At 43.1% G+C, this 251198-nt stretch overlaps 7 protein-coding genes across 18 annotated transcripts; 2 read left to right on the forward strand and 5 right to left on the reverse strand.

The window, feature by feature from the left end:
* Positions 1–7444: 7444 nt before the first annotated feature.
* On the reverse strand, positions 7445–8925 carry SMIM26 (small integral membrane protein 26). Its single transcript, XM_036826227.1, has 2 exons — positions 8751–8925; positions 7445–7771 (listed from the first exon to the last, which is right to left on the reverse strand). Exons 1-2 carry the CDS (start codon positions 8866–8868, stop codon positions 7605–7607), a joined length of 285 nt encoding a protein of 94 aa, XP_036682122.1. The 5' UTR covers positions 8869–8925; the 3' UTR covers positions 7445–7604.
* Positions 8926–12963: 4038 nt separating this feature from the next.
* Positions 12964–51286, reverse strand: SEC23B (SEC23 homolog B, COPII coat complex component). Of its 4 annotated transcripts, none has more exons than XM_036825989.1 (20): positions 50809–51286; positions 48278–48501; positions 47043–47100; positions 44376–44462; positions 42785–43021; positions 42576–42661; positions 41506–41650; positions 40927–41085; positions 40449–40564; positions 38299–38422; positions 37218–37298; positions 32976–33065; positions 32147–32253; positions 30867–31020; positions 27600–27677; positions 24700–24861; positions 23778–23864; positions 20926–21050; positions 20447–20512; positions 12964–13437 (listed from the first exon to the last, which is right to left on the reverse strand). In XM_036825989.1, the coding sequence occupies exons 2-19, from the start codon at positions 48496–48498 to the stop codon at positions 20488–20490; spliced, it is 2142 nt and encodes a 713-aa protein (XP_036681884.1). In that variant the 5' UTR covers positions 48499–48501; positions 50809–51286; the 3' UTR covers positions 12964–13437; positions 20447–20487. The 4 variants fall into 4 exon arrangements, with proteins under 4 accessions (XP_036681884.1, XP_036681882.1, XP_036681883.1 ...); XM_036825987.1 differs by having other exon boundaries at positions 20895–21050; XM_036825988.1 differs by having other exon boundaries at positions 20895–21050; positions 50827–51230.
* Positions 51287–55101: 3815 nt separating this feature from the next.
* Positions 55102–63170, forward strand: RBBP9 (RB binding protein 9, serine hydrolase). The gene is made up of 5 exons (XM_036824950.1): positions 55102–55218; positions 56388–56430; positions 57180–57285; positions 60090–60175; positions 60563–63170. The coding sequence occupies exons 1-5, from the start codon at positions 55120–55122 to the stop codon at positions 60787–60789; spliced, it is 561 nt and encodes a 186-aa protein (XP_036680845.1). The 5' UTR covers positions 55102–55119; the 3' UTR covers positions 60790–63170.
* Positions 63171–64354: 1184 nt separating this feature from the next.
* On the reverse strand, positions 64355–78429 carry POLR3F (RNA polymerase III subunit F). Of its 3 annotated transcripts, XR_005016408.1 has the most exons (11): positions 78063–78429; positions 76891–77008; positions 71972–72039; positions 71586–71606; positions 71390–71457; positions 69945–70057; positions 67824–67967; positions 67497–67604; positions 66423–66614; positions 64962–65231; positions 64355–64716 (listed from the first exon to the last, which is right to left on the reverse strand). XR_005016408.1 is itself a non-coding variant. In XM_036824948.1 (10 exons), the coding sequence occupies exons 1-10, from the start codon at positions 78122–78124 to the stop codon at positions 65154–65156; spliced, it is 972 nt and encodes a 323-aa protein (XP_036680843.1). In that variant the 5' UTR covers positions 78125–78429; the 3' UTR covers positions 64355–65153. The 3 variants fall into 3 exon arrangements, 2 of the variants coding, with proteins under 2 accessions (XP_036680843.1, XP_036680844.1); XM_036824948.1 differs by having other exon boundaries at positions 64355–65231; XM_036824949.1 differs by lacking the exon at positions 71586–71606 and having other exon boundaries at positions 64355–65231; positions 78063–78426.
* Positions 78430–78473: 44 nt separating this feature from the next.
* Positions 78474–146839, forward strand: DZANK1 (double zinc ribbon and ankyrin repeat domains 1). Of its 7 annotated transcripts, none has more exons than XM_036824941.1 (20): positions 78506–78790; positions 80456–80616; positions 83658–83811; positions 90243–90357; positions 91759–91855; positions 92835–92953; positions 95603–95688; positions 100025–100142; positions 105697–105810; positions 114739–114831; positions 121876–122040; positions 123387–123594; positions 131575–131678; positions 132764–132838; positions 134554–134650; positions 135373–135473; positions 137086–137166; positions 137692–137819; positions 145527–145601; positions 146012–146839. In XM_036824941.1, the coding sequence occupies exons 2-20, from the start codon at positions 80508–80510 to the stop codon at positions 146133–146135; spliced, it is 2163 nt and encodes a 720-aa protein (XP_036680836.1). In that variant the 5' UTR covers positions 78506–78790; positions 80456–80507; the 3' UTR covers positions 146136–146839. The 7 variants fall into 7 exon arrangements, with proteins under 7 accessions (XP_036680840.1, XP_036680841.1, XP_036680836.1 ...); XM_036824942.1 differs by having other exon boundaries at positions 80500–80616; XM_036824943.1 differs by having other exon boundaries at positions 78506–78722.
* On the reverse strand, positions 127490–128228 carry LOC118880859 (lysosomal-associated transmembrane protein 4B-like). The gene is given in 2 exon segments (XM_036824951.1): positions 127490–128058; positions 128061–128228. Coding segments are annotated over 2 exon segments (678 nt in total). The 5' UTR covers positions 128170–128228.
* A 25145-nt stretch (positions 146840–171984) lies between the features above and the next one.
* Positions 171985–199239, reverse strand: ZNF133 (zinc finger protein 133). Its single transcript, XM_036827234.1, is given in 6 exon segments — positions 171985–173890; positions 182060–182155; positions 182638–182764; positions 197482–197659; positions 198848–198995; positions 198998–199239. Coding segments are annotated over 6 exon segments (2487 nt in total). The 5' UTR covers positions 199188–199239; the 3' UTR covers positions 171985–172142.
* Between the last annotated feature and the right edge of the window lie 51959 nt (positions 199240–251198).

A 251198-nucleotide genomic window follows, 5' to 3' on the forward strand; every position in this document is an offset into this window, starting at 1 on the left:
GCCCCCAGATTCTCCCAAATTCTTTTTCCCTTGGCTTCCTGCCTCTGGAACTCCTCAAAAACCAGACAGGAGAGTATCTGCTGCCTAAAATAGCCATTTAACTGTTTAGGTATTCATTTGACCTAGCCGTGCCCTGGCAGTGCACAGATACGTGATTCTGTAATTGTAATTCCTCCTCTAATACTGATACTTGGCCCCTCTCCCAGACTTGTTAGAAGATTTGAATAATATCTACTGTGCAAAAGTGTTAGAAAGCTGCAAAGGACTGTACAAGTATTACCCTAACAAATTATTATCTCTGATAAAAACAAGCCCTTCTCAGTGTGTCTTCTTCTTACAGCCTAATAGTGCTGGTGGGTGTAGAGGGAGGGAGTTCAGGATGTTCCCGAACCAAACTTGGGTCTGCTATGCCCTGCATTTCCTCCTGGCACCTCAGAAGTGGCAGTTGGTTTGTGGCCTTTTTGTGTCTTATTGTTCATAACTGCCCCTGTGACTGTGCATGGGTGCAGTTATTTGCAGTCCCTTATAGTGTCTTTGTATCTGTTGCTGTAGGAGATGTTTGTCCAGGTGCAAGTGCTCAGGTAGAGGGTCCCAGGTCCCCACGCTTCTCTCCTGAAACAGGTCATAAATGTGAGAGGTGCCCTATCTATACTGGGAGGGAGGGAGCAGCCTTATCTCCAAAGACAAAAGCACACCAGGAAGAATCTGAACCAACAGGCCTTGCTAAATTTCCCCAGTTTACTCTGCCTACCTCATATTCCTTAACCTATCATGTTCCTCCATGACTACTCATGCTTCGTCAAACCTAACAACAAAAATTACACAGGTCTGTTTCTTTGGGTCTTCATCTCCTTATGAAGGCTCTCATGGCATGTAAAACAAATAAATTTGTATGCTTTTCTCCTGTTCATCTGTCTTTGTCACTTTAATTTTCAGACCCAGCCAGGGACCTCAAGAGAGTGAGAAAAACTTTTTCCTCTCCTACAAGAAAACGCTTCAAATGGAGAACAAGGAAGAGTCATTTGGCCAGAAAAGACTATACCAATATACTTGAGTGTTAAATACTGCACACTAAATTGCCAAAGACAGCATCACCAGTAATGAGACAAACATCATATACTTCTGATATTGCACCAAGAAAGACACCATGTCACTTTTGTGGTATTTCTGCCAAAAATGTAGAATCTGAATCCAATCATGAAGAAATATCAGACAAACCTAAATTAAGGAACACTCTACAAAATAACTAGAAGGATCCTTCAAAAGTGTCAAGAAAAAGAAAGTCTGAAGAACTGTTCCAAGTTAAAGGGGACTTTTAAAGAGACAGGAAAACTAAATGTGATGCATGAACTGAGTTTTATCCTAGCCAGAAAAAAAATAAAAAGAAAGAAGTGCATATTGGGACAATTGGTAAATTTTTTTTAAAATTTTGCATTAAATCAACATATCTCAAAACATTTTGATCTCAAGACCCCTTTACATTCTCAAAAATTATTGAACACCCCAAATAGCTTATATCTTAAGATTTTTACTTGTACTAGAAATTACAACCTAGAAAAATCGTTAAGTATTGACTTACGATAATTTTTTAAATGACAATAATAAATCCATTATATACTGACATTAGAGCAATGAGATCCTGACTTACCATGAAGCCTCTGGAAAACCCCATTGTACACTCTTGAAAGAATAGGAATGAAAAAGTCAAATATTGTCTATATGTTATTATAAAAATAGTTGGAAATCTCAGCTCCTCTAAGGAGGATCTCAGAGAACACTTTGAGAACTGCTGGATTTGATAATGGCATTGAATCAATATTAATTTCCTGATTTTTATGTAAGAGAACATCCTTGTTTTTAGGAAATACACACATGTACTTAGGAGTAAAGGGACAACATATCTGCAACTTACAGATCTGGCGAAGAATGGTATATACAGAGAAAATAAAGAGAGTGATAAAGCAAACAAAGTAAAATGTTGACCACTTGGGCTATAAGTGAAGGTAACTTATTTCAAAATAAAACGTTTTAAAAATATACCAAAACACCAGGATTCTTTTTACATATTTATTGAGCTCGAAAAGGTCAATATCAGGAGGCAAAAGCATCCAGCAGCACCTCTTGCGGTGCCTCCTTCCCTCTGCACGCCCTCCTTTGCCAGCTAAATCACCACTCTCCTCATGTTTTTGAATTCCACCTTGTGCTACTGACTCTCACATTTTCATTTCCATTCCCAACACATCCTCTGTGCTTGTGCTTCCAAATGCCTTCTTGACCTCTCCACTTCCATGAACCAAATTAACAGACTGAAAATGGGATTCAGGCTTTCCACCCCTGCCGTATAAAAAAGAATTTGCTCTTTGTTCTGGGTTTCTGGCATGGAGCTTCTAAAATCCTTGGAATTTCCCAAGGGATAGGAGTTCCTAATGAAACATTTCAGGGTGGGAGCCCGTCACCAGAAAGACCAATCATGTGGTTAGAGGGTGGGACTTTGAGGAGGGATAGTGGGATGGGGCTGGAGATTGAGTTCAGTCACACAGCAAATGAGCCCATCAGTTGTGCGTATGAGATGGAACCCCAATAAAAGCTGTGGACACTGAACCTTAGCAGAGCGTGGCTGGTGAACACACGGTTGAGGAGGTCCACCGAGAGGGCACTGAAGCTCTCTGTTGGGGACCTTCACAGACCTTGCCTGATGTGTTTCTTCATTTGGCTCGTCCCGATTTGTATCCTTTATAATAAAACTGTACGTATAAGGCTTTCTTGAGTTCAGTGAGTCATTGCAGTAAGTTATCAAACCTGTAGGAGTCATAAAAAACTCCCAAATTTGTAGCCAGTTGGTCGGAAGTCAAGGTGGCTTGGGGACCCCCAAGGTGCGCCTGGCATCTGAACTGAGGGCTGCCCTTTAGGGGACGTGCCCTTAGACTTGCAGGGTCTGTGCTAAGTCTGAGTGGTTAGTGCCAGGACTGAATTGCAATCCCCCCAAGCCCCCCACACTCCACCAGCTGGGCCATCCTGATTCAAATAAATGGCTCCACTGTTTCCTCCAGCCATAAGTGACTCATGATTGCTCTTTCCCTCTCCCTGAGTATCTAGTCCATCAACAAACCTCCTCACTCCCCCAAACGAGCCCCATGTGCCCTCTTCTCTCCAGCCCCAGTGCCATCCTGCTCCATGGCCCCGTCATCTCTCACCTGCATCTGCTACAGCTGCTCAGTGGTCTCCTTAATGCCACTTTTGTCTTCACCCAATCCATTCTCCATAAGAGATAAAAGTGGTTTCTAGAATATAAAGTCTTCACGTTCCAGACCCTGATCTTCTTTAAATTGCTCAGGTAATCCATCTGTTGCTACCTCAGGACCTCAGCATCCGCTGGTCCTCCATCTGGAAAGCTCTTCCCCCATTCTTTGTCCGTCTTGCTCCTCTCCTTCCTTTAATTTTCAGCTTAAATGCCTCCTCATCGGAGAGAACTTCTCTGACCACACAGACAAAGTTAAGAGTCCTGGTTCCCCATTATTCTCCATCGCTATCCTATGGTTTTTCCCTCATAATCTTCTGGCAACTTTTTTTTTTTTTTCTTGGCAACTTCCAATCACTCCAGTGCCCGATAATGTGTTCTATTAGTGTCTCGTGCTTACCATTCTATCCTAAGCATCTAGCACACTGCCTGGAGCTCAGATAATATTGCTGAATGAATACATGCGTGAACTTGATTTTTTGGCTAACAGGGGGGTCATAGATTTACAGTATGGCTGTGGCTGTACTGGGCATCCTATCCAGACACAATGTTCAGAAGTACAGGAGACTATCTCCTCCTGGTGCTTCCTCTGAAGCTGGGACACCCTGCCCAGAAGCCCCTCGAGTTTCACTAGCCAGAGTGAGATCACATGACCATGCTTAACCCAATCACTAGCAAGGGAGATGGGACCTACTCCCCCTGACTGGCTCAGATAAGAGGTTCTCACCTGGGGCATAGAGCCCCCCAGGGGTTACCGGAAATGTGTGTGGGGAGGGGTGTCTGAAGCTGTCACAAGGTGTGAAGATTCTTACAGGCATTTAGTGCCCAGGGAACTTGAAATGCTAAAGCTCTTGCAACACCTGGGGCAGCCCACAAAATGGACTGTCACGGACTTCCCTGGTGGTGCAGTGGTTGAGAATCTGCCTGCCAATGCAGGGGACACAGGTTCGAGCCCTGGTCTGGGAATATCCCACATGCCACGCAGCAACTAGGCCCATGAGCCACAATTACTGAGCCTGCGCGTCTGGAGCCTGTGCTCCGCAACAAAAGAGGCCGCGATAATGAGAGGCCCGCGCACTGCGATGAAGAGTGGCCCCCACTTGCCGCAACTAGAGAAAGCCCTTGCACAGAAACGAAGACCCAACAGAGCCATAAATAAATAAACCCAAAAGTTTAAAAAAAAAAAAAAATGGACTGTCACATCCACGGAGGCTGCAGTGCCCCCTTGAGAAACACTGACTTGGACCAATCAGGACCTGGGCCAGTCCCCCTGAAGCACCTGACGGGGTGAGCTCAGGGTCTGTTATAAAAGAGGAGTGGGATCAGTGGGTGCTGGGAAGGCAATCAGCACGGTCGACCAAGAGGTTGTTTCAGCTCGAGGCCATGTTGAACGAGTGATGTTGAAGAAGCATCTTCCTAAATCTTTTCAGCAATCTCCCAAATTCTTGAAAGTGAGATTGCTGGATCAAAGGATGTGCCATTTTTCATGTTGATACACGCTGCTAACCTGCTGTGCTGAAGAAGCAAGCTACTACCCATGGAAGCCCTGTTTTCAGAGGACAGGCCAGTTGTGACGAGGCAACTCCCTGGGGAGCCACAGGGAAGAAAGCAAAGCGGCTGGAGGACGACAGAAGGGGAATGCATTTATCGCCAGAAAGAAGGCCTTTCACGCCTCATTTCCAGGAGTAGCTAAGACATTCTATTCCTAAGAATAATCACGTGTGCACAAACACTTTCTCATTTGACAGTCACAACCCTATTAGTAGACAGGCTAGATATTATACCTCTTCTTCAAAAGAAACCAAAGCTCAGAAAACACAGGGGATTTTTCTATCACGAAAAGTTAGGTTCCATTTTTAAAAAGAAATTAATAGGGAGATGTGATTTGCTTAGAGTTACATCAACTGTAGCAGAGACCCAAAGTCACAATGGCTTAAACTACGTAGTAGAAGTTGATTCTTTCTCTCCTAAAGCCCTGGGCTGTGTGGTACTCCACAGGGCCGGAAAACCCAATTCCTCTTCTCTTGTTGCTCCACTATCCCTCAGGAGTCCTTTTCATGTGAATGGTCCCCGATGGCTCCTCCAGCGGGACGGATGTCAGGAAGGGGGCGCACATCCCAGAGATATGCACATCTTAAAAAAAAAAAAGAAAACCCACTCCCTCTAAATACTACCAGACCTCAGAATTTCGGGAAACTTATTTCCAGTCCTGCAAACTCTCCTTCAGTGGGTGATTCCCAACTTCTGAACAGACCGTGTTCCAGCTGCACTTGCAAGATAGACGTTTGGAATCCTGAAAACCTTCTCCCAGACGAACACCTTATATTTTGGTTGTTAGATTAGTCCACAAAGGTCTATTTGAGCCATGATTCAGCAGAACTACAGGAATTGTTGAAGCTCCAGGCTGTTTGGAGCCACAATTGTTTTACTGGTTGGTCAGTAATAAGTGTTATGGAGAGAGAACATGGTCTTAGCACAAGCAGTTGTGGTTGAAGTGTTTTAAACAAGAAGGAATAAATATATATATATACACACACACACACACACACACACACACACACACACACTCAGCTTCCAGAATTCCTACAGCCAGGCATCCACCCCCGGCTGGAGAAACCTTCTCTGGGGAAACTGACCTACAGAGGCAGGTATCTTAGTGCCTCCTGATGAAAGTCTGGCTTGCTGCCTGGAGTAGACATTTGTCCTGGTATCTACCTGCCCAGCATGCCGCGATCATCCTTCCTATACCTAGGAGATGCCCCACTTTGAGGGTCAACACATCCCTGATGCGGAAGCCAGAAACGCACTTTCCCAGTCTCCCTGGCAGCCAGGGCCCAGGCGTGAAACTGAGATTCCCACGTGAGTGATGCGAAGCAGGCTGCTCTGGGAAGCCATTCAGAAACTCCCTTCCACCATCGCACGCTGCTTCTTGCACGTTTGATGCCCATCACAAGGGTCCACCAGGGTGCCCACCCCACTGGCACTGACCCATTCTTGACCTCTGATGTCCAGTGAGGAGCCTCTGCTGCTGGCATCTGAAGCTGCTACCTGCCATCTTGGAGCCTCTGTCACTTAGGTTGACTGCCCCAAAGCACTGCTCAGGCCACCCACAAGGTAGGACTGACACCAAGGAGAAATCAAGGCAAATGTCTGAAGGTGACAGTACTATAGCAGGAACCCAGAAATGTCCCATTCCTGTCCTACCAGGAATCCCTAGTCCTCACAGGGTCCCAAATAGCTGCACACAAGAAACACTACCCAAATGGGCAACGAATGCTAGTTTCTTACTAACCGAGGCAGGACTCGGTGATCCACAGGAAGGGATCTGATACACAGGGAACTGACTCTCACAGGAGTGGAAGACAAACTCTGGCTTGGGAAGAAGCTCATCAGACTTTGACACTGTAGCTGCAAAGTGATGTTACTACAGAAATAACGGGGACAAAACTGGTGTGCAGTAAGAAAGGCAACAAGGCAGACAATCCCCAGGCAGGCTCAGTGAGTGGCTACACGCCGCTTCCTGCTGCCAGGCCCTCCGAAGACCTCAACATACTCTGCTTGAATTCTGAGCTGTCCATACTCAGTTTTTTTTTTTTCTGGCCACGCTGCACAGCTTGTGGGATCTTAGTTCCCCGACCAGGGATTGCACCCACGCCCGCAGCAGCGAAAGAACCGAGTCCTAACCATCGGACCACCAGGTAATTCCCTGTCCGCACACATTTTTAATAAACATCTCTTTCTGATTTAATCGCACTTATGTGGGTTTGTTACTTGCAACCAAACGAGACCAGCGGAGAGAACACTGCAGCACTCAAGGGCAGGAACCCCGCTGTCCTCACTTTGTATCCCCTATCTCTAGAATACTGGTAGCCACCGTTGGGGTTTAATCCACTCCTGCTGAAAGAATGAGGGTATCTGTACTGCTCCTAAAGAACAGATCGAGTCTATTTAATCCAGGAGTTATAATCTAATTCACCACATACTTACCGAGCACCCACTAGTGCCCAAAGGGCTGCTCTAAGTCCCAAACTGAACATGGAGATTTGCTTAAAGGGACCACAAAAGCTATGTCTGACAGCAACATGAAAGGAATATAAAGTTACATGAACTAATTTCAGAAAACCAAGCTTATGGAAGCTCAATACGACATTTCACTTCAATCTTTTACTCCTGTGAGTATAGAAGGATACCTCCTGAATATGCAAATTTAGTTTTCTTCAAGGAAATATTTATTGCATATTATTAGTGATTCTATTTTACAGCAAAATTAAGTGTATACACTTTTCACAAACAGAAAGTAGAAATCACGGTATCTCTCAAATTTTTATGCTGAACCAAAGTCCTGTTTTCAGAATTGAGCCGCGCATCATGATTTTGGTCCAGGGCCACCAGTCCATGATTTCAAATAGTTGACGATCCTGGCAGTAATTGGAACAAAATCGTCTCTATATGTGACAATCGTTTCCACATAAAACCCTTTCGGGGGTTCAGATAGTTCATTTGTTGAGACATCCTTTTGTTCTACTTCACCACCTTAAAAAAAAAAAAAAAAAGGAACAGCTGCATCACTAACTTTTATTTTATCTTACTTTATTTTTTTATTTAAGTATAGTTGATCACTAACTTTTAACTTAGGCAGCAGTCATTAGAATTATTAGTAAAGCCTTTGAAACAAAATAAACTAAGGTAAGAATTACCCCCACCCCCATCAGGTTCCTGACACCGTTTTCTTTCTGTAAAAAAGAAAATTTAAATAATTTTTTTAAAAAATGACCACTACAGAGATAAATGTTTTAAAATGCTTAATACTGACATGTGCACTTTCAGGCCATTGGTGAGCTTCCTTACCAAATGTAATCTTCAGCACAGCTTTTACATAAAAAGCTTTACTGAGATAATACTTATTATACAATTAACTCATTTAAAATGTAAATTCAGTTTTTAGTATCTTCAGATCTGTGCAACCAGCACCAAAATAAAGTGTAGAATATTTTCATCCACAAAAGGAAACCCCTTATTTTGTAGCAGTCGCTCCCCCACCAGCCCCAGGCAGCCCTTTCTCTAGACGAAGCCACAGACTTCCAGCACATTTTTGAAAGCTGCGGGATTTCCTTTTCCTCCCAGCAACTGGGAAGATTTCAATACTCCTTCGCTGGTGTAAGTCCTGAAATCGTTTGGTCGCCAAATGCGACCATGCGACCATGCGACCAAAGCAGGGCTGAAGTTACAGAAGCATCGCCTCTTTAAACCACCATCCAGGGTCTTTGAAATTCCACCTGGAACCTCACGGATTCTTCAAATTCTGAGGATAGGGGCGGCCTCGCTCAATAAACCAGCAAGGTTCGGGGAAGAGGATCTAAAAGGTCGTTGCTGGCAGATTCTACGATAACGCGCGGCTCTAAGCACCGCTCCCGGTCTCTTCGCGCGGCACAGCGAAGCCACTTCTGCGACCCCCCGGACACGCCCCACGCAAGGCCGCGCGTCCCCCGGAGGTCCCGCCCGAGAGCCGTACCTGGCGGCTTGCTCTTTCTCTGATTCCACAAAAACAAGGAGCCCAGCAGGGTCCAGGCGCCCAGTCCGTACAACACAGACATCCGCCGGTACCAAGACAGGGCCTTTTCCGGACGCATGACGCCGCCGGGAAGACCTCGCTCCTCTGAGCCTCAGGGCGGAGGCGGGCCTTCCGGTGGGCGCGTCACCGCCGCCGCCGCCTCCAATGGGGAGCCGCCTCGGGCGACCGCTTCCTGCGCCGGCCCCGATGCATCCTGGGGCGTGTAGTCCGGACGTCGCGCTGGGCAAAGCACTCGGGTCTGGCGCCTGGGGTCCGGAGACAATCTTGCCTCCCACGTGACGGGCCCCAATGACACTTTCTCTCAGGCAAACCTCCCACTTGCAAAACGGTAAGGCCTGCCTTACATAGGCTTTAGGTGGCCCTTGTAAAGCTTAATTCCTTCCTTCCTCCAGCTCTCAGGTTTGCGAGGACACCCCGTCTACGCCCCGCAACTCATCTTCCCCATCTTCCTGCCTGGAGCGCTGTCTGGTGCGCGTGGGTCCCTCCACGTCTGAATTAGCCCCTCCACTGGGCTGTGGGTCCCATTCTTCTCTGCCTTTCAGGGCCCTGGCCCAGCAACTACACTCTAACTGTCCACCTCCATCTCACGCCCTTTTCATTCTGTTGTTCTTCACTCCATCATACAAACGAGCCCGCGCCTCAAAAACAAAAAGTCTCCACTCGATCCACCTTCAGCTTTTCTCTTATCCGTACATTTCTTCGAAGCATAATCTACCCCAACTCCAAGAAACCAAACAACTTGAGAGCAAAAGGGATGTGTTGGGCACAGAGTGGACACTCAGTAAACTGCCATAGCCAGTAACTACTTTGCAGCCATAATCAGACTTGATTTCCAGCGCATCCGACTCCACCTGCTCCTTTCATAGTTACGAAAACATAATTTTCTTCAGAATCTATTTATCCTTCAGGGCTCTTCCCATTTCTCCCACCCTCTAGAAATTGGTGTTTTGCCACACACAAAAGTTAACTCTAAATGGATCATAGGCTTAAATATAAAAGCTAAAACTACAAACCGAGAAGAAAAGAAGATCTAACACAACGATTGGAAATCAACTACATCCAATATAAAATAAAAATTTTTTTTAAAAAGGCGTTCTTTGCCATCTTGGGATAGGCAAAGATTTCTTAGAATACAAAAAGCATAAACCACAAAACAAACATTGGTAAATTGGACTTTTTCAAAATTAAATCTTTTGCTCTTCGAAAGGCAGTTAAGAAAATGAAACAAGCCACAAAATAAAATATTCAAAGTAGGTATATCTGACAAAGGACTTGTATCAGAATGTATAAGGATATCTTACAATTCAGTTATAAAAAGACAACCGAACTGAAAAACAGGCAACAACCACTTAAGAAGATATACAAATGGCCAATAAGTACAGGGGCATTGTTAGTCATCACAGCAAGGCAAATTAAAACCACGAGACACCCTTACACACCTATTAGAATGACTAAAAATTACGTTGAGAATACCAAGGGTTGTACGGATTTGGAGCAATCAGACCTCTTACTGGTGGGAACATAAAATATCACAACCTCTTTGCAATACTGGCAGTTTCTTAAAAATTGAAGTACCCCTACTGTATGAATCAGACGTTCGGTTCCTATTCACCCAAAGGAAATGAAAACATTATGTCCACACAAACGTATGTACATGGGTGTTCACAGAGCTTTATTCATAAGAGCCCCCAAATGGAAACAACCCAAATGTCTATCAACTAGTGGATGGATAAAGGAAATGAGTCTACCACTCCATAGTAAAAGGAACTACTGTACTGATCCACGCAATTGCATGGATAAATCTCAGATGGGTAATGCTAAGAGAAAGAAACCAGGCACAAAAGTCTGGAAGCAAATTCATCTATAGTGGGAGAAAGCCGACGAGTAGTTGCCTCCGACCAGGGTGTGCAGAAAGGGAAGGACTAAAAGGGGCCTGAAGAAACTTTGGGGGCAGTGGAAATGTTCTGTGTCTTGATGGTGATGTGATGGTGGTGCTTTCATGGGTGTGCACATCTGTTGAAACTCATTGAACTGTACACTTTAAATGGGTGCAGTTTATCGTATATAAATTATACCCCAATAAGGTTGTTAAAAACAAAAGAGGAAAATCAGTATTCTGTTCCAAGCTTGCTTCTCTTCTCATACTGAGCAACTTTACTCATGTTATTTACTTTATACGTTTATGACTCAAATATACGCCACATTCTCCTGAAAGATAAATGCATATAATTACTGCCAACCTGCAGGGCATTTTCAGTTCTACCCCACAAGCTCCTGAAACTCAAGAGCGGCCAGGATTGAATTTATCAACGCCACCCCTACTGCGCCCTGCCCCCCAACAGGAAAGAAACCTTTCCTGACACCCTCTCACCTAACACCTCATCCGTCACCTGTGTCTAAAAGCTGCCTCTGTTGAGGCCTCGGCTGGATTCCAGCCTCCTTCCATCCAGGCTGCCACTCTCCTGATCATTTCAGAAGTTTCCTTGCTTTCAAGATGGAGTTTATAGTTACTAGGCACACTGGCTCAGTGTCTCCCTCTCGGGATGGCAGCTCTCCAAAGAACACTAACACCCACCTCCACGTTCTTTGGAAAGAGCCACCAGCACCCACAGGTGGGACCTGCATGGCTCCGGGTGCCCCTCAGCACCTTCAATCATTGTCACTGGAGAGACACCAGAGCCAGCTGGGTCTATCACATTCCTCCTGTCAATTGGAAGCAGGCCCAAGGAGGAACAGTTTCAACCCTAAACTGGATACACAGGCTTATGTACTCTTCTATATGATCTACCTCAATTCAAAATTATATCCCAAATATAAGAAAAATATTCTATGGAAAAGGTACAGTAAATAAAAGCCTTAGGCATTTAAAATGTAATTGTTAAACATTTTAAGATAGGAAACACTCCCAGAATTTTGAGCAGAGGTTAAGATGGCAGTAAATAGGGCTTCCCTGGTGGCGCAGTGGTTAAGAATCCACCTGCCAATGCAGGGGACATGGGTTCGAGCCCTGGTCTAGGAAGATCACACATGCCGTGGAGCAACTAAGCCCGTGCACCACAACCACTGAAGCCCACGTGCCTAGAGCCCATGCTCCGCAACAAGAGAAGCCACCGCAATGAGAAGCCCGCGCACCGCAACGAAGAGTAGCCCCCGCTTACAAGCCCACGTGCAGCAATGAAGACCCATCACAGCCAAAAATAAAATAAATAAAATAAATAAATTAAAAAAAAAAAAGATGGCAGTAAATACAAATTCAAAAGATAGAGCGCTGGAATCAATCCAGATGGTCCGACAGCCAATTAATAGGAGTTCCCAGCTTTACTTTTCTACATAGCACTCATTACCTTCTTAAAAAATTATATAATTTACTTCTAATTTTTTAATGTTGGTCTTCCCTACCCAGAATAAAAGCTCTGTGAGAACAGGAATTTTTGTTTTATTGACTACATTCCCAGGCCCTAGAAGACTACTCCAAACATAGCAAATACTGAATAATTACTTGTTGAATGAAAAAATGCCTCCAAAGTTCTGAGATAAAATTGCTTTGGGCCTAGATTTTATACTCAGTAAAGCTGTCAGGTATGGAGACAGAACAGGTTCTGTGAATTATCTCTTGTATGCTCTTTTTAAAAACAGTCACTTAAGGCGGCAAAATGATTTATGAGATAAAAGGAAAACTGGAACTAACCTAGGAGTCCAAACAAAAGAAATTCCTGGATGACAGTTGTCCTAGCAATTGGCCCATGTTAAAAGGGGATATAACCTCTAAACAAGGATGAACTCCACTGAGTAGAATAAGCTGGAACTTATTAATTGAGGTAACACTGGTTTATAACACTGTATGTTTCATGTGTACATTATAATTCAACTTCTGTATGCACTGCAGTGTGCTCACCACCACCCAGCACCATGCAGTTGACCCCCTTCACCCATTTCACCCTCCCCCACCCCTTCCCCACTGGTGACCAGCAATCTGTTCTCTGTATCTCAGGTGAGGTAGGAACAGTGCCACTCCAGACCACTCTGCCTCAATAAAGTTTCACATATTTCTCACTTTTCCTTGTCTGTTAATACTTGGACAGTAAATGAAGATTAAGTTCAGGAATTACCTCTTGGGGAATTTACTTAAAACACACAGACTTACACAGAGACCTCAGAAATCAAATTTGTATTAGCATTATTTTAACCAGTGCTTCTTCATCCAGATTTATTTCCTTTCTGATCATTATGATTTTCATGTAAGCAAGCTGCCAAAATACATTAGCTCTGATTTTATACAGACTCTAAAAAGTTAGGATACAAAAAGCATATAAACATCTACCGGTACCAAAACGTTTATGACCTTATAATTTTATGGTGTAAAGAAAAGGGCACAGATAAGGAATACAAACAAATTAAAATCTAAAGAGTTACATAACACTTCTTTTGATTATTTATTAAAATGCAGCAGAAACGTAAAAGGAACGTTAAGCCTTTATAAACAACTGTGAGCACAGTGTGACAGTGTCTTCTTCCATTTCCTTCTCATGTCCTCAGCTCAGCAGGCACTGGAGACAGCCAGTTTCTTCAAATGGTCCATGAACACCTGCAGGCTGACATCATCAGTCAGGATGGGCGCTCCTGTTTCCTGAAGTTTAATGAAAAAGGTTTACTGGCAGGTCTCTTAGAAGCTGGTTGGAATTCATGCATTATTAAGGACCCTTCCCCTCACAAAATCAGCAAGTGCTGTCCGTCTGCCAAGAGCACTCCTGCCACACAGCCCCATCCTCTGCCTAGCTAATCTTTTTTTTTTTTTTAATTTATTTATTTTTATGTTTATTTTTGGCTGTGTTGGGTCTTCGTTTCTGTGCGAGGGCTTTCTCCAGTTGCGGCGAGCGGGGGCCACTCTTCATCGCGGTGCGCGGGCCTCTCTATCGGCGGCCTCTCTTGTTGCAGAGCACAGGCTCCAGACGCGTAGGCTCAGTAGTTGTGGCTCACGGGCCCAGCTGCTCCGTGGCATGTGGGATCTTCCCAGACCAGGGCTCGAACCCGTGTCCCCTGCATTGGCAGGCAGACTCTCAACCACTGCGCCACCAGGGAAGCCCTGCCTAGCTAATCTTTTCAACTAAAGCATAATTTCCTCACAAAACCCTTCCCTGATCCACTCATATCAGGCCATTCCTGCCACTACACACAGTTTTGAGCATATGCCCTTCTACTTTAACCCCCTGTGTAGTTCTGATGACTCATCCAGGGTCTGGCTCCCAGCAGGCATGAACTCCTGGGGGCCCACACGCCCCATCTCTCATCTTCCCCACCACCCTGCCACAACCAGCCTGATGCTCTTAAATGATCTGCTTACAACAGAAGCTTGGTAACAGCGTATTCTCAATGAGGTGAATCAGTATCCACTGAACAGATGGATCTCTGCACTATCAAGAAATGCTTATGATTCAATTAACGTTAAGGGAAAAAGTATTGAATAGAAACCTTGATTTCTAAAAAGATTCCAATTTGTTAAAAAAAATATATACATATGCACACACACGCACACACACACAGATATACATGATATATACCTTTTATATTAACTAGAAAGAAGCCAGAAGTACTTAACTCTAGCTAGTAGCATTCTATGTAATTTAAACTTTCTTTCTAAATTTTTTTTTTACATATACTAGTCTTCTAAAAATGAAACATTACTACTGTTATAATTAGAAAAATATAAGCATGATTAAAGTTTTATAAAAGGATTTCTCTGGGAAGAAAGAGTAGATGTACTTTTCCTCATTCCTTCAACTAAGTACAACTAAAAACCCTGGATGTTTTATATAAAACAAACATAAGAAGACTTTGAAAGGTGGTGAAAAGACAGCAGATTAACTAGCGACCCTGGGATGCAGGGAACCACACAGTGGCCAGTTCCCAGGGCTTCCTTTTTGCCTCATGCATGCACACCAGACTTGGAGCTGAAAAAGCTGGCAACAGTTATTGAGCACAGACAAAAACTACAACAAAAAGAGCCCACTTTCTCTAGCAAAAGATGAGGGCAGCCTAGCAAGACAGAAAAGGCTGAGCGGATAGTGTAGACTTGCACCCTCACACGGCAGTACTGAGGGACCCAACAATCCCACCAGGGTGGTATCAGAAAAGGCCAAGTATGGAGCCAGGAATTTCATCCCTGCTGGCCAGTAAGAAGTCTCCCTGCACCCATGGTGTCCGCAGAGACCATACAGGGAGCCTGGACTTCTACCCCACACCTGGTAGTAATAAGACATCCACGCCCCACCCACTGGGGTGGTATCAGAGAAGGCTTAGTGCAGAGAAAGCACTTTCACCATCACCCACCAGTTACAAGGCCACCTCCACAACAGAATCAATGGGAACCAGGTGGGGAGCTGGAACTCCTGTCCCCACACACAGTAACAAAAAGTCGCCCTCCACCTCAGGTGTCAACAGAGGCCAACGGAAAACCTGAACTCCTGTCTCACCTGGCAGAAATGAAACAATGTACCACCCCCTTCCCTGCCAGAGCAGTGTGACAAAAAGCCAGCCAAAACAGGTTTAAATCGATCCAGAGTCTCATAATAAATACGAAAATGTCCACGTATCAATCAAAAATCACTTGTTATACCAAGAGTCAAGATCTCAAAATGAATGAGAAAAAAGACAGTCAACAGGTATTAACACTGAGTTGACGACAGTGTTAGAATTACCTGACAAAGACTAAAGCAGCCATGATAAAAATGCTTCAAGGAGCAATTAGGAACACACTTGAAACAAATGAAAACATAAAGCGTCACAAAAGAAATATAAGACAAAGAAACTCCAAATGAACATTTTATAACTAAAAAATACAGTAACATATAAAAAGTTTGAATGCAACAGCAGAAAGGGAACAGAGAAAAGAGTCAATAAACTGGAAGATAAAAATAAAAGAAAGTATCCAACTGAGCTGTGGAACTACAAATGACCTAACATTTGCATCACTGAGGTCCCAAAGAGAAAGAAAGGCAAGGCAGGCTGAAAAAGTATTGTAGAAAGTAATGACTGAAAACTATCCAAGTTTGGCAAGCAGCATAAATATACAGAATCTAGAAGTTGGGCAAATTCCAAATAGGATAAATTCAGAGAAATTCACACAAAAACATATGGTATTTCAACATTTGAAACTAACAAAGAAAAAATTTTGAAAGCGGCCAGAGAAAGATTACATTTTATCAATATTTTTCAACTGCCTAAGAAAAAGGACTGTCACCAGAATCCTATATCCAGAGAAAATATTGTTCAGGATTGAAGAGGAAATCAAGAGATTCTCAAATGAAGGAAAACTAAGAGTCTATCACCAGAAGACTTACCCCGAAAAGAACTGCTAAAGGAAGATTTCTAAACAGAAAGGAAAAGATAAAAGAAGAAACTCTGGAGTATTAAGAAGGAATAAAGGACACAGTAAGCAAAACTACAGATAAAAATAATAGGTTTTCCATCTTTTCTTAGATTTATAAATTATGGCTGAAGAAAAACTGTAACACTGTCTGATGCACACAGAGGAAACATTTAACGCAATTATATCATAAATGGGAGAGAGTAAAGGGACATGAAGTGAGGCGGGGGTAGGTTTTCTATACTTCATTTGAACTGGTAAAAAAGATAACACCAGTAGACCATGATAAGCTAGGTACACATAATGTAATGTAATGCTCTAATATCTAGAGCAACCAGGAATAACTGCTAAAAAATGCTACAAAAAGAGATATACTAAAAAAACCACTGTGAACAAGTTAAAATGGAATTATAAGGAATGTTCAAGTAACCCACAGGAAGGAAGGAAAAAGAAAACAGAGAAATGAAAAGCACAGAAAACGAAAAAATAAAATGGCAGACTTAATAAGCCCTAACATATCAGTAACTACATTAAATATAAATGGTCCAAATAAGCAAATTTATTATGAGTTTAGCAGAGTAGATTAAAAAAATATATGATAGAAGCAGGTTGAAAGTTAAAGGATGGAAAGAGGTATATCATGCAAACATTAATTTTTTTGCATAATAAATAAAAAGAATAAAAGAAAGATAAGTGTGGGCTTTATAAAGGCCAGATAAAGTAGATAGTAGTGCAAACAAAATTACCAGAGATAGTGGGGACATCATACAATGATGAAAGGGTCAATCCACCAAAAAGAAAGGGCAATCCTAAGTGTGTATGCAACAAACAACAGAGCTGAAAAATATGTGAACAAAAACCTGACAGAACACAAAAGAGAAACAAACTCACCATTAAGAGTTGGAAACCTCAACATCCTCTCTCAAAAACGGATAGAACTATACAGATAATCAGCAGGGATATATAAGAACTTAACACCACCATCAACTAACAGGACCTAATTGACATTTATAGGACAATTTATCCAACAATAGCAGAACGCCTATTCAAGTGACCATGGAATATATGCCAAGACATACCATATCCTGGGCCATAAAACAAACTTCAACAAATTTTTAAAAGTTGAAATAATACAAAGTATATCCTCTAACCACAATGGAATCAAAATAGAAATCAATTAACTGAAGACAACAAGAAAATCTGTGGAAACTAAGCAATACTTCTAAATAACCCAAGAGTCAAAGAACCCTCAAGAGAAATTTTTTAAAAATATATCAAATTGAATGAAAATGAAAATACAACATAATCAAAACCTGTGGGACACAGCAAAAGCAGTACTGCAAAGGGAATTAAGAGCACTAAATGCATACACTGAAGAAGAGAAAAGCCTCATGTCAATAATCTAAACTCCTACCTCAAGAACCTAGAAAATGAAGGAAATAAACCTAAAGCAAGCAGAAGGAAGAAAATAAAGATTAGAGCAGATATAAATGACATTGAAAATAGACAACAGAACAACAAAAGGAAACAATAGGTATTCAGATTGGAAAGGAAGAAATGAACTGTCCCTCCTTGCAGAAGACATGACTGTCTGTAAAAAATCCCAAGGAATCTACCAAAAAACTCCCCAAAGTAATAAGTGACTCAGGAAGGTCACAGGATATTAGACAAGTATACAAAAATAACTTTATTTCTATATATAGATGGTTGCTGACTTATGATTTTTTGACTTTATGATGGTATAAAAGCAGTACTCACTCAGTAGAAACCATACACATTTTGAACTGTGGTCTTTTCCTAGGCTACCAACATGCAGTACGATCCTCCCCCGTGATCCTGGGTGGCTCCCAGCCACACTGATCACATGGGTCAACAACCAAGACACTCACAACCATTCTGTTCTTCACTTTCAGTACAGCGTTCAATAAGTTACATGAGATATTCAACACTTCATTATAAAATACGGTTTGTGTTAGATGATTTTGCCCAACTGTAGTCTAATCTAAGTGTTCTGAGCATATTTAAGGGAGGTCAGGCTAAGGTATGATATTCGGTAGGTTAGGTGTATTAAACGCATTTTCAAGTTATGATGGATTTATTGGGATGCAATCGCATCACAAGCTGAGGAAGATCTGTACTAGCAATGAACAACTGGACACTGAAATTAAAAGTACAGTACCATTCACAATCACTCAAAAAAAAAAAAAAAGAAAGTGAAAATACACAACACTGATGAAAGAAATAAAAATAGATTTAATAAATGTTCAGGGGATTCCCCGGTAATCCAGTGGTTAGGACTTGGTGCTCTCACTGCCGAGGGCCCAGGTTTAATCCCTTGTCCGGGAACTAAGATCTCACAAGCTGTGCGGCATGGCCAAAAAAAAAAAAAAGTTTATAAGAAACCTGTACAAGGGCTTCCCTGTTGGCACAATGCAGGGGACACGGGTTCGAGCCCTGGTCCAGGAAGATCCCACATGCCGCGGAGCAACTAAGCCCGTGCGCCGCAACTACTGAGCCTGTGCTCTAGAGCCTGCGAGCCACAACTACTGAGTCCGCGCGTCTAGAGCCCATGCCCCGCAACAAGAGAAGCCACCACAATGAGAAGCCCGCGCACCGCAACGAAGAGTAGCCCCCGCTCACCGCAACTAGAGAAAGCCCGCGCACAGCAACGGAGACCCAACACAGCCAAAAAAAACCAAAAGAAACTGTAAACAACCCAGCTGTCCTTCAATGGGTGAATGATTAAATAAAATGCAGTATGTCTATACCACAGAATACTACTTGGCAAATAAAAAGGAACAAATTACCTATAAATTTGACACTTAAATGAATCTCTAGATAAGTATGCTGAGGGAAAAAAGCCAATCCCAAAAGTTTAGGTACAATGTGGTTTCACATATGTAACCGTTATTTTAAAATTGAAGTTTAGCTGATTTACAATGTTGTGTTAGTTTCTGGTGTACAGCAAAGTGATTCAGCTATACATATACATATATTCTTTTGCATATTCTTTTCCATTATGGATTATTACAAGATATTGAATACAGTTCCCTGTGTATTTAACACATGTTAACTTTTTTATGACAAAATTATAGAAACAGAAAACAGGAGACCAGGAGAGAAGTGAGCATAACTATAAAAGGGCAACGTGAGAGATCCTTGTGCTGGTGGAAATGCATATCTTAATCTCCTGGTTATGATACTGTATTACAGTTTTGCAAGATGTTACCACCGGTGGAGGGTGGGGGGGGAACTGGGTAAAGAGCAAAGGGGATCTCTCTGTATTGCTTCATACAACTGCATATAAATTTACAATTACCTCCCCAAAAATGTTATAAGAAAACAGAATGAAAGAAAAGACTCATTTGAGGGAGACATAAATGCTGGGAATAATTAGATAAAGAAGGAAATTGGAGCTAAAAAGTGAAGAGGAGGCAGAAGGAATGGTGAGCGTGAGTCCATGTGTTTGCCCTGCACTCCTGGGGGAGACAGAAGTGTGGGGACTCTGGGCAATGCCACTGTGTCTCCGAGGGAAGCACGTGGAGGCCACAGTTCAGCGTTCTGTCCTCTGGCCTGAACCTGTCAGACTCCGCTGCGTACTGCAGAAGGGGATCCACACAGGGCATGTCCCCACCCCCAGCCTACACAGAAGTCCCTAGTCCCCCCCTTATCCAGGGTGGGCAGCTTCCAAGACCCCAGTGGCTGCCTCAAACCATAGGCAGAACAGAACCCTGCAAGTACTAAGGTTTTCCTGTACAGGTGCTAATTAATATTGGCATACACAGTCTGGAAACACTGGACAAAGATAACGCACTCCCCAGGTGGGAGGGAGCGGGAAGGTGTGAGATTTCACCAGGCTACTCAGAATGGTGTGTAATTCAAAACTAATGAATTACTTCTGGAATTTTCTGACCACAGCCGACCTCAGGTAACTGAAACCTTGTAAAGCGAAAATATGGATAAGGGGAATTACTGTATTATTCAAAGTTTTCTTCCCAGCAAAATACCCAAGTTACTCTGTCTCTGGGCCAAAAGGAATTTAATTCAATAAATTTGTAGAATTTATTTATTTATCTTTTCTTTTTTTTTTGGCCACAACTTGCAGCTTGCAGGATCTTAGTTCCCCAACCAGGGATCGAATCCGGGCCCCGGCAGTGAAAGCGCCGAGTCCTAACCACTGGACCACCAAGGAATTCCCCAATTTGTAGAATTTAAAAACAAGTTTTTAAAAAAGCAGCCTGGCCTCCTCCTCAAATACCTGACAATTACTCACCTGTCCCCAAGCATACAGGTTATTGTGTGTCTGAGATGGATTCACTTTAGACAAAAGGAATCGAGCCTTTTAAAAAAAAAAAAGAGATTTAGATTTAAAGATTAAAAGTGGCATTAATATTAGTGTAATAGAAAAAAGTTTTTACATTTTTTTTGTTAAATTAGAAATTTTTTACCACATAGGAACCCATTTCTTTAGTTTTTCTTTAGTTTAAGCCCAAAGCCTCTCCATTTATTAGGGTTCCTGAAACATGGAGTGTATTTCATTCTGGCAATCCTCTACACCAACATATTTTGACCACTCATTTAAAAAGAAGTCATATTTGGAAGCTGACCTATATGTCAATTTATGTCACCATATAAGATACGAACCAGGCAGTTTGGATTTACAGCCACGAGAACGCATCATAAAGCCAACAGAGCACCAGGGCCGGGCTGGGCTCGCTCACCTGGCTGCCTCCGTGCTCTGTGCTGACGTACCGCGGCATGGGGAAGCGCGCGTGCAGGATCTCCTGAGCATCGTCCAGGGGCGCCTGCAGAAGGTGCTTGAAGTTTTCGTACTCAGGCATGTCCTGGTAGCCCGCTTTCTGCCACTGGGCTATGGTCTACACCAAAACAAAGGAATCAAAACTACCGTGGAGATGCTGTGACGACAGCCTTCTCTGACGCCCGACATGCTAACGTCCCACTCGGAACTTGTTTCCAGTGACAAAGTCTTCTGTCGAGGGAGACGAGTGTCCGAGGGGAGCCATGTGGAGCTGACCAGGAGCGTGAGTAAGCCGAGCACTGCGTCCACGACACCCCCGCCTACACAGTCCTGCCGGAAATGTCCGTGCCCACCACACCTCCCCTCCCCTTTCTAACTGTACTGACAAACACCCCGGATCGGGTGCCCCAAGGAGCCCTGGGCTCCCCTGCTCTCCACCTCCCCAGCTATCGCTTGGTCTAGCCCTCACGTCCGCGCAACCCCTGGCAGGGAACGGGGTTTGCCGGCTTCCTATACAGACTCCACTGCCCCTTCTCTTTCCTGGTGGCACGCATCTCACGCCCTCCTCTGGGGCTCGGCAGTGCCACAGGCAGGTGGGACCAACTCCACCCTAACCCCTGCTCCCCAGGGCCCCGGGCCTCTTGGTGGTGGAGATCAACTGTAAGAATCAAAGCATGGGTGTTAATTAGGCAACAAGCAGAAGGCAATACACCAAAGTGTGGAAAGGAAAGACTGTCTCCCCAACTAAACATGGTGTCTCAATCCTTCTTTCATTCCCGTCAGCAACTGTGCTAGGAAACACACCTTAATCACGCCGGAAATGAAGAAATACTCACTGACTGATTAATATATCTTTATAACTAAACGGAAGTGCTTTCACATGTTATTCGGGGGATACTAAAAAAGAAAGCAATGGAGAGAGAAAATGGAGTAAGAAGACGTAACAACTGAGGAATGTGCTCTGGAAACAGAACTGCTGTCAGGAGACCAGCCTGCTCTCACCTCCCCTACTGCGCCAGCACCGTTTCCCAGGTCTTAATTTCTGACTGGCTGGTGGCGTGGAGGGAATGCCCATCGGCTTGCTTGGGTCCAAGAGTTCATAAGAACCCCCGCAATCAGAAGGCTTAGGACTTTCAAAGGGCGAGGGCAAGGTCATCTGCCTTCATCTTTAGAACCTATCCCTTGCACACAGAAGGTGCTCAATCAATGTGTGAAGGAACAGGACAGCAGCTGTAGTCAGAGATGTCTATAAGGGATGAGCTGAAGACACGGGAAGCTCCTGAAGGAATCAGTGGGAACAGCAGCTGGTCGGTCACCCAGCCTTAAGTCTAGGACCACTACTGATGACCTGGCACCTGTGGGCAAGTGGCTAGCAGAGTGGCTGTTAATATGCTGAAAACAGTTTAAAGTTATAAAATGCCTGTTAGTATTAGAAAAACCATTTCTTTCTAGGGCATTAAAGAATGCTGAAACACAATTTACATCTTTTCAGGACATCTGAAATCACTTCTAATGTACAGACACCAGGAAGTCAAGTCAGTTGCCAAAGCAATGTACTGAAGGTAAAAAATGTACAATAGACAAAAAAGAGAATATATCCCTGAATATAACACTCAGTTAAAGGATTTTCGCCTGAGGAGCCATTCGTTTCCTTAGGGCATGAACCTCTTTGAGAAAGAAATGCATGCTGCCCTGAACACCATCCACAGCCATCCTAGGGATCCACAGACCTGGCATAAGGTTCACTGGGCCACATTACCTGAGAGAAAAACTCTAGTCCCAAACCTAGCAGTATTTACTAGTGACTCTAACATAACTCTGAAAGGACAGTGTGAATATAAAAAGTTTACTGACGAAAAGTAAACTGATCTTGCCTGACAACTCAGAAAGCAATAAATCATAGTGATTTAAAAGGACCACCTGAAAAACAGTATGGAGGTTTCTCAAATAACTAGATATAGAACTACCATAAGACCCAGCAATTCTACTCTCCTAGGTATATATCCGTAAAAAACAAAAACACTAATTCGAAAAGACACATGCACCCCAATTTTCATGGCGGCATTATTTATAATTGCCAAGATATGGAAGCAACCTAAGTGTCCATCAACAGATGAATGGAAAAAGAAAACATGGTAGATATATACAATGGAATACTACTCAGCCATAAAAAAGAATGAAATTCTGCCATCTGCAGCAACATGGATGGATCTAGAGGGTATTCTGCTAAGTGAAATAAGTCAAACAAAGACAAATACTGTATGATATCACTTACATGTGGAATCTGAAAAATACAACTAGTGATGTAACAAAAAAGAAGCAGACTCACAGGTATAGAGAACAAACGAGTGGTTTGTGGAGTGGGGGGCAGTGTATATACAGGTGGGGGAGTGGGAGGTACAAACTACTGGCTCAAGGATGTGTTGTACAACATGAGAAAAGTAACCTTTAAGAAGTGTATAAAAAATTAGGGAATTCCCTGGTGGTTAGATCTCCACGCTTTCACTGCCGAGGGCACAGGTTCAATCCCTGATCGGGGAACTAAGATCCCGCAAGCCTTGCGGCATGGCCCAAAAAAAAAAAAAAAAAAAAAGCTGCATAAGAATTAAAAAAAATAAAAGGACAACCTGACGTTTACTTATAGCAAGTAATATTAAAATTACTAAATATACAAATACCCCCTTTTTTCAGGGACCTGAAAAAAAAATTTTATTCACTAGCATAAAAGCCACTATACTCATTATAATAAACTGTGGGTTTTCTAAGCCCAAATTCTTTTTTCAGATGTCATAAAAACCTAAATTAGTAAAAAATGATAGTAAGAAAGAAATTAACTTCATCTTACCTCACCAAGATAAATGACAATTTGGAAGAATGTGTCCATCAGCAAAATTCTGTCAGCTAGAATGCTGCTACTGTCCAGGAGCACAGGCTGAAGCGAAAGGGAGAGATGGCACGGGTCTTCCCGCGGTGTCCACACGGCCACCCGCCAACCCCACACCCAGCAGCGAGGGTCTCCTCTTCGTGCCAAATCCCCACATTCTGCTCCCTGACTAGGCAGTTCTAGATTTCAACTTGGTAGAAAAAACAGGCTCCAGATAATCCCTCATCAACTGGGAAGTGAGATGAACGTTAGCTTTTGCTCTAGGAACCAGAAATAATTCCAAATTTTCTCAGTTTTGTGCTAGAAATATATTCTATCAGAGACATATTTCTCTCAAATCTACTGCTGTAGATGACAGAGAACTCCAATGCCTACATGAAAAAGAACATCCTTTGATACAAATTTTAAAGTTTACTACAAAATACATTTGACTATGACTTTTATTTCAATAAGAAAAGTAACTTAAACTTACATTCATTTAGCAAAATTTGAAAATTTCTACTCAAGAACAACAAATATTGAAATTTTGGTTTATTTCCTTATAGTTTTTAATTCTTGCAGGCTTTTAAAAAGTCATAATTTAGAAAAGTTTCTACTTTTTTATTTAACATAAGGATTTACCTTATTATGTTACATAAACTTTGTGAATATTTCTTAATTACTTAATTTTCCTGCTATTGAACATTTAAATTGTTTTCTAATTTTACACGTCCTATGACTTTTTCCTATGCACATTTTTTTAACACTCAGAAATAATGTTAAATTACTATAAAGACTCAAAGTTTTCTTTTTTACAGTTTTGCTCTAAGAGTAAACGTGCTAGAAAAAACAGTCTGTATTAGGTGATTCCAAATGTGGGAGAAGCACTCACAGCGGCCCTTACCTCTGGAGGCCCGTGGAAGGAATAGGAGTAGAGGATGGGCTGGATCATGATGAGGGACTGGGTTAGGTCCTGTCGGGCAAAGTGGTGTCGATAATACGACGACTCATCAGGGCTGTTGTTGAAGACTTGAAGAAATGGAGACCTCCTCAGATGGAACATGAACTGCATTTACAGAGAAAAAGACAAATGCACACAGCTGTCACCTTCCTAGACACCCAGAGAGTAGACCCCCTCCCTGGAAACAGGAGAACCCAGCCCTTAGGAAAAAGGCCTCTGGGTTCAATGAACCAGAGTAGAGTGGCAGCCCCGGGGGCCAGGGAGGAGGGAGGGGAGAGCTGCTGTTTAATGGTACAGAATTCAGGTTCATGAGATGAGAAAGTTCTCGAGATTCCCTGCTCAACAATCAGACATACGTAACACTACACCACACTGCACACTTAAAAACGATTAAGGTGGTCAATTTTATGTTATGGGGTTTTCACTACAATTAGAAATAAACATAATTTTTAGAAAAAGAGGGGGCCCTCTGGGCGTGTCAAAGCTCCTGCATGAAAGAGGCAAGGCAAAGAAGCACTGCTTTCTGGAGTCACCGGGCCAGGTCGCAGAGCAGAGTTTCTGCTCTGAAGAGGTCACAGTCCAGTGGGGAAAAGGCGCACTCAGGGCCCCAGCGCAGGAAAGTCCTGGTACGATGGGGTGGGGGTGAGGTGCAGCAGGAGCGTCCCCAAAGCCACTGGGGCCTAAAAGACGTGTGAGAAGAAGCCAGAGGCAGGGGAGGGACGCCAGGCACAGTGACAGCACAGGAGAGGCCAGAGTGCTGAGACATAGGCAGAGCGCTGGGAGTGAGGAGCTCAAGGGAGAAAAGGCCAGGAGTCGCCACTGCAGACAGAGATGCATTCCTTCCAGCCCCCAAGGAGCAGGGGTGGGAGAGCAGCTGTTAGCTCATGCTAAAGAGCTGCCAGAAGATGAAAACGACCTGCCTTGAGAAGTACAAAGCTTCCTGAGAGGGACTTCCCTCGTGGTGCAGTGGTTAAGAATCCGCCTGCTCATGCAGGGGACACGGGTTTGATCCCTGGTCCAGGAAGATCCCACATGCCGTGGAGCAACTAAGCCCGTGCGCCACAACTACTGAGCCTGCGCGCCTAGAGCCCACGAGCCACAACTACTGAGCCCGTGCACCTAGAGCCTGCGAGCCACAACTGCTGAGCCCACGCGCCTAGAGCCTGTGCTCCGCAACAAGAGAAGCCACTGCAATGAGAAGCCCGCGCACCGCAACAAAGAGTAGCCCCCGCTCACCGCAACTAGAGAAAGCCCGCGCACAGCTCTGAAGACCCAACGCAGACAAAAATAAAACAAAGAAACAAAGCTTCCTGAGAAGCTTTTGAATATAATGAATTGTAGGTTCCTAAATAATGACCCAGGCTGACATTCAGCACATCCTACATGCAGGGCACAGAGCACTGGACAAGAATGATCGAGTCCCCCCGACAAGCCACGAGGAAAGCTCTCTTACCACCCCTAGTTCACAGGCAAGGAGACCGAGGGGCAGGCAACGTGCCTAAGACCCCTCGCCACTGAGCGGCAGAGCCGGCCTCTGCTCCAGGCTGCCTGGCTCTGGACCTCTATGCTAGACGCTTCAACAGAAGGAATCTAAGAAATCATCTAAATTTGGTGGTTTCCAAACTGCCCTCCGAGCCTTAGCGGATCCTCGGGGCCCAGGGGTACGGGTCACCACGTCTGTCTGCTCTCTGTGCTGGCTGTTGAGAGGCTCCTCTTGAAGAAAAGATTCCCCAGCTTTAGAAAGACTGCATGCCACTTCCCAGACCAACTCCATCCTTCTGAAGAGGTTCGGGACCTCATCCAAGACCGGCAGCAACGCAGCCAGCACTGGAACCCGGTTCAGCCCTGACCCTGGCCGGGCCCGGCCTCTTTCCACAGTGCCGTCCAGCCTCAACTGCTCGGGCACAGGACAGACAGGCACACGGTGGGTACTGCAGAGCCCTACCCTGGCTGAGCGTCCAGTGAGGTGACCTCTGAAGCCTCCCTCCTTTAGCCCTAAGACTCCAAGCTGTACAAGTTCATGACTGAAGCCTGCGTCCACTTGCCAAATCGAGTATTCAAAAAGGTAATACCCGATGGAGTACCAAAGTCCTAACAAGTTCACTTAAGATTGAGAGTTTGCTTCTTCCTACTTATTCCTCATTAAGGCATCCTTGAGGGACGAGGGGAAAAAGGTTGAGTCTGCCTCCAGTTCTGGGGAAGCTGCACCTGTGAGGGGCCCGACCCGCACACCCCGGGCCCAGCTGCAAAGCTGGCTCCTGGCCACCAAGCCAAATGGGTGCCTGGCCCGCGGCGGACACGGGGTCAGCCAGCCTCGCCCCTGGAGCGGAGCTGAGCCCCAGCTGCCACACTTACAGACGAGGGTGGAGGCTCAGAAAAGACAGCACCCAGACCCCCACCTGCGGCGCCTCGCTCCACCACCCGCTCCCTGCTCCGAACAGTTCCACACACCTGGTCCCCCCCACGTGCGGGTCTTCACAGTCACGACACAGCACAGCCACTACAAACACGTCACCGTCTACCATGGTAACTGCGGTCTCATTTTGCTGCGTTCATGTTCACGGGCGACCATCCACCCAGAACTTCTACAAATCAGAGGTCGTGTCGTGGCCTTGCAGCAACAATCCTGTTTTGCCTTCTCCCCAAAGTCTGTGCACCTGCTCTCTGCGTGTCACCTGCATCTTCCGTGGGGCTCAGGCACTGTCTGGCCTTGAACTGAACGACCTTCATCACCTCCAAATGGAGTCTCAAAACACACGGAGTCCTGACTTGACCCCGAGAGCAGCGAGTTTTATTTCTATCACTTTCTTCTTTAGTTATTTTAAAAAACATATATTACTTACCTGAGGATATAGAGAGAAGGAATCTGATAACCTAAAAGATGAGGGGTCTTCTTTAGTATATTGTCCAAACTTCTGACACTATTGAGAGAAAATAGAAAAAAAAAAAAAGACACAAAAAACTTTAGGGTCACCTGAAAACTCCCTGGAGTAGGAGGGCCATGCCCCACTCTCAGCTCCGCCCCTGCCTGCCCAAGTTCCAGCCCAGCCCCCCAACACCCAGGGGGTGTTAAATGCAGATCAGGGGTGGGGGTGCTGAAGGCCCCACGTTCTAAGCAGCTCCCAGGCGATGCTGGCCAAGGCCGCTCTGACAGCGAGGGGCTAGAGAAGCCTTCTCAGGTGCCTCTTCCATAAGAAAATCCTCCAGGACTCTGACATCCTAGCAGTTACAGGCAGGCCTAATGTTCTATTATTCTACAACTCCATTTTCTTCCTCCTCTCACAGGCAAATCTCTGAACATTTTCTCTTCCTGCCTTTATTTCCTCTTCATGTCACACACTTCATTTCACCAGGGAGTCAGATGCTCACCATCTAAAGAGAGCTCATCTCTGGGAGTGACCCTCTTCCGACTGCAGCCTTGCACAGACCTCACCTTCCTCAACTCCCTGCCACCACGAGCCACGTGACTCCCTGAACCTCCTGACCCATCTTCTTCAGCCGCCGCAGCAGCGCCTTCCTACATCCTGTCACCTCTCCGACTTATCTTCTTTGCCTCATCCGACAGCCCGTCTCCCTACCTCCTCCTGACGGCGGTGGGTTCCTCCGAGGTTAGTTCTTGGCCCTCTGCTCCCATCCTCCCTGCCTTGGCTACAAACGACATGACGGCCAGGCCAGAGTCACCCAAATCCCTCCCCCACATGCAGTGCTGACCTCCGACCTGAGCTCCTGTCAGGACCTATCCTAACTACAGGGTGGCTTTCCTTGGACATCCAAGTTCACGTTCAAACTAAACTAGTCCATTAGAAAAGGGGATTCCCCTCCCTCCCCCTCACAGCTGCTCTCCTTTCCTGTTTCCCACTGCTCCATCATTCTTGCAGTTGCCCACACTTAAAACTTGAGTTAGCGTTGGGCTTCCCTGGTGGCGCAGTGGTTGAGAATCTGCCTGCCAATGCAGGGGACACGGGTTCAAGCCCTGGTCTGGGAAGATCCCACATGCCGCAGAGCAGCTAGGCCGGTGAACCACAACTATTGAGCCTGCGCGTCTGGAGCCTGTGCTCCGCAACAAGAGAGGCCACGATAGTGAGAGGCCCGCGCACCGTGATGAAGAGTGGCCCCCACTTGCCGCAACTAGAGAAAGCCCTCGCACAGAAACGAAGACCCAACACAGCCATAAATAAATAAATAAAAATTAAAAAAAAAAAAAAAAAAAGAACTTGAGTTAGCTTTTTTTTTTTTTTTTTAATTTTTTATTTAATTATTTGGCTGTGTTGGGTCTTCGTTTCTGTTTGGTGCGCAGGCCTCTCACTGTCGCGGCCCCTCCCGTTGCGGGGCACAGGCTCCAGACGCGCAGGCTCAGTAGTTGTGGCTCACGGGCCTAGCTGCTCCGCGGCATGTGGGATCTTCCAGACCAGGGCTCGAACCTGTGTCCCCTGCATTGGCAGGCAGATTCTCAACCACTGCACCACCAGGGAAGCCCGATTTTTTTCATTTTTGGTTCCACGTATAGTTCGACCAAGTTTGGTCAATTCTTCTCTCGGCATACAGCCTGATTCCAAAGCTTCTCTCCCCTCCAACTGAACCACCGCCTCCTTGGTCTCAGCTCCCTGGAGCCAGCGAAATCCTCCGCTGGCCTCCGTAACAGCAGCCCTTTCGCCCTCCGATTTATCTTATACAGGGACGGGCAGTGTGAACACAGCGTCATGCTGCTCTCACACCCCTGCCTAAGAACCACACTTAATCCTTCCCCTCTAACACCCAGGCAGAGACGTCACTTTACAGTCAAGGCACTGCTCAAGCGACCTGCACCTGCACTGCCGCTCCCCCATCGTAGTCACTGGCCACCCGTGACAGCGGCCTCTCCAGGGTCCCCAGCATAAACTGAATGCCCAGCTACACCCCACAGGCTTGTGGGTGCCGGGCCCTCCACTTGGCAAGCCTTGCCTTCTACTCTCTTTAAAAAGACTTGACTCAAGGCTCACTTCCCACCAGAAGCCTTCGCCAACCACTTGGACCCTCTGCTCAATTGCACATTATGTTTGCAATGCTGGCATTCCCTGAAAAAATGATTCTGTGGGACAGCAGGGGCACACATAGGGCTAAACAAAGTTAAATAAGTTTTGTTACTGTGCTTTTCAGGACCTTTGATCACTAACACGTGCTGTGAATTTCCAAACGGTAAGATCATAAGGTATTTCAATTATTGATTTATTGCCTCGTGGCTCCAAACTTACCCTTTCCGTCTGCTGTGAAATGGATCTGGGGCCCTTAAATATTTTTCCCCTGCCAGGGCACTACGTTACGCTTGGTCAGCGGACGGCTGCAGCATCTTCAGGCAGCACTGGCGCCTGCAGCCCCCCAGCCCCGTGCGCCCCTGCTGAGACGCCTCCTGGTGAACGGTTTTCTCGGCGCCACAGAGGGTGAACTTCTACTAAGTCCCTCCAGTAGGCACCACGGCAACGTCTCTGCTCTGAGAGACCCAATGAGCCATGGCCCTGCCCCACCTGTAGCTCCGTCAGCCCTGCAGGGATGTGGGTCTTGCTGGGGTACTCTACCTCAGCTTGGAAGTAGCACCCCTCGGATCTACTACCCTGTATCCTTCAGACTTCTCTTTACCTCTTACTAGCCAATCCCTAATTATTCTAATCCCCTGTTGTGACACTAATTCTTTATATAACACTTTCCCCGTTTAAATTACCACGTGGCTTCTCTCTCCTGATTAGACCCCGAAGGACACATCAGGCCTCTCCTCACACTCACTGGGCCATGGACCCCTACTTCCCCCCAAACCCTCCACGATCTAGAGGGAAAACAGAGAACCACAGGATTCACAGGGACTCATCTAAGTCAGCCCTCAACACACTCAGATTTGTACCATTACCTAAACGGCCTGTGTGTGGTGTTTCTTCCCAACTGTAACGTGAGCCCTTGGGGAAGATGCATATTTAACACTTCTTTTACATCATTCTCAGGACATCTGATGTTTGGCATGAGGTAAGCCACTGATAAAATTCTTATTTACTGGCTGTATAAAATAATAGGTTTAAACGACAGTTCTCTCAAAAGTAGAGCAGAGACCAAGACTGAACGTAGTGCCACTGTCCCCAGCTTACCAGTCGGATGAGCTGTCGGTCCAGCCACCGGAGCACATCCGGCCCCTCCTCCGACTCTGCTCGGAACACTCCCAGCCGCGCCATCAGGACCGCTGCAGCCTCCTGGTCAAACGCTGCTTCGATGTGTTTGAGCTGACTCTGTGCATCTGCCCAACTGACCATTCCAGAGTGAGTGCTGCGCTTGCATGCGGGAGAGGCCCGAGAGCCGGCTCTCCAGTAAGACACAGACATGGGCACATGACGAGGGTGTGTGTGTGTGTGTGTACACACACATAATCTGTTCCTGTATTTTTACACACACACACACACACACACACACACACACACACACACACACAGGAATATTACTCAGCCATGAAAAAGAATGCAATTCTGCCATTTGCAACAACATGAATGGACCTGGAGGATATTATGCTTAGTGAAATAAGTCAGACAGAGAAAGACACATACTAAATACTCTGTGTTACCACTTATATGTGGAATCTAAAAAATGTAACAAACGAATATAACAAAACAGAAACAGACTCACAAATATAGAGAACAAATTAGTGGTTACCAGTGGGGAGAGGGAAGGGGGGAGGGGCATAAGAGGTAAAAACTACTATGTATAAAATAAATAAGTTACAAGAATATACTGTACAGCACAGAGAATACAGCCAACATTTTATAATAACTTTAAATGGAGTATAATCTACAAAAGTTTCAAACCACTATATGATACACCTAAAACTAATATAATATTGTAAATCAACTATACTTCCAAAAACTTTTTTTTCAAAATAAAATAAAATGAATGAGGTAGAGGCTTTTATGTACTGACATGGAAGGTGTCCTTGACAAATTCTTGAGAAAAACTTATGAATATCTTCACATAAGCCATCATGTATATAATACACACACGTGGTCTATAACTGCACAGAGATGGGATTGTGAAGTTACATGTCAGTACAGTGATAGCATTTTACCTCTGGGGAGAGTGGGAGAGACCCATTCTTTACATAATTATGTGCTGCTTGAATCTTTTATAAGGAGGGTATATTTATGGGTCACTTATTTGATAAATAATGAAAAATAATTTTTAATGAACTTATTCCTACTGAAAGGAGAGTCTTCTAAGCCGGCAGTGCCTCCTCCCCGTCCTGCTCTGATCAAATGAGCCAGTGAGGGCTGGTGAGAACCATTCACTCAGCGGAATCACAGAGATAAACTACTAGATGTTAGACTCTCTCTCCATAGCAAAAAGCCAGAGGTTCAGCGGAGAGGAAGCCGGGGCCACTCACTTGCGGGCGATGGTGGTCACGCGGATGCGCCGCTGGGTGCTGGAGTGCTGATAGTGCGTGACGAACTGGATGGCGCCGCGGCCCCCCTGCGGGATCGGGGCGTTGTGCTGCAGGACAAGAGGCCAGCAACCGTTACTGTCACCGCATGACCCCACACAAGCGGTCACAGAGCCTGTGCACTCGTCCTAAGACGACCGACACGGCGGTGACTGCAAGGTTCTTGATGCGTTCTGAATGGTCCACTTAAGATCGGGGCATTTCACTGTTTGCAACTTTTACCTCAAAAAAGAGAACCATATGGAAATAAATACTGAACGTGAGTTGATATACATGTTGAAGGGTTTAGGGATGAAAGACACTGATGACTGCAATTTGCGTCGAAATGCATCCAAACACAATGAATTGGGGAATGGCTAGATGTGTAACAAATCAAACAGAGCAAAATGTTAGTTACAGAACCTGAGTGGTTGATACTTGGGTATTCACTATACAATTCTACTTATCGTTCTGTACGTTTGAATTTTAAAAAATAAAATACTGGGGAAAAACTGACACACTCAAAAATTCACCAACATTATGATGGCTGGCAAAAGCCATTCCTCTTCTGATGACCTTATCAGTTCAACAACAAAGTGACAAAAGCAGTTTGCTGTCTGACTCTGACCAAACCCTGGAAGGAATAAAAAAGATGATGTCAGACTAAGATCAGGCCAAACACGAGCCCAAAGTAGCATCACTTTGTGGAGAAAGAAACCGGAGGCCACCAGGCTGTAACAAATCAGAAAACACAACACTGAGACGCGACTATTCATGAAAAAATGCAGCCCACCTGATTGACTACTTCAAAGTAGATGCCGAGCGTAGACGTGGGATCCAGGCCACAGATTTTCCACTGACTTGTGCCACCGACACCAAGCTCCTAGGGGAGAGAAGAGGGATTAAAAAGAAATGAAACAAAAAAGATGCTCCTGTGATTACCTGCTGATGAAAAGCACTGACTCTGAGAAGGGCAGGTCCCTTAGAATATCTCATTCCAAATGAAAATTTAAATTCGGGACTTCCCTGGTGTTCCTGTGCTTAGGACTCTGCACTTTCACTGCAGGGGGCGCGGGTCCCATCCCTGGTCGGGGAACTGAGATCCCGCATGCCATGCAGTGCAGCCAAAAAATGGAAAAAAAAAAAAAAAAAAGAAAATTTAAATTTCACTGAAAAAAGTACAATTACAGACCAGAATAAAGTTTAACATTTATTACAGTACTTTACAATTAGGCTTTTTATATTGGCACTCTGGTCAGTTTTCATTACGTCGTTGAGCTTTATCTCTACACACACACACACACACACACAATACATAACACTGATGTCAACTGAGAGAATCAAGTCAGGGATGGGGAAGAAGTAAATACTTGAAAAGAAAAAGAATTACCTGCTTAGCTTGAAAGATTTATGTACTTCTTCCACCATTATTAGAACAAGAAATAATTACAGAACTTTAGCTGTTAAATATTAATTTTTAACCCAATTCCTTTATGCAAAAGCTACATATAAATTCTTGGTAAGAGAACTGAGATTTTAGTCATGTGAAGGCTGCTTTGTGTTGATTAGTTGAATGGCTCCCAGCGATAAATAAGAAGTTCACTAAAACTTGAAGGGTATCGGTGTTTTAAGCATGACATCTAGAAGAAAAGTCTGCAGGTGTCAAATACCTAGAACCATTAACCAAGAAGATCACTAGACTCTGAAACATACATTTGATCATTCTAGAGACAGCTAATATTATACATTTTAACACCTCATTATAATATGGGATACCATCCTTAGAAAGTAACACAATTATGCATTAAGAGAGTCATGATACCTCTCCTGTTACTCTGAATCCACCCAAACTGTACACTGTCAGCTGAGTACAGCTGACACCAGTCCGGTCTCTCTACAAAGCCATGCTAGGAGCCCATGTCCCTGGCCACAGAACCAGCAATCTCAGGAAGGCGATGGTCAGAGGGGAAAGGGAAGAGTCACAGCTCTACGGTGGAGGCTGGGGAGGACACCCTGCGTTTCACGAGTCTTTCCTAAGCAAGATCGTGAGATGGATGGATTCCTAGGTGTTCACCTTCCCTTTCAGGGCCTTTTCTAAAAGAGGCACATAACATCTGCTGGACAGTGAAGGCTGCACCCACGAACAATGGCAAGGAAGTAAAAGGAGCCTGTCTGCTCCCCTTTTTTGCCTTGCTAATCCCTTCTCTCAAATCTCTCTCCACACCTTTTGACTCCATTTTTAATACGAAACCTGTTAAAATTTCAAATCAAGGGGATTCAGAGCATATCACCCAAAATATGCCAGGCTGACATAAAGATTATTTTAAGCTGTAGGTAATTTTTAAAAAGCAGACATAAGAAAACTCTCTATCCTCCTCCTACCAGGAAGGCAAGAGCTTCTTAACCACCAAAGACAATGCTAGATGCTTATCAGTCCAGAGGCTGCACCAGAAGAATCTATGTAACAACTCTTGGTAAAACAACCTTCCTTTCCCATCCGTCTCCCCCATCTGTCTACTCTTCCACAATTTGCCACCCCTAGAAGATCAAGATCCCTTTCTTTTGTCTCGTCACTTATCTACACATTTATTGTAAAAGAACATTTATTGTTAAGATGCAACTAATCCCAATGTCTAACCCCCTCTTTGAGTGACTCATCACTGAGTATGTACGTGCTGTGTATGTGTGTGATGCACACATTAATAAACTTGTTTGTTTTTCTCCTGTTAAGCTGTGTTTCGTCAGTCTAATTTGCAGGGTCCCAGCCAATGAAACTAAGATGGGTAGAGGAAAAAGAAAAATTTCCCTCCCCTATAGCACCAACCCCCAAGCGTGGCCACAAACCCTCCAGAGTCCCACAAGCATTGTATTCTCTCACTAATACACAAATTCCTTATGTAAGCATCTACCCTGCCTTGATCAGAAGAACTGTAAAGATGGAATTAGGAAATCACCAGTTTATTGTGATTCAAATACACTGATTCAGGGTAATCAATGGATAACCTAAAACCATCAGGTGAAAGGCTGCTGGCAAACAACATACTCATGTTGTGCTACAATCTTGTTCAACAGATCTCCTGCTAATGGCAAAAAGGAAACGGGCCTCTGTAATTGAAGGACAGTCATCACCTCACCACAACTCAGCACGAGGTACACAGATCACTCAGGAAGCATGGGGGACAGAAAGGTTTAACCCAAATCTAATCATTCATCTAACCTCCACTTCACAGCAAATACAGCGAGGCCAGAAAACAAGTCAGACACGGAAACAAATATACGGAGACACTCGATTACAGAAGACTCCTGGCACTTGGCACTGTCTCTTCAACAGACCAACATCATCAAACAAAACAAAACAAGCAAAAAAGCATAAATAAAATGACAGGAAGACCACCCTACATTTTAAAAGACTAAGGATATGTATTATGAAATACAATAGTGATTAGAGAGGAAAAACAGCTGCAAAGGGCATCTGGAGAGAAATTAGGGAAAGAATATGACTATATGTTATATGATATTAGGAAATCATTGTTTTCTCAGGTTTGAGAATAACATAGAAGACCCTTGTCTTCAGAAGATGCACACCGAAACACTGACAGACTAGGTGTCAAGACGTCTGCAACTCGCTTTCAAAGGCAAAATATTGATATGATAAAAGAGTATGGCAAATAGATGAAATCAGGTAGATAACACAAATGTGGCCAAAACGAGGACAGAGCAATTATGACAAAATGTCAACGATTACCAACTCTACGTGGTGGGGATACAGACTCATTACGTTCTTCTCAAAACTTCCCTGTGTGTCTGAAAACTGTAGTTTCCTCCCCTTTGCCTCCTCCACCCCCCATCCAAAAATTTCACGGCTGATCCCTACTGGATCCTGGAACGGCTGTACTAAGTTATAATACCTTCTTAGGCAGATATTAAGTCTACGGAGAATATGCTGGAGCAGGGCAGCCTCCCAAAGCCCTGCCAAGAAACAAGAGTACACGTCCCTGAGTACATGGGGGTAACGAGGGACTCACCACAGGGGCTTGGGCAACAACCTGCCTCACCCAGAGGGTTACAGGAATATCCTCAAACCGCCTGCCTCTGGTAACTTCAATAAAAACTTACTCTAAGTAGTCACTAACGAGTGTTCATTGCTGAGGAGGACAAAAACTTCGATGGGAAAGGTGAAACCCAGTGTGGCGTCCTGGGTCCCAGGCACTGTTCTAAGTGCCTCACCTGGGCTGCTCGTGGAGTCCTCCCAACAGTGCTGTACAGTAGGTCCCATTACTGCCTTCATTTCCCGGACAGAGATGCTGGATCCCGGAGCCATGAAGCACCTCGTCAGGGCCACACCTGCACCCTGAGCCCACGCCCAACTCTCCCATCCAGCCTCATGTTGAAGAGGACAGTGAGGGAAGGACGTGACTGTGACAACCCAGCCCAGACCCACCCTGGACAGGCCTCACTGGACCAGAAGTGTACACTTGGCAGCTCAAGTGTAATCAGAGGAAGTGGGCCACCAGCAAGGCCATCTCCCCACCTAGTGAGAGCTGAACTTCGTTCCCATGTACTCAAATCTGTCACTCAAGGAACACCGACGTCTGCATGCACCAGTGTCACCCACTGCCCAACCAGCTCAAAACGGTCTCTGAGAAGCGAGACAGAGGGAGCCTTTCCAAGGGCAATAAGCACACGGGTCTGTCCCTGCAGGACTGTGCCGCACAGAATGCAATGCCTGGTGGCTCTCTGGCGCGGCCACCCAAGCAAGGGTAGTTGGGTGGGGAACCTGGTCCCTACCTAGCTCCCCCGTTGTCATCTCTGACCCTAAGCAAGACACTTAACCTCTCTGACCGTTCAGACCGATGGATGGAAAGACAGAAATGACACTACCCCTCAGAGCTGTGGGTGTCAGTAAGTTACCCCTCTCCCCTCACCACAGACACAAGCCAACAGGTGACACAATGCAAGGTCATTCAGCCCCGACACGTCTAAGGGGTCAAATCCCAGGCACAGGAAGTGAGGGTGATGGAGGAGTTTTCCTTACGTTTTCTGACACACATGGTCCTTTCACGTTCAGAGACACACAAGGGCCGATGGCTCCGGCAACCTTCAGTTCCCGCGAGGTCTGAGGCAGAATTACATAAGAGCAGACAGTTAACAATCACCAAGAGCCACCCCCTCACAAAGGACACAACTAAAACGGCAGGGTTATTATTCCACCAAGGGAAAATCCTACAGGGATTCTAGCATGCAAAAGCTTGTATATGCTTCTCCAGGGCTGCTGTGAACTGACTAAAACTTTAATAAAACCCTCCTTTAGAAATAGAGTTATCTTTGTTCCAAAGACGCAGCAGCATGTTCTGCCTTCTCAACTCTGAAATTATCGTGTACACAGAAGACAGCAATTCTACCAATACTACTGCATTCTTCTCCTGTGCCACAAACCTGTCGTAACTAGTTACAAACGTCAATCAGGGAATATGCTGTTTTGTGTTGCTTTAAAAATACTTAATTTATGAACTCCGACACAATGACGAAGCCAACATACTCAGATTTTTAAATCTGAATTCATTTCAGCAAAGTCCATCTTTCTTCATCTTTTTAAAAAAACCTCAAACATTTGACAATGTTGTTTAAAGTTTAACCTAGATGATTTAATGATTATTGCCAATTTGCAAAGTAATATTTGCCATCCTATTTTCTAACGGCCCCTTTGAATGTTTTCTCAATGACTCAGAATCAAGCGTGTAGAGCGATCAGTCCCTACGTGGAAAAACAAAAGCCAAACTCACAATGCTGCCCCATTTTAGAGCGCCCTGGCTAGTCTGCAGGCAGGCGCTAAACACAAACCAGTGGCTGGGTGGGCACTTGGCCCACCACCTTTGTAAGGCCTGCTCTCTCTGCAGGGAGAGCAGGCATCTCATGGTTTAAAACACTGATAAACATGCAGGTCATTCTTGAGAAGCAAAGGGACAGAATGAATATACTTTGTTGGGATTATTTTGCTAGGAGCTTTTTAACTTATCTTTAGATGCCCGTGTCCTGAGGGTGAGGCTCCCCCAACTCTGACTACTAAGCAAGTAAGAACACTATTCTTTCATTAAGGTTTTAGAAATCTATTCTACCTTTACTTCCAACGTAGCACCAAATGCCATTCGGAAATTGCCATTAAAATCTTTACTAAAAATTCTTTGGAATGTCTGCTTGAAGAGAGAGGTGTTGAAAGAATCTCCCATCACCATGTGTCCTCTAGGAAAGAAAAAAGGAAAAAGAAAGTGAACCTTTAGGATGACTCAAAGCCATTCTGATGCTTCCTGGGTATTTATGAACAATTATTTTAGAGAAGAAGAAAAAAGCAAGCATGTCCACAGAAGTGCTACTGATCACTTACTGATAATGGAAAACAGCCAGTTCAATTTGTACTCAAGAAAGACACTATTTTTAAAACATTAAACATAGAATTCTTTAGAACAGTGCTGTATCTTGATCACCGTGGTGGTTATACAAACTTATAGAGAGGATAAAAATTTCAAAGAACTAGACACGCACACAGATTTTTAAAAATGAGTGCATGTACAGACGGGTGAGAGCCAAGTACGGTCCGTGATGTATCAATAGTTAACCGTGCTGTACCAAGTCAGTTTCCTGGTTCTGACGTGGTGCTGTATTTATGTAAGATGCCACCACTGGGAGATGCTAGATGAAAAGTATGGACAGACTTCGTTGTACTATTTTTGCAATTTCTTGTGAAGCTGTAATTGTTTCAAAATTAAAAGTTTAAAAAAATAAATGATGATATAATCTGGATAAGGTGTGACTAGCCCCAAGGAAACCAAGACTGTGATCTTCCTTGAAGATAATGGACCCCATAACACAGCCCAGGGTCACCTCGCCTTTGCTGGAAGTCATCCCAAACGGTTGGCTCACTTCAAGCCATCAACTGAAACCTCTAAGTCTTTTTTTTTTTTCAGTGTCACTGTTCACACATTTCCCCAATACTATAGTTGTGCAACAGGTGATGTGCCCTAAATACTGTCACTCAGGGGTCAAAGGCCTCACTGAGAGTGTGAGGGAAGTGCTGGTCCCTCTCCACAGAGGAAAGACACACACACGCGAACTCTGGTGTGTAAGCTCGGGGGTGCTCACAAACACATGGGAGTTTTCCTGTGATGTTCCAAGACAAGAGCTCCTGCAGGGCACTGGGGGGAGTCCAGCGTATTAGGTGAACTCACCGGTACAGCCAGGCCAGCATCACTGGTCCTCTATCACCTCACACGCCTGCTGGTCCCAGGACTGCTGCAGATGACGAGGGTTCTACCCCCTCCCCTTTACTCAATGAGGACCCGCAGCACCACCTGGGAGCTCCTTAGAAATGCAGAACCCCAGGCCCACCCACAGTGCTCTGCCACTGCTTTTCCAGCTGCATGTGAACAAGACCCCAGGGGACTTCCAGACAAACGCAGGTTTTCCCCAACGCTGTCTGTGTTCAGGCATGCCTGGAGCACACAGGGGCCGCACCAGTGGTTCTCAAACTCTGCTCCACGTCAGAAACGCTCGGGAACTTTAAACATGCTGACGCCCAGGCCAGGCACCATGCTAATTAAATCCGACTTTAGGAACAAGACCCCGACCAAAAGTAGTTTTGAATGTTCCCGGGTGATTCTGATGTTGCAGCGCCTTCAGACTAGTGGTGCCATCGGTGGTTCTCACCAGAATCCCCGGAGAGCTTGTTAAAACCCACCACCAGGCTGCTTCCTCAGCCTCTGATTCAGGAGGTCTGGGGTGAGGCTCGAGTGTGCCCATGGGCCCCAAAGGCGGCTGGCCGGGCACCATCCCGCTTTGAGGACGTGGGCTCCCAGCCCGCCCTGCACCGCACCCTCCAGGCTGAGCGAGTGCCGGCTGTCATGAGGTGCGGTTACTAAGCCAGGTGAGGGGCTCCTAATTGCTCCTCTAGCATTCAGCCTATTTCCCCCCTTCTCACAAGGAAGTGCTGAAGGCCACATACTCCATGCTTGCTTTCCTGCCTCAGTGTCTGCAACAACTCTAAGAAATGAAGTTACTCTGCCACGACAAGTTCACAGTGAACCCTGACCTCCTGATCACAGCTTCTTCCTCCAAGAGGCCCACACACCCTCCCCAGGCACCGAAACCGCAGCCCAGAGCCACCTGAACGCTCATCTGAGCCAGCCTTGGCCATTCCCACGGTTCCATCACTCACGTCTCATTCCTTAGAATAAGCACTCTCACTTTCCCCAGGGGTTCACTGTCCACATACCCAGTAAGGTTTGTGCAGCACTTCATCTCCAGAAGTCCAGTCTGATCAAGGGCACAAGCGTAAATATCAACGCAGTGACCGTTTGCAGCAGCCCGGTTAGCAAGCATCTCATAGTGCTGCAGAGAGAGGAAAATTACCTTTACAGAACAGCAGCACCACTCACTAGGCGTGCCTCACCACACCAAAGGGAGGTGATCAAGGAGAGGAATATGCAGACAGTCTCTTTCATAACATCCAAATAAAATAAAACTGCAGTTTTCAGTCTCAAAACACTTTTAGCAGTTTTAGGGCCACCCACTCTAACCAAGGTCTCAGAACTGGGACAGATACTTAACATCACCCGAGATCTGGGAGGTCACCTCAGCAAGAGGAACTCACTGACCACAAAGCATGGCCTCAGCAGAGCAGCTGTCACTCCAGGGCAGCCTAAACCCCACCTGGGTGACCACACTTACAGCCTTGAGCCAGGAGCACCTACCTTGGTTGCCTTTTTCATGAAGCGGGCGTTATCTTTCTCAATATCGTGCCAGGAACGAATAGGAACCTTTAGTTCATCTCCAACCACCATGCCAGGTCCTTGGGTAGGGGGACCCCCAATAAACAGCATAATCCTGGCTCCCGTGTTTGGAAAAGTGCCCTAAAGCAGTTAAGTGGCAGCATTTTAGGAACATACAGCCCACCCCAAGCATGTTTCCCACAGAAGTGCTCCAAATGTGAGTTGTCCTCAGCTGTAGTGACTACTGATGATACTGCAGCAAAACGCAGATGACGCTGCCGAGAAGCAGCTTCTCTCTTCCAACCTGAGGGTCTGGTGCACTTTTATTTACTGTGATCCTGGTGCCCTAATGGCCTTGTGTTTCTCATGAAAACTCTTTGTATTTTCAAAACACCGAGGGCTCCTTCAGTGTGGATAAGAATAATCACTGAACCACGTTCTGATAAATTAACACTGCCAGCTGACTGCGGTCACAGCTGATTTTTTCAGACAAGGCCAACAAACACACCTTCTGTGAGAAAGCTTGTGTGGTCCGATAGGTCCCAGTAAATTCTGAGTTACCTCCAACAAGCCAACAGCAATGGACAAAGCAACGCCAGTGGATCGCAACGGTCTCTTCCCCTGAGGTACGGGCCATGGGTCCCTCTGCAGCTCCCCAAGAAGATCAGTGAGGTTCATGTCGATCTTGTGAATGGGCTGCAGAAATCTGCATGATTTTGAATGGACACGTCAAGCCTGACTTAATAAAGTACTCTGGTCTTCAGCCTGCACGAACATAGTTACTGCTCTTCAAAATAAGTATCAGAGTAGAAAAAACTTGCAGGTTTTTTTTTCCCTCAAAGTTGTCTCTAACTACAAACACAAAAAACTCAAAGCAATTTTGTTCAGGAATGTCATTTAAAGCCTAGTATATAGCAACCTGCATACGTAGCATGGAAAAAAAATCAATTTCAAATAGAAGCAAATCAGTTTAATTAAATTTTAAGCAGCAAAAAAAACCCTAAAGACATGCTAACATGAACTCAGTCCATGTAAGGTTCATGTACGTGGACAATCTTCATCGTTCTGAAGACTCCATTTGAGTTTCTCTTGAACCTTGGGAGTCATACAGGGAGGAACACCGGTTTCTTAGAGAAGAGGCTGTGCCAGGCATGTCAGCAAAGCATCTTATCACGTTGGCCGACTGTTAACCCAGCCTGGGCAGCCCCAGGAGCACAGCAGGCCATGTGAACGAAGTGCCCGATCTCAGGCTTGTTAAAGGACACCCAACAGGAGCCTTTTCAGTTTCCCCAGCTTTACTTAAGAATCAGAAAGGACAAGAGCCATGTATCTAAGAAGAGGGGAATGACTGCGTACGGTGGTCTCAAAACCTCCGCGATGATACAACTCTAACAGGAAAAATATTTTGAGCAAATCTGCCCCACATGTACGTGTGTGTATATATATATCTTTATATATTAACTTAGTTATAAATTTTAAACGTACACTGACTTGTCATGTTTGTCATTAAACATTAAATATTGGTTAGGCTGAGTCTTTTTTTCCCCTCTAAAAATAAAAAACAAAAGCCCTCCCGCTGTCCCTCCCTCCCGCCCACGGCCACCGCTGTGCATGTGCACATCCAAGCTCACCTGCTGGAAATGGAAGGGTGCTCCTGCGGCTGTGCCGGGCGCGCTGGGTGCACGGGCACGGCAGGCTTGGTCAGGCCCAGCATGTCCTACACAAACCACAAAGACTCATTTCCCTTAACACTACAAGTGAATGACATTTTTTTCCCTTTTTCCTAATGAATTTTTAAGAAACATCCCTGCTCCTGCTTGGGGACAAGCAAGGCACTAACCTGTATCTGCTTTGCAGTTAAATCCTTCGTCCCCCGGAAGACATAACTCTTGGAAATCCCCTCACAGCTGAGTTCATGAACCTGCACCATCCTCCCAAACGTGATCAAGCCCACCAGTGCATCCGGAGGAAGGAGACTCAGGGACATCTGCAGGGATTCCCTGAGTGCTTGGAGGTCGTCTTCTTCCAGGCATGTGTCCACCACGTAGAGAAAGATCAGAGGGGACTGAGCACCTCGCTTTATGCAAAGAAAAACAGCGCAATGATCAATATACAAATAGACATAACCAGCTCTTTTTAAAAAACAAGGGAGTTCCCTGGCGGTCCAGTGGTTAGGACTCCACGCTTTCACTGTCGGGGCCCAGGTTCAATCTCTGGTCGGGGAACTAAGATCCTCCAAGCCACATGGCTCAGCCAAAAAAAAAGGCAAAACAGGTATGTAAGTAACAAGTCTTTATTTATACTGTCAGGGATAAAAACATCGAAACAAACCTCTACTTACCTCATTAAACGACAAGGTTTATCAAAACAAACTAGACGTAAAGACTATTTTATATCCAACAATTTATTCCACATTTTTGAACGCCAGGCATTGCTCCAGGTCCTGCGATACATCAGCAAACCAAAAGGCCAGAGATCCCTGCCTGCCTCAGGAGCTAACTTTCCGGAACGGAGAAAGGGGGAGGGATTGTGAAGGCCGGGCATGGGGGCAGGTGAGGGGGTGGCAGGGAGGCTCCACCATTAAATGGGAGGTCAGGGCAGCCTTATTAAGAAAGTAACATTTGAGCAAAAACCTGGAGGAGAGGGAGGGAGCAATACAGATACAAGGGAGAAAGCTCTAGCCTGAGGAAAAGCCAGAGCAAAGGCCCAGGGGCACGTCTGTTCCCAGCACGCTTGAGCAAAGTCAAGGAGGCCCATTTGGCTGAACAAGGACCCTAAAAGAAGCTGAGGTCAGAGAGGTAACACGGCCAGCTCACACAGAACTCTGAAGACCGTCTATTACTCCAGGTGAAAAGGGAGCCATTTTTGCCACTGGACGTTTCTGAACACAGACCTAATGTGATGTTTTTAAAGGGTTACCCTGGCTGCTGGGTGAAGAATAAAATATAAGTGAGCAAGGGTAAAGTCAGGGAGAAGAGCTAAGAGACTGCCCCAATAATTCAAGTGAGAGGCGGGGGCTGGCCCAGGACAGGAGCTGTGGGGAGAAAGAAGTGCTGGATTCTGGATCAAGTGTGAATATCGACTGCATGGGATTTCCTAACGGATTAGATATGGGATGTGAGAAAAAAAGAGACGTCAAGGATGAATCTAAGATTTCTAAGCTGAACAACTAGAAGATGGGGTACCATCAACTGAGATGGACAAGGCTGTGGAGGGTGGGTTTTGAACTGAATCAGTGCTACCTTTTTGGTAGCCTTCTATGGAGACGGGAAAACAATGCCAACACGTGCACACGTGCCATGACCTAACGTTCAGGATCCTGTGGGCCTCACAGCTTTAAATCGTCCAGACAGGCAAGAGACACAGAAGACAAAGTATTTCAAAAGAAGCTCAATTTAACACTGCTCCTTAAATGCGCAGCAAACAATTACCTGTATCACGTACTCAACTGTAGAAAACTGGGGCATCAATTCAGCAGGCTGATTCACCTCAGATATGCCTGCATAAGCCGGAGGAAACTGTAGAGAAGAAAACAAAGCAATGCTTCATGAGGGCTGAAAGATATATTATGCCTTTTATTTTCCATTTATAAAAAGTTAATGATCACATATTAATTCTGAAAGCACAAAACGCAGAACACGTTACTAAAATACAAAAATCAGAATTTAAAAGACTTCCCTGGTGGTCCACTGGGTAAGACTGTGTGCTCCCAATGCAGGGGGCCCAGGTTCAATCCCTGATCGGGGAACAAGATCCCGCATGCATGCCGCAACTAAAAGTTCTCATGCTGCAACTAAAGATCCTGCATGCTGCAACTAAGACCTGGGGCAGCAATCAATCAATCAATCATTTTTTAATCAGAATTTAAAATCTATAACCCTGCTCTATATCTATATCACATTGGAACTTTTTCTTAATGCAGTTTTAGGTTATCTTGTAACTTCTAAATCATTAAAACACACACTATTAAAAACCATTTGAAAACTGTTGCCCTGCAAATTAAGGGCTGAAATTTTAGCTGTCTCATCAATAATCTACATGGAAGACTAAAGCTTTTATTTGGGTTTACTACTCTAACTGCTATCAATAAAGTAATACATGTTCACTGTAGAAAAACTGGCCAGTACAAGAAAAATATAAGATAAAAGATACAAACCCCCCGTGCTCCTATCACCTGGAGACAGCTACTGTCAACGTCTCGGTGTATTTCCTTCCACACTTTTTCTACTTAAGCACAGCTGAGATCACCTTATACACACAATTTTGCAACCTGCTTTTTGGTGCTTAACATAATATCATAGGTGTTTTCTTTCGTTTTTTCTCTACAGACATTTTAAATTTGTAGCTTGTACCTTGATTTTTTTCCCCCAATCTTTAAAAATCGTGGTAAATTTTACCATCTTAATCTTTTTTCAGTGTACAGTTCAGTGGTCTTAAATACACTCATAACGTTGTGCACCCATTTCCACCATCCATCTCCAGAACTTTTTTCATCTTGCAAAACTGAAACTCTGAACCTATTAAACAGTAACTCCCCATCACCCCCACACAGCCCCTGGCAACCACCTCTCTACCTTCTGCCTCTATGAATTTGACTGCTCCGAGTACCTCATACAAGGGGGATCATACAGTATTTGTCTTTTGTGACTGGCTTATTTCACTCGGTAATATCATTAAGGTTCGATCACGTTGTAGCATAAGTCAGGACACCTTGCATTTTAAGGCTATTAATATTTCATTGAACATACAGACCACATTTGCTTATCCATTCACCCGTCAGCAGACACTCGGATCAGTCGCAATGTTTTAGCTATTGTGAATAATACTGCTAGGAACATGAGTGTTTAAGTATCTCTTCAAGACCCTGCTTTCAGTTCTTTTGGGTATATATCCAGAAGTGGGAATGCTGGACCATTTGGTAAACATCATTAATGATTAGTGACGATGAGTATCTTTTTATGTGCTTATTGGTCATCTGTCTATCGTCTTTGGAGAAATATCTATTCAAGTCCATTGATCATTTCTGAGTTGGGCTTTCCTGTTGTTGAGTATTAGGAGTTCTCTATATATTCTGAATATTAATCCCTTATTAGACACATGATTTGCAAATATTTTCACCCATTCTATGGGTTGGACTTTTACTCTGTTGACATTGACTTTAGATGCCTTATAATTTTAACAATAAATTACATTAAACAGACATCAATTCTGAATATAATAGGGTGTAGGAATGTTTTTAAGATCTGCATATACTTCTGAATCGCCCACGGAGATAAATCTTGTATGGTATCTGCTTCTAACTCCCAAGACTACACTTAAAAGTCATCAACTGCACACTGGTCTCTTCACCACTGGACTCAGTGTGTGCTACCTAAGAATGAGACTGTTAATCAATTATGACCAAATATAAGAATAAACAAGTGGATGTTATTAATATCTTAAGATCTGCTAGAGCACTATATATTATGTTGGGCATAATTATTTTCTAACAGCTTTATTGAGGTATAGTTTATATACCATAAAATTCACCCATTTTAAATGTACAATTCAACGATTTTTAGTAAATGCACAGAACTGTGCAATAATCACCATAATCCACTTTTAGAACATTTCCTCCATAGGCACAGTTAATTTCAAAGAAAAGTCTCTCTCATCGTTTGTGAGCTCCTAGTTTAGTAGTTAAAAATGTTTAAATCAAAACAAGATCAACTTGACCCTAAAAGTTAGAAAGATCAGAAAATGAAAATCCAGTAATGCACACTATCCAATTAGAATAAACTGAAGTCAAATGTGATATAAACACCTTATCTGTTTTCTAGGGTAACATACTCAGTGCTTACAGAAAACCTATTTAAAAAAAAAAAAAAAATCTATGTCCCCTCCACAGCAAAGACAAAGACTCATATAATGAAACTGAATGACCATTCAAAACAAAAATCACATATGTTCAACATTCAATATTAGGCTTAAGAAATATCACCTTGACAGGTGTCCTGTGCCAAGGCAGACACAAATTCAACCTCACTTAATTTTTTTCAGAGTAGGACAACTAAATTGAAACACAGGAAATACTTGTAAAATAATTACAGTTCACATACCTGATTTCTTTGGAAACAGAAATTACAAGCCCAAAGCTTTGCTCGATAATCAACCTGACTGTGAGAAAAATAAATATTACAACCAGATACCGTTTTCATTTTTAAGGTAGAAAGCATTTAAGTGTAAACTTCTTGTTCAGTAAATCACACGGGTGTGTGTTCCTGTGTGGGTGCCTCAATGGATGAAGGTATGCAACACATTCTCTGCAGCTAGAGTTCTGGCTGCTGAGTGCACCGAAAGGTTCCTTCAAGCAGCAACAAAGAACAACTACTAAATTCTTTTTGCTCTTTTCCGATTTCCTAGATAATATTTAGAAGTTCATGAGTTATAAAAATTATAGGTTATTTCCTTTTGCCCTGTTATCTAAACATAGTCTTTATGATTTTTCTAATGTCTTTATTGTTCAAATATATGAAACTATGAAATTTTAATACTAAAAGGACATTTAACACATAGGAAAAACAACTCAGACTTTAACCACACTTCGTTCACTTGAAGAAGTTGAGCAGAATGCTTCTGGGTTGATACACTTCCTAGAACTGGTTCAAGACAATGCTTTATAGTTGCTTTTCCCCCCCTTTCTACGTTTAGAAAATTAACGATCAGCTATTATTTTAAAAGAGCAGCATCACTTTATACATGGGCACACCAAGTAAGAGCAAGGAGAATGAAGTAAAAAATGTTCCCTCATATAAAAATTTTATCTTTTAAAGAGCATTTATGACACTCTTCACTTGTTTAAAAATTCTTTCAAAGAGTGCCCACATTTAAGACAGGTTTCACAGGTCACTATTTCAGGCACAAAAAAGTTACATTTAACAATAAAATCATCAAGAGTTCAAATTTCTTCTGCCTACTACCTCTTCCTGCCATACAGCGTCACCATACCAGGCAGGTACAACAAAACTCTCTAAAGCTTTTGGATTTTTTTTGGAAAATGCTTTAAAAGGCATCAATAAGATTAACAGTTAAGGCAAAAGCAAACTGAAAATCAGAAAAACAAGAAATTACAAATCCTTTCCCTCTACCTCCACCTCATTCCCATAAGTTCTAATTCTATCTGGAATATCAGGCCAGGGAGATTTCCACAAGCATTCATCACCTAAGACTCTCACCATTTACTACTCATCTCAAATTTGACATCTTGCCCAACTGAGTCACTTTTAGGAGAACCACGGGAAAGTCATAATTTACTGTATTCATCATTTTTACTAGTTTTTAAAAGAATTCATACCAAAGTGGATTGAGAATGGCTTTGCAAGTTGGCCTGCTGCAAAGCACTGGTTCATACTGTACAGGCGGCAGGTCTGGACGTTCTTTCAAAGGAGTAAGGATACAAGCCAGGGGAACAACCATTCTTGTAGCCTCGAGACGGCTGGAAGGCCACACATTCCAACTAAAACGCACGCCATCGCGTTCTTCATTCTGCTGAATGAATTCCAGGTATGTTGCCATTGTCTAAAAAAAAAAAAACTAAAGATAAAGTTTAATTGTATGTGAAATTCTCAACTGAACTTCAAAAAAAGATGACCGCCTAACGCCACGTTTCTTAAACACTTAGTCTGGAAGAACCTGTCACTGGAGGATGACAACATCTCACTTCTCTCTGACCCACAAGAGCCAATTAACTTCACAGCTACCTCTCCCATTCCTTTCTCAACTCTCCTTTCTAGCCCTTAAAAAAAATAAAAGGGGCGGGAGGTTTACAATCATTTGGTCATCTCTAAGCTGCATGTAGGTGAATAATAGTAATTTAAATCTCCTCTTAGATCACATATCATCTCAGCCAAGCCAATTTCAGCCCCGTGCTCAAGGGTTAAGTCTCAAACCCTGTTTCAGCATCCAGCTACCTTCCTCCCTGACCCCCTTTCCTCCTTGCTCTATTAGAGTAAATACTGTATTATAATTTACATTCCAAGCGATCTTGGTTTTGTGCCCTTTCCCTCCTTCCGTTGTTAATTATGGAGAAAAGAACTGGATACTGAAGTGCGAATCCTATTCAAAATGAGAACAGCTACCAGTTCTTAGCCAAGGTACTTCTACTTGGGATCACCAAAATTACAAAGGCACACTTGCTATTATGCTAAGTGAGTTCCTCACCAGCTCCTGTCCCCTCACCACAGTCGCTTATACTCAGGCCTTGGAAGATTCCAGTTAATAAAACAGCCATTCAGACTAAGTACGTTTTTCAAACCCAGATAATGCCAACTCCATCCTGTTTACATTCTAAAATCTAGGCTAACACACACTTCAGCTATTAGGGTTCAAGGGAACAAAACTCTCAAGAACAATGGGAAAAAGGCAAATTAAAGAATCTATTATAGGGCTTCCCTGGTGGCTCAGTGGTTAAGAATCCGCCTGCCAATGCAGGGGACACGGGTTCGAGCCCTGGTCCGGGAAGATCCCACATGCCGCGGAGGAACTAAGCCCGTGAGCCGCAACTACTGAGCCTGCGTGCCACAACTGCTGAAGCCCACGCACCTAGAGCCCGTGCTCCGCAACAAGAGAAGCCACCACAACAAGAAGCTCGCGCACAGCGACGAAGAGTAGCCCCCGCTCACCGCAACTAGAGAAAGCCGGCGCGCAGCAACAAAGACCCAACACAGCCAAAAATAAATAAATATTTTTTTTTTAAAAAACTCTGTTATATAAGTGGCCTCTAGTGCTCACTTACGCAATGCTGAATAACGATTGTCTCCAAGCTATTTTGAGAAGTGCCATACTGTTAATTTGGACTAAGGGAACACAGGGCTATAAATGCAAATGAATTACTCTATTACACACAACGCGGACCACAAAAATTCCAAATGTTTGTTCCAACTGAAACTCTAAGGCATCTATTTGTTACCTCTGGCAGAAGCGGGAAACTGTAGCTCTGTGTACACAGAAAACACTTCTGCAGCTTCCTGGCTAGTAAAGGGTAATTCAAGTGGGAATGAAAGCAAGTTCTAACATCCCAATTCTCAGCAAGCACCTCGGCAGACTTCATTAAGTGGCTGTTTTCCTTCTCAAAACAGTTCATTATTTAAGGCACTATCTCCATCCCATGTCCTCAGGCATCCACATATTAAAACCTGCGCTCTCCATTTCCCACTGCCTCTTCCGCTCACTCCCTCAAGAGCATGGATTCTTAACTCTGGGCACATAGCCAACAGGGGACTTCACAGGGTCAATAAGTCCTCTGAAACTGCATGCAAAATTGTGTGCATGAGCCAAGGTGCATTTTTCTAGAGACACGGGTCTACCACTAACACCATTATTTTCAAAAGGGAAGGCTTTCAGAATAGGTTAACAAATGAATGAATGAATGAATGAATAAGTAAAACTGTAAAGAATCTGTAGACGTATCTGCCAAAAAAAAAAAAAAATCTGTACCATTCATTCCACCTTAAGGCATGACTTTTCAGGACACAACTAAGGTAAAGCAAGGTTTAATCCTTAAAGGGAGTCCAAAGACCTGGGTTCTAGCTCCGGCTCTGTCACGAAGCGTAAGTCATTTAACCTGAATCTCGAGTTCCTCAACTGTAAACTGGATGTTGGGTCCTTCCGTCCCCCGCGACTCCGAGGGATCCTGCGCCAGAATCCGGCCAGCCGGCCGCCCCACCTGGCCGGGACCACGTCACTCTCAGCAGACCCCTGGGTCTTCGGGCCCTTCAGCTCCTCTGACCGCCGGGAAAAGGCCTCGCCCCAGGAGGAACCCACCAGCCCCTAGCAGAGACTCCGGTCCCGGCCCTCGGCCTCTCATAACCTGTGCTCCCCACTCACCTAGCCGGAGCCGCTGACCTGGCCGCAGCCGTGCACACCCACCGCTGCAAGCGCCGGGCTCCAGTTCCTACCGCCAAGTCCAGCTCAGCCCTAAGCCGATTGGTTAGCGCCCTGTGCGTCACGCCACGGCGCCGTCCGCTGGCCAATCAAAGAGCGCCTCCCCGGCGGGCGAGCGGAAGCAAGGAACTTAGAAAGGCTGCGCCGCCATCTTGGAACAGGGCAAGACAGACGTGGTTGGCTCTTCAAAATCACAATTACTCAGAATACACGTTTCTCCACGTTCACCTCTAAACCCTTCTGCTTCACGAAACACCGGCGCCTAGGGAACTATTTCCTAGGCGCAGCCAGCGCGCCTCAGGAGCTCGCCCTACTCCAATCAGACGTCCGCTCGCTTCAGTGGGAAGTCCCTTTCATCGCCTTAGTTACCGGGAAGCGAGAACATTGACGTGTGGCCCCGGAAGAGGGCGGGGCTCCTCGCGGAGGAAACCGAAGCTGGCCGGAAGGAGGTGTCGGCGCGTAGAAAGGGGCGAGGCTAAGGGAGCGTGAGCCTTGAGCGTGGGGACGCATGCGCGCAGGAGTCCCGTCAGTTAAACAGGTGTAGTTATTCTTCCTCACTTTGCAGGGTTTCCTTCCCTCGTTCGCGCACAGGTGCCTTCCGGCTCTCTGCGGAGCCAGGCGTTAGCGCACAGGCTAATCCCTCTCGATCACTGTCATCCTTCCATGAGAAGGTGAATAATTGGGAACTGTCGTAGTCAAACATTTTAAGAGACTAACAAAACACCAAACTGCATAGAGCACGGCTTTCTACAGCCACCATGGCCGTTTTACCCCTTCTTATAAGTGGCAAAACTGAGCACGTTTATTAATCTGACCCAGAGATATAGCCCGTCTGTAGCATACAAAAATAAGCAAAATTATATAAACTTAAAAGTATGCTTAAAGCATATCAAGGCGTCCAAGAATTAATTAGCTCAATTTAATATTAGTACAAAGTTTTAAGTGACTAACAAATCATAGAAATTAGTTTTAAGTCGATTGCTATGAAATTAATTGCTGTTAATACAAAAATTTGTCGAATAATGGTTCAGTTTTATTGAACAAGTTTACGCTTTTCGTGTATCTAAAGCGTTATGTAAGAGTAATAGTAGGTTTTTTAATACTTAAACTGGTATAAGTTCAGGAAGTTCAAATCAATTATTCTCTCAGTAAAGAGACACACTCAATTAAGATACAATACACATTTGTATCATACTTCACAGTGAGAAAATGTTACCAAGTCCAAGCTGGTGCTGCTTGCCGCACAACAGGCCAATTGAGAGATGAGTTGGGGCAAGGACTAGCGACTCTATTCGGAAAGTCGCAGACACAGGAGCCTGGTTCTGACCTCGGGTGGCCTCGGCCTGCCGCGGCTTGAAGCAGGATTTCGGTTCCCTGCCAGAGATTGAAGTCAGGCCGTGGCAGTGAGAGCGCTGAATCCCAGCCACTAGACCACCAGGGACAAGGCCCCGGCCCGTCAGCTGTGTAGAAATGAACTTCTACATAGAGACGGAAAGTAGTGAAGCAAGTGTTTATTAAGAAGGAAAAGGGGGGGGGGGGCTTCCCTGGTGGTGCAGTGGTTGAGAATCTGCCTGCCAATGCAGGGGACACGGGTTCGAGCCCTGCTCTGGGAAGATCCCACATGCCGCGGAGCAACTGGGCCCGTGAGCCACAACTACTGAGCCTGCGCGTCTGGAGCCTGTGCTCCGCAACGGGAGAGGCCGCGATAGTGAGAGGCCCGCGCACCGCGATGAAGAGTGGCCCCCACTTGCCGCAACTGGAGAAAGCCCTCGCACGGAAACGAAGACCCAACACAGCCATAAATAAATTAAATAAATAAATAAATAAATAAATAAAAAATTAAAAAAAAAAAAAGGAAAAGGGTACAGTACATGTGGAGAGCCACACGGGCGGGCTCAGAGAGGGAGTCACGCCCTCGTGGCAGTCTGAATCACTTTTATGGGGCATTTCTTCATGGTTTCTTCTGACCAATCATCTTGCTTTGCCTGGTTCTGAGTCCGAATTTGGTATATCTCAGGGTCCTCCCCTGTGTGGGTGCGCATCTCTTAGCCAAGATGGATTCTAGTGAAGAGGCCTATGGGTAGTTGACGTCACATACTAGGAGGTGGCGCCCCCTCCCTTTTTGACCTCCAAGGAGCCTTTCTGCACATGTGCAGTCGGGGAGGTCTCCTTGACTTTGAGAATGAGGAATATGTGGTCTTTTATCTCTTATCTGGGCAGGGCCCAGCCTCCTCCATCATCCTGCTTTTATGCAGTTTCTGCTATTATGGAGTTTCTGTCCGCAGGGGAGAAACTGTTCAGCCTGGGGCCTATTTACCTCCTGCCTCAGTTCCGGCCAGACTCAGGAGGGGATGTGTTAATTTCCTTTTTCCTGCAGCCATTCACAGGGGGGCCTGGTCAGGATGTTTCCTGTGAGCTAAACAAAGGTATTTTAGCTTAACACTCAGGCATGGGAGGCAGAATTCCTCGAGTTTGGCCATTATGTATACTTTAAGCTGTAGGCAACATCCCTTTAGTGATTAACTTGAAGCAAAAGCAATAGAATACAAAGGTTAAAGTAAAAGAAACAGATCCAATGTGGAGTCAGATTTATTCTTCTCTTTTACAGAAAGACATAGCTGTTTTTTTTTTTAACCAAACATTAAGAAAAAATCATTTGCCAAAAATTTGCTTGACTTATTTGAACCTGGATTCCTAGTACTAGAAATTACTGTAAGAAGGATTTTTTTAAAATCTAGCACATTAATGTATTAGAAGTTTAATTTCCTAATTTTAGGAATAGTGAATTTTAGGAATAGTTGATTTATGTGACTGTGTAGTTATCTTGATAGGCATTGGGAAGGAAGAAAATTTCCTCCTTCCTTCTAGGTTCTTCTGGCTGGCCTAAGAATTAGATCGACATGAGACAGATTAACAGGAGAAAATGAAACAGAAATTTAGTAACATGTATACTATGGGAGAGACCTAGGGAAAATGAGTAACTTGCCAAAATGTTTTAAGTCCTCACCTTAAAAACCATCCTCAGCTAAAGACAAAAGAGGATATTGAGGGTGGGGAGTCAGTTATGGGAAGTCACCAGGAAAAGCACAGTAAACAAGGGTAAGGTTGTTGAGCAGATTTAAGTCACTGGCTTCTCCACTGATAACTTTATAGAGATGTGGTCATCCTCTTCCTGGTACAGAGAGGGAGACAACCTACAAATGGAGATTTCCCTTACAAATGTAAATGTGTCTTACAAAAGGATAATTCCTACTTGGCTAAGAGTTTTTTCCACATCTGCTGTTTCTTAGAAAATAACCAGCTTAAAATAATTAATATGGCAAGAGGCAATGAGAACAAAGCTTCTTTAAAAGATGTAATAATCGAATTTGTTAGAACTCCCTAAAGTTAGTAAACCATTTCACACTCTTACAACAAGAGGTGAAGACCTTTGCGATTACAGCCATGAAGGCATACAGATGCACAAACACAGAGAGTGTAAAACAAAGAATGTTGTCTGCCATCCAGTTCTATAAGGATCAAGTCATGAGCCACTGCAGCCGCTGACCTACAATACACGCTGAAAGGAATTCAGTACAAAAACCAGGATGAACCATTCAGTGTTTTGGATATAGGGGCCCCTAGATATGCTAGTGAACACAAGTTGATGTGCCTGACGCAGAGCGAGGCCAAACAATATTGAAACGTCAGAGTTTAGAGCAGAGAAAGGTTTATTGAAGGGCTGTTTAAGGTAATGGGTGGCTCATGCCCCCCCAAAACCCGGAAATGCCCCGAAGGGTTTCAGCAAAGCCTTTTTTTTTTTTTTTTAAGAACTAGTGTTTGAGTCCTAATTTTCTTTTTGTTTTTTGTTTTGTTTTTTGCCATGCCGCGCTGGTATTGACTGTTATTGGCTGATATTGACTATTCTATTAAGAACTGTTTTGAAATCAGGAGCCCTCAACAAAGAAAACAGGTTGTGTTCTGCTTCTTTGAAACTAAAACATACTTTTCTATACAAATATCAGTTAGTCTAGGTAAGAGATAACACATTCTGGGCTGTCACAAATAAGGGGGGAAAATGGAAGCGCCAGTAAGACGCAAGTGAAAGGTGACTTACAGCTGCTGGAAACCCGCAAGGTTTGTCTGCGGCTGCCCTGTGCAATAGGGAACCAGAAGCTCAGTGGGTGCGCTCTTGGCGCTCCGGAACTACAATTCCCAGAATGCCACGGGCAGGTTCCCAGGTCGCGCTCTGAGCGCCTCAGGTCGGCTGCATTCATGGCGGCGCCCTGCAAGGCGGTGATCGTCCCCGGGAACGGGGGCGGGGATGTGGCCACCTACGGCTGGTACGGCTGGGTGAAGAGGAGGCTGGAGCAGGTAGGAGACGCGCCTCGCTGCACTGGGAAGTCGGCCTGGCGCGGGAGAGGCCGGAGGGCTCCCCGCTCCCACCTGCTTGTGCAGAGCCCTGCCGGGAACCCCGTCTTAGACTCTACAAGTAGTGGAGGAAGTTCGGCTTGTGAAGCAGCCCGGAGGGCTCCTCTCAGGGCTCAGAGTACAAGCTCCACCTCTAGAAACTAGAGACCGAGCCCGCTCCCCGTATCTCCTGCGGGTTCAGATCTGGGACTCCCAGATAATTCTACACCTGTCTTCTCTCTGTCTCGGATTTTTAGACATTTTAATATGTAATATTAATATTTACAAAGGATGTATGTAACACGTACGTACATTATGAAGCATAATGTAATCAGTACTTGAGGGTCCCTCACCAAACTGAAATCTAGAACATTATCAATACCTTCAGAGCCACCTGTATGTCCCTTCATCCCGTTTCCCTGCCATATGAAATTTTTAAAATTTGTTTCGCTTTTAAAAATTAATGTACTTTTCAATCTATGTATGTATCCTTTAAGCAATATATTGTTAAATTTGGCCTCTTTGTGAGCTTTATAAAAATGGCATCTAACTGCGGGTTGTCTTGTGCATCTTGATTTTTTTTTTTAAACCCTCTTCCATAACTAGGCAATAAGACTATTTCCTGAGTTGCCAACCTCTAGAGCTCTAGACTGGGTCTCTAGAATAAAATTCCAGGCTTGTGGCTGAGAGCCATGGCTAGAGCTACAAACCAAAAGGTCAGGGCTGCAGCTGTCCAAGAGGATTGGATCTCCAACTTTCTGTACCACGTTTTATGAACCACATTTTACCTACTCCCTGGAGCATAGTCTGATTGGCTCCAGGTCAGTTTGTCTAGAATCTATTATGCCCTCTCTATATGTATATGCCAGTGGTGATAAATGTACATGTGCAGATGCACATATAAAGAGATCTACAGACCTGGCTAGATAGAGAACTACAGACAGATGGAATTTATGAGGAGGGATTGTATATTCATATGGAATCCTGTAGCACTTACCCACTTCATTTCATGATATAATCAACTACTTATTGAATTGATAAAGCTCATATCAGGTGTCTCATTTCTTATTAGCAAAGTATTAGTTGTAATTAAGCTCTTTATTATAGCTTTTTTTCTCCCGCTCATATCATAGATACCTGGTTTCCAGTGTTTGGCTAAAAACATGCCTGACCCAAGTAAGTTTTTTAAACGTGTCTTTAAAAAGCCTCCTCTTATTGGGTTTTGATCTTGCCATTTTCCAGTAGAGAAGAGGAATATCCTAGCAGAGAAGCCTAAGGGAATACGTACCTCAGAGTGAATGATGGCAAGTACTTGGGGGAGGAGGGTGCAAACCAAAAACCATGATAGAAAATTCTAGAAAGGATCAAGAGCACCTGGGCTCAGAAGAATTTAATTTTCAACTTTGTAAGCAACGGATTTTCCCTTCTATAAGTCAAATATTTTCAGGCAAAATTTATGGGTGTTTCATTTGAGGCAGAGGTATGACAAAACTTACAGCATCTCTGTGAGATCCTAATATTAGAAAATGTAACATGGCCACTTTTGTTCTGAGTGTGCCTATGACTTGTCTCAGGAATTTCCTTTTTGGGAAGAAAGAATATATAGACATGAACTTGAGAGACAATATTGTCAAGAGGATTTTTGTTTTTAAGTTGGAAAGTTTACATTAAACTTCAGAGTTATATTTTATTTCCTTAGTATTTCCTTTCAAGATAATGCTAAAAAATAAAAACAAAACTATTTACCAAAACTACAGATTTCAGTCTTTCAGACAGCAACACATAGAACTTTGGCCCTATTAAAACAGCCCCATCCCGCATTGTGGCCCTGCGGTTTGGAGTGGTCCTCTGTTAGAAAGGTGGGCAGCGTTGGACTGAGACTGTCCCTGTTGAGTGACGGGCTCTTTCTTTCCCCTGAACCTTAGTCACAGCTCGAGAGAGCATCTGGCTGCCCTTCATGGAGACGGAGCTGCACTGTGACGAGGAGACCATCATCATAGGCCACAGTTCTGGGGCCATTGCAGCCATGAGGTGTGGTCCTTATTGAATTGTCACCATCCCCCCTACCCCTGTGGGCTCCAGTCAAGCTTGCTTGGGAAATACTTCGTGCACATCTTAAGTTTCCACTGCAGAGGGGACAGTGAGTGGTAACATGATCTGTCCTAATTCCTTCCTGGTTTGGTTAGTGGATTAAAAAGATACTTTGCTCTTACTGGGATACAGTGACCCTTTTAAAACACAAGTGCCTCCAAACCCCAGCGGCTCCCGTCACCCTCAGAAGAACTTCTCGGCCTTCAAGCCCCCCGCCCGCCGTGTCGTCTCTGCCGTCTCCCCTTCGCTGCCCCCAGCCTGGTTTACAGACCTCAGTGCAGTTCCTTGAACACGCCGAGCGTGTGCCTTCCTTAGGCCTGTGCTTGCCGCTGTTCTCCCTGGACTCTCTGTCCCCAGACACCTGCATGGCCTTCTCCTCTCTAGGTCTCTGCTCCAGTCGAATGTAAGCTCCATGAGGGTGGGGCTTTGCTCACTCTGACACGAAACCCCGGTGCCTGGCAGAGTGTGGCATATGGTAGGCGCTGATAACTCCCTGTTGGAGGGTGGAGGCTGTTACCCGCACTGCCCTCCACCCCCCTCCCCCCCGGCCGGCCCCAGCCCCCAGGGGTCATGGGCGCCTCCCTGCTGCTCCCCATTAGAACGTCACCCTGCAGGCTTATAAGGCCTGGAGTGTAAGGATGGAGCTGGCTGAATAGCCTGTTAGGGTTGGGTTTCCTCTGTATTTGTGGGACTGGATGACAAAGGATTATGGGTTTTTTTGTTTCTTTTTTTAAAATTAATTAATTAATTTTTGGCTGCGTTGGGTCTTCATAGCGGTGTGCGGGCTTCTCATTGCAGTGGCTTCTCTTGTTGCAGAGCATGGGCTCTGGGCGTGCAGGCTTCAGTAGTTGTGGTGCGTGGGCTTCAGTAGTTGTGGCACTTGGGCTCAGTAGTTGTGGCACACAGGCTTAGTTGCTCTGGGGCATGTGGGATCTTCCTGGACCAGGGCTCGAACCTGTGTCCCCTGCATTGGCAAGCGGATTCTTAACCACTGTGCCACCAGGGAAGTCCCAGGATTATGGTTTTTGTGTGGCTTCTTGTCCCCAGCAGCCCCTCAGGATGTCACATGAATCGATTGTCAGAGAAATCTTGCCAAGTTCCATAACCTTTCAGCCACACCTGTGGAAGCTACAAGAATAATGCTTTACGATGTGGACCTACAGAATTATGGTACATAGTGTTTACAAGCTGCCAGGGGTTGTCTGGAAAATGAAGAAAGCCCTTTATGCTGAAATCTGTGCTAACCCAAGGCCAACTGAATTTTTCGCAGGCCGCTGGCTAATAACGATGTAGCTTCTTTTAAAGACTCCTGAAATTTACTGTAGGATTGTCAGGAACCTTCTAAAAATTAACTTCTAAAGTTAAGGTGGGCAAGGAGAAAACCAGATGCTAAAGCCATGGGACCTAAGATCATAGGGGAACAGGATACAGAGGACTACCCCACAGTTACTTATTAATCACAAGGGGGAATTGTGTCTTTACAGGGGAGGGATCTGAGGGGTATCACCCTAGGGAATCTGACAGTCTCAGCAGTAATGGGACAAACTGGCATCGTGTGCCCATCATTGTGGAGGAGTGGGAAGGACACAACTTTGCCAACATAATGGTCTTGCCAAAACTGTTTCACCTCAGCCTAATCATGAGGAAACAAGTTCAGTTTAGGGGATAACGTACAAGGAAATGGGCCTCGAATTCTTAAAAATCATCAATCTCATTTAAAACAAATTTAAAAGTGATTGAAGAGTCATGAAACCAAACGCATGATCTTTGACCAGATCTAGGATTGAAAAGATGTTTTAAAGAATGGTTTGGTACAACTAGGGAAAAATGAATACAGGTAATGTTACTGTCTTGGTGCTAAATTTATTAGGTGTAAGAATGATACTGTCGTTACATAAGAGCACGGCCGTGTTCTTAGGGGATACGTGCTCAAGTATTTAGGGGTGAACTGTAGCAAAATTAACGAATCTGGGTGCTTGTTGTTCTCACTTTTCAGTAAGTTTGACATTTTCCAAGCAAAAGATTGGGGAAAAAGTTTAGGCACAAGAACAAAATACCAACCCTAAATCTTGCCTGGCACCAAGGCCTCCTAGAGCTCTTACCTTTCTAGGTCCTTCCTTAGCCTGGCCTTTGCTCAGTGAGGGAACTGTCTACAGGTAGCTGAGTGTCTGTTTGCCGGGCACTGTTCTAGGGAACAGGGTCACAAAAATCGAGAAGGCTCGGACCTGCCCTTGAGGGATGACCTTGGGGGACAGGTAAGACAAGGCAAACAAGCGTGTGTGAGAGAGGCACAGTTCTGGGATGGTACAGTCACAGACCACTTGCGTCTGTCATCTGGGTTGGGGAGGTGTCACGCCTTAGAATGCAGATTCCTGTGCCTCACTCACAATCCTCTGAATCAGATGCTCTGGGCTGAGCCTGGGAATCCACATGTTAACCAACCAAGTAATGCCGACGAATGCACACATCAAAGGGAATGATTACACTTTTAAGTTGATTCAGAAAGAATTATGGAAGAGGTTTGCACTACCTTGAAAACAGAGTAGAAACTCAGGTAGCCCAGGTGAGGTGATTAACCACCAGGCTCATATTTCTGCATTTTCCTTGCTCTTTTTCATACTAACCTCAGCAGCCTCTAGCACGTGCTTTCTGTAAGCTAAATCAAATGAGTTTTGGGTGGCTTACTGACTTTCTGGGACCAGATTTAACATTAAACATCAGCTACACCATTCCTCTCTCTCCAGGTATGCAGAGACCCACCGGGTGTATGCTATCGTGTTAGTGTCTGCGTACACGTCTGACCTGGGGGATGACAATGAACGGGCAAGCGGTAAGTCTGAAGGCAGAAACCAGAAGAGCCCTTCCTGTAGCCACGGGGCTGCACGCTCAGGTAGTAAAACAGCACTGTCTTCCGACAGGCTAACACAAAATCTAACAGCACATGAGGAATATTTACCACCCATCTTGAGGTATAAGTTAGGCACTTAGAGAGGGCGGTGAGCCACTATCTAACCCGTAGTCTAGAACTGAACCCCTGAGCCCTCTCCTCCCCCTTCACCAGTAGCTATGGTATCAAGCCCTACGGATCTGAAAACTGAAGAAGGGCTTCTCACTCACACTTGGGCTCTGACTCTCTGCGTCTCTGCCATGGTCCTCACTAGAGTGGCGAGAACGGAAAGCATCCACGACGCTGAGAGTTTGTGTGTTCCTCTCACAGGATACTTCAGCCGCCCCTGGCAGTGGGAGAAGATCAAAGCCAACTGCCCTCACATTGTGCAGTTTGGCTCCACCGACGACCCTTTCCTTCCTTGGAAGGAACAACAAGAAGTGGCCGACAGGTTGGAAGCCAAATTGTACAGATTCACTGACCGTGGCCATTTCCAGAACACAGAGTTTCATGAACTGGTTAGTGTGGTCAAGTCCATGCTGGAAGTGCCAGGATAGCCAGGGTGGTTCCTGCTGTTCTACGTAACAACATGGGAGTAGGGCCACGATCAGATTATTAACAGATGACGATCACCTATTATCAGATGAATAGCGGGCATGCAAACCAGATCAAATTAAGGTCCAAAAAACACACACGTTTCAATGTTCAAACTAAATTACAAACAGTATTTTCATTTTCAATAGAATCCACATCTCAAATTACTCTGACCTAAAACAGTATTTTTCCCATTTGATAAGGGACATGGGACAGCTTAACCACCCTTACCTATCCAAAGTGAATAAGACAGAAACGAAACCCAGGTTTCCTGATCCCTAGTCCAGACTAAAACTAAACAGGTTTCACGTTATGCTGTAGGAGTTGCAGCATAACATGTCCTTAAACATGTTGAGAGAGTGACACACAAGGAGGTTGAAGCAGGGGTCTGCGGGGTCAGGCAGGGATCGGTCTAAGTCCAGACTGGCAAGGATTAGGGCGACGGGGAGAACTCCTGCTGGGCCCTGTCTGGATTGTTGCCATGTGGGAACTTGGCAAGGCATTGCCAGTTTTCTGATTTTCAAGGAAAGAAATTAATACACTTTGTATTTAGGGACCATAAGTGTGTGTATATATAATCCACATGTACATGAATTACGTTCAGTCTACAGACATATGGGTTATGTTAGTTGGCAACTACAGAGTAAATAAAAAATCTGCAAACATGGCAAGACACAAAGTCCAAGCCATCCATGTGTGACCTCTGCTGTAAGTATTCACTTAGCCAGTGCTTTGGAGCTTGAGAAAAGCCTGAGAAATAGACATGACGTCAAAGGATGAAATCATGGGAACAGTTTGGATTTTGTTACAAAGCCTTAAATATTTTTAAAAATGATCTTTCCATATCTCAAATTTTGTTCTGTAAAGTGTTCTACCTTTTAATTTCCATGGTCCTTTATATCTCTTTCAGCATCATTCCATGATTTTTCTTCTAATCATACTCCCTCAAAAAAACCCTTTTTCATTTTCCAACGTTTTTTGGCTATTATTATCCCCAAGTAACATCTCAAAACAATTTCCAGTAAATTCACACCTGATATTTGCTGCAATAATGTGAATTCCCACACTGTTCATACCTAACGAAAATTCAAAGCCATCATTTGAACCTGAAAAGGCTTTTGACTTCTAAATGTGCTCAAAAATGTCAGGAGAGATTCGCTAAATTTTTAGCAGCAAGTATCTTAGGGGATGGGAATTTTGGTAGTTATGGTGTGGTGGACGTCTCCTTTTTACATTATACACCTGGGGATTATTTGAATTTCTGCACTGTGTCTTACTTTTATAATTAAAAATAAAGATTAAAAACAGTTTATTTGACAAGTTAGTGAAAAACAAAGTAGATAAATCCACTGAATACTTTTCTTAGAGAAGCTGTTTAGCATTGACTTGACCAAGCCTATAATCAAAGCTTGATTCTATTTGAATTATTTGGAAGTAGTCATTGTTCTACGTATTCTCTGCCTTGTTTTCTGAAGTCCTTTCTTAAAAAAATTTACAAACTTATACAAATAACAGTTCATAATACTTTATTGTCCTCTTCCTCTGTAGAAAAAACCAAATATATACAATTGAGAAATAATTTGATATTCTTCATTCCTATAAAAATAACTTGAATATAGAGGCATACGATGGTTGAGTTGGGCTGATAGTACGGTAACCAGTAACCACAGGGCGCCAGCAAAGAAAACGTTCAGTTCTTCATTCACAGAAGCCACGGTTCAGGTGCTCACCAGCCACGGCTGACTAGTGGCTTCCTTACTGGACACAGATATAGAGCCTTTCCATCCTGATAGAAGGTTCTGTTGGACAGCACCGCACTAGAGCGCGTGTTACATGCTTCCCTCACCCACCACCAACGTAGAAGTGACTCAACTTGAAGTTACTTTTGAAGTTACTTTTGTTTGACTAGTTTGCTTAGTTGATCACCATAAAAATTATGATCCCATAAAACTTACTCATCACCAAACTAAGAGATCAGAGGAGTTTCAGGGAAGAACCCCACATGGACTATTCATTTAAACCGTCAAATTATGGCCTTTCATGATTCTCTGACTCTCTACAGATCTTTATAAAGCAGAGAGGGGCCTTGATAGACTCTAGGGAATATCTATTTTCAGGTGAGCAAAATACCTTACACTAAATGGAAATCAAGTGTAAGGTTAGGACTTCACTTACAATTTGATTTTTTGGTGTTGTCATGAGTCTAGAGCACCACAATTTGTTTTGGTCAAAATTTACTCCTGTAGGGTAAATACCCATTTAATGGTCAACAGAGGTGCTGTATTTTAAAATTACTGTCTCGGGGCTTCCCTAGTGGCTCAGTGGTTAAGAATCCGCCTGCCAATGCAGGGAACACGGGTTCGAGCCCTGGTCTGGGAAGATCCCACATGCCGCGGAGCAACTAAGCCCGTGCGCCACAGCTACTGAGCCTGCGCTCTAGAGCCCGCGAGCCACAACTACTGAAGCCCACGCGCCTAGAGCCCATGCTCCGCAACAAAGAGAAGCCACCACAATGAGAAGACCGCGCACCACAACGAAAAGTAGCCCCCGCTCGCTGCAACTAGAGAAAGCCTGCGCGCAGCGACAAAGACCCAACGCAGCTTTAAAAAAAATTTTTTTAATTTAAAAAATAAATGAATTTTTAAAAAATTATTGTCTCTATCCTTCTTTAGTTAATATTCAGAATGAAAAACATGCTAAGGGAAAAAAGTTTATAGGGGCTCTTTATTCTGGTAGGCAAGGAATACTTTTGTTTTAGCCACTAATTGTAAACTTTAAAAAATCTCTGGCTGTCAAGATATAGTACAAAGTCTGTATTTAAAACACAAACTGCTTCCTTCGTTCCACTTGTAAGTCTCCTCCAAGCTCAGTTTTGTCATTAAATAAGACGAGCGCCCCTATGACAGGCCAGGTCCCAGGAAGGGCAGATATTGTTCTTAGCATTCCAGCTGAGAGTGGATCGGAAACCCTCTGTAGTTTCAGGCTCCCAGATTCTTCTGGATCTTACACATATTAGTACTTGAAATGATCTTTGTTTCAAAGCACTAATGTCATCAAATGCTAATTCTGTAAAGCTGGCCACAGAATTTATCTGGTTCTTAAAAATTGGATACTGAGCCGAATTTTATTTTACTGGTCATCTCAAATTGGTTCTCCAAACCTGGTGTTTGAACTCAGGCCCCAGAAGAGCTTTCCTTTCCCTCGGTCCCCCGCTTTTGGCCTGGACACAGAAACTTCTAAGTGGCGCTACAAAGTGAAAATATGACAGCTGAGATCCTAAAAAGACCTATAGCTGACTTCTGTGTAACAATACATCAAGTAACCTATTGTTTTCTGTCTAGCTGAAGATTGGGACTGAAAGTGCTATTAGAACTGAGGACAATTATAATGGCTTCCTGCTTAGTTTAGACCTATTACACCATGAATTTTAGAACAGAATATGGAAAAAAATCTAAAACAGGATAAGGAAAGAAGAATGATAATCGCCCCCGCCCCCCGCCGGCCCAGTAAAATGAATGGAGGGCAATGGATTCTTTTTAGTTTTAATTTTAGTTAAATAAGAATCTAGGGGAAAATTCTAGCAAATAATACAATTGAGCCACAGAGTGAAACTTGTACGACTTTAACAAAGAAGAACCAGTGAAAATACTCCATTTAGGATGAGAGTAATTAATATTTACGCACTAAAAAGACATCCTTGACAACAGCATCATTTGGGTTTGGGGTAAGTACAGAGGCATAATCCTCTGAAAGAATATTTCAGACATAAAAAGGCATCAATAGTGTGTAGAAAAGGGATGTTCCACTGTGTCCCCCACTCATGCCCCAAGTCTGCGTTCTCCCCTGCTATTCCTGCCTTCACCGCTTTTCATTTCTTCTCAATGAAACCACTGAGAAAACAAAACAGAAATGGTGACACTGGGTCATATATAAAAAATTCCCAATGAAGACCTTAATAAGTAACTTTAAAACAGGCATTTTAAAGCTCTGGCCGTTATCACAGTACTTGGTGAATATGAACATATTTGTTTCTTTTCCCGTGAATCATCAAAAGTCTTGAAAGCTTCAGAAGGTGGTCTTCCAGGAGTTCAAAGTATTTTACTTGTGGAAGAATGGATTTCACTACTAACCTTACCTGTTTCATATCCTGTTGCCTACTCTACCAATGTAAATTTAGTCTTCATAGATTAAAAAATTTTTTTTCATAGCAGCAAGTTTGTATCTTGAAGTTTGTTTTCAAGGGAATTTGATGTTCCATCATAAATCAAATTATTTGTTCCCAAAGTAACTTCATTTGCAAAATGTCAGTAAAGTTCATAGCTCTCTATTAAAATTCGAGCCACTCTGTCATGTAAATACAGTTAGATGGTGAAATCTCACCACCTTCATGGCAGTCGTCAAAAACCTTTAAAAAAGAAAAAAGGTTATATTCAAACTGAAGTTTTAAAATTATTACATTATAGGTAATGTCTTAAATATCAACTACAACAAAATTCTAACAAAATATCCAAGACCCAACCATTTATTTAAAGCAATATTAAAACTTTCAAAGTGAAAGAGGTTAGGACTGTAAATAAGAACATACTGGAATAGGACCTGCTCTGTGATCACAGAGTGAGTGAGAGACCTTTCACTGTAGCACTAAGCCAACCATATCCACCTACCCACTGGGCAGAAGGCAGGTAACAAGAGTCCAGGAAGGGAGGTCTATACACACGAATGACTTAATCTTAACTAACCAAATGTTTCATGTTTAGCCACCTTCCTTTTTGTGAAGGGTGCTAAATAGAATTCCCAACAGGTTAGCCTTTTTTCTAGGAGTTGAAACCAGGGCATAGAGAGCTTAGGCATGTAGACAATAAAACACGGACTAACAGCCCAAGAATATAAATGCCACAAGGGCTGGCATGGTGCCTGCAGCACACAGGTGGCTTTCAGAGACTATCTGGGAACAAAAGAATGAAGAGTGTGGGGCGGGCCTCGAGGGGAAGCACATCACCTCTGGGTGTGAGTCCTGGTTGACACGTCTCAGCTGAATGCTTAGGTCTCCCTCAGCCTGAGTTCCCTCACACTTGAAGGGAAGTAACACCACTAGCTCCAAGGGACGTAAGGAGGATTAAATGAGACCACAGAAATCTTCAAGAACATGTCTGGCCCATAGCAGGTTCTCAACAAATCTCATTTCCCTCCCTAATTAGGTGAAATGATTAGCCCGCATCAAAAATCGTCCATTTGGGGACTTTCCTGGCAGTCCAGTGGTCAAGACTCCACGCTTCCACTGCAGGGGGTGCAGGTTCGATCCCTGGTCGGGGAACTAAGATCCCACATGCCATGCGGTGCAGCCAAAAAGAAAAAAAATGTCCATTTTGGGGCCAAGAGCAGAAAACAAATTTCCTTAACATGGTTATTCTAAGAAAGAATACAAGGTGATGATTTGTTCATTAAAGCTCTGTCATCAAGGTTACATGGAGGTTTCAGCAGTTCTTGGTCAACCCTGGGTTTGAGAAAACTAGGGTGTGCTTGCTGGTATCAATACATTATGTGGCAAAGGGCACTTGGTGGCAGTAAAGTGTAAAGGGAAGCCATTGTAACTCACCGGGCAGAGTCCGCAGGGGGCCCGGACCAATCCCGTGGGCGGGATGATTGGATTGACTGCCCTGTACAGTTTCATGTGTCCGTCCACACTGCCTACGGTGCCTTCTTTTGCAGCGATGATAGTCATCTCCACTTTCCCATCATAAATGAGTGTATTCAAGATGGTCTCAATGTCCTCCATGGACAACTCTACCTACAAAAGGGATACGTTAGAAAGGACCCAGAAAGGACAAGGAGACATCCTTCTGGAGGGTGTTAAAAAACGTGAAAGGCCACAATTCCTTGGTGAAATGGGGAAGGATTATGCTGGAGAGTAAATGAAAGCACAAAGAGGCTGAACAATGGCCCAAGTGAGCATAGACCCTCTAATGCCAGGGGCAGGGCTCTGAGCTCGCACTGAGCTTGACACTTGCTGATGTCTTCACCCTCCCAAGGAAAATCAAGACATCTTGTAACATTTCTTTGGCAAGAATTTGATGGAGATTTATAAAATGCTTGAGCAGAAAGGTATTTTAGACATCAAATAGTCCAAATTCCTGTTTTTTTATGAAAGAGAGATCTGGAGCCCAGGAAATGAAAATGAATTGTCCAAGCGGCCACTTCAGCTTCTTCTCTGATGATGAAAAGCATCAAGCACAGTGTCTGTCTGTACAGATCTTCAGAGAATGTGCTGACACTGCCACTAACATCTCATAAGTAGGAAAATACCAATAAATGACAACTGCTATGATGATGGATGTTTGGCATATATAAGGAAATGTCCCCAAGAGAATCAAGAACTTGTCAGAACAGACTTTTGAATCTGGTAGTGAAATGCGCTGCCAGGCCTCCACTCTGCTGCTCTGTAGCCCAAGCTCAAGTACATACAGTTCAGAAAGTGCCCGACGGCAATGACCGCCGTTGCCTGACTGCCTTAGGACAGTGTTTCCTCAAAGTGGGTTCTGCAGAATGTACATGGGTATCACCAGAAAAAAGGGTCTGGGTCAGCTGTGTTTGCAATACATTGTAAACTATATCCCTATGATGAAGAATAAGTTTTTAAAAATAAGATGAAAATTAGAAACCGAGTTCCAACCTTACTGATCCCCAATTCACAGATATACTTCCACACTTCATGTGATGAAGCAAATGAACTATTTCTTTGTATCATTGGATTCTGTTTGCTTTCTCGTGCTGTTTCTGCCTATAAGGGTAGAAACATAAATTTCAGGAAGAATACTGGTGCCTTCTGAATACAATTCATATAGAGTGAGAACAACAACAGGACATATTTTGTTTAGTAAAAATGACCAATTTCAATGTTTTCAATTCCTGTAAGATATGATACACAAGATTAAACATTCCTTATGAAGAAACTTAAAAAAACTGTACTTGGAGTGATGTTTCCTCAATTATGCCTCACCTTGGTTTGGAGGAATTTAAAACACTGTTGGTTAAGCACCTCTACAAATTCAGATTCAAAATCCTGGTCACTGTACCAGGCTCCACCGGTCACAGAGCGGTCTGGCTGCAGGTTATAGAGCATGTACACCTTCTTTTTTGAGGCCTAGGAAAAAACACGCACAGTAGATGGTTAAAAGGTAACAAAATAGTCTTCCAAAACTAAGACTTAAAAACCCCCAAAGCTTCGTATTTCAGAGCAGTTTGGGATTTACAGAATTATTGTGAAGATGGGACCTTGTGTTCAGCTTCCTCTAGTACTAACACCTGACATTACCAGAGTACATCTGTTACAGCTATGAAATAATATTGATAGGTCAATATTAATTATAAAGCCTATACTTTGTTCAGATTCCCTTCGTTTTTCCCTAATGTCCTTTTAATGGTCTAGGATCCTATCCAGAATACCATATTATTATACATTTATTATACATGAGGCAAATTTTGGTTGTGACAGTTTCTCAGAGTTTCCTTGTTATTGGTGAATTTGCCATTTTTTAGAATTACTGGCAAAAAATTCTGTAGGATGTCCCTTAATTGGGATTTGTGCGAGTAGACTGTAAAAAAGACCACAGAGGTAAAGTGCCCTTCTCATCATGTCATATCAAGGGTACCTGATCATCACTAAATGATGACTGATTGTCATCAATATAACTTATCAGCCTTGACATTACAAATCCGTCACCTGGTTTGAGGTAGTGTTTCTCAGTTTTTTCCACTGTAAAGTTACTTTTTTTTCCTGCCCTTTCCATATGTGGAAGGAAGCCACCACGCACAGTCCACACGTAAAGACTGGGAGTTCGCTCTACTTCCTTGAGGATGAAGAGTCTACACAAATTATTTGGAATTCTTCTGCATGGAGACTTGTCTATTCTCGTCCATTGATTTATTTATTCAAACATTTATATCAGTATGTTCTCATGAATATTTATTTTATACTTTGGGTTACAATCTAATACTACTTTAGTTTGAAACTTTGAAAACATCATGCTAAGTGAAAGAAGCCAGACACTAAAGACCACATATTGGTAGTTCCCTGGCAGTCCAGTGGTTAGGACTCGGTGCTGTCACTGTCTTGGCCCAGGTTCAATCCCTGGTCAGGGAACTAAGATCCCACAAGCCACACGGCATGGCCAAAAAAACCCAAAACAAAACAAAACACAGCAACATTAAAAAGATATAGTTTAAAAAATTAGAACAGTGTGGTGACTGCAGAACTCTGTGAATATACTAAAACCCATTGAATTAAATCTCAATAAAGCTGCTACTAAAAATAAAGATGTAGAGCATGATTGGCAAAATGAAGCTAGGCATGGGTACATGGGGATTCATTTTGTTATTTTCTGTACTTTTGTATACATTTGAAATTATGCAATAAAAATGTGGAAGAGAAATAATATTCTAAATGAGGGAGTGGTAGGACATAAATACCACTGATAAATAAAACCACTGATGACTATCAAATTCTTATTTGCTGAATTTTGTGTTCAAGCACACTTTAATCTAGGAGTACCCCAGCTCCTCTGATGCCTCAATCAGTGAAGTCAGCAATGTGTCTGCTGGAGCCAGCTCTGGATCCTGGAGCCCCTGGAGGATGTGACGGGGTGGCTGGCAAGAGGAGGAGGAGAAATACCATGCGCTGGAACAGATGCTCCACCAGGGCCAGGGCAGAGAACTTTCTGTGACTTGCTCACTAACGTATTCCAAGCCCCCAGAACAGTGCCCAGCACATAACAAATGCATGACAGGTATTTGTGGAATGGGTAATCTCATACACCAGGTTGAAATAAATTATCTTACATACCACAAAATCCAGGAAAAATGTTCATGATCCCCAAAATTCTTTACTGAAGAGAGTAAAGTAGTTTTAGATTTTTGAGTGGGTAAGACTCTAAGAGTTCACTGGCAGTGACATATCTAAAGCAGCATCTCCAAAGCATCCGATATGGGCTAAAATTTTAAAAATCTTTTTTGACCAGTTGTTTTAAATCATGACATAGCTTAAAGAATAAAAACGTGAAATATACTTGGAGCAATATATGTACAGTGAACATTCAGGGGAAGAAAAGAGATGGTTACTCACTGCCACAGACTTAACAGCTTTAATTAGCTTTTTACTTTCCAAATTCTTTAGAATTTTGTTAATTTCTGTTAATGGCAAGTTGCTTTTGTATCGGATATCTCTGCTCCATATTCCTATAAGAAAGTAAAGTAAAATAAGTTGAACACTATAGGATGTGTGTTTCTTTTCCCATTGCTTATATCTCATTATAAATCTAGCAAAATATGTATATATTCCTAGATCATAGCTATAGGAAAAATGAATTAGAGGTAAGAGTCTCAGCTAAAGTGACAAAAATATGCAAAACAATACGTAAGTTATATGTTCTATTTTCTAACTGGAAATTTCTTGGAATGCCAGTGTGGCACCTTTTAAAAATCATATGAAAAGGACATTTTTGTAATGGAAGAAAAATCTTGAATGTCACTGAATTAACATATATTGCCTTTTCCATGCCCCCCTACATCCCAACCTCTTTTTTTCTATAAATATTACTTTAGACTGTATATGTGAAAAACAAACTTAAGTTTGGGTCAGGGTTGGCTGCCATCCTCGATGAGAGCAAAAAACACTTTATGAGAGCATCTGTGTGCATGTATGTCCATTATGTATACAGCACTATATTTGGAAAATAGAAAGATTATAGTTCCCATAGTCACTAAAAGCCTGTGCAGAAAGCTATAATTTTTCTTTCAAAGAAGGAAATATGTGTTATATGTATAAAAGGAATTTATGTAAAAACATTTTGCTGTATTTTCTTCCCAACATGAAGGCATAATAAGATAGGAAGATTTTTTAAAAATAGAGAATGACTTCTTCATATTTATTTTTAAAATGTTAATTTAACTTCCCAACACATATAAAAATTATATGACTTCAGATTACATCGTAGTTGTTAAAGCTAATATCAATGACTCAAACAGATCTTAAATTGTAATAACAGCAATTTAGATAAAGTTCTTTAAGGGCAACAGGAGAGGAACTAAATAGCTGTTGAGGGAGCTACACCAGACACTGCCACACTGCACTAGGCGTCCCTCGGGTTTTTGCAAAAACCAGAGAGATATTATCCACAATTTACAGTTAAGAGGAAGAAACGAAGCCTTCCAAAATTTAGCAAGTAAGGATTAAAAAAAAAAAAGACTCTTAAGTTTTAATTATTTATTTTGAATAGATAATACATTCATATGGTCCAGAATTCAGAAGTCTCTTTCCATCCCTGCCCACAGCCATCTAGTTCCTATCTCCCTGAGGCAACAACAGTGTCACTCGTGGGTGTCCTTCAAATGTATGTACATTATATATTTATATATATATATGTGTGTGTGTGTGTTATATTTTCTTCTCCTTTTAACAAATGGCAGCATACTGAACTGACTGATCTATACCCTGGAAAGCCAGGATCTCAGTCCCCACTATCTGGTCCTAAAGACAGTGTTGTTTCTGCTGTTCCTCTACATGCTTACCTTTATTTCCTGCATCCTCTATGATTTGATATACTAGTTTTTCCTGGTTATCTGATCCTTTCATTTTACTGCAGGGAAATAAAGTCGAATTAAAAAGGCAAAGAGGTACAGGATAATCTAATAATCTACATGACTACTTAAACGAATGAGCAGACAAGGTCATCACATTGACTTATTTACCAAAAGAAGGGCTTACCTTAAAAAGAATGAGACAGGGCTGTATGTACCAAATGAAAAGATGTCCAAGATATAGTAAGTGAAAAAAAAACAAGTTGCAAAACAGTATGGATAGCATGATCCCATTTTTGTTAAAATAAGAAAAAAAAAAAGAGAGAGAGATTATATATAAATATATGGTATATAAATATATAATCATCTATATGTATTTATATATACTTATAAGAAAGGATATATACCAAAATATTAACAGCAGCTATCTCTGGGAAATGGAACGCATGTGGGAGGTGAGATGATACACGGGCCTGGTTTACGTGACGCAATTCTGTACTGGCTTTTTTTCCCTAAACATATATTACTTTTATAATATTAAAATTTTCTTAAAATAAAAAATTAGGTGCTTACCCAGCATTCTGAGACTCCTTTATTCTATACAGGAGGCCTGTATTACTCCTTAAGAGATCCAGCTGACCCTAAAGTTGTTTTTTTTAAAAAAGAAAATAACAGTGAATTATTTTGGAGATATATCAAATCCAATGACAAACATTAATGCATTCTTCAATATTTTACACGGACTAAAATAGCCTACCTCGCATAGTTGCCAGTTCTTCACTTGAGTACTTAAGTTTTTTCCTACATGTCACATGTGATGTACTTTTTAAAACTTAGCTCTTTATCTCGCCATTTCCCCAAATATTAATACCTAACAATTTTCTACATGTTAGATCCTGGCTTGGTTATATGATCAATGTGTAAAGAATTTTAAACAAGCAGCTTTAGAATAATAAATAAAAATCCATACTTAATTCAAATAAATTCAATAAATATATATAATATAAATAAATATAGTAAAATGTAGTTTGTCTAAAAAAGTTCAAATAAAGGCTACTCATGCAAAAATATTCTATGATACAATGATTAAATGAAATTTACAATGTTAATAGTAACATTTACTGATATGTGCAATTTCTGTAGTGTTACATGAAAATTAGGCAGAAAGGTAAACCAATGAATAAAAGGCCTGTAGTAGTTCTGTTTTTACACAAGTCACAAGTAAAACAAAGCATGTGTGCCATGCTCCTGCATTTCCTTGGGTCTGAACTTAGGAGAACCCAGATGGCTGTACTACTGGGCTTCTGGCAGTTCAGGGAAGCACGGCTAAGAGAGGCCCCATTCCCACGAGTTAAGGCTGGGCAGACCCATGACTTGGAATTAGGTTGATATATGGATGAACAGCAATACTTTCCCTCCCTCCCTCAAACCACAAAGCCCAATTTGGAGGCTCCATTCAGTTGTTCATCTCAGCCTATTAACATTTACTGAACACCTGTACTGTGATATATGTTTGGGGGGGACAAACCTGGATTCTGAAAGAGAATTACACAGCTAACTTCAATACCATCGGGTTGGCATTAAGACAGAGCTAAGTAAAGGGTGGGACAGACTCTCAGAGAAGCAGCTTTGGCCCAGCCTGGGGGGTCAGTGAGGATCCCTGGAGTCGACAGCAGAGATGAGTCTTGAGAATAATGAGGAGTCAGTCTGTGAGGAAAGGGAAAAAGGGCCTGCTAAGCAGGAAGACAACATGAGCAAAGGAACTGAGGCATGAAACAGTGTGATGTGCTAGGGAACCAAAAATTATCTGTTCCTTCTGAAAACTGACTTTTGAGTTGGAGGGGTGGAGGGAGATGAGGTGGGTGCAGAAGGGAGGGGCTCAGTGTGGTAAACCCAGGAGTGTGGACTTGAATCTCTAGAGTTGAGAGAAGGGTTTTTGGTGGGAAAGTGACTTGGTCAGATCTGTATTTAAGACAGAGCAGGCTGGTTGCTCTGAGGCACATGGAGCCAGGAAAGGCCGTTAAGCTGCACTGTAATAGTCCAAGTAAAAGCCAAGAGCCTGAACACATGCAGGGGCAGTAGGAATGGAAACAGTGGAACAAATCTGAGAATTGTTTAAGGCTAAAATCAGCAACACTCGTGATTTATTAATAATTACTCCCTTGCTTAAAATTCTTCAGTAGCTCTACCACTGCCTACAGCCTGTAGCTGACAGAACTGGCAATAGGTGGGGTTGCAGAGGTGGTGAAAGAGAGTGAGGCGCTGAGGATAATTTTCAGACAGAAAGAAAAGGCTAAAAGGGGGGGTCCGAGAATAAAAACATTTTTAATTGCCACACTTCCCAGCATCCCTTGCTCTATCCATCCTGGAGTTGAAGACCTTCACAATGGTGAACTGACTAGAAAAGAGCAACACTCCTTTTTTCCTTTGGCTAGAACAGGGTTCAGCAATCTGGTGCACTGCTTTTTTTTTTTTTTTGAACTGAAGTATAGTTGAGTTACAATATTATATTAGTTTCAGGTGTACAACATAGTGATCTCATATTTATAGATTATACTCCACTTAAAGTTATTATAAAATATTGATTATATTCCCTGTGCTGTACAATATATCCTTGTAGCCGATTTATTTTATACATAGTAGTTTGTACCTCTTAATCCCATACCCTTATCTTGCCCCTCCCTCTCCCCACTGGTAACCACTAGTTTGTTCTCTATATCTGTGAGTCTGTTTTGTTATATTCATTCCTTTGTTTACTTTTTAGATTCCACATATAAGTGATATCATATGTGTATTTGTCTTTCTCTATCTGACTTACTTCACTTAGTATGATAATCTCTAGGTCCAACCATGTTGCTGCAAATGGCATCATTTTCTTCTTTTTTATGGCTGAGTAATATTCCATTGTATATATGTACCACATCTTTTTTATCCATTCATCTGTTGATGGACACTTACGTTGCTTCCATATCTTGGTTATTGTAAATAATGCTGCCATGAACATTTGGGTGCATATATCTTTTTGAATTAGTGTTTTCATTTTCTTTGGATATATACCCAGGAGTGGAACTGCTGGATCATATGGTAGTTCTATTTTTAGTATTTTGAGGAACCTCCATACTGTTTTCCACAGTGGTGGCACCAATTTACATTCCCACCAACAGTGTACAAGGATTCCCTTTTCTCCACATCCTCACCAACATTTGTTGTTTGTGGTCTTTTTTATGATAGTCACTCTGACAGGTGTGAGGTGATATCTCATTGTTGTTTTGATTTGCATTTCTCTAAAAATGTTGCTACAATTTATGTCAGTGTCCTGCCTATGTTTTCTTCCAGGAGTTTTATGGTTTCCGGCCTTACAGTTAAGTATTTAATCCTTTTTGAGTTTATTTTTATATATGTGTGAGAAAGAGTCCTAATTTCATTTCTTACATGTAGCTGTCCATTTTTCCTAGCACCACTTGTTGAAGAGACTCTTTTCCCCATTGTATACTGTTGATTCCTTTGTCTTAGATTAATTGACCATAAGTGGATGGGTTTATTTCTGGGCTCTCTATTCTGTTCCATTGATCTATGTATCTCTTTTTGTGCCAGAACCATACCGTTTTGATTACTGTGGCTTTGTAGTATAGTCTGAAGTCAGGAAGCATGACACCTCCAGCTTTGTTCTTTTTTTCTCAAGATTGCTTTGGCTATTCGGGCTCTTTTGTGGCTACACATACATTTTCGTATTATTTATTCTAGTTCTGTGAAAAATGTCCTGGGTATTTTGATAAGGATCACGTTAGATCTGTAGATTGCTTTGGATAATATGGACATTTAAACAATATTAATATAGTCTTTATTTTTTATTTATTTATTTTATGTCCGCACCACACGGCATGCGGGATCTTAGATCCCCAACCAGGAATCAAACCCACGCCCCCTGAAGTGGAAGTGCGTATTCTTAACCACTGGACCGCCAGAGAAGTCCCCATTTTAACAATATTAATTCCTCCAGTCCAAGAACATTGGATATCTTTCTACTTCTTTGTAGCACCTTCAATTTCCTTCATCAGTGTTTTATAATTTTCAAAGTTAGGTCTTTCACCTCCTTGGTTAAGTTTATTCCTAGGTATTTTATCCCTTTTATGTGATTTTTAAACAAGATTGTTTTCTTGCTCCCTCTGATAGTTCATTATTAGTGTATAGAAAAGCAACAGATTTCTGTATATTAATCTTGACCCTGCAACTTTACTGAATTCATTTATTAGTTCTAACAGTTTTTTTGATTGAGATTTTAGGGTTTTCTATATATAGTATCATGTCATCTGCAAATAAGGACAGTTTTATTTCTTCCCTTCCCATTTGTATGCCTGGGCCCTGGCAGTGAAAGCACCAAGTCCTAACCACTGGACTGCCAGGGAAATCCCTTCTTCCCGATTTTAGAAGAAAGGCTTTCAGCTTTTCACCGCTGAATATGATGTTAGCTGTGGGTCTGTCATAAATGGCTTTTATTATGTTGAAATATGTTCCCTCTATACCAAATGTGATAAGAGTTTTTATCATGAATGGAAGTTGAATTTTGCCAAATGCTTTTTCTGCATTGATTGAGATGATCATGTGAATTTTATCCTTCCTTTTGTTACTGTGGTGTATTACACTGATGGATTTGTGCATATTGAACCATTTTTGCCTTCCTGTAATAAATCCCATTTGGTCATGGTGTATGACCCTTTTTGCATATTGTTGAATTTGGTTTGCTAATATTTTGTTGAGGATTTCTACATGTATATTCATCGGAGACACTGGCCTCTAACTTTCTTTTTTTGGTAGTATCTTTGTCTAGTTTTGGTATCAGAGTAATGGGAGCCTCATAGAACGAATTTGGGAGTGTTTCTTCCTCTTCAATTTTTTGGAAGTGTTTGAGAAGGACTGGTATTTGCTCTTCTTTATATGTTTGCTAGAACTCCCCTTTGAAGCCATCCAGTCCTGGACTTCTGTTTGCTGGGAGCTTTTTGATTACTCATTCAATTTTACTACTAGTGACTGGACTGTTCAGATTGTCTATTTCTTCCTGATCATCACATGTTTATCCCTTAATTGTTTATTGTAGTTATAGTTGATTTTTCCATTTTTGTCTTTTAATCTTCATACTAGCTTATTTAAGTATTTGATCCAAAGCCTTTACTATGTATTTGCCTTTACTAGCAGTAAGAGGCAAGCAGAAGGTGTGAATAGACTATGCCCATAGGTAGTTGTGTGCCATTGTGTAGCTTAGTGACAATTAAGCTACTAAATATAACAGTGAAAATACAAGTATTTCATTTGTCTTGTAAAATGCATATTACTTCTTCTCTCCTTAATTCAGGCAGTCTGAGCTGTTTCCTGGTTTGGAGTCTTATCAGTCACAACCTAACACACTTTCGAGAATGGTTTCATGACTACATAACAGGAAGTAACGACAACCACAACATTTAAGTAACTACATGAACTAGTTGGATTCACCTTACCATAGACAACAGTCTATTGATGGTCACTGCCCGCTGCTGGGCTTCTATATGCGGCATTTCATTCTGAATTACTTGGTCTGTGATTCCATGAGGGAACTGGTGACATAATTCTATAATCCTAGGAACAAAGGCATTAATGATATTCATGTTTCTACCTATTTCAAGAGGTGGCAGGGGAAAAAACACAAGCAGAACAGTTTGGAATTGTGCCTTTTTTCACATCTGATAGATAACCTAGGTTTCTACAATGGTGCTGATTCGAAGCATGTTAAAAATGAGGACGATGCTTTTGAAATACACGTTTACATTTTTATTGTATTTAAGAGAAGCATTTCTTTTCCTTATTCATATGAACTTTAAATTAGGACAAAAGTCAAATGAAAACACAGAAAAACATATGAAAGCTGAGGCTTCAGTTTTCTCAGACGGAACAAGTATGACGAAGGGAAGATACAGTGCCTTGGATAGCCGTTAAGTCTGTGAGCAGGAAGCAAATCAAACACTTCTGGTGGGAAGTCAAAATTTGTTATGACAATTCACCACAACTGGGACCTGCTTTTAGAATTATCCCTAAAAACCAAAAATAAACCCAAATTTTCACCTTGTCCTAGGATCATCGTATGTGTTACTCATAATAGTTTAAGAAAGTTGGGGTCCTTTAAAACTATGTGGTAACTTAAAAATTGCAGTGCACGGTAGAGAATATAAAATCGGCAGAGGCTTTGGGTGCCCTAAAATCTTCACTTAAATACTGCACTAAAACCATCTGGCTTGTGTTGCTTCATAACAGAAAACTGCACCCTAACTTCGGCTAAACGTTCTGCCACGGGAGTTCCCCTATTGACAAGGGCGATCCTGGATCAGAACGTGTATCCACAAGTACTACGGGGAAAACGCCGAGTCTTCACTGAGCGTGGATCACCTTAACGTGGGAAAGAAGCGCATCAGTAGAGCTTCCCGAACAGCACCAGGGAAAGGTCAGCTACACAATCTTGCAAACTGTCCGACTAGTTTCGAATTTAAGAGTTCTGTCTTCCGGGGATGGGAGGAGGGTTCCAACACCCGCGATCCCCTCCCTGCGCGTCCACTGAACTTGCGAGGGTCCCGGAGACGAGGTCCAGCGCCTCGCGGGGGCTCCCGAGCCGGGAAACGATTCTCACTCACTGATTTACCTGTTTTCGATTTCGACCGGATCCGCGTCGGGCGGCTGCACCTTCACCTTCACCTCGGCCATGAGGGCGCAGGTCCCGGCCCCCGGGGGAAGAGACGCTCCGGGTGGCCGGACAGCAAGCGGGGGAACCCTGGAACCTATGAAGACAGCGGCTGGCACAGGGGCCTTCTTCCTCGTGTCGCAAGCGGTCCTTCTTTGCCAGTCGCCTTGAGGTGGCCAAGCCACGCCTGCGCCGCTCCAGATTCTTATTCTGGTTTTTCCAGAATGTCAGTGCCTGTCGGACGAACGAGTCTGGTTCCCCTATTCTGAGTTGGGACGCCACCTTGTAGCACTTTCCAACCTCTGTGAGGGCAAGTTCTTGGTCGCCTACGGTGAAGCCTGACGAAAGGAGCTCGAGGCGGGTACCAGTCTCCGGGCCAAGCGCAGGGGCGGGGCTAGTTGCTAGGAAGCCGGGTTCCTGCCAATCACCTGCCCGACTCTCAGGTGGCGGGGCGCGGCTCGCAGCGTCTTTGGTAACCCGGACCGCTGTGAAGGAGAGGACGAAGGGCAGTGAGCGGTGGGCTGCCTGGGTGGGGGCTGCGGAGGTACTCTGGGGTTCCCAATCGGGTCCCGGTGGCCGGAGGAGGAGGAGGAGGACGGCAGCCCTCACTCCAGCTGAGAGGTAGCGGACGTCCTTGGGTGCACCTGAAGGACGGGGACAAGGACCAGACGCGGTTCCGGATGCGGGCGGTGAGGGGGCAGTCTGGATGGAGGGGTTGCGGGGTAGGGGATGCTGTTGACGCCACACTGCCATTTGGGCCTAGCGGATCAGTCTACTGATTGATCCTCTTCGCTCGGGGCCCACTGGCCTACCCACTGGCAGCCTTCCAAGGGCAGCTCCTAGTCGCCGCATGAATTATTCCCTCCCAAATGTTTTTATTTTGAACTAGTTTTTAACTCTTTTTATTTTAACTGTCTCTCACTTAAATGAAAGTGTGAGGATGGGCAAGCTCCAGAGTCCATCCCTTCTGTAGGGGCTGTTGCTCCACTATCTATATATGTATCTGCAATTTAAATTCTTAGCCTCCGAACTGGAACTGTCCAACCAGGCATTAAGTTCACTGCTTAAATTTAGTTATCCCACCTTTGGGTTATATTCTGTGACAAACCTCAAACCACAGAGATGTTATTTATTTAAACATTATTTATTTAACATTATTTATTTAAAAAAAATTTTTTTTTTTGGTCGTGCCGCAGACTTCTGGGATCTTAGTTCCCCGACTGGGGATGGAACCTAGGCCCCCTGCAGTGAAAGCGCGGAGTCCTAACCACTAGACCGCCAGGGAATTCCCAGGGCAGCGTTATTTAGAATAGCAAAACCCAAAACTAAAAAGAAACTAGTAAATGCCTAAATGCCCAATCACAAATTGATAAATAAGATTAGATAAGTACTTGGAAAATTGTAAATAATAGTGGAGGGTGCAAGAAGTACACTATAAAATTCGAGTTTTAATATAGATTTTAATTGAGTAAAACCTATGCATCCATTATCATTGAAATTTGAACAGACCATCGGAGATGTAAATGGTTGCTGTATTAAGGTGTGGGGTTTTTTTTCCCCCTCAATCCTTTATGTATTAATAATTATGAGGCCCCCCCACCCCCAAGAAAAAGATCACTAAGGCCTCCATACTTGTACTTAATTATTTATAAATACAGTAGATGGAGTGGGAGACTTTTGTGTTTTTTGCTCACTGTTTATATCCATGCCAGCTTTCTTCCGGCTGAGGTGTGATCCTCTGGCATCCTTCTAAAGTTTCTTTTGCAGCTTTCACATGCAAGAACCAATTGGTGACAACTGCAGGGCTTTGAACCTGGAGCTCTCCCAAAGGAGTTGGCTCTAAATTAACATTTCATGCTACATACAGAGTTACTTCTGTTCCTCTTGTGTGCTGACTTGCCTGAAACCAAGAGAGGTGGCAGAAAAGTGTGGTAATGACCCAGGGGTTGCTCAGGTCAGGTCATCAGTGGTGGTCTCTGCTCTGATGAGTTCACTTAATTTGCCCATTTAAAAGAATTTTGTTCCCCCATCCCATACATTCATGCTTTTTCCCCCAAAGTGAGGTAAATATTTAGATAATCAAAACCCCACACAAGATCTCAACAGCAAAAGTACAGCTGAAACGATAATTATTTCAATTAAAAATGATATTTGTATTAACACAACATTGTAAATCAACTATACTTCAATTTAAAAAAGGCAAAAAAAACCAAAGAACTGAGATGAGTCTCCCAAAAAATAAAAAATAAAAACGATATTTGTAGATGATAGATTAACAGTATTGTCTTTAGTTTTTACTGGTCTCACTGTATTTGAACGAGGTGCTTCTCTTCAATGTTTGTGTTCAAATATAGGTGCCCATTGGAATTTATTTTCATCCACTGTTTTTTAATGTAAGGAGGGGAAATGACTGCTGGTTCAGTGTGTGTCCCTCAAATCATTCCCCTGCGGGTGCCTCAGCCTGGAAAAGCCAACCATGAAATTGATAACAATACGCTTTTGGAAATGAAATCAGGTAAGAATCAAATATACATGAAATCATTTAAAATAACAGTGCCATATTCTTTATATTCATCTGGTTGTTGATTTACCTCTTTACATGTTTTCTATAATCAGGATCTTGGGAAGTTTGTAAAACTTCCAAAATTTGAAACAATGGTGGTTTATAGAGTGGTATTTATATAGATTAAAATGGTTGGCTCTTGCCAGCCTTCCATTTGTGTGGGTAATAGTTGTAACAATGCCTTGACTCACCTTAGCCAGGGGAGGATTTCCTGATGCTTCCCCAGACTTTCCCAGGATTCTCATTATTTTTCTGGGATTTCAGTTTGACCTGCTAACACAGGCTTCCCAGTCAGACAGGTTGGAGAGTGAATCCTGGCTTTGAGAACTTCTAGTGACCTTCAATACATTGCTGTGCCTTTATAAGTCTCAGCTTCCTCACTGTAAAAGAGTGATAATATTATCTACTGTTTACAGCCATTGTGAGGTTTAATGAATCGATATGTGATGTGAGGGGCACAGGGTCTGGCACATGGTAATGCCAAAAGAAATCTTAGCTATTTCTGCAGAAATAAAGCAGTGAATGCATTTCCTATTAATGCCAGGAATACACACACACACACACATATACACATATACATATATAATTAACATAAGGAGAAGGAAAATTTTATAGATAGAACATATGAACAAATACTTGTTTAAAACAGGCTCTGACTTGCAGCCACATGGATGGACCTAGAGATTATCATATTACATGAAGTAAGTCAGACAGAGAAAGACAAATATCATATGATATCACTTATATGTGGAATCTAAAAAAAGTGATACAGATGAACTTATTTACAAAACAGAAATAGACACACAGACATAGAAAACAAACTTATGGTTACCAAAGGGGATAGCAGGAGGGGGGGAGATAAATTAGGAGTTTGGGATTAACGTATACATACTACTATATATAAAATAGGTAAACAAGAAGGACCTACTATATAGCACAGGGAACTATACTCAGTATCTTGTAATAGTCTATAATGGAAATGAATCTGAAAAAGAAAAAAATAGTATACATATGTATAACTGAATCACTTTGCTGTATATTTGAAACTAATACAACATCGTAAATAAATTATACTTCGATTTAAAAAAACAGGCTCTGAGACTCCAGCTATGTATTTTAATAAGTAATGTGCATACAAACTATTTATCTGTATTGATGGTGTGACACCTGGGCTTCCTAGACTAAGAGTTCCAACTAAGAATATATTACTTTATACTGTGTCTCCCTTTATCTTAAAAGCCAATATTATTTTCAAAAATTCTCAAACCAAAATACAAATCTTAGTATATGTGCCCATAACCCTCAGGAGAAGTTGGGTGATTATTGACAAATGATGACAGGATATCCAAATTCTCTAGTATTTAAAATGTCTAATAAATAAAAGATTCTACAATTCAATGACAAAAATAATAATAACCCAATAGAAAAATGGACAAAGGATGTGAAAGAACATTTTATAGGAAAGGAAATACAAATATCTTTTAAACATATGAGAATATGCTTCTACTCACCCCTTCACCAGCTTGCTGAGCAGACCTTTTCCCCTCCTTTTTTTTACTCCCTTACATTTAATCACCACTTAACAGATTATATGTTATTTTTTGTTTGTTTACTGCTTGTGTGTTTTTCCTAAAACGGAAGCTCTATGACAGCGGGGACTTTGGTCATTGGTGTATCCCCGGTGTCTGGAACAGTGTCTGGCATGTAATAGGTACTTGGTAAATATTTGTTGAATGAATGAGTGAATCTTACTCAAAATGTAAGAAATGTGAGTTAAAACTATGATATACTTTTTTTTTAACCTAGGAAAATATAAAAGGAATATTGGCAAAAATAAAAGAAAAAATGGTCACACACAATATGGCTGAGATTGTGGGTAAACACGCACTAACGCGCCTTGCTGATAGCAATGTGAATTGTTTCACTGTCTGTGGAGGGAAGTTTGGCACCGTTAACCAAAATTACAAGTGCCCATAGCTTTTGACTCAACAGTACTAGTTCTACACATTTTACAGATGTACTTATAAAAAGAACTCTTTATAGGGTTATTCATTACAATGCTTGTAATAGCAAAAGAAAAACAAAAAGAAAGAAAGAAAAGGAAAGAAGACAGTTTAGATGTTCATCTGTAGGGATTGGCTGTTTGCCAATGATTCATCCATAGAAAGACAGAATACAGTGCAGTGTAATGAAGAATGGGGATGCTTTTATGTACCAATATAGGGCAATATCCAAGACAGATTGTTAAATGAAAAGAGAAATGTGTAGAACAGGGTATGATAAGCCACCATTTGTATATAAAGAGAGGGGGAAAAAATATGTACATATATGCTTGTATGGATGTAAACTATTTTTGGAAGGATAGTTGATATTATTGGTTGCCTTTGGGCAGCTTATGTCAGGGGTGGGAGGGAGAGTTTTCATTGTATATCCTTTTTGACCTTTTGAATCTTGGATCATATGAGGTTTTTACCTTTACAAATGTTCTAAGAAGTGTAGGAATCATTTACCTAGTCCAAATAAAATATAACAAAAGCATTTCTTAAACAATGCTCCAAGAATGAAAAATTAGCTGCTGCTTTCTAAGTAGGCATTGTAGTTTTAAAGTTCACCCCTGCTTGATTTGTATCATTGCTGTATTGGGAAGGCAAAATACCATAGTGGTTCAAGAGCAGGGCCTATGGATCCAACCTCCGATAAGTCAAACCACAACTCTGCTGTTATTTAACAAGTTTCTTAACCTCTCTGGGACTCAGTTTCCTCATCTATAATGTGGGTATGAAATAGGACCTATCTCATAAGGTTGTACTGATAAAATTAGCTAATTCATGTAAAGCACAGTGCCTGGCACAAAGAACTCAATTATTGTTAGTTATTGTTATTCATTTCTACAGTACATTAAAAAAAATTCATTAAATAACTGACCCATAGGTGTTATTCAGGGACTTGCTACTTTAATGTTAATTCCAGATATCCTCTTTTGGGTTTTTCAGACACCCCAGATGTCAACATATATTATACCGTGGATGGCAGCAAACCTGAATTCCTAAAGAAAATTGGTTATGGTGAAAACACTACGTTTAAGTACACGAAGCCTATTACTCTGCCTGATGGAAAAATACAAGTTAAAGCTATCGCAGTGTCTAAGTAAGTTAAGAGCATAATGATTAAGATAATTTGTATTTATTATGTTTTAATTTTATTAATTTCAATGAGAATCAGTTCTGGATTAGAAGTACACTAAAGAAAAATTATCTTAATTTCAGCGCATATCTATAACTTTTGTGTTTTGTTTGTCCTCTGTTGAGTTATACTGTAAAGTACACAAATCATAAGGGTACAGCTCAGTGAAGTGCTATGTATATTAATACTGCTTTTAGTTTGAAATCCACATTGGGATTTTGGGAAGGAAGAGCCTTTTCAGGGTTTGGGACCTCCAAAGAGATTCGCCTGGCTCTGAGGAGAATTCTGTTTTTAGTTAATGGTTCTTTTATTTCCCAGGATGTGGCCACTGTGGTTCTCTCTCTGATTTTGTATTGACTTTATTGGCCTTCAAAGCTACTGTCATTTCAGTTTGTTAAACATTAGCTACTTCATTCTTTTCTTTGTCCTTTCTTTCCTAGTCAAGGATTTTTTTTTTCATTTTCAAATATAGAAACACCACTTAATTTGGTAAACTTCACAGTGGGTTGTAGAGAAGAAAACCCTCAAATGCTTTGCAGATTTGTGTGTCTGTGATAGAAGAATTATTTTCTGCAGCAAGACAGGTTTGGCCACATTTTTGGAAGACTTTTAAGCTCCAAACCAATACCTGGCTGGCCCAGGTAATTTAAACGAGACTCCAGGCTCCCCCTGCTGGCTGAACTACTGCGTGGCTTTTTGACAAGAGCTACAAGTTCTACACCAAAGATGATTGCTTAGGCATTAAAAAAAATTTTTTTAATAATAAAATAAAAGTAAAACCAAACAAAACAACCTCTTTACACATTATTATTCTTTACTAAAGATTGGAATCTGTGTCTTTTCCCACTTGCCAAACCATTTCTATTGAAACAAGTCATCTCAATTATTAAAAATTAATAAGCTAATTACTCTGGTGCCCAATGCTGCAAGGCAGGCCCCTTTATAAGCTGCAGGTGGTCATAAAGTGAAGTAGTAGTTAATGACTATGTAGTTCAAAGGAGTTAATAAAGCTTCCAAAAGAGTCTGAAAAATAAGGGCATTGTTAATGCCTCTCACCATCTTGCTCTGTGCCCACTAAGTGTCTGCTCTGAAAAACTGTTAGTATTTCAGATGTGCTCAGCTTAGGGAAAGTATCTATGCAAAAAATTTTTGAGTTTTCAAGGCAGAAAATTAGTGCTTGTATCCACTTGCGATAAAATAGTTCTTGAAAGGAAATGAATAAGAGCTTTGCCATACATGTGCTTTCATGTCCCCATATGTATGTCTGTGACTTTCACATCAGAGAATGGTCTGGTAAGGAACACAGGTGGGCAGGAGGGGCCAGGGACTCGGGAACATCTCAGCAAAGGGAGAGGGTTTCAGGTTTGATGGTGTGTGTATTGATGGTCTAATCCAGGGTCTGCAAACTTTCTGACATCTGCCTTGATTCTTTAAAATCCTCCTTTGTGGTCAAGAGCTTTCTATCTCTGATATCATCATTTTGTAGTGTTTTGGCAATGAACTTGCATGGTTCTCCTTTTTCTGTCAATGACCTTATATGGTGGCCAAGAAAAATCAAGCCTGGCTGAGGTAAAAGCTGCTTCAACTGAAGGTAGGTAGCTGGGGGAGTCAGAGGCCCCTGAGAACAATCATTTTTCTTCAGCAGAACCAAGAGGGACTTCCCCGTTTGGCAGCAATGATTAATAAAGTAAACGTATCCGCAGGCTACCAGGGCATCTCACAGGCATCCATCTACTGCCCCTGGACCTAAAACCTTGTGTTTGCGTGGATGACAGATCCAAATGCCATCTCCAGAGGCAGCGACAAAGGCAAGAAGACGCTGCTTGGAGTGTGGGAAAGAGGATGGAGTTTGTTGACCTGCAGATCTGGATTTTAATCCCAGTTCTATTGCCTCCTCTTCGTGTGACCTTGGCTAAGTTATGTGGCCTTTGGCATCTCAGTTTTTTCCTTTGTCACATGAGTTTAACAGGACGCCCTTGGAAGCCATTGTGAAGGGCAGAGGTGATACACTTGGGATCAGGCAGGTGGCAGCTGTAGTTATTGTCTTTCAAATTCTTAACGAAGGGCTAACAGATTGCTGTCATGTGACCCACCTCAAAAGGTCAGCCTCGTATTTGAAAAGTTCATGCCTGGGTGAATAAGCAGTTTCCGCTCAACCCCTTCATGTTCCTAAACCAGAGGTTCTCAGTTGGGCATAATTTTGCTCCAAAGGGGGCATTTAGCAACGTGGGGAAACATTTTGGTCGTCATGCTGGAAACGGGAGTGTGTTAGTGGCAGCTGGTGGGTGGAGGCCAAAGATGCCACTGAGCGTTTTACAGTGCACAGGACAGCCCCACAGCAGCGATTACCCAGCCGCAAATATCAATAATTTCCAATAGGTTGAGAAAATCTGGCCTGGACAAGTTGCAGAATTCTTCCAGATCCAGTTTTTTTCACTCCCTTGCAATCATTCAAGTTATTATGGTGTTTTATGGAGAGGATAATGATCTTTACAGGGATAGAGCTATGAGTAATTTTTTTTATGTCTAGTGTACCTTATATTGGTATTCCTAAAGATACATATTTATGGCATCTGATTCCAATCCTAGCAAAAATTTATGTGTGTTCAAATGAGATTTGGGCTCTGAGTAGAATTCCTAGCTCCAGCCCCAAACCTAAGCCTTTTTTGGATTACCATCAGAAAATCCTTCCACCTAGCAGGCAGTCTGAGCTGGTTTCTGGGTGACAAGGTCTATGGGAGGGAGCCCTGGCTGGGTCCCCAAGGAAAGGGATAGCTATGGTGGGGAGACAACCTAGACCTTAAAAGGGGTAGAGCAAGTGGGTGGGAACGAGGCTTCTGCTCAGAGTAATGGGGCTGGTATGTGCACATTTAGGAAGCCTGGCCATTCGCCAGGATTTGAATGGTCCCTGGATGGAGATGTTTGTGAGGTCCAGGAAGTGTCTAAGTAGGAGGACGACTGTATCTTGGATGACAGACCATGGGCCAAAGATGAGCATTCAGATGAGATGGATGTTGAGGTGAATGAGTTAAGCAAGCAGTTCATCTAAAAGACTGTCTCTATCTGCATCCACATATCTGTATCTGTAAATTTGGTTTTGTTATTAAATACAAAACAAAACACATGCTTCCCCAAAGTTTAGCCGCCCATAAGTCACTCCAACCAGTGAACATGCAAGTACCCACTGATCATGTTATTTCTTAAATATTGTCACTCACTGATAGGTAGTGGCCGTTTAGATCAATTGTGTATTTCTGAGAATTTTTTTCTCCTTCTAAAAGTGTGGCTTACAACCTCTGCATTGCTTAGTGTTAAACATTTCTCAACTATTTTGGAACTGATGTATATTCATTTCTGAATGTTTACTTAAAGAATTTTAAGCATTTTGGGACACATATTTACTTGAAGCTTCAAGAATTTTAAGAAATATAAAAAACCAACATGTAAGAAATCTGAGAAATTGCAAAAGAAATGATAGTGAAACAGATAAAATAAATCAAAGGCCAATATGAAAATCAATGAGCAAAGCAGACAAAGAAACACCAAAGAAAGAAGACAGCTGACGATGTAAACAGTATTAAGTTCCTGGGCTGATCAAACAGAATCACCTGTGTTCCAGCTGTGAGCTTTCAGTGCAAATTAGTGTGAGCGAGAGTTAAACATATCAAACAAATACACCAAAGTGTGGTCACCATGATGCAGCAGGGGCTGCTGGCTCTTCCCAATGTCTGTGTTTCCCTTCTTCAAGAATCATAGAGCCCATGATTTTTAGCCGGACACGTGTTTCCTAGAAGAAAGATATTTCCCAGTCCTCCTTGAAGCTAGCTGGAGCCATGTCACCAGGTGTGGCCAGTGGATGCATGTGGAAGTGATATGGCAACTTCTGGATTGTACCCTAAAGGAAGAGGTGGGCTGTGGTTCCTGCTGGCTGGAATGTGGCTGTGGTGGGCAGTCACATGGGGTCAGAGGACATGTGCAATGTCCTAGATATGGTGGAGCAACACAGTGGAAACTTGACCCCAGACCCTGACACCATGGCTCCTCTGCACAGCTCTGGGTGGATTACAGCCCGTTGCTGCCCTCTTGTTTAAGCCTCTGTTGTTTCGGTTCTGTGTTACAACAGCCAAGCCTGCATCCTAATACACTAGGGACACATCTCAAGCAAATACCTACAGAGAATATATTCAAGAGTACAGGTGATCAAAAAAGGCTGACAGCATCAAGTGTTGGCGAGTGTGTGGAGAAACCGGAACCCTCAGATGATGCCGGTGGGAATGTAAGATGGAACAACCAAAAAGTTAAACCCACTGACCATATGACCCAGCAATTCTGCTCCTGTGTATCTATCCACACATGGGGCTGGACCGGGCCTTGTTCTTATTATGATTGCAAGAGGCCCTTAGCAATAATCATCAGGAAGACTTGAAAGAGATGAGGCTTATTACTTACAAGTCCTGGAAATTACGTGGCCCACAGCGAGGTCATAGGTAGAGAGAGAGAGAGACAGAGGGAGAGACGGGGATGGAGGGAGGGAGTGAGGAAGGGAGAAATCACAGGCCAGAGGTTCTGCTTTTATTGGGGTTGAGGGAGGGGGCTAGGGTTCCATGGGCTCACTCTTTATTGGTGAATTTTAAACATAAGAGTGAGAATTTAAAGCAGGAAGAGAAAAAACAAGCAACCCAATTGGTCAGTCATTGAAACCAACCAAGATCTCTAAGATAAAGGAGCCTCCGTGGGGGGAGGTGACCTGGATCTTTATCTAGCCCTGTGGTCGGCAGTGTGTCTACTCAAGATAGCCGCCTTTGAAGTGGATGCCTCAGCAAGCAAAGCTTAAGTCAGGCACTTGTTTGTTACAAACAAGAGAAGATCCAACCTCCAGGGCTTACACTACAAAGACTTATATGTGAATGCTCATAGCAGCATTATTTATAATAATACAAATGTTGGAAAAAATCCAAATGACCATCCACTTGGCAATGGATAAACTACGGTACATCCATAAAATGGAATACTACTCAAGAATAAAGATGAATGAACTATTGATACATGCAACTACATGGGTGAACCTCAAAAAAAAAAAAAAAAGAAGGATGAATGAAAGCAGCCAGATATGTAAGACTATATTTGTATGATTACATTTACTTTGAATTTCTAGAAAAGGCAAAACTATGGAGACGGGAAGCAGATCAATGGTTGCCTGGAGTAGGAGGCGGAAGCCAGGAATGACTACAAACAGGCACGAGGGAATTTTTCGGTGATGGAGCGTTCTAAAATTGGACTGCGGTGGGAGTTGCACGATTGTGTAAATTTATGAAATATCATCAAATTATATACTTAGAACAGGTGAATTTTATATGATGTACATTATACCTCAATAAAACTGTTTTAAAAAATAAAAAGTATAGATGAGCTTCTGGTTCTGAGATGAAATCACTGCCAGAGTTCAGTTCTGGGCCCCTCTACATTGCCTTCTCAGTGGACTCCTATTGCGTCCGAAAGGAACAAGATTCATTGTGAAATATTATGAATAAAGTGAAAACTTGCTGGTATTTGAGGAATAACAGTTAAAATCTCCCAGGGCAGCATACATAGTGCTACCCACAACTGGGGTAAGGAAGGTCCCCATGACTCATGTGGAATGAATGATATATAGGTAACCCCATTCTTTGTTTTAGAATAGTTTGAGACTTAACATATGACATCTTTATGGTGAGTGCGGTAGATGGTCCCCCAGAATGGCCCCCCATGAACCACGCCTCCCAGGGCAGCCCTTCCGCTTGGACCTGGGCTGGCCCTGTGACTTACTTTTGACCAAGATAACGCACCAGACATGACGCTAAGGCCAGACCACAAGAAGTGTTGCAGTGTCTGCTCTGGTCTCTCGGAACATAAATGCTGGGGGAAGCCAACCACCGTGTAGGGAGTCTGACCTCCCTGACACTTCCGTACTGTGAGGAAGCCCAAGTTCACCACCTGCAGAGGGAGATGGACAGAGAGGGAAGGAGAGAGCTGAATGGCCAGCCCAGACCAGACTTGGAACGTGAGGGGAGAGACCATTTTGGACCTCCGGCTGAGTTGGTCTTTGAATCGACTCCGGCTGACACCTGACTGCAGCCACACGAGAGATGGCAACTGGGAGCACAGATGGCGAACCCACAGCTTTGTGTTTTAAGACATTATGTTTTGGGGCGGTTTGTTACATAGCAAGAGATAACCCAAATAAGAATAAGGTAGGGAAAGATTATAGAAGCTGTATTTTGGTTTCTCCAAATTTAAAATACAATAAATTTAGTCTCTAGACTAAGGGACTTTATAGAGTCATCTTAATTGCTAGGCACCTTGTCTTTGAATCTTTGTGTAACACACAGACCTTTTCTGTTCTGAATAATGTTCAGAGACTGCAGACAGAGTGCCATGGTAACAAAGGTGTTTCAGGTGGACTATGTACCGCCAGATACGGTCCCTTCAGAAGACGATGTGGAAAATGTTCTCAAAGACCCTCCAGAGCAGGTACGTAATGACGCTCTAAGGCATTCGTATCCTCACCGCATTCTCAGCTCCCATTCTCAGTGGTCGCATCTTCCCCTTCCTTTACCACCACAGTCATTCTACCCATTTTCAGGTCCTTATAGTTGGGGTCAGTATCAACCATTGCAAAGTATCTTTGCTGATTTCCCACCCTTTGGCCAGTCCCTCCTCCACCCTGCCCATTGGAGATTCCTAGCAAGCATCCTTGTCTCCTGTGTCCTTACCTGTCGAAGAAAGCAGGACCCTTTAGCCTGGCATCCTAAGAAGCAGTTTCTGTCCTCAGTCATTCTTTGCCTTGTGACTCCCCTGTTTATATTCCAGCCAAACTAACCTGGGCGTCGGTGCTCCGTCTCTGCTCCCCTAGTACCAGGTCTTCTCCTTTTATAAAATGCTTTGATGCTGTGAATACTTTACTCCCTGTCTGTCTCCCTCATGCACTGTAGGCTCCCAGGTGTCAGAGAGCGTGTCTGCCATACTCAGCATCTTGCACGGGGGCAGGTAGGAGAGGGCAGAGGGTGTATATTTGTTGACTAGATGCATCAGACTAGTAGAAGCCCTCGGTGGGCATGGCCTTCAATTATGTTGAAACCTTCATTGCCAAATAGCTGCAAAGCCTCATCTCTTTGGAGAATGAACTAGACCCGTCTTGAAAGGACGTTTGGGTTCTGGGCGTCAGTGAGCTAGATCCCAGGGTCAGAGGATGCGCCAGCCCACGGCAAGGCAACCAGCCAAAACGTCTCAGTCACGGAGGTCTCGCTGGGGGTGACGGGAAGCTTTCTGGGAGTCCCTTCAGTCTAATGATTGACCAGAGGCCAGAGGGGAGGCTGTGGGAGCAGAGCAGTGGGTGCTGGTGTCGTGTGGGGCCCACGTGTGGTCAGGGGTCTGCACTGGGCAGGGGCTGAACCCACGTGTAGCAGCAGGTGCTCAGGCTTCAGCCAAGCACGAGGGACCGAGCCCAAGGAGAAGGAAGTCCAGAGAGAAGTGTGTTTATGTTTCAGGGCCATGTGTGGGCAGGTAGTGGGCAGAACTACTGTCTTGGCCTGACCCCAACCTGTCTTTGCCCCCTGGGTCTGGTGGTCCCTCTGTTATTACTCTGACTCCCATGATGGTGACATCCTGCCTGTATATGCAGCCACCTGCTTCTGGTCTTGGCCACTCAACCTAGTGGGGCTTCCCAAGCAGACACGCTGCCCGCCAAGCAGCCCAGGTTCAAAGCTGTGTGTTTCCAGGGAAAGGTGAGACAGAGGTCACTTTGTGAAAACGACTGTAAACCCTTTCCAGTGAGAAGTGCAGGCTATGTCACTGTCTCTACCATGGAACTTTTAATTTTCATATCTAAATGGGCAGAATCAAGGGATTGATATGCAATCTCTTCCCTCCTAGGAACTGAAAAATGGATTTGTTGAATCAAAAGGGAGGAAGAAATATAAGAATGTTGAAAATAAACTGGGTTGGAATGTTAACCTTGGCAAGTTTCCAGGTATGACGTGACAGGACGAAGATAAGATTTAATATTCTAAACCACCAAACAGGTTTAGTGCTTGTGTTCTTGTCTGCAGAAGGGCTGGATAAGAAACACCGGAACAATAAAGTAAGCTATAATTTGACTTTTAATGCTGTCCTAGCCAACAGCTTAAGACCATGAGGGATAGTCCAGCTGTCCAGCAGAGTCAGATTTATCAATTCATTGCAACGTGGGAGACCACACACCAGAGGAACCATGGGATCTCATCAACCAAAGCACAGACTACAGTTATAGGGGGAAGGGTGGAGTTTGGATGAAATTTAAATGAAAGAAGAGTTTTGACAGACTCAAGCAAAGCAGGGCTCGGTGTGAAATGGTCACCATGAGGTATGGACCCGAGGAGGGGACCAGGGTTCTGTTACCTTGGAAACAACAAAGATAAATGTGGAATGTTGTGTTCAGAAACCTTTCTCTGAAGCTCTGCACCAGGGTTGGAAATTGAAGCTGCTTCTCTATGTCAAAGTCCAAACTTGGGTCCTCCAGGCAAGAGTTGGATGTTTCATTCTTACTGATAAGATTTCAAACAGCAAAAGTTTCTGATAATCTGATTTTAGAGAACAAGGTTTCTTGGCAAGTAAGAAACAGTAGTCACTCAAAGTGGGGGCTGTTACGACATGTTACAGCTGCAGTGTGTCCTTGGGACACATGATGTTTCCTGCTAACCTTGCAACTGGATTTATCCATTTTCCTGGCCTGGTGTGGAATGTTGTGGAATGTTGCAGGGCAGATTTTAATTTTCTCAGTCTGGGCTAATTCTTTTCTTTATTGCTATTAATTTAACTGAGTAGGAGCTTCTTTGTATAATTCTACTTTAGAGAAAGGATGTGACAACAGTGGTCCCTTATTAAAAGGTTCCTAACTATGAAGACACAGTTGCATGAATGCATATATAATTATAGATATTCACAGAATGACGTTTTTGATATAATTGTAGACGTGGGTGAAAGAACTGACCCTAAAACTTTGAAAGATCTTCGGTTCTCAGAAAGCCCACGGGAAACCCCAGCTTTCCGTGAAGAATCAGGCTCTCGACCAGCTACCCAGCAGCCCCAGGTAACTTCTAAAGACAATCTTCAGGGTACTAAATGCCTACTGTGGTTTTTTTGGGGTTTTTTTTTAGTTTTTTTTTTAATGAATTAATTTATTTATTTTTGGCTGTGTTGGGTCTTTGTTGCTGCGCGTGGGCTTTCTCTAGTTGTGGCGAGCAGGGGCTACTCTTTGTTGTGGTGCATGGGCTTCTCATTGCAGTGGCTTCTCTTGTTGCGGAGCATGGGCTCTAGGCACACAGGCTTCAGTAGTTGTGGCGCACGGGCTTAGTTGCTCCACAGCATGTGGGATCTTCCCAGACCAGGGCTTGAACCCGTGTCCCCTGCGTTGGCAGGCAGGTTCTTAACCACTGCGCCACCAGGGAAGCCCTTTTTTCTTTTTTTTTAATTTTATTTTTTATTTATATATTTTTGGCTGCCTTGGGTCTTCGTTGCTGTGTGCGGGCTTTCTCTAGTTGTATCGAGCGGGGGCTACTCTTCGTTGCTGTGCGCGGGCTACTTATTGCCTTGGCTTCTCTTGTTGAGGAGCACAGGCTCTAGGCGTGTGGGCTTCAGTAGTTGTGGCACATGGGCTCAGTAGTTGTGGCTCCCGGGCTCTAGAGTGCAGGCTCAGTAGTTGCGCATGGGCTTAGTTGCTCCGCGGCATGTGGGATCTTCCCGGACCGGGGCTCGAATTCGTGTCCCCTGCATTGGCAGGTGGATTCCCAACCACTGCGCCACCAGGGAAGTCCCACAATCAAATTAAATTTTGATGCACTGTGGGGACCAGTATGTATGGGCCAGGTGAAACTCAGTCAATGGCAGACCAAATTTGGCCAACAGACCGCCACTTTGCGACTTCTGGTCTTGGCCGTGTTAGATCTGACACAAAAGGCAACTGAAAACCCCAGGGTGCTTCCCATTGTCTGCAGCGTCAAGTCTGGCATCCTGAGCTCGGCCCACAGGCATTGTGGTTGGTAGGGAGCCTACTGGGGTCAGATAGGCCTGAGGATGTGACCCCACGCAAGTGACTCAGACTTCCTGAGACTCAGCCTCATCAAAAATGGGGATTATAGGGAACTTCCCTGGCGGTCCAGTGGTTAAGACTCCGCGCTTCCAATGCAGGGGACATGGGTTCCACCCCTGGTCGGGGAGCTAAGATCCTATATGCCACGTGGCAAAACAAAAATAATACTAATAATAAAATAAAGTGGGGATTATATGCACCTCCTAATATGAGAAGGACTTGGTATTTCTCTGGCATTTGTGCCAAAATGCATGACTCACTCCAATCATGAGAAACATCAGACAAAACCAAATTGTGGGAGGTTCTACGAATGAAGATCACGAAAGATAAAGAGAGACTGAGGAGAGATTCCAGATTAAGGGAGACAGAAAAGACATGACCACTAAGAGCAAAGTGTGATACTGAACTGGACCCTAGTCCGGGAGGAAATTATAGCTGGGAAGGCCATTGCCAGCATGACTAACGGAATGTGAACAAAGATATGTGGATTAGATGCTAGTATTGTATCACCGCTGACTTTTCTGGTTTTGATGTTTGCACTGTTGTGTAGGAGGACGCCCCGTTCTTGGGAAATGCTGTAGTGTTTGTGGGGGGAGGAGGGGAGTCATGACTGCAGGTTATTCTCATGCTTCCGAGAGAGAATGGAGCACCTGGGGCAAGATGTCAACACGAACAAAGGGGTTAGTTGTACTATCCCTGCACCTTTTCTCTATGTTGGAAATTATATCAGAAGAAAATGTTACAAAAATAAAATAAAATGGGGATAATGTTGCCTATTGACCTTAGGAGGTCACTGTGAAATGTGCCAGGCACGTTTTCCTACTCTCAGACCCTCCGTAAGTGTTAGCTTCTCTCCCCCAGCCATCCTTTCTGTTCCCTTCCCCTGCCACTCCGACCCCTGGACCATATCCGACAACCAGGATGGGCCATCACTGCCCTGCCTGTGTCTTCACACGTGAGTTTCCTCTACTTGGAATTCCCTTTGTCCTTCTGTCTACTTAACAAACTGTTCTTTACTTTCCCAGGCCCAGCTCAGACATTACAGCCCTGGGGAGCCCTTCTCCCCGAGCAGGTGAATGGGATCATAACCTCCCCAGGTTCTCGTGGGACTCAACACAGATGTGTTATGACACTGAGCCCATGTGTTTCAGTACTTTGTATGTACACCAGTTCAGCTCCTTGAGGGCAGGGACTATGTAATGTTTATCTTTGTCCCCCAACCCTGCATCAAATACAGTGCCTGGTACAAAGACGATGCTCAAATTAAAATATATCTAAGTGAGTTAAATGTTTCTGGATAACAGCAGATGACTGTTCTCTCAGGTGAGTCCTTTTCCTAGGGATTTAATCTTTGAGAAATATGGATGCTCACTTGGGTTTCTAAATTCTGAAATCTGGTCTGTCTGATGGTAATTCAGATCTCTTTTCTTGTAAACTCTTGTTTTTAATGAAATATACGTGTCTGATGATGAACATCACTTTAATTTTTTAATTAAAATTATTACTTAATAATTCATCATTACTTAAGACTTTCCCCATCATGGTTTTTAAAAGATGGCTGCTGGATATGGTAGGGCAAACCACTGAAATGAACTCTTAATGTAATTTTACTGTACTGTAGCATGATTTTATACATATTCTTAATTTTAGTTCCCTGGTTTTGCACATATAACTGGCCAGAAGAGCTTGACAAGCACAGAGATCATGAGGATTCAAAGGGAGACAGACTTTCTCAAGTAAGTATTGCATTCTCTTTACTGTTTCTTAAGTCCTGCTAAGGCACAGTGTGGTCAAAAAGAATCTGAGGATGGGACATAACAGTGGTATTTGCCCCAACTGTTTTTTATTAAATTTTTACAATATTTAAAGGTTCAAATGACATACAATAAACTGCACTTAAAGAGTACAATTGACATATACATATAATCTTGAAACTGTCACCACAATCAAGAAAATGAACAAATCCATCACCTTCAAAACTGTCCGACATCGCACCCTTTTGAAATCCTCCCAAGTGTCCCTCCCTATCTCCAGGCAACTGTTGGTATGCTTCTTGTCACTGCAGCTTAGTTTGCATTTGATTCCGTATATAAATGGAATGATTCGGTATTTACTCCTTTGCCAGGCTTCTTTCACTCCACCTAATTACTTTGAGGTTCACCCATGTTGTTGCATGCATCAGATGTTTATTTCTTTTTAATGCTGAATAGTATTCCATTGTACGGATACATCACAGTTTATCCTATTTCCTATTGATGTACATCTAGGTTGTTTTCAGTTTGGGGCCGTTACAGATAAAGCTGCTATGAACATGTGTATACAAGTTGTCCTGTGCATATATACTTTCATTTCCCTGAGGTAAATAGCTAGGCGTGGAATGGCTGGGTCATATGGTAGGCATATGTTTAACTTTTTAAGAAAACTGTCAAACTGTTTTCCTAAGAGGTTGTACCATTCTACATTCCCACCAGTAGTGTATGATGTAGGAGAGTTCCAGTCTCCCTACATTTTCACTAACACTTTTATTTTTATTTTTGGCCATTCTAATGAGGTGGTAGTTGTGGTTTTAATTTGCATCTCCCTGGGGGTTGGGAGGGTGGGTGAAATAGGTGAAGGTGGCCAAAAGGCACACACTTTCAGTTGTAAAATAAATAAGTCCTGGGGATGGAACATACAGCATGGTGATGATAGTTCATGATACTGTGTTGCATATTTGAAAGCTGCTAAGCGGGTAGATCTAAGAAGTTCTCAACACAAGAAAAAACATTCTGTAACTATGTATGGTGACGGATGTTAACTAGACGTTGTGGTGATCATTTTGCAGTATATACAATTATTGAATCATTATGTTGTACCCCTGAAACTAATACAATGTTGTATTATTTAAGTCTTCTCTATCTTTACTGATTTTGTCTATTGTTTTATCAATTATTGAGAAAATTATGCTGAAATCTGTGACTATAATTATGAATTTGTCTACTTGTCCTTGTATTTCTGTCAGCTCTTGCTTTATGTACTTTGAAGCTCTATTATTAAATATATATAAACCTCTTGGAATCTTATGTCCTGTTGCTGAATTTACCCCTTTATCATTACAGAATACCTTTTTTAAAAAAAATTAATTTTTATTGGAGTAGAGTTGATTTACAATGTTGTGTTAGTTTCTGCTGTACAGCAAAGTGAATCAGTTATACATATACATATATCCACTCTTTTTTGGATTCTATTCCCATACAGGTCATTACAGAGTATTGAGTAGAGTTCCCTGTGCTATACAGTAGGTTCTTATTAGGTATATATTTTAAATAATAGTAGTTGGTATATGTCAATCCCAATCTCCCAATTTATCCCTCCTCCCCCCTGAAATAACCTTTTTTAACCCTGATAATATTTTTTGCTCAGAAATCAAATTTGTCTGATATTAAAATAGCCATTACTGCTTTCTTTTGATTAGTATTTGTGTGACGTATCTTTTTTCATCCTTTTATTTTTAACCTATTTGTGTTTCTCTATTTAAAGCTGGTTTCTTTTAAGCAGCATATATAATCAGGTCTTGCTTTTAAAAAATCTAACAATCTCTGCACTTTAGTTGGGCTGTTGAGAGTATTTATGTTTATTCTGATTATTGGTATGTTTGAATTTGTCAGCTGTCATGCTATTTGTTTTCTGTTTGTCTTATCTATTCTTTGTTGCCTCCCCCCTTTTTTTTTGGCTTACTTTTGGATTAATTGGGTATGTTTTATGATTTTATTTTATTTTGTATCCTTTGTTGGCTTATTAGCTATAAGTTTTCTTCTTAGTGGTTGCTTTAGGGTTTATAGCACACATTTTTAACTTATTACAATCTGTCTTCAAGTAGTATCATGCCACTTCATTTATAGCCTAAGAACCTTATGACAGTATACTTCCAATAACCGGATAACTACAGCCTTTGTGCTCTTGTGGTCATTTATTTTACTTCTACAAATATTATGAACCCCACAACACATTACTACTTTTATTTGAAATAATCAATTATTTTTTACAGTCCTTTATACTTCTATTGTGATAAAATATACATAAATAAAATTTACCACTTTAACAATTTTTAAGTGTACAATTCAGTGCGTTAAGTACATTCACAGTGTTGGGCCAGCATCACCACCGTCTATTTCCAGAACTTTTTCATCATCCCAAACAGTACTCAGCTCCCATTAAACAATAACTCCCCGTCCCCCTATCCCTCCAGCACCTGGTAATCTCTGTTATATTTTCTGTTTCTATGAATTTGCCTGTTCTAGTAACCTCATGTAAGTGGAATCAGACAATATTTAACCTTTTGTGTCTTATTTCACTAGCATAATATTTTCAAGGTTCATCCATGTTGTAGCATGTATCAGAATTTCATTCCATATTAAAGGTAAAAAACATTCCATTGTATATATATATATACTGCATTTTATTTATCCATTCATCTGTTGATAGACATTTGAATTGTTTCCACCTTTTGACTATTATGAATAATGCTGCTATAAACATTGGTGTACAGGCATCTCTTTTGAGTCCCTACTTTCAATTCTTTTGGGTATTTACCTAGGACTGAAATTTTTGGATTATGTGGTAATTTTATGTCTAACTTTTTGAGGAACTGCTAAACTGCTTTCCGCAGCAGCTGCATACTTTACTTTCCCACCAGAAATGTTCAAGGGTTTCAATTTCTCCACATCCTCACCAGTACTTATTTTCTGTTTTTCTAATAGTCATCCTGACAGGTGTAAAGTAGTATTTCATTGTGGTTTCGATTTGCATTTCCCTAATGGCAAGTGATGTTGGGCATCTTCTTTGGAGTAATGTCTATTCAAGTCCTTTGCCCATTTTTGAATTGGGTTGTTTGTTTTTTGGTGTTAGTTGCAAGAATATTTTACGTATCTTGGATATTAATCCCTTATCAGATATATGATTTATAAATATTTTCTCCCATCTGTAGGTTGTCTTTTCAGTCTTGATAGTATTTTTTGATATTCAAATTTTTATGAAGTTCAATTTATCTATTTCTTTTGTTGCCTGTGCTTTTGGGATCACATCCAAGAAATCATGGCCAAATCCAGTGTCATGAAGCTTTTTTCTTATGTGTCCTTCTGGGAGATTTATAAATTTACCTCTTACATTTAGGTCTTTGGTCCATTTTGTATTAGTTTTTGTATATGGCATAAGGTATCAATCAGTCCAACCTCATTCTTTTTCATGTCACTATCCGGTTTGCCCAGCACCATTGTTGAAAAGACTATCCTTTCCCCAAGTGGACTCAACTACAAAGGCTAGTGATTGTTGAGAGGCCATGGTAGAGACTGGTGCAGGCAACCAAGCCATCCAGAGCACAGTATGCAAACGTCATAGATGCTGAGCAGTTCAGTTAGGTCACAGGATCGGGGCCCCAACCTGCCTGGAAATGCCTGGCAGCAGCAGTGTTATTCACAGGGGAGCCCGGTTCCTGGAGTCCTTTCACTTTGGCTGATATCCAGAACCAGGTAGGTGGGTGAGGGCTGAAGGATGGGACCCAGCTGCCTAGGAAATGGGGCCAGACGTTGCTGGGGCAGAGCCTCGGACTCCGCCCAGGTGAGTGAAGATAAAGGCAGGGCCTGACTGACAGTGACTCCAGAGTGCCAGGTCAGAGGACCTCTCGCTGAGGCTGGGCTCAGTGCTCAGGTGGGGAGTCAGCAAAGTGCAGCGTGGACATTCCTGGAATTCCCACAGCTCACCCTCACACACGCCAGATCCAAGGTGATGGGACGACTGGGGCCCCACTTGGGAACTGGGGTCAAGGCGGCTGATAAACTGCTGCCGCGGCCGGGAAGTGAGATGGGCCTGGCCTGCAGGTGAAGGGCACCATCGGTCCCAGCTGTACGGCCACTTTGTAATAAAATGACTAGAGAAGCATCTCCCATCTTGAACTTGTTCCACAGGCTTTGAGTGTGTTCTGCTTTCTGTTTTATTTTATTCAAAAAAACGTTTGAATGCTTGTCAAGATTGACACTTGACTTCTCAATGTACACTCCTCAGAACATGGCCAGTCAGGACCCTCTTCTGTTGCAGGTGTGCCCACTGCCTTGTGCCCCGCCCGTCTGACCCCTTTGCCCGCTACTGTCTAGAATGTGGCTCTTCTGTCCCGCCCATATTTGGCTGTCGTCTCCCACCCCCAGAAGGAGCTCAGGTGAGCAGCAGAATCCTAAAATCTTCTTCCATTGGTTTATCTGATCTTTGTTTGCAGCAGGAGCAGAGCACTTGGCACACGTGAACCACAAACATAAATACTTGTTGAAAAAATTACTGGCAAGTGAATCTTGTACTATCCAGACTCCTACTTAGGAATGAAAAACTTGTTTGCAATGCCATTTCTTTTGTGTGGCCTTGAAGAAGCATAGGCTCAGAAAAAGACTGAAATCTTTTTATTTCAATGATTCACATATGGATAAATACATGTTTCCTACTTATATGATATTTCTATTCATAACCTGGGGACAATAAGGAAATATATTCTAGAAATAAATGACCAGGGGTACTAACTACAAGTCTGTATATCCATAGGATACTTCATTCTGTCCAAAGAAGCTGTTTATATAAGCTATAGATTGATCAGTATATCTAAATTTAAAAGTTTTAGCTAAGTGTAGATAATAATTTATATTATCCTACCATTAAGTTTGTAGTTAGTTAGAAAACATACTTGGCTTACTAAAAATCAAAACCTTCACCAAAATGTGTTCATCTTTTATGCACGTGATACTTTGGGGGTTTTTTGGACAAAGGTTTACAAAATGATATAAAAGGATCTGTGAAGTTGACTGAAAATGACCATTTAAAAAAGATAGTCCCTGAGAAAAAGTCACTATTCAATAAATTCAAAGTCCAGAGTTTTAGGATTGAGTTATGCATTTAAGCAAGTGGCCAGATACTAAATGGATATGCTGTAGAAGTCAGTTTACTTCCATGATATATTTTGAACACCTTGTAAAAGATGGTACAGCAAATAAAACATGAACAGGTCTCATTGGTTTGAATTTTCCCTGCTTATATTCGTTGGTGCGATGTCAAAGTTATTTTTTACTGGCCTGCAAACAGATTTTCAAGACTTTCTTTGTTGTTACAGGGAGAAAAGGTTATCAGGGATTATAAATATTCAAAATGATGACATTTGCAACATCTATACTGCCTGTAAATGATATTTATTAACGTGCTCTAATGTATAAACAGCTTTGTAATTTGACCTATTGAGTTCTTATTGTGTCCTGCTCTCAGCTGGGTTTCTGGTACTCAAAGGGACAATCCTACTCCTAGGATCCCATACCCAAGACACTCAGGGTCTCATTAGAGAGATGCAGAGGGGTGCCTCTTCATCCTGCCTTGTGGATTTCTCCGTTGCCAGCTGGCTTGATGTTAACTTTCGTCAGTAGAGGCTCATTGCTGGGAGGGACACTGCAGGAGAGTGGTCTTGACTCCTCATCCTGTTTCTGCTGTGCTTCCCTCTCCCTGTGCTCTGACGGTGCTCAGCTAACCTGCAGGACACCTGGTTGTGCTGAACCCCGGTGAACTGCATGGCATCTCATGAACAGCTTCTCAGTGGGCTCCACGGGTACCCAGCCAGCTTCCAGAAAGTCTCTCAGGCATCCCAGGGGGCAGTTTCCCAGCACGTTTCATCAGCAGCCTGCACGTGGCTTCCCAGCAGGTCCTGCCAGCTCCCCGGGGGGAGAGTCCTCATGAGTGTCACAGGATCCCACCTGCTCTGGGGCCAGCTCTGGTCTGTGTCACCCCAGTGAACTTCTCTGCCATCCAGTGGGTGACAGCCACACCCAGTTCAGTAAGTGCCTCTTCCAGATTCGATCCTCTTCGGGTCCTCTGCCTCAGCCGGAGCAGCAGTGGCTCTCCCCATCCTGGGTAGTCCTGTATCCTTTAGAGTTCGCTTTACCCGCTAGTAGTTAGTCCTGTTATTAGTTAATAACTATTTATATTAAACTTTCCCGGTTTAAATTACCCTGAGGTTTCTGTCTCCTGACTGGACTTTGACTGATACAGAGTTGGTACCAGGAGCGGCCCCAGGAACTAGACTTGCAAAGAAGGGGTTTGGGAAGTGGTTTGGTCCTTCCCTTTGCTCGGGAGCAGTGCTGAGCTCCTTGCCCATGGGAAACAGGATACTAGTAATTCATAGCATGAAGTGGCATCACAATAAATCAAGCTATCACATGGGTCTGGTACTGAGGAAGCATCACCTAAAGCAAGCCTCTTGGGTGGCCAGGTGGCCGCTGCACTTGACAGTTGTGGCAGCAATGATGATACCAGGGCTGTGGTGTGGACAGTTCTCCTGAGCACCTGGGAGCATCACAGAAACCGACAAGCTCAGGACCTTTCACTCATAATCCAAGAACCAGAGTGCTCCCATGGCAGCCCCAAAAGAACCTGTTTCTTGTAGCTCCAGGGATTTGCTGCTGAAAGCAAACACAAACTTTAGTTGAATATGTTGGTGAGTTACAGCATAAGCTGAATTCACTTTATCACCACATTTCTTTTGTGAAAGTTCGGGTTTGTATTGGGACAGAACAGGATCCTGAAACTGGGAATGGAGATGTTGGCTTGGACCCAGATGAAACGCACATTCTTGATTCCCTAAATTACTCTGCAGTGGATGAGCTGGCCCTCCTGTCTGAGGATGCTAGCCTTCCTTTCCTCGAAATCTCTGTGATAACCTCGCCTGGGGCAGTGGCCTTGAAGGGGGATGTGTATTCTCATCAAGACTCACCATAGCCATCCTGTAGCATGACTACAGTCCAACCCCAGCTGCTCTAGAGGGACAGGTGTACTCTGTGATCCAGGACAAAAAGCTTACACGTGAAAAGAAGAGCACAGTTTTGCTAACGTATATTGGCAGAATCTTGGGGGACAAGTCTGGGAGTGGATTTTAAATGAGGGCAGAATATAACACTAAGTTGGGCCAAATTCACTGATATGCATGCCTCTTTTATAGATTCTGGATTGATTTAATATGTTAGCTAATGAAGCTGGCGGTGGCTCCAGCTGCTTTTTGGGTTGGCTGACTAAAACTTGGACTCAGTAGTAGCCTATGGTTAGTGAGACTCGATGCTAGGTCTTTCCTGATATCATGTTGGAGTAGGTTTGTCAGGTGTGTCCTGTGTGCCCCCAACTCTCACCTGCATTTCACAAGAAGGCCCGGAAGGCACGTCCTTCACTAAGGCATAGAGTGAGGAATACATATTAGTGAAGGAGCGCCTGCATCCTTGAAAAGTTCCATGGCTGCTTTCCTTGGAGGCCAGACGTGATCATGGGGCGATGCCACTCTTGAGATGGGCTCCCTGATTTCAGGGAGCTAACGGGATTCCAGAGGTCAAGTGGCAGCACTTAACTGCCAAAGACAAGGTGGGCACATCTACTGTAAAAGACTGCAGCAACATATCAGTAATCAGAATCTGATCGTGGTCTTCCTAAGAATGAAACAGATGGGCAGCCTACTAGTGTCTTGCTTGGTTTATATAATAGAAAAAAAAAAAATCACATGTTTTGTAGCCAAATACGGGACTTGAGCCACCACAGTGGAACATCCAAGGGTGTCACCCAGTTTCAAGACTTAAGTCGATTTGCAAACCCACAGCTCCCTAACTGAAGGGCGGCTGGGTGTCCTTGAGGATGGACCCTACATCATTGCAAGTACATGTCATAAGTCATCCTTGAAGCCTTCTCCAGAGGGACCTGTGCCTTGAGGAAAAGGAAATGTCTAAACCTTTGGGGGATTACTAGATACTAGCTCTGAGTTGATGCTGATCCTTAGACTTCCAAAATGCCACTGTGGTCCACCGGTAAAAGTTGGGGCTTAGAGTCGTCAGGTGATAGATGGAGCCTTATCTTAAGGCTGACTCATAGTTTTTGCTTCATGTATTCTGGGGACTTGTTGTTATGTTCATGTACACTTATAATTGCTGTGTCTTCCTGATTTATTGACCATTTCATCATCACAAAATGTCTCTCTTTGTCTCTAGGATTATTTCTTGTTTTTAAAGTCCTTTTTTCCTGATATTTATGCAGTCACTCTAGCTCCCTTACCCTTACTATTTCCATTATATACCTTTCTCTATACTTGTATTTTCAACCTATTTGTATCTTTGAATCTAAGGCATGTCTCTAGTCGGGCATACCTCTCGTTTTTTTATCCCATCTGACAGTCTCTGCCTTTTGAATGTGGTGTTATTGTCTATTCACATTTAATGTCTTTAATGATATGGTTGGATTTACATATGCTGTTTTGCTGTTTGTTTTCTATTTGTCTCACGTCTTTTTTGTTCCTCTGTTCCTCTTTTGCTTCCTTCTTTTGTGTTAAATAAATAATTTTTAGTATGCCATTTTCATTCCTATATTTCCTTTTTTTTTTTTTTTTTTACTATTTTAAAAAGTTCCTTTCTTTTTAAAAGTTATTTTCTAAGAGAACACTAGGGATTACAACATACTCCTTAATTTCTCACAGTCTATTTCAGAATAATTTAACTTAAATCCAGTAATACACAGAAGCTTTGCTCCAATATATCTTCTTTTCCTCCCCTCAGAGACAATTTCTATTGACTGTTTCCCGTGAGTACTGGTCACACTTCCTTGTTTTTTGCACATCTCACAATTTTTTCTCGAATTTTGGACATTTTAGATAGTGTAATAAGTCTGGATTCTGACTTTTTCTCCTTGTGTTGTTGTTTTGGTTTTTTTGTTTGTTTACTTGGATTAACTCTTTCAAGCCTGTCTTCCCTGCAGTTTTCAGCCACTACTATCAGGTTTTTCCCCTTGTTTTATTTTTAAGCCTGGGATCAGCCCTGGGTGTGCATAGCTTAGAGTTCAACTGAAGGTTGGCCAGAAGTTGTGCTCAAACACCTTGGTCCTCCAAGGCTTCCAGTCTCTGCTGAGGGATCTGTTGTGGGCTGGGCAGAACATTCAAACTTCAGGCTGTTTTCAGGTCTGCCCCAGCTCTTACTTTATGCTGAGCTCTCTTGTATCTTCATGTGCAGCCAAGGATGTGTGGGTGGCTTGGACCCTCTTAGGTCTAACGCTGCACATGCGAACATCCTCCAGTCAACTGAGGGTGTGGGAGGAGTTTATCAAGCCCCCTAGAGATGACCTACCTTCTGGAACTCCCCATCAAGTCCCTGGCTAGTTGCTGGTTCATCAGTTGCCCCAAACAGGACCGTGAGCTCAGGCTAGTGGATCCACTGTCCTCGCTGTTTGCTTGCCACTGAGATCATCACGTTAACTGTGCTCCAAATCACACGATCCCTGCCCGTCAGCAGCCGCGAAGCTGCTGCTTTTCACAGCCCTCCCTGCTCTGTGGAGCTTCCACGCTGACAGAGCTGGAGGAGGATGGGGACAGCCCAAGCAAGACCCAACAGACATGTGGTGTCCTTGCCCGAAGTTCACTACTTTTCAGTTTGTTGTCTGTCTTTGGTTGACTTTCAGAATTTTTTAAGTTTTACCCACCTTTATAATTGCTTTTTGGAGAGAAGATGTGTCGATTTCCTCACTCCATCATGCTGTAAGCTATTTTTTCTTTTCTTTACACCTCTCTTTTCTACAATAAACATGTTTTTACTTTAATAGGAAAGAAATAAGAATAAAAGTGGTAATTATTTAAAAGAAATTTTTACAAAAGCAAATTAAACCTTACATTTTAAGATCTACTTATACCTTCAGTTTTTGCCAACCTGACCTCTTTCTTTGTGCAGATGGGCTTATGTGCAGAATGTGAAAACCTGGTGCCCATGAATACGCCCATCTGTGTGGTCTGTGAGGCTCCTCTCGCTCCACAGCTGCAGCCACAGGCCAACCCCCGCTTGAAGGTAATGAAATGTGAATCTGTAAAAGTGTGAATAAAACACCTAGAAATTAATGTTCGAACCATTAAACATCTTTCTTCAGCTGATGGAATTGGCTAACAATTGATAAGCTAATACCTGTGAACAAAATCCACTCTCATTTTTGGAAAGGCATCTGCCCAAGAGTTTAACTTGCCAGTAGGATCTAAATATCAAGAGATACACAGAAATGTGTTCCCTGAACATGGATTTGGAGGACAAATTGCACTGCAGCTAACACAGACCGTTGTTTACTTCATATATTTAAACTCGAACATTGTAATTAATATTGACTCTTCATCTTGTCCTTAAAGTCACTTCATGTTTTCGTTTGCTTTGTTTGATTATCGGTCTCTATTACGTAAAAAAGAAGGATTACAGCTAGTCACATGGATGAAAAAGTTAAGTATCATCATGAACATTAAAAAAATCTTGTTAGACAAATGACGTCATGCCATGAAAATTTTTTTGGTAGAATTATTGAACATACAGCTGTATCTTTTCTCCATTTTTCAATTTATGGTCCCATTCACCTCCTTTTTACTTGACCTCAAGTAAAGGTCACTAGAGGATGAAATAGACTTAATAAAGATAACTTTGGGGATTAAAAAAGCAAGAATTTTTATCAGTAAGGGAAGTGCGTGGACTTAACGTACAATTAGAACTGTAACACTCCGAAAATGACCTTGTGGAGTCTACGTGGGCAAAGTTTATGAGAGAAAAGGTAAGTCCACTTTTTCTTGCATGTCCCAGCTCCCCTTCACTGTGAAAAAAATGTTCAAAAGTATCCCAGGCTAAGTAAACCTTCAGAAGTGAGATTTTGAAGAACTGGCTGGGCCAAAGTCAGGTAGATGAAAATTTACTAATCTTTTTGTTTGATGACTATTTTCAATCTTTTTTTTTTTTTGATTTATTTATTTATTTATTTTTTGGCTGTGTTGGGTCTTCGTTTCTGTGCGAGGGCTTTCTCTAGTTGCGGCGAGTGGGGGCCACTCTTCATCGCGGTGCGCGGGCCTCTCACTATCGCGGCCTCTCTTGTTGCGGAGCACAGGCTCCAGACGCGCAGGCTCAGTAATTGTGGCTCATGGGCCTAGTTGCTCCGCGGCATGTGGGATCTTCCCAGACCAGGGCTCGAACCCGTGTCCCCTGCATTGGGAGGCAGATTCTCAACGACTGCGCCACCAGGGAAGCCCCACTATTTTCAATCTTAAGAAACTTTAGAAGTCACTGCAGGAAGCCACCATGCAGCCCTGGAGGCCTGTCTCCAAACTTCTTATACATGAGAGTGAGACACCAGCTTCTCTCTTGTTTAAGTCACCATGATTTTGGCTGTTCTGTCAATCACAGCAGCACCGGTTCTCACTAATATTTACATTATCCAGGATATTTGAAGATAATATCATTTCCAACCCTTTGAACCATTCAAAACAGGAGGAATAGGGGTAAGTGTTGGCTGAGAGCCAAGTTCAGTATATATCATGCCACCTTCAGCATTTGAAACCCAGAGTTCTTCCCATGTTGTGGAAAGACAGGGGGTACAAAGGTATAAGTAAGTCCTCTGTTGATGATAAACGTAGGACTTCTATAGTGATTAGGAGCGTCAAATCCAGGAGTGACCCCCTTTTTTTTTTTTTTTTTTTTTTTTTTTTTGCCTTCTCTCTTTTTTTTTAACATCCCTATTGGGGTATAATTGCTTTACAATATTGTGTTAGTTTCTGCTGTATAACAAAGTGAATCAGCTATATGCATACATATATCCCCATATCCCCTCCCTCTTGCATCTCCCTCCCACCCTCCCTCCCTATCCCATCCCTCTAGGTGGTCACAAAGCACCGAGCTGATCTCCCTGTGCTGTGCAGCTGCTTCCCACTAGCTATCTATTTTACATTTGGTAGTATATATGTCAGTGCTACTCTCTCACTTCGTCCCAGCTTACCCTTCCCCCTCTCCATGTCCTCAAGTCCATTCTCTACGTCTGCGTCTTTATTCCTGAGAGTGACCCCTTTTTAAAGTACAGTTCTGATGAGAGAGAGACAATCACTTGAAACTGATTTCTACTCTATCAATGGGCCAAAGGCAGAACATATACCTTATAATGAGGAAATCAACTGATAATTCAAAGATGAAATTTAGAAAATCAAGCCTATTTGACTTCTGATGTTGAGTTTTCAAAGGGAATCATGAAATTACTGAGTACCCAAGCTTCACATTAGCTAAAAATGCCTCAAATAGGCACAGCTTCAATAAAGGGCTCTCTGAAACATTAACTTTCTCAAGATCTGAGGAAATAATGATTTAGGGTACATTTATCATTATCTCCAGAAGTGAGAATCTCATGACCATTTCTGTTGGCACGGTGTTTTTTTCCCTGGTGTTTTGTCTGTTTTAACATTGGACTCGTACGATTTACTATTGTTTTTAATAAAGACATGACTTCAACAGCTGTACGTCTTATACTATTAGTTATACTGCTTTAGTTGTGCTGCTTTTACCAAAGCATTTGGGTCACTCTTGGCACTCCATCCTCTTCTTTTTTGTGTACTTTACCACGTACACAATACATTCTGCACCCTAAGAATTTACTGGAATAAGTCTGAGCTCCCAGCAGTGCCAGGTGGCACAGGCAATGGTGTGAGCCTGAGAAGCAGTCGCTGGACACCTGCTCTAGGGTCACTGAACAGGGACGATTAGGGGAAGGAGCCTGAGGAAGGAGCGAGGTCCCCAGGCAGCTGGCATCCCTCACCAAGGCGCAGCCATGAACCTTCCTTCAGGTTCACCCAGTTTCTCTGGGTTCCACCTTGCCCCTCCCGTGCCAGCCCTCAGGTACTGAGGAGCTTTTTCAAAGGCACCTTTTGATGTGGCTTTACCAGCTGCTGCTTCCCGGACCACCCTCTAGGGCTCTGCTCACTGCATTCCCCGGGCTGTGACCCCTGCACCCACTGCCCCAGTGATCTGGGCCCCCGCTTGCCGTGGTGGCAGGGGGCACAGAGGAGGATTCGTCAGCTCTTGTCGGGGGCCAGGGCCAGGGATAGCTTTGAAGAGGGGGTGTCATCTGAACAGAAGTTGTAGGAGGCGCAGGCATTTGCCATATGGAGGGTTAAAAGCAAGGACGGCTTTTAATCAGACTTGATTTTTAGAGAGACCTTTGTCACCGTAACATCTGATCTGGTGGGAAATGCCTGATTTTTACGACAGGACATTCAGTATTGCTGCTACACACAGAAGGACCCTGGTTGGAAATCTTCATCCCAGTGGCTTTCCCAGATGTTACAAGGGCGACAGATTTTTAGATCACATTCTCACCCAGAGAGCCTCCTCTAAGGTCAGTGGGAACACCTGTGTAAGCTGCTCACGGAAGCCAACGTGCCTTCCCTCCCCAAAGCGCCAGCAAGGCCAGTTGATGCCTCCCTCCCATTTCTAGATTGGTCTCCATCTCACTCCACAAAGTGCACAAAGCACCATTGGGCCTCTTCCTGCTGTGATGCAGACAGACCCACCCGCTGTGGCAGGCTTCTCTGTGTTGATGTAAAGCCCTTGTCAACGCTGAGGAATTTTGCTGCATCAGATACTTTTTTCTACTGCCAGGATTAGAAGATATAGTAGCAGGAGTTTCTTCTTTTATCCTCTGGCCTGTATTTCAGAATAGGAGAGGATTTTATGTTTTTTTAAATTTTCTAATTTTCAGTAACACGTGAAATAGTCCAAAGATACACAATGAAGTGTGTAATTTCCCCACCCCACCTCTATTTCTTTTTTTTTCTTTTTTTTTTTTAAATTTATTTATTTTTGTTTTTGGCTGCGTTGGGTCTTTGCTGCTGTGTATGGACTTTCTCTAGTTGTGGCGTGCAGGGGCTACTCTTTGTTGCAGTGCGTGGGCTTCTCATTGCGGTGACTTCTCTTGTTGTGGAGCACGGGCTCTAGGCGCATGGGCTTCAGTAGTTGTGGCGCACGGGCTTAGTTGCTCCGTGGCATGTGGGATCTTCCTGGACCAGGGATTGAACCCGTGTCCCCTGCATTGGCAGGCGGATTCTTAACCACTGTGCCACCAGGGAAGCCCCCCACCTCTATTTCTATCCCCTGAAATAACCAATGACAGCAGCTTAGTGAGTGTCCTTCTATGTATTTTTCTAGATGCACAGAAACATATTTATGTATATTCACACATTTAAATTTGGTTTTGTTTGTTTGCCTCTTCCTGCCTCCCTCTCTCCCTTTTCTTTCTTTTTATTTTTAAATAAATAAATTTATTTATTTATTTATTTATTTATGGCTGTGTTGGGTCTTCATTGCTGCCCACGGGCTTTCTCTAGTTGCGGAGAGTGGGGGCTACTCTTCGTTGCAGTGCGCGGGCTTCCATTGTGGTGGCTTCTCCTTGTTGCAGAGCACAGGCTCTAAGCACACGGGCTTCAGTAGTTGTGGCTCGCGGGCTCTAGAGTGCAGGCTCAGTAGTTGTGGCTCACAGGCTTAGTTTCTCCAAGGCATGTGGGATATTCCCAGAGCAGGGCTCGAACTTGTGTCCCCTGCATTGGCAGGTGGATTCTTAACCACTGCGCCACCAGGGAAGTCCCTCTTTCGTTCTTTCTTTCTTTCTCTCTTTTACAAAAAACAAAGGCATCCCTTTGGCCATTTTCTACAGTTGAAAACTAATGTCAGCATCTCCCCTTTCACCAGGACACATGAACTCTTTTAGAAAGAGACCTTCAGCTTCCTTCTGGCTCTAACTAGCAACACATGTTTTACCTCCAGGACTCCCCTTGTGTCTGGGGTTCCTGGAATCTGTGAGGCTTAGGGCTGGGATCCTCGTGAAGTCATTACTCTGAAAGAGATCTGGTGACTCACACAGCAAGGGCACAGGTACCTCCTATGAGACCCCAGCCCCTCGCCCAATGATTCAGGGCTAATGCCAGTGTAACCACAGCTCTGTGTCAAGTTGACCTTGGCATCTTACAAAATCCGCTTTGAGATTAAGTTTGCCACTACCTACTGGTTTGTGTCAATTAAAGCTTATCATTTGGGAGATTAGAAAATTGTTCTCATCTTCCAGCTGCTTTGTAAGGAAAAGTTTTACCCCAGTGACTAAGCCAGGTCCACGAAATTGCTTGGAACCGTTCAACTGGTCATTGTGTTGCCAATGCTGTGGGTGTGGCAGCAAATGAGGGTATTGGCTTTTTATAAAGTGCTTGTTGTAAATGTTTAGGATCCTCATTAAGGCTGTCTGGTGGTGGCCTGAGTCCCACATCGTCCCTACGGACATACATGAATCTGTGATGTAGTGATTGTGATACAAGGTTTTTATCTGTGGGTCATGGTCACTGCTCTTCAAGAAGTGAGCCACGTGGTGTCAAAAAGCCACCCCAGAAACCATGAGGAAAGCCTGTCGACCAAGAAGGCTGTGCTTACTGGACCTCATACAGTGAGATAAACCACCACTTTGACCATCTTAGCAGCATCTCAGAAGAGAGAAGATGGGGAAGGGTATTTATAGGGTTTCAGTACTACGGTTGGGCGATTTTAAAGAGAATTTGACAGGAATGCAGCCTAAGGTAAACTGTGAACTTTGGGAGATGAGGATGTGCCGGTGTAGGTTCATTGGTTGTGACAAATGCACCATCTGGTGCGGGATGTTCATAGTGGGGGGTTGTGTGTGTGGACAGGGGTGTATATGGGAACTCCCTGTAATGTCTGCTCAGTTTTGACGTGGACCTTAAACTGCTCTAAAAAACAAAGATTATTAAATTCAAAAAAATTTTTTTTTGAATTTTACTTTATTTTTTTATACAGCAGGTTCTTATTAGTTATCTATTTTATACATGTTAATATATGTATATATGTCAATCCCAATCTCCCAATTCATCGCACCACCACCACCACCCCCGCTGCTTTCCCCCCTTGGTGTCCATACGTTTGTTCTCTATGTCTGTATCTCTATTTCTGCCCTGCAAACCGGTTCATCTGTACCATTTTTCTAGGTTCCACATATATGCATTAATATACGATACTTGTTTTTCTCTTTCTGACTTACTTCACTCTGTTTAAAGAGAGTTTTGCAAGGCAGTATTGGGATTGGGCAGAGTTAGTTTGGATTGGGCAGAGTTATGTCATGCTAGTTGTTTTTTCTTTTAATAAATTTATTTATTTTAGGCTGCATCGGGTCTTTGTTGCTATGTGCAGACTTTCTCTAGTTGCGGTGAGCAGGGGCTACACTTTGTTGCGGTGCATGGGCTTCTCACTGTGGTGGCTTCTCTTGTTGTGGAGCACGGGCTCTAGGCATGCGGGCTTCAGTAGTTGTGGCACGCGGGCTCAGTAGTTGTGGTTTGCGGGCTCTAGAACGCAGGCTCAGTAGTTGTGGCGCACGGGCTTAGATGCTCCGCGGCATGTGGCATCTTCCTGGACCAGGGCTCGAGCCCATATCCCCTGCATTGGCAGGCGGGTTCTTAACCACTGAGCCACCAAGGAAACCCCTATCATGCTAGTTTTCATTATTTATTTATTTATTTATTTTCATAAAAATTTCATCTTTAAGGTGGTGATTTTGATATACATATATAGAGTGAAATGATTATTTCAGTCAAGCTAATTAACATATCCATCTTTGTATACTGGAAATTTGCTAAGAGAGTAGATTCCAGGTGCTCTCACCACACACACACAAACACACACACACACGTACACAAATGGCAGCTATGGAGGACATACTAGTTTTATTTATTTTTTTACTTTTTAAAAGTTTACCTATTTATTTATTTATTTATTTATTTATTGGGTTGCACCAGATCTTAGTTGCAGCACATGGGCTCCTTGGTTGTGGCGAAGTCTTAGTTGCGGCATGCGAAGTCTTAGTTGCGGCATGCATGTGGGATCTAGTTCCCTGACCAGGGATCGAACCTGGGCCCCCTGTATTGGGTGTGTGGAGTCTTATCTTCTGAGCCACCAGGGAAGTCCCAGGACATACTAGTTTTAGATTGTGGGCCCTGCAAATTGAGGGCCGTTGGACTTAATAAGTAAGCAGTTTTGCTTAGTTTATAGTTTTCTCTTTCTAGAATATTTCCTGCACCAAACAGATGGATTATTTTCATTTGCTCTCACTGTATTTTAACTGAGGGACAGGAAATTTGTTTCACTTCTCAGTGGATTCTACCAGATCAGGAAGATCACTGCCTTAAATCTCACAGAAAAGCTCTGATGATTGCAGATTACAATGCTTTGGGGACCTTAAGCAACTGGGAAGAAAGCTGGAACCAGGGGGTGTCAGGACCCACGGAGAGCAAGTCTATGGTTCTCTGCCATTTTGAGGAGCAGTGAGTCGGCCTCTGCCCTTGAGGCGTTCTCTGGGCTGGGAACTGTGGTTTCCCGAGCTGGCTCTGGTTCCTAGGAAGACCTTGGGGTCTTTTACGTAAGTGGGACTTGAGGAAGACTTGGAAAGGACAGGGGGATTCTGCAGAATAGTCCAGTGACTAAACAGATGTTAGTTACCAACCTCCCATGGCCGAACTCTGGCTAGGCTGCGTTAACCATCTTTTCTTTTTCTCTTGTTGTTTTCTGTATTGCAACTTATCCCCAGGTTCCTGACTCAGAAGGTTGAACTTATGACCCATTTTCTAAGACGGTCTTTTAACTTTTCCATTTCTAAGTGAGAAACTACAGAGCAAATCTAAATTCACATTTAATATAAAGCCCCGTGGGGTAGACCCCAGGCCAAGAACTAGGTTACTTGTAAACATATACTCTTTTGCTGGTCTTGGGCCTTCCTGTTTATTGTTGAAGCCAGGAGATGGAGCCTACCAAGTAGTACAGTTTCCACAATGAAAAAAATAATAACTCAGAAGCAGTGCAACATAGTCAATTTGCCTTCCCTAAGGCCACACGAATACTCTTTTTCAGTTTTTTCATTTTGGGGTTTGTTTCTTTCAAAACTATGTTCGTTTGTCTGACACTATTTATGTTGTAGTAATTCCTAAATCCTAAATCCAATTTCAGGGTCTGGGTGTTAGTACAGGGTCTCTACCTGGCTGATCGGCTGGAAAGACTGCTTAATGATTTCCTTGCAGAGCTGTTTGCTCAGAGGAACACCTATTTCTTTCTTTCTCTTTTTTTGAACAGTACTTTGATTTATTGGACTTAAAGAATTTACATACTAAATACTGAATGAGAGAAAGAAATAAAAAGCATGATTAAATAAATATGAAACTTCTCAATTCTGGCTTTCATGGCTTTCAGAGTATCATGCCTTGAAATAAAACCTTAAACCTGGGGGCTTCCCTGGTGGCACGGTGGTTGAGAATCTGCCTGCCAGTGCAGGGGACATGGGTTCGAGCCCTGGTCTGGGAAGATCCCACATGCCATGGAGCAGCTAAGCCCGTGAGCCACAACTACTGAAGCCTGCACATCTGGAGCCTGTGCTCCGCAACATGGGAGAGGCCGCGACAGTGAGAGGCCCGCGCACCCCGGTAAAGAGTGGCCCCCACTCGCCGCAACTGGAGAAAGCCCTCGCACAGAAACAAAGACCCAAAACAGCCATAAATAAATAAATAAATAAATAAATTTATTTTTAAAAAAAACAAAAAACCTTAAACTTGAATCAACCTACAGATGCCACTTCAAATCAGCGTAGCTACGTATGGTTTCCCTTTTTGCATTGTGTGTGTGTGTGTGTGTGTGTGTGTATTCAAACTTGTGTTCCATGTAAGTTATTTTGAAAGATAGGTTTTAGATCATGAAATCATCAGAATATCGACTGCTAATCATCATGGTGGTAGATAATGTACCTCTTATATTATTCCACTTTATTAACACCCTTTTGTCCTAGTATGCTATACTATGCAGATGAATTGGCAGGAAAAATGAATACATTTATCTGTGAAGAAATTAGAGAGCCTCCATGGAAACACGTATTTCTCATTCTCTGTTTTCAAGGAGAAAGTGATCTGCCGCACCTGCGGCACAGGGAACCCTGCTCACCTGAGATACTGTGTCACCTGTGAGGGTCCCCTGCCTTCATCACAAGAGGTAGGTTGACTGCATGTGCCAGTCCTGTATTTTAATGGCTGATAAATGTTCAGTGTTAGTGATAAGAAATATAGTCTGCAGAGGGGAGAGGAAGTTTGTAGGGGAGGAGAGGGGAGAGACCAAAAGAAGCTGCTCATGGTAAAGTGAAAGCAACATTTCTGTGTTCACCAGTACAAAACTGTTTTCAAAGTCTTCAGCGTGATTCAATCAAGTCAGCAATTCCTTACAATTTCATTTAGTGACTGCATGGAAGGCTGGCGGCAGACAGTGGGGTAGGGGCAGTTCACATTTCACTCACAGGCCGGCATGTCTGTGTGGACTGTGCCTGCTGTGTTTTTTTGTTTTTGTTTTGTTTTGTTTTTGTAAGAAAAAATTTAAACTTTATTTTGGTAAAACATTTCAGATTCCCTCAGATCACAGCATATCAATAAGCAAAATGTACACGTACTGATTTTATACTACATGTCAAGTCCCAAATCCCAGATCCTAGGAAAGCAAGTTGCAAAGTACAAGTGCTGGTAACAACTATAGGTAGTATTTTAAACAAAAATAAGTGAGTTTTCAGCACTTAAGTGAAATGAGGCTTTAATCAAAAAGAGACTCAATCCCACAGTGTTCCTGCTGTGTTTTGAAATTGAGAGCATGGTGGGCACCCATCGTTGGGTTTCCTGCCAGCCTAGCTTGAGTGTTTAAAATGAAGGAATTTAAATATAGTGAGTAGGTTCCGTGTAGCTGATCTGTTTTATGTTTATAAAATGTTCTGATGAAGTTTAAAATTACTTCCTGGTGGCTCTTGCCCTGGCCTAACAATCCCATGAAGAAGTCGGCATTTACTAGCCAATTTAGAAGAAAAATACTTGCTTCCTTGGGGCCGTTGTATAATATTTCTCTCTGTTTGGGGGGTTTGTTCTCATCTCGGAGCAATTACTTGGGAAGCTGGACGAGCATGTGATGATCAGTGTAGTCAGCACATTAGTATCAGCAGGCAGGGGGTTGCGATCTCGGGGCCGCCAACACAAAGTACCGCAAACCGAGTGGCTGGAAACAGCAGAATTTCATCGTCTCACAGTTTTGGGCACCTGAAGTCCAGAATCAAGGTGCTGCCAGAGCCCTGTCGCCCATGACGCTCTAGGGAAGGAACTCTCTCCAGCTCCCTGTGGAGTGCATCACCCCAGTCACCTGGCCGCCTTCACCCTGTATGACTTCACACCCTCTTCCCTCTGGGTGTGTGTCTCTCTGTCTCCCTTTTTTATAAGGACACCAGTCATACTGGATGAGGGCCCCCCCCTAATGACCTCATTTTATAATAACTTGATTACCTCTGTAAAGATCCTATTTCCAAATAAGGTCACATTTTTTAAAGAACAAATTTAACCCCAAGTGCTGGGGTTAAGACTCCTCTTTGGAGGAGACACAATTTACCTTTAAAAAAATCTTTGTTTTTCATATACTTGTAACTTCTTTTCTCTGCTTTTTATTTAAATTTTTCTTTTTAATTGTTGATTTACAACAATTCACCCCTTAACAGGAAGGTTGGCCAAGATATCTTTTTTTTTTATTTTATTTTTTATTGGCCACACTGCGTGGCTTGTGGGATCTTAGTTCCCCGACCAGGGATGGGACCCGTGCACCCCTGCTGTGGAAGCGCAGAGTCTTAACCACTAGATGGCCAAGGAATTCCCCAAGGTATCTGTTAATGCTGTGTCTAATTACTGACAGTCTAAGACTAGCTGATTTTAAGGAACTCTTTCTGTTCCAAGTCTTATAGAGGTTATTATTTATAAGCAAGAAAACTCACCTATTTTAATTTTACGGGTTAATGACTGTTGGTAGTTATATACAGTCATTTAAACCACCACCGCCGTAAAGATACAGAACAGTCCCGTTACCATAGAAAGTTTCCTCATGTTCCTTGGCAACTGAGCCCCTCCCATAATCACCAGCCCCAGAAAATACCCATCCCTTTGGACACTGTGGCATTGCCTTTTAAGGAAGTATGTAGCTCTTGTGTGTGTGTGTTTGATTTCCTTCACTTACCATAATGTTCCGAGGTTCATTCATGTTGTATGTATTAATTTTAAAAATATTTTGATCATTGAGTACTATTCCACCATATGGATATAATATAACGAATTCATCCATTCACCAGTTAACAGGCACTTGGGTTGTTTCCAGTTTCAGGCTATTGTGAATAATGCTGCTGTGAACATTCCACATGCAAGTTTGTGTGTGGACGTAGTTTTCATTTCTCTTGGGTAAATACATAGGACTGGGATTGCTGGTTCCAAGTTCCTCTTTAATTTTATAAGATGTTGCCGTACTTTTTTCCCAAAGTGTCTAACCATTTTACATTCCTACCAGTGAGATATGGAGGTTCCAGTTTCTCTGCATTGTCACCAACACTTGGTATTATCAGGCATTTTTTCATGACATCCCCTCTTTACCATTTTAATGTCTGTAGGATCTGTAGTGCGACTGCCTCTTTCATTCCAGATGTTTGTAATTTGTGTTCTCAGTTTCCTCTCTCTCTCTCTCATCCTCTCTCCTGCCTTTTCTCTCTTTTTCTCAGTCTCTCTCTCCAGCTAGAGACTTATAATTTTTTTTAATTAATTAATTTATTTATTTTTGGCTGTGCTGGGTCTTCATTGCATGTGGGCTTTCTCTAGTTGCGGCGAGGGGGGCTACTCTTCGTTGCGGTGCATGGGCTTCTTGTTGTGGTGGCTTCTCTTGTTGTGGTGGCTTCTCTTGTTGTGGAGCACGGGCTCTAGGTGCACAGGCTTCAGTAGTTGTGGCACACGGGCTCAGTAGTTGTGGCTCACAAGCTCTAGAGCACAGGCTCAGTAGTTGTGGCACATGGGCTTAGTTGCTCCTTGGCATGTGGGATCTTCCCAGACCATGGCTCGAACCCGTGTCCCCTGCATTGGCAGGTGGATTCTTAACCACTGCACCACCAGGGAAGTCCCATAGAGACTTAAAACATTTATTGATCTTTTCAGAGAACTAGCTTCTGGTTCATTGATTTTTCTCTATTTTTTGGTTTCTTTTTTTGCAATTTTGCTCTTTATTGTTTCCTTTCTTCTCTTTGTTTTAGATTTTATTTAATATTCTTTTTCTGATTTCTTAAGGTGAGAATTCAAATCTTTGATTTAAAATTTTTCTTCTTTTTAAAAAGAGACTACAGATTTATCTCTAAGAACTTCTTTAGCAATATTCCACAAATTTATATGTTGTATTTTTATTATAATTCAGTTTAGTTTTATTAAAATTTTATTAAAGTATATTTTCTAACATCCCTTGTGATTTCTCCTTTGACCTATGATTTATTTATAGGTTGATTGTTTAATTTCCAAATATATGGGGTTTCCCTTATCTTATTGTAACTCATTTATAATTTTATTCCATTATAGTCAGAGAACATACCCTGTATGATTTGAGTTATTTTCAGTCAATGAAAATTGTTTTGTGGCCCAGTATATAGTCTAACCTGGAAAATGTACCAGCTGCACTTAAAAGTGTGTTCTGTCATTGTGGGTATTCTATAAATATCAATGAAGTCAAAGTGTAATGTTGCACAGATCTTATATGTCTTTGCTGATCATATTCTAATTGTTCTGATAAATGCTGAGAAATGGGTATTAAAACCTCCAACAATGATTCTGGAATTGTTTACTTCTGTCTTTAATTCTGTCACTTTTTGCATCATGTATTTTGTTAAGCACAGAAACATTTTTTATTGTTATGTCTTCCTGGTGAATCTAACCTTTATCGTTATGAAATTTCCCTCTTTATCTCTTGTAATACATTTTTTCCCCTAAACTTGTTTCATCCTATATTGATACAGAACCACTCCAGCCTTCTTTTTTATTATTTACATGGAATATTTTTATCTATGTATTTACTTTCAGCCTATATAGTTGGACCTTGTCTGTGGCTTCCATATAGTTGTTTTTCCTTTTTATTTTAAAAATTTTTTAATTTTGTTTTTTTTTTGTTTTTCCTTTTTTAAAAAAAAAATCCATTGTGATAATTTCTGCCTTTTAAGTGGAATGTTTTGTCCATCAAAGGTTAATATAATTATTGATATGTTTGGTTTTTGAGCTACCATTTTATTATTGATTATTGATTTTTAGTTTTCCCATCTGTTTTGTTTCCTTTGTTCCTACTTTCTTGCCTTTTGGGGGTTTTTGAATACTTTTTAGAATTATATTTTAATTTTCTTGTTGGCTTTTTAGCTGTTTTTCTTGGCATTATTTTTTAGTAGTTGCCCTAGTGATTAAAATATACATTTTTAACTTTTTAGTCTAATTAGTTATTATTGTACCACATCAGGTTAAATACAGAAATCTTGCAACTATATAGGTTCATATCCTTTCCCCCATCCTTTATGTTACAGTTATACATATTACACCTTTATATATCATAAACCCTTCAAGAATGTTGTGGTTTATGTTTTAAACAACTGTATGGCTTATAAAGAAATTAAGAGAAAAATATATATATATATGTATATATATACACATACATACACACACACATATACGTATGAATGTATATATGTATAACTGAATCACTGTGCATTTCAATGAAAGGTCTGAAGGCTTTGTATTTAGAAACCCAGATTAGCAAGTTTTGTATCAAAACCCTGCTTTAACAGCAGGATAAATTTAAGTCTGAAGGAAAAGTTTCCAAAGGGTTTCTCCTTTGATTTTATCCCAAAGAGTCTTCCTTTAATTGCACATAAATGGGGCGAGGATAAGTATATACAAAAGAGGTCTTCTTTCTCAGAATCTGTGGATGTTGGGAGCTGGTGTAGCCTCTTTCTGGATAGATGTCTGTCTTAGGACAACAGAGCAGTCCCTGAAGTAAAACAGGATACACTGGGCGCATAGTTTTCTTTGAGAAAAAATTATCCTTAATAAACACTTTCTATAATGTGTGCACACATTCCGTGATCAATGGAGTCAGTTATTCATTGATCGATTGATTCATTCAGTAACTACTTGAATGGCGCCCAGGTGCCAGTGTCCCAGGTCCTGTGCTGTGGGGAGAAGTGTGAAATGAGAGTCCTTTCCCTTCAGGAAATCAGGTCTAGTGGGAAGGAAGCTGACACAGGGAGCCTGACCCTGTGCTGAGCCCTCCTGCGGACTGCGCTGCGCTTAACCAGGTGAGATCCCGCCGCAGGAGCGCCCCCGCGAGGAGCCACTGTGTTGAAGGGCCTGCCTGGAGTCGTGGATGAAAGCCAGGCTATAGCGTAGAGGCGGCTGGCCTGGCTTCAGATCTTGGGGCTCAGCCCCTCGGTGCCTCGCTTTCTGTCATCTGTAAACAGAGCCGACCAGGGCGCCAGCGTGCCAGCTCCGCCGTGGGGTTTAGCAGCGGGAGCAAAGATTCTAGTTCAGGTCCGCCTGCCGGAGTCTCAGAAAGTCTCACGAGACAACCCCAACTCCCTCCCCCAAAGAAAATACTTCTCCTGTGTCAGGAGTGGCAAGTAAGTTGACGTTTCCAGATGGAAACCAGAGTCCGAAGGAGAGAGGGTGAGCCTCAGCCGTGACCCCTCAGGCCGCCCCCGCTCCTCGGGCTTTTTCTCGAGTAACATCCTCGCAGCGAGGGCGGTGGGCACGCTGCCTTTGGCATGCCAGGTAACGGGGGCTTCAAGATATGTGAGGCACCGGTTTCATCGACTTTGCGTGAAGGAGCGCATGCTCTTTGTTCTAATTCATTCACTGGTGAAGCTCATCATAGTTTTACTCTTTGGGGCAGAAGTACCGTATTTCCAGGGTTTGCACTGATTTGGGGCTTCCTTCTCTTCTGGATTGGGAGGGGGATTGGAGCACTGACCCGCCTGTATGGCCCTGTGTCCACCCGTCCACGTGCGAGCAGGGGAAGCTTGCTTCTGAGTTTGATAGGGAGCCTCCGTGGGTTTGTTTTTTTTTTTAAGATTTATTGATTGATTGATTGATTGATTGATTGCTATGTTGGGTCTTCGTTTCTGTGCTAGGGCTTTCTCTAGTTGTGGCAAGCGGGGACCACTCTTCATCGCGGTGCGCGGGCCTCTCACTATCGCGGCCTCTCTTGTTGCGGAGCACGGGCTCCAGACGCGCAGGCTCAGTAGTTGCGGCTCACGAGCCCAGTTGCTCCGCGGCATGTGGGATCTTCCCAGACCAGGGCTCGAACCCGTGTCCCCTGCATTAGCAGGCAGATTCTCAACCACTGCGCCACCGGGGAAGCCCTCCATGGGGGTTTTAACACAGCTTCTCTGTGCCTCAGGGCCGCCCCAGAGCCAGGCTCCTCCCTTCCACAGCCTTGCTGAAATCGCTTCTTGGGATTTGGGTCCTAGCACCTATTTCCGTAAGAATCTGCAGACAGAGATCATTAGTTCTCTCAGATTGAGAAGGTCTCTCATTGCTGTTTTCATCTGCATTTTTTGAGGTTAAACCTTTTCACTCATCTGTTGACTCCTGGTGTTTTCTTCTTTTATGAATTGTCTGCTTACCTTTTTAATGAAACACTCAAAATTATTTATTGGAGTAAGGGTCACATGTAAATAATGCAAGAGGTTTCGTGTGAAGGGTTAGTCTCCCTTCCCGTCCTAGTCCCACGGCTCCTACCCCCAGAAGTAATCCCTGTTACCCACTTTCTGAGGTCTTCTTTCAGCCATTCGATGCCTTAATAAGTAACTGGTAGTTTAATATGAACACAGACCCGGTTCTTTGCTCCTAGCCGTGTATCTCGTTAGTAACCTCCTCATTTTTTCTGCTGTCTGTATGTCCCGTGGCGCGTTTAGACCATCCCCCTGGTGCTGGACGTTTAGGGCTGTTTCCAGTTATTTCCTCTAAAACCACAATCCTGCAGGGAATGGTCTTGAATATACTTCTTTGTGAATTTGTTCATCTGTAGGATAAATTCTAGAAGGTAGAATTACAGGGTCAGAGGGTGTGGGCCTGTGTTCTTTGGATGGCGGCAGATTGTACGGTATGGGCGTAATTTGTATGGGAAAACTGTGTCTCTGATATTCATGAAAATATAAAAGTATTTTCTATCCTCTAGCCTGGCGTTGCAACTTGCTCCTCCGTTTGTTATAAATGTGGAGCCAGCAATCACCCATCTGCACGATTCTGTGGCTCCTGTGGTATTTACATGAAGTCCTTGGCAAGACCTAGTGTGGAGAACAGCTTGGCTCCGGCTGCTGGGGAACGTGGCCCTTTTGCTGAGGTGAGGCCTCCATGGTACTAAGAACTGGACCCAGGACGGGGTTGTGACTCTGAATTTGTGTTCTCCACCCTGTGAGCCAACCCAGGGGAAGAGAGCCGAAACACTTAGACCTTTCTCGTGGACTTTCAACTGGGTGTGTAAATAACTTCAACCACATTATGTTTCAAACACTCGAGTGATTTCTTCAGAATTCAAAGATGTAAATATGCATTTATCTGTAGTAAATCGAGGTCTAACTGCGTGTGCAAGGTAATAGATGTAATGTCATTAGGGAGCTTTAAAATACATGGGATAGAATGTACTCTCGTCTCGTGAATTTCTTATGTAGCACGCCAAGAACTTTCCCCCTGCTCTTTTATATTTTAGAAAACTTATATTGGGTTCGTAAAATTGCTTTCGCCACTTATAACAGCTGGGCATATTTGAGGAAAATCTCACAAGGTTATTTTCAGAAGGACTTAATCTGTAACCAGCTTTGTGTTAGACTTTTATGAATTTGTCTAAGCTACAGAAAGACTTTTTGGGTTTCTTCTTTTCTTTAGATTCTTCAAATCTCTTCATTAGAAGAATTTGAAGATTGATGATTGTTAGAGAGAATGCACGTGCACTCAGCAACTTTGCATTCATTTTAGGGAGTTCATGGTTTCTTAACCCAAATGAAAACACTTACAGATCGCGGGACTGCCAATAACCGAGGTGGCACCTTTGTGCAAATGAGACATGGTGTTTTTTTTCTCAAGACAATTGACTGCCATCTGTTGGAAATTGATTGTAATTTACTAATTTTGTTAGACATTTTCTTTACCATAAAAATTGTCCTAATAAATATGCAAACATACAATGTCCACTATGTGAATATTACCCCTTTAGATGCAATGCTTTTGTGCAGTGTGCAACGTACACATCCTTACATGGTGGTCCTCTCAGGTCCCCAGGCCCAGATGCAGGAGAGTGTCTCAGAGAAGATGTTGGTGCCCAGTAGTTGAGTGTGGATGGGTAGTAAAGTCTATGCTCCTCTGGACTGTAGAGCTGAGAGGATAGATTTCCAGACCTCAGGCGGCAGGACAGGGAGCATCAGTTGATTTGCCGAATTTCAGACAGTCAGTGGACAAGGGGTGGGGCTGGCTTCAAGGTTCAGGCTGAGAGTTGCTGGGAAAAACAAGCAAAGAAGGTGAGGCAAGGCCTGAAAACCCCTTTTAATTCAAAGTACAATGTTTTGGAGACACTTTTACTCCTGATTAGAATTGTTTTCTGTGATAAAATGGAGAATTAATTAATTTACATTATAGTTTTTGGTTTGGTTTTTTTTTTTTTTTTTTTTTATGTTTTCTGCCTTGCTCATACAGCCTCGATCTGCCTGGCAGCCCCTCAATGTTCCTTTGCCCAAGCCTGATGCTGGGCCTAAGAAGGATGTGGGCACACAGACCACTGGCCTGTTCTACCCATCTGGGACCCTCCTGGCAAAAAAAGAACTGGAAATGGCTTCTCAGAAGCAGAGACAGGAGAAAATGAGTGACCATAAACCTCTCCTCACAGCCGTCAGCCCAGGGAGAGGTGAGACACCCTCTCCTCTCAGAAGGAAACCCACTCTTTCCCTGAAAGAAAATTCCGTTTTTTATCTTCCTTTCGATTCATTTTTATGTACAAGAAGTGCCTTTATTTTTCTTTTTTCAAGTAATTTTGCTTTGTGTGAATAATAGCACTTCCTTAAACTTTTAGCATGTTTTGACTCTTAGCCCTGTTGTTGTGTTGGTAAATGAAGTCGCACATAAGAATGTGTACTACTAACACAGAAATGTGCTTAGTCTGCGTCGTTACTGCTGGCTGCCATAATCTCTTTTTCTATTGTGGCAAAATTCACATGACATAAAATTCACCATCTTAACCATTTTAAAGGGTACAATTCAGTGGCATTTAGTACATGAGCAGTACAACCATCACCACTGCATTTCTAGAACCTTTTCATCCTCCCAGAAGTAAACCCTGTACATCCCCCTCCCAAGGGTGTAACGATCACTCATCTACTTTCTGTCTTTATGGATTTGCTTATTCTGGACATATAAGTGGAAGCATATAATATGGTCTTTTGTGGCCGGCTTCTTTCACTTAGTATGATGTTTTCAAGTTTTGTCCATGTAACATGTTTTCAGTACTTCATTCTTTTTTTTTAATAGCTCAGTGATATTCTATTGTGTGGATATATGACATTTGTTTGTATGTTCATCAGTAATAGACATTTGAGTTGTGTCCAGCTTTGTGTGTGTGTGTGTGTGTGTGTGAACAGGTTTGACTGTTAAGAATAATGGTGCTCTGAACATTCACGTAGAAATTTTTCTGTGGCAAATGTTTTCATTTCTCTTGGGTATGTACATAGGAGTGCAATTGCTGGGTCAAATGGTAACATGTTTAACTTTCTGAGGAACTTCTGGACTGTTTTCCAACGTGGCTGCACTGTTTTACATTCTGACTGGCAGTGTATGAGGGTATCGATTTTTCCACATCTTTATCAGCACTTGTTATTATCTGACTTTTTCATTACAAGCATCCTAGTGGGTGTGGAGCAGTGTCTCCGTATGGTTTTGATCAGCGTTTCCCTGATGACTAATGATGCTGAGCATCATTTCATCTGAGTTACCTGATTTATTAGCATCCAGTTGTCCACAGTATCCCTTTATAATCCTTTTTATTTCAATAAGGTTGGTGGTAATATCCCCTATTTAATTTCTGATTCTAGCAATTTGAGTCACTTCTCTTTTTCTTGGTGAGTCTAGATAAAGATTTGCCGATTTTGCTGATCTCTTTTCAAGAACCAACTTTGGGTTTTGTTGATTTTTTGTATTGTTTTTCTGTTCTGTCTTTTGTTAATTTCCACTCTAATCTTCATTATTTCCTTATTTCTTCTTGCTTTAGGTGGAGTTTGCTCTTTTTCTAGTTTCTCAAGGTCAAAGGTTCAGGTCTTTTTTTTTTTAGGTGAAATTATTTATTTATTTATTTCGTGGGGTTCAGGTCTTGATTTGAGACCTTTCTTCTTCTTTAATGTAGGCATTTACAACTATAAATTTCCCTGTGAGTGCTGCTTTCACTGCATCCCATAAGTTTTGGTGTTGTATCTTCATTTTCTTTCAACAATTAATTTTCTAGTTTCCCCTGTGGTTTCTTCTTTGACCCACTGGTTGTTTAAGAATTATTTAATTTCCAAATATTTGTGAGTTCCCCAAATTTCTGTCTGTTATTGATTTCTAGTTTCATTCTATTGTGATCAGAAACATACTTTGTATGATTTTAACCCTTTTAAATTTATTGAGACTTGACATGGCCTAACATATGATCTATCCTGGAGAATGTTCCATGTGCCCTTGAGAAGAATATATATTCTCTTGGGGGTGGAATATTCTGTAGATGTCCATTAGGTCCTGCTAGTTTAGAGTGCTGTTCAAGTGTTCTATTTCTTGCTGACCTTCTGCCTAGTTGTTCTATCCATTTTGAAAATATGGTATTAAAGTGTCCAACCATTATTGCTGAGTTGTCTATTTCTCCCATCATTTCCCTCAGTTTTTGCTTCATGTATTTTGGTTATCTGTTATTAGGTACATACTTATAATTGTTTATAATTGTTATACCTTCATGATACCCTTTTTCATTATAAAATGTCCCTATTTTTATCTAGTAACATTTTATTTGGTCTTAAAATTTATTTTGTCTGGTATTAGTATAGCCAGTCCAGCTTTCTTGTGGTTGCTGTTTGCATGATATATATATTTCCATATTTTTTACTTTTAATCTGTTTGTATCTTTGAATCTAAAGTGTCTAAAATCTCTGTTTTTTGATTGGGTTGTTAAATTCATTCACATTTAATGTTATTGATAAAGTTGAATTTGTGTCTTCCATTTTACTCATTCTTTTCTAAATGTTTGTGTCCTGTGTATGAATCACAGTTTCTTGTTTCTTTGCATTCTTTTTTTTGTCTCTTAATTTTTTCTTTTTTTTTTTTGGAACATGGACATTTAAAATAACATATTGTAGCAACTCTGGGTACTGACCTCGCCTCCAGGCTTGTTACTGTTATTTGCTTGTCTGTTTGTTTAGTGACCAGCTGGACCAGGTTCCTGAGCTCTGTCTCACCCCCACAGTGGGAAGCCTCTGAAGTTGCTCCTTGGAGAGTGAGGCCTTGGCCATGCACCCTGTCACCCTAGGATGACCGTGGTTTTGGCGAGGCTCTCTTTGACCATCTCTTTCCCTGACCATAACCAGCCTTTAAGTTCCACTTATTGCTGACTGATTGCTTTATTACTTTCCACCACACTCTGGGGGTGTAAATTGCTCTACAAGCTGATCCAGTTAATTTTTTCTTTTGGAATGTGGGCAAATCTCACTTTAATTGCAAATGGCTTCATTTACAGCACATTCAATAATGAACAAACAGGAGAGCTATGACTTTTGAACCTATGAATATATAAAAGTCCCTTGAAATTCAGGTAGTCAAGATAAGGGCATTTCACAAGGAAAGCACCCCCGCCACCTCCCATTTTTCTGAAGTCCGTTTTACACTCATTTTAAAAGATGATGAGGCATACTCAGAAATTTAAAGTAGTAGGATGTGCCTTGCAGGGAGAGAAGAAAACCTTTTTTCAGTTTGTTGGGTAAATACATATAAGCAATTCCACTTGACAAAAGCTGATGGATGTCCTCCCTGAGTCAGGCTAGGCTCTGAGTGGGGATGGGAAACTGTGAGAAAGGGAGAACCTGATACAACACAGTACCAACCGGTTCCCCTCTAACACACTGTGCCGTGACCCCAGACATGGGTGTACAAGAGCAGCCACCGGGGTGGCGACTGACTGTCCTCACTGCCGGGAACTGACAAAGGGTCTCAATCTAGCCCGTGGACAAAATCCTTGACCAGCAGACTCAAATTGTCACTGAATTTAAATCATAAAGGATCTAAGGAAATTCTTGTTTTATTTATGTGTGTATATGGACTCCTTACACGATTAACATTCCTTTTCTCCTAAGGGTTTGTTCTATAAACTGGAGTGGCCTAAGAAAAGCATTGTATAATTTTGATTTGATTTTACGCTTTCAAAAGAGAAAGGAGGGAATGGAGAGAAAAGTGTCACAAATCCTTCAACTCTGGGGCTCAGCACGTACAACAGCCTCCTTGGACAAAAGGTCCACCCGGATTGTTGGGTAGTTTCAATGCTGAGCGAAGACTAGGGGAGCCCACCCCAACCCCACAGAAAGAATTCTACAGTTACTCTATCACGGTGCTCTAGCTAAACCATAGGTTTCAAACTACAGAGAGTTTCAACTTACCATCTAAAATTTTTAATTGTAGCCTTTCAGCAACAAATAAGCTCAGAGAGCTCATCTCAGAAGTAAAATTAAAGAACTGTTGCTCTGATGTATGAAAGTCAAGCCGTCGCTCCCAGCTATGCCACACTTCCAGGCTTAGGCAGACACATAAGGTGGTGGCGGCTCCTTGGCGGCGCCTTTCACAGTGGCATCATCGTACGGGGGTAACAGCACCACAGTGTCATTGCTGGTAACATAAACCAGGACATCGGAGGTGTTCCTGCCATTGATGTATCAGTAGCAGTTCCAGACACAGCTAATCAAGTAACCCTTAAAAGTCAAGATAATGCTGATAAACAGAAGAATAATAAGGACCAAACAGGTAGGATTCACTGACATGATATCATCTGTGTAAGGAAAATCAGGAGGCAGCTGTCGTATGTATTCCTGGATGGAGTTTGGATAAACAAGCACAGTGACTGCAACCAAGCTGTTCAGGGCAAAATCAAAGATCTGGTAACAGAAGAATGGGATGACCCAGGCCGCGTGTTGCCTGTATGCTCCATAAGTAGCCACTGCACAGATCAGGATCATGAGAAGAGAAATCGCGATAGCAATGCACGTGTTGGCATCATCCATGAGCTCCAGGTCACCTCCGAGTTCAGAACTTGAAAAGCGATACTGATCTGGATCAGCCAGGGCGCTCAATAGAATCAGCAGTGCCATGCATTGATGATCAGGTACCAGACGCCGAGCAGGATGGTGCCAGTGCGGACATGGCAGCACAGGCAGCAGCTGTTGGAGTAGAACCGCGTCCAGGGGGCCACCATCTTCATCGCTCGGGCCGCTGGCGCAGTGGCGCGAGCGCGCGCCCAAGTTTGCAGGAGCTTCGGCTGCGTGGGTCTGGGCCCGCCACGCGGCTGCTGCCAGCTCCCTGATCCAATTAAATTTTAGATTCTTTACAGAGATAGTTTTTGAGATCAGTGTTTGAGATATTTTTCAGACTTCAGGAGAGCTCTTCCTAGCTGTTCTGTGGTTCTCTTTGGTAAGCTGGCCAGCCTATGGTTTAACTCCTATCTCTAGGCTTCTTTTCATTGCTTTTTACCACATCAGTCATTGTTATCCTTAGGCCTGAACTTCCTCACACTCTTGCCAAAGGAGTGGGTTCCTATGGAGATTCGGAGCTCTCTGTCTTATCTTCCCTTGTGCAAAATATCTGAGCCAATGCTCTGGATCAGGGGGTGGGGACGATGGTGTGTTTCTCTTCAGCAGCTGGGCACACAGTGAAGGGGGTGCAGCTGTCACCTCTGGTCTTCTTGACTTGCCTCTTCTACTATGAGACCTCTGCTTTACAAATAAGCCAGGACAAGGATGACCTGGACCGCAGTATTCTCAGTGTACCAGACCCAAGGGAGAGCATCCATCCCATAAATGGTGGCTGGACAGAGGAGGGGGGCCCCCACTCTTGACTGCATTTGCCCAGAATTTGGTCTCTGCAGCAGGTAATTGGGGGCGGGATGAGAAACACTGAATCCCACTTCTTCTGGGAAGATTCCGTAGCTCTCCAGCTGGGAGCTGGGAGGTGGGAGGAGAGGGAGCTGTGTGTTTATGGTTGAACCACATGGAATGAAGTTTTCATTGTGCTCAGCTGAGAGAGGAGAGAAGGGGGTGGGTCATGGTTCAAACACCACAGACTCTTGCTGTTCTGAGTTTTAGCACAGTTTTTTCTTCAGATGTTTCTGTATTTGCTCTATGTCCCTAGAACCATTTCCAGACACTTTAAATGTTTATTTTATAGTTCCATGGGGATGAGGTCCCCTGAGTTCCTTGGGCTGCAGAGCTGGGAGTCAGTCATTCCCAGCTCTTCTCTTGCCTCGTGGATTTCCCAGCTGGGCGTCAGGACCCAGTCCACTGTCTTCCAGGCATGAGTGTCCTGGTCGATCGTCCGCAGAGATGACCAGAATGACCCCTCCCACCCCTGTATGCTGTTTCCCTTCCTTTGGAATCTAGACTGGCCTTTGCGAGTTGCTTTCATCAGCAGAAGTGGCAGAAGAGACACCACGACAGTTCCGGGCCTGGACTTAGGAGGGCTGGGAGCTTGCACTTACTCCCCAGGAAGTGAGTGCCGTGTAAAGAGGTCAGGACAGATCGCTGAATGAGGACAGATGCCTCAGGGCCCAGCCAACAGCCACCACAAAGACTGCTGACGTTTGAGCGGGTGCAGGCGGCAGTCACGGGAAGAGAGAGGCCAGGCGGCCCCCAGCCCTGCGCCATCTTAGCCGAGGCCTCAGCCACAGGGATGAGACCATCTCGGACCCCCAGCCTCAGCTGATGGCTCGGCTGATACCATGTGGGGCGGAGATGAGCCGTCCCTGCTGGGCACTGGCCACACTCCGGACCCACAGAAGTGTGAGGCCTCAGGTGGCTGACATTTTAAACCACCAGGTTATGGGGCGCTTAGCTTGGCACCAACAGATAATAGACATGGGACCTCAGTTCCCTATAGCAGAAGGCAGCCCCTGGAACCCCCTCTTTCATCCCGAGCTGGGAGGGAGCAGACCTCACCCGCCAAAAGAGGACTTACGGTCTTGCCAGGACCTTTTCCAAAAGACCCCCTCACCCCTCCCAGCCTTTCCATAACGCCCTCCCTGGAGGCTCTTTTGAGAGTTGACATTTGATCTTGGAACTGTACATCTGTTGTAGATTCTCAGTCAGATCTTCGTGTTTAGCATACTCCTGCCTGAGTATTTATTTATTTACCTGTATTTTCTCTGGGTCCACCTGTGAACTCCTCAAGGGCAAGCACTTTGTTCACTGCTGTATCCCCAGCCCTCAGATAGTGCATGGCACACAGGAGGTGCTCGGTGACTGTTTGTGGGATGAATGTGCCTACTTTGTGCCAAACCCTGTGCTGGGCTCAGTGCTCCCTCTGGTGTTATGTCAGCTACTCGCAGCCGACTCTCGTGATGCCCAGACCCCTCTGCCCGCCCGATCCCAGCACAGCGTGGTGCTTGGTTCTGCGCATCTCTGCTCGCGTCCCTCGTCAAACGTGCCACAGCATCTCTTTGCTTTGCTGCCTCAGAGCAGCAGAAGACTGCCGGTCCACAGGCGGGTGCAGTTCAGAAGTGCCGGAGCTCACACACGGGCCCGGGGCGGAGAGTGAATGCCTCGGTCCCTCTGTCCAGTGCACAGACCTGGGGTGTGTTCTGCCGGGTTCCTCTCAGGTCCCAGCAGGATGGAGCCCCGCTGCCCACGGCGTTGACCAGCTTTTAACAGATGCTTAATTGGCTTCCCTTCCTGCCCTGTCCTGCTGTTTCTGCTCCATCATTCGTGCTTCCCAGGGTCACCTTCAAAAGAAACTGCCTGTCCTAAATATTCGTCTCAGGCTCTGCTGTCAGGGGAACCCAAACTAAGACACTGAGGTTCTCTTATTTGGTGTCACAGTAACGTATGAGGTGAGAGGTATTAGTCCCATTTTACAGGTAAGGAAAGTAAGGCCGAGTAAGATTTAGATGTCTGGGTGACCTTGCAAAGGCCACTCGATTTCTCTCAGCTTTAGTGTCCTCACTGGTAAGATGATGAGGTGGGATCCGATGCAGGTTTTCATACTCAAGTGGCCACAGGGCAGAGCCAGGAAGTCAAGGCAGGCAGCCAGGCCTGCAAGGGCTGTGGCCGGCTGGAGTGCCCTGCCCCGTCCAAAGCGGGCAGCCACCCCTCAGCCCCAGGCAGCCGGGCCCGGCAGAAGGGCAGGCCCAGTGCTGCTGCATCGCCCACCTGCGCACGAGAAACCAGACTCATGTGAAATCTCTCAAGCCTTAAATGGTGGCAATGAATTCGAATTATTTTAAACCCTGTGCAGACTGAAAGGGGCACAGGAAGCTTTCTGGAGTGATGGGAATGCTCTCCATATCGATGGGATGTATACACTTGCCAAAACTCAAAACAGGGGCACTTGCCTTTAAAATACGGGCACTTTATTAGTAAATTGTTTCTCAATATGGTTAATTTTAAAAGAATAAAAGAAAAAGACCCCAGATATGGCAATCAAAATACGCTCCTTTGGAATTCTATAATATTCATGGAACTTATTCTGGTACGTAGTCGAGGTTCAGAAAGCAAAAACCATCACAGAGTTTGGCAAAGAGAAATGAGCTCTCTGAAAATGCATGTTGCATGCTGACACTTTTCCTCCTTCACCTCAGAAAAATCATCCATGTGTTTGGGTTTCTCTCCTTCCTTAGGATACTGGAGAAAACAAGTGGACCATATCTCCGCTCACCTCCGGTCTTACGCTCAGAACAACCCTGAATTCCGGGCCTTGATTGCAGAGCCCAGGATGGGAAAGGTGGGTGGCCTCTGAGCGGGACTTCCTCTCTGGAGCATCCCGTGGGATCAGGCTGAGGTTGCCCCCACGGACTGTCCTGAAATTGCACTTTGCTTGCCCTTTCTCTTTTTCCTGCCCCGCTTTCCATGCCTCCTTGCCTTATTTGACATCCAGGAAAACTGGCTCAGAGAGATTTGGTGACCTGCCAAAGACTACACTCTGGGTCTCAGGGGATTCAGGACTTGAAGCAGGTCTGTCAGACCCCAGGGATACTGCTGTTATAAAGACACACATCTGTGAGAAGATGTTTTCCTCTGTCATGAGACTAAAAGAACCTTTCAAAGTTAGCCCATCCACTCCTCTGCCACTAAGTTAGGCCAACATTGGAACTGTGTTATTGTCAAGTATTGCTCAATTTCCTTTGATAATCTATTTTGGTGGTTTATTAATTCCTTGGCCTAATCTAGGGGTCTCCAAACTGTGGCCTGTGGGGCAAATCTGGCCTGCCACCAGTTTTGTAAATCAAGTTTTATTGGATCACAGCTACACTCATTCATTTACTTATCATCTGTAGCTGCTTTTGTACTGCAATAGCAAGGACCATATGGCCCACAAAACCTAAAATATTTACTATCTGATCCTTAAAGCATTTGCTGAGCCCCATTGATCTAAATTCCTCCCGCTACTTACAGAGACAGCTGCTCACCTGAATACTTGGCCCTTGATTGCCAAGGCCTGGCCCCCCCAGGTCACCTTTTGCCAGGTGATGACCTGCAGCCATGTGGCTTCATTAAAGTGTGTCTCTTGTAGACAGTATCAATTTGGGTCTTGCTTTCTTAACCAATCTGGCAGTCTCTGCTCTTTGATTGGAGTATTTAGTTCATTTATAATTAATGGGATTATAGAGAAGGCTGGATTTGTGTCTGCCATTTTGCCATTTGTGTCCTATTTCATCTAGTTTTTGTTTCTCTTTTCCTGCCTTCCTTTGTGTTAATTAAATGTTTGATTAAATGTACAGCTTAGCATCTCAGAATTTCTTGGCTGTGGCTCCGAGCTTTGAGTCCCACACTCATGGTTGTGAATTCTCTCTAATACTTTTTTACAAGCTCATCTCTGCTACCGTCCATGAGGATGGCTATGAAGTTAGCATCAGGCTGAATTATATTCAAGTCTCAAACAAGGTGAGTAAAACCGCCGGAAGTTATTCATTTCAAAATTGACTGACCTAGTAAATGGTAGCTTATGATTTATTGAAATGCTTCTGCATAATCCATAGAAAGGAAGAGTTTAGAATATTATGAAACTTAACTGGAGGCCAGCAATTTCATAGAATTAGATAAATAACTGAGCTAAACCTCAGAGAAGCCAGCTTTCAGGCACATAAATAAAGATGTCGTAAGAACAGAAATTATCACCCACCCTATTGGTCCTGTAGTTCTCAGGTTTATTTATACCCACTGAAGTCTGAGTATAGGCGAAAGACTGACAGAAATGTTTGCTGATATGTACTTTGACCTATTTGCCTATAAAAATAAGCCATACTTTGTGGCCATGTCTCCCTTGATCTTCCCTCTCATTTGGTAACTGGAACATTGCCATGGAGCCCATAAGTGTGTGACAAACATTAACTGATACAGGCAGCTTTAGTTTCATTGGACAAGAAGTCACAACATACAAAAGATTAATTCATGGATTGAGAAGAAAGTGAAGAAGGCAAGGAAAAGGAGGGGAACTCGGGCCTGGCCGTGACCTGGCAGGGTGCTAACGATGTCTCTAAAACTGGGACAGATACCTGGGCCCTGCCTGACCCACAGGGAGGCTGGGAGTGTCCAGTGGGAAGATACACGTGAATGTGCTTTGTAACCAAGGAAAGCACTAAATGCTGTGTTTTCGGTTGTGTGGCTGCAGCAGAGCTTGGGCAGGGAGGTGCTTCAGGAGAATGGGACTGAGGGACGCAGAACACGGCGAGTCACACCACACAGTTGTCCCCACCTGAGGCTGGGGGGGAGGGGCATAACCGCTAGGGCAGGTCAGCCCTCACCTACTGAGGGCAGCTGGAGACGGGGGTCAGCTGTGAGCTGTTAGCAGCCAGCGTGGCAGCTGGGATGGTACCTGACTGGTCAAGGGGAACTGGACAGACACAAGAGCATCTGCAATATGCTGTCCATCACGTAGAAGTCGGGGATGTGTCCCAGGTTCTGTGTGTTTTTTCTTAGCCCGCGTGTTCTGTGCTCAGGAAGTAGCAGGTGGCTCCCGATGGCAGGAGCAGGGTGCCACGCTGTGGAACCGGTCCAGGTGGATACGGAATCCCGGGTCTGGCCTGTGTATCACCCGTCCTCCTCTTATAGACATCCATGTAACCTCATTTTGCTTTGACAACATCTCTTTGAGGCTGGTCATAATCTTTCCGCTTTACGGGTGAGGAAACTGAGGCTCAGAGAAGTTAAGCAACTTGCTTCTTCCAAGGCCCCTAAGCTACTAAGTGACCAAACCAGGATACAGACTCTGCAGCCTGAGCCTCCCCGTCAGGCCACCCTAATCCCAAGACACGGAAGGGTTGTAAGCACAGAGGGACACAGTTACGTATACGTTCATTGTATAAAGGGGCTGGGGCAGCCACAGGGAAGGTGGGCTGGCAGGAAGCTGTTTGGAGGCTGTTGCAATGATCTCGGTGTGAGAAGAGGGGCCAGAATGAGGAGTTGCGTAAGAGGCAGAATGGACAGAACATCACGGTGAGGTGAGGGAGGTGTCTGCAAGCATGGTCACGCTGCAGGCTTGACTGTCTGGGTAGACAGGGCTGTCGTTAACAGAAAGAGGAGCAGGTGAAAAGGGAGATCATTCTGCTGGGACGCGGCGGCCTCATCTTTCATGGTGCTGGAATTTTTTCATTGGCCAGAACCTTTACCTGAACAAGGCGGTGAATTTCAGCGACCACTTTCTGAGCAGTGTCACCGAGGGAGGGAACGGGCTGTTCGGCAGCGGGTCCAACCTGGGTGAGTTGTCCCCTTCCGGGGACTTTAAAACGGTTGACCAGTTATATATGGATGTTGTTACAGGAAAGTAAATCCTACACGTTCTCATCACGAGGAAAAATATTTTTTTCTGTTTCTTTCATTTTGTTTCTATACGAGATGACGCTGTTCACTAAACTTCTTGTGGTCGTCAGTTCATGGCGTATGTTAAGTCAGATCATCATGCTGTGCCCCTGAGACTCATACAGTGCTGGATGTCAGTTACATCTCAGTAAACCTGGATGAAAAAATAATAATTAAAAAAGAAAAACCTAAAGAACCGTTGACCAAAAACAACACAGTGACTTGGCAAGGATGGAGAGAACTGCTTTAAATTTGCCAGCCCAGCCAGGCCTCTTACTTTCACATTCCACCCATGTTATTCCTCTGGCCTCCCCAAAGTCAGGCATGAGACCTTTGCAGTCTTTCACAGGAACTGGGGAGATAAATTGGGGCAGGGGGTACTCTTTGGGGCCTGAGAACTGTAGCCCCTTTTATTCCCCTCCCTCCACCCCCATCCTCTGGTTCTGGACCAAGAAGGACAGCCCCAGGAGTCCTTCGGGCCAGGTTTCATCAAATAGAAATTTCTATAAAAGCCTTTTCCTCCTTCCGACCTCTTGAGGGGGGCATGGCAGGAGAGTGGCTCTTTACATGATGGGAGTGGTGGGGGGCTTCACTTTGGTCCTCGACTCCTGTCATTCCAGTGACTGACTACAGCCAGAGCACCCCAGACACCATGGAGAAAGTCGCAAGGACCAAGAATTTCAAGACCAAAACGTTTCAAGAGAAGAAGCAGCAGCTTACGGTATGTGTTCTCCTTGATCCTTAGAGCTGTCTTCTTCAGCTGTTCATCTAATGTTTTATTTTGAGATTGTTTAAATGGAAGAATACTTTTTCATTTTCTGTTCCCTTTTTTATAGCAGTGTGTTTTTATTTTATGGAGGCAGAACCTTTAAAATCTCTCAAGATTATTCACTGGAATTATTTTAAAGTTCTCAGTCTCCTGAATCACCTGTTTCCTCTGGGGTCAGTTCTATCTGCTCATCTTTCTCTTTCTTGCTTTTGGTTTGTCTCGAACATGTGATGATCCTTGGTTGTTAGGTCATGTTGATAAACGAAGGGCTAGCTTGATTAGCACGGGTGCCCAGCTGGGTCTGTGGGCCTGCGGTCTCTGTGGGTGGAGGGTCCCCGAAGTTGCCAGCGTGGGAAGGCCTTTCCTCTGCTGGTGAGCGTGGTAGTGGGAGTGCCGCGGTGGTTTCCGCTCCTTCCTGGCTCTCCAAACCCGTCCCGTGTCTGTGCTCTGCCCTTCGCCCTTCTCAGGCCCAGTGCTCCCAGGAGAAGCCTCTGTTAGGCAAATTGTGAACTGTATGGAAAATAGTATCAGGGTTTAAGCAGGGAGCAAAAGCTTCCCGCCCTTCTACTCGGGAGAGCAGGGAGGATGCCGGCCATCCCCGTGATTCGTGGTAAAGCCCTTTAATAACACGCTGTGGATTCAGCCACACCCAACGCCCGCCCCCCTGCTGGGCTCCCTGGAGAGAACACGCTCACATGACTGGGGTCTGCAGCTGGTTTTCCTCTTGGCTTTGATTTCCCTGTCAGTCTGATTCCATCTGCTTTCAATCTTTGGGATTCTTCACCATTTCTGATCCATGCACGGTACCCTTTCCCGGTTTCCCTCAGCTGTTAGAGTTTTGTTTTTCACAATTATGGGCCATGAATAGTTTTAACGGGAGCTTTGGAGAGACAGTGGGTGCCTTTGCTCACCCACCACCTTGCCCTCCGGTCGGCCTTCTTTGGCTGTGGCAGTGAGCTGGAGGTGGAGGTGGACACAGGGTCAGTTCTCCCCTCCAGCCCCACCACTTCAGTCACGGGGGGCCCCGGGGCCTCCCGGCACGTACACGGGCACCCAGCCTGGTCGGGGGCGGGGTTCTCCGAAGGCAGGTGGTCACACTCAGGCTGATTTCGAACACCTTATAAAGCATGCAGCGTAAACTTTAGGATTCACCTGGTTGCTTTTCCTCGAAATGTTCATAATAAAACTAGTGTGTGGTTCCTGGGGTTTTATGAGGTTTCTCATTGCATCCCCGTCCTTAATAACACGAAAAAATGTCAGTGTGGTGTCCTTCCCCCAGGCAAGGCCTCAGAGACTGGCTAGATTTACATTAGATGTGTTTATCTGTGCTGCTGGCCGTTGAAGACCACACACACACACACGCACACACACACACATACACGCACACCCCACACACACATCACACACACACATACACGCTCGTGCTCACACTCACCTGTCCCTGGGACTCAGAACTTATCCAGGAGAGGAAACATTTGCCCTGAGGGTTGAGCCTGGACAAGTGGGACGTGACAGTAAAAAGATTTTGCGGCCGTGGAAACGACCACCTTCTGTGATCCCGCAGCCTGAAAACAGGCTTCTGCTGAAGGAAGTCGGACCAGCAGGGGAAGGAAGAGTGTCTGTGATGGAACAGCTACGTGATGAAGTAAGTGCAGCCCAAGAACACGCCTCCCTGAGGCTCTCAGCCAGGCCTGCCACCCCATCTCTTTCAGACGGAAGTTTTGTTCGATATTGTGATAATCACAGTGCCGCTTAATTTAAAACCATCTGGAAGTGGGCTAAACGGCTAGTCAAAAACTTTACATTAATTGTTACCTGTTGCTAATTTTTATAGCAAAGAAAATAGGCAGAAAGGTGCACAGGAACCCAAATAAAGTGCAGGAAGGTGGACAGAATCCCTGGTCTGTGACCCTGTGTGACCATCATGTTTCCTAAAGAAGCAAGGCTGTCCACCCAGGTGCCTGGCCTCCTGCTGGGGGAGCAGAAACACAAGTTTGATTGCCCACATGACTTGGCAGCTCTGTCTTTATAGGCTGGGTCTTGGGGTTCCTGCTTCTTTTGAGTTAAAGCAGTTTAGTTCCATCAAGGGTTTGTTATACTTACTAGGATGGCGAGCGGGTGCCACTGAGCTTAGGCTTTGTGCAAGTTTGTCCTTTTCTACACGCTGCAGGGAGCAGAACCCAACTGCAGTGACAAGGAAGACCAGCCCGTTCTGAGCCTGGCGGTCACGAACAAGCACCATGAAGCGATCCCGGTTCTCGTGCAGAGGGGCGCGGACGTGGACCAGCAGTGGGGCCCGTAAGTGAAACACGAGGAAGGGAGAGTTGTGAGTGAGGTCGCAGCCAGCTGGTACTTGGTGGGGCTCCTCCGAGCGGTCAGTTTGCAGGCCCTGTCCAACCTGAACCACTTAGGAACCATTTCAACCCATTTTGGCCTTAATGAGAGACTTAACTGCTTCTGTTTTCCAAATCTGGGTAAAACAGAGGTTTTTAAATGGACTACTGGATTGTCTAACTTTTAGTAGCTTTGATAAATGATGGTCCATTTTGTTAACTCATGAATTTATTTATATTTGTGGGCCCGCAAATCCTTAGCCGTTGAGTGTTAAGCAGTGTTTTCATCATGATTTTCATCATGGTGGGAAATGTACCCGCGAAGTTGCTGCAGAAAGAAAACCTTATCCGGTCGTCCGTGGATGCGAACAGCCCCGGGGGGAGGCGGTGCACGCGGGTTCACCACGCCGTCTCCTGCTGCCTCGGTTTCCGCAGCTGGGAAGCAGGATGACGAGATCCCCAGTCACGTGGGATGGTCTTGTTACTTTCCCACCCTTGACGCCACCCGGCCTTGTGAGCCCACTGTTCCCTTGCAGATTACTTGGGAGACGTGGGGTGGACAGTGTTTTGAGTCCAGGTCCTCGCCGTTAGCTGCTTACATCCCGCTGACCAAGCTGTTGAACTGGAAGTCATCTGGGGGAATCGCAGGTCTACCACTCTGCCGCCCGCACTGTTACGGAGGCAGCTGGGGCCCCGCTCTGTGAATCGCGCTGCCGAGGTTGGCAAGGAGCACAGGGGACAAAAGTTAAATAGCTTTGCTTCTATTCTCCTCTGTTTCAAAATTTCCTCTAGCGTTTTTATTCAAAATATCTCTCTCTTAATTTTTCTATGTGCGTTTTTTAAAGTTTCTGCCCAATAGGACTCGTGTCAGTAGACACGACCCCCTTTTTATCAGTAGTTTAATTTTGTAGCAAAGTATTTGGCCTGTGGGTGTACACACTTGATGGCTGGAATTTACTTTCTCAAGTTCTCTTGGGGTTCACAGGCGTCATACCTTGTCAGCTTCATCGTTTACATTCCTACACTTATATTATCATTATTAATAGAAATAATGACACCTTGTTTTGTGTGAAGGTATGCTTTATAATTGGATAATTCAGATAAGGATTTTTTAATTGCATTTACGTATAATGTTTGTGGTTGATACAAAACTCGCTTGAGCACATTTTGAATTGTTGCTTAAGTGTGATGAGTCCTGGCTTTATGAAGAGTCCGGCTAACAGGATGAACCTAACTCTGGACCTGGAACAGGTGACCTGTCTCTCTTTGGTGTTCCTCAGTTTCCATTGTTGCTTCATTACCATTCTGTAAACTGACATCTATCCACGTGTGATCTCCTTGAATTTCTACTAAGTCTAACGCCGGCCGTGGTTATATGGTCTAGCTGAATGACGTGTAATAGCCCTTTGTCACTCCCCCTGCATTGTCATGGTTACTGTTAGCAGAATATAGCTCACGTGGGGTCAGGGAGGGGCGGGTTCAGAAAGCAGATTTTTCCACTGAGAGCCAGTTCTGCTGAGTGTGGCTTATATTTGTTAGTTCACAGGGTTTGGGCCTGGGTCCACCCGGCCTCTGCCCCACAGCTGGACCTCTGTAGGCCCAGGAACATGACCTCAAGGCTCCACTGTCTACAGCTCTTCAGGCACAAGCCATCTGGCGATCTGACTTTCCTGTAAAAGAGGCTCCGTGACTTGGCCTTTGCAAACAAGGATTAACATTCTCTTCTCACCCTGAGCCTGTTTAGCTAATGGCGAGAGGCAACCCAGGTGGTCTCCATACAGGTAGCTTCTGTCCAGCAGCTTGGCCGGTAGCAGAAAGCCCCTCCCTAGGGTTTCTGGTTCCCATGTTTGTGTCTTTCTTACCAGAATAAACTCATACTCAGCAGAAAGGGGATGGCTGAGGAGAAATACACATCTTCCACCAAAGCTGACACCTCTTACCAGCAGACTTCAGCAACACGGATTCAAAAAGTCTTGCGAGGAGAGGGACACAGAGAGATGCTGTTTGCTTTTGGACAGTAGCTGCCCTTCTTCACTGGCAGTTTCAAATATCGAGCCTCTGAGCTCTGCCCTAGCAGGCAAGTGAGGAAAATGCAACCATCAGTTTACTTAGAGGTTCACCTGTGGAGATTTATTCTGTTAGGTAATTCAGGATTTGCAAAGAGAGAGAGTGTACCTTAATTCACCGTGATACTTAGATTGGAGTAAACAGTTTGCGTTGCTTGTGCATTAGTAGGAAAGTGTCTTTATGATACAAATTCACAGGGCACCACAGTGTACTTGCTGTGCCACCCGCGTTCCGGAAGGTCTGCCGTGACAATGACAAGCTCCTCGGAGGAGGAGACTCACAGCAGGAGTTCTGATGGCAGGACGCGCTCCGTCTCGTGCCCTCGCCGTGTTGCCGTTAACTTGTTTGGGGAGCTAGGTACACAGCTAAGCGTTGGCAGAGTCATGATTCATCATCTTCCAAAACCAAACTGTGGTTACGCAGGAAACCACCAACCCAGAAAATCTAGCCATCAGCGATCCCCGCCCCCAGCCCCATTACTGAGTAAATAGAACACGCACTCTGCTCTCAGCCTGGGGAGAGTTGTGAAGACAGAAGGCCTTGAGTCCACCTAGGAGATGCCGCAACCCTGTGAATATATCTGAGTTCAAATGGTAAATGCATGGTGAAGCCCCAGGAACTTGAGGGGGTGAGGTGACAGTGAAGCCTTATTTATGCCACCGGGGAGGCAGGAAAGATGAAAGATGAGGAGGAGTTTGGTGTCTGGTGTGACTGAGACCTCCGTGGTCAGACCCCCGTAGCACACTGTGTACCCCTCCACCCTGAATTTACAGCCAGGTCCTCTGAGCTCCCCGAGAGAGGAACAAGCACTGTGTCACAGGTGACCAGGTGGCCCTGGCACATCTGGGGGCACCAGGCTGGCACTCACACATGTGCTTAGTAGATGAACAAATAATTCAAGTGACTTAGAGCCCAGGAGAGGTCATCTGAAAGACCTCGTGAAAAATGTACACTTTGAATGTGACCACTGGGAATTGTGCTAAAGGAGGGGAAAGTAGAGTCTTCTGTGGTGACAGGGGACAGTGTGGAGGCAGGAGAGAGCAAAATGTGGAGAAAATGAACATATTCCTCTTGCTAGGTCTTCTCATCTGTAAAATGGGGATAATCGAACTCGGGTCATAGAGTTAGTGGAGGATGAAATGAGATCGTTTGTAGTGCCCGGAGCCTAATGATTGGACTTTAACGGTGGCAGTCGTGAAGCTGTGATTATGAAAAAAGAGGATTATCAGGATTTGAACGGAAAGTATCAACTGCATGATGATTGACATAGGATATGGGGATGGGGGTGAGTTGGCTCTGGGAGAATAACCATGTGGGGCTTAAATAACAGAAGCCCTGGGTGAAAGGTGTTACAACTGGATTTAAGTTCTAAGTTCTATTTCTGTTAACAGATGTCACCAAGCCTTCCCAAGTCCAAGTTTTCACATTAAGGAAAGGGCATGTGTATTTTTTTAATGCACCAAACTCTAAGAAGATAAACTTGATAAATGCTTCTCATACTTTAATGTGTATGTAAATCAGCCAAGGATCTTGTGAAAATGCACATTTGGTAGGTCTGGATGGGGCCAGGCCTGAGATCCAGCATCTCTATCAAGCTCTCAGGAGATGCCAGTGGTCCAGGTGCCACAATTTGAGTAGCGAGGGTCCACAGGCTGTTCTTACAAACACTGAGACGTTAAGAATCAGCCCAGCATGGTCCGTGGTAAGGAGTGACCTCACAGTGCTGTTGGACACGGGACTCTCCCCCGTGCCTGACAGCTCAGTTATGTTGATCTGATCAAACTAATAACAATAATATCACCACCAGCACCAACAACATGAAGGGTGATCCCCAAATCTTAGTTGCTTGCAGGAACTGTTTGTATCAAACCAAAGGCAGATCTTTGGAAAGTCATGGAAATTCTGTCATAAGGCACATGGCCTTGCCATTTTCACTTACTGCCTCTGGAGAAATATGAGGAGAAACTAACCAATCATACCACTCAGATTTAGTTGGCACCAGGAGCCTTGGCCAAATAAGTTAGCTGAAATTACATGAATGATAAGATCTAAACTTAGATAAGGTCTAAGACTATTAGGGTGGTTGGACACTTAGAGTTCTGTTGCAACACAAAACCGGTGAAAGTGCTAAGTTTCTCATTGACTTTGGAAAATGGAAAGCCTTCTCATTACCTGGTCAGTTCTGATTCTGGAGCCCGAATCAGGCAGAGGATTACCCTCCCACAGGTGGATGCAGAGTTCATAGTTATGTTCTCCTGCAATTCACATGGGTTTCAATCTTGGAGGCAATACTCCTTCCCTTAATTTGTTTGTCTATTCATTCTTTTCATTGATGTATTCATTTTACTAGTGGTTTCTGAGCACCTACTGTGTGCTGGTCAGCATTCTAGGTGGTGGAGATACAGCAGTGATGAAGACATCACTTCCCTTCCCTCATGGAGCTTACAGTTTAGTGGAGGAGACAGACAATAAACAAGTAAGCAAATGAATGAGTAATTTCAGAGCATGATAAGTGCTACAAAGAAAATAAAGCCAGATAAGAGAATCCAGTGTGGTGTGGTCAGGAAAGGCCCCCACCCCCACCCCCCAGGACCAGAGACTCCCAGAATTAGTCTGGGACAGACTTGATTTAGGTACAGAGCAGTATGGGGAGGTTTAGTCACCAATTTCATCATTCATTTCTGGCCTAGTCGTACTGACGTTGCCTTATTTATGACTAGTCTGGCAGAAAGATTTCTTAAATTGTGTATGTTTATTGAAAACTATTCATACGCACCAAATCACTTTTTAATTGTGTCGAAGTGAGACGTGGACATGATTGAAAAATCAAATCCTGTGGAAGGGCATGGCGGTCCTCTGCTGCCCTCACCTCTTCACCCCCAGTCCTTGTCTCCAAGGACAACTACATGTAAATGTTTTAAAGTTCTCCCGAGAGTCACCTATATCTCTGTCACTAAACAATACACTTAAACCGATCACTCTTGATTTAGCATGCTTAGACAGTATCTGCTGATTCTTGCTGTCATAGGTGATGATTTTGCTTGCTGACTGGACCTTCATGTTTTGATCATTCTGTTCCGGTTTTTGTTCTTTATTAATTACTGTTAAAATATAAATGATATGCCTAAACTCCTATATTTCAATCATCATCTGTCAATGATGTCAGTGATATCTCTTGACTCACCTGGATGTAAGTGCATATAAGTGTATATTAGTGCTCTCTACCTTTACCTCTACCTTTCCTTCCCCTTCCATCTCACAACTTCTATTAGTATATGCTTACTTTTTACAACACAGCTATATTTACTTGTGTTAACATAATGAAGACATCCATTCTTCATCCATAGGTTGATTGCAATAGTTGAAAAGCACGAAGAGCAATTGCATTATAATAGCTACATAAATATCGTTCATTGGTATACTCTGATTACATTTTCTTGTTTGTAGGTTCAAGAAAACAACACTTAGGCCACTCAAAGTAAAATTTTCTCACCAGAAATGTCAAGTAGATTCTCCTTACACACCATAAATTATTCAAAATCAGGTCACATTTCATTTTCTTTCATAAGCCATGAACAACTTGTGTGTTTTTGTGTGTGACTTTGATTTTCCTGGACTTTCTGATTGCCTTTGTTTTTTTCTGGTTTGAAAAAGAACATGCCTTCACCACATCCATAATCTTACCTGGTTTCTTACTTTTTCAGTGCTTTTTTTCTTAGAGACTTCCCTCTTGGAGTATACTTCCTACTCGGATTTTGCCTGACAGCCCTCTGGCCCTGCTGCACAGTGGTCATCATGGGATTTCTTTTCACTGGAATCCACCTACAGTTATCGTTCACATTTTTCGCTTTCTTGGTTTTGACCCTTGTCAGGCTAGAGTGTGGCCTTAGGTAACTTCTTCAGAAAGGGTATGTAGAAAAAAACTTTTGAGTCCTTGAATATCAAAAATGACTTTCTTTTCTCTTCACTCTTGACTACTAATACCTTGATATTAATTTCTGTGTTCAAAATAATCAAGCCTTGCTCTCATGATTTCTAGCACCCAGCATAGCCCATGAAAATGCGACAGCAAATTCTTATTCATTTCTGACCTGTTTGTTCCTTCTGGAAGCATTTATCCCTGATGTTCTGAAATTTCAAAGGGGTATTTTTTTCATGTGCTGTTGTTCATTCATCCACTTGGCCCTTTCAGTCTGAAAAGTCATGTGTTTCTTCAGCTCAGGGAAATTTTATCTCTTTGGTATTTTCTCCCCTCCATTTTTTTCGATTCTCTCTTTCTAGAATTCCTATTAGTTAGATGGTGGACCACTTGAATTGACCCCCTCTGTCTGTCTTTTTAATTTTTCCCCCCATATTTTTCATTTCCCTTTTTCTCTCTGTTTTAAGAGAGAGATTTTCTTGACCCTCCTGCTGAATACTTTTTCTTTCAACAGTCATATTTTTACTTTCTAAGAGCTCCTTTTTGTTCTGATTGCTTCTTCTTCATAGCCTTCTCTTTTTGTCTAATATTGTCTTCAGTCATTTTAAATTTCTCACATTTGTGTTTGATTTTTCTTTGATGCTGCAGATTTTTCTCAGATGTGTGTGATCCTTTGTCATCCGTCCATGTTTGAGAATGCGGAATGGGCTAGATGAGTGGGAATTCTGTGTGTATGACAGGAGCTTATCAACTGGGGTGGGGGTGGGGTGGGTTGTGGGTGTATGAAGCTGCTCTCAGGCTGGGACAAGTGGAAGGCTTCCCTCTGGGCGTGGAAGTTGCCAGAGGCTCTGCTTATCTCCTTCAGAAAAGAGGCCACCATCCTTTTTCTCTATTGGGATAAATGTATGGCTGCAGGTACATCTGCGGGTGCAGGGGACAGGGTGGGGGTGTCGAGGGAAAGAGCAGGGCCAGGAGAATGCAGACCTCCAGTTGCTCATCTCATCTCTGTCTTCAGCCACGACTCCCACCTTCCATCACTCCTGCCACCTCTGGGCAGGAGCCTTTCATGAATTCTAGAATGCAGGTAGCACCCCATCCTCCACTGCAGCATCCACTGCTCACTCACTGGGCCAAAGCTGACCAGGCAAGGTAGAGACAGTCTGGCACATCGCGAAATATGCTGTCTGACCTCTTGGGCCTGCCCTCTGGGTTCTAAGATTGGTGTTTATTTTCATATCACACAAGCCAAACTCACTGAAGCCAAGGTCATTGTCCCTACACAAGAATAGGAGCTGCAGCCCTGAAAGGTTATTGTCATACAGACAGTGCCCAAAGGGTCAAGCCAAGGGTGAGACCGTGTCCAACGCGTTCCATGAACTCTTGCAGGAAATATACTAACATAGTATTTATTAGCATTTGCTAAATTGACTACAAACCAGATCCTTGTGGGGTTTCTCACTTTAAAAAATGAATATGTGTATAGCTTTTCACTTTCTGTCTGATATCAAAGCTTACCCTCCAAATCCTCCAAGGAAAGGAACAGAGAGGGCAGAGTCAAGAGATTTTCCTGGGTTAGTTAAATAGGTCATGGGTGAAACCAAGGCCCCTTTGGTCAACTGCTTCTTCTCCAGTTTCTTGAGGATGCGAACCAAGGATTTAGCCAGGGATTTTTTCCCATCCAAACAGGCTCCAAAATACAGCTCTTCATGAAGCAGCTCTGCTTGGCCTGGCAGGAAGGGAGTGCATCACTGCCTTACTGGGGTATGTTCCTTGGCCTCCGAGGGACACTGATGGCCACAGTGATCCCCCTGTTGGCCTGTGAGGATTTCAGAGGGTCCTGGTTCCAGAACAGCTGACCCAATAATGGGGCCACCATCCCCCCATGGCTCCCAGGGCACTAAGGGCTTTTAAAAGCACAATGAAAACGTTGCCCCCTTAAACCCACTTGGTTGTGGGTCATTGATGCAATGGGAACCCACGGCCGGGATTGGCACTGGACGTGTGAGATCACAGCACCCCTCAGGTCTCAGGGTAGAGCCGCCCTTGAGGGCTGGTCACGGTGGCCTCTTGGGGGAAGTTTGGGACAGGGGCCAGGAGCTCCCAGACTGGCCTCCAAGGCAGGGAAGGTTCGGAGACCTGAGTCCGTCCGCTCACCCCCATTTCCTTCGCAGATGCAACGCAAGCATTCAGAAGAAGAACGCAAGAGACCAGACGGCGTATGACCTGGCCCTGGAAACTGGGGATGACCCCGTCATCTCGCTCTTTGCTGCTAAGCTCAGCCTGGATGACCATTAGCCCTGAGGGCCCCCGAAGGCTTCCTTTAAAGAAACCGCCCAGCTCTGGCTGTGCTTTGTTCTCTTCCTTTTGAAATGCGTATTTGAGGTTTGGAAACTGAGCTTGAGAGGCACTCATAAGCTTTTAAAAGTTATGTGACAGTATAAGCCCCCAACACCCCATGAGTATTTCCCCAAATGCCCTGGAGAGTGATGAATTTAGTGTATGCTTTCAGTGGTGTATTGCTGCTTGTCTTAGAATTTGCTCTTTAATATTATTTCTCAGTAGATAAAATTACACACGGTTCTAAGCCAAAAGGTATAAAATGTTGTGAAGTCTCCCTCTCGTCCCTGCCCCACAACCACCCACGTCCCCTCCACAGAGGCCACCAGTGACATCCGTGCCCGTCGTGTCTTTCCAGAAGTAGTGTAGGATTATATAAGCAAATGTACGTAGTATGTGTATGTGTTCGTACAGAGTACACGTAAAATATAAGTAGAGGTAACACATATATTCTGTCCCCTTGTCTAAGACAAATCGTGGGAAACCACGTACTGTTCTGCATGTTGTTTGCTTAATATCTAGTAAGTGGTTCCAAATTAGTTAGTGCATAAAGATTGAGCTTATTAGAATTTTTCCTTATTAAGCTAAACTCATCAATATTCCTGTTGTTATGGCTTGTTCTTTGGTTGACAAGTAAGCTTTGAATAAACCAATTGCAGGAATGTGTAATTTTGATTCCTCTTTTTTTCAGATCATCATTTCAATCTTTGGGTGCTAACGCTGCAGTAGGAGTCCCTAAATTGTTTCTGTTAACATTTGTAAACAGGATAGTTGTTAATTTAGAATAATTAACTCACAGCAATAAGTAATAGACTCTGCTGGCATCACTGCCTGCACTTTATTTCCCCAGGGTGGGTGACTGTCTGCAGGGGGACAGGTGCAGAGTGGGACCCAAGACCCAGTGCGGTTGGGCAGTGCCGACACTGGCTTCCCAGGTAGACGCCTGGCCTGGCGGCCTGCAGAAGGGGAGGGAGCGGCTGCCAGGGTAACCAGTGTCCGGAGAGCCCCGCTGAGGCCAGTCATCTCGTTTGGTGTCGGTGGTTTGCACAGTGTCTGCTTCGGGTAGCCAGGACGACCTTTCCAGAATTCTCTTCCTTTAAGGTTGGGCTCGGGGTTGGCTGCAAGAGAAACTGCACAACAAAGCTCTGCGCTCGTCAGTAAGCTTCAGAAAACACTTTCCTTACTTTTCCATATGCGGCCACCTGAAACAGAAGGTTACTCCATAGATAAATATAAAAATATAAAAAGCACACATGGGGGCTTCCCTGGTGGCGCAGTGGTTGAGAATCTGCCTGCCAATGCAGGGGACACGGGTTCGAGCCCTGGTCTGGGAAGATCCCACATGCCGCGGAGCAACTAGGCCCGTGAGCCACAATTACTGAGCCTGCGCGTCTGGAGCCTGTGCTCCGCAACAAGAGAGGCAGCGACAGTGAGAGGCCTGCACACCGCGATGAAGAGTGGCCCCCACTTGCCGCAACTAGAGAAAGCCCTCGCACAGAAACGAAGACCCAACACAGCCATAAATAAATAAATAAAATAAAATGTGCAAGTCAACCTTTAAAAGAAAAAAAGCACACATGAATAAAGTATGAAGAGTTAGATGTTAGCTCTTTTATTCGCTATTTTTATTAGCTAGTTTAAGCGGACATCTTTACAACAAATATATCTGGATTTGACTCCTCACGTGAAAAGAAATGAAATTTAGTTTACCCAACTCCCTGCTCCTGCTCCCATCTTTCTACAATCAGCGTTATCCTAGGATGGTAATGGGAAAACAATCACAGCGCCCACTGGGCTCCCCGGTGCCCTCAGGCCTCGGACGATTTCCTCCTCACCAGACAGGCGACCCCAGGCTTTTCTTCCATCCAAGCCCCACCACCACCTGCTATGTGCCCCCGCCCATCCCAGCTCCCAGTTTGGTGGCATCACACGTGGGGATGGGAGTTAACAAGGTGGGGGAAGGGAGAATTCACTCTCTCTGCCCGGCTCTTGAGCTGGGACCGCCGTCTCCTCCTGCCCTCGGACTGGGCCCTACACCACCAGTGCCCCTGGTTCTCCGGCCTTTGTACTCAAACCAGAACTACGTCACCAGCTTTCCGGAGTCTCGGCTGCAGATGGCAGGCGGTGAGAATTCTCAGCCTTCGTGAGAGCACGAGCCAGTTCCGATAACAAATCTCTCTCTCTGTGTTTATCCGACTGGCTTTCTCTGGAGAACGCTGCCTAATACACTTCTGTAATTTACTGTCTTTTTTTCTTTGATATTCATCCCCGTATTCACTCTCTTTTTTCCCTTCAAACTGGGGGTACAAAGTGCTGAGGACCAGGCATGACAGGCAGCTCTATGATGACGCCCAGCGAGTCCCTCTCGTGGACACCGTGGGGTGCCCCTCCTGTCATTGGATGTTACGTGGCAAAGGTGACGTGAGTCTGTAATGTAATTAAAAACCATAATCAATTGATTTAAAGTTAAATCAAACAGGAGGTGATCCTGGGTGGGCCTGAGCTTATCAGTGGAGCCCTTTAAAAGAGCGGCTCGAGGTCAGAGACTCGAAACAGCTGAGTCCTTCTTTTGGTTCTGAAGAAGCACACTGCAGGCTGTGGGGACCCATGGGCGGCCGCCTGGAGCTCAAGGCCTCCCTGCTGGGAGCTGAACTCTGCCACGAGCCTGCTGGGGCGGGAGCTGCAGGGGGCCTGTCTCCCCTCGGCCCCTCCTGCCCCCAACACCTCTCCCCACAGTGTCTCCGCCCGCCCAGGGAGGGGGACTGGTGGCAGCGTTCGCTCCTCTGCACAGTTCACCTTCTGTCTTTTCCCTTTTCTGTGGCCTTTGGCTTCGGCGCTGCTGGGCTTTCAGGTCATCTTGCTCTGTTCTGTCACCGCCCGCCTAGGGCCACCCCAGTGCATCCCCCGTGGGTCCCCCCCGCGGCCGCTGTGTCCAGGATGCCCATACCCGCGGGCTGGGATGAGGCTCGCTCTGGGCTCCCGACCCCGTCTGCCCACCTCCAGACCCTGCCCTTGCTCAGGCCTGGCCTCCTCTCCTCCCCCGGGTCCCTCAGCCTCCTCCTTCCCATCCTGCCCATGTCCTGCCCTTCACCAGGCGGCCTACATCTGTCCTCGTGAGAAAACCAAACCCCCTTCCCGAGTTGACCAGGGACTCCTGGACCAGAGGCTGAGGCCATGATTCAGGCTCTTCTCTGGTTCTGCTCCTGAGATCCTACCTGGGCCCCAAAAAGTTACCAGGCCCCTCAACTCCGGGCCGGGCAGGACTGGCTGCCCTCCTGCCCCTCCACCACTGGCCCCAGCCGCGTGTGCCTCTCCCCGCAGCAGAGATGACCCGTCCAGCTGGTACCTCCCTGGTCACAGGCCCGTCTCCCCGGAGACTAAACACCTGCGGGCGCAGAATCGTGGTGCCTCCTCCCAGTTCCTGGCTCATGGGCGATGAGTCTAATCCATTTCACCTGCCAGCGCTAATCAAGGTCATTTTCAGATTCGCACGTCCTCCAAGCCGCATGGAGCCTGAACAATAAGATGTTTGCCCGAGCTGTTTCCAGGAGTTTGGAGTCAGCTGCGTCTGCGTGAGGTCAGCCAGTTAAGACGCGCCAGCGTTGTGGGGTGACCTTTGGAAGGTGCGGAGCCTGAAGCCTAGTGACACCTGCGCAGAATGACGATTATCACACCTTTTCCCAATCACCTCTCCCCACGCTCCCCACGCTTCAGACCGCCTTGCTGCTTGATTCGTTATGCCATAAAGACCCTAGGCCCTCGCCTTCGGGGAGGTGGGTTTGAGATTTGTTCTCCCGGTTCCTCGCTCGGCTGCTTTGTGTATAAATCCTCTCTTTGCTGCAAACCCCGGCGTCTCGGCTCCTGCGTGTCTGGCAAAATGAACATGGTGAGGTAGGTTCTCAGCAAAGAGCTGTGGAGAAAATTCACTGTGGCTTTTGGGTTTGGGCGAAAGAATTTTGTAGCCAAACTGCAGGTTTTGCAGCAGGGGTATCCTGGCTGTGAGGTTTGAAAAACATGTTATTTTTTTTATCAGATAGTTCTGATATAATGTTGTAGATAAAAATAAAAGTACGTGTGTCAGTAGACTAGAAAATGTTTGGGTATCAACTGTTTTATAACCTAAAAAAAAGTTCAAAATGTTTTAAATTTCAAATAGTATCCTGGTTACGTGGGTTTATGTGCTGTTATAAAACGGGTAACGTTGCCGTATGTTTTGTCTCTTAGACACATTTATAATCAAGGTAGATATTTAGTCTTCATCAAATTTTGACAGACTAAATGATTTACTAATTCTCTTAGTGAGATAATTTATTGTTTTTGCAAACCATTACATGCTTATTGTAAGAAATTAAAACAATTCAGAAAATTCAAATGAAGAGGGAAAAATTGCACCATCCAGAGAGTTTTCTAAACGTCTCTGTGGATAGACTATTTTACGTAAATATTTTTGCACACTAAAAATATTGAAATCGATTTCCTTGTTTAAAAAAACAATATCCTGACTTTTTGCTCCATACACCAAGAAATATGTTACCTGTTGGGAAATAACACTTTCTTCTCCTACTCTCTTCTTTCCTTAAATTCCTTAAGATCAGGAACAGCTTTTACAAGGGAAGTGAAATTACCCAATCAAAAGGTGTTGAAAGAGCATTTAACGTGTGCCTGCCCTTTGGTGACCGTGACAGTGACAGCTTAGTCCGTGGGTCCCTCCACTTGTCAGGAAGGCAAGTTCCTCAAAGGGCACCAGCTTTGCTCTGTCTTCCTATCTTCCCTCTGTTCCAGGATCCGCCCCCAGCGAATCCCTGTAGACCTGTAGCTCCGTGTAAACAGCAAACAGAACCTGAAGGTGTGCAGGATGTGGGTTTACCCACCTCTGATCGCAGTTGTGAGCAAATGGAGCTGGTCACAACCAGCGAGAAGAGGAGAAGGCAGATCCAAATCTCTCTTTTGATTTGAGAGAAATCAGAGGCTTCATTCCTTAGCTCTCTTATAATTTGTACTGATTCTCTGGTTTCCAGAAGCTGGGGAGCCACTATGTCTGTGGAGCCGTTTGCTTACTTATCCAAGCCCCGGAGGAGGAGGCTGAGGCTGGGCAGGCTGGTGATAGTGTAGCTGCAGCAAAACCGACATGCCACCAAGTGTCATTGAAATGAGGTTGGGGGTGGCTGGAGGAGGAGGCCTGTATGTGTCAGATTTACTAGAAATAGAAAAAGGAAATCTCTAACAAAGCATTAAATTATTACATGTTCCAAAAATATTTGTGCTAAGCCTCAGGGGTTTTTTGGTTTTCTTTTTTGTGGAATGACTATTGGAATTCCAGCTTTTCTCAGTGGTTGGCACAATTTTAATTATAGCAGGACAGATGCTAGCCTTGTCTGCATTTCTGTGCCTCTCCTTTTGATTTATACATTCACTCACACATTCATTAACTTTTTTTTTTTAAATAAATTTATTTTATTTATTTATTTTTGGCTGCATTGGGTCTTCGTTGCTGCACTCGGGCCCTCTCTAGTTGCTGTGAGCAGGGGGTTGCAGAGCACGGACTCTAGGCGCACGGGCCTCAGCAGTTGTAGCACACGGGCTCAGTAGTTGTGGCTCGTGGGCTCTAGAGCGCAGGCTTAGTAGTTGTGGCTCACGGACATAGTTGCTCCGCGGCATGTGGGATCTTCCTGGACCAGGGCTCGAATCCACGTCCCCTGCATTGGCAGGCAGATTCTTAACCACTGTGCCACCAGGGAAGCCCTCATTAACTTTTCAAAGTAAATTTTTATAGAGCACATACCAAATGCAATGTGCCATATTAAGTTTTTTTTTGTTTTTTTTTGTTTTAATTTTTATTTATTATTTATTTATTTTATTTTTATTTATGGCCGTGTTGGGTCTTCGTTTCTGTGCGAAGGCTTTCTCTAGTTGCGGCAAATGGGGGCCACTCTTCATCGCGGTGCGTGGGCCTCTCACTATCGCGGCCTCTCTTGTTGCGCAGCACAGGCTCCAGACGCGCAGGCTCAGTAGTTGTGGCTCATGGGCCTAGTCGCTCCGCGGCATGTGGGATCTTCCCAGACCAGGGCTCGAACCCGTGTCCCCTGCATTAGCAGGCAGATTCTCAACCACTGCGCCACCAGGGAAGCCCCATATTAAGTTTTTTCAAACAGTTTTCTTGAGGATTTAGAGGTGTTCTGTGATAAAGAATGGAGAAAAATCTTGATATTATGCTACAGTGACGGGGGCGGGAAAAAAGCTGCCTGGGTCAAGTTAGATGATCATTCTGATAAGCTTTTTCTCTGAAAACTGTTCAACTGAGGTACCCAAAGTTACATAAGGATATTGGGTAGAAAACATGTTTAAGGTCTTCACAATTGAGATCCTTAAACCGTCTGTAACTTAGAATATTTTTACTTAAAACGGTGTTCGCTGTGGCTGGTTTCCAGGGGGCTGTGCCCGTGGTGTTCCAGAACCTCCTGTCTGATGTAACAGTACACTGAGAGGTCGCTGCATCCTAAGTCCACACAGCAGGGACACCAGGACCACAAACTCGCCAGTCATGGCTTCTGTGGATGGTGGGACTCTCTCTGGCCTGATCCAGTGACAGTGAAGTCCCTGCCTGGAGCTGGGACCCCAGCTTCAGGCATCCTGGCCTTGGGCCATGGAGGTACATCTCTGGTTGGAGTGTGTCCCAAACACCATTTTTCATTTTTCTTTAATTTACTTCTGCAGGGGGTCCCGAGAACTCACTCCAGTTGCTTTTTTCCCCTTGTCTGTTTACAAATGCTCCAGACCCAGGTTCCTGCTTGTCCTTGACCAACTACAAAATTGAAAAGACTTAGTTTCTCCCAACACTCCAGTCAGTCAGCTGCATCCCCAGCAACCCCAGGGGGCTTCCTTTACATCAAAGACACGGACCAGAGACTCCTAACTCTGCTCCCCTCTCCTCCATTTGATCCTGACGTGACAGACAGAAGGGCACAGATGCTTTCAGGCTCGAATTGTACAGAGAGCTGGACCGTCTCCTGCCTTTCCAGGGAAGAACTGGACGCCACAAACTGCTGGTGGTTTTGTCCCAGGAAACGGGTAGGGGGCTCAGGAGAACAGAGCTGGGCCCGGGGAGCAGCTGTGGGCTCCCCGCAAAGGCAGCCCCCTTCTGCTGAGGACCCTTTCCTGGGTGAGTCGGGAGTGGACATTGCATGTGGTGGGGATCCTAGCCTGGGGGTGGCGCAAGGTTCTTGTTGCCCTTTGGTTGGGCAGACCAGCGTGTATCTGTGGCGAAAGCTCTTAAATACGTGGATCATCTGATGACAAAGGAATTTATACATTTCTTAAAACAGGCTTTTTCTGGATTTTGGCCAAGTTTTTTATTAGAATGCAAATCCAGTCTAACATGGTTCCGTTCGGATAGGACCTAAGAAACATCTTCATGGAATTTGCTGAATATTTTGGACCCTGCTTTGCTGCCTTCTCCCCTAAAATTCCCTCCTCATCTCTTACATCAACTCTTTCCCCCACTTACCTTCATCTCTCTGTTCACCCTTCCTGTCTCCTCCCTCCCCGCCCCCCTTAACCTTCTCCCCTCCCCTCTCACTCCCCTCCCCCATCCTCCTACCCACCCCCTCCTTCCCCTCCTCGCCTGTATTTCTAAGTGTTACCCACCCCACCATCTCTTCCTCGCCCTCTTGTTTCCCAGAGGTGGTATTTGGTATTTACCTTAATAGACTAATTGCTTTAATTTGTCCATTTCTCCTCAGTGAAGACTCATGTCAGTGTTTCACGGAGGGATCCCCTTGTTTATTTAGGGAATATGAATTTGAACTGGGACACTCACCTCACGTGAATATAAACTCACTAGTTTTAACAGAAAACATATGTAAATTTTCACACAATACAGGAATCTAGCTACTGAAAACTGTCAATGTGTACAGTGTCTAGAAGTTTCATTCCTGGAATTCTCACTAATCCCCCATTCTTTCCCCAAAGGAACAACTGGAAAGTTTTTATTCTCTTAAACCACATGGACATAACCAAATATGTGTGTATACCTGGCTGCCACACGTGATGTCATGCTCACTTCCGTGTACTACTGTTGATGCTCTTCAGTGGCTGGTGGGCCTTTGTGGGTGGTCAGTATTAGTAAGTGACTGACTGGCAGGATTGGTACATACATACAGGTTCATAGTGATGCTGGGCCTGTGTAAGGGGCTTGGTCAGCTCCCAGGCTTTGCTCTAAGGAGCACGGATATGAAGCAGACAGGTAGGTGGTTCTTCCCCATTCCAGACTACTGAGTAGGTGAAGGAATTTAACTCACTTCCTCCAGGGCAAAGCTGACTTCCTTACTCTCATCCTACCCACGTGGTTGGAGATGGCCCAGAGTGCCCTGTGCTTGATCTCTATGCCTCTGACATCCTTACATCCATACTAGACTTTGTTTTTTAAAGTATTCTATCTCTTTACTTGTTTAAATTTTCTATTTCTTCTTGAATCAATTTCTATAGTTCATCATTTTCTAGGAATTTGAACATTGCATCTAGGTTATCTAATTAGTTGAAGAGCGTAGAATTGTTCATAGTATTTCCTTGCATTCCCTATAATTTTTGTAAGGTCAGTAACAATGTCCTCACTTTCATTTCTGATATTAGTTATTTGCATCTTTCTCTTTTTTTCTTTTCTTGATCTTTTTCAAAGAACAAACTTTGGGGTTCACTGATTCTGTTGTTTTCCATTCTCTCATTTTTCTCCACTCTAATCCTTATTTCCTTCCTTCTGCTAACTTTGAGTGTACTTTTAACTTTCCTTTTCTAGTTTCTTAAGGTGGAAGTTTGTTACTGATGAGATCTTTTTAAATTTAGGCATTTATAGCTGTAAATTTTCCCTGAACGCTACTTTCACAGTTTCCCATATCTCTTGATATGTTGTGTTTTCATTTTCATTCATCTCGAAGTACTTTCTAATTTCCTTTGTGATTTCTTCTTTGAACCATTGGTTATATAAGAGGGTGTTATTTAAATTTCCACAGGTTTGTGAACACGGATTCTGCTGCTGCTGTGTAGTGTGCTCTGTAGAGCTACACGGTCTGTTAGGTCTGGTTGGATTAGAGTGGTATTCAGTTCCTGTTTCCTTGCTGAGCTGATAATTGTTTTGGCCACTCTTGAAGGTAGAGTATTGAAGTCTCCAATGACTATTGTTGAGTTTATTTCTCCCTTCTGTCCTGTCAGTTTTGCTTCGTGTATTTTGAGGCTCTGTGGTTAGGTGCGAATTATGCTTACAGAAAGGGCTGTTTGGGGCAAGTTAGTCAATCCCTTTAATTTTCTCTAAACTCTTTATTGAAAATGGCAACAATGATATAAATTTAAAACTCAGGAATATTGGGTAGAAACAAATCCTCAATGGTGGCACACCCAACCTGAATTACTCCTGGTTCCTTTGTGAGATGGTCTTGTCTTGGAAATTGCGTTGGTGGTGGTTAGTTGCCACAGAAGCCCAGAGATGCCGCCTTGCTGACTTATTAATGGTCCAAAATGTCCTTCCATGAGGTCCATGCATTCTGTGTTTCAGACAACTTGAATATAAGGAGCACACACAGCTCAAAGTGAGGGCTGCCTCTGGGGAGGGCAGTGCGAGTTTTTCCAGCTGTAATTCTGTAACGTTGATCCCCTCAACTTGCAACAAGTGTCCAGAGTCGAATGTCCTGTCTCCCCTCCTAGAGTAAATTGCCAGAAGTATTACTTTGTTCCCCCTGAGACATCTCTTTAGTAGGACTACTTAGTACCTTTATTAGTACTAAGAACTTGCTTCCCAGAATTTACGTTGGGGAGGGCTATAAAATAGGGAACCTAACTTACATTTTCCAAAAGAGAGGTATAGCTTATAACAATACTTTAAAAGTGCTTCCTTTTAAACTAGAAAGCTCACAAGTATGTGGAGACATGCTACTGAACATGCTACTTAAACAACCAATGGGTCAATGAAGAAATCAAAAGCAAAATAAAATACCTTGAGACGAACAAAAGTGGACATACAAGGTACAAAAACTTAAGGGATCAGCAAAAGCAATTCTAAGAGAGAAGTTCATAGCAATAAATGCCTACCTCAAGAAACAAGAAAAATCTCAACCTTTATACCTCAAGGAACTAGAAAAAGAACAAACTAAACCCAAAGTTAGTAGAAGAAAGAGAATAACAAAGATAATAGAAAAGTTCAATGAAACTAAGAACTGGTTCATTGAAAAGATAAACAAGACTGACAAACCTTTAGCTAGACTCACCAAGAAAAAAGACGGCTCAAATCAGAAATAAAAGGTGTTAAACTGAAACTACAGAAATACAAAGGCTAATAAGAGACTACTATGAACAATTATACACCAACAAATTGGACAACCTAGAAGAAACAGACAAATTCCTAGAAACAGCCTTCCAAGACTAAATCATGAAGATATAGAAAATCTGAACAGATTACTAGTAAAGAAATTGAATCAGTAGTCAAAAACATCCCAAGAAAAGTTCAGTACTAGATGGCATCACTGAATTCTCTCAAATATTCAAAGATGATTTAATACCTATGCTCTCAAACTCTTCCAAAAATTAAAGAGGAATAAATGCTTCCAAACTCATTTTGAGACCAATACTACCCTGATATCAAAACCAGACAAAGATATTACAAAAAAAGAAAATTACAGGCCAATATTCCTGAAGGACATGGATGCAAAAATCCTCGAAATATTAACAAACCAAACAAAACAGTACATTAAAAGGGTCAGGGCTTCCCTGGTGGCGCAGTGGTTGAGAGTCTGCCTGCCAGTGCAGGGGACACGGGTTCGAGCCCTGGTCTGGGAGGATCCCACATGCCGCGGAGCAACTGGGCCCGTGAGCCACAATTACTGAGCCTGCGCGTCTGGAGCCTGTGCTCCGCAACAAGAGAGGCCGCAATAGTGAGAGGCCCGCGCACCGCGATGAGGAGTGGCCCCCGCTTGCCACAACTAGAGAAAGCCCTCACACAGAAACGAAGACCCAACACAGCCATAAAATAAATAAATAAATAAATAAATAAATAACAAAAAAAAAAAACTATAAAAAAAAAAAAAAAGGGTCATACACCATGATCAAGTGGGATTTTTTTCCAGGGACTCAAGGATGGTTCAACATGTGCAAATTAGTCAGTGTGATACACCACGTTAGCAAAATGAAGGATAAAAATCATATGAGCATCTCAATAGTTGCAGAAAAAGCATTTGACAAATTCATCTTTTTTGATTAAAAACTCCACTAAGTGGGTAGAGAGGAAACATACCTCAACATAATAAAGGTCATATATGAGAAGCCCACAGCTAATATCATACTTGATGGTGAAAAGATGAAAGATTTTCCTCTAAGATCAGAAACAAGACAAGAATGCCCACTTCTGCCACTTTTATTCAACATAGTATTGGAAGTCCTAGCCAGAGCAATTAGGCAAGAAAAAAATAAGAGGCATCCAAATTTGAAAATAAGAAGTAAAACTCACTATTTGCAGGTGACAAGATATTATATGTAGAAAACCCTAAAAACACCACCAAAAACTGTTAGAACAAATAAATGGATTCAGTAAAGTTGCAGGGTACCAAGCAATATATAGAAATCTGTTGCATTTCTGTATACTAGTAACAAACTATCAAAGAAATTAAAAATCCTATTTACAATTGTGTAAAAAAGTATTAAATACCTAGGAATAAATTTAACCAAGATAGTGAAAAAACTGTATACTGAAAACTATAAGACATTGATAAAAGAAGTTGAAGACACAAATAGAAAAATATTCCATACTCATGGACTGGAAGAATTAATATTCTTAAAATGGCCATACTATCCAAAGCAATCTACAGATTAAATGCAATTTCTATCAAAATTCCAATGGCATTTTTCACAGAAATAGAACAAACAATCATAAAATCTATATGGAACCACAAAAGACCCTGAATAGCCAAAGCAATATTGAGAAAAAAGAACAAAGCCAGAGGTATCACGGTCTGTAATTTCTGACTATGTTACAAGGCCACAGTAATCAAAACAGTATGGTACTGGCATAAAGCCAGACACAGATCAATGGAACAGAATAGAGAGTTCAGAAATAAACCCACGCATATATGGTCAATTAATTTACAACAAAGGAGCCAAGAATATACAATGGGAAAAGACAGTCTCTTTAATAAATGGTATTGGGAAAACTGAACAGCCACATGTAAAATAAACTGGACCACTGTCTTACACCATACACAAAAAGTAACTCAGATGGATTAAAGACTTGAATGTAAGACCTGAAACCATAAAACTCCTAGAAGAAAACATAGGCAGTAAGCTCTGTGACATTGGTCTTGGCAGTGATTTTTTGGATTTGACACTGAAAGCATAGTCAACAAAAGCAAAAATAAATGAGTCTCCATCAAACTGAAATGTTTCCTTTGCTGTGCACAGAAGCTATCAACAAAACGAAAAGGCAACCAACTGAATAGGATAAAATATTTGCAAATCCTATCTAATAAGGGGTTAATATTCCAAAATACATAAAGAACTCACATAACTCAATAGCAAAACACCAAACAATCTGATTAAAAAATGGGCAAAGGATCTGAATAGACATTTTTCCAAAGAAGACATACAGGTACATGAAGAGATAATGGCTCAATATCACTAATCATCAAGGAAATGCAAATCAAAACCACAATGAGATATCACCTCACAACCGTTAGAATGGTTATTATCAAAATGACAAGAAATAACAAGTGTTGGTGAGGATGTGGAAAAAAGGGAACCCTTGTGCACTGTTGGTGGGAATGTAAATTGGTGCAGCCACTATGGGAAAATAGTATGGAGGTTCCTCAAAAAATTAAAAATAGAACTATATATGATCCAGCAATTCCATGTCTGGGTATTTATCCAAAAAAAACCTGAAAGTACTAACTTGAAAAGATATATGCAACACCCCATAGTCATTGCAGCATTGTTTACCAAGATATGGAATCAACCTAAGTGTACATCAACAAATGAATAAAGAAGATGTATATATATATATATACATGCAATGGAATATTTTTCAGTTGGAAAAAGAAGGAAAGCTTGCCATTTGTTACAACATGGATGGACCTCAAGGGCATTATGCTAAGTGAAATATCAGAAAAAGAAAAATACTGTGTTATCTCACATATATGTGGAATCTAAAAGAAAAAAAAACCAAAAACATTTTAGATATAGAGAACAAATTGGTGGTTGCCAGAGGCCGGGTGGTGGGCAAAATGGGTGAAGGTGGTCAAAAGGTACAAACTTCCAGTTATAAAATAAGTCCTGGGGATGTGATGTACAGCATGGTGACTATAGTTAGTAACACTGTATTGTAGATTTAAAGTTGCTAAGAGGGTAAATCTTTTTTTTTTTTTTAATTATTTTTTTTATTTATTTTTTTATTTTTTTTTTGCCGTGTTGGGTCTTCGTTTCTGTGCGAGGGCTGTCTCTAGTTGCAGCGAGTGGGGGCCACTCTTCATCGCGGTGCGCGGGCCTCTCACTGTCGCGGCCTCTCTTGTTGCGGAGCACAGGCTCCAGACGCGCAGGCTCAGTAGTTGTGGCTCACGGGCCCAGTTGCTCCGCGGCATGTGGGATCTTCCCAGACCAGGGCTCGAACCCGTGTCCCCTGCATTGGCAGGCAGATTCTCAACCACTGCGCCACCAGGGAAGCCCTAAGAGGGTAAATCTTAAAAGTTATCATCATAATAAAAAATTTTGTAACTATGGTGACAAATGTTAACTAGACTTATTGTGGTGATCATTTCACAATACATACAAGTATCAAATCATGTTTTACACCCAAAACTAATATAACGTATGTCAATTATACTTCAAAAAAAATCTTTCCTTTTGCTCCAGGTTTGAAATGCAGTATTTCTCATAAACCCAACGCCTGCATGTATAAGAATCTGTCTTATTATAGCTCTATAGTATGTTTTTGAAATATCTTAGAGGAAGTCTCCCATCATTTATCAAAATTCTTTGCTTCTCCCCAAAGTTTGCACTTCTATATGAAACTTGGAATCTATGATGGTCCACTAAAAATTTTATTAAATTATTTTTACTTTATTGTATTTATAGATCAAGGGAGGAATATACACCTCTAAAATATTGTCTTTTCCAGAATTCATATTTGTGTCTTTTCAATTATATGTTCCTTTTAAAATATCCTCAGTAAAATCTTACAGTGTTCTTCTTTTAAACCTTAGATATTTCTTCATAGGTTAATGGTAGGTAAAGTGTTTCTTGATATCAAAATGATGTTATCTTTAATGATATTTTCTCATTGGATTTTGCAGATATATAAGAATTTTTGTGTTTCTCATATGGTTTTACTAAAAACCTCTTTTTAAAAATTTAAGACTTTTTTTTAGAGCAGTTTTAGGTTTGCAGAAAATTGTGGCAGAGAGTTCTCGTAGATAATTTCCCCTAGTTTAACGTCTATGAATGTGGCACATTTGTTACACTGGAACCACTGTTGATAAGTCATTACTAACTGAAGTCCGTAGTTTACATTAGGGTTCACTTTGTGTTGTACGTTCTATGGGTTTTGACAGATGCATAATGTCACATATCCATCCCAGAACCAGACAGGGTAGTTTCACTGCCCTGAAAATCCCATGTGCTCCACCTCCTCAGTCTTTCCCTTCTTCCTCCTGAACGCCTGGCAACCACTGATCTTTTTATGGTTTCCATAGTTTTGCCTTTTCCAGAATGTCATACAGTTGGAATCATACATTATATAGCCTTTTGAGACTGGCTTCTTTTAAAAAAATTTTTTAATTGAAGTAAATGTACAATATTATGCTACAGGTACAATATAGTGATTCACAATTTTTAAAAGTTATACTCCATTTATCGTTAATAAAACATTTGCTATATTCCCTGCATTGTATAGTATATCCCTGTAGCTTATTTTATACATAATAGTTTGTACTTCTTAATCCCCTAACCCTGTCTAGCCCCTCCCCCCTTCCCTCTCCCCACTGGTAACCACTAGTTTGTTCTCTATATCTGAGTCTGCTGCTGCTTTTTAAAAAAATTTTTTAATTAATTAATTATTTATTTTATTTTTGGCTGCATTGGGTCTTCGTTGCTGCACGCAGGCTTTCTGTAGCCTGTAGCGGCGAGTGGGGGCTACTCTTCATTGCAGTGCGTGGGCTTCTCATAGCGGTGGCTTCTCTTTGTTGCAGAGCATGGGGTCTAGGCACGCGGGCTTCGATAGTTGTGGCACGCGGGCTCAGTAGTTGTGGCACACAGGCTTAGTTGCTCCGCGGCATGTGGAATCTTCCCGGACCAGGGATTGAAACCATGTCCCCTGCATTGGCAGGTGGATTCTTAACCACTGCACCACCAGGGAAGTCCCTGCTTTTTTAAAATATTACTAGTTTGTTGTATTTTTTAGTCCACATGTAAGTGATATCATACAGTATTTGCCTTTCTCTGACTTATTTCACTTAGCATAATGCCCTCCAAGTCCACTCATGTTGCTGAAAATAGCAAAATTTCATTTTTTATGGCTTAGTATTCCATTGTGTGTGTGTGTGTATACACCATATCTTCTTTATCCATTTGTCTGTTGTTGGACACTTAGGTTACTTCCATATCTTGGCAATTGTAAATAATACTGCTATGAGCATTGGGGTGCAAGTATCGTTTTGAATGAGTATTTTTGCTTTTTGCAGATATATACCTAGGAGTGGAATTCCTGGGTCATATGGTAGTTCTATTTCTAGATTTTTGAGGAACCTCCATACTATTTTCCACAGCAGCTGTACCAATTTAGATTCCCACCAACAGTGTATGAAGGTTCCCTTTTCTCCACATCCTTGCCAATATTTGTTATTTGTGTTCTTTTTGATGATAGCCATTCTGACAGGTGTGAGGTGACATCTCATTGTGGTTTTGATTTGCATTTCCCCTATGATTAGCAATGTTGAGCATCTTTTCATGTGTCTGTTGGCCATCTGCATTTCCTCTTTGGAAAAATGTCTATTCAGCTCTTCTGCCCACTTTTAAAGTCTTTTTTTTTTATTTTAATTAATTAATTTATTTATGGCTGTGTTGGGTCTTCGTTTCTGTGTGAGGGCTTTCTCTAGTTGAGGCAAGTGGGGGCCACTCTTCATCGCGGTGCGCGGGCCTCTCACTATCGCGGCCTCTCTTGTTGTGGAGCACAGGCTCCAGACGCGCAGGCTAAGTAGTTGTGGCTCACAGGTCTAGTTGCTCCGCGGCGTGCGGGATCTTCCCAGACCAGGGCTCGAACCCGTGTCCCCTGCATTGGCAGGCAGATTCTCAACCACTGTGCCACCAGGGAAGCCCTGCCCACTTTTTAATTGGGTTGTTTATTTTTTGATATTGAGTTGTATGAGCTGTTTATATATTTTGGATATTAACCCTTTATTGATCATATCATTTGCAAATATTTTCTCTCATTTAGTAGGTTGTCTTTTTGTCAATGGTTTCCTTTGCTATGCAGAAGCTTTTAAATTTAATTAGGTACCATTTGTTTTTTTGTTTTGTTTTTTTAAAATTATTTATTTATTTATGGCTGTGCTGGGTCTTCGTTTCTGTGCGAGGGCTTTCTCTAGTTGTGGCAAGCGGGGGCCACTCTTCATCGCGGTGCGCGGGCCTCGCACTATCGCGGCCTCTCTTGTTGCGGAGCACAGGCTCCAGACGCGCAGGCTCAGCAGCCGTGGCTCACGGGCCTAGTTGCTCCGCGGCATGTGGGATCTTCCCAGACCAGGGCTCGAACCCGTGTCCCCTGCATTGGCAGGCGGACTCCCAACCACTGCACCACCAGGGAAGCCCGTACCATTTGTTTTTGCTTTTATTTCCTTTGCTTTAGGAGATAGATCTGAAAAAATATTGCTACAATTTATGTCAAAGAGCATTCTGCCTATGTTTTCCTCTAGGATTTTTATGGTTTCTGGTCTTACGTTTAGGTCTTTAATCCATTTTGAGTTTATTTTTGTATATGGTTTTAGAGAATGTTCTAATTTCATTCTTTTACATGTAGCCATCCAGTTTTCCCGGCACCACTTATTGAAGAGACTGTCTTTTTGCCGTTGTATATTTTTGCCTCATTTGTCATAGACTAATTGACCATAAGTGTATGGGTTTATTTCTGAGCTTTCTATCCTGTTCCATTGATCTATGTGTCCATTTTTTGTGCCAGTACCATTCTCTTTTGATGACTGTAGCTTTTTTTTCTAATTGATTTCTCTTCTTTTTACTTTTTTTTAAAAATATTTATTTATTTATTTTTCTGCGCCAGGTCTTAGTTGCTGCATGCAGGATCTTTGTTGCGGCATGAGGGCTCTTTTAGTTACGGCATGCAGGTTCTTAGTTGCAGCATGCAGGATCTAGTTCCCTGACCAGGGATCGAACCTGGGCCCCGTGCACTGGGAGCATGGAGCCTTAACCACTGGACCACCAGGGAAGTCCCAATGACTGTAGCTTTGTAGTGTAGTCTGAAGTCAGGGAGCGTGATTCCTCCAGCACCGTTCTTTCTCAAGATGGTTTTGGCTATTTGGGGTCTTTTGTGTTTCCATACAAATTTTAAAACTATTTGTTCTATTTCTGTGAAAAAATGCTATTGGTATTTTTTTAAGAGATAAATTTTATTTATTTATTTATTTGGTTGCACCGGGTCTTAGTTGTAGCACGTGGGCTCCTTAGTTGTGGCATGTGAACTCTTAGTTGCAGCATGCATGTGGGATCTAGTTCCTTGAGCAGGGATCGAAGCCAGGCCCCCTGCATTAGGAGTGGGGAGTCTTAACCACTGAGCCACCAGGGAAGTCCTGCTATTGGTATTTTGATAGGGATTGCATTTAATCTATAGATTGCCTTGGGTAGTATGGTCATTTTAACGATATTGATTCTTCAATCCAAGAACACAGTATATCTTTCCATCTGTTTTTGTCGTCTTCAATTTCTTTCATCAGCATCTTATAGTTTTCAGAGTACAAGTCTTTTGCCTCCTTAGGTAGGTAGGTTTATTCCTACATATTTTAGTCTTTTTGATGTGATGGAACTGGCTTCTTTTTTTTATTGAAGTATAGTTGATTTACAATGTTAGTTTCAGGTGTATAGCATAGTGATTCAGTATTTTTACAGGTTATACTCCATTAAAAGTTATTACAAGATAATGGCTATAATTCCCTGTGTACAATATATCCTTGTTGCTTATCTATCTTATACATAGTAGCTTGTATCTCTTTTTTTTTTTTAATTTATTTATTTATGGCTGTGTTGGGTCTTCATTTCTGTGCGAGGGCTCTCTCTAGTTGTGGCAAGCGGGGGCCACTCTTCATCGCGGTGCGCGGGCCTTTCACTGTCGTGGCCTCTCTTGTTGCGGAGCACAGGCTCCAGACGCGCAGGCTCAGCAGTTGTGGCTCACGGGCCCAGTTGCTCCGCGGCATGTGGGATCTTCCCAGACCAGGGCTCAAACCCGTGTCTCCTGCATTAGTAGGCAGATTCTCAACCACTGCGCCACCAGGGAAGCCCTAGCTTGTATCTCTTAATCCTCACCCCTAACTTGCCCCTCACCTTCCCTCTCCCCTCTGGTAACCATTAACTTGTTTTCTGTATCTTTTTTTTTTTCTGTATCTTTGAGTCTGTTTCTATTTTGCTATGTACATTCATTTGTATTTTTTATATTCCATATATGCAGTATTTGTCTTTCTCTGTCTGACTTACTTCAGTAGGCATAATATTCTCTAGGTCCAACCATGTTGCTGCAAATGGCAGAAGTTCGTTCTTTTTTATTGCTGAGTAATATTTCATTGTGTATATATACCACATCTTCTTTATCTATTTTTCTGTTGATGGCCTCTTGGGTTGCTTTCATATCTTGGCTATTAGACTGGCTTCTTTCACTTAGCAATATGCATTTAAGCCTCAAAGTGTTCTTCAAAAAATAATTCTTAGCTTTAAACAGAAAGACTAGAAATTAGCAAGGTATGTGTGCAAACCAAGAACCTAGGAAAAAATTCAGCCAAAGAAACCCAAGAAAAAAGGTGAAAGAAATAAAAATATTATTCAAATTAATGCAATAAAAAAGGCTTAATTAGTAGTGACTAGTAGGGCAACCACAATACTTGGCTAAGTATGGATTTTCAGTTATAAGCTTACCAATATTCGTATTCTTTATTCTTTAACATATAATTCTCAGATGCGATTTATTAACCAATAGGACATGAGAAATTGCCATTAAATTTGTGTTTAGATAGATTTTTTTTTAAACTGATAGTGATTTCGAATTTGTTGCCGTTTTCTCAGGGAATATGGCTGCTGAAACAGGTTCTGTTTCAGAGAACTGGAAGCAGAGACACAGATTATAAATTCTCTTCTTGGGTACAGAGGGGAAGGCAGGGGAGCCTTGGTATTTATATTGACTCAAACCCAGGCAGCTTCACCACTTATTGTTATATTATCTAGACTCAAATCATGAGGAATAAAAGGACGTCGTCAATCAGGACCTCAGACTCTGGGTCAGTCAGCAAGTGTCTCCCTTCAAGTAAAGAACATAGTATACATATTTGGGGTTGTATTAATTTAACGTGAAGGAACTATCTGAAAAGGCTCATCAACACTAAACAGCACTAAAATTTTACAAATCAGGACCTAATTGTCTCTTGGTTCCCACATTCTCCTATCAAAGCTCAGGGCAGTGGGGCAGCAGAGCACACGGTTTTCAGGATGGAAAACACCATTGTTTACTCAGCAGTCTGAGCCCTGGTGGAAGTCTCTGCAGTTAGACACATGAAGGAGAGTGGAGGTGTGTTTAAAAAAAAAAAAAAAAAAAAAAAAAAAGCTACAGATGCAGTTGGAAGCATAGGGTATCCTCTGGATTTGAGATAAATTAAAATAGCAAAAGTAGAAAAGTATACTAGCATTGAAAGATATTTAATGGTTGACTTGGAAAAGGCCAGGCATCTTACCTTTTCCCTCCTACCTCTATACCCAGACTTGAGTACCATTTATTGTCAGGCTGTTGGTGGTGTTTTTTTCCGCCTTTCACTGAATTTCTCCCACCATTTAAGTGCCTCAGCATTTTGTTTATTTTATTTTGTCCCTTTCCTTTATAATTCCAATTCTAGACTCCTGAAACTGGCTTTTGAAGCCTCTAGAATTTGACCTGACCATTGGTAACAATTTATCTTATTTCCCTAATATGTTCCCTAAAATCCAGGCAAAGCAGTCTCTTTGTGGAAACTATAGCTGTTATTTCCATGCCTAAAAATTCTACTTCCAGTTTTTCCTGGGTTATTCTTTCTGTCCTCTGACTTTCCAGTCCTTGTCATCATTCCCTGATCTCTCCTAAAGTTCCACACCTTTAATGAAAACTTTCTTGGCTAACCCTCTCCTCTATGAAGGCATCCCCTTTGGCTCACCAGTAGCACTGAGAGACTAGGGTACAGAAATGAGCCTTTCGCTGTGGACTGTCTCAATATTCTGTAAGGACTGCGTTGTTCTTCTCTATAATACTGTATGGAGCTTGGGAACAGGGATTAGAACACACAATTTTGCTTCTCCCAAGAAAGGCTCCCTGCAAATTGACGTCACAAAACCAAGCACTCATTCTGGCCGGCCAGCGGATGGTACACCTGCTTCTGACATGTTTGCTTTCACACTTTATAGATTAATAAACAGATACTTAGAGGATTTAACAATCCCAATCAATCAGCTGTGCGCCATAAACAGAGCAAAGGCTCTGGTTTTTCAGAACCATTTCTCTCAATTTGTTTTGGAAAAACTTAAGAAAACAATTGAAATGCTGTTGCTGCCAGTTTAGGATTTTACCAAGTGTGTGTGAGCTTTATTTTATTTTATTTTTAAAAAAATATTTATTTGGCCGCACCAGGTCTTAGTTGCAGCATGCGGGATCTAGTTCCCTGACCAGGGATCGAACCCGGGCCTCTGCTTTGGGAGCACAGAGTCTTAACCACTGGACCACCAGGGAAGTCCCGTAAGCTTTATTTTACATTGGCAGTTTTAGGCCTCAAATTATTTTTGTGGCACCAGATTTGTCCCTAGATTTTTATTCTTCTACCAATTACAGGATTTGGGTAGGTAAGATTTTTTAAATTTTTAACTGAGATAAGAGTCAGATAATATTTATCATTTTAACCATTTTTAAAGTATACAATTCAGTGGCTTTTGACACATTCACAATGTTCTGCAGCCATCATCACTGTCTAGTTCCAGAACATTTTTATTACCCCGAAAGGCAGCCCTTTATCACTAATAGGGAACAGTTACTCCCTACTTCCCCCTTCTCCTTAGCCCCTGGCAACCACTAATTTGCCTTCTGTCTCTTTGGATTGGCTTTTTCTGGATATTTCATATAAATGGAATGTGTGCGTGTTTGTGTGTGTGTTTTAACCGTCATTCTATGAACGTGGTGTATTGTATTGATGGATTTTCTTGTGCTGAACCAGGAAACCACTCCGTCATAGTGTAAAATCCTTTTAACATGCTGCTGGATTTGGTTGCTAGCATTTTGTTGGGGGTTTTTCCATCTATGTCAATAAAGGATATTGGTCTGTAGTTTTCTCGTGTTGTCTCTGTCAGACTTTGCTATCAGGGTAATACTGGCCTCACAGAATGAATTAGGAAGAGGTTTTGTAAGATTTTGAGAAGAAATGGTGTAAAATCTTTAAATGGTAGAAGTCACCAGCAGAGCCATCTGATTCCGGGCTTTACTTTGTTGGAAGGTTTTTGATTACTGACTCAATCGCCTTATTCGTATTGGTCTGTTCAGATTTCCTATTTATACAGGATTAAGGGTTTGTATGTTTCAAGCTATCTGTTCATCTAGGTTAACTAATTTGTTGACACAGTAATTCACGGCATGCTCTTATAATCCTTTTCAGTTCTGTAAAGTCATTAGTAACGGCCCACTTTAATTTCTAATTTTAGTCATTTGAGGCTCCTCTCTTTTTGTCTTGGTCAGTCTCGCTAAAAGTTTGTCGGTGTTGTTGCTCTTTTCAAAGAAACTTTTGGTTTCATTGATTTGTCTCTATTAATTTCTATTGTCTATGTTAATTTCCACTCTAATCTTTGTTCTTTTATCCTTGCTTCAAGTTTGAGTTTGCCCTTTTTCTAGTTTCCTAAGATCAAAGCTTAGGTTCATGATTTGAGATCTTCCTTCTTTTTATTTATTTTTTAATTTTTAAAATCTATTTATTTTTGGCTGCGTTGGGTCTTCGTTGCTGCGTGCAGGCTTTCCCTAGTTGTGGCGAGTGGGGGCTACTATTTGTTGTGGCGCACGGGCTCAGTAGTTGTGGCTCGCAGGCTCAGTAGTTGCAGCGCGAGGGCTTAGTTGCTCCATGGCATGTGGATCTTCCCTGACCAGGGCTCAAACCCGTGTCCCCTGCATTGGCAGGCAGATTCTTAACCACTGTGCCACCAGGGAAGCCCCTAGATCTTCCTTCTTTTTAAACGCAGGCCTTTATAGCTATAAATTTCCTGAGCACTACTTTTGCTGTTCCCCGTAAGTTTCGGTGTGTTTTCATTTCATTCATCTCAAAGCAATTTTAAATTGAATAGTCATTGGTTTCCTTTTAATCTAAATTAATTTTGACAAAAATAAAAAAATTAATTTTGATCTTTTAGTTTTTAGAGTGGAATCAACCAGAAGGCAATGGTGTAAGGGAAATAATTTTCCAGCATTGCTAATATAAACTCAAATTTTAGATTCCTTTTTTTCACTTTTAACATTTTTTGGAGTATAACAGGCTCTGCTGTTTACAAGGTTGAGTTGAAAATTATCTGCCCCCTCTGTGTTTTAAAATTCCCATGGTTCCCCATTTGATTTTAGCTGTCATAATCAGACAGAAAGCATCAGAAAACTTCTTCCTTGCACCTGTGGTGGAAACCTTAGCAGCAGGCATTCATTGCTCCATTCAAAGCATTTTCTAGTTTCCCTTGCGATTTCTTCTTTGACCCATTGGTTGTTTGCAAGTGTGTTGTTTCCACACATCTGTGGAACTTCCAGTTTTCCTTGTTACTGATTTCTAGTTTCATTTTATTGTGGTCAGAGAAGATACCCGGTATGATTTCAATCTTTTAATATTTACTGAGACCTTTTCTATGGCCCTACATATTTTGGAGAATATTCCTCATGCACTGGAGAAGCATGTGTATTCCACTGTTGTTGGGTGGAGTGTTCTGTGCATGTCTGTTGGGTCTAGTTGGTTTATAGTAATGCTCAAGTCCTCTGTTTCCTTATTGATCTTCTGTCTAGTTTCTCCATCCATTATTTAAGGGGCATTGAAATCTTCAATTATTATTGTAGAACTATTCCTCCCTCCAATTCTGTTAATTTTCTGCTTCATATGTTGTGGGGCACTGTTATCAGGTGTGTATGTAATTGTTACATCTTCTTGATGGATTAACCCTTTTATCAACATAGAATGTCATTGTCTGTTGAAACAATTTTTGACTTGAAGTCCAATATTGTGATATTAGTATAGCTGCCTCACCTCTGTTTTGGTTATTATTTGCATGGAATATCCTTTTTTCCATTCATTCACTTTCAACCTGTTTGTCCCGTTGGATCTAAAGTGAGTATCTTTGAGATAGCATATAGTTGGATCATGTGTTTTTTAATCTATTCTACTGGTGTCCCTTTTAATTGGAGAGCTTAATCCATCTATATTCAAAGTAATTACTGATAAGAAAGGACATACTTTTGCAACTGTGGTATTTTCTGTATAGCTTATATGTTTTGTTCCCCAATTCATCCAATACTGCCTTCATTTGTGTTTAATTTTTTCAAGTGTATCATTTTGATTTTTTTCTCAAAATATAAATTCTGTATATTTCTGTATATACATATTTACATATGTACAGGATATACTTCTGTGTATTTTTTCTAGTTTTCTTCAGAATTACCCTGGAGATTACAATTATCATCTTAATTTTCTAACAATCTAGTTTGAATTAATGCCAACTTAATTTCAATAGCATATAAAAATTATTCTATACAATTCCATCCCATCTTCTGTTGTGTTGTCACAACTTATATCTTTATACATTACGTGCTCATTAACAGGTTTATGATTATTGTATATTCATTTGTCTTTTAAATCACATATGAGAAAGAAAGTTACAAGCCAAAAATATAATACTGACTTCATACTTAACTATGCAGCTACCTTTACTGGCATTATTATTATCATTTTGTATGGCTTGAAGTTACTATTCCAGTGTCCTTTCGTTTCAGCCTTGAGCATTTCTTGTAGGTCATGTCTATTAGTTATGAACTCTCTCAAACCTTCTGAGAATGTCTTAACTTCTCTACTTTTGCCAGACATAGAATTCTTGGTTGACCGTTTTTTTCTTTCAAGCACATTAAATATACCATCCTGCTGCCTTCTGACATCCATGGTGTCTAATCTGTCAATCTTACTGAGGATCTCTTGTACGTGGCATGTCTCTTTCCATGCTTTCAAGATTCTCTCTTTTGACAGTCTGACCACGTGTCCTGGTGTAGACTGTGAAGTTGAGCTGGACATATGCCATCAGTTCCTTGACAAGTGCCCGGTACTGCCCCCTGGGAGTGACTCTCATGGCTTTTGTGTCTGCACTGTTATTCTTCCTTTTCCCGAAGAAATGGCCTGTTTACAGATCAGTATATTTCTCAGCCTGCCTCCCTGCCCATATAAAGGTAGGCGTTTTTCTCTATCCTTTTCAGACTAAGCTGGTGTTTCTATTTCAAATGTCTTGGGTTTCCTATGCCTCTTACTGACTTTCACTCCATTAGATGAAACCAAACCTACAAACCTTTTCAAGTCAGGCCCCTCTCTGGTTTGGATTGAGTGTAGGGTGCCGTGGGATGATACCCTTAAAACTCATAGAAACCATTTTGTGGAGTTGGTAGGGTCTAGGAGCCGCACACTGAAATCTTCTTAAGTCTTAAAGGTTTTCATAGCTGCAACCTTGAGATGATCCTTACCTTAAAGGCCACTTGTTTAGAGCAAAACCACCGTGGATGGGAACACAATGAAGGAGGTATGGTTAAGAATCTTCAAATATGATTAAATATCTTTTCACTATGATAAATAGCCTTGTGGTTGGAGAACTACTAAGTTCTAACTCTTCAGGGTGTGTGGCTAAGGGACCTTAGACCAGTTACTGGATGGTTGGCGTGAGGGCTGGGCATGGGGTGGAGTGCCAAGGAGCACAACTGGAAGTTCTAACCCTGATGTTACACGGCTGATTGGGAATGTGGCTTCAAGTCTTACTCCTGTTACTGAAGGGCTTAGGAGGGCACCTGCTTACAGGCTGTCTCATTATCAGAACACCATGTTCTTGGTGATCTGAATGGGTGTGACTGGAGACCCAAGGTTGTCATAGCCGGAGGACCAGGCTCTGAGACTGGAGTGCTGGGGACAATATATTGTCAAGGGGGCCCCAAGACATGACGACTAGGGACTAAAGCCTGAAAAAAAGCAATAAAGGTAGTTAGGGGATGATTCAGCAAAGGCAACAATGTAGATGTTTCAGAGCTAGGAGGAGAGGGGCAAGAAAGGGGGCTGCAGATGAGAGGAATGGCTAGGGGAAGCCACATTTCCTGGAAGATTCCCTCCCCTCACCTGAATCCCCTGAATACAGTCCCCAGATTCTCTCCCTATACAGGGGACCAGACTTTTCCAATAAATACAGAGTGACTCACAAAGAATTGAATTTTTATGGAATAGTGGACTCAGCAGCTCAGGATTTCTGTAACACTCCTTATTCCCTATCTTCATAGAGAAGTGAATGAGGTACACAGCCAAGGTTTGTAAAGAAGCAGTTTATTAGAACAAAAGACCACAAAACATGAAGACTTAGCATGGAGGAAGTAAACGAAGTCAAATGTCCTTTGACCACTTACGGAATGCGTTTCATGAAAGTGTAAGATGTTTGATTATTCAGTCCTCGCCACCATCTTCACTCTCAAAGCGAGTGTAAGGGGTCAGAAGATTGCTCTGAGTAGGCCTCAGGGTCAGACTGAAGTCGCAGTTTGTGGTGGGCGGACTTCATCCTCCTGTGTCTGCTGAGGTGAGACTTCTGGCTAAAGCCTTGTCCACACGTCTTGCACACATAAGGCTTCTTGCCCTGGTGTGTCATCTGATGTAAGATGAGGTGTGACTTTTGGGGAAAGCCTTGGCCACACTCTCTGAATAAACAGGGCTTCTCTTCCAAGTGTACCCATTTGTGCGTGATTAAAGCTGACTTATTGCTAAAGCCGAGTCCACACTGCCTGCAAGTGTAAGGCTTTTCCCTCGAGTGTTTCCGCCTGTGCCGGATGAGACCTGCCTGGTGACTGAAGCCTCGCCCACACTCCCTGCACACGTACGGCTTTTCCCCTGAGTGTGTCCTCTGGTGTGCAACGAGGTTTGACTTCTGGCTGAAGCCTCGCCCGCACTCCTCACACACCATGGGCTTTTCCCCTGAGTGTGTCCTCTGGTGTCTGATGAGATTTGACTGCTGGCTGAAGCCTCGCCCACAGTCCTTACACACAATGGGCTTATCCCCTGAGTGTATGTTCTGGTGTCTGTTGAGGTGTGACTTGAGACTGAAGCCTCGCCCACACACCCCACACACGTAAGGCTTCTCCCCAGTGTGTGTCCGCCTGTGTGAGATGAGGGTTGAATTCTGGCTGAAGCTGTGCCCACACACGCCACACACATAAGGCTTCTCCTTGGAGTGTGTCCTCTGGTGGTTGACAAGGGTGGTTCTCTGCCTGAAGCACCGCCCACACTCCTTGCAGGCATAAGGCTTCTCCCCGGAGTGTGTCCTCTGGTGTGAGATGAGGTTCGACCTGTCGCTGAAGCCCAGTCCACAGTCGCTGCACACGATGGTCTTCTCCTCCAAGTGCGTCCTCTGGTGTCTGACGACAGCTGACTTCTGGCTGAAGCCTTTCCCACATTCCTGGCACACGTAGGGCTTCTCCCCAGAGTGTGTCCGCTGGTGTATGATGAGGTTTGACTTCTGGCTGAAGCCTCGCCCGCACTCGCTGCACATGTAAGGCTTCTCGCCTGAGTGTGTCCTCTCGTGTATGATGAGTGTCGACTTCCGGTTAAAGCCTCGCCCACACTCCCTGCACACGATGGGCTTCTCCCCCGAGTGTGCCTTCTGGTGTCTGGCAAGGCTTTTCTTTAGGCTAAAGCCCTTCTCACACACCCCGCACACATACGGCTTCTCCCCTGAGTGTATCCTCTGGTGACTGAGCAGGTTTGTCATCTTGCTGAAGCCTAGTCCACACTCCCCACAGTTGACTGTGCCAAATCCTAAGACTTCTATCCTCTTCAACAGTCTGTCTGTTTCCTCGGGGTTCCCCGTCTGAGCTGGGCTGGCCGCTACCTCCACGCCTTGGATGCCATCCCCAGAGCTGACCGGCTGCCGCTGGGGTGGCGGCCTGGGGAATGCACCTGAAGTCCTTTTCTTTGTCCTTCCAAACAAAGGCTGGGTGCCTTCTCTCTCCTGACCTTCTGCGTTATCGTTCCAGGGACTTCCATCAGAGGCTTGCTGCTGCTGCTGGTCCCCAGGGCACGGATCTCCTGGCCGGACAGGCTCTTCTGCACACCAGCACGTGAAGATCCAGGGAGGGGGACTACACAGCGTGTGCTGCATGTGGAACTGCTGACTGGAGAAGTCCGGAGGGCGGAAGGGACCGAGGTGGAGTTCTGGCTTTGGTTCTGCTGCAGAGAGAGGAGCATGAGTCAGAACTGAGACCAGAGGCAGCCGGAGCAGTTCTGCCTCATCTGATGTTAAGACTTGATTCCCTGTTCTTCCAAATGCTTAGAACTTATGGGCTACCTGGCAAGACTTCCTTCACAGGACCTGCTACATTTACCTCCTAACGCCCAGCCACCACAGTGATAGAAACTGGGCCCAAATGGTATTCTATGACAGAGAGATCTAACCACAGGACCCTCGTGGAAGGGTCTTTGTCTCCCCTGTTTCCCTAGGAGAATGGGGTGGAAGGAGAGCAGTCATTCAGACTGGAGGACCCCTGGTGGAGGAGGCAGCATAGTCACGGTTAAAGAGATCATGAGCGAAAACACCTGAACTGGAGTGTCCCGCCTCACAAATATTCATTAGAGGATTACTTTGTACCAGAATTTCTACAAGGCAGTAGTAGGCTTTCAGCAATAAACAACACAAACATAGTCTAGGCCCCCCAGTGACTGGTGCCCCTGACCAATTCAAGCCCTGTTAACTTCCGTAATTAATCTAAATAAAAATTTCCCCAGGGGGAGGAACCAAGATGGCAGAGTAGAAGGACGTGCTCTCACTCCCTCTTGCGAGAACACCAGAATCACAACTAGCTGCTGGACAATCATTGACAGGAAGACACTGGAACTCACCAAAAAAGATACCCCACATCCAAAGACAAAGGAGAAGCCACAATGAGACGGTAGGAGGGGTGCAATCACAGTAAAATCAAATCCCATAACTGGTGGGTGGGTGACTCACAGACTGGAGAACACTTATACCACAGAAGTCCACCCACTGGCGTGAAGGTTCTGAGCCCCACGTCAGGCTTCCCAACCTGGGGGTCCGGCAATGGGAGGAGGAATTCCCAGAGAATCAGACTTTGAAGGCTAGTAGGAATTGACTGCAGGACTTCGACAGTACTGGGGGAAACAGAGACTCCACTCTTAGAGGGCACACACAAAGTAGTGTGCGCATTGGGACCCAGGGGAAGGAGCAGTGACCCCAGGGGAGACAGAACCAGACCTACCTACTAGTGTTGGAGGGTCTCCTGCAGAGGCAGGGGGTGGCTGTGGCTCACCGTGGGGACAAGGACACTGGCAGCAGAAGTTCTGGGAAGTACTCCTTGGCGTGAGCCCTCCCAGAGTCTGCCATTAGCCCCAGCAAAGAGCCCAGGTAGGCTCCAGTGTTGAGTTGCCTCAGGCCAAACAACCAACAGGGAGGGAACCCAGCCCCACCCATCAGCAGTCAAGTGGATTAAAGTTTTACTGAGCTCTGCCCACCAGAGCAACAGACAACTCTACCCACCACCAGTCCCTCCCATCAAGCCTCTTAGACAGCCTCATCCACCAGAGGGCAGACAGCAGAAGCAAGAACTACAATCCTGCAGCCTGTGGGAAAAAAAAAAAACCACATTCACAGAAAGATAGACAAGATGAAAAGGCACAGGGCTATGTACCAGATGAAGGAACAAGATAAAACCCTAGAAAAACAACTAAATGAAGAAAGAATTCAGAATAATGATAGTGAAGATGATCCAGGACCTCGGAAAAAGAATGGAGGCAAAGATCGAGAAGATGCAAGAAATGTTTAACAAAGACCTAGAAGAATTAAAGAACAAACAAACAGAGATGAACAATACAATGACTGAAATAAAAACTACACTAGAAGGAATCAATAGCAGAATAACTGAGGCAGAAGAACGGATAAGTGACCTGGGAGACAGAATGGTGGAATTCACCGCTGCAGAACAGAATAAAGAAAAAAGAATGAAAAGAAATGAAGAGAGCCTAAGAGACCTCTGGGACAACATTAAATGCAACAACATTTGCATTATAGGGATCCCAGAAGGAGAAGAGAGAGAGAAAGGACCAGAGAAAATATTTGAAGAGATTATAGTCGAAAACTTCCCTAACATGGGAAAGGAAATAGCCACCCAAGTCCAGGAAGCGCAGCGAGTCCCATACAGGATAAACCCAAGGAGAAACACGCTGAGACACACAGTAATCAAATTGGCAAAAATTAAAGACAAAAATTATTGAAAGCAGCAAGGGAAAAATGAAAAATAACATACAAGGGAACTCCCATAAGGTTAACAGCTGATTTCTCAGCAGAAACTCTACAAGCCAGAAGGGAGTGGCATGATATACTTAAAGTGATGAAAGGGAAAAACCTACAACCAAGATTACTCTACCTGGCAAGGATCTCATTCAGATTCAATGGAGAAATCAATAGCTTTACAGACAAGCAAAAGCTAAGAGAATTCAGCACCACCAAACCAGCTCTACAACAAATGCTAAAGGAACTTCTCTAAGTGGAAAACACAAGAGAAGAAAAGGACCTACCAAAACAACTAAGAAAATGGTCACAGGAACATACATATCGATAATTACCTTAAAAGTGAATGGATTAAATGCTCCAACCAAAAGACAAAGGCTTGCTAAATGGATACAAAAACAAGACCTATATATATGCTGTCTACAAGAGACCCACTTCAGACCTAGGGACACATACAGACTGAAAGTGAGGGGTTGGAAAAAGATATTCCATGCAAATGGAAATCAAAAGAAAGCTGGAGTAGCTATACTCATATCAGATAAAATAGACTTTAAAATAAAGAATGTTACAAGAGACAAGGAAGGAAACTACATAATGATCAAGGGATCAATCCAAAAAGACATAACAATTATAAATATATATGCACCCAACATAGGAGCACCTCAATACATAAGGCAACTGCTAACAGCTATAAAAGAGGAAATCAACAGTAACACAATAATAGTGGGGGACTTTAACACCTCACTTACACCAATGGACAGATCATCCAAAATGAAAACAAATAAGGAAACAGAAGCTTTAAATGACACAATAGACCAGATAGATTTAATTGATATTTATAGGACATTCCATCCAAAAACAGCAGATTACACTTTCTTCTCAAGTGCGCACGGAACATTCTCCAGGATAGATCACATTTTGGGTCACAAATCAAGCCTCAGTAAATTTAAGAAAATTGAAATCATATCAAGCATCTTTTCTGACCACAACGCTATGATATTAGAATGAATTACAGGGAAAAAAACGTAAAAAACACAAACACATGGAGGCTAAACAATACGTTACTAAATAACCAAGAGATCACTCAAGAAATCAAAAAGGAAATCAAAAAATACCTAGAGACAAATGACAATGAAAACACGACGACCCAAAACCTATGGGATGCAGCAAAAGCAGTTCTAAGAGGGAAGTTTATAGCTATACAAGCCTACCTCAAGAAACAAGAAAAATCTCAAATAAACAATCTAACCTTACACCTAAAGGAACTAGAGAAAGAAGAACAAACAAAACCCAAAGTTAGCAGAAGGAAAACAATCATAAAGATCAGAGCAGAAATAAATGAAATAGAAACAAAGAAAACAATAGCAAAGATCAATAAAACTAAAAGCTGGTTCTTTGAGAAGATAAACAAAATTGATAAACCATTAGCCAGACTCATCAAGAAAAAGAGGGACAGGACTCAAATCAATAAAATTAGAAATGAAAAAGGAGAAGTTACAACGGACACCGCAGAAATACAAAGCATCATAAGAGACTACTACAAGCAACTCTATGCCAATAAAATGGACAACCTGGAAGAAATGGACAAATTCTTAGAAAGGTATAACCTTCCAAGACTGAACCAGGAAGAAACAGAAAATATGAACAGACCAATCACAAGTAATGAAATTGAAACTGTGATTAAAAATCTTCCAACAAACGTCCAGGACCAATGGCTTCACAGGTGAATTCTATCAAACACTCAGAGAAGAGCTAACACCCACCCTTCTCAAACTCTTCCAAAAAATTGCAGAGGAAGGAACACTCCCAAACTCATTCCATGAGGCCACCATCACCCTGATACCAAAACCAAAAAAAAAAAAAAAAAAAAAAAAAAATTACAGACCAATATCACTGATGAATATAGATGCAAAAATGCTCAACAAAATACTAGCAAACAGAATCCAACAACACTTTAAAAGGATCATACACCATGATCAAGTGGGATTTATCCCAGGAATGCAAGGATTCTTCAATATATGCAAATCAATCAATGTGATACACTATATTAACAAATTCAAGAATAAAAACCATATGATCATCTCAAAAGATGCAGAAAAAGCTTTTGACAAAATTCAACACCCATTTATGGTAAAAACTCTCCAGAAAGTGGGCATAGAGGGAACCTACCTCAACATAATAAAGGCCATATACAACAAACCCACAGCAAACATCATTCTCAATGGTGAAAAACTGAAAGCATTACCTCTAAGATCAGGAACAAGACAAGGATGTCCACTCTCACCACTATTATTCAACATAGTTTTGGAAGTCCTAACCACGGCAATCAGAGAAGAAAAAGAAATAAAAGGAATCCAAATTGGAAAAGAAGAAGTAAAGCTGTCACTGTTTGCAGATGACATGATACTATACACAGAGAATCCTAAAAATGCCACCAGAAAACTACTAGAGCTAATCAATGAATTTGGTAAAGTTTCAGGATACAAAATTAATGCACAGAAATCTCTGGCATTCCTATACACTAATGATGAAAAATCTGAAAGAGAAATTATGGAAACACTCCCATTTACCATTGCAACAAAAAGAATAAAATACCTAGGAATAAACCTACCTAGGGAGACAAAAGACCTGTGTGCAGAAAACTATAAGACACTGTTGAAAGAAATTAAAGATGATACCAACAGATGGAGAGATATACCACGTTCTTGGATTGGAAGAATCAATATTGTGGAAATGACTATACTACCCAAAGCAATCTACAGATTCAATGCAATCCCTATCAAATTACCAATGGCATTTTTTACGGAACTAGAACAAATCATCTTAAAATTTGTATGGCGACACAAAAGACCCGAATAGCCAAAGCAGTCTTGAAGGAGAAAAAACGGAGCTGGAGGAATCAGACTTCCTGACTTCATACTATACTACAAAGCTACAGTAATGAAGACAATATGGTACTGGCACAAAAACAGAAACACAGATCAACGGAACAAGATAGAAAGCCCAGAGATAAACCCACGCACCTATGGTCAACTAATCTATGACAAAGGAGGCAAAGATATACAATGGAGAAAAGACAGTCTCTTCAATAAGTGGCGCTGGGAAAACTGGACAGCTACATGTAAAAGAATGAAATTAGAACACTCCCTAACACCATACACAAAAATAAACTCAAAATGGATTCAAGACCTAAATGTAAGACTGGACACTATAAAACTCTTAGAGGGAAGCATTGAAAGAACACTCTTTGACATAAATCACAGCAAGATCTTTTTTGATCCACCTCCTAGAGTAATGGAAATAAAAACAAAAATAAACAAATGGGACCTAATGAAACTTCAAAGCTTTTGCACAGCAAAGGAAACCATAAACAAGACCAAAAGACAACCCTCAGAATGGGAGAAAATATTTGCAAATGAAGCAACTGACAAAGGATTCATCTCCAAGATTTACAAGCAGCTCATGCAGCTCAGTAACAAAAAAACAAACAACCCAATCCAAAAATGGGCAGAAGACCTAAATAGACATTTCTCCAAAGAAGATATACAGATTGCCAACAGACACATGAAAGAATGCTCAACATCATTAATCATTAGAGAAATGCAAATCAAAACTACAATGAGGTATCATCTCACACCTGTCAGAATGGCCATCATCAAAAAATCTAGAAGCAATAAATGCTGGAGAGGGTGTGGAGAAAAGGGAACACTCTTGCACTGTTGGTGGGAATGTAAATTGATACAGCCACTATGGAGAACAGTATGGAGGTTCCTTAAAAAACTAAAAATAGAAGTACCATACGACCCAGCAATCCCACTACTGGGCATATACCCTGAGAAAACCATAATTCAAAAAGAGTCATGTACCAAAATGTTCATTGCAGCTCTATTTACAATAGCCAGGACATGGAAGCAACCTAAGTGTCCATCGACAGATGAATGGATAAAGAAGACGTGGCACATACATACAATGGAATATTACTCAGCCATAAAAGGAAACGAAATTGAGTTATTTGTAGTGAGGTGGATGGACCTAGAGTCTGTCATACAGAGTGAAGTAAGTCAGAAAGAGAAAAATAGATACCGTATGCTAACGCATATATATGGAATCTAAGAAAAAAAAAAAAAAGTCATGAAGGACCTAGTGGCAAGACGGGAATAAAGACACAGACCTACTAAAGAATGGACTTGAGGATATGGGGAGGGGGAAGGGTAAGCTGTGACAAAGTGAGAGAGTGGCATGGACATATATACACTACCAAACGTAAAACAGATAGCTAGTGGGAAGCAACCGCATAGCACAGGGAGATAAGCTCAGTGCTTTGTGACCATCTAGAGGGGTGGGAAAGGGAGGGTGAGTGGGAGGGAGGGAGACGCAAGAGGGAAGAGATATGGGAACATATGTACATGTATAACTGATTCACTTTGTTATAAAGCAGAAACTAACACACCATTGTAAAGCAATTATACTCCAATAAAGATGTTAAAAAAAATAAATAAATAAATAAATAAAAATGTATCCACTAAGTATCTGAGTTATTCTGCTAAAGAAGGTAAAGGAAAATTTGCTCTTCATTAATGAACAGTTAGGAAATATTATCATGAAAATGGAAAATTACAATAAAAGTAAATGGAAATGACAAAACTGAAAAAATACCATATCTAAAATGAACAATTCACTGGCCAGAACTTAGTAGCATATTGGAGATGACAGATGAACAGAAATCAATCTGAAGAACAGAGAGGGAAAAAAAAAAAAAAAAAAACAGGCTCAACAACCTGTGGGACAATGTAAAAAGGACTAATACACATGTAACTGTAGTCCCCAAAAGGGGGAGAGAAGAGAACAGAAAAAAACCATGATAGAATAATGCCCAAAAATTGCCCAAATTTGGCTCTAGCCATAAATTTATAGATTCAAAAATCTCAGCAAGCCCTAAGCAGGGAAAATACAAAGAAAAGCATGTTTCCTCAGTTATGTCACAGTCAAAGAGCTGAACACCAAACATATACAGAAAACTCTGAAAGTAGCCAGAGGTTTAAAAAGAAAAGTAACAAAAAAACCAAGGTAATAATTGTGTAAATGACAGCTGATTTCTCATCAGAAATAGTAGAGGCCAGAACAGGGGAACAGTATCTTTAACGTGGTGAAAAACTAAACCAATCTAGAATTCTATATCCAGTGAGAATATCCTTCGAGAATAAAGATGAAATACACATTCAGAAAAACAAAATTTAAATGAATACACTGCCACCTGTACTACAAGAAATGCTAGACAACGAAAATGCTATCAGGTAGAAACTCAAATCTTCAGGAAAATAATGAAGAGCACAGAAAATGGTAAATTATCTGGATGAGTATAAAAATATTTTTTCTTTTGATTAAAAAATAAATACATATGAGTGTTTAAAACATATTTTAACATTGTATTAGGGAGTTTAGAAAGTATAGAGGTGCAGTACAAATGTCAACTATAGAATAAAACCAAGTGGGGAAAAAGGTTTAATTTGAAGTGTGCAACTGCACTGTTCTTACATTTTACATAAAGTGGTATCCAGAATAAGTAGAAAAGGAAAAGTGAAGGCTGTATATTGTAATCCCTTTGAGCAGGGGTCAGCAAACTTTTTCTTAAATGGCCAAATAGTAACTAGTTCAGGCTTTGAGGGCTAAGAGACAAAATTGAGGATTATATAGGTACTTATATAACCATTTAAAGTTTCACCCTCCTGGGTGAAATCCATTCTTAAAATTTTTTTAGAATTCCATTTCAATTTCCCAATTGGCTTTTTATAGCCTTCCTTCCTCCCACTGGGCTTGCCTTTTTTCTTTAGCTCACTCAGTTTTACTTCCACATTCTTGCTTGATCTTTTAAAAATATAGTAACAAGAGCAAGAAGCCTATGAATGTGGGAGAGAACTGAGTGAGGCAGAGAGGGCAAAAAGGGAAAGCTCGAGTGCAGATGAAGGGCTGGAAGGTCACACGGCGGGCAGCACACAGGGTGGCCCCGGGGCCAGCACAACAGCCTCCCTCCCCAGCACCTGAGCGAGGCCTTCTCGCCCCCAACCCCCTGAGCTGCCCAGTGTTCCCCCACTCACCCGGGCCAGTGGCCGGTGGGCATTTTCTCTCTTCTCTCCAGGTTTCCTTCCCTTGCTCCAGCTGGGTGATGAGTTTTGGTTTAGAAAATGGAATTCCTGCTCATAGGAAAAGAAAACAAGATGGCTGTAGGTTACAGGCTCAAAAGCCAGTTCCTGAACTCAGAGCCACACTGGGTGGGGAATTTCAAAAGGTGGTGGGAAAGACCTGAGAGTGGGGAGCTCTCTGCAGGGGAGGGGAAACCAGGATGACAGCTCACTGACCCTACTCCATCCTGGGGAGAGAACAACTCCCTCATTTAAAAGAAGATAATAACTAGGAAGACATGTCATGCTTACCCAAGAGACTGGGAGAAAAGGCCTAGAAATGCAGATTATCACATACACAACACACAGACACACACACACCTCTACACATTTCAATTCTACAAAATCAGACCTTCTCTGGGGAAAGAGGGAACAGAGTGTCTCTGCTTTTGAGTCCAACCCAAAGGCAAAGTCAGAAAGCAAGATAGCTGCTTCAAGCACAGCCTAAAGTACCCAGCAGCTGGGATACGGGTCCTGAGAGATGCCAGGCTTACCCAGCGAGACCAGGTTGCTGTAGTTCTCCAGCATCACCTCCCGGTACAGGGACCTCTGATCAGGGCTCAGCAGCATCCACTCCTCCTGGGTGAAATCCACAGCCACATCTCTGAATGCCATGTGTACCTGTAACACAGAATACAGCCCTGCTCACCCAGGAGCCAGCCTTGCCCAGGACTCAGGGTAAGGGGCAGGCAGAAGGCTGCCCGGGGGGAGGTAGGTGAGATATCTAGACTTTGTCTTTGACCCTGGTGCCCTGTGTTCCAAGACTTTTAACCTGTGTCACCATCGGGGCAGTGGCACTTAACCTACACATTCGAGATACTGAATGGGCTGTTTTGGAGAATACCTACAAAAAAATAGAGTCTTTAACTTTCGGGAACGTTAAATCTAGGCTGAGGGAAGAGCAAACAACATAAAAATTAAATAACAGTAAAGCAACAGACCTTAAGAATTTAAAAGAATAGTCTGAACAATGTTTTTTTTTTTTTAAGCTTTGGTTCTTTTATTTATTTATTTTTGGCCACGATGGGTCTTTGTTGCTGCACATGGGCTTTCTCTAGTTGCGGCAAGCGGGGGCTACTCTTTGCGGTGCGTGGGCTTCTCATTGGGTGGCTCCTCCTGTGGCGGAGCACAGGCTCTAGGCATGTGGGCTTCAGTAGTTGTGGCACGCGGGCTCAGCAGTTGTGGCTCGCGAGCTCTAGAGCACAGGCTCAGTAGTTGTGGCGCACGGGCTGAGTTGCTCCACGGCATGTGGGATCTTCCCAGACCAGGGCTCAGGCCCACATCCCCTGCATTGGCAGGCGGATTCTTAACCACTGCGCCACCAGGGAAGCCCTGAACAATGGTTTTAATGTTGAAGCATCAGAATGAAGTTAGCACAATTCAACTATGGCAAAGACCAAATACAGCTCTGTCCTTCCCTTCAATTCCATGGCCCCTTTGGCCTTCCCTGGCCTGAGAGGCACAAGCAGCGAGTGGTAAAGAGCATGAACTTGAACCCTACTGCCTTGGTTTGGGGCCCACCCCGCCATCAACCAGCACCTCTGTTTTCTCACTTACGAAATGTGGGTAACAGTCCATTAAACTTCCCATCCCACACTGTGGATGCTCAGCGTGGACGTTCTTGGCTACTCGGTCTACAAATTCATCTCTACGTGCCATTCTCATCCGCCTGCCCCATTTTACTACCTTTACCTCAACACTATTTCAAAATGGAGAGTGCACTGGAATACAGACATCAGGAAAGGTTTCATGAGAGGCCCAGGAACTCGGTCTTGAGGGAAGGGCAGGAATCAAGGGAAGAGGAAGGTGCCAGGTATTCCTGATGAGGCGTGTGGGGAGCAAAGCAGAGGACACTGTGGGCCAAGAAAGAGAGAGAGCCTGAATCATGGGAAGCAGGACCACTTGGGAGGAATAAAAGGCACCTAGTGGTAGAATACAGAATAGGTCGAGTGTAGTAGCAGCCTGTAGGTTTTAAATTTTTATTGTAAAATATACAGAAACATTTTACTACTTTTACCATTTTTAAGTGCGTATTTCAGTACATTAAGTATGCTGACACTGTTTTACAACCACCACCACTTTCCATCTCCAGAACTTGTTCATCATCCCATGCTGAAACTCTGTAACCATTAAACCATGACTCCCTCTTTCTCACAAACCCTGGTAACCAACCATCATTTTACTTTGTCTCCACGTATTCAATATTTGGCTAGTCTGTTTATCACAAATAAGTGGAATCATACAGTATTTGTCCTTTTGTGCTGGCTTATTTCATTTAGCATAATGACTTCAAGTGTCAGCCATGTACTCCAAAGAAGACATACAGATGGCCAAGAGGCACATGAAAAGATGCTCCACATCGTTAATTATTAGAGAAATGCAAATCAAAACTACAATGAGATATTACCTCACACTAGTCACCATCAAAAAGTCTACAAACAATAAATGCTGGAGAGGGTGTGGAGAAAAGGGAGCCTTCCCACAGTATTGGTGGGAATGCAAATTGGTGCAGCCACTGTGGCAAACAGTATGGAGGTTCCTTAAAAAATGAAAGATAGAGCTAATAGATGATCCAGCAATCCCACTCCTGGGCACATATCCAGAGAAAACCATGGTTTGAAAGAATACATGTACACCAATGTCCACTGCAGCACTGTTTACAATAGCCAAGACATGGAAGCAACCTAAATGTCCATCGACAGATGAATGGATAAAGAAGATGTGGTACATATATACAATGGAATATTACTCAGCCATAAAAAAGAATGAAATAATGCCATCTGCAGCAACGTGGATGGACCTGGAGTGACATAAGTCAGACAGAGAAAGACAAATATCATATGATTTTGCTTATATGCAGAATCTAAAAAAAAAATGACACAAATGAATTATTTACATAACAGAAACAGACTCACAGACTTAGAAAACAAAGATGGTTACCAAAAGGGAAAGGTGGGGAGGAGGGATAAATTGGGAGTTTGAGATTGACATATACATACTACTATATTTAAAACAGATAACCAACAAGGACCTACTGTATAGCACAGAGACCTCTGCTCAATATTCTGTAACAACCTAAATGGGAAAAGGATTTGAAAAAGAATAGATACATGTATATGTATAACTGAATCACTGTGCTGTACACCAGAAACACAACATTGTGAACTACACTACAATATAAAATAAAAATTAAAAAAAAAAAAAGTTTCAGCCATGTAGAAGCATGTACTCAGAATTTCCTTTCTTTTTAAGGCTAAAAAATACTCTACTGTATGTATATACCATTCCTCCACTGACGGACATGGGGTTTGTATCCACCTTTTAGCTATTGTGAATAATACTACCATACAAATTGCTTTCAGTTCTTTGGGGTATATAACCAGAAGCTGAATTGCTGAATCAAATGGTAATTCTATGTTCAGTTTTTTCAGGAACCACTGTACTGTTTTCCACAGGAGCCACACCATTTTATATCTCCACTAGCAATGTAAAAGGATTCTAGTATCCCTACATCCTTGACAACACTTGCTGCTCTCTGAGTTTTTGGTAATAGCCATCATGTGGAATGTATAAAATGATCTCTCATTGTGGTATTTACATTTCCCTAACGATTAGTGACAGTAAGCATCTTTTTATGTGCTTATTTGCTATCTGTATATCTTCCTGGCAAAAACGTCTATTCAAGTCCTTTGACGGTTCTTGAATTGGGGTGTTTGGTTTTTGTTGTTGTTGTTTTCTGAGATCTTTATATATTCTGGATATTAATTACTTATCGGATATATGACTTGCAAATATACACTCTTTAACGCACAAAAGTTTTTAACCTTGATGAAGTCCCATTTATCTATTTTTTCTTTTGTTGCCTGGGCTTTTGGTGTTATTACCCAACAAATCATAACTAAATCCAACTTCATGAAGCTTTTCCTCAATGTTTTCTTCTAAGAGTTTTACAGTTTTAGCTCTTACCTTTTTAGGTCTTTGATCCATTTTGAGTTAATTTTCATTCTCTTCCATGTGGGTATAAGTTTTCCCAGCAGCGTCTATTGAATAGACTGTCCTTTCCACATGGAATGGTCTTGGTAGTGTTGTTGAAAATCACCTGATCATACATCTGTGATTAAGTTCTGAGCTCTCTGTTGCTGCTCTCAAGATTCTCTGTTGCCTTTGGCTTGATTATAATGTATCTTGGTGTGGGTCTCTTTTAAGAGGTTATCCTACTTAGAGTTCATTAAGCTTCTTGGTTCCTTTTCATGTTTTCTATCTCTTTATTGACATTTCCATTTTGTTTTTACATTGTTTTCTTGACCTCGTTCATGTTTTCCATTAGCTCTGACAGCTGTCTTAAAGTCTTTTGTCTAGTAAGTCCACCATCTGGCCTCTACTGGGGGTCATTTCTATTGATTTATTTTTTAACCTCAGAATGGGCTATACTGTCCTGTTTCTCTGTATGCCTTGTGATTTTTTTGTTATTGAAAATGGGATATCTGAATCTTATAGTATGGCAACTCTGGAACTCAGATTCCCCAGATTTGCTTGGTTTTTGTTTTTGTTGTTGTAGTGTGTCTCTGTGCCAGGGTTCAATCTGAGGTGTAAACTAAAGGTTTTTCTTGCACCCTTTCTGATCCTGTGCCTTTCCACGGGTAATATTTCCAGGGATGGTAACTTCCTAAACTGACCAAGTCATGGGTCAAACAGGCTGCAGGTAAGATAAGATACACTTCCAGGACTAGAGCTGGACTTTGCCAGGTGCCAACAAGGTGGTCAAGACAAGAGAAGGGACTGTGTCCATCCTGTGACAGCCAGTGTGTAAATGCAGGAAACACTCACCATTACCCTGGCTTCCCAGGACCCTGTGGCCATTTTTCCTGGTATTCCTAAAGGATGATATCTCAGAAGGCAGATCCGGGTAAGGAAAGCAGAAATTAGAGGGTGTCAGCTGGAAATGCTCTCCCAGTGAGCGAGTCAGGGTCTGCTCTCCAACCCCACAACTGGGGGAGGGGTGGCACGGTGGAAGTGTAACAGTCTGGTTTTTACCAAGGCCCTGGAAAAATGTTCAGAGTCAGGCCTTCAGTAGGTTTGGTCCCAAACTCTCCTGATCCCAACAAGCTAAATGTAGAAGGACGTTTTTCAGGCTATTTGACTGTAGATGTTAACACATCATTATTAATTTGAGGGGTTGTGAAAATGGTATTACTGTGGTTGTTTTTTAAAAAAATATACACTGAAGTATTTATGGATGAAATGATCCATGGGATTGCTTTTAAAAACACTTCAGGAGGGCTTCCCTGGTGGCGCAATGGTTAAGAATCCACCTGCCAATTCCGGACACGGGTTCGAGCCCTGGTCCAGGAAGAACCCATGTGCCGTGGAGCAACTAAGCCCATAAGCCCTAGAGCCCGTGCTCTGCAACAGGAGAAGCCACCGCAGTGAGAAGCCCGCGCACCACGGCCACAACAAGAGAAAGCCCGCGGGCAGCAATGAAGATCCAACGCAGCCAAAAATAAATAAATGTATTTACAAAAAAGAAAAAAAAAAAACACTTCAGGAAAAACTGGACAAACCACCCCCCTCCCAAGACTGCTACACAGTGCTTACTGTTAAAGCTGGGGTTTTATTATAGTTTCCTTGCTTTGAATATGTTTGAAATTTTTCCATTAATAAAAAATTATTAAAAAATTATTAAACACCAAAGGAACCCAAAAACCAAAAACCCAGAAGCAACAAATATGGCAAAATATAAACAAGTGTTAAATCAAGATGATGCACATAAGGATGTTCATTATGCTATTGCCTCCTTTATTTTTAAGATTTTTCTTTTAAAAAGTAAAAAGTATACACAGAAAAAACACTGTGTTGTGAACAAAACCAGTGAAACCTAAAGCAATAATGAAGGACAAAAACTGGCCATTAGAATGAATTATCAATTCATTTCCCCTTTGGTAACCATAAGTTTTGTTTTTGAAATCTGTGAGTCTGTTTCTGTTTTGTAAATAAGTGTGGGGTATGGGGAACTAAGATACTGCAAACCACACAGCCAAAAAAAAAAAAAGAAAAAGAAAGAAAGAAATGAAGACTAAATTATAAGACACCAAGGAAGAATAGAGTGAACTGAAAACATGATGGCCACTGAAAGCTAACAGGAGGAAATGAAAATGAAATAAAGAAGTAAAAAGAGTTAGAGAAAAAATGGTTGAAATGGAAAACAGGCAAACAAAGAATTTCATTTGTATAATTGCAGCTCCTGCAGAAGAAAACAAAGAAATAAACCAAAAAAGTGTTGGGGTGGCGGGGGGGGGGGGAGGGAACAGAACTAATATTTAAAACTATAACCCAAGAAAACTTCAAAAATAGATGACTTGAATCACAGCAATATCTTTCTTGACCCACCACCTAGGGTAATGAAAATGAAAACAAAAATAAACAAGTGGGATCTAATTAAACTTAAAAGCTTTTGCACAGCAAAGGAAACCATAAGCAAGACCAAAAGACAACCCTCAGAATGGGAGAAAATATTTGCAAATGAAGCGATCGCCAAGGGATTAATCTCTGAAATATACAAACAGCCCATGCAGCTCTATGTCAAAAAAACAACCCAATCAAAAAATGGGCAGAAGATCTAAATAGACATTTCTTCAAAGAAGACATACATATGGTCAAAAAGCACATGAAAAGATGCTCAACATCACTAATTACCAGAGAAATGCAAATCAAAACTACAATGAAGGATCATCTCACACCGGTCAGAATGGCCATCATCAAAAAATCTAGAAACAATAAATGCTGGAGAGGGTGTGGAGAAAAGGGAACCCTCTTGCACTGTTGGTGGGAATGTAAATTGGTATAACCACTATGGAGAACAGTATGGAAGTTCTCTAAAAAACTAAAAATAGGGCTTCCCTGGTGGCGCAGTGGTTGGGAGTCTGCTTGCCAATGCAGGGGACACGGGTTCGATTCCTGGTCTGGGAGGATCCCACGTGCTGCGGAGCAGCTGGGCCCGTGTGCCAAAACTACTGAGCCTGCGCTCTACAGCCCGCGAGCCACAACTACTGAGGCTGAGTGCTACAACCACTGAAGCCCTTGCGCCTAGAGCCCATGCTCTGCAACACGAGAAGCCACCGCAATTAGAAGCCCGCGCACTGCAGAAAAGAGTAGCCTCTGCTCGCGGCAACTAGAGAAGGCCCGCATGCAGCAACGAAGACCCAATGCAGCCAAAAATAAATAAATAAATAAATTAAAAAAAAAAAAACAAAAACAAACAAACAAAAAACCTAAAAATAGAACTACCATATGATCCAGCAATCCCACTCCTGGGTATATATCCAGAGAAAACCATAATTAGAAAAGATACATGCACCCCAATGTTCACTGCAGCACTAGTTACAGTAGCCAGGATATGGAAGCAACTTAAATGTCTATCAACAGAGGAATGGATAAAAAAGATGTGGTACATATATACAATGGACTATTAGCCATAAAAAAGAATGAAATAATGCCATTTGCAGCAACATGGATGGACCTAGAGATAATCATACTAAGTGAAGTAAGTCAGAAAGAGAAAGACAAATACCATGTGATATCACTCATATGTGGAATCTAATTTTTTTTTAATTTATTTATTTTATTTATTTTTGACTGCATTGAGTCTTCGTTGCTGTGAGCTGGCTTTCTCTAGTTGCGGCGAGTGGGGGTTACTCTTCCTGGCGGTGCGCGGGCTTCTCATTGCAGTGGCTTCTCTTGTTGTGGAGCACGGGCTCTAGGCACGCGGGCTTCAGTAGTTGTGGTGCCCGGGCTCAGTAGTTGTGGCTCATGGGCTCTAGAGCACAGGCTCATTAGTTGTGGCGCACAGGCTTAGTTGCTCTGTGGCATGTGCGATCTTCCCAGACCAGGGCTCGAACCCGTGTCCCCTGCATTGGCAGGCGGATTCTTAACCACTGCGCCACCAGGGAAGCCCCTGGAATCTAATTTTTTAAAATGATGTAAATGAACTTATTTACAAAACAGAAACAGACTCGCAGATTTCAAAAACAAACTTATGGTTACCAAAGGGGAAATGTGGGGAGGGGGGAGGGATAAATTAGGAGCTTGGGATTAACATACATACACTACTATATATAAAATATATAGATAGATATAGATAGATAACCAACAAGGACCTACTGTATAGCACAGGGAACTCTACTCAATACTCTGTAATAACCTATATGGGAAAAGAATCTAAAAAAGAATGAATATATGTATATGTATAACTGAATCACTTTGCTGTACATCTGAAACTAACACAACATTGTAAATCAACTGTACTCCAACAAAATTTTTTTTTTTTTTTTTTTTATAAATTTATTTATTTATTTATTTTTGGCTGTGTTGGGTCTTCTTTGCTGTGTGCGGGCTCCTCATTGTGATGGCTTCTCTTGTTGCAGAGCACGGGCTTCAGTAGTTGTGGCACGTGGGCTCAGTAGTTGTGGTGCACGGGCTCTAGAGCGCAGGCTCAGTAGTTGTGGTGCACGGGCTCTAGAGCGCAGGCTCAGTAGTTGTGGCGCACGGGCTAAGTTGCTCCGCGGCATGTGGGATCTTCCCGGAACAGGGCTCAAACCCGTGTCCCCTGCATTGGCAGGCGGATTCTTAACCACTGTGCCACCAGGGAAGCCCAAAATTTTTTTTAAAAAATGACCTGAATCTAAATATGAAAGGGCTTACAGAGTACAAGGGAAAAATTGACTCACAACCAACAACTTCAAGGTATCTACTGGAAAAACTATCAGGCTTTGAAGAATAACAACAAAAATCCTAAGTGACTCTAGGCAAAAAATATACCAGACTTCCATCAGACTTTTCATAATCATCATTCAACCCTTGTGCACTGCTGGTGGGAATGTACAATGGTGCAACCACTATGGAAAATAATATAGCAGTTCCTCAAAAAATTAAAAATAGAAATTATCCAAAAAAAAATAGAAATTATCATATGATCTACCAGTTCCACTTCTGGGTATTTCCCCAAAAGAACTGAAAGCAGGGACTTGAACAGATATTTGTATACTCGTGTGAGCAGCATTATTCACAATAGCTACAATGTGAAAGTAATCCAAGTGTCTGTCAATAGATGAATGGATAAACAAAATGTGGTATATACATACAATGAATATTATTCAGCCTCAAAAAAAATTCTGACACATGCTACAACATGGATGAACTTTAAAGATATTATGCTAAGTGAAACAAACCAGACACAAAAGGACAAATACTGTATGATTCCACTTATATGAGGTACCTAGAGTAATCCATAGAGACAGGAAGTGGAATGAAGGTTGAGAGGAGCTGGGGGGAAGGGGAAATAGAGAGTTATTGTTTAATGGGTACAGAGTTTCAGTTCTGCAGGTGGAGAGCGCAGATGGTTGCACAACAATATGAATGTACTTAACGCTACTGAACCATACACTTAAAATGGTTAAGATGGTAAATCTTATGTTATATATATTTTACCACATTAAATGCATGGCAAAAACATACCATCATTCAAAGCAATAAGAAAATATTTCACCATGACAAAGTGGGATTTACCCAGAAGTGTAAGACTGGTTCAATATTAGAAAATCCATTACTATAATACACCATATTAATGAACAGATCCAAGAAAAAAAATCACGATTACATTTATACATGCTGAAATATTCTTTAACAAAACTCAAAACTCATTCTTCCAACATCCAATTCAATGTAAGATTGATGAATCCATAAAACTTTTCATTTTTAATTTTAGACTTAAAAAGAAGTTGCAAAAATGTCAATTCCCATATAACTGTCACTTAGTTTTCTCTAATGTTAACATCTTGGAAAACCAAAATACAGTGATCAAAACCAGGAAATTAACATTGATATAATACTATTATCTAAACTACAACTCTTAACCACATTTCAACAGTTTTTCCACTAATGTCCTGTCCTTCTGGTCCAGGAATCAACTGAGCTTCCAACATTGCATTTAGCTGTCATATATCTTTCATCTCCTCCAATCTATGACAGTTCCTTCTTTCATGAAAGTGACATTTTTGAACAACATCCGTCAATTTTGGTTTATCTGATTTTTAAAAAATGATTAGAATGATATTAGTTCATTTTGGGCTAGAATTCCTCAGAAGTCATGTGTCTTTTTCAGTGCACCCTATCAAGGGGTTCGTGATATTGATATGTTTCATTATTGACGATGTTAACCTTGATCTTGATCACTTGGTTAAGGCAGTGTCTGCTGGCTTTCTCCATTGCAAAGTCACTCTTTTTCCCTTTATAATTAATATGTGTCTTGGGAGAGATACTTTGAGATTATACAAATAACCTGTTTCTCTTCAATCTTCCATCCACAAATTTCAGCATAATTTTGTGGGACCTGTCTGCAACAATTATTACTGTGGTGTTGACCAAATGACAATGTTCTATTTCCCTCTTTCATTCTAAATTCATTAACTGGGGACTTCCCTGGTGGCACAGTGGATAGGACTCCGTGCTCCCAATGCAGGGGGCCTGGGTTCGATCCCTGGTCAGGGAACTAGATCCCACATGCATGCCGCAACTAAGGAGCCTGCCTGCTGCAACTAAGGAGCCTGCCTGCTGCAACTAAGACCCGGTGCAGCCAAATAAAGAAATAAATAAATATGAAAAATAAATAAATACATTAATTGGAATTCTTCTGTAAGCAAGAGTTGTCCCTTCTTATTTATTTATTTAGTGTGGATTTACAGTTTATCCTATGGGTTATATTAGAATATTATCACTTTATTATATGTGGAATCTACAACAATGGTACAAATGAACTTAAAAAACAGAAATGAGTCACAGATATAGAAAACAAACTTATGGTTACCGGGGGGAAAGGTTGGGGGGGAAAGGGATAAATTGGGAGATTGGGACTGACATATACACACTACTATATATAAAATAGATAGCTAATAAGAACCTACTATATAGCACAGGGAACTCAATACTCTGTAATGACCTATATGGGAATAGAATCTAAAAAACAGTGGATATATGTATATGTACAACTGATAACTTTGCTGTACAGCAGAAATGAACACAACATTGTAAGCCAACTATACTCCAATAAAAAAATAAAGAGGATGAAGTGAGAGAGTAGCATTGACATATATACACGACCAAATGTAAAGTGGATGGCTAATGGGAAGCTGCTGCATAGAACAGGGAGATCAACTCAATGCTTTGTGATGACCTAGAGGGGTGGGATAGGGAGGGTGGGAGGCAGGCCCAAGAGGGAGGGGATATATGTATACATATAGCTGATTCACTTTGTTGTACAGCAGAAACTAACACAACATCGTGAAGCAATTTTACTCCAATAAAGATGTGAAAAAATTAAAAAAAAAGAATATTATCACTATTTTGCTGCTCAAATTATTTCAACTTCAAACATTGGGAGCTCCTTCAGACTGACCTCGTTCCTGCTTTAACCAATAAATGCGGCACAAGTGACACTGTGTCAGTTACAGGCTTAAGTCTTTTTTTTTTTTTTTTTAATATTTATTTATTTATTTTGGCTGTGCTGGGTCTTAGCTGCAGCATGTGGGATCTAGTTCCCTGACCAGGGATTGAACCCAGGCCCCCTGCATTGGGAGTGTGGAGTCTTACCCACTGGACCACCAGGGAAGTCCCACAGGCTTAAGTCTTAAGAAGGCTACACAGCTTATGCTCTCAGGAGGCCCGAGATGCCACTTTAAGAACTTCAACTACCCTGCTGGAGGGACCACGCAGAAGCAAAGGCCCCGATACTCCGTGGAGAGACAGTGTGGGGCCCAGGTGCCCCCAGCCTTCCAGCCAGTCCATTAAAGCACCAGATGTGTGACGGAACCGTCTTGGATGGTCCAACCCAAAAGAGTCCACAAGTGACTTTGGGGGAAAATTCAGCTGGATCTATAACTCCCACGGAGCAGAAGCACTGCCCAGCGGATTTAACCCAAGGAGCTGGGAGAGATGATAACATGGTGGCTCCTCTACGCCATGGTTTTGGGGAGCTTGTTGTGCAGCAATCAATAATGAAAGCCCTCGCAGACATGCTGTGCCTCTGCCTTCTTCAGCTCCGTTAATGACAGAAGCACCCTTCCCATCACCCACATGCTGACTCGGGCACCAGGTGTACTCCTCTTCCTGCCAAATCACACCAGTTACCAAGGCTTACTGAGTCCACCTCCAAGAACTCTCTATGCCTCCCACCCCCACCCCAGCTGGGGAAGGGACAGTCCCTCCTGAGAGAGGCTCTGCAGACCATCTCCCAACATCCCGGCCAGCCTGATCTGTTCCTCCCAGAATTAGTTCCATCTACACATGGCTGGATTACTTATTAAAAATGTCCTAAGCTCTTAGTGTGCGACAGACACTATCTTAGACCCTGGGGATACAGAAGTGAACAAAGACAAAAACATCTGCCCTCACTGACATGCAAGTTTAGAGGAGGAAGATGGACATATTAAATTAACAAATAAAACACACACCAGATCAGAAAGTAATGAGTGAGATAAAGAAAATAAAGCAGGGAAGCAGAAAAGAAGTAACACAAAAGAGACGGGGTTTTGAGATTCTAAATAGTGGTTAGGAAGGCCTTGCTGATAAGATGATTGAATAAAAATCTGAAGGCTGTGAGGGAATGAGCCAAGTGAGTAACTCGGAAAAGAGCATCGCATGCAAGAGAACAGCCAGTGCAAAGGCCCTGAGGCAAGAGTCGGCCTGGCACAGTCAAGGCACAGAGACAGTTCACTGTGGCTGGTATGTGGTGACTGACACTGAGTGGGGGAGGTTTTGACTTTGACTGAGGTGAGAAGCCACTGGAGGTCTTTGAGCAAATGCATGACCTGCCTGCTGAACTGACTAACACAGCTGTACTGAGGGGGACAAGGAAGGAAGCAGAGCGATCACTCATGGGCTATGACCATCCAGGTGAGGTGGTGGCCTGGACCACCGCGGGAGCGGCGGAGGCTGCTTATTGGGGATGTGGAGTGTAAGAGCAAGAAAGGAGTCGTGGACGACTCCGAAGTTCTGAGCCTGAGGAAGCTGAAGGCGTTGCCATGTCTCTGCTCCCTTTCACAGCTGAACTCCCTGAAAGAACTGTCCATCCTCCACAGGGGCGGGGCATGTTTACGGGAGTTGATCAGAGTTTGTTGTTGGACACATCAGGTTTGGGTGCCCATGAGATACCCAAGCGGAAATGCCAAGTAGACAGGAGACTGGGATTTGGAGCTGAAGGCAGAGATCTTGGCTGAACCTCAGAGAGATGGCATCTCAGGCCTTGAGAGTGGACAGGGCCACCAAGGAGAGATGGAGCTGAAGCGGGGCCTTCCACAGGGGGGTCTGGGAGTAAAGAAGCCAGCCAAGGAGACAGAGGAGGAGCAGCCTATGAGGCAGGAGGAAAACCTGGAAAGCAGGGACAGCAACATGAAAGGAGATCCTAAGACGAACGCAACTATGTAAAATGTTGCTGAGCATGGACTGGTATTTAGCCACAGGAAGCTCAGTGGTAACTTAGACAAAGAATATTTTTTAGTGGGTAAAGCTGAAAAGCCTTACTGGAATATTTAAAAGGCAACGGAAGGATATTAATGGAGACAGCAAGAAAAGAGAATTCTTTCAAGGAGTTTAGCTCTGAAGGGGAGGAAAGCTGCAGGACAAGAGCTGGAGGGAAACTGTGGTCCCTGCTCTGCTCAAGACCCTTTACTGGGTCCCTCCTGCACCCACATCAAGTCCACACTAACTTGCTATTTAGGGCTCACTCCACTAATGCCCACAGCGCACTTTCCAATCAGACTCCCCATGTGAACTTCCATCCTTCCAGCAGGGATGACAATCATGTCTTCACCATGCATCACTCACTTAGTCTAACCCGGTGCCAGGAACTGTATCAGTGGCTCAAGAAGCACAAGATGAGGCACCCGACCGTCAAAGAACCACCTCCCAGTCCAATGGGACAGCTGGACAGTCATGACACAGCCTGAGCCCTGGAGTCCTGATGTGTCAAGCATCCCACCGCAAACGGGAGCCCGGAAATACTGCCGGGGACGTGCAGGGTGCTCTGCCGGGGGAGCGCGTCCCAGCTCATCACAGGAGTTGATACTCAAGCAGAGAGGTACGGAGAAACAAAAGCAGACAATGGAATAAGTTTCCATGCAGCTGTAAAGCAGGGTCTGACGAGCGTGGGGAATAGGGGAGGACACTGAAAGGGTGACTTGGAGAACAAGCTGGAAGCATTAATAATAACTCTAACGAACAATTACTGAGTATTTATGTACTAGGCGCTCTAACCGCATGGCTAGGGTTATCACACCCAACATTCCTGTCAGGTGGACACCATTCTGAGCCCCATTTGGCAGATGAGGAACAGAAGCCTCAGAGAGGTAACGTAACATGCTCAGGGCCACACAGCTAGATATGGTGAAACTGAGATTTGAATCTGGGCAGTCTGACTTTGGAGTGGGGACAGAAGCAAACGATTAGAAAGGTCTTTTTCTAGCAGGCTGAATGGCAAGATCAGTATTTATACCTCAGGTGCCCAACACAAGAGGCAGCGGTGGGGGGAGGGGGGGCAGAGGGAGAAAAAGGTGGAGAAGAGACAGGAGCAAGGGCGCTGCAGGAGTGGAGACGGGGAAGGAGAAGGGGATCCAGGGCACAGTACAGGGGAGAGAACACGGCAGCCACCGAACAGGAGGTAAGTCTGGAAAGAACAAAGAGGCCCAGCTTGTACCAAGGGCAGAAGTTGCAGATGTTAACCAGATCTGCAAGGTTAGAAGAAATGCGGGGAGAGGGGCAGAGACAGGGAAAACCACCACATCGAATTCCACATACATCTCCCTCTCCTGTCTCTGACCAGAGCTGTTCTGACTGAAAGAAACTTTAAAACAACTGGAGAAGGAACCATTAATTTTGTTGGGTGTAATGACGAAATTGTGGTTATATTACAACGAGAAGTCCTTATGTGTAAGCTGCCTCCTGGGGTATCTGTGTGTGAAATGACAGGCCTGGGACAAAAAGGCAGTGAGGGGCGCTGGACGGAACGAGACCAGAAGGCCGAGGTCTTCACGGCGGACAAGCCCCAGGAGTGAGCAGGTCTGAACAAACGCTGAGACAGAGCACTGGCGCAAGGATGGAGGGGTAGTGAAGGAGGATGCGGGGTCTGAAGAACAGTCCCTGTGAAAGTGGCCACCCTTACAACAGGCCTTGCTTCCTGGGGAAACCAGCTAGGGCCCTGATCCCGGGATGCGGCATTACAAGGCACAAGATGTCAAAGTTGAGCGAAGGAAACCCACCCATGGTTCAGCAGGCAAAAGGCAAGCGGTCCCCACCTGAGGCTGGGCTGTCAGGAGCCCAGGAGTCCTCCCCTGGCCCACCAGGCAGTCCTCTCTGGGCAGGCAGGAGCCACAGGGGGCACAATGAGAACCAAAAGGTTCAGGAGAGTCGCTGGAAACTCTCAAGCTCCAGCAGGGTAGGGTTTCCTCCTCCTTAAAGGCACCAGGAAGGGACCTGCCACAGAAGAAAAGACTGCGGGCAGCTTGCTGGGAACAGAGCCGGGATGTAGGCTGGAACACCGGGCCTTAGCTGATCCTCTCTCACCGCTGATCTTTACTAGGGAAGTTCACACTCACTGGGCACTTAGTATATACCGGAGACTGTTCCAGGCGCTGGATGAGTTTTATCTCATTCTAGCCTCACAACCCAGTGAAGTAAGATTTATTATTTTCATTTTACAGATGAGATAACCGAGGCACAGTGAGGTCAATCTCTTGCCTAAGGTGACACAGTTATAATAAGGTGACAGAGTCTGGATGAAATCTGGCTGTGGAGGCCAGGCTCTTAAGCAGGGCAGTGACAGCGAACCTCTGTGGGTTGTAAGGATTCTCAGTGTATCATTTTGAGATGAATCAAGATTGTTCACGAGGTGATAAGGGTTAAATCTGGGCGATGGGTCTAAGGAGTTCTATTTATTTTCGTTTAAAATGTCTCCGTAATAAAAATTTAAAATGGAACTAAAATCCCAAAGCCGGGCCACACCAGAGATGTGTAAATCCTTGATTCCCGTGATCAATGATGGTTTCCAGGTTTACCTCTGAAAAACTTGCTCGGTGGGCCCCAGACGGCCTCTTCCTCCAAGTGCCAAACCCAGGGGCGACCAGTCAAATTGAGACACCCCCCAACACCCCGCAAGATCGCGCCAAAATGGCCACTCCACACCCAGCCCATCCCGGGCGCGTTGGCCCACGCCGGCCGCCCATCCGCAGGAGGCCTCAGCAAAGCCGACGGGTAGCCGGGCCAGAAAGAAAACTACCAGCTCTCACCCACCAGAACTCGAGACACCTGGCACCGGGGCCTGCTGGCACCTGGCACCCCCTCGGAAACATAAGGCCCCCAAAGCCTACTTACTCAAACCCCTAAACCCGGGCACTCGTGGCATGAGCGACCCCCTCTCCTAATACCGCTATTTCGGCCAAGGCCGAACCTAGGACGAGGCCGGAGCCCAGCAGCCGCCACCACTGGGCATCGCGGCTGGGCTTCACCCACGTCCCTCGGAGATGCGCGCCCACATCCCAAAATGTGACACCCGGCAGGGCACGGCCTGAGCCACGACTGCGCGTCCCAGCCGCCCGAACCTCCTCTCCCCGCCACCCGAACCGTCTCCAGCCCCAGCCCGCAGGCCAGTCTTTCAGGACTTACCTTTCCGCGCGGGAAGGGCACGGCTGCAGCGAGGGCCCGCGGGAGCCACACTCACCAGCGCCACCAAAGAACAAGGGGTCACTCGAGCCACCAGCTCGGGGGCCACTCCAGCAGGACTCCAGGACTACACTACCCAGAATCTTCGGGTGGCGCCGGGACCACACCTCCCAGCATGCTCGGCGCCATCAAGCGCGCCGCCCGCCAGCCGCTCCCACTGGCTTCTGAGGGAGCCGTTTCTGGGTGACGTGCTCCGGGCACCGGAGAATGACCACTGTGGCGCCCGGATTCCCCCTGTTTTTTTTTCTTCAAACCACGTGGATAAGGCATGTAGCGAAAGCATGTAGCTTCTCTCCGAGCAGTGACCCCTTTCTCTAACGCCTCCGCCTCAAAGACTACCCTCCCCAGTGACCCCTGCAGTGACTTCCGCATCCGGTGCCGAGCCCGCCCCTCGGTTGGCGGAAGTGACGTGTCAGGGGAGCTTCTGTTTGGCTCCTGGGGTGGGCGCCGATGAGTGGCTCTGGGACGTGCGGTCTCCCCGGCTCCAGTTGCGGGGCAGCGAGGCTGTGTCCGCGCTCCGTGAGCGCTAAGCAGGCGTGGTGTCCACCAGTTCACATAACCCTTGAACTCACTTAAACCCATGGAGGTGGGGGGTACTGAGACTGGGAGAGACAAGGCATCTTACGGGATCTCACGGCCGAAGGAGGCAGACGCGGGTTCCAGCCCATGTCCGCAACCGAAACATCCCTCTGTGCGCCCTGAGGTCTTGTCCCTGTGTGGAGTCCACAGATTTATGGGCAGCCTCTCATCCATCTACTGGGGTGACAGGAGCCTCACTGATAGACCATAGCTTGGGGCTGATCCCCTCATAGTCTTCGCTCTGTGTACCGGAAAAACACAACCACCTGAAAGTTGAGAATTATGTTTCATTTGGTGGGCTTACACCTGGGAGACAGCCGCTCAGCTAGCTCTGGGGAACTGTTTCAAAGAGGTATGGGAGGAGCCAGGATATATAGGCGTTTTTGCTGAAAAAAACGCGTGGTTGAACCTCAAAAGATGACCACTAGTCACAAAAGAACACACATCTGAACTTAATGAATTTAGCACTTTTCTATGCATGGGAAGATGCAAGAGTCTGGGCTCAGTGAAATTATTCCTTTGATATGGCACCTTAGCTATCTAGGGCCAATATCCTGTTTTTCTCCATCCTGAAGTCCCCTCAGGGTGCACCGTCAGGGTGCACCCTCGGTGTGGCTGCAGAGGCTGATGCCTTGATGGCAGGCAACATTCGTTGTTTATTGGAATGGCAGGCGCCATACATATATTTTGTCCACAGCTCTCTGGGTCTTTGTTCAGGGTCCTGAAAATGGGGCAGCACTGGTGCCATCTGGGATACCCCAACTGGGGAGCTGAAGAACACACCCCACTTCACTGTGGAAGGGCGTTTCCACTAGGGCACCCTCTCAGTTCTGTTTACTTTCCTCAGATTTGCTTTCTGAAATTTTGTCCTCTAAGAAGACCAAGAAAATGTTCACATGGCCCGGAAAGCCAGGGAGAGACAAGAATTTCCTAAAATTCCTTTTTAGCTCTTGGAGGCTGAATCCATCCCCTTCTCTTGCCCGGAAGCTGCCTTGTTCTTAATGAATTCCATTCATTCTCCAGCCCCTGCCCTGGAGAAAGTGCCCAGTCTGACTTGGACCCTCTCTCCACATCCCTCTCTGCCCCACCCTACGACTAGTCATTCACCAAGAAATTAGTGTCCACTGAAAATGCACAGCCTGAAAGTTGAGAATTATGTTTTATCAGGCGGACTTTCTGAGGACTTCAATCTTAGGAGGCAGCCTCTCAGTTAGCTCTGAGGGACTGCTCCGAAGAGGGAGTGGAGGAGCCAGGATAGATAGGAGTTTTGCAACGAAAACCAGGTAGTCAGAACATCAAAAGGTTACTGTTAAATAAAGAAAATCAGACATCAAGTTAATAAATTTAGTGCTTTTCTACATATGGGAAGATGCAAGAGTCTGGGTTCACTCAAATCATTCCTTTGCTACACACCTTAGCTATCTGGGACCAGTATCCTGTTCTTTCCCATCCTGAGCCCCCTCAGGGTGCACCGTCGGGGGGGGGGGGGGCGAGGTGTGGCTGCAGTGGCTGATGCCTTGGTGGCCACAACAGCCTTTGTTTACTGATCGGGCAGGTGGCATTCTTAGTCCACATTAGCTATGTGGACAAAGAAAGTCAAGGAAGTCACCTGCCTGAATAGTAAACAAAGGCTGTTGTGGCCACAGCAGCCCCTCCCAACTGTACACCCTGAGGGGGTTCAGGATGTAGAAAAAAGGGTACTGGCCCTAGGTAGTTGGGTGCATATCAAAGGAATGATTTCAATGAGCCTAGACTCTTGCATCTTCCCATACATAGAAAAGCGCTAAATTCATTAACTTGAGATGTCTGTTTTTTCTTTAAGTAACAGGAATCTTTGATGTTCTGGCTACCTGGTTGTTTTTTTTTTTTTTTTTTTCTTCAAAAACTCCTATATATCCTGGCTCCTCCCTTACCTCTATGGAACACCCTCTCAGAGCCATCTGAGAGGCTGTCTCCCGGGCTTAAATCCTCAGGATGTCCACCGAGTAGAATATCATTCTCAACTTTTAGGTTGTGCTTTTTTTTTTTTTTTTTTTTTTTTTAGTTCACACTGCTCTTCAGGGATGTGGATGTGGATTTCACCTAAGAGGTGTGAAGGCTGAGGAGTCCTGCTCGGAAGAACCCATACCGAGGGGTGGTGCTGGAGAATAACAGCCACCTGGTATCACTGGGTGATTATGGCTTCCCTTACAACTTAAAACTGACCTACTGAGCAGCTTAAATCCTTGATGCAGAAAAGGCAAGAGAGGGAGAGCTGACCTTTGTCTTAGGAATGGACCTGACGACAAAGACGTGATTTTCCACATCTCCCCAGGGTAGGTCTGCATGTTTTTGTACAGTTGAGAATAGGTGTGTGTTGTTATTGGTAGTGTGTGATTTACCTTTGCTTAGAGAAACATGCCATTGAGTTGAATGTGTTTTTTTTTAATTTCTAAAAATACATATTTTAAACTTTAGACTTTTATTTGGAAATAATTTTAACCTTACAAAATGTTGCAAAAATAGTGCACAGGACACCAATACTGCCTTTACCAGATTCACTTATCGCTAACATTTTCCTCCAGGGTTTCTCTCTAACTTGTCCAACTGAGCAAGCATATGCACGCGCTCTCTCTCTCTCTCTCCTTTTTCTTCTTTGAACCATCTGTAAGTTGCACACACCATAGACCCTTAGTTATGTCGATGCGTGTTTCCTAAGAACAAGGACATTCTCTTACACGACCACAGTAGTTACCTGGTTCAGTAAATTTAACACTGATGCAATATTTTACATAACCTGCCATCCATACTCCAGTTTGCCAACTGACCCAAGAGTGTGTTTTGTTTTGTTTTTTTTTAATTTTATTTATTTATTTATTTAAGGCTGTGTTGGGTCTTTGTTTCTGTGCGAGGGTTTTCTCTAGTTGTGGCAAGTGGGGGCCACTTTTCATCGCGGTGCGCGGGCCTCTCACTATCGCGGCCTCTCTTGTTGCAGAGCACAGGCTCCAGGGGTGCAGGCTCAGTAGTTGTGGCTCACGGGCCTAGTTGCTCCGCGGCATGTGGGATCTTCCCAGACCAGGGCTCGAACCTGTGTCCCCTGCATTGGCAGGCAGATTCTCAACCACTGAGCCACCAGGGAAGCCCCCAAGAGTGTGTTTTATAACATGCCCCCACTCTAGCACAGGATCCAGTCTAGGATTTGAGTTTAGTTGTCATGTCCCTAACTTCCTCTAATCTGGAGTATTTCACAGTTGTGTTTTTGTCTTTTGTGACAACATTCTTGAAGGGCCGGGACTTCTTTTTGGTAGCTGACCATTTCTTACTGGGGTTTGCCTGAGGCTCCCACATGGTTGGATCCAGCACTGACTTGAGTGGAATTGTGTCCTTCACGGGGCATCACATCTGGTGCTGCTCGATTTCTGCCTTGTACCGAAGACCATATCTGGGGAGACACTTTAAGACCATACATCCATTGATGATTCTTGCCTAAACCAGTCTTTAATGTGATGGTTACCAAGTTATGATTTTACAATCAGCACTAGGCATTTAAATAGGATGCTATCTTAAAAGAGAAAATACAGAATTTCCAGGTAGCAATGAGACATGGATGCTCAAACCCCTGATCCCAGTATCACCAGAGCCATTCGGAAATGCAGAGGACTGGGAGAGCTCGGAGAATGGAGCACGAAGCGGGCAGGGGGCGGGTGACAGGAGGCAGGAATGATGATGGAGGCGGGGGCTCCGTGGATTTCCTCGCCTCCCTGGCTGAGGTGTCCGTACTCAATCCTGTCCATTGGTGAGCTTATAAAGTCATAACAGCACAATATCTAATTACTGAGAAAAGGAACTTCATTGATATATTATTTTTTAATTTAAATAATGCATCCATGTACCCATATATTTAATATTTTCAGAAAAGCCGATTGTCCCTTAATAAGTTAATTAATTAATTAATTAATTAATTTGTTGTGCTGCACACAAGCTTTCTCTAGTTGCGGTGAGCGGGGGCTACTCTTCGTTGCAGAGCACGGGCGTCTCACTGCGGTGACTTCTCTTGTTGCAGAGCACGGGCTCTAGGCGTGAGGGCTTCAGTAGTTGTGTCCTGCGGGCTCTAGAGCGCAGGCTGAGTAGTTGTGGCGCATGGGCTTAGCTGCTCTGCGGCATGTGGGATCTTCCCGGACCAGGGCTTGAACCCATGTCCCTTGAATTGGCAGGCGGATTCTTAACCACTGCGCCACCAGGGAAGCCCAATAAGTTAATTTTTTAACCATATTCATAGTTAAGCAAGACTGAGCATCAGAAAATAGATAACTAAGAAGGACCTACGGTATAGCACAGGGAACTCTTCTCAATACTCTGTAATGACCTATATGGGAAAAGAATCTAAAAAAGAGTGAATATATGTACATGTATAACGGATTCACTTTGTTGTACAGCAGAAACTAACACAACATTGTAAATCAACTATACTGCAATAAAAATTTTAAAAAAACACACAATAAAAAAACTGGGTAGGTCCCAAGCAAACCAGAAAAAAAAAAAAAGAAAGACTGAGCGTCATGATCAGATTTTTTTTTTTTAAATGACAATAATGCCAGCATCAGGGAAGAGCAGATCCTGAAGATGGAAGAAATTAGGGACAATAAGAAGTAATATACAGGAGTAAAGCCCTGGTAAAGACAAATGAGATTTATTACCAGCGAACAACTGGGAGTCATCAGAAAACTCATCTAATGTAGACTAGCGTCTTCAAACTTGAAAATGCTAGGGATTCTTACAAGATGCAGATTGTGGCTCGGGGACCTGAGCTCCCAGGAAGGGAGATGCTCCTGGCCGGGGCCCATGGGCAGTTGTCAGTCCCCTGGAGACACCTTGTAAATGACAGGAGGGTGTGGATAAAGTGAACTACAGAAGGAGCAGCTGAATGAGGTCAGTCCTGGAAATGGGTTGACAAGATATCTCAGTCTGTATGAGAACCTAGTGGTTCCTTTGGGATTTTGGTCTCCAATAGTTCCACGAGGGCCCGATGACCCAGGTATGACTCAATTTCAGGTATAGGCTACTATTTTTTTAAGCTCTTCTCAGGAGCCAGATACTGTGCTTTGCCCACATTACCTTCTTGAACCTTCAGAACAGCCAAATGGAGATTCCCCCCTTCCTGTGGATGGGGACACAGAAACAGAGCTGGCAGCAGCCTCTAAGTTGCAGAATCCAAATGTGAACCCCTGTCTGGCCCCCAAAGCCTGCTCTTTCCACACGTTAATGAAGTGCCCACCACACACCACTCGCAGGTTTCATTAAGTGAATGTGTTGCATTCCCCGCTCCAGCAGCACAGACTATGGGGGAGAGGGATGCGTTTGCAAGTAATTACCGTCCGGCCGTGTTACTAGACAAAGGACCAGAGAGGTACCAGCTCTCCACTCTGCAGACTTCTTTGGTTAGAACTGTAACAAATGCCCTTTTCCAAAGTAGAATCTTGAAAGTTGAATAAGCTGGAGTAACATTAGAGATAATAAATGACTGCATCTATCTTAATTCTTTTCCTCCCAACATTTTATTGTGAAAATTTTCTAACACAAAAAATTGGAAGAATTGGAATGTCCAGACGCCCACCACAGTTACTATTTTACCATATACATATATATTTTTTGTCACACCCCTCTCCATCTGCCCATCCATTAGTCCATCTAATTTTTGGATGCATTTCACAGTCACAGACATCAGTTCACCCCTAAGCACTTCAGCACACAGGTCATTAGCTAAAGTTCAATATTTGTTTACAGTCCATTTTTTAAGTTTCCTTACAGTGAAGTGCACAAATCTTAAGAGTACCATTTAATAAATTTTGACAAACACAGACACCCATGAAACCCAAATCCTTCTCTAGATACAGAATGTTCCCATCACTCCAGCAAGTTCCCTTGTGCCCCTTCCAGCTAAATCCTCATCCCTACAGCCTCAAAGGCAATCACTAGATTAGTGATTCCTGTCCTAGAACTCCACATAAATGGAATTAGCTTTTTTTTTTTTTTTTTTTTTTGAGAAGCCTGTGGCTTTAGCAAGCAGTTGCATACGTTCAACACACCTTTACTAGACTCCAGATATATATCTGGAAAAGAATTAGTTTAGGGAATTCCCTGGTGGTCCACTGGTTAGGACTCTGCCCTTCCACTGCAGGGGGCACAGGTTCGATCCCTGGCTGGGGAGCTAAGATCCTGCAAGCCGTGCTGCGTGGCACGGCCAAAAAAAAAAAAAAAAAAAAGTTTACAGGAAACGTTAGTTTTAGCCGAGTGGTCAAGTTTGGAGGGCTGCACAGGCAAGCCCTTCATACCAAGGTAGACACATCTACAGACTAGATCAAGGAGCAGAGTGATCCCCAGGGTGGGAGATTCAGTGACTTACAGCGGTCAGCCCCAGGGTGGGGCTGCTGGGCCTCCGGGCATCCTCACATACCTGTGTCTGTACCTGCTGTCAAAGATACCAAGATCCTTTGAACTCTCAAGATTTTTGTTTTCAGAATTTCAAGGTATCAAATAGAAGCGATGCACTCATCTTCCACAAGGCAGCAGAGACCGACAAAAATACCCTTCTCCCCTTGGCTTTTGGCTGTGATGATACAATCCTAATAGCTAACATTTTCGGGAAGTCCACACTGTCCCAGTCACTGTTTGAAGTGTTTCACGCGTCGAATTTCATTTGGTAATATGTCAGTACTGTAACATCTCATACATGGCAGGGTGTCTGTGCCTCTAAAAGTGAGAAAACACGTTTCCTCTAAATATGCACTTTGTTTGGTAGCTTTAAAAAAACCTGAGGCCTATGGAGAAAGATAATGAAAGAAATGGCTAGGCTAGAAAGAGGCAGGCCTCGGGACTTCCCTGGTGGCGCAGTGGTTAAGAATCCGCCTGCCAATGCAGGGGACACGGGTTCAAGCCCTCGTCCGGGAAGATCCCACATGCCGCAGAGCAACTAAGCCTGTGCACCACAACTACTGAGCCTGCGCTCTAGAGCCCGCATGACACAACTACTGAAGGCCGCGCGCCTAGAGCCTGTGCTCCACAACAAGGGAAGCCACCGTAATGAGAAGCCCGCGCACCGCAACGAAGAGTAGCCCCTGCTCGCCACAACTAGAGAAAGCCCACGTGCAGCAACGAAGACCCAACGCAGCCAAAAATAATAATAAATAAGTAAAATTAAAAATAAATAAAATATGAAAAAAATGAAAAAAAAGAAAGAAAGAGGCAGGCCTCTATTTCGTTCTTAAGGAAATTCCTTCCTGGGGAGACTTTGGGATCCAAACATAATGAATGATTTTTCAAATCGATTTTTTAAATCATTTGATTTTTTTAAATCATGTATTGAAAATATGAATAGTTCACATTATAGGAAGTTGAAGGTATCAATAATAAGAAGTGGGCACAGAAAATTTATGAGTAATTGTTCTTAGGTTTTAAAAAGGCAAAAGAGACTGGAGTTGTGAGTTCCATTTCCCCTTGACGGGTGGCACGGGTCAGGAAATCCAGCTTTTAACCAGCTGGGACCACAGCCAAGACATTTGACCTCTTTGGGCCTCAGTTTCTCCATCTGTAATACGTGGGTTTGAAATAATCACCTCGCAGGGCCTTTCCAGGAAAGTCCAGGGTGCTCTGACCTTTGACCTGAGACCCCCCATCCACTGGAAGCCCTGACCCTGCTCTCAAAGTGGCCTCAGCACCACTGAACAGCAGGGGGCACCCTCTACTTGGGCAGCCATTCCCTCCCCGTAGGCCTCTGGCCATCCAGGCGGAGACCGGGCACAGGCCAGCAGCTCAACAGTCAGGCCTCAGCTGTCCAGAGCAGCCACCCCCTGAACAACCGAGGTGACCGCCACCTCAGAGGAATCCACTGATCTTGTATCTTTCCAAATGTTTGTGAGATTGAAATATGTCATTGTATTTTAAGTATGGATACCATTGAAGAGGATGGGAATCATGACAAGGCCACACTCCGGGGCCTTGATCTTGGACTTCCCAGCCTAGTGAACTGTCGGAAATAACTTGTTTAAGTCACGCAGTATTTTTGTTTCGGCAGCACAAACGGACGAAGCCATGTGTTCATGTAACAAAACAGCTTTCACTTAAGGAACCGATACAAGAATCCTAGCAAAGAACTCGAGTCAAGGCATCTTCCAGCGCCCTTCACCTCCGCAAGATAAAAGCAGAAGCTGGAGATACTGCACATTCTCTTCTGGTTAAAGAACATTGCATTTGACTGTAACAAGAGTTTAACCCTGATTATATCTTAAATTGCGTCTGTTCTGGCTAAAGACTGAATTCCAGGCTGGTATCTATAGTAGGATTCCAGCAACTTGAGAATGAATGGATTGTGTTTCCTTTCAGCCTTCTAATGTCTTGGTGAAATGAATATATGTTACTGTTCTTACATATCTCACCAGTGAACCATCTTCAACAGGAAAAGAAAGCTTCTGCTAGCCCGATAGCATTTTTGTGCAAATTAGAAAAAGATGCCCCCTTCCTTAAGGCATTTTGCTTTTCCTGAAATTTTTCCTAATAGATATTCATTTCTACAAGGTCTAAGATGTAAATTGCACTCCTTAGTTTTGTTCAGTGTACACACTGCACGGTGATATCAAACCGCTCTCCTGATAGGTCCAACTAAGAGAGAAGGAGAAGAGCAACTTATTTCATAACGCTGTTTTGTAATTGCTTTCTTTCTACCCTTTCCCCTTGTCACCAACTTTTCTTACCTGGAGGCAAACATAACATTTCACCCCAGTGATTAAGAAGTCTATACCAGGTCCCAGCAATTAAATACATTCTTGGGAGAAGACACTCAGCTAATAGCTAGATGACCACAACAGCAAGCAAAGAAAATTGTGCACACACACACACCCTCAAACAAAACAAAACAAATTAAAAAAACCCAGAAGACATCCCAGTCTGGTCTGGCATGGTGGGGGGAGGAGAGTATCTTTTTCAGCGGCCAGATTAGCTTTCATGCTTTTATCACATCTTCTGAATGTGTATTGCTCCATTGTTTTGGAATTACAGTCGTCTGCGATCTCTTGAATCAAAACCAAGCTCTATCTGTATACGTGGGAGAATATAAGATGCCTCCCATGGGAGTTTTCTGGAGCTCCAGACCTAGTCTCCAATGCCCGGTGGTGGGCATCAGGCAGCTCAAGCTCAGCACGTCTCAACCTTAGCCTGTTCCCTTCCTTCCCAGGCCTCTTTCTCCTCCTTGGTCCCTTGATCTCCATTAATTTCACTACTTTCCTCTCAGTTTCACCGATGATCACCCACCTTCCCAGAGCCTTTCCCAGCATCAAATCGGTTACCAAGCACACCCTGCCTGCTCAAGATTCTTAAATCTGTCTGATTCTCTCTGTTGCCTTGCCTCAGCCTTAGGTGTAGCCTTGGGCCCTTTGTCCTTTCTCTCTGGGAGTAACACAACAGCTGCTCAGCCCTGGCATTTGGAAAACTCCTGACCGCCTTTTAATTTTCTGCTGTCCTGTTATCTAAACAGAGCTCTGACCATTTACCCAAACTGCTTATAAACCCCCAGGGGCTCCTTGCTGCCTTCAGGATAAAATCTCAACTCTGTTCCAGTCTACCCCAACTCAACCCTAGTTTTAACCTTCACTGTCCTACTTTCTGCTTCCCCTCTGCACCTCAGGTCTTCCTGGCCACTTCGAACTGCTTAGAATTTCCTCAAAACATTGTGCTTCTAGCTCCCCATCGTCCAGGACCCCATGGACTGAATGTCACTCCCTCCTTCCCTGGCAAGCTCTTACTCATCCTTCAAGGTCCAGCTCAAGTGTTGCCTCTTCTCTGCAGCTTCCCCACCCCCTCTTGATTTGACTTTCCTAGGGCAATTTACAAACCTCTGCCTTAATATTTTTTATCATGGTGTGTTGCAACATGTTTCTCATGGTTTCTCTCCCATCAGGAATGATCTCCCCCCAGGCAGGTGCCGGGTCTCATTTTAGCGCCTGTCGCTCTCAGAGCTGACACTCAGAAAGAACTCAAGAGCTGGCTGAACCCTTGAAATGGAAAGATAAGAACAACGAGGTGACTCCATGGATGCTGAGCTACTTCTGATGAGCGTCAAGGATGGAAGGGAGGAGGCTGCTGTGGCCTTGGTGGGCCACTGTTGTTCAGAGAGCCAGAAAACTCAGATTGTGTAAAATCAGAACTTTCCAGAATGTTCTCCTGTTTTGTCCGCTTGACATTCGGGGGTTCTATGGGACTGTGGCTTTACAAAATGATATAAAAGGATCTTTGCTGTTGACTATAGAGTGATCATCCTTAGAAAGACAAACAAACACTAAGACAAAGAAAATCACTGTATCAGTGAATTGCAAGTTCAGAGTTCTAGAATTGATTTATGGGCTCCGGCAAGGTGGTCTGACATTAAACGGTGATCTTTTTATTCTTCTTCCAATTCAGTGTTCAAAAATATTACAAAAGTGAAATCAGTCTTTCTGATATATTTTGAATTCCTTGGAATTCAAGATTCTACTGAGAATAAAATATGAATGGGCCTCATTATCTTGCCTGCCAAATTCATTGATGCAATGTCAAATTCATTTTTTTTTTGCCTGAAAACAGGCTTTTTCAGAATTTTTTTTTCTTGAGGAACAAAAAGATTATCTTAGATTATGAATAGTTAAGTAGATTAATTTAAAAAACAACAAATACATCTATTTATATCTATTTATATAAATAGATATAAATATATCTATTTATATTAGTTTGAAATATTAGTTGTATGTCTATACTAGTTCGATAACATGCTATAACATATACACAGCTAAAGCCATGCATTGGGTCCTTACTGGGCTGCTGGGATTCAAAGCAGGGGATCCTGCTCCTGTACCCAAGACACTCACAGACTTACTGGGGAGATGATGAAGTCAAGAAACACATCAATGTAGTGAGTGTAGCAAGGTCTTTAACACGCTGTTGGTGCCCAAAGCTCCATCAGATAATTCTCTGGGGTCCACATCAAAGGGGAACACAAGCTGGCTCCAGGTGTGGCCAAAAAAGCATATAGTCTAATCAAGCAGATTCACATATAAGCAGGTGGGAGCTCAAGAAGGGGGCTTCTGAAGTCTTCCGGTTTGGGCCTACTCCTTTACAGCGAAGGTCCCAGGCATAGGAACCGTGGTTTGTGCAAGGTCACCCAGGTCACCACACAGCGCCAGTCCTCCAAGCCAGGTCCAGTGCCTCATCCCACTTCACAGGGGCCCTAAGTCTGGAAGGGTGTGCTAGGAGAGCTTGGCGTTCCTGCACCAGGTGGAAACCAAACTCTAAACTCGGTGCATTAGAGAGGCGCTTTTGGTTTTATTTAAAAACTGTGTTCTGTTATGTTATAGATTTAGTTAAGTAACTTTTCTGCCTTAGGAAATCAGCTTCCTATTAACCATAGGCTCAAGGGTAGATGTTTATGTCAACCACATGGGTCATGAGTACATCACGTGTGTTGGGGGCATGTGTATCACCTGGGATCCCAAGACGCTTCAGATTCTTGGTTGTCACTGAATGATACACCAGATAGGAAGAAGACTGCAGTGAACTGGAGAAAAAAATTAGATGTCTTAAAAAGGCAAATTATGTCGATGCAGTTCTTTCCCTTTTTTTGTTTCCCTCTCATGTGTGAGTATTGCAACGAGCTCCAGAAGGAATCTGTTTCTCCCTTATTTGCAATATTTTCTTAAAGGGAATGTTTCTTGATTTCATCTCTTTATTCTTTATTTGTATTTCTTTTCCTTTTTTCCTTTTATTTTCATGGTGTGACACTTGGAAGACCCAAGTGCTTTTGGCATGTGTATTAGCCAGAGATATTATTCTACAGCCTCTTTTGGTGATGTGTTAGAATCTTTTTTGTTTCCTCTTTTGGAGAGTGTTTCAGACACCTAGGGTTTGATATTGCTGTTTTCACTTTGGATGGCAAAGCGCATATACATTTCTCCAAATGTCTTTCTTGCCTTGCAGCCAGTGGCAACAAGCTCTAACAGGTCCAGAACAAAAGTGAAAATTGCAGGACTAAGTTTCCAGTCTCATCTTTATGGCCAGTTTTCCAGACAATCTTGAGACAGTCCTAACTGCCTAAGACATAATTGGGATGGTAATACCCAGCCTATGGATGTTTGTCATATAGGTAAATGAGGTCATGTCTGCAAAGGATTCTCAGCTCCTTGAAAGAAGACAATATTATAGAGCCATGGTAATTACAGCAGTCAAGAGTCTAATTGTTTTTAGTGAGATCGGCTCTGGTGTACTTTGTCTCTGTCTGGTTTCATTGTAACAGTGAGAGGTCACAGTGGGGTGAGGTCACAGTGGGGTGTTTAATGAGGACACAGAAGGATAAGAGAATCAGGAATGTCAGTCAACATGTAGTGTGTTAAATGCTGCATGTTCTTACCACTATCTTTAATACCTGGTACTCTCCAAAAGGCACTGACGTGTCCCAGTGTGATCATTCTGGACTCAGCAATCTACTTCAGAGGGTCCTCACCACCTTGTCTGTGCCACTGTAGACCAGGTTGGTGCATATTCCCAATGTCTTGGGAAGTGGCAGATGGGATAAGTAAGTGTCGGCCAAGGAGGCTGCACTGTCCATTTCTGCCCTGGGAGACTCTGACCTCAACAACTTGAGCCCTTTTGAGGCTGCCAGGTGGAGGGGTGGATTTCAGAATTCCCACCAGGCTTCTGGACGATGGGAGGCGGGAGGGGCTCAAACGAAAGCTTCCTGCACTTGGGAGTCCTTTTTGTGAGTTGATGGACTGCCATTCTTGGGAAGCCCACAAAACCTTACAGGTTGCTCAAGGGGTCTGTGGGGGAGTCAAGGCCAATGTCATGGAGGAAACTTTGTTAAAACCTTCTCAACACTGTGGGACTCAACGGTCAGAGGTCCTATTACAAATAAGACTCCTTGTTACAATTAATATTAAGTAAATTCCTTTTTCTGTCTGGAACTGAAATTTACAGATAATAAGCATATATAATAAATATTACATACATACACAAATTATATCTATTATATATCATATATGTGATGTATATATATCATATATTTGATGTTATATATATATGCATATTCCAAACCACAATATAAAGAAGTAGAAGAAAAATAATTTATAAAGAAATACTATGTAATACACATTTCAATATGTAGTTGCTCCAGCATGACTACACTAGAAAACATAATAAAAGAGCAAATACTTGCACCTCTTTGTAGAAGTTAGTCATACTTATAATTAATGAGTTTTTTTTTTTTTTTTTGGCTTCGCCATGTGGCTTGTGGGATCTTAGTTCCCCGACCAGCGATTGAACCCAGACCCTCGGCAGTGAGAGCACAGAGCCCTAACCACTGGACCATCAGGGAACTCCCTAATAAGTTTAGATTTAAAAGTAAGTGAGAAAGGGACTTCCCTGGGGGTCCAGTGGCTAAGACTCTGAGCTCCCAATGCAGGGGGGCCCTGGTCAGGGAAATAGATCCCGTATGCTGCAACTAAGAGTTTTCATGCCACAACTAAGACCTGGAGCAGCCAAATAAATAAATATTAAAAAAAAAAAAAGTAAGTGAGAAGTTCAGAATTACGGTCCAGATGAGAAGTACAGAAAAATAAAACAGAAGAGTTAAAGGTGGAGGATAGAATAAAAGCTAGTGTTCAGAGAAGACAGACCAGACTTACTTGCACATAATAAGAGAAATAGGGAAACAATCTTACCGTAAGCAGGGATAACACTTCTAAAGAGAGGAGACGATGGGCATACAAGGTATCAGCGAGCGCCCCAGCAGGAAACAGACGGCATGCTTGAAGGAGGAAGTAAGGAAAGTTCCATGAAGGTCAAGGCAGGCTCAAGGGAAGCCATCAGGGAAGGTGAAGCTCTCGAGGGTCGAGCAAAGGTTCCCGAAGCTTCAAAGGGGAGGCAGCAGTTGACAGAACGCAGTCAGTCGTGGAGCTGAAGGAGAGGGTCCCCCCGCCCCCAGAGCTGCAGCCTGAGCAGGGGAACGTGGCCACTGCTGATCCATCGCTGGTTGGGAGGAAACCAGGAGCAAGTGCCCTGTCCTCTCCTCCGCGCTCCACTGTGCTCTCAGGGCCTCCCACTGCCAGATCCAGCGGAAGCTGGGGGCAAAGCACATTTGAAAGCAGCATGGGACATGAGCTAATTCTCGACCTTGCGGGGCTGCCTCGCACATTGCTGCATGTCCAGACTCCCTGGCGGCACCTCAACCGCACTTCCGCCAACTTCCAAACCATCCTCTGGGAATGGTACCCTGTTGAGGATCACTGCTTTACCTTATCAAACTGGAAAATGCTTCTCTTGTCTAGACCCCTCGATGGATGACAGTCACCTGCAGCCTGTGTCTAAGCATCGCTGAGCAGGTCTGATCAGCGCATTGCTTTCAGATGCTCTAACTTGGCTCAAAAAACTGGCTATGTTGGTCACCCATTCCTTGCAGAACCAATCTAACCAAACCTTGGTGGCTTAAAGGAACAGTAATCATTTCTTGTTTCTCAGTTTCTGAGGGACAGGAACTCCGGACACAAAGGAGTGGTTTATGAGACTCAAAGGTTTGGGTCTGGAATGATCTGAAGGCTTGTTCACTTACATGTCTGTGGCTGATGCTGGCTGTGGCCTGAGAGCCTAACGGGCTGCGGGGCCCTAACCACTGGACCACCAGGGAAGTCCCTGCGGACTGATTTTAAAACTACCACACTGACCTTCCAGAAGATCCAGCTCCTGCCCTCCATAAGTACCGTCCAGGGAGAGGGCATGTCAGAGACTCATCTGTCTTTTCTTTATAGTCTCCAAGCACATATGGCAGGCACCTGGCTATCTGAATGCTGGCAAGCCAGGTGACAGCTCCTAGTCCCATGGGTAAGTCAGAAGCAGACCTGGGGATCCCAGCTTAATCTTCTCCAAAGGGACCTTGAGGCAGCTGTGGAAAGAGGGGACCTACACGGACTCCGTCCGTTCCACGTTCCGCTTCTTCCCGAACTCCTAAGTGAGCGTCACTGCCTGCTCTGTGCCTCCATCCGCCACCTTCGGTCTGCAGTTGGGAGCAGTTCGGCTGCAGATGTCAGTCTCTGCAGAAGCGCCCCCCCCCACCCCGCCCCCTGGCCCTGGCAGCAGCATCAGAAGGCTTCATGTACGGGCTGGACTTCTGGGGAGAGCACTGCTGGGAGAACACCCAGCCTTCATCAAAGCTTGTGGGCATGTGTGCCTGGCAAGCATCTTTAAGCGACCCTGGTGTACCATGCGTCCCTGATAAAAACATGTGATGATAAACTTGAACTCATCACTTATTGATCACCTACTCTGTGCCGGCACTGTCTCCCTTATATAAAATGGTGTAGTGTTTGCATATGATGCATATGACCTACACACATCCTCCCTTATACTTTAAATCATCTCTAGATTAATTATAATACCGAGTACAATGTAAATGCTATGTAAATACAATATAAATGCTATGTAAATAGTTGCCAGTGTACAGAAAATCCAAGTTTTGCTTTTGGGAAATTTCTGGAATTGGGGGGGGGGCCCGTATTTTTATCCACTGTTGGTTGAATCCTCAGATGTGGAACCCAGGTTCACAGAGGGTTGACTGCAATCTTCTCTCACAAAAATCGATGTACTGTCCAGAGAAAGCCAAGACTCCTCCTGTTTGGGGACAGAGGTCACCTCACTTAAGCACATGGAGCACCTGTAGACCGTACCCACTGGAGGAAAACTGCTCATGAGTAAGCCCTGGACAGAAGTGAAACTCCCAGTTAGTACTCCTTCCAGCCACTCACAGAAAACAGGCCTTCATGCACAGCAGCACAGGAAACCCAGACCAGCCATACCACCCTTTACATGAATGGATTAGAAAACATGCTGAGGGCACCAACTTAGCTGTTAGGATTAAGCTTGGATTCAAATGCAGGTCTCTGTGTAAACGTCACTCTTTTAACTGCATCCTGTTGCTTCCCCAGGAAAATGCCAAGATGAGAATTTCAAAATTTGAAGTTTGAAACCTAATTATTTGGGTATTTTATATCTTGCATTTTTTATCTGTCTCTTGTATATCTTTTATCATGCCCTGAGGAAGATATTCTGCCCTAACAGTGATTACACAGAAAGAGGAACTAAGGGATAAGTAACATAATTTCATTAATGTTTTTAATGAAGCCTTTTGTAGACACTATAAAATAAGTACTAAAAGTACTAACACAGCACAATGAAGTCATTTCCTCTAATTCACAGCAGGTCAGGGATCAAACTTCCGTGAGGATTTAGGCTTTTTGGTACCTGCATCACCTCTTTTTCTCTATTCTACTTGTATATAGTAATATATAAGAAGTACGTAAATATATGTTGAGTGAATAATTTTATCTGAAATTAAATCCCTGTGTTTGCAATTTATTAAGTGAAAAGATCAGTAGGTATATTCTTTCTTTAAAAGTATATGCATAGGTAATCAAAATGCTGGAGCTGGAGACCCCAACCTCCATTCCCTGACAAAGATCAACAATTAGACAGGGATCCATGAGTGAAAACAGCTCTAGGAGAGCTCTGGAGTCCACCTACAAAGCTTCAGCAACACAGTGAAACAAAAAAACCTGAGAATAACTGCATAAAAAGAGTAGAAAGGACAGCTTCATTTTGCCACGACATACCGTACTCCAGGATGGGATGATCAGGAACAAAAGAAATACAAAACAGCCGGAAAAAATTAATAAGATAGGGACTTCCTGGTGGTGCAATGGTTAAGAATCCACCTGCCAATGCAGAGGACACGGGTTCGAGCCCTGCTCCGGGAAGATCCCACATGCCGTGGAGCAACTAAGCCCATGAGCCACAACTACTGAGCCTGAGCTCTAGAGCCCGCGAGCCACAACTACTGAGCCCGTGTGCCACAACTACTGATGCCCTCGCGCCTAGAGCCCGTGCTCCACAAGAGAAGTCACCAATGAGAAGCCCACGCACTGCAACGAAGAGTAGCCCCCACTTACCACAACTAGAGAAAGCCTGAGTGCAGCAACAAAGACCCAATGCAGACAAAAATAAATAAATAAATACATTTAAAAAATTAATAAGATAGTATTAGTATCCTTACCTATCAATACTTACTTTAAATGTAAATTAATTAAATTATCCGATCAAAAGGAACAGAGTGGTTAAATGAATTTTTATTTATTTATTTTATTTTATTTATTTTTGGCTGCATTGGGTCTTCGTTGCTGTCCGTGGGCTTTTCTCTGGTTGTGGCGAGCAGGGGCTACTTTTCGTTGCAGTGTGCAGGCTTCTCATTGCGGTGGCTTCTCTTGTTGTGGAGCATGGGCTCCAGGCGCATGGGCTTCAGTAGTTGTGGCACACAGGCTCAGTAGTTGTGGCTCGTGGGCTCTAGAGCGCAGACTCAGTAGTTGTGGTGCACAGGCTTACTTGCTCCGCGGCATGTGGGATCTTCCCAGACTAGGGATTGAACCCGTGTCCCCTGCGTTGGCAGGTGGATTCTTAACCACTGCGCCACCAGGGAAGCCTTAGAGTTGATTTTTTTGAAAAGATAAACAAAATTGATAAACCTTTAGCTAGATTTACCAAGAAAAAAAGAGAGTACTCAATTAATAAAATTATAAATGAAAGGAGAGACATTACAACAGACAACCAGAGAAATACAAAAGCTGATAAGATACTATTATAAATAATCATATACCACAAATTGGATAACCTAGAAGAAACTGGCATATTCCTAGAAGCATACAATCTACCAAGACTGAATCATGAAAAAATAAAAAATCTGAACAGATCAATACAAGTAAGGAGATTGAATCAGTAATCAAAAACCTCCCAACAAAGAAAATCCTAGGACCAGATGGCTTCACTGGTGAAGTCTATCAAACATTTAAAGAAGAATTAATGCCAGTAATTCTCAAACTTTCAAAAACAAAAGAGGAGAGAATACTTTCACATTCATTTTAGGAGGTCACTATTACCCTTATTATCAAAGCCAGATTAGGTCACTACAAGAAAAGAAAACTGCAAGCCAATATTCCTGATGAATATAGATGTAAAAATCTTCAACAAAATACTTGCAAACCAAATTCAACAGCACATTACAAGGATCATACACCATGATCAAATGGGATTTATCCCCAGGATGCAAGGATAGTTCAACACTGGATAGTGCAACGAGGATAGTGCACTGTTGGTGGGAATGTAAACTGGTGCAGCCACTACCATTTCCACTATGGAAAACTGTATGACAGTTCCTCAAAAAGTTAAAATAGAGCTACCATATCATCCAGCAATCCCACTTCTGGTTATACAGCCACAGGAAATGAAAACAGGGTCTTGTAGAGATAGATACCTGCACTCCCAGGTTCACTGCAACATTATCACAAGAGCCAAGACATAGAAACAACCTAGTGTCATCAATGGATGAATGGAGAAAGAAAATGTGGTATATATACACAATGAAATATTATTCAGCCGGAAAAAAGAAGGAAACTCTGCCAATTGTGACAATATAGGCAGACCTGAGGGCATTATGCTAAGTGGTTGGCAATGGCTTTTAGATGCAACACCAAAAGCACCATCTATGAAAGAAGAAGCTAATAACTTGGACTTCACTGAAGTGAAAAACTGCTCTGTAAAAGACATTGTTAAGAGAAAGAAAAACAAGTCACAGACAGGGAGAAAATTTTTGCGAAACACTTATTTGATAAAGGACTGTTATCGGGGCTTCCCTGGTGGCACAGTGGTTAAGAATCTGCCTGCCAGTGCAGAGGACACGGGTTCGAGGCCTGGTCTGGGAAGATCCCACATGCCGCGGAGCAACTAAGCCCGTGCGCCACAACTACTGAGCCTGTGCTCTAGAGCCCAAGAGCCACAACTATAGAAGCCCGCATGCCACAACTACTGAAGCCTGTGCGCCTAGAGCCTGTGCTCTGCAACGAGAAGGCACCACAATGAGAAGCCCTCACACTGCAACGAGAGTAGCCCCCGCTCACTGCAACTAGAGAAAGCGCGCATAGCAATGAAGACCCAACGCAGCCAAAAAATAAATAAACTAAAAAAAAAAAAAGGTCTGTTATCCAAAATATACAAAGAACTCTTAAAACTCAACAATAAGAAAACAAAGAACACATTTTTTTTAAATGGTCAAAAGGGCTGAACAGACATCTCATTAAAGAAGATATACAGATGACAAATAAGCATATGAAAAGATGCTTAACATCATATATCACTAAGGAATTGTAAATTAAAACAACAATGAGATGTCACTACAAACCTAATAGAATGGCCAAAATCTAAAACACTGACAACACCAAATGCTGGTGAGGGTGTAGAGCAACAGGAACTCTTAAAGTGGCTGGTGGGAATGAAAAATGGTACAGTCACTTTGGAAGACAGTCTGGCTGTTTCTTACAAAACTAAACATACTCTTACCATATGATCCAACCATCACCTTCCCCGGTATTTACCCAAATGAGCTGAAAACTTATGTTCATGCAAAAACCTGAACAGGAACAGCTTTAGTCATAATCAAAAAACAGAGAGCAATGAAGATGACCTTCAATAGGTGACAGAATACACATACTGTGGGACCTCCATACAATGGCATATTATTCATTAATTTAAAAATATGAGCTATCAAGACACAAAATGACATGCAGAAACACTAAATGCATATTGCTCCATGAAAGAAGCCACCTGAAAAGGCTACATACTGTATGATTCGAACTATATGACATTCTGGATAAGGCAAAATTATAGAGACAAGAAGATCAGTGGTTTGGGGGTTGGGGGTGAGGATGAAGAGGTAGAGTATACAGGAGATTTTTAGGGCTGTGAAAATATTCTTTTTGAAACTGTCATGGTGGATACATGACATGACGCATTTATCAAAAACCTACAGTTCTGTACTATACAACACAAAGAGTAAATACTAATGTAAGTTATGGACTTCAATTATCAGTACTGTATCAATAGTAGTTTATCAATTATAACATATGTACCATACTAACTCAAGTTGTTAAAAATAAATATTGTATAAATAATAAAGATTGTATGGGTATGTGTGATTACAAAAGATACAGAGATGTAATATTTAAGACAATATCATAAGGGAGGGGAGGGAATGAAACTATATTGGGGTAAAATTGATATATTTTATCAGAATTAAGTCAGTATTAACTTGAAATGAGTTATGATAAGTTAAAAATGTATAGTATAATATCTACAGCAACCAGTGGGGGAAAACTTTTAAAAAACTAGAAAAGCGACAAAGTAGTTAAAATGACATACTAAATATTTGTTCAACACAAAATAAGGTGGTAATGGAGGAACAAAGGAACAAAAAAAAACGTGATACACATAGAAAACAAAAAGCAAATTGGCAGCTGTAAATCCAACACATCAGTAATTGCCTTACGTGTGAATGAACTAAGTATTCTAAACAAAAGACAAAAATCGTCAGACTTGATTTAAAAAAAAAGAAAAGCAAAATCTGACTTTATGCTTTCTGCAAGAAACACAATTGAGATTCAGAGACACAAATAAATAGAAAAAAGTAGGCTTCCAATTTTGCCCAAGATGGAGTAAATAGTAAATCTATTTCATTCAGTGACTCCAACCAAAAACTGCACAAAATACAAAAAACAACTACCTAAGTACTCTTAAAAGTAAGCAAAAACAGTGTTGCAGAGATACATGGTGATTGTGTGCATGGATAAAACTCAGCAGAAATCCCATCTTTTGGACCAAAGCATCTATGAAAAGTGGTCCCCATTGTAAAAGCATAGAGGAAATTACCATTTTCCTTTTTCTCTTTCATAGCTTAGCCCTGAGGACAATGGACAGTACCCCAGTCATAGAGCTGCAAGGTGGTGTAGGAATCTAAAATTCTGATGAAAAAACTACCTTTCAGGCAAAAACCAAACAAACAAAAAAACCCAACCAACCAGGAAAAGAGACCTCTGAAGGCCAGAGTGTGTGTTTGTATAGAATTCAGAACTGGAGTGAGGTGGAGAGGGGGACCCCTTAATTCTGTGTTTGTATGAAATGGCCCAAATTGAATGTCAGAGAAGAAAATTACAAAGTTTGAAATGAAAAATACACTGGGTAAGATTGACAGAAGATTTGACATTGCAGAAGAAATGATTCATGATCTTGAAGATGTAGGAATATAAACTATCCAAAATGAAACACACCAAGAAAAAAAAGCTAAAAAAGGAAGAAGAACGGAGCATCAGTTAGCTGTGGAATAATTTCAAACAGACAAATACATACATAATTGATGTCTCTGAAGGTGGGGGAAGATAAAAATAATAGAATGGAAAAATTAAAGAATAAATGGCTGAAATATTTTCAAGTTCAATATAAACTATAAACCCACAGATCTAAGAAACTAACCAAACTCCAAGATCAAGAAATATGAAGAACAGACTTCCCTGGTGGCACAGTGGTTAAGAATTCGCCTGCCAATGCAGGGGACACAGGTTCAATCCCTGGTCCGGGAAGATCCCACATGCCGCAGAGCAACTAAGCCCGTGCACCACAACTACTGAGCCTGCATGCCACCACTACTGAAGCCCATGTGCCTAGACCCTGTGCTCTGCAACAAGAGAAGCCATCGCAATAAGAAGCCCGCGAACCACCACAAAGAGTAGCCCCTGCTCGCCGCAACTAGAGAAAGCCTGTGCGCAGCAATGAAGACCCAACACAACAAAAAATAAATAATTAATTTTAAAAAATTCTTTTTAATAAAATAAGAAATATGAAGAAAACAACAACACGGTGCAACATGATCAAACTGCTTAAAAGTAATCATAAAAAGATTACTTAAGAATTAAAAGCAGCTACAGAAAAAAAAAGACCATTGTGAATACAGAAACAAGCATAAGCATGACAGCCCTCAGGAAACAGTACAAGACAGAAGACAGTGCAAGAACACCTTTAAAATGTGAAAAGAAAAAAAATGTCAGTCTAGAATTCTATACATAGCAAAAAAATATTTCAAAAATGAAGGCAATATACTTTCTCAGTACACAAAAGCAGAAAGAAATCACCGGCAGACCTTGTACCAGAAGAAATATTAAATCCTTCATACAGAAAGACATGATATCAGATGAAAAACTGTAACTATAAAAAGAGTGAAAAACCTTGTAAATGGTAATTTATAAGGTAAATATAATATACTTTTTTCATATTTTTAATATCCTTAAAAGAAAATTGAACTGCTTAAAGCAAAACTAATAAAAATGTATCATGGTTTTAATAAAAGTAGAAATCAAAGTATAATGTTTTATGGTTCTAATATTGTATGCAAAATGGTATAATATTACTTAAAGATAGATTGTGATAAGTAAAAGATATACAGTTGACCCTTGAACAACACAAGGGTTGGGTGCCGACCCCTGTGCAGTTGAAAATTTGCATATAACTTTACAGTCCATCCTCTATATCCGCAGTTCCACATCCATGGGTTCAACCAACTGCGGATCATGTAGCACTATAGTACATATTTATTGAAAAATGTCTGAGTATAAGTGGACCCACGGAGCTCAAACCCGTGTTGTTCAAGGGTCAACTGTATACTATAACTCTAAACCAAATGCTAAAAACCAAAGTACCATATACAATAAATCAACAAAGGAGATAAAATGAACCCATAAAAGTACTCAATCCAAAGGAGGGGGACACAGATAAAAGAGGAAACAGAACAGATGGACTAGAAAATATCAAGATGGTATATTTAAACTCAGTGACATAGATGACCACATTAAATGCAGATGCTCTGAAGATTCCAGTTTAAATGAGTTGTGATTGTCTGACTGGATAAAGAAGCAAGACACAGTCATATGCTGCCTACATGAAACTTGAGAAATACAATTTCTCTTAGCAGTGTTTTGTAGTTTTCAATAGAAAGGTATTGTACTTCTTTTGTTGATCTGTTTCATGCATATTTTACTCTCTTTATGCTATTGTGAATGCAATTATTTCATAATTTCATTCTTGGATTGTTCATTGCTAGTGTATAGAAACACAGTGAACTTGATCCTTGTGTCCTGAGACCTTGCTAAATTTAATTATCCTAATTTGGGGGTAGATTTCTTAGGATTTTCTACCTACAGGATCCTGTAATTTGTAACATAATATAGTTTTACTTCTTCCATTCTAATTATATGCCTTTCTTTTTGTTGATTTATTATACTGGCTAGAAATTCCAGCATAACCTGTATTAGGAGGGGTAAGAAGGGGTATCTTTACCATGTTACTACTCTTATATGGAAATCACCTGGTCTTTCACCATAAGAAGGATGTTAGCTATAGGCTTTCCAAAGACACCCTTCATCAGGTTGAGGTTTTTTCCGAGTTTGTTAAGGAGTTGTTTTATTTTAATGAATGGGTGTTGGGTTTTATCAAATGCTTTTGCTGAATCTGCTGAGATGATTATACATTTCTTCCTTTATTCTATTAACATGATGTTTTACATTAATTTATTTTCAAATGTAAAACCATCCTTGCATTCCTAGGAAAATGGTCGTGATTTATAATCTTGCATTAGTTATCTATTGCAGTGTAGCAAATTGCTCTAAAATTTGGCTTAAAAATAGTAAACACATTATTTCACATTTTCTGTGGGTCATGAATTTGGGAGTGGCTTAGCTGGATGGTTTTGGATGAAGATCTCTCATGAGGTTGTGGTCAAGAAGTCAACCAGGGCAATGACATCACTGAAAATGGCAGATTGGCAGCAGCAAGGGCCTGTCCCTCCAGAGAAACACTGAAAAGATGAGCAAAAGCTATCAGAATCAACTTTGTTGGAACTCTGGAAAATGCTCAAAGGTATACAGCAACCACCATTCCTTTTCATATATTGTTGGATTTGGTTTGTTAATATTTTATTAAGGATTTTTGCATCTATGTTCACGAGGGATGTTTGTCTGTAGTCTTTGCTTGTGATTGTCTTTGTCTAGCTTTGGTGTCAGGGTAATACTGCCCTTAAAACATGAATAAGAAATTGTTCTTTCCTGGGACTTCCCTGGTCGTCCAGTGGGTAAGACTCTGCGCTCCCAGTGCAGGGGGCCTGGGTTCAATCCCTGGTCAGGAAACTAGATCCTGCATGCATGCCACAACAAAGAAGTCCACATGCCGCAGCTAAAAATCCTGCATGTCACAACTAAGACCCTGCACAGCCCAAATAAACAAATAAATAAATAATAAATTTTTAAAAAAAGTTCATTCCTTTAAAAAAATTGTTCTTTCCTCTCCTATTTTTAAATAGAATTTGTGTAGGATTGTATTATTCCACTCATTCACATTAAATGTTCAATAGACTTTACCAGTGAAGCCAGTTGTGCCTGGACTTTTCTTTGTGCAAAGATGTTAAATGACTGATTCAATGTCTTTACTTGATATTAATCTAATCAGACTTGATGCTACTTTGTCAGTTTTGCTAATTTTGCTAGGAATTCCTTTCATCTAACTCGTCCAATTTGTTGGCACAAAGTTGTGAATAATATTTCCTTTTGATTTTCTTTTAATTTCTCTAGGGCATGTACTGATATATCCTCTTTCATTCTGATTTTGAGAGTTTATGTCTTCACTCTTTTTGTCTTGGTCAGTCTAGCTAAACATTTATCAACTTTGCTGATTTTTCAAAGAACCAACTTTGTGTATTTCATCGATTTCTCTATTTTTTTGTTTTCTATTTCATTGATTTTCGCTGTGATCATTACTACAGTAAAGTCCCCTGCATGCGAATGAGTCCTGTTCCAAGACTGCATTCATGAGTCCAATTTGTTTGTAAGTCCAACAAAGTTAGCCTAGGTATCCAACTAACACAATCGGCTATATAGTACTGTACTGTAATAGGTTTATATTATTGACACTTTTCACACAAATAATACATTAAAAACAAACACACAAAAAAACATTTTTAATCTTACTGTACAGTACCTTGAAAAGTACAGTAGTACAGTACAACAGCTGGCACACAGGGGCTGGCATCAAGTAAACAGGCAAGAAGAGTTACTGACTGGAGGATGGAGAGGAGAGGGAGACGGTAGAGCTGAAGGATCATCAACAATAGGAGATGGAGGGCAAGCTGCAATTTCACCCACGCCTGACGTTGATGGCACAGGTTCTGGTTCCTTGCTGGATTCAATTCTATCTACCCTCTTGACAAAACAATCCAGGGATGTCTGGGAAGTAGCTCTTTTTTTCTCATCATAGATGACAAGGTAGCACTGGATTGCATTCTGAACGGCTGCTGCAAGCTTCATGTACCATTCTACGTTCAGGTCCTGTGCCTCAAAATCTTAACAGTGCCTCCTCAAATAAATAAAATCCCCGTGCCATTTCCTGCATCGTGAATCTCTTTAGTTCTTCAGTTACTTCTTCTTCCTCTTGTCCCTCTTCATCCTTTCTCTGGGCCTCCAATCCCACCAGGTCTTCATTAGTAAGCTCCTCGTGTTGCACAGCAAGGAGTTCAGTGAAGTCGTCCTTTTGCAGATCTAGCTCCAGCTTCTCGCTGAGGGTCACTACGTTGCTGAAGACCTCTTTGGACCCCTCATTCACCTTCTCAAGTCCACGAAAATCATGAACAAACTGTGGGCAAAGGTTCTTCCAAACCCCATTCATTGTGACAGCCGTAAACTCACACCAAGTGAAGTCAATATTTTTCATGGCCTTGTAGATGTTATAGTCAGTCCAAAATTGTCACAAGGTTGTTCCTGATTTGTCACTTGCCTTTACTGCCTGACGAAAAGTGTGACATAAATAATATTTCTTGAAAGTCGCTATAACTCCCTGGTCCATAGGTTGGATGAGCAATGTAGTATTCGGTGGCAGATGCACTACTATGACATTGGGATGAAAGTCATCCATGAATGGGGGGTGGCCCAGAGCATTGTCGAGCAGCAAAAGAATGTTGAATGGGATGTCCTTCTCCAAGCAATATTCCTCTACCTCCGGGATAAAGTAGTGGAAAAACCAGTCCTGGAAAATGGCCTGTGTAACCCAGGCTTTGGGGTTACTCTTCCACACAACAGGAAGAGAGCCCTTGGCTATGTTTTTAAGGGCTCTTGGGTTCTCTGAGTGATAAACTAAGACAGGCTTCAGCTTCATATCACCAGAAGCATTGCCATCAAACAACAGAGTTAGCCTATCCTTTGCTGCTTTACAGCCTGGTATCAACTTTTCCTCCTTACTGATGTAACTTCGGTCTGGCATCCTCTTCCAGTACAGTCGTGTCTCATCCACGTTAAAAACCTGCTGGGGTAAATACACACCATCATCAGTAAGTTCTCGGAGCATTTCAGGAAATTCCCAGGCAGCTACCATATGTGCACTTGCTGCCTCTCCACTTACTTTTACGTTGTCAAGGTTGGCTCTAGCCTTGAACCGATGAAACCAGCCATGGCTGGCATTAAAAGATGTGCCCTCTGATTCTTCACCATGTTTCTTCTTCAAGTCTTCATAAAGGCTTTTGGCTTTCTCTTGAATCAGCATTAAGCTGAGCAGGACTCGACACTGATGTGATCCTGCATCCACACACTGAGAAGTTTCTCCATCTCCTCCATCACTTTTCCACGCTTCTTTGATATCATTGTCGACATCATCATCACAGTAGCCTTCACATGTTCCATGATCTTGTCCTTGTTCTTTAGAATCGTGCCAGTGGTTGAATGATTCATGTTATAAGAACGAGTGATGTCTGCCATCTTTTTGCCTCGCTCCACTCTCTCAATTATTATTATTATTATTGTTTTTAAATTTAGGAACTAAAGAGAAGAAAGATATTCCCCATGTATTTCTTCTTTAGGTTTTTTTTTTTAATTAATTAATTTATTTTTATATTTTTATTTTTGGCTGTGTTGGGTCTTCGTTTCTGTGTGAGGGCTTTCTCTAGTTGCAGCAAGCGGGGGCCACTCTTCATCGCGGTGCGTGGGCCTCTCACTATCACGGCCTCTCTTGTTGAGGAGCACAGGCTCCAGATGTGCAGGCTCAGTAGTTGAGGTTCACAGGCCTAGTTGCTCTGCGGCATGTGGGATCTTCCCAGACCAGGGCTCGAACCCGTGTCCCCTGCATTGGCAGGCAGATTCTCAACCACTGCGCCACCAGGGAAGCCCTCTCTCAATTATTTTCACTTTTGTTTCCATCGTTATCACCTGGTGCTTCTTAGCAGGACAAGCTACATCACCACTGCTTTTACGCTTGCTTCCTGACATCCTGGGCTTGAAATAAAGATACTGTACTACTGTACTCTATACAGTACTGTACAGTACACAAAAGTATAACCACTTGCAGAGAATGCACGCATGGGACAATGTACGCCAGACATGTGAACTAACATACGTGATTGGACAAACACAAGTTTGCATCTTTGAAAGTTCGCAACCTGAAGGTGCGTATGTAGGGAACTTACTGTATATTCTTCCTCTGCTTACTGTGGGTTTGATTTCCTCTTCTTTTTCTAGGTTCCTGAAGTGGAAGCTTATGTAATTCATTTGAGACTTTTCTTCTTTTCCAATGTAAGCATTTAATGCTATGAACTTTCCTCTAAGCACTAGTTTAGATACATGCCATAAGTTTTGACATATTGCATTTTAATCTTAACTCAGTTTCAAGATATTTTCTAATTTTCCTTGTGATTTCTTCTTTGATCCATGGGTTATTTTAAAGTGTGTTATTTAATTTCCAAACATTTGGAGATTTCCAAGATTTCTTTCTGTTGTTGTTGTTGTTGTTCCATTATGGTTAGGACAAGTAATTTTACCATGATAGCTAACTAATACAAAATGATGAAGTTAAATTACATCACTGCTTTCCAAACTTTAATGCACAGGTGAATCCTCTAGACATCGTGTTTTGATTCAGTAAGGCTGGGGTGAAGCTGAGATTATGCACTTCTAACACACTCCCAGCAGAGTCTAACACACTTCAGACCACACTTTAAGTGCTAAGATTTAGCACTTAACTTAAAGGATGATAACAATTTTCAAGATACTTAGTATTTAATTTCTTAATTCCATTCATGTTATGATATGTTCCAAGTTACCACCTTTATTATTTATTACTGGAAATGAATGTCTATTATCATAGTGCTTTACATTTTTTAGAGACCATTTTTACACTTTATCCCACTCATTTTTCACAACAATAATGTCAAGTAAGGTGGGCATGCATTTATTTGATGCATTTATTTTATCATCATTTCAGGAGTGAAGAAACCGAGGTTCAGAGAGGTTGGGACTAGCTTGAAGTTGCTCACAATTTCAACCTTAGATCATGCTCATTCCTTTCAATAACATTATACATTTGTAAAGCTGAGTTTTCAGTGATTAAAAAAAAAAAAAGTATCATGTGAAGATCAACGTGGTACAGGAAGTGAAGGTGGTTTTATCCAATCTGGGTCCAAGGTTTGAGAAGTGTGAATGCCCAGCAGGCACCTTAATATTTAATCAGTTTCAGGATATTTAAGGAAGAAATAAAAAATATTTTTTCAAGCCATGTGTATTGTGTATTATATTTTTCAAATGGCTACTAAATATTTACATAATATTTGAACTCAATAACAGGAGTTTGGAGTATTATTGTTGGTCTAGGGGGTGCCACAAAAAAATTACTGAGATGCTCAGGTCACTGTGAGTGGAGAAACTTCGGGGACATCTGCCATAGATAATTAATTCCATATATATATATATATATATATATATATATATATATATACACATATATATATATACCCCTTTAGTTAGATTATGCTTGGGAATTTGTGATTTTCTCTGCTCACTATACTACCATGTAAATTAATGTGCTGTTTTGGAATTTAAGCATGTATGAGGAGGGGAAGGTGTCTTTTCTTTGTTTTTGAAAGTCATTGACAGAGTCTCGTGTTGCTGTGGGTGTCGTGCATGGGGTGTGGTGCCTTTCAATAATTACACTGATGGGAAAACTGAGAAGAAATTTCTAAAAGCCACAGGGAGAATCAGTAGCTGAAGTCAGGAGCACATGAAAAGTAGGTTCCTATGGAGTCTGCCACATATTTTTGCGGACTTATCAGAAAAAAAAAAAAAATCTAAGTCCTTGTAAACCTTGATTTATGGTTTACTTTGGGGCAGGGAGAAGATGAAACAAAAATTGTCATCAGAATGTAAGATGTCCACCTAACCCTCAGACCTTTCAGGTACTGCCTCTAATTTGTTTATGTGCTGGTTCTCCAAACCCAACTAACACACCGGATAACAACCAGCCCTCCACAGTGCTTGACAATGTGCTCAAGTGTGAATCAATAAGGTGGAATCTTCTTGAAAGTTTTTTTTTCCAACTTGAAGATTTCATGTACTTAAATCTTAAATGCTTGGTTTGAGAACCATTTAATGAACAAGGTTTCTGAGCGCTGATTTAGTGTAACGTGAGTAAAATAAGGTCGTGAAAGCTAGCGATTGTGAAAGTCCTTTAATATAAAATGTTGCTTGCTGGTCTCACAACATGCATTTTCTCTTCCACCAGCGCCTGGGCTAACAACCTGGCAGGCACCCCTTCTACAGCTGTCTTTGGTGGGGGTAACATAAACACAGACGCCAGGGCCCTGCCCCTCTAACTGTATCACAACCTCTGGGTGTGGAGCTGGGTTTAACTATTTTTAAGAACTCCCCAGATATTTCTACTGTGCAGCCAGAGTTGAGAACCACCAGCATAAAGTTCTTTAGCATCTGATTCACTGAGTTTCTCATCTTTCTAAATTTTCTCTTGAAATCATAGTCCAGAAGACTATGGACTTTTCCCTAGCCTCGAAAAAAAAAAAAAACAAACCCTAAATTTGGATCCATTGGTTAATTCATACTTGAGTCAACATGTTGAAGGTTAATCCTACCCAAAGGGAAGAAATGAAAGGTTTTGTTTCTTTTTTTTTTTCAAGAAGTCCAACTCATCTCACACAGGAAAACGGAGAGAGATGGTGTTTGCCTTGTCAGAATTCTGCACGCCCAGCCTGAGTCAGCACTTGAGCATGAGATCACATCATCTCTTGCGGGGTGTGTGTGGGGGGGCGGGTCTTATCTTTGTCTCAGCTCTCCTGGCGACCTCCTACACACTCCCCCACTATGCCAGTTAGTGGAGCTCAAGATGGGCCCCCGGCCCTCGCTCATCTTCAGGCTGGCTGCCCTTGGGAAGCTCTCACCCTGCACAACCTTACCCTGCGGTCCTGCTGGGCTCCAGCAAGAGCCCCTTTAACACTCACTCACTCACTAATGGATTCAGCACATACCTGATGCCTTTTGATCAGGTGGGGCAAACTGACTACATTTCCGACATCATAAACCCTTGCCAAGGCTCGCCCTCCTTCTCCACCCCACATCCTGGTCCTGGTTAAGGGCCTCACTGTCTCTTACCTGGACATCTGCAGTAGCCCCCTGATCAGACTTGCTCCCTGGAACTTCATCCTCTTCGAACCCCGCCATGTGCTGCCCAGAGTCACCTATTTACACTCACATATGGCCAGTCCTCATCCCTGGTCCGCACACTCCAGAGGTGCCTGCCACTAAGGTCCGCACGGCCAGTTAAAGGTGCTAGAAAGGCCATGAGCTGGTCTCTGCCCACTTCCTGAGCGGCCACCCCACTGCTCCAGCCTCACCGAATCCTCCAGCAAGGCTGATTTACAGCTCCCCACGTGCATCCTGCTGGGCATTGCTTAACCGCCTCCTATTCACCTGCTGGTGAGGGGGGATTCCGGTCCTAGGGTCATGGGGATGGCCAAGGACACACATCCTCACAGCTGGGGGTGGGGGAGGACCCCGCGCCACTCAGGATCCCCCGGGGCTGTGCTTGGGCACAGAGTGAACAGTCTGTTTCTTGCGGTGGTAAGCTCGTTGGTATCAAGGGGCGGGGTGACCTCGGGCTCAAGAGGCAGGGTGTGGTTGGCTTGTTTGAACACCTCCACAGGCTGAAACCCGCTCCTCAGGGGTAAGCAGGAACTGCGCCTGGTCCCCTTGACAAGGAGGGTTGCTTGGGTGGGGGGACCTCATCCTGGGGAGCAGGGTGGGGAGGGGAACCTGTGGTCTGGGCATTTGAGGCTCTGGGGGCTTCACCAGATGTCAAGGCAGCACTTAATACTGGGCCCTCGTCTTAGGTTTCACATCACAGACACGAGAACTTGCTCTCTGTGTTTCTCCATTTCCCCCTCCCATTGGCTGTCTGGCTCAGTCCTGGTCCCCCTGTACTGTCAGCTCAGGCTTTCTGTCCAGCAGGACAGGTCCCCTGACCTCTCCCCTCCGGCTGGTCACCCACCAATCCCTAGTAACCCTTACTGTACTCCCTTACCCAGAAGCTAAACAAGTACTTTTAATTTTGTCTTTCCTTTAGAATGTAAGCTCCTTGAGGACAAGGACCTTGTACAACTTACTTGTTTTCAAATCCTTGGTAAATGCCCAAGAAAAGATGGTATATTTTAAGAATATAACTCACCAATTTACTTTTACCAAAAAAGTTCTAATTTACTTTTACTAAATTTTACACTGTCAGAAAAAACAAGTCTGTTGGAATCCGTCAAAGAACACAGGCAACAACAAAACTTTAAACTCTATAAGAAAACTGAGGGGAATTTATGTAAAATTGTTTTGCTAATATACCCTCCCATCCTCTTTTCTTCACAACGTTTAGTTTGGCCCACCTGCACGTATGCCCTCCTCTTAAACTGTTAAGCATGGGTTTAAAGAGAGCCTGTAATTCCTAAGCACCATGTCAAGTCAGCGTGTGGGCAAGCAGTTCACGTGACCAGGAGCTGAGCTCACCTTTGCCATCACCCAGGGCACCTGGGCTGAGGCATTTGGGGTCAGTGCCTCCAGGGACCTTCAGGTAGGAAACAAACACAGAGACAAAGCTGCTTTTATAATCCCTGGCCTATCCTTAGGGAAGACTCCAACATCTCCTGACTTGTGAGAAGCAGAGCAGGATTGAAACCCAGGTGCACCCAGCCCCGGAGACAGTGCAGAGCTGGGCCTGGCAGGAAAGTGGACGCAGTGAGTAGGCTGAAGTGGGGGCTCAGGTGCAGCAGAGGGGACGAGCCAGCAGCCTCAGGCCCCGCCTGCCCAAAGACAAGTTTTCTTTGTGCTGTACTTAAAATTTTTTCCATTTTTTTTTATTGTGGGAAAATATACATAAAATTTACCATCTTAACCACTTTAAGCGTACCGTTCAATGGCATTAAGTATACTCACATTGTTGTGAACTATCTCCAACATCCATCTCCAGAACTCTTTTCATCTTGTAAAACTGAAACTCTGTCCCCATTAAATACTAACTCCCCAGTCTCCCCTCCCCTTGCCCCTGGCAACCACAGTTCTACTTTCTGTAGAATTTCTATGAATTTTAGGACTCTAAGTACCTCATAGAAATGGAATGATATACTACTTGTCTTTTTGTGACTGGCTTATTTCACATAGCATAATGTCGACAATGTCCATGTTGTAGCATGTGTCAGAATATCCTACCTCTTTAACACTGAATAATATTCTGTCATACGAATATACCACATTTTAGTTGCCCATTCATCCATCAATGGACACTTGGGGTACTTCCACATTTTAGCTATTGTGAATAATTCTGCTATGAACATGAGTGTACAGACATCTCTTTGAGACCCTGCTTTCAAATCTTTTAAGCATACACTCAGAAGTGGAATTGCTGGGTCATAGGGTAATTCTGTTTTTATTTTTTTGATGAGTAACCATACTGTTTTCTCCAGCAGCTATACTGTTTGGCATTCCCATCAGCACCGTACAAGGGTTCCAACTTGTCTACATTCTCACCAAGACTTATTTTTTTCTGTTTTATTATTATTTTTAGTAATAGTCCATCCTAATGGGTGTGAGGTGGTATCTCACTGTAGTTTGATTTTCATTTCCCTAATGATGACTGATGTTGAGCTTCTTTTCAATTGAAAAAATTAGTTCTCAACATGAAGAATCTGGAAATTTCACAGCTCCAAATTCCTGGCCTCTTTTGACAAATCAAAGATCTGACAAAGCTGGGCACTCATTCCCACAAGGCAGGTCAGCCTGAGGGCAGGGTTGCTGTCTGGAAGGCGCAAGCACTCTCCAGTTCACCACAGTCCCCACCACTCCCTACTGCCTGACCGAGAGGGCACGGGCGTTTGTGACTCCCTGTGGGGATGGTCAGCACTTCTCTCAACTTGCCCAGACCTTTAGGCGAACGACTCACCCCAATCCAGCCACATGGTTTCCCCACCTGGCCCCTCAGGCCTCTGGAAAACCGTCGGTCAGCTCTGGAGACCACATGTGACTGGCGTCTCCACTTCTTTTCCATATGCTTCTTGTAATCATCTCCCAACGGGAGCCAAAAAGGCTTTGCCAAGCAAATAACAGAGAAGAATTTTCCCAGAAAAACTTAATAAATCCGTCAAGAATCTGGGCGTGACCAGGGAGTGACATCCTGAGCCCAGATGATCTCAAGAAGGGCTGCCAGAGGGCTTTTGAAATAAAGAGCAGGCTGAGCCCCCCGGCCCGGCATTATGCTTTTACAGATGCCGTGCTTTGGAGTAAATGGCATGACTTGATGAGGCTCTCTTGAGATGACAGAGTCAGAATACCAAAGAAGTTGCTGGCGAGGAGCATTTCTATTGCTACACCTACTAAACAAATGTGCAGAGGGCTTGCTCGGTGACGAATGCCCTCACTGTCCCCATGGGGAGAAGCCAGGGGTGCTCCACTCTCCCACAGTTTGCAGCCCATACCCGGGATCTTTGGCAGAGACACCAAGACCTGGAGAAGGAAACCTGGGATATTGTGTGTCTGGGAAGACGGGCAGGACCCTCAGCGCCTGCTCCCAGACTGAAGCTGGTGAATCACTCAGCATCTCATGGTGAGGAAGGGCAGGAGCAGGACAGTCTGGGGCAAACTAAGAGAGGAAAGGAGTCACCCGGGGCTACGGCCTTCCTGGGACCTCTTAGTCTTACCCTTATGCAAGGATCTAGTCCTATTAACCTACCTAGCACCTTGAGGATGTGCACCCATTTCACAGGAGAGGAAAATGGAGGTTTGCGTCACCGTGGCATGTGACCTTGGATGTGAACTATAAAACAGTTATTAAGCTGGGACGAAGTGAGAGAGTGGCATGGACTTATATATACTACCAAATGTAAAGTAGATAGCTAGTGGGAAGCAGCCACATAGCACAGGGAGATCAGCTCAGTGCTCTGTGACCACCTAGAGGGGTGGGATAGGGAGGGTGGGAGAGAGACGCAAGAGGGAGGAGATATGGGGATATATGTATATGTATAGCTGATGCACTTTGTTATAAAGCAGAAACTAATACACCATTGTAAAGCAATTATACTCCAATAAAGATGTTAAAAAACAAAAAAAGCGTTATTAAAGGTCTATTTGGCCATTTTAAAATTCCGAGTCCCTAGCTAAGTTGATTATGTGCAGCCTGGATCAATTATGGCTTTAGCAAAAAGATGCTCAAGCTACCCATGGCAGCGTCTCATCATTTTGCAAATGTAGGCTGGCTCAGAAATCTTTAAGGGGCACGCGGGTTATCAGAACAAATGGGTAGCTGCATTATTATTGTAAGTAGGTTCATTGAGCACCTGCATCAAGCACTCAGGCCAAGTGTGCTTCTAAACCTTCCCACATACTAACTGTCACCACAGGTCTTCGAGGCCATACTGAATTCAGGATGTGGGACACAGACAGTTCTCGGGGCTCCGGCTTCAAGGACAGTGCTGTGAGTCATCATAGGAGCCCATTCTTTCAACTACTCCAACCTCAGGGCTGTGTGTGCTTCTCTACAAGAATTGCCATCTACCCACCCTGCCTGCTCAGAGCATCATTCCAAAAGCAAATCTGCCCCCACACCCCTTTTTGTTTCCTACAAGAAACGAGAGCATCTGCGTCTGTGATTCTCTATTCCTCATGACCCAGTGAAGTGGGTGCTGATCTAGAACCAGGAGAGGGTGAGCAGCGTGGGCACAGGTGAGTGGCAGGCCAGGTGCCCAGTCCCCCTGTCCCAGAGCTCGGGTCCCTGCGGTCCACCCACAGTGGGTGACCAGCAAACCTCAGGAGGATGAATAAGCACGTCCAGGAGTTCTTCCAGGCTGCCCAATTCAGGTCATTGATGACTCCACCCCTACTCCTCTGTAAGGCACAAACTTCTTGAATAACATTTTGGGTTAACATTTTTGTAAAATACATTACATACTGTTTTCCTTGCATTTTTTTCTTCTTCAACTGTCAGACTTTATTTTAGTGATTTTGATGGAAAATTTACTAAATGGCTTTACGCATCTTTACATTTTTTTTTTCAGAGCAGCTTAAAAAAAACAAACTGTATTATGGAGAATTTTGAAGATACACAAAAGTAGTTCACAGTAAAAACCTGCAGCATGCACTCTGCCGGGTCTGGCCTCTGGGCTCACAATGCATTTGTAGGAACCATTCACGCTGTGAGTATAGCAGGAATATGTTCTTTCTCATGGTGAATGTCTCTTTCAGGCATTTTCTTTGCTACAAAAGATTATGTTGTGGCCATCATCAAAAAATCTACAAACAACAAATGCTGGAGAGGGTGTGGAGAAAAGGGAACCCACCTGCACTGTTGGTGGGAATGTAAATTGATACAACCACTGTGGAGAACAGTATGGAGGTTCCTTAAAAAACTAAAAGTAGAACTACTATACGACCCAGCAAACCCACTACTGGGTATATACCCTGAGAAAACCATAATTCAAAAGGATACATGTACCCCAATGTTCATTGCAGCACTATTTACAATAGCCAGGACATGGAAACAACCTAAATGCCCACTGATAGATGAATGGATAAAGAAGATGTGGTACATATATACAGTGAAATATTACTTGGTCATAAAAAAGAATGAAATTGGGTCATTTGTAGAGATGGGGGTGGACCTAGAGACTATCATACAGAGTGAAGTAAGTCAGAAAGAGAAAAACAAATATCGTATATTAACTCATATATGTGGAATCTAGAAAAATGGTACAGATGAACCTATTTGCAGGAATAGAGACACAGACGTAGAGAATGACATGTGGACACGGAGGGGGGAAGGGGAGGGTGGGACGAATTGGGAGATTAGGATTGACATATATACACTACCATGCGTAAAATAGATAGCTAGCAGGAACCTGCTATAAAGCACAGGGAGCTCAGCTCAGTGTTCTGTGACAACCTAGATGGGTGGGATGGGGGGTAGTGGGAGGGAGGTCCAAGAGCAAGGTATACATAGAGCTGATTCACTTCATTGTACAGCAGAAACTAACACAACATTGTAAAGCAATTATACTCCAATAAAAAAAAAAGATTACGTTGTATGAATAAAACACAATTTATCTGTCCTTCTGTTGATGGACATTTGAGTTGGTTTTGGTTGGAGGAGGGTACCAACAGAAATACTGAGAACATTCCTGCCTTTGACTTTGGAGGCTCTATGCATTCGCTTCTCAGTTCTCTTTTTTTTTAATTCAAGTACAGTTGATTTACAATGTTGTGTTAATTTCTGCTGTACAGCAAAGTGCTTCAGTTGCATATATATGCATTCTTTTTTAAAATATTCTTTTCTGTTATGGTTTATCATAGGATATTGAATATAGTTCTGTGTTATACAGTAGGACCTTGTTGTTTATCCATTCTTTATATAAAAGCTTACATCTGCTGACCCCAACCTCCCACTCCATCCCTCCCCCAACCCCCTCCCCCTTGGCAACCACAAGTCTGTTCTCTATGTCCCTGAGTCTGTGTCTGCTTCGTAGATGTTTATTTGTATAATTTTTAGATTGCCCATATGAGTGATATCATATGATATTTGTCTTTCTCTGACTTACTTCACTTAGTATGATAATCTCTAGGTCTACCCATGTTGCTGCAAATGGCATTATTTCATTCTTTTAATGGCTAATATTCCATTGTATATATGTACCACATCTTCTTCATCCATTCATCTGTTGATGGACATTTAGGTTGCTTCCATGTCTTGGCTATTGTGAATAGTGCTGCTATGAACATAGGGGTACATGTATCCTTTTTAATTATAGTTTTGTCTGGATATATGCCCAGAAGTGGAATTGGTGGATCATATGGTAATTCGATTTTTAGTTTTCTGAAGAACCTCCATACTGTTTTCCACAGTGGGTGCACCAACTTACATTCCCACCAACAGTACAGGAGGGTTCCCTTTTCTCCACACCCTCTCCAGCATTTGTTATTTGTAGACTTTTTAATGATGGCCATTCTGACCAGTGTGAGGTGGTACCTCATTGTAGTTTTGATTTGCATTTCTCTAATAATTAGCAATGTTGAGCATCTTTTCATGTGCCTGTTGGCCATCTGTACTTCTTCTTTGGAGGAATGTTTCTTTAGGTCTTCTGCCCATTTTTCAATTGGGTTGTTTGTTTTTTCACTGTTAAATTGTATGAGCTGTTTGTATATTTTGGAGATTAATCCCTCATCAGTTGCATCATTTGCAAATTATTTTCTCCCATTCCGTAGGTTGTTTTTTGTTTTGTTTATGGTTTCCTTTGCTGTGCAGAAGCTTGTAAGTTTGGTTAGGTCCCATTTGTTTATTTTTGCTTTTATTTCTTTTGCCTTGGGAGAATGACCTAAGAAAACACTAGTACGATTTACATCAGAGAACGTTTTGCCTATGTTCTCTTCTAGGAGTTTTATGGTGTCATGTCTTATGTTTAAGTCTTTAAGCCATTTTGAGTTTATTTTTGCACATGGTGTGAGGGTGTGTTCTAACGTCATTGATTTACATGAGTTTGTCCAGCTTTCCCAACACCACTTGCTGAAGAGACTGTCTTTTTCCCATTGCAAATTCTTGCCTCCTTTGTCGAAGATTAATGACTGTAGGTATGTGGGTTTTACTACTCCTGAGTATAAAAACTTAGGAGTGGAATTGCTGGGTCAGAGGCTGTAGGTGTGTTAAGCCTTAGGAAATTATGCCAAACAGGTTTCCAAGGCAGTTGTGCCATTTTACTCCTGCCTGGGATTAGTTAGCTTTAAGAACTAGAAACATGTCTTTAATATTGAAATAATTCCAGTATTTGAACAACCCAGCTGAGGCCTGGTATGACTTGAGTGATCTGAATCATCTTTATTTTCAACAGAGGTTTGGAAAATGTTGCCAAGGGCACAGAGAGGAGGGTCATTCTGGAAGATGCCAGGTGGTTTTCTTAGTTCCAGATTCAAACCTGTCTCTCCTCTGCTTAGAGCTCTTCTCTGTTAAGTTTTATGCTGGTGGGAAATCAGCCACTGGGGCTGAGGGTAGAGAGCAGAGCATCCGGAGCTGGCGTGTCCCGGCTGTAGACACAGCCTTCGAGGACAGGAGAACTGGAAGATCCTTGCCCGGCCCTGTAAGAAAATCCTGCAGTAAAAGTAAATGTGTAATTAACTCTTAGGAGAAAGTATCGTTATTTGTAGGTGATATGATTGTGTATCTGGGAACCCGGGAGAATCAACTGAAAGATGAGTAGAAATAATGAGAAAATTCAGTAATGTGACTAATTATAAATTTAACATACAAAAAGCAATCGCTTTTTGATGTGCAAAGAACCTGTTAGAAAATACAATAAAAGAAAAACCCCACTTACAATACCCACAAAAGACAGAATATCTAGGAATAAACTCAATTAAAATGAATTAAATGAGCCAAAGCTCTAGCAAAACTTGAATAAAAAACAACTGAATAAATAGCAAGACATACCTTATTTTCGAATAGGAAGAAGTGATATTGTATTTTTTCTCCCTAAATTTATCTAAAAATGCAATCTCAATGAAAATATCTACTTTCTAATTAGACAAGCTGATTCTAAGGTTCATATGAAAAGTAAAACATGCAAGAATAGCCAAGAAAACTCTACTAAAGAAGGCTAATATGGGGAGACTATTCCTTCTAAATAATAAAAGGTATTATAAAACCATACTTAATGAAAGGAGCTTGAAATAGTATATGAATGTACCAGCTAGATCAGTGGGACAAATAATAGAACCCAGAAATAGACCCAAATACATATGGAAAGATGGCATTTCAAAGCAGTGAAAAAAAGATGGATTATTCAATAAATGACTTTGGGACAGCTGAGTGCCAGCTGGAGCCATACCTTACTCCTTACACCAAAGTCAATTCCAGATGGATGAAAGTACTTTTAAAAACATAAAAGTACGAGAAGTTAAGGTTGTTTTTTTTTTAAAGAAATCATCTCCAAGTAGGGAAGCTCTTTCTAAATAAGACATAAAACCCAGAAGCCATAAAGGAAAAGACTGCTACATTTATGTACATATAAAGTTTATTTATAGAAGATTAATAGGTACAAACTATTATGCATAAAATGAGCTATAAGAATACATTGTATAGTATGGGGAATATAGCCAATATTTTTTAATAACTATAAATGGAGTATAAGCTTTAAAAATTGTGAGTCACTATATTGTGCACCTGTAACTTATATAATACTGTACATCAACTATACTTTAAAAAAAAGTAGATTGGGACTTCCCTGGTGGCACAGTGGTTAAGAATCCGTCTGCCAATGCAGGAAACATGGGTTCAACTCCTGGTCCGGGAAGATCCCACATGCGGCGGAGCACTAAGCCCATGGGCCACAGCTACTGAGCCTGTGCTCTAGAACCCATGCACCAAAACTACTAAGCTGGCGCACCTAGAGCCTGTGCTCCACAACAAGAGAAGCCACTGCAATGAGAAGCCCGCGTACTGCAACGAAGAGTAGCCTCCGCTCCCCACAGCTAGAGAAAGACCGTGCGCAAGAACGAAGACCCAACACAGCCAAAAATAAGTCAAATAAAAAAGTTAAAAAAAAAAAAAAAGTAGATTAATACTCTAAGAAAAAAAGTTTATTTAGGGAAAAATACTTATTTTAGAAGTTTTTTAAAATGACAAACTTGGAAAAAATATTCGCTGCTCATACGACAAAAGGCCCAATTGCCTTAATATTGAAAGAACTGTTATTTAAAAACAAAAAGAGCTGGTAAATATTAACAATCCAACATCCAAAAGAAAAGGGAACAAAAGACAAGAGTAGGTAATTTATAAATGAAAAGGTGCTCAACCTTTCTTACAATGAAAGAAATGGAAATTCCAATGAGACAATAAAAATTAAAAAGATGGATAATTCACATTGTAAGCGTGCAGGGAAAGAGGCACTGCTGAGGAGAGATAAATGGTTCTGATTGCTCTCTAGGGCCCTTTGGTGTTAACTGTGAAAAACTAAAATGCATGTAGCTCTTCATCTAGCAATTCTTCCTCTACCAGGGATTTACCTACAGATAGATATACCTGAGGGCAAAATTCAATAAATGAGAATTGTTTATAACAGCATTGAATTGGAAACAATTCAAATGGCCTTTCAACAGGAGTCTGGCCAAATGTGTTCTAGAATGGGGATTGACAAGATTTTTCTTAAAGGGCTAGATAGTATTTTAGGCTATAGAGGTAACATAGAGTTTATTATGTAGGTACTACTTTGAAACTATTCTCAGATCAAGTATGAAAATAGGTAGCTTTGGTCTCAGGTCTAGAATATCCACACAATGAAATGCTATCCAGAGTATGATGAGGTATGTCTAAATATTAATTGCGTGAAAAAGCCCCAATGCATACTTTTTAAAAAGTAAGAGAGCAGGATACAACATCAGCACACAAATATCAGTTGTGTTTCTATACACTAACAATGAACAATGTGAAAAGGAAATTAAGAGAATGATTTCATTTACAGTAGCATCAAAAAGAATAAAATACTTCGGAATATTTTAAAAATAAAATACTTAGGGGGCTTCCCTGGTGGTGCAGTGGTTGAGAATCTGCCTGCCAATGCAGGGGACACGGGTTCGAGCCCTGGTCTGGGAAGATGCCACATGCCACGGAGCGACCAGGCCCATGAGCCACAATTGCTGAGCCTGCGCGTCTGGAGCCTGTGATCCGCAACAAGAGAGGCCATGATAGTGACAGGCCCGCGCACCGCGATGAAGAGTGGCCCCCACTTGCCGCAACTAGAGAAAGCCCTTGCACAGAAACGAAGACCCAACACAGCCATAATTAAATAAATAAATTAATTAAATTAAAAAAAATCCTAATGTGATTAATAAAAAAAAAAAAACTTAGGAATTAAGTATTTTAAGTAGTTTAAAATAAAATACTTAGGAATTAACTTAGTCTTAGGTAAAAGACTTACATACTGAAAAGTATAAAACATTGCTGAAAGAAACTAAAGAAGACACAAATAAATGGAAAGACGTTTCGTGTTCATGGATTGGAAGACTTAATATCATTAAGATGTTCATATTACCCAAAGTGATCTACAGAGTCCATGTAATCCCTATCAAAATCCCAATGACATTTTTTGCAGAAATAGAAAAATCCATCCTTAAATTCATGTAGAATCTCAAGGAACCCCAAATAGCTAAAACAATCTTGAGGAAAAAAAAACAAAGTTGGAGGACTCATACTTTATGGTTTTGAAACTTACTACAAAAGCTACAGTAATCCAAATGATGTGATATTGGCATAAAGACAGACATACAGACCACTGCAATAAAATAGAGAGCTCAGAAATAAACCTCATATATAGGGTCAAATGATTTTTCACAAGGGTGCCAACACCATACAATGCGGAATGACAGTCTTTTCAACAAATGGTAGTGGGAAAACATTTCAACAAGGAAGATACACAAATGGCCAACAAGCACAGAAAAAATGCTCGACATCACTAATCACTAGGGAAATGGAAATCAAAACTACAATGAAATACAACTTCACACCAATAAGGATGACTACTACCAAAAAAACAGAAAATAATAAGTGTTGGTGTGGATGTGGAGAAATTGGTACACTTGGGCACTGTTGGTGGGAATGTAAAATGGTGCAGCTGTTCTGGAAAACAGTATGGTGGTTCCTCAAAAACTTAAAAATAAAATTATTGTATGATTCAACAATTCCACTTCTGGGTATATATCCAAAAGAACTAAAACAGGGTGTTGGAGAGATTTTTGTACACCCAAGTTCGTAGCAGCATTATCCACAGTAGCCAAAAGGTTGAAAGCAAACCAAGTGTCCATTGACAGACGAATGGATAAACAAGATGTGGTATATACATACAATGGAATATTATTCAGCCTGAAAAAGAAATGACGTTCTAATATACACTATAATATAGAAGACATTATTTGAATGAAACTTGAAGACATTATTTGAAGTGAAATGAGACAGATGCAGAAGGACAAATATTGTATGATTTCACTTATATGAGATACCTAAAATAGTCAAATTCATAGACACACAAAGTAGAATGGTGGTTGCCAGGGGCTGGGGGGAAGGGGTATAGGGAGTTACTGTTTGATGGGTACAGAGTTTCAGTTTGGGGTGACGAAAGAATTCTGAACATAAATAGTGGTTATGGGAATTCCCTGGCGGTCCAGTGGTTAGGACTTGGTGTTTTCACTGCAGGGGCCCAGGTTCAATCCCTGGTCGGGGAACTAAGATCCCACAAGGCTTGCAGCGTGGCCAAAAACAAAGTGGTTATGGCTGTACAACAATGTGAATGTACTTAAGACCACTGAACCGTACACTTAAAAATGGTTAAAATGGTAAATTTTATATTATGTATATTTTACCAGAATAATAAAAAGAATAGTATTTAATATTTTTAAAAAGCAAAGGAGGACTTCCCTGGTGGTGCAGTGGTTGAGAATCTGCCTGCCAATGCAGGGGACACGGGTTTGAGCCCTGGTCTGGGAAGATCCCACATGCGCGGAGCAACTAAGCCCGTGCGCCACAACTACTGAGCCTGCGCTCTAGAGCCCGTGCTCCACAACAAGAGAAGCCACCGCAATGAGAAGCCCGTGCATTGCAACAAACAGCAACCCCCGCTCGCAGCAACGAAGACCCAACACAGCCAAAAATAAATAAATTTTTTAAAAAAGCAAAGGATACAATAATAAGCTGTCATTTGTATAAATTTGTATGTGTGTATGTGTGTGTGTGTAGGAAATTTCTGAAGGCTATATGAGGAATATGGTAGGTTTCCAGGACAGCAGAGAGTCTTACCTTTTCAATAAAAACACTGGGTTCAGAAAGAAATATTTGCCATAAAACAGTAAAATAGTTAAGATCTAGTCATAGATCCATCAAAATTCCTCCTGCCACACCAAACTTGCATTTCCCAATCTGCTCCCCACACCGGTCATACCACACCTACTGCTAGAGCCAATACTAGCCTGCTCAGCACCTTTGTGTAATTAGAATAAGGCAACCGTTCCTCTGGGTAGATGTGACCTTACAGGCATGCAGCTTGGAGGGCAGAGAGAAGGATGGGTTTCAGCTCCACTAGCCCTTCATCGGGGTGCCTTTTTTTTTGCAGTACACAACATGCACAACTGTTCGTGGTGGCCCTGCCTGGAGCCACTTTTTCCCTACTTGACCAGTGTCATTATTCATAGACCAATAAAGAGCACACAGAGCCTTTGTTAAAAACACAATTTCCTTAAAAATAAATGTTTCTTTGAAAAGCTTACAAAAGGTAGAAAAGGGGAATATTCCACTCTTTTCAGTTGTTTCATTGATGGTACAAAAGGCACCATCCAAATTTTCTGCTAATTGTTGGCTGCAGTGATTTTCATAACCACAATGACCTGTGAAACTTTCTGGTTACTTGAAATTTGATGTTTTTCCCTCAGAAGGGCCTAATTGTTTAGTTAGTAGGGAAAACTCCCTTGTTCTCTATTTTCCTTTCCATCAGTTGGGTCCACGTAACCGAAGCATTGTGTTGAGGGATGTGGTCTTTCTGGATGTGGTCTGAGGACTTTAATGCGCCAATGTGAGGCCAGAAATTACAGGGTCAACATGACATCTGATTTCGGGTAAACAAAATGCACACCAAGTGGTTTCTGTACGGATTTTTTTTTTTAAGACAAGGTACTGTATAAGCCACATTACCTCATGCAAAGAATTGTAATTATTTGTAATACTTTTGAGCCAGGGGTTCATTTGTACACATCTGGAAAACCAAAACGACCTGGAAATACCAAGTCAGCAAGGGGCAAAGCAAGAAGGAAAGTCTCAGCTACACTGACAGTTGGTTTTTGGCTCTTTCGCCACAGACACACAAGTTTGCCTTTCTCAACGACCCTAAGTCCATGATAAACAGGTGCTTTGTAAAACCAGACCATTCTGAACCTAAAGGTAAATCTTTCTCTTTCTTTTTTCTTTTTCTTATTTTTTGGCCACAATGCGTGGCTTGCGGGATCTTAGTTCCCCGACTAGGGATGGAACCCGTGCCCCGTGCAATGCAAGCATGGAGTCCTAACCACTGGACTGCCGGGGAATTCCCACTAAATCTTTTTCTATGAGACATAAAATAGACCTACTTTCAAATGTATTCTGTCCTTTAATTTTTTTAGACTTAGAGAAAAGTTTATTACTTATCCTTTACCCAGATTCTCCTAATGTTACTATCTAACATAACCGTATAAAATTAAGAAGTTGTCATGGGTACAATACTATTAACCAATCTGCAGACTTTATTTGGACTTCAGCAGTTTTCCCACTACTGCATTTGGGTGTCACATATCCTTAATCTCCTTGAATCTGTGACCATTCCTGTTTTCCCTTGTCTTTTTTTTTTTTTTAATTTATTTATTTATTTATTTATTTTTAAACACCATGTGTTTATATTTTAATGATTTTTCTTTTCTTTTTTTTTTTTTTTAAATATATTTTATTTATTTATTTTTGGCTGTGTTGGGTCTTCGTTGCTGCGTGTGGGCTTTCTCTAGTTGCAGCAAGCAGGGGTTACTCTTCGTTGTGGTGCACGGGCTTCTCACTGCAGTGGCTTCTCTTGTTGTGGAGCACTGGCTCTAGGAGCGCAGTCTTCAGTAGTTGTGGTGCGCGGGCTCAGTAGTTGTAGCTCGCAGGCTCTAGAGAGCAGGCTCAGTAGTTGTGGCTCACGGGCTTAGTTGCTCCACAGCATGTGGGATCTTCCCGGACCAGGGATCGAACCCGTGTCCCTGGCATTGGCGGGTGGATTCTTAACCACTGCACCACCAGGGAAGTCCCTTCCCTTGTCTTTCATGACTTGGGCATTATTGAAAAGTACTGGTCAGTTATATAGTAGAATATCCCTCAGTTTGGGTTTGTCTCAGCATCAGATGCAGGTGAAGTGTTTGGGCAGGAACCCTGAGGCACTGTGCCCTCCTCAGTGTATCCTGTCAGGGGAGCAACGTGTTGACATATCTTTTTATAGTGATGTTGCCTTTGGTCACTTAGTTATGGTGCTGTGTCCTGGATTTGTGTACCATAAAGTTACTGTTTTTCTCTTTGTAATTAATAAATATCTAGGGGGAGATACTTGAGATTGCAAATATCCTGTTTTTCCTCAAACTTTTGCTGACTTTAGGATTCATCAGTGAATCTGACAATTATTAGATTTGTTTTCTCAAGGAGATTTTCTGTTTCCCTTTTTCTTTCTACATTTATTAATTAGAATTCTCCTATAAGGAAGAGCTGTCCTTTCTCCCTTATTTATTGATTGATTCTTTCAATTTTATTTACTTATATCAATAGTGCTTACGGATTTTTTTATTCTATGGGTTATAATCCAACATTATTGTTATTTATTTCATTGCTTCAATTGTTCCAGCTTTGGCCATTAGGAGCTCTGTCAGCCACTGACACATCCCCACCCTTTTCAAATACTTCCTTACTTACTGGCACCACAAGGTGCTTCAGGCTCTCCTCCATAGCAGCACTATTTACAATTGCCAATATATGGAAGCAACCTAAGTGTCCGTCGACAGATGAATGGATAAAGAATATGTGGTGTATACATACAATAGAATACTACTCAGCCACAAAAAAAGAAAGAAATATTGCCATTTGCAGCAACATGGATGGACTTGGAGGATATTACGCTAAGTGAAATAAGTCAGACAGAGAAAGACAAATACTGTATGATATCACTTATACTTGGAATCTAAAAAATAAAACAAACTAGTGAATATAACAAAAAAGAAACAGACTCACAGATATAGAGAACAAACTAGTGGTTACCAGTGGGGAGAGGGAAGGGGGAGGGGCAAGATAGGGATAAGGGATTATGAGGTACAAACTATTATGTATAAAATAAATAAGCTACAAGGATATATTGCACAGAACAGGGAATATAGCCAATATTTTATAATAACTATAAATGGAGTATAACCTTTAAAAACTGTGAATCACTATGCTGTACACCTGAAACAGATAATATTGTAAATCAACAATACTTCAACTTAAAAAAAAAGATACTTCAGGCTCATCTTGCATTTTCCCTGTCCTAGTCCTAGAATAGAAGCATAAATGATATTGTTATCTAATCATGAATAAAACAAAATATAATTATTGATATCTGCATGATAGGACTAAAATAATATCCCAGACCTCTATATCACCGCCATTTAGAAACTCTGTAATTAGTTTAGATACTAGGGTTTTGTTCATTTAAGTAATTTCTAGAACAGTACATGGCACATAGTAGGTCATAACAATATCTCTGAGAATGCAAGCTCCACACATGCATTTTTCTTTCTTAGCCTCAGAAGACTTACCCACTTGGCTGAATTTGGGTTTCTCTTCCTTAGGACACTGGAGAAAATGGTTGCACTGCATCTCTGTTCACCCCAGGTCTCGTGCTCTGAACAGCGCTCAATTCTGGACCTTAACTGCAGAACCCAGGATGGGAAAGGTAAGGGAAAAGATGGCAGAACATGGCAGGGATTCAAATGAAAGTCAAAAAGTCACCACCTCCGGAGGGCCTCCGAGTCTGCCGGCCCAGCCAACAGGCCTCGCCAGCTCACTTTCCAGGTTGTTATTGTTGTTGTTGCCATTTTTTCCTGAATCTGCTCATTCTCAGCCTCAGCATTGTTTAAATTTTGACGAGAAAGAGCAAGAAAGCAAAGTAAGCAAACATAAGGATTTTTCTCTGCAAATGTTCCCTGGGTTATGTTGGCTCTGGCCTCCAGCCACGAAAAACATAGATGACCCAAGAATCATCATTCTCAGTGGGGACCTGCCACCCTTCAGCTCAGAGGTTTTCTTATTTTGCAGGCAGGGGTGAAGAAGTGAGAGGCTGGTTTAATCCCAGTCCCAAGGCTCCTCAGCCCGGGGCTCTGCCTCCATGCACTGTCAGCTTGTCCCAGCATGAGACAGGGCACCCCTGGGCATGCTTTCCGTGGGGACCGGCAGAGAAGCCAGGGGGTGTTCAAGAAAAAGCAAAGCAGATTATAAAACAGAAGACTGAGATTCGAGAACCCTCTCCATGAGTCAGCCTTGGGCTCAGAGAGGGCATAAAACCAGGCTGATGCAGAGACATCACCTGCTTTCTAGGTTCCTGAAACTGATTTTTTGGTCCTGTTGACTGACAGGAAGTCCCATAGCAACGACAGGAATTCCTAGGCCAGGTTTAGAATTGACTTAAACCTGAGGCTTTTGGTATAGATACTATTTTCCCAGCATTGAGAGAGGTTGCTGCAAAGGAAGTATTAATTTTTTTCTTTTTTTAAGGAGTAGAACTCTTGTGTTTCTTTACCTCTCTCTAATTTTTAAAAATAAATTTATTTATTTATTCATTTTTGGCTGCGTTGGGTCTTTGTTGCTGCACACAGGCTTTCTGTAGTTGCGGCGAGCAGGGGCTACTCTTCGTTGTGGTGCGCAGGCTTCTCACTGCGGTGGCTTCTCTTGTTGTGGAGCATGGGCTCTAGGTGTGCAGGCTTCAGTAGTTGTGGCACACAGGCTCAGTAGTTGTGGCTTGTGGGCTCTAGAGCACAGGCTCAGTAGTTGTGGCGCACGGGCTTAGTTGCTCCGCGGCATGTTCTACCTTCCCGGACCAGGGCTTGAACCCGTGTCCCCTGCATTGGCAGGCGGATTCTTAACCACTGTGCCACCAGGGAAGTCCCCGACTTCGATGCTTTTTAAATGCTCTCTTGTGGGGCCTCACACATGGTGGCCTTTGAACAGATGTTGGTTCCTCTCCTAACCAGCATGAAAGGAGACCCTTTGCTGATGTCTCTTCAGCCTAATAGGGATTAGTAAGCATAGTAGAGCCTGTCAGGGCTCTGCCCAGACCCCTCTGCATCCCTTTAATTGTTTGGCTATCACTCCTTGAATGTGCTTCCATGATTCACAGTGATACTCTTCACTAGAGAGGTGTTCTTGGTAAAAAGCTGGTAAAGTGTTGGTAGAAGCATCTGGGAGTTAATACTCTCCCCCGAGCGCAGCCCTCCAGACAACGTCTGGAGGATGCCAGAATTCCTTTGTCTCAGGTCAGGGAAACTCTGAGGCATAACTTACACTCCTGAGCCCCCAGGATGAAACCACAGGACTTAACTTGAAAGCACAGAGCTGCTTACCCCTCCCGGTTCTACTTCCCTTACTCCCACACCAGTCTTCCCAGGAAGCGCATCCTTAATAAACCACTAACACTCAAGTCCTCAGCCCAGAGTCTGCTTCTGACCCAAGACAGTCAGCTTCAGAACACCTCATGCAGAAAAGCTACATGATACTGAAGTTCTGATGGTCACAGTTAAAAGAACCGACCAGATGGTACATTCAAATCGTTCACTACTCAACAGCCATAATAATCATACTAGTGACTACGTGTTCACGTGCCTAATACCTGCATTATGTTCAACACTAATCCTCATCACCAGCCTATAAGATAGGTAGTTTTATCCTTTGTGGCAGTTTTTTTAAATGGCACAAATCTTTGACTCTCTGTTAAGGTCTTCGTCCCTTCCCCTTGAATCCTGCTGCTTTTAGAGAGATCTGCTCTATTTTCATAACTTGCTCTTCAGTTGACAGGACCCAGACACCCGAGGATACTCTTCACCAGGTGAGGACATCCAGCCATGCGGGTTGATTACACTTCAGTTTACCTCTAGTAGACGGCAGGGTTAGGTCTTGCTTTTACACTGGTAGGTGGTTCTAAATAAGTACATAAAGGTTGAGCTTTTCTGTTTGTCCCTTTGAATTAATATTCCTACTTGCCATGGTCTGTGCTTTGGTTTAAAAACTCAGCTTTGAATAAAGCATTTGCAGACTGAGTCATTTTGACTCACTCCGTTTTCAGATGGTCGTGTCAGCCTCTGGGTGGTGGCACCACGGTCACGGAGTCCATCACTGGCTTCTGCTGGCAGGTGTGCACAGCCAGTGCGCAGGGCTCTGCTGGGGTGGCTGCCAGCACCAGTGCCGGCCCTCCATCTCCCATCGCTGCCGTGCGCCAAGTGAAGTAACTCTCCAGGGTGACATGCTAGTAAACGACCAGTGAGTAACAGAGCCACGTCTCAGGCCCTCACGCTGTGCACCCGGCGGTGGAGGGGACAGACCCAGACAGCAGCCAGGAAGCTGGGCCCACCGAGGGTGCTGCCGGGATCACCTTGTTAATTTTCTCAAGCAGCCTCTCTCTCTTTCTTCATCTTCTGAAATAACTCAGAATCCCTGTGCCCCACCAGCAAAGTTGGAAACATCATCAAGCTACACGATATAAATTCTTAATAAAGTCCAGTTGATCAATTTTTCCTTCATGGTTAATGTTTTCGTTTTTTTGTTTTACTGCTGTGTGTTGGCCTTGTCCAGGGTTGCCTCTCAGAAAACTTGTGATGAACGAACGGGTGGAGGAATGAGCAGACCCAGTGGCCCGGAGGTGGTCTGGCCTGGCCTGGCCTCGCCAAGAGCCGCCTGGACTGGGAATCAAGGCCAAATGGCTAATGTTCTCTGTCTATCTCAAGATGCTCTTCTGGAAGCTTTATTGTTTTGCTTTTTACATTTATGTCTACAACCCACCTTGAATCGATGTTTGTGTGTTTTTGTGTCACCCACTGTGTGCAGGTGTCCCCTGTCCTAACTGCGCTGCCGTGTGAGAATCAGAACCTGAAGAACTGGGGCAAATGCTGAAGCCCTGGCGACTGCCATGGCTGAGGTGAACAAACCACCCCTCACCTTCCCCTTTGACCCAGAAGACTCACGTCTCCCACCAGCCCCCGTGAAACAGGCCAGCTCACTTGGTAACTTGGAAATAGGATAACATCTGAGACCCTTCACAGCTCTTGACACTCGTGTGCAAGAAAACTGTTTATGATTGTATATCTGCGTTTGGGGGTGGTTTGCTACACGCCATGGTTGTGGCGACAGGTGACTCCCAGAGGGTGGATTTGGTCAAAGGCTGGGACTATTTTCAAGTTCTTGGTACATACTGCAATTTGCCTTCCCGAAAGGTGGCTCCAATGTACACTCCCACCCCCCAGGGGTAACTGAGCGGATTTTTCCTACTGAAATGCTAAGGTCTGCTGTCCTTTTCCCCCTGCACGCCTCCCCTCAAGTAAGTTCTGCCTTCATGCTGGTTTTTTTGGTTCGGTTTTGTTTTCCTGTTGGCAATAGGACCCAGGAAATGGAGCTTGTGAATGGCGGGTGGGTCTGTTGCCCGGAGTAACGGGAGTATCTGCAAGGCCCAGAGCGATGCCCCAGTAAACCCATGGCCTACGAAGACTAGCTCCAGGTTTACATAATAAATTGCATCTCACAATCTACTCTCTGGCGCCTTCCTGAGTAATCTGCAACGCAAGCTTGGTGGAAAGTGCCGGAGGAATGCAAGCTCGCCAGAGCTGGCCCTGAGGCCAACACTTAACAGCCTACCTTAAACAGGACTGTGGCTCTTGTGGCAGGAGGGAGCCGCTGTCTCTCTGGGTGGAACTTTAATCCCCGAGGGCATGTCTGCACCTCTCTCCTCACCTGTCCCCACTCAGAGAGGACAGTTCAAACCCACCCACCAGCCAAACAAAGGGCCACCTCTGAGCCTCTTGAGGGGCTCTTGAGGACCAGGATAAAGGCCAAGGAAACCCTTGGGGGTCAAGGGGGTTTGCGCAGAGAGGACAGCTGAGGCATTTAAACGTGCAACATCCACAGAAGCCACTTTTTCCCAGGTCAGAGCAGTTCGCATTGAAGCTGCAGCAGACCATGGTTGATGGTGGGTTTAGAAGACTCAGGGCAGGGGTCAGTAAGCTCACTCTGGAAAAGGCCGGAGGGTAAATGGTCTCTGTTGCAACTACTCAACTCTGCCATCGCAGCGTGAACGAGCCTTAGACAACACACAAACCAGAAAGCATGGCTGTGCGCCAAACTTTACTTACAAGACCTGGTGGCAGGGAGGCTATAATTTGCTGACTCCTGACTCAGGAGATGGTGGTCAAAAAACAGGGCTAGACCTTGCCCTCAGCTGCTCAGGTGGAAAATATCTTTTTTTTTCGTGTCTTCGTTTAACAAACACTTAAACAGCCTCACTATGCCCCAGACATTTGGAAGAGCTTTATAAATACTGATGCACTTAATTATCACAGTGATCCTGTAAGGCAAGTAATATTATCCTCCCTGGTTTGGTACAGAGAGGTTAGGTAACTGGCCCAAGGTCACACAGTGGTAAGTGAGAGCGTCAGGACTTGGAAGGCAGGCAGCTTGTGCTCTTACCCATCACCCTGTGCTGCACAGAGGCAGGCTGGCCTTCATGGAAGGCACATCCACTGGGCACCCTGCTCTGTGTTAGCCTGGAGGGAAGGGAAACAGGGACAGAGGTGATTAAGACCCACTCCTGAAATGGAACAGGACCCTATGGGGCCTTTCCAGGACAGAACCTCCCTACACCCACACCTCC

The sequence above is a fragment of the Balaenoptera musculus genome, chromosome 15, assembly GCF_009873245.2.
Source record: "Balaenoptera musculus isolate JJ_BM4_2016_0621 chromosome 15, mBalMus1.pri.v3, whole genome shotgun sequence".
In the NCBI taxonomy this organism is placed as follows: Eukaryota; Metazoa; Chordata; class Mammalia; order Artiodactyla; family Balaenopteridae; genus Balaenoptera; species Balaenoptera musculus.

Excerpts from the sequence above, each read along its gene's own strand:
- SMIM26 (XM_036826227.1), bottom strand. The coding sequence starts at position 8,868 with ATGCGTCCGGAAAAGGCCCTGTCTTGGTACCGGCGGATGTCTGTGTTG. Across the intron at positions 7,772-8,750 it reads GAGAAAGAGCAAGCCGCCAG|GTGGTGAAGTAGAACAAAAG; the intron begins GTACGGCTCTCG and ends TTTTTTTTTAAG.
- POLR3F (XM_036824948.1), bottom strand. The coding sequence starts at position 78,124 with ATGGCCGAGGTGAAGGTGAAGGTGCAGCCGCCCGACGCGGATCCGGTC. Across the intron at positions 67,968-69,944 it reads AAGCTGTTAAGTCTGTGGCA|GCCTCAAAAAAGAAGGTGTA; the intron begins GTGAGTAACCAT and ends GTTTTTTCCTAG. Across the intron at positions 65,232-66,422 it reads CCCCCTGCGGACTCTGCCCG|GTTTTTGACGACTGCCATGA; the intron begins GTGAGTTACAAT and ends TCTTTTTTAAAG.
- DZANK1 (XM_036824941.1), top strand. The coding sequence starts at position 80,508 with ATGACTGCTGGTTCAGTGTGTGTCCCTCAAATCATTCCCCTGCGGGTG. Across the intron at positions 131,679-132,763 it reads CAGAGCCCAGGATGGGAAAG|CTCATCTCTGCTACCGTCCA; the intron begins GTGGGTGGCCTC and ends CTTTTTTACAAG. Across the intron at positions 145,602-146,011 it reads TGCATCACTGCCTTACTGGG|ATGCAACGCAAGCATTCAGA; the intron begins GTATGTTCCTTG and ends TTTCCTTCGCAG.
- RBBP9 (XM_036824950.1), top strand. The coding sequence starts at position 55,120 with ATGGCGGCGCCCTGCAAGGCGGTGATCGTCCCCGGGAACGGGGGCGGG. Across the intron at positions 55,219-56,387 it reads TGAAGAGGAGGCTGGAGCAG|ATACCTGGTTTCCAGTGTTT; the intron begins GTAGGAGACGCG and ends CTCATATCATAG. Across the intron at positions 57,286-60,089 it reads GGGGCCATTGCAGCCATGAG|GTATGCAGAGACCCACCGGG; the intron begins GTGTGGTCCTTA and ends CTCTCTCTCCAG.
- SEC23B (XM_036825987.1), bottom strand. The coding sequence starts at position 48,498 with ATGGCAACATACCTGGAATTCATTCAGCAGAATGAAGAACGCGATGGC. Across the intron at positions 32,254-32,975 it reads ACTTTGAAGTAGTCAATCAG|CACAACGCCCCGATCCCGCA; the intron begins GTGGGCTGCATT and ends CTTGTCCTGCAG. Across the intron at positions 23,865-24,699 it reads CCTTCCACGGGCCTCCAGAG|CCTGTGCTCCTGGACAGTAG; the intron begins GTAAGGGCCGCT and ends CTTTCGCTTCAG.